Source organism: Plasmodium gonderi (assembly GCF_002157705.1).
Source record: "Plasmodium gonderi DNA, contig: Chr13, whole genome shotgun sequence".
NCBI classification, from domain to species: domain Eukaryota; phylum Apicomplexa; class Aconoidasida; order Haemosporida; family Plasmodiidae; genus Plasmodium; species Plasmodium gonderi.
In genome coordinates this window covers 811,401-1,099,758 of record NW_021628938.1, presented here as the reverse complement: position 1 = coordinate 1,099,758, position 288,358 = coordinate 811,401, and the positions used below count along the sequence as shown (strand labels likewise).

General features: G+C 30.5%; 51 protein-coding genes across 51 annotated transcripts; 22 read left to right on the top strand and 29 right to left on the bottom strand.

Moving 5' to 3' along the window:
- Positions 1-975: 975 nt before the first annotated feature.
- PGO_131860 (hypothetical protein, conserved) lies at positions 976-6,935 on the top strand (the record flags this gene model as incomplete). Its single annotated transcript, XM_028689702.1, has 2 exons — positions 976-4,005; positions 4,470-6,935. 2 exons carry the CDS (start codon positions 976-978, stop codon positions 6,933-6,935), a joined length of 5,496 nt encoding a protein of 1,831 aa, XP_028545503.1.
- An 878-nt stretch (positions 6,936-7,813) lies between these two features.
- Positions 7,814-13,534, bottom strand: PGO_131850 (hypothetical protein, conserved; the record flags this gene model as incomplete). Its single annotated transcript, XM_028689701.1, has 3 exons — positions 7,814-8,001; positions 8,167-10,381; positions 10,625-13,534. 3 exons carry the CDS (start codon positions 13,532-13,534, stop codon positions 7,814-7,816), a joined length of 5,313 nt encoding a protein of 1,770 aa, XP_028545502.1.
- A 1,938-nt stretch (positions 13,535-15,472) lies between these two features.
- On the bottom strand, positions 15,473-23,543 carry PGO_131840 (hypothetical protein, conserved; the record flags this gene model as incomplete). Its single annotated transcript, XM_028689700.1, has 18 exons — positions 15,473-15,535; positions 15,896-15,940; positions 16,103-16,460; positions 16,780-17,015; positions 17,279-17,371; positions 17,568-18,385; positions 18,534-19,879; positions 20,059-20,193; positions 20,530-20,592; positions 20,762-20,896; positions 21,064-21,183; positions 21,396-21,472; positions 21,630-21,854; positions 22,067-22,134; positions 22,282-22,361; positions 22,543-22,792; positions 23,063-23,298; positions 23,518-23,543. 18 exons carry the CDS (start codon positions 23,541-23,543, stop codon positions 15,473-15,475), a joined length of 4,374 nt encoding a protein of 1,457 aa, XP_028545501.1.
- A 1,560-nt stretch (positions 23,544-25,103) lies between these two features.
- Positions 25,104-26,832, top strand: PGO_131830 (RNA methyltransferase; the record flags this gene model as incomplete). The annotated part of the gene is made up of 2 exons (XM_028689699.1): positions 25,104-26,230; positions 26,598-26,832. The coding sequence occupies 2 exons, from the start codon at positions 25,104-25,106 to the stop codon at positions 26,830-26,832; spliced, it is 1,362 nt and encodes a 453-aa protein (XP_028545500.1).
- A 412-nt stretch (positions 26,833-27,244) lies between these two features.
- Positions 27,245-31,000, bottom strand: PGO_131820 (hypothetical protein, conserved; the record flags this gene model as incomplete). The annotated part of the gene is made up of 1 exon (XM_028689698.1): positions 27,245-31,000. The coding sequence occupies one exon, from the start codon at positions 30,998-31,000 to the stop codon at positions 27,245-27,247; it is 3,756 nt and encodes a 1,251-aa protein (XP_028545499.1).
- Positions 31,001-33,551: 2,551 nt separating this feature from the next.
- PGO_131810 (protein-L-isoaspartate O-methyltransferase beta-aspartate methyltransferase) lies at positions 33,552-35,166 on the bottom strand (the record flags this gene model as incomplete). The annotated part of the gene is made up of 3 exons (XM_028689697.1): positions 33,552-33,973; positions 34,457-34,610; positions 35,068-35,166. 3 exons carry the CDS (start codon positions 35,164-35,166, stop codon positions 33,552-33,554), a joined length of 675 nt encoding a protein of 224 aa, XP_028545498.1.
- A 2,567-nt stretch (positions 35,167-37,733) lies between these two features.
- PGO_131800 (hypothetical protein, conserved) lies at positions 37,734-39,620 on the bottom strand (the record flags this gene model as incomplete). The annotated part of the gene is made up of 1 exon (XM_028689696.1): positions 37,734-39,620. One exon carries the CDS (start codon positions 39,618-39,620, stop codon positions 37,734-37,736), a length of 1,887 nt encoding a protein of 628 aa, XP_028545497.1.
- Positions 39,621-42,713: 3,093 nt separating this feature from the next.
- PGO_131790 (SF-assemblin/beta giardin domain containing protein) lies at positions 42,714-43,780 on the bottom strand (the record flags this gene model as incomplete). The annotated part of the gene is made up of 2 exons (XM_028689695.1): positions 42,714-42,779; positions 43,046-43,780. 2 exons carry the CDS (start codon positions 43,778-43,780, stop codon positions 42,714-42,716), a joined length of 801 nt encoding a protein of 266 aa, XP_028545496.1.
- A 1,912-nt stretch (positions 43,781-45,692) lies between these two features.
- On the bottom strand, positions 45,693-46,007 carry PGO_131780 (H/ACA ribonucleoprotein complex subunit 3; the record flags this gene model as incomplete). The annotated part of the gene is made up of 2 exons (XM_028689694.1): positions 45,693-45,803; positions 45,951-46,007. 2 exons carry the CDS (start codon positions 46,005-46,007, stop codon positions 45,693-45,695), a joined length of 168 nt encoding a protein of 55 aa, XP_028545495.1.
- An 835-nt stretch (positions 46,008-46,842) lies between these two features.
- Positions 46,843-50,945, top strand: PGO_131770 (hypothetical protein, conserved; the record flags this gene model as incomplete). Its single annotated transcript, XM_028689693.1, has 4 exons — positions 46,843-47,062; positions 47,317-50,019; positions 50,321-50,415; positions 50,715-50,945. The coding sequence occupies 4 exons, from the start codon at positions 46,843-46,845 to the stop codon at positions 50,943-50,945; spliced, it is 3,249 nt and encodes a 1,082-aa protein (XP_028545494.1).
- A 744-nt stretch (positions 50,946-51,689) lies between these two features.
- On the bottom strand, positions 51,690-55,076 carry PGO_131760 (hypothetical protein, conserved; the record flags this gene model as incomplete). The annotated part of the gene is made up of 1 exon (XM_028689692.1): positions 51,690-55,076. One exon carries the CDS (start codon positions 55,074-55,076, stop codon positions 51,690-51,692), a length of 3,387 nt encoding a protein of 1,128 aa, XP_028545493.1.
- Positions 55,077-58,918: 3,842 nt separating this feature from the next.
- Positions 58,919-61,180, top strand: PGO_131750 (chromatin assembly factor 1 P55 subunit; the record flags this gene model as incomplete). Its single annotated transcript, XM_028689691.1, has 4 exons — positions 58,919-59,118; positions 59,340-59,421; positions 59,667-60,821; positions 61,076-61,180. 4 exons carry the CDS (start codon positions 58,919-58,921, stop codon positions 61,178-61,180), a joined length of 1,542 nt encoding a protein of 513 aa, XP_028545492.1.
- A 1,198-nt stretch (positions 61,181-62,378) lies between these two features.
- PGO_131740 (hypothetical protein, conserved) lies at positions 62,379-77,174 on the bottom strand (the record flags this gene model as incomplete). Its single annotated transcript, XM_028689690.1, has 1 exon — positions 62,379-77,174. One exon carries the CDS (start codon positions 77,172-77,174, stop codon positions 62,379-62,381), a length of 14,796 nt encoding a protein of 4,931 aa, XP_028545491.1.
- Positions 77,175-85,787: 8,613 nt separating this feature from the next.
- Positions 85,788-91,226, bottom strand: PGO_131730 (DNA topoisomerase II; the record flags this gene model as incomplete). Its single annotated transcript, XM_028689689.1, has 4 exons — positions 85,788-85,829; positions 86,051-86,119; positions 86,398-86,516; positions 86,924-91,226. 4 exons carry the CDS (start codon positions 91,224-91,226, stop codon positions 85,788-85,790), a joined length of 4,533 nt encoding a protein of 1,510 aa, XP_028545490.1.
- A 5,313-nt stretch (positions 91,227-96,539) lies between these two features.
- PGO_131720 (microsomal signal peptidase 12 kDa subunit) lies at positions 96,540-97,405 on the top strand (the record flags this gene model as incomplete). The annotated part of the gene is made up of 3 exons (XM_028689688.1): positions 96,540-96,608; positions 96,901-97,047; positions 97,316-97,405. The coding sequence occupies 3 exons, from the start codon at positions 96,540-96,542 to the stop codon at positions 97,403-97,405; spliced, it is 306 nt and encodes a 101-aa protein (XP_028545489.1).
- A 249-nt stretch (positions 97,406-97,654) lies between these two features.
- Positions 97,655-103,705, bottom strand: PGO_131710 (hypothetical protein, conserved; the record flags this gene model as incomplete). Its single annotated transcript, XM_028689687.1, has 2 exons — positions 97,655-97,898; positions 98,058-103,705. The coding sequence occupies 2 exons, from the start codon at positions 103,703-103,705 to the stop codon at positions 97,655-97,657; spliced, it is 5,892 nt and encodes a 1,963-aa protein (XP_028545488.1).
- Positions 103,706-105,708: 2,003 nt separating this feature from the next.
- Positions 105,709-113,187, bottom strand: PGO_131700 (hypothetical protein, conserved; the record flags this gene model as incomplete). The annotated part of the gene is made up of 1 exon (XM_028689686.1): positions 105,709-113,187. The coding sequence occupies one exon, from the start codon at positions 113,185-113,187 to the stop codon at positions 105,709-105,711; it is 7,479 nt and encodes a 2,492-aa protein (XP_028545487.1).
- A 2,463-nt stretch (positions 113,188-115,650) lies between these two features.
- Positions 115,651-121,755, top strand: PGO_131690 (protein kinase; the record flags this gene model as incomplete). Its single annotated transcript, XM_028689685.1, has 1 exon — positions 115,651-121,755. One exon carries the CDS (start codon positions 115,651-115,653, stop codon positions 121,753-121,755), a length of 6,105 nt encoding a protein of 2,034 aa, XP_028545486.1.
- A 1,384-nt stretch (positions 121,756-123,139) lies between these two features.
- Positions 123,140-124,950, bottom strand: PGO_131680 (ABC transporter; the record flags this gene model as incomplete). The annotated part of the gene is made up of 6 exons (XM_028689684.1): positions 123,140-123,165; positions 123,306-123,394; positions 123,607-123,753; positions 123,963-124,197; positions 124,409-124,508; positions 124,774-124,950. 6 exons carry the CDS (start codon positions 124,948-124,950, stop codon positions 123,140-123,142), a joined length of 774 nt encoding a protein of 257 aa, XP_028545485.1.
- Positions 124,951-125,887: 937 nt separating this feature from the next.
- On the top strand, positions 125,888-127,081 carry PGO_131670 (queuine tRNA-ribosyltransferase; the record flags this gene model as incomplete). The annotated part of the gene is made up of 1 exon (XM_028689683.1): positions 125,888-127,081. One exon carries the CDS (start codon positions 125,888-125,890, stop codon positions 127,079-127,081), a length of 1,194 nt encoding a protein of 397 aa, XP_028545484.1.
- A 1,080-nt stretch (positions 127,082-128,161) lies between these two features.
- PGO_131660 (calmodulin) lies at positions 128,162-129,124 on the bottom strand (the record flags this gene model as incomplete). Its single annotated transcript, XM_028689682.1, has 2 exons — positions 128,162-128,532; positions 129,046-129,124. 2 exons carry the CDS (start codon positions 129,122-129,124, stop codon positions 128,162-128,164), a joined length of 450 nt encoding a protein of 149 aa, XP_028545483.1.
- Positions 129,125-132,880: 3,756 nt separating this feature from the next.
- PGO_131650 (Hsp70/Hsp90 organizing protein) lies at positions 132,881-134,572 on the top strand (the record flags this gene model as incomplete). The annotated part of the gene is made up of 1 exon (XM_028689681.1): positions 132,881-134,572. The coding sequence occupies one exon, from the start codon at positions 132,881-132,883 to the stop codon at positions 134,570-134,572; it is 1,692 nt and encodes a 563-aa protein (XP_028545482.1).
- A 1,187-nt stretch (positions 134,573-135,759) lies between these two features.
- On the bottom strand, positions 135,760-137,331 carry PGO_131640 (hypothetical protein, conserved; the record flags this gene model as incomplete). Its single annotated transcript, XM_028689680.1, has 4 exons — positions 135,760-136,379; positions 136,711-136,881; positions 137,027-137,071; positions 137,292-137,331. 4 exons carry the CDS (start codon positions 137,329-137,331, stop codon positions 135,760-135,762), a joined length of 876 nt encoding a protein of 291 aa, XP_028545481.1.
- A 2,148-nt stretch (positions 137,332-139,479) lies between these two features.
- Positions 139,480-162,342, bottom strand: PGO_131630 (dynein-related AAA-type ATPase; the record flags this gene model as incomplete). The annotated part of the gene is made up of 1 exon (XM_028689679.1): positions 139,480-162,342. The coding sequence occupies one exon, from the start codon at positions 162,340-162,342 to the stop codon at positions 139,480-139,482; it is 22,863 nt and encodes a 7,620-aa protein (XP_028545480.1).
- A 2,054-nt stretch (positions 162,343-164,396) lies between these two features.
- PGO_131620 (methionine aminopeptidase 2) lies at positions 164,397-166,085 on the top strand (the record flags this gene model as incomplete). Its single annotated transcript, XM_028689678.1, has 1 exon — positions 164,397-166,085. The coding sequence occupies one exon, from the start codon at positions 164,397-164,399 to the stop codon at positions 166,083-166,085; it is 1,689 nt and encodes a 562-aa protein (XP_028545479.1).
- Positions 166,086-167,769: 1,684 nt separating this feature from the next.
- PGO_131610 (mitochondrial import inner membrane translocase subunit TIM17) lies at positions 167,770-168,258 on the bottom strand (the record flags this gene model as incomplete). Its single annotated transcript, XM_028689677.1, has 1 exon — positions 167,770-168,258. One exon carries the CDS (start codon positions 168,256-168,258, stop codon positions 167,770-167,772), a length of 489 nt encoding a protein of 162 aa, XP_028545478.1.
- Positions 168,259-170,950: 2,692 nt separating this feature from the next.
- On the top strand, positions 170,951-171,715 carry PGO_131600 (mitochondrial acidic protein MAM33; the record flags this gene model as incomplete). Its single annotated transcript, XM_028689676.1, has 1 exon — positions 170,951-171,715. The coding sequence occupies one exon, from the start codon at positions 170,951-170,953 to the stop codon at positions 171,713-171,715; it is 765 nt and encodes a 254-aa protein (XP_028545477.1).
- An 852-nt stretch (positions 171,716-172,567) lies between these two features.
- PGO_131590 (hypothetical protein, conserved) lies at positions 172,568-174,319 on the top strand (the record flags this gene model as incomplete). Its single annotated transcript, XM_028689675.1, has 4 exons — positions 172,568-173,068; positions 173,567-173,696; positions 173,864-174,102; positions 174,257-174,319. The coding sequence occupies 4 exons, from the start codon at positions 172,568-172,570 to the stop codon at positions 174,317-174,319; spliced, it is 933 nt and encodes a 310-aa protein (XP_028545476.1).
- Positions 174,320-176,027: 1,708 nt separating this feature from the next.
- Positions 176,028-177,326, top strand: PGO_131580 (cytochrome c oxidase assembly protein; the record flags this gene model as incomplete). Its single annotated transcript, XM_028689674.1, has 1 exon — positions 176,028-177,326. One exon carries the CDS (start codon positions 176,028-176,030, stop codon positions 177,324-177,326), a length of 1,299 nt encoding a protein of 432 aa, XP_028545475.1.
- Positions 177,327-178,331: 1,005 nt separating this feature from the next.
- PGO_131570 (ribonuclease H2 subunit B) lies at positions 178,332-179,378 on the bottom strand (the record flags this gene model as incomplete). The annotated part of the gene is made up of 1 exon (XM_028689673.1): positions 178,332-179,378. The coding sequence occupies one exon, from the start codon at positions 179,376-179,378 to the stop codon at positions 178,332-178,334; it is 1,047 nt and encodes a 348-aa protein (XP_028545474.1).
- A 3,182-nt stretch (positions 179,379-182,560) lies between these two features.
- PGO_131560 (hypothetical protein, conserved) lies at positions 182,561-184,470 on the top strand (the record flags this gene model as incomplete). The annotated part of the gene is made up of 4 exons (XM_028689672.1): positions 182,561-182,650; positions 182,879-182,954; positions 183,302-183,483; positions 183,649-184,470. The coding sequence occupies 4 exons, from the start codon at positions 182,561-182,563 to the stop codon at positions 184,468-184,470; spliced, it is 1,170 nt and encodes a 389-aa protein (XP_028545473.1).
- A 1,593-nt stretch (positions 184,471-186,063) lies between these two features.
- Positions 186,064-195,237, bottom strand: PGO_131550 (NAD(P)H-dependent glutamate synthase; the record flags this gene model as incomplete). Its single annotated transcript, XM_028689671.1, has 1 exon — positions 186,064-195,237. One exon carries the CDS (start codon positions 195,235-195,237, stop codon positions 186,064-186,066), a length of 9,174 nt encoding a protein of 3,057 aa, XP_028545472.1.
- A 2,910-nt stretch (positions 195,238-198,147) lies between these two features.
- On the bottom strand, positions 198,148-198,723 carry PGO_131540 (conserved protein, unknown function; the record flags this gene model as incomplete). Its single annotated transcript, XM_028689670.1, has 1 exon — positions 198,148-198,723. The coding sequence occupies one exon, from the start codon at positions 198,721-198,723 to the stop codon at positions 198,148-198,150; it is 576 nt and encodes a 191-aa protein (XP_028545471.1).
- A 2,758-nt stretch (positions 198,724-201,481) lies between these two features.
- Positions 201,482-202,213, top strand: PGO_131530 (hypothetical protein, conserved; the record flags this gene model as incomplete). The annotated part of the gene is made up of 1 exon (XM_028689669.1): positions 201,482-202,213. The coding sequence occupies one exon, from the start codon at positions 201,482-201,484 to the stop codon at positions 202,211-202,213; it is 732 nt and encodes a 243-aa protein (XP_028545470.1).
- Positions 202,214-202,908: 695 nt separating this feature from the next.
- Positions 202,909-208,467, bottom strand: PGO_131520 (hypothetical protein, conserved; the record flags this gene model as incomplete). The annotated part of the gene is made up of 1 exon (XM_028689668.1): positions 202,909-208,467. The coding sequence occupies one exon, from the start codon at positions 208,465-208,467 to the stop codon at positions 202,909-202,911; it is 5,559 nt and encodes a 1,852-aa protein (XP_028545469.1).
- A 4,002-nt stretch (positions 208,468-212,469) lies between these two features.
- Positions 212,470-217,101, bottom strand: PGO_131510 (ataxin-2 like protein; the record flags this gene model as incomplete). The annotated part of the gene is made up of 8 exons (XM_028689667.1): positions 212,470-213,237; positions 213,488-213,541; positions 213,921-214,021; positions 214,287-214,592; positions 214,974-215,080; positions 215,332-215,507; positions 215,811-215,882; positions 216,268-217,101. The coding sequence occupies 8 exons, from the start codon at positions 217,099-217,101 to the stop codon at positions 212,470-212,472; spliced, it is 2,418 nt and encodes an 805-aa protein (XP_028545468.1).
- A 3,453-nt stretch (positions 217,102-220,554) lies between these two features.
- PGO_131500 (GTPase Era) lies at positions 220,555-222,057 on the top strand (the record flags this gene model as incomplete). Its single annotated transcript, XM_028689666.1, has 1 exon — positions 220,555-222,057. One exon carries the CDS (start codon positions 220,555-220,557, stop codon positions 222,055-222,057), a length of 1,503 nt encoding a protein of 500 aa, XP_028545467.1.
- Positions 222,058-222,602: 545 nt separating this feature from the next.
- On the bottom strand, positions 222,603-223,535 carry PGO_131490 (hypothetical protein, conserved; the record flags this gene model as incomplete). The annotated part of the gene is made up of 1 exon (XM_028689665.1): positions 222,603-223,535. One exon carries the CDS (start codon positions 223,533-223,535, stop codon positions 222,603-222,605), a length of 933 nt encoding a protein of 310 aa, XP_028545466.1.
- A 3,133-nt stretch (positions 223,536-226,668) lies between these two features.
- PGO_131480 (glucose-6-phosphate isomerase) lies at positions 226,669-228,444 on the top strand (the record flags this gene model as incomplete). Its single annotated transcript, XM_028689664.1, has 1 exon — positions 226,669-228,444. One exon carries the CDS (start codon positions 226,669-226,671, stop codon positions 228,442-228,444), a length of 1,776 nt encoding a protein of 591 aa, XP_028545465.1.
- A 2,606-nt stretch (positions 228,445-231,050) lies between these two features.
- On the top strand, positions 231,051-236,710 carry PGO_131470 (hypothetical protein, conserved; the record flags this gene model as incomplete). The annotated part of the gene is made up of 3 exons (XM_028689663.1): positions 231,051-236,156; positions 236,392-236,508; positions 236,663-236,710. 3 exons carry the CDS (start codon positions 231,051-231,053, stop codon positions 236,708-236,710), a joined length of 5,271 nt encoding a protein of 1,756 aa, XP_028545464.1.
- Positions 236,711-236,715: 5 nt separating this feature from the next.
- Positions 236,716-244,053, bottom strand: PGO_131460 (hypothetical protein, conserved; the record flags this gene model as incomplete). Its single annotated transcript, XM_028689662.1, has 1 exon — positions 236,716-244,053. One exon carries the CDS (start codon positions 244,051-244,053, stop codon positions 236,716-236,718), a length of 7,338 nt encoding a protein of 2,445 aa, XP_028545463.1.
- A 6,832-nt stretch (positions 244,054-250,885) lies between these two features.
- Positions 250,886-253,687, top strand: PGO_131450 (translocon component PTEX150; the record flags this gene model as incomplete). The annotated part of the gene is made up of 1 exon (XM_028689661.1): positions 250,886-253,687. One exon carries the CDS (start codon positions 250,886-250,888, stop codon positions 253,685-253,687), a length of 2,802 nt encoding a protein of 933 aa, XP_028545462.1.
- A 2,116-nt stretch (positions 253,688-255,803) lies between these two features.
- PGO_131440 (hypothetical protein) lies at positions 255,804-258,860 on the top strand (the record flags this gene model as incomplete). The annotated part of the gene is made up of 1 exon (XM_028689660.1): positions 255,804-258,860. One exon carries the CDS (start codon positions 255,804-255,806, stop codon positions 258,858-258,860), a length of 3,057 nt encoding a protein of 1,018 aa, XP_028545461.1.
- Positions 258,861-260,227: 1,367 nt separating this feature from the next.
- PGO_131430 (GTP-binding protein) lies at positions 260,228-261,520 on the top strand (the record flags this gene model as incomplete). The annotated part of the gene is made up of 1 exon (XM_028689659.1): positions 260,228-261,520. The coding sequence occupies one exon, from the start codon at positions 260,228-260,230 to the stop codon at positions 261,518-261,520; it is 1,293 nt and encodes a 430-aa protein (XP_028545460.1).
- Positions 261,521-262,321: 801 nt separating this feature from the next.
- PGO_131420 (cGMP-dependent protein kinase) lies at positions 262,322-266,703 on the bottom strand (the record flags this gene model as incomplete). The annotated part of the gene is made up of 5 exons (XM_028689658.1): positions 262,322-264,187; positions 264,840-265,270; positions 265,582-265,756; positions 265,876-265,945; positions 266,672-266,703. 5 exons carry the CDS (start codon positions 266,701-266,703, stop codon positions 262,322-262,324), a joined length of 2,574 nt encoding a protein of 857 aa, XP_028545459.1.
- A 2,219-nt stretch (positions 266,704-268,922) lies between these two features.
- PGO_131410 (ATP-dependent Clp protease proteolytic subunit) lies at positions 268,923-271,982 on the bottom strand (the record flags this gene model as incomplete). Its single annotated transcript, XM_028689657.1, has 2 exons — positions 268,923-269,042; positions 269,259-271,982. 2 exons carry the CDS (start codon positions 271,980-271,982, stop codon positions 268,923-268,925), a joined length of 2,844 nt encoding a protein of 947 aa, XP_028545458.1.
- Positions 271,983-272,341: 359 nt separating this feature from the next.
- Positions 272,342-273,106, bottom strand: PGO_131400 (ATP-dependent Clp protease proteolytic subunit; the record flags this gene model as incomplete). The annotated part of the gene is made up of 1 exon (XM_028689656.1): positions 272,342-273,106. One exon carries the CDS (start codon positions 273,104-273,106, stop codon positions 272,342-272,344), a length of 765 nt encoding a protein of 254 aa, XP_028545457.1.
- Positions 273,107-274,129: 1,023 nt separating this feature from the next.
- On the bottom strand, positions 274,130-274,911 carry PGO_131390 (histidine triad protein; the record flags this gene model as incomplete). The annotated part of the gene is made up of 2 exons (XM_028689655.1): positions 274,130-274,214; positions 274,391-274,911. 2 exons carry the CDS (start codon positions 274,909-274,911, stop codon positions 274,130-274,132), a joined length of 606 nt encoding a protein of 201 aa, XP_028545456.1.
- A 1,688-nt stretch (positions 274,912-276,599) lies between these two features.
- Positions 276,600-278,717, top strand: PGO_131380 (N-acetyltransferase; the record flags this gene model as incomplete). The annotated part of the gene is made up of 2 exons (XM_028689654.1): positions 276,600-276,657; positions 276,970-278,717. 2 exons carry the CDS (start codon positions 276,600-276,602, stop codon positions 278,715-278,717), a joined length of 1,806 nt encoding a protein of 601 aa, XP_028545455.1.
- A 2,492-nt stretch (positions 278,718-281,209) lies between these two features.
- PGO_131370 (conserved Plasmodium protein, unknown function) lies at positions 281,210-282,166 on the top strand (the record flags this gene model as incomplete). Its single annotated transcript, XM_028689653.1, has 3 exons — positions 281,210-281,486; positions 281,708-281,850; positions 282,107-282,166. The coding sequence occupies 3 exons, from the start codon at positions 281,210-281,212 to the stop codon at positions 282,164-282,166; spliced, it is 480 nt and encodes a 159-aa protein (XP_028545454.1).
- A 1,143-nt stretch (positions 282,167-283,309) lies between these two features.
- On the bottom strand, positions 283,310-286,130 carry PGO_131360 (ribonucleoside-diphosphate reductase large chain; the record flags this gene model as incomplete). The annotated part of the gene is made up of 2 exons (XM_028689652.1): positions 283,310-283,630; positions 283,896-286,130. The coding sequence occupies 2 exons, from the start codon at positions 286,128-286,130 to the stop codon at positions 283,310-283,312; spliced, it is 2,556 nt and encodes an 851-aa protein (XP_028545453.1).
- Between the last annotated feature and the right edge of the window lie 2,228 nt (positions 286,131-288,358).

Sequence of the window (288,358 nt, the reverse complement as noted above, 5' to 3'; positions counted from 1 at the left end):
CCCTAAGCAGGTTACCCACTGCCCGAGCAAAGGGGTGCACCAAAGTGGACTAGCAAGTGGTGGAATAAAAAGAGGTCGATTGCCACAAACTTACGCAGACTAAAGCAAACTGCTGCATACTGCTACTGAGTGTGTCTTTTTGTTTGGCGTGCCAAACCTCCTTTCTCCCCCTCCCTACGCTCAAATTATATTCGTTGGAAGGTATGGAAGGTATGGAAGGTTTGGAAGTTTTGGAAGGTTTGGAAGTTTTGGAAGGTTTGGAAGTTTTGGAAGGTTTGGAAGTTTTGGAAGGTTTGGAAGATCCATTTTGAGGTCACACGCATTTGTCCATTTATTTTTCTATTTTTGTTATTCTTTTTTTTTTTTTTTTTCCGCGATCTTTTTCCTGTTGACGGAACAGAGCGTTCGCATGTTTTTGGCATTTATAAACTGTTGCTTTGGCATCACTTAATTTGTTTATTTTTGCTTGCTAATTTTTGTTTGCTAATTTTTGCTTGCTAATTTTTGTTTGCTAATTTTTGCTTGCTAATTTTTGTTTGCTAATTTTTGCTTGCTAATTTTTACTTCCTTATTTTTGCTTATTTTTTTTTTTTTTTTTTTTTTTTTTGTGTGCATGTCTTTAGCGATACCTGTTATGATGAATTGTGGAAAACAGCGCGAGAACAACTCTAACAAGTGTATTTTGTGACACGATTTTTTTTGGAATAATAAAAATATGTTATTGTCCAACTGCAGAAACTGGAAGCACGGCGTAAGTGTTGGATGAAATAAAAGTTCACACGAGTAGGCCCCTTTATATATGTGTACCTTGATGCATGTGTGCCTTAATTCATATGAACGTTCATACAAGCTCACAATAGTGCATTCCCAAGATAGTGTATTGCTACAATAGTGTACTGCCACGATAGTGCATAAGCATATGCAGGCACAGGCGCGAACACATACCCATGTACAGGAAGCAACAGGAATGCAATAATGCCGGATAAATACGTGACACTAAGGAAAATTCTAAACGATAATCATGACATTCTATCCACTGATAGCTCAAAATCAAGCGGAGACTACTCTCTGTTCACTTGGGATGAGGAAGAGCAGAGACATGAAAATGACTTGTCTTCTTATTTCTCTGCCACAGACAATAACTCCTCCTTCAATTTGCAAAGTATGAAAAAAAAAAAAAAAAAAAAAAACTCGAAAAATAATTCTGACCATGTACAGAAAAATAAGAATGACATTTTTAATAGTAAAGCGCAAAGGAAGAAATCTGGAGAAAAGGAGAGAAGCGAAAAAAAAAAAAAAAAAAAGAAAAGAAAAAAATACGCTTGGTGTATAAGTAACAATATAAAGGAATATACTGAAAGAAGGAATGATGCATGTTTTGACAGTGAGCAAAGTGAAAGAGACAAAGAAAGAGATGAAGAAAGAGATGAAGAAAGAGATGAAGAAATAGACAAGAGAAAAAAAGGAAAACATAAAAAGGAAAAAAGATACAATAAAAAAAAGAACATACTCTCTGATGATCATTGGTTGGAGAATTCATTTGAATCTTATTCCACTCCAAGTTTACAACATCCTAATTTGAAATCTGTTAAAAAGAATTCCATATATGGCCGTTCCTTTCTAAAAGAAGGGACAGTTCCATCTATGAGTCATATTTGCCAAGTGGGGTCACATTCGGGAACCGATCATGTGTCATTTGGGGAGTGCTTAGACAGAGCATACTCTGGTAGAAATTCGGATCATCAGGACGGGGAAGAAGGAACCAATTGGATGAACCATAGAGGCGGAGAAGAAGGAACCAGTTGGATGAACCACCAAGAAAAGAATAACGCCGAACAATGCACACTGTGCTCAAAAACATCCTTAATGAGAAAAATAAAAAAAAAGCTCTTCCCTATGAATACAGTAAAACACATGTGTGCATCATGTTTTTTTACTTTCATGAATTTAATTAATTTCAATCCAGTGGTTTGTATTTCCTGTTTTAGTTTACACTTTCCAGAGAATTCTACAACATCGTGCGTAATATGCACCTGTTCAGATAAAAAGACTGACTTGGTGGAGCACAGAGAACTGCATCTAGATGTGGCCAAGAAGGAATTAAAAATAATTATATCATTAGCTAAATATGAATCAAATCATAATTTACATTCGGATGTATTTTTAAACTATTTTGTTAATATGAACTTTTGTCTTAAAAATTTATACCTTTACTTGAATTACCAACAAACTCTCGTTTTTAAGAATAGTCGCATCTTCGCAAGGTATACCCTTCCCTTTTCCGATCTTATTACAAAATTGGGGGGTCTTCACCAGAAGGAAAATTGGAATAGCGATTGTGCAGGGGGGAATAGCGATTGTACAGGCGGGAATAGCGATTGTACAGGCGGGAATAGCGATTGTACAGGCGGGAATAGCGATTGTACAGGCGGGAATAGCGATTGTGCAGGCGGGAATAGCGATTGTGCAGGGGGGAATAGCGATTGTGCAGGGGGGAATAGCGATTGTGCAGGCGGAAATAACCATTGCGCAGACCGAAACAGCTATAATATAAAGCAAGATGCCGAACCTGCTGCACCATTTGCAACCTCGCACATTGAATACCACAATAGCTCAACAGGAAAGGATAAAGAAATAAGGAAATCCATTTTCACAGAAACTGGAAATAAGAAGTCCGAAAATTCCGAATGCGTTCAAAATGTCGATCGGAGTTTCCTCGAAATTTCTAGCCATGTTGATGTCACTCTTCCAACTGAGGTTCCATGGGAAAGTGAAAAGGAAAAAAAAAACATCTACAAGCTAAGTCATGCAGAGGATGAAAACTGCCTTAACACTTCTTCCAATAGGCAAGGAAAAGAACACGTCAACTTGTTCTCCCATGTGTGTGTCCATGCAGGGGGACACTTAGCCCTTCCTAGAAGTAGTGAAGTGGAAGAAGTTGACGAAGTGGAAGAAGTTGAAGAAGTGGAAGAAGTTGAAGAAGTGGAAGAAGTTGAAGAAGTGGAAAAAGTGGACGAAGTTGAAGAAGTGGACGAAGTTGACGAAGCTGAACAAGTGGACGAAGTTGACGAAGCTGAACAAGTGGACGAAGTTGACGAAGCTGAACAAGTGGACGAAGTGAAAGATGTGGGAGAACCGAATGGAAAAGAAAAATACAAAGAAAGGAAACCTGAGTTTCTTTTCCTGGAGGGGCAACAAGAGGGGTATCTGATTAAACAACAAGTGGAGGTAGTAGATGTAGAGTCTGATAAGTCAGACTATGAAAACATGAAGGGGGATGGAAATAGGAGAAAATTTGAAGAGAAGGAAGCAGCGGTAGGGGAGGAGGAGAAGGAGGGGAGCATGTGTACCAGTGAGGTTACCATAGAAAAAGTTGCAAACATTTGCGAGTATCCAAGTGATGAATTGCTACCTGATGAATTGCTACCCGATGAGTTGCTACCCGATGAGTTGCTACCTGATGAATTGCTACCTGATGAGTTGCTACCTGATGAATTGCTACCTGATGAATTGCTACCTGATGAATTGCTACCTGATGAGTTGCTACCTGATGAGTTGCTACCTGATGAGTTGCTACCTGATGAATTGCTACCGGATGAGTTGCTACCGGATGAGTTGCTACCGGATGAGTTGCGACTTGGCTGCGTCTCTCCAAATGAAGCGCCCACAAAATCGCTAGATGGAAGCAAAACGAAAAGCTCAAAAATTATCAGAAAAATATTAACGAAAAATGAAGAGGAGAACAAGCTAAATGCTGAGAATGAAATGGAAGAAAAGATTCTGAGCACTTTCAATGAGACAATAATACATAGTCTTCTACAACTGAAAAATGGAAAAATACAAACATCATTTCATCAATTAAAAAATTATGATATAAAATTAAATCATATTAACATGAACAAAACTGTTAAGAAGTATCACACGAGGGGGAATATGTTCTTGTATTATATGCGTTATCTACAGCGACAACAAAAGGAGGTAGATCGTTTATACAGCACCTTGCAGGTAAAATCTGAGTATGCAGCAAATCATCACACTTGCCATAAATATGATAGACACGTGCTATAAAATGGAACATTTCAAATGTTGCTCCTTATGAACGAGTCGTTCATTCGAATGTAATAAAAGAGGGAAATATGTCCAAGCACCTGCATTGAGAGTTTTTACTTCGTATCTGCATTGAGAGTCTTTACTTCGTGTCTGCATTGAGAGTCTTTACTTCGTGTCTGCATTGAGAGTCCTTACTTCGTGTCTGCATTGAGAGTCCTTACTTCGTGTCTGCATTGAGAGTCCTTACTTCGTGTCTGCATTGAGAGTCCTTACTTCATATCTGCACTGAGAGTCTTTACTTCGTATCTGCATTGAGAGTCTTTACTTCGTATCTGCATTGAGAGTCTTTACTTCGTGTCTGCATTGAGAGTCCTTACTTCGTATCTGCCTTATGCACACATGCTTCTCACCCCCACAAGGCTGCAAACGAAGAGGTGGAAAACATCAAGAGGAGATTCAGATTGCACTACGGAAGTACTGCCAATGAATGTGATGTAAACAAAGGAATATACACCAAGAGAAAACTGTTAAGACGCGTGCAAATATTGCTAGAAAACAAAATAAATAATTTTGAGAAAATGGACAATGTAAAGGAAGTGCACAGAATAATAGACCAGGTTCATAAAGAGCTTGGAAACGCACTAACAGAACGAGAAGACTATCCAAAAAGAAGCATAATTGAAATTAAAAATTATTTAAAAAATTGGACTTTCGAAAAACATAAAAGAAACAATATATCATTCACAAAAAAAAAAAATAACGAATTATTTTACTTGCATGTTATGTATGAAAATTTTAGCACTGATATACAATCTCTCATGAAAATATTGACTATTCTTTGTAACCGATTCAACAATAAAAATAGACCATTAAATGAAATACAAACTTTTGATACCTTAAATAAAATAAAACTATTTTTATATGAAAAGAAAATAAACAAAATAATTCGTAATTTAAACAAAACTCCTAAAAATAGAATTCCAATAAAAATGTACCATCATAATGCACCAGTAGATGAAAAAAAATTAATAATCAGAGAAGAAAGATCTTTTCTCCAAAAGAGCAGAAAAAGTACGACTCTCTTCCCTGTTCCTGAGACAGTATGCATTTTAGATATTAAAAAAAAAAACCTTGAAAAGTTTTTGCTGTCCAATGATAAGATTGAAATTGTGAACAAACATTCGTTGCTTTTCCTACGGGAGGTATATTATTTCGATTCCATATTTATAAATAACATTTTTTGCAACGGATTTATGTCTTCTGTTATATGCAAGTATATAGACGACTTCGTGAATCAGAACAACGTGGCCTTGTTTAGTTTCTCCCTTAACTTTTCAACGACAAAAAAAAAAATGTCTTTTTTGAGTTCCTTTAGTGATTATTTCGACGTTGAGAAAGCCCACGGAAGGAGCAGAGATACAAATGATCAGCGGTGGAGAAATTCTCAGTTGAAGGAAAATCCGCACCTGCACAAAAACACTAACTCACGCGGAACAAGCACCCGTGAAGAGAAAATCTATGACACAGAAAAAGAGGAAAAAATTACAAATAGAAATATCAAGCAAAGAAGAATGGAAAAAGGGAACACTAATAACTTCTTCCAACGGGAGGACGAAACGTGGAAGTGGTATGCTTCTCATAAAGACGTGCATTTATATACACGTTCAAATAAGTTTCAAAGAAAAAGGATTAACAGAAAAAGTACATATGTCAATTATGCTAGTGCATCGAAGGATACCAAAAAGGCAAAAGACATAAAAGAGGAAAAGGGGGAAAAAGCAACAAGTGCCAGAACTGAGAAAAAAAAAGTGTCTTACATGATGAATGGAAGAAAAAAAAAAACAATGTTAACAAAAATTGTAAATGAATTAAAAAAAAGAGCGAATAATATGTATGTTGATAATGCATACAACTTAACATTACATATATATGCCCAGCGTGGCATGGAACGCCTTTTTAATATTGGTGAGTGTGTATTCAAGAGTGCTGTTAATACAGGGGAATTTGCACACGATCATATGGAGTGCATATCGCGTGAGACTGATGGGTGCAAAGCTCGTGTGTGTGCCGGTAGTGTCGAGGGAAGAACAATTACTTCTCATGCAGACGTGAGCACTACTATTGCTACCACTTCTATTGCTGCTACGGACACATGGAATGAACAAAATAAAACAGGGACGAAAGAAAAGAATAAGCATGGAAATTTACACAGACAACACAGTAATGTTGAGACGGAGGGAAGTGGCAACAGGACCAATCTATACTTACAGTACATTGACTTAAAAAAAATTGGGAGCATAAAAAGGTGCATAAATTATAAAAATATAAATAAATTTAAAAAACATACAATCATTTTTCTCATAAAATTGGAGCTGTTCTTACATGAGGAAAGTCCAAGTGGATGTAAAAATGAAAAGCGGAGAAAAAATAATAAAGCCATCTTTCATTTCTCCCTCGTGGATATTAATATACCAATCTTTGATGTAATGAAACGGAAAAAAAACAAAATTAATTACATAACTGAATTTAAAAATAAAAAAAATTTTGAAAACATTTTCATAAATTACATTCAGTCGCACTTTCTTAACACCCCTCCTCCTACTCCCAAGAATTCTGGTTATAACCAAATTGTTAAGTTTCTTTTTCGAAAAAATCCAAACATGTGTTTTCTTCTACATATGGAAGATGATTTTCTCTTTAGCAACACTTCACCACTTTCCTCATGTCAAGCAAAAAACAAGAATGGGAAATCTGATAATGTTAACAATGATACGGATCACATGAATAAAGAAAAATACAACAACCTCATCATTTTGCAACTCTTGTATATTTACTACTGGTGTAGTGTGTGCGAATGTGGTATCTTGGAAAATATTAGCAACTGATTTTTTTTTTTTTTTTTTTTTTTTTTTTTTGTCGTCTTCCTCTCCTTAATCCACCTTACTGTTCAGGTGATATAGAAGTATAGAACGGTGTTTTGCCAACAATTGGCTAGCTAGATAGCTATATGCATCCACAAGTACACATGTGTGTACATACATTAAACACGTATACATGCGCGTACATGCATTAAACACGTATACATGCGCGTACATACATACATGCATATATATTTTTTCACCCTTTTTTGCAACGTTCACATGATCTGTTAAAGCAATATGTTTTTCCACCCTTGCCACTTTTCATAAGAATGTTTAACTTTTTCTGCACAAGCACATAGTCGCGTTTTCCTAGTTCACATTTCCGTTGGATGTTTCTTATTAAGGAATCAAATTCAGGTGTGCACGTAGGTATGTATATCTATATCTGCATCGACGTAACTGCATCGGCTTAACTGCATGGACGTACCTGTGTCATTGTACATGTGTGCATGCGTGCGTGCCAAGTTGGTACCGAAATGACTCTATTGGGGATGAGTTCGGTTAATTTTCAAACGCAAAATTCTTCAAAAGGGAAATTTTACCCCATGGATACACAACTGCTACAGGTATGTTCAAAAGTGTATATTGTACAGCAAGGTAACTTTATATATATATATATATATATATATATATATATATACCTTACCATATTAATCTGCACCGGTGATCCTCTATTATTCTCACGTATATTTTCCCCAGTTTGCACTTAAGGGTATGCATATATATGCATATGCACTAGGTGTATATATGTATGTATACATATATCTACTACATATCTACTACATATTATGTATGTTCGGGTAGGTGTCTCGTTGTCAAAAACATAGCAAAAGGTACACATATCATGGGGGTAAGACTTTTCCCTCCTGATAACTCATATATTTCTTATACATATCAACCAAAGCGATGTTCATGCCCTCTATATTCTCTCTCATATAATTAACAATTATGTTTGTTCTCTGCCATTCATCATGATCTTTCACATCCAACAAGTAAGTAAGTATATTCTCCAGCGCTTTATCACAAACATCTGCGAGGGGTAAGCAATTGATGTGGGGGTTTTCAATATGACGTAAAGATTGACAAGTATTTTACAATAAATGGATAAGGGGCGGGTGCAATCTATGCAAAAGAGAGTCATATATATGTACGCACGACCATGCATGTGTAGCACGTGTCAGGGTCAGGGACTTACGTGGAAGGTCTTCGTGCTTCAAAACACTCTTGAGAACCAAATTGTAATTAGCAGAGTGATACATTTTAGTAGCAGTAAAGTTTGAGGAGACGGTATTGAGGTGCAGAATGTTTTTCTTTTCAATGTATATGTCTGTGCTCGTGTTCAGAATGGTATTTATAAGTTTAAGGAGTTGTATAATCAGATATGTGTAATCGTCCTTTGTGCATAAAAATAAATTATCGGATTTATTTTTATCATAAAGAATATATTTTATATGTGTACTAGTACTACTGCTACCACCGCTACCACCGCTACCACCTCTACTACACGTTGAAAAATGAGAGTTGACAAGGGAAGGGATAAGGTCGGTAAAAAAATAATTCTCTGTAAGTACATGTATAAATAACATTATTGACATCATGCTGTTTTTATTATGTATATAGTGGGCATAATAAAAAATGGTCGATGCAAACGTGGGAACATTGATTTTGAAATATACTAGAAATGAAATTAAAATATAGTTCAGAAAGTTAGATTCATATATGGATAGAATTGCTATTAGTGTAAACACGCTGTGTTTATTTATGTAGCTATAATTATCTTCATTTATTGTAAAAAAATTAAAAATTTTAAATGCTTCTCCTATGTTATAATCCTTTAAATATTCTACTCCTAACATTTGTTTCATATCATTTTGAAATATTTCAAATCCTTTGTGGAAGTTTTCTTCACGTTCATACGTCACTATGTTATCATAAATATGTTTCATTTGTTTTTCCTTATAGTTCGTGAATTTGTAGTTCATTTCTTCCTTACTATTGCTTGGTGCCCTTTCTCCTCCCTGCAACTGTTCATCCCCAATTGCAGTGCCAATTTTTCTCATGGGTTCGATTCCCTTCTCAAAAATTCCTTCGATGATGCCTCTCTCGTTAGAATCCCTCCCAATTGATACCCTCTCGTTAGAATCCCTCCCAATTGATACCTTCTCATTAGAACCCCTCTCGTAAGAATTCCCATCGCTGCGTCTACATTCCCCATTGGGTGTTCCCTCAAAACCCTTTTGCACGGAAAAATATTTGTCCATATATTTCAACATCAACTTTATTAAATATACTATGACAAAATTGGCCATGTAGGAATAGAGAATTGGCATTTCGCTTTTTATAGTATTTTTATATATACCTATACAAACATGCAGAATGTATATGCACCTCTCTATGTTCCCTTCATCATGGAGCATAAAATTATTTTTAATAATTGTTAAAAATTTCATTTTTAAAATGTCATTTGTTAATACATTTGTTGCAATCGATTCGTATGTTAAATAAAAATCGTGCGTTTCATGAAGGATGAACAAGCACATATATTCCATCAGAACATCAAAACATGCGTTATTTATTTCGTGTTCCATTTCATTAGAATTCTTTTTTTTAAAATGTTCATTCATGAAAAGGGTCATCCGTACATACAAAGAACAAATCTTTTTCACTATTTCTTCATTTTTAGGAGTACACATTTTGAATGTTAGTTTCAAATTGCATAACCATAGGGTGTACAAATTGTCGCTAATTGTTTGATCTATATATAAATTTATTTCTCTAGCTAGCTGGCCATGATCGATCATGTATCTGCCATTACAGTTAACATTATTTGGATCACCAACATTTAGGAAAAGTGCATTTCTCTTGTATCCCTCGTACATCTGGGAAATATTTTCTTCCTTTATCTTTCCTAATATAGTATAAGCAATTATGTCAAAACTGAAATAAAATAAAATCAAATCATCTCTCCCTTTGTCTTTCGATCCCGTGCCAATTCTGTTCTCTCCCCTCCACCCAGCCCCTAAGTGCCCATTCTCTCCCTGGTAAAAGCCACTACTATGCCAATTGCTATGATCACTACTATGCCAATTGCTATGATCACTACTATGCCAATTGATATGATCACTACTATGACTAACATAAGTGCTAACATCACCTGGGCTATCGCTTCGACTTTGGTTACGGTTCATATGTGTAGACACACCTGAAGTGTACTCATCATAATTCTTATTTAATATCTGCACAACAATATTCAACAGGTATTCCTTTATAGATATGTTGCTCGTCATGTACAAATCCAAAAGAAAGTTGTAATTTTCTTTGAAAATTGTTATGTCTTTTTCTTTGTTACTCATGAACACGATGTGACTTAGGATCTGCAGGATCTTCTGAATACTCTTGGGATAGGTAATCTGTGAAACGTTTTAGTGCAAAGAGAGAGATAGAGAATGGAGAGGTATATGTGGTGGGGTCGAAATGGGTCAAAATGGGCCAAACTTGTCCCCAATGAGTCGTAATAATAAAATCGCTTCTGTGTCGTGGGGACAGCAAGAAGGAGCACAAAATGGAATAGAAGAAGAGTGTATTATTTTATTTTATTTTATTTTTTTTTTTTTCTCTTTCCCTCATCTTTGCTTCTCCATTATGAGACGTACCTTGGTGAGGAGACTTATCAAAGGCACGACAAGGAACTCATTGAAGTAATCATAATTCTCGTACACATATTCATACTTGAACATGTATCTGAATAGACACACAAATTTGAAGAAGACAAGAGGAAGGAAATTGGAGGATTTAGAGGCATAATGAATTGGAGAAGAGCTGGGAACTGAGGAATGAACATCCGTGGGAAGAATCGAGTTGGAAATGGTTTTATTATGATTCTTTGGTGATAGCACAGATGCTGCATATTCTGCAGAAGGCATAGATGGTGGATACTGCTCTGGGTGTGCATTTCCTTGAGCTGGAGAAGCTTGGGCATATTTCTGTGAGATATGCATGTCGATAAGTCGAATATTTTCGAAGATAAGCAAGGCAATTTCATCAATGAAAGGAAAGGAGGCCTTATAATTTTTAATCCAAACTTTTATAATGAGTGCAATACGATAGCTGATTAAGGGGTGGGTATATTGTATCTCTAGAAAATCCATAAAAAAGTGTATCATGCAAAGAATATGTTCAATTTTAATTCTTCTATGAATGGAAGGATATAAGATGTAATAAATATTTAAGTATCCATCTAGATGAATAATGGCTTCTGAGAATTGTGGAATTTGTATGTCTTTTAAATTATTTGGTAGGGCTTTAATCATATGTGCATAATTGTGAAATGCATTAATTAATGGTTCAAAAAAGTGACTAAAAATAGAAAATAAAAAAGGTTCAGAAGATATTTCAATGATACATTCTCTTGCAGTTGAGTAAAAAATATTTTCTTCTACTTGATAAGCATCTTTATCTTTACTATTTAATATAATATCAATAATTTGCTCTGCTGACATGTTAATACAATATACTCTTAAAAAATCAAATATTTCTAATGCTTTTTGATTATGCATGAGTATATAATTGTCATTTGTCAATGCATTTTTTACTTCTTCTCGTATGTAAGTTAAAATATCTTTAAAAGAATAATTTTTATTAAATCTACCACTCTTATTTTCACATTCCATATTATTAATATTCACAACTAAATTGTTTATTATTTTCGATTCCAACGAACTTTTCTCATTATAATTGCCAAAAAAAACATTCTGATTATTGTTCATAATGTTTTTTACATTTAAATAATTTTCTCTTATCTTTTTCTGCTTAATCAAGTTATATTGGCTTAAACAAAAGTGATAAAATAACGATTTCAAAATTGATATACATAAATTTATAATTTCCAAAAATTTATTCTCGTAATGGTCACTGTTAATGTAAATATTCTTATTCAAGTGCTTTTTTAAAAATAGACATATAAACTTTTCAATAGTGTCTCTTTTTAAGTACTCATGAAAGGAATTCTGAAATTCCACTATATGTAAAAAAATTCCCAACAAAAACTTCAAATATTTCAAGTAATACTGCGTCGATTTATTACTGACAAATTTTAGATAAAATATTGTCTTGTTTGTTAGACAGTTGAAGAATTTCTTCTTCATCTCAAAGCGTTTACCCATTTCTGTGCCTTCCTTGTCAGAAGTGGCAGCATCAGCATGAGTAGAAGTATATGGAGAAGTGGCAACATCAGCAGGAGTAGAAGTATATGGAGAAGTGGCAACATCAGCAGGAGTAGAAGTATATGGAGAAGTGGCAACATCAGCAGGAGTAGAAGTATATGGAGAAGTGGCAACATCAGCAGGAGTAGAAGTACATGGAGAAGTGGCAGCATCCCCATCCGCATGAGCAGCGTTGCCAATTCGGGTGCCAACTCTCGCACGAACGAAGGCCTTCTGGACGTCATTCCGAATTATTATCAAATTAAGCATAATGCTGTCAACAAATTTGAGAATTTTTATTTTCTTATAACTGTCACTGTTGAAGTGGGAACAGTAAGCTGCCTCTTCACTCTTTCCAGAATTCATATCACTGGAAAACTCCTGGTAAGAATTGTTACTATTATGCTGATGATTGTTGTTGTTTTTTTCTTCTTCTAGGTTATTCGATTCTGTACTGGACGAATTGAAGAAAAATGTAAGTTGTTTCTCATGTTCCATTACTATACTGTATTCACCATAGCATTTATTGCAATTGGACTCATTGCTACATGCACAAGGTTCTGTATTCTCCTTTTTGAAACACATATTCATATTGTTTTTCCAGAAGGGATACAAGTAGTTAATAAACTTTTCAGAAATGTCAAATGTTTCTCTCTTATCTTTTAATAATTTCTTCGTGTATTGCTCTCTTAACACTTTATATAATAAATACATGTACATGTACAGAATATGGAGGTTATTCTTATGTATATTCATATTGTTCAGAAAAAAATTTAATAACTCTGGGAAATTATGAACTAATTCATATCTAGCTACTTTTCTCAACAAAATACAAAACTCTTTATAATATTCACCAACATATTCAAGATTATTAAGCATATCTAAAATTTTCTTCTTTACCATGCCTTTTACTTCATTGCTTAAATGAAATGCATCTTTACAGCTCCAAAATCGACACACCAAGTTTTTAGAATATATGATAGCCAACTTCCTCACATTGTAGTGCACATCTCTGTAGCAGCATATTTCCAATAAATGCAAAATGAAATCTTCTTCTTTTTCCAATTCACTGAGAATTTTCTCTGCTTCCTTTCTACGGTTCTCATCATTTGACCATGTGTCGTACAGCACATCTACAATTTTTCGGTGCCCCTCATGTGCGAGCCCCTGCATCATCGACACAGTTGAGCTAGCCGTTTCTTGGAGAAGCAGCGGTTCTTGTTGTTGTAGAAGTGGTTCTTTCTGTTGTAGAAGTGATTCTTGTTGTTGTAGAAGCGGTTCTTGCTGATGCCGTTGCTGCAGTTGAGCAGGATCATCTGTGTGTCCCACGTACGCTGAGAGATTCTCCTCCCCCTCCTCCATGTTCCTCTAACCCTGAGAGTGGTCTTTTCTTTCGTAAGCTCAAAACAAATAAAATAAAAATAAGACGAAATAAAACTAAGATGAAATAAAAATAAGAAATTCCACCTTCTCTATTCAGCCTCTATTTGTTATGCGTGCAACAAGCAGTTCTGTTCTTCCAACAGTTTCGGGCTTGGGTGGGAAGAGGTAGAACGTCACATATAAGCACGTGCAGCAAGAAGAAAAAAAAAAAAAAAAAAAAAAAAAAAAGGGTACATGTACAAAAATGATGTATGTACCCGGATTTACAAATGTGAAAACATGTAAAATGATAATTTGCATGATACATATGATTTATTTCATGCATGTGTGGCATCGGTATGAGCACGTGTGTGATCCAATAACGATCACTCCTGCTTGTATGCTGCCTCCATAAGTCCACCTACGTACCAGTTACATATAATGGTTTTCTTTTTTTTTAATAAAAATGTAGAGTTACGTGTAGGAGTGGATAGGAGCATCTCTCTATTCGCGATCCGCTTAAAACTTGTTTGCAGCCTCCGTCTCACGTGTGAAGAGTAATCAGCGCATGTACATGTGTATATGTAAGTACGTATACTTATATATGTATCTATGCATATGTACATGTACCTCTATTTATACCTGTACGTACACTTTTTTGGTGTACATATTTTTTGGCACATTTTTGGCGCATATTTTTTGGCGCATATTTGGCACATATTTTTTGGCGCATTTTTGGCACATATTTTTTGGCGCATTTTTGGCACATATTTTATGGCACATTTTTGATAAATTTCCTATCCCTCACAATTCCCAGTAATTTTTTTTTTTTTTTTTTTTTTTTCTTCTTCTTTTTTTTCCTTCACAGAATTCCCCATTTCCTGTGAGGCAAAACATGGCACTCCATTTGAGGGCCTTAAAAAGTTTCCCTCATTTTTTTTTTTTTTTTTTTATCTTTTTCCTTTTAAACATACATAAGAGAACATATAAAACTATAAGTCCAAGTCTTCACGTATGCATAAATTTGAAAAGGTTTTATATGCATATGCGAAGTAACGCATTTTTGATTGACCCATTTTAAAAAAAAGTTCGCACATCCTCATATTCATTTCAGTTCAGTTAAGTTCATTTCATTTCGGTTAAGTTCATTCCTCCCTGTTTAACCGTTTTTAGACTTGCGTAAGAAAAGAAAAATAAAGAAAAAAAAAAAAAAAAAAACAGAATAGTATGCAAAATTAAAGGCCCACATATACGCATTAGTAAATCCATAAAATGTATAATACTCACACGACATAATAAAAAAACACCCTTTGTGAATTTTCTTTTGGCCTCAGTTGACCAACTACCACATCCATCCGCACATTGGAAAAGAAAAATTGATTAAAAAGTAAAAGAAAAAAAAAAAAAAAAAAAAAACATAGAAGGAAAAAGTGACAACCATATATATATATATGTATATGCACAAGTTACAAATGAGGGGGAATGTTTGTAATCAGAACGTTTTTTTTTTTTTTTTCTTTTTTTAGCATGCACTTTATAAAGAAAATTTTATATCTATGAGACTTGAAATAATTCACAAGTTCCAGAGCACAGAAAACATCATGGTTGTCTATCTATAAACGAATGTGTGTTGTTTGGGCACACAAATATCAGGCCCACACCTAGACATATTACACATATGAGTGTATGCCATTCGTTACCATCATTTAAAAAAAAAAAAAAAAAAAGGAAGAAGTGGAAATAGTGGAAGTGGTGGAAAAGGAGCGGCAAACCCGAACGGAAAAAAAAAGAAAAAAAAAAAAAATCATTCTCTCTCTATATATAACGTCTGTAAGAATATATTTATCACCATTTGGTTATCCATTCGCTTTTATTTTATTTTTTTTTTTCATTCAAATGTAGAGTTCAATTGGAGAGGTGCCTGCTCTTTACACCCTTTTAGTAATCCCCGCTTTTGTCAATCTTTCGTCCTATTATGATAAAACTATCATTCTTAATTCGCTAAAGTAGACGAAGGAGAAAGACATAAAAAAAAAAAAAAAAGGTATCGATACAGAAAAAAACGCAATTGTGAAAAAGAAGATACAAAAAAAAAAAAAAAAAAAATTCTATTTGCAACTATGAATTTGTTAACAACACGGTGAAATAAGAAGAAAATTTACAATTTATGCACAGACGTGAAAAATGGAAATTTTTTTTTTTTTTTTTTTTTCCCTTGCGAAACGGAATTTATGTGCTTATAAAGGTATACATATTTTAATGGATAGATCAAACGTGCATCAACTTTTTATTTTTTTTTTTTTTTTCATTCAGTTTCATTCCATTTTATTCTGCTTTATTTTTTGTTTTTCTTGTAATTACCTCGTCAAAGGAATCTTTCTTCATGGGGGTTCGGTGCACTTTGGTCTAAAATGGATAATCATAAAGTTTGACAAAAAAATATGACATAAAGGGGAACAGCAAATTTTTCCCCATTGTTGCACATAATGAGGTAATAAGCAAAAGACAAAACCAAGAGAGAGAGATCCATTCACGTAGGGAAGTTTGAACACTATTGCTATGACTCACCTGTACATGAATTGGCACTCCTTTTCTTGTAACTTCTTTATGAATCTCTTTGATGCTTTCCACGCAAAATTCCTTGTTATTAACCTCCCGGGTACCCCGAGTGCATTCTTTTTTCTCTACTACATGTTGTACCATTTCATCATGATCTTTCATAATTTTCATGTCAAAAGTGTCTACTTGCCTTAGGATATTTCTTATATTTGGAAAAGATTCTTTTATTTTTCTGTTTCCATTTAAGTATAGTGTTTTTAAGTTATTCATGTCTTTTAAAAATTTGAATTCTTCGATATTATCTATGCGGTTAACTCGAAGATCTAGGGTTTCTAAATTCTTCAGCGTGGAAAGTGGACTCAAGTTCCTGCAGCGTTGGAAGGACAGAGGAGGGAGGCTCTATGGGGTGAATCTGTCTAGGTACATATGTTTAGATGAATCTGTCTAGGTACATATGTTTAGATGAATCTGTCTAGGTGCATATGTTTATATGAATCTGTCTAGGTGCATATGTTTATATGAATCTGTCTAGGTGCATATGTTTATATGAATCTGTCTAGGTGCATATGTTTATATGAATCTGTCTAGGTGCATATGTTTAGATGGATCTGTCTAGATGCATATATTTTCCCGTATTTACTAGGAACTTCTCAGCTCCCTTTTCTGCTCCTTTTCCGCCTCCTAACCTGATAAGATTGTTGGATAAGTTCAAACTCTGAAGCAAAACGGGAAAGGTGTCTGGACTCATTTTCGATATTTTGTTGTTAGAAAGATTTAAATCTTTTAGGATTTCCAAATGGGACAAATGTTTCACTGAATTTATGTTATTTCCTTCTAGGTTCAGTTTCTTCAGGTTTTTCAGATTTGTGCACTTGTTTAGGAAATTCGTCCTAGCTACCATGCAATAGCTTATGTCTAATTCCTAGATGTAAAAGGACGCATGGATAGATGCATGCATTCAGAAAAAAAAAAAAAAAAAAAAAAAAAAAAAAAATCCATATCGGTGTGAAAAACGTGGGTTCCTCTTGGTGCTTATCCAAATTGGTTGTGTGGAAGAATGAATCGTCTGCATATAATCATGTTAATACACCACTGTGATAGGTGATTTAATAGATGCTGCAATAGACACTGCAATAGACACTGCAATAGACGCTGCAGTAGACACTGTAGTGTGCACTTCCTAACCTCCAAACATTTAAACGAATTTAAGACACTGGTTTCATCTTTCCCTGTGAAGGACTCGTCACTGATATGTTTGTTGTTGTTCATTATCAGGACCTACATATGTGCGTTCGCACAAATGGAGAAGCGTAGAAATTGGCAAAAACAAGTATAAGCAAATTAGTGGTCCGATTTGAGTGGTAACAAATTTGCCTCACGTGTGTAGGTGAAAATTAGATATAACTCTGGCTAGCCGTGCTGAAATGTGATCCCCGTCACCCTACGGGTTCCCGGGTTCCCACGCAGATCCTACCTTGAGATTGTCCAGAGGACCTATGTTAGCAATGGTACTTATTAAATTGTTAGAAATATCCAAGTGATGGAGATTGGCGAAATTGTCATTGTTAATGGTAAACATGATACTTTTGATTTTCATATTTTTTATTTCAAGGTGTTGCAGAGCAGTGTAGGGTGGATATATATTATATATGTCAAAAAAGACATTGATGGTGTAAATATTTTTAAAAAATTTATCTATATTTTCATTTCTTTCAACATAATTATTATTTAAAATTAATAAATTGCAAAATGTATGAATTAAATATATGTCCAGATTGGGAAAGTTTATTTTATTATTATATATATTTATCGATGTTAAAGACTTTTTATATTTCATAAGAACCAAATGAGTAATATCCTTTATCATATTGTCATGTATATTTAATTCTACCAACTGGGTATTTTGTATTAATGGAATATTCAACAATTTGTTGTATGCGCATCTTAATACTTTTAATTTTTTTAATGAACTTATTTTTTCTATATTAACTAATTTGTTATTATCTAGAATTATCTTCTCTATGTTTAAATTATTTCTTAAAAAATTTATGTTTTGAATTTTGTTATTTTTTAAATTTAAGATTTTTAAACTTGTTGGCAATTTCAGCTTCTCTAAATTGTCTATTCCATTGTTTGACAAATTTAAAATTTCCAAATTTGACAATTTTGAAAAATCACAAATAATGACCATGGGTGTGTACAGGTCTGACAAGTTTATTATTTTTACTTGACTCAAATCCTGCTTATCCAAAATTGGTTCTTTAAAGATTATCTCTGGCTTTTTCTCTAAGTCTCTTACACTTGTGTGGGCAGTGTGGTCTGCACGTGAAGGAAGCAAGGGGAAAAGCGGGAAAATGGATACCTAGACACACGCTCTTCACAGGTGCAGACATACATGTTCTGATAAATCTTGCACCGACTCATGCATGAATTTTTTTACCGTCTTGATAAAGAAAAATTTCCCCGTGGCACGGCACAAAAGAATGAGAATCCAAATCGAACTCTGGCCTCGAGGTTAGGTGTACACCATTGAAACATTCGATACGAGGGAAGAGAAGATGTATATTTGAATAATGTGCAGGCTTCATATACATAGGATTACTAATGATAGATAAGAATTCAATCTTCTTGTGATTTTTACTGAACACCATAATTTCCATGTAATCAAAAATATAATTAAAGGATACATCTAAATGTGTTAAATTTCTGAATTTGTTACATATAGGAATCAAACTGGTGATACAATTAAATGAAAGGTCGAGGTGCACTAAAGAAGGAATATTCATCTCCTCTTCAGAAAATTGAAAAAGTACATTCAAATCACTTATGTTATTATTTACAAGACATAATTTCTTTATATTTTTAAAATGGTCCTCTATAATGTGTAAATCAATTTTGCATATATACAAACTGTTTAAGTATAAGGTCCCCGTTGTATTATATTCCTGGAGACACCTCTCAGACAGTGTGGACACAGTGGTATTATCACTTTCCCTATCAGATGACTGATGGATGAGGAGAGAAACATTGATTTTTTTATTCTTTAAAACATGAACATGTTCAGGCAAACTGATTTCCATCTTTTCGTGAAAATTTTTGCTACTCATGTCAAGGAGACATTTTAATTTATTTTTCGATAAAAGGATACACACACATTTTTTAATTTCACAAATGACTTTACTTAACTTGATAAAATATTTCGTAATATGAAAAAAGTTAACGGAATTAAATGTTAACAGATAGTCATAAAAATCTTCTTTAATTTTTTTACTTAAGCTTGAAAATTTTGTTAAAGGAGATTCATCGTCTATTTTTACATAATTTAAGAAATTTTTTTTTTTTTTTTTTTTTTTTATATTTTTTTCATGATCATTTCCCTTAGTAAAAGAATTTACCCTGCTTATTTCTCTCCCCTCATCAGGTCTTTTTGTATTATTATTTATCAAATTTATATTAACTATGTATTTCAAGTTCGTATGTCTTGGTAGAGTGTAATAAATTTTAAATTTCGTTTCATCATTTTGCTTGTTCTCTTTACAATTTTGGGAACTGTATGCTGTCACTTCATGATATTCATTCGGGAAAAAGTAATTCTCCACGATGTATATGATGAATGGAGGGAAATCAAATTTCTTGTTTCTCACGATTTTCTTTTTCATATTCATGTCACTTGCCCACGGTGAGCAACTTTCGTCACCTGCTTTATTTGTTGGAGTTCCATATCCTCTACTTTTGTAGTAAATTGGGTGTACTAGTCCGTCTTTTTCGTCCTCATTTAGAAATGTTCTGTGAGATGAGATATTTTATTACCTTAACGTGTGCATGCGTTTTGTGGAAAGGCAAAAGTTTCCCCCCCACTCCTCCACACACACAAACTCACACCCCTAGTCCTCTCCTCTCTCTCGTTTTAACAATCACACATAATACATGCACCTCTAATGGCGAATCCCTTTTTTCCAAACTACCTTATAACAGTCTTCAACACATGATTTAAGCTACAACATGAGCATACGAAATTTTTCTCAAAGAACTTCTTCCTCTCAGGGTCTTCCACTTCAGCTTCCTTTTCATCAAACTCAAAGAACTCGTTAATTTTACAGCTGAAGATTTGAAATTTGGAGGTATGACAAATGGATATCGGGAAGACTAGGTAAAAGTGCAGCTGCACAAGTAGGTACGTGTAAACCATATGTGTGTATTCCATGCGAACCGTTGGAACTGGTTCAGCATTTTTTCTTTTTTTTCTTATTTATTTATTTTTTTTTTTTTTTCTTATTTATTTTTTTTTTTTTTTTTTTTTTTTTTTTTTTTTTTTTTTTTTTTTTTTTTTTTTTTTTTTTTTTTTTTTTTTTTTTTCTTATTTATTTTATTTTTTTTTTTTTATTCTATTTCATTTCCTCTTTCGATTTCTTCTGTTCCTTTTCTTTTTTTATTACTAATTGTACGGGTGCAAAAGGAGTAAATTCTTTTTATATATTACACTGTTCAGGTGATTTTCTCTAGACAAAGAAAAAAAAAAAAAAAAAAAATTAGCTACATAGGTTAAAAATTATGAAAAAATTAGCTACATCAGTTAAAAATGATGAGAAATACATGTTGATTGCACATTAGTACATATGTATAGAACTTGGAGGAACTGTTCAGCTGCGGCTCATAAAAAGAACTTACATTAACGTGTTCAGGTAAACATTATTCAATTTTTTTACTTTTATGATGTTTTCAATTTTTATGTCTTCTACAAAATAACTCTTTAGGGACTCTGAGTTGAAATTTCCTTTCAGAAACTGTTCAACTTTTGCATACCTGATTAAAAGCATGTTTGTGAAGCAGAGGGATGAAATATGCTTTTGCCATCCATATATGTGTAATAATTTCCCCTTCCTTCTTATGAACATGTGAAATGAATAAACAAATTTTTTTTTAAAATTTGCATACACAAACATGGAGCGTTTCTCTCTCATATGTCTCACTCCATCTCTTGCTTAGTTAGAACTTGAAAAAAAATGTTGAAATAGGAATTCATCGATGTCGTTATGTATTTGATTTGCAGGTTCCGTTCTTCTTTCAGCCTTTTCATTATGTAATTAAATCTGTATTGTGTAAAAGAGTTCCAATATTTCATCGATAGCATGTGTTACTGTTGAAGGGGTAGTATTTATAAGTGTTTCTGTGTGAGACCCTTCACATGTGTGTGTCTGGTGTGTGATTTGCTTTTCTCCCTTTTCTGCCACATGTGAAATGACACGGCGGAAAAAAGAAAAGAAAAAAAAAAAAAAAAAAAACACAATGGGGTTTTGCTCACCTAGAAATATATGCACTAAGTAAAAAAGATATCTCCTGTTTTATTTCACATATTCGATCATGTTCCCTTTCCATGTTCTTTAAACAAAGGATGTATATGCGTTTGTGTGTGTAAAATAAATCAAGCGTCGCATTTTGCACACAGCATTTGCATGTAACTTTCGTATGAACAGTTCAGGCGTTTTTTCCGAAAATCTAAATAAATGTGCAAACAATATGCACACGCAAAATTTACGTTTTTCCTAGGGAATTCTTCCATATTGTAGTAAAAATGAATGGGCCACAAGACCTCCCTTAGGTAAGAAATGTTCTTGTTATTAATAAATAAAATATAATGCTTTTCTTTCTTGTACTTTTCTTCAATCAAATTTATTTTGAAATCGACGATGCTTTTCAGTATTTCCATATCACGGACAGCTAGATTTCTCTCTTTGTTGCTGACCGTTTGATGGTCTAAAATCTAGTGTGTACATCGGGGTGGCATAATATACATGTAGGGTATGTATATATATATATTTATGCCTCTATATGTATTCTCCCTATGTGCACGTTCCATTCGACGATGCACAGAGATGAACAATCTATCACAAAGTGTAGGACACGTCACAAAGATTAAAAAAGAGTCAGACGCGAGGAAAAGAAACTTAAAGTGTCTCGCATCATTCTCCTTACTTGCAAATTTGGAAAATTAGTAAAAAAGTAGTGTTTATACAACAAGCCATCTTTAAGTATATTACTTCCTTCGAAAAAGTGAATACATATTTTTTGCATTCACGTGTGCATAATGTACCATATTGGAATTGTGATCCTATGTGTTCATACAAATGTGTGCATAACATTCGATACAGCAGGAAAAGAAAAATCTCTCTTATTCCACAATCTATTACTGTAGTAGATTGAACTCAGGTATAGCTCCTTAACATTTTGTAGATGGTTAAGAACTTGGATGTCTTCAAAATGTTCGAGTCTTCAAAAGGAAAGTGTCAATGAGGGAAGTGCGCGAGACAATATATGGGTGTCACTCGAGGAGCTGCGTTATGCCATGCATCGGGGTACTACTAGAGGTCGTGTGTGTTAGGCCATCTATCAGGTGCCACTCAAGATGTGTGTAACATCATTCTAAATGAAGCTGATGACGAGAAGCGAACCTGTTCCCACTGACATTTAAGTATTCTAAGTTGGAGTTATTCCTCAGTGGATCTAAGTTCCTAATCCGATTATTGGCTAAATTTATGGATGTAAATGAAGAGGTAGTTGAAAAGAAATCTACATTTTCTATTTCATTATCACTCAAATCGATGTAATGTAAATTTTTGTTTTCCTCTAATTTGATGAAATCCTCAGTCAATTCATTGCAAAATAAGTTTAGTTTTTCAAGTTTTTTTAATCTGCCTAATCCTGTGCGGGAAGTAAAAAAGGGGAAGTGGGAGAAAAAAAAAAAATAAAATAAAATAAAAAAAAAAAAAGTGACAGTTGCTAAGAAGCTGGAAAAGCACTGTGCTGCTGAACATTTTCTTTCCTCTACAACTGATGCTTATCGTTCAACTAGTACTAATGTTAATTTGAAGAACTATTTTGGTTCTGAAAAAAAAAGAAGCTACATCCTGGTGTAAAATTGAACATATGTTCCACACTACGCATCCTTTTTTTTTTTTTTTTTTTTTTTACCTAGAATACTCTTTATTTTATTTATTTGTAAAAATAAAACCTTCAAATGTTTGCATTCAAATAATGGTGTTATATCAGTGATGTTGTTTTTTATCAAGTACAACTCTTTTATATTTACAAAATGTTGAAACATTTTTAAGTTGATAGATTTCTCCATACAAATCTCTAACATGTCTATTTCCTCATTTGTCTTAAATTCAACATTATTTGAGGATTTCACTAATTTTATATAGTCTCTGCAAAGACAAAACAAAAAAAAAAAAAAAAAAAGAAAAAAAGAAAATTCGGTAGATGTTGCTTGTGTAGATGCGCAGTGTCCATTGCATCTGCTAGGAATTGTCCCTAGCTTTGGGTTCCATTCGTTTTTTTGCTTCATTTTTTTATTTCATTTTTTGCTTCATTTTTTTGCTTCATTTTTTGCTTCATTCTTTTGTTCTTATCGCATTATTGTATACTCCTCTTTATCTGTTGGTGCCTCCATTTTAAAGAGTCTACAATTTTGGAACTAGCTTAAAACAGTTCTTGGGAAAAGAAAAAAAAGAGAGAGATCTCATAAGGCAATTTGACGCATAATTGGTGTGATGTGGCACAAAACTTATGTGCTACTATGGTGTTCACAACTGGGTTTATAAATATGGTTTGTAAATCTTGCTTTTAAACCCAAATTTTTTTTTTTTTTTTTGTTTCTTTTTTGTTCCCATTCCTTTTAGTGTCTCCTCCTTTTACTTATAATTCTGATGTTATTATTCCTCCTTGCTGCGCACCTGGGATAAGAGTAATGGAAATTTCTGCACTCATGGCTTTAACTCTCTTGAACTCCCCTCACCTCATGTTTCCTTATCTGCAAAGAGAAGAAAGTGCAAAAGCTTCACAAAAGTGAGGAAGAATCATATGGGTATGTATAGAGTAGTTGAGCATGGGTTAGTGCACGGGTTAAGCATGGGATAAGTGTGCGAAAAACATGCCATATAGACACAAAAGCAATATAGTGTTATATGTGTGCGATAATTCTGGAATTATTTTAAACATTCTTTCCACTTCTACTTCTTCTTCTTCTCTATGTGCACTTTTTGTCCCTATTTCATGTACTTTTATTTTTTTTTTTTTTTTAGCCTGCGGTAGAAAATAAGTCATCTTGTGCATTCCATGAGTGACACGCAAAAAAAAAAAAAAAAAAAAAAAAAATAGAAATAGAAATAGAAATAGAAATAGAAACAGAAACAGAAACAGAAATAGAAACAGAAACAGAAACAGAAACAGAAACAGAAACAGAAATAGAAACAGAAACAGAAATAGAAATACAAATACAAAATGGGATTAATAAAGCTGGATTAGCACAAACGGGTGGGTTGAGAGCACCACCATCTTCTGCATGGAAAGCGACGTGAAATTTTGGCAAAAAGTTATCATCTGGGAAATTTACACACATGTTTATGTATGCATTTATGTATATATATATATATATATATATATATATATAGAGAGAGAGAGAGAGAGAGAGAGAGATTTATTCATGTTTTGCCCAGCTTACCACTGCCATGGAGTGTACTCGTGGCCAATTTTAATTATGGACGTAGACAATGTATGCTTCTATTTGTTTGTATTTATCTGTAACACAATTTTTTTCGTTTTTGTTTTCATTTATTTACTGCTGTTCAAGCGCATTTATCATTTATGCCAGTAGTAAGTCACCCCTGGGGATTAACCCTATCCCCTGATCATACTTTGAATGCACAAGGAGGAATAAAAAATGAAATGAAATAAAATGAAATAAAATGAAATGAAGTAGAATTAAGTAAAATGAAATTAAAAAAAGCAAAACAAAATAAAATGAAATAAAATAATAATGATAAGAAGAAGAAGAACAACAACAAGGGATTCAGGAATAAATGAAGAAGGGACCAACACAAAAGTATACATAATTTTTTTTAGCCAAATGCACATTATGTAAAAAGTCAGTGACATACGGAAAGCTCGTATGTAAGCTATGTAAATGAAAAAAAAAAAAAAAAAAAAAAAAAAAAAAGATGATTTCTGAGTCATGATGGATAAGGCAAAGAAGGCCAAAAAGTTTATTGATAAGAGAGTGAAAACGTGTGAGGCCAAGAATGCTAAGGGTGAAGAGAAGAATGATGAAATGGAAGATGAGACGCAAATCAAGGGGAAGATTTTCCAATCACATAATCAGGAAACAGATAGCGGGACTATACACATCACTGAAAAGGAAGGAGTGGACACTGTGGGTGAAAAAAAATTTACTTTGAATGAAGAAATAAAAGCATGTATAGAGAAAAGAATACCAAATGTTAGTAGAAATTTAAAAGTTGATGTATATGTAGCCATACCATCTTCCATTATAAACAACAGGAGTGATGTTATAAAATCCTACTTGACAAGCTATTTAGCAAGGATATTTACAGTTTTTTCGATTTCAAAAGTGTATATATATGATGATCAATGTATGCTTGAACGTTGTGAGAAAAAGCAGAAAAGTGTAATCCCAAATCAGAGTGATTATTATCACAAGACGCAAGAAAAAAACAAAAACTATCACATCGATAGAGGAGGGATTAATAACAATCAATTGACGGGAAAAAATTATTATACTTGTTCACATGAAAAAGAAGAAGAAAAAAAAGAAAAAAATTCTGAATATTCCTATCTGTGTCAGTATTTACATTACAATTTACAGTATTTAGAAACACCACAATATTTAAGAAAACATCTTTTTCCAATAACTAATTTTTTAAAAAATTCTGGAATTATGAATCCTGTGGATGCTCCTCATCATTTGAGAAGTGATGAGTGGCTTCCATTTCGTGAAGGAGTTGTAATAAAAAAAAAATTAAATAGTATTATTGTTGATGTTGGATTGTTTGCAAATGCACTAATAGATAATATAAATAATGTAGATGTCGGTACACGAGTTACAGTTATGTTTCATCCAAATTCGTTCCAATTATTTCAAAAGAAAAATGCAAACATTTTATTCTCTGGAAAATTAATTAACCCCATAACACCAAAATTGTATGACCTGTATTGGGGATATTCTGTTGAACTCCTAAAAAGACTCAGTGACATTTTTGCTCTACGTGTGGATTGCATTGTAGGCACCTCCGAGCGAGGAAAGTTCTTGGGCGATGTGACTTCTTCCCTTAAGAGTGCCAGGTGGGTGCGAACGAACGCACGTGTGCACTCATACATATGTATATATGTGCACATAATTTATATGTGCACATAATATATATGTACACAGTGTATATGTACACAGTGTATATGTACACAGTGTATATGCACACATAGTATATGTACACACATTATATATGCACACATTGTATATGCACACATGGTATATGCACACATGGTATATGCACACATGGTATATGCACACATGGTATATGCACACATGGTATATGCACACATGGTATATGCACACATTGTACATATGCACGTGTTCATACGAACCCGAGCAACCAAAGCAATTGTTCCTTTTTGACCATCTCTTGTACGCATTTCTACCCCACGACAATTTCAGCTCCATACTTATCGTGTTCGGAAACAAGCAAGGGCTAGAGGATCTGTTCATCAAGGAACGGGAGGAAGAGAAAAATAAAAACTACAGTGCAGAAAAGAAAACCAAAATTTTAAACAAAGTGTTAAAAAAGTTCCACATGTTCATTAATACATGCCCATACCAAACTTCCAGGACAATACGAACCGAGGAGGCCATAGCTATAACGTTATCTTTGTTTCACCATATTCTTACATAGCACTGTGCGTGCACATGTATGTACATATGTGTGTGTATATACATTTGCACTTACATTTGCATGTGTACATCTTGGCAGGGGGGAAGGGAAAAATTGTCACTTGAAAGATAACAGCACAGCCCCACGTAGGCGAACATACCAAATAAAACCGTTCGAACACAAGCGAAATTATCGTCCAGCCAATTCACCCCTTTGAAGTGTATAAATATTTTGGGCTTGATTTTTCAAATATAGTTTATCCAAATCAACTTTTTTCAAAATGGCTAGCCAAGAAAAAAAAAAAAAAAAAAAAAAAAAAAAAGGCTTTTTGATATGACCTGTTCAGGTAAAAAGGAACACCTAAAAATCACTTTTATTGGAATAGTCATTTGATATTTCTTCATAACAGGAAACATATACAATATAGAAAATATCAAATTTGAAAGTATCTATCTACGTCTGTATTGAATTCTTTCATTTTGTAAATTGTTTTCGCCCTCTCCCTATTTTGAGAAACCTTTTTGTTTTCTTGCTCGTATAGGACACTCTTGCAGAGTACCTTCCATAAATTTTTGATTTGCTTGGATTTATCATTTATTAAAAATTCGTCTTCCATTCGTTTTTGTGGCATGTACAAATTTTGGAATTGTGTCATATGTTTTTTTTTTATAATAAGTTTGTCAGCATCTGTTACTGCATTAGGTTTTTTTCGAAATTTATTAAAAAAGTAAGAACTATTGTACACAATTTTATAAGGAATTGTTCCTCTTAAATGTTTGAAGACGTATTTCAATTTAATGTTATAAATACATATATCGTCATTATTCAGTTCGATTAAGTTGCTCGCTTTTGAGTGTGCAAACAATTTTGTTTTCAGAATGTGCAATTTGTCTTTCTTGTTGTATATGTAGTCAAAATTTTCTTCATCCAAGAAAGTGCACATTTGCATATTGTCCAATCTATGCGTGTTACCATTTCCAGTGACGATGATGCCATTATCTTTATTATTTTCCTCATCAGCATTAACATTGTTGCCCAATTCAGCGTTCTCATTTGAGCCGAGCAAAAGCGGTTTGCAAACTTTGTTGGTGGTCTCATTTTTTTTCTTTTTTAATTGAAATTGAGCGTATAGAGGCACTTTCACCTTATTATACTCATCAAATTCGTAACTTAGTGGTTTTTCACTATCGCTAATGTAGTAATGTTTACTTTCTAAACATTCTCGTCTCATTAAGTTGTAAAAATGTTCCTTCAGATAAACATTTTCTCCTTTAAACAGTCCAACCGGATTATTTGGATATATAACTTGGTTTTTCTTTAACATAGATTTTAATATATAATAACTGGATTTGAGGAAGTCTGATTTTTCTGTAGGTATCATATTGGTTATGTAAAGATTGTATAAATATTCATCATCTAATTTATCTAGTGCTTGTTCAAAGTGATTATATTTTTGTTTTTTATTAATGTCGTATGCTATTCGTCTGAAGTGATTTCTCACAATGTTACAATATCTATCTCCCTTAATTATAGCATTGTTGCTATTTCCTCTGTTTCTTCCACTATTTCCATCACTATTCCCCCCTCTGCTATATCTCAATTTGTGACGTACACTAACATCCCTCACTATTCCACACCCATTCACACACATATATAAGTTGTAGTGATCTAAATTCTGTAAATATCTATAAACATGGCTATTTATAAACACCTTTATGTATTTTGCCTCTTCAGAAGAGGCATTCATTGGATTCGCAAACTTATCATATATTATTTCTCCATGATCCCACACCTCATCCCCAAGAAGTTTCTTTCTCCCCATAGTACCAGGATGGGTAGTAGTCGCAGTAGCAGCAGTAGAAGTAGGAGCAGAGGGATATCTGCTGGTGCTAACAGCATCGTCTCGTAATTTACCATTCGCTAAACGCAATTCTTTGATCTGACTCAGCAGAGAATTCTTTTTTCCACTCGATCTGTAGATATTAACCAATGAATTCACGATTTCGCTGTTTTCTTCCTCTTTTTCAAAGTTGTATAGGGTGTTTTCCTGTTCCTTTGGTTTATTTTTTACACATTTCTCCTTCTCTTCCTGTGCCTTCTCCTTCACCCCTCCTTTGATATTATCACCGTTCTGATTATCATTATTACGATTCTTTTGTTCCACGTATACAATTCTAACCACTTTCTTACTCTTTTGGTCAACTATAAAAAACTTGTTATCCCGTTCGATGTACATTTTCCCCCTATGATCATCGATCAGAATTTCGAATTTCGAGCTAGACAATTTTTTTCCTATGCATGTATTACTACTTTGGCTTGATAAGCAATTCCCTTTGTTTACTTCATTTCCTTCCATTTCATTTACACAACATTTGGTATCCTTTCCTTTTTCGATTGGTACATCTATGTGATCACTTCTCCTTTTGTTTCTCTTTTTGTATATCCTTATTTGGGGTTTATTCTGATCTGGCCCACCAAGCCCATCACTTCGATCATTTCCACCACTTCTATCACTTCGATCATTTCCACCACTTCTATCACTTCGATCACTTCGATCATTTCCACCACTTCTATCACTTCCACCACTTCTATCACTTCCACCACTTCTATCACTTCCACCACTTCGATCACTTCCACCACTTCGATCACTTCCACCACTTCGATCACTTCCACCACTTCGATCAATTCTATCACTTCCAGAACTGCCCTTTCTAGTGGCTTTTCCCCTGTTGAATATGAACAGCGACCTCGCAAAGCCTCCCAAGGAACGAGTCCTCCTTTGATTCCTGTATGTTTTTATTTCTTCTGGATTTTTTGGCAAAGGTAGAAGAACGTGGAAAATTTTATCTTCATTTGTAGAAGAGTTATCATGTTTTGAAAAATTAAAAAAGTTAAAATAATACACATTGTAACAAAAAAAGAAGGATATCCACTTGTTGAAGCTTGTTGAGTAACATTCTGAAAATATGTTAAATTGGGCAGTTTCATCTTTATTGATTTTACGTGAATTATTTCCATTCTTTTCATTTCGACTCTGATTTTGTTTTTTTGCTATTCCTGCTGCATAGTGGTAATCCCTTTGAAAGAACTCATCTTCCCTGTCAATGATAATGACATCGTCAACATGGATATTTTCTTCATTTTTATTACCACCCCGATTGACAAGAGGACTAGATACATTATCATCTTCATTGTATTCATCATTCAATGAATCGATGAAGTGGCGATAAAAAATACTTTTACTAAAATTGGAATGATAAGTCTCATAGCACTTTTTTAAAAATCGATTTTCATGTTCAATATCTATATCAGTTTTTAAAAATGGCAAAGTTAAACATATACGGCTAGGTATATTTAAACATCTGCATAAAGCAATAAAAATTAAATTTATCATAACATTGTTACCTCTTTTTCTTTGTATACTTCTTAACAATCGAAATATAATCGAACCACGAACATTTCTGGAAATATATTTTTCTCCCGATATCCATGATTTTTCATCCATAATCAAATTAAATGAATTCTTCACAAACATGAATAGGTAAATCGGGTCCTTATACAACTTTCTATTTTTACCCTTTTGATAATTTACATATACAGAATATATTAATGCTTGGACTAATTTGTCATTACAAATGCCGTTCAAGAATTGAAGGTGACAAATCCAACAGAGCATATAAGTAATTAGTTTATTCTCTTCAATCTTTTTTTTCATATTTTTAATTTGCATCTCTTTGAAATTTTTTATATTTTCAATAGATAAAGTTTTTGTCTTTTCCTCATTACAACTATCATCTTCCCCTTCGCTTTCATTTCTTTCCGTCTCAGAATTATCCTTATTATAAACACTATGTTTTCTTTCTTTCTTTTTTTTTTTACCCTTTGTTTTGGGACTCTCCTTTTTCAATTTTGTTATCTCTTCTACAATCTGCACATCAGAATCGGAACTTCCATTAGCACTTGTATCATTTTCGTTGCTGCTCAACCCTTCGAAGTTAATAAAATCATCTTCGTCAGCTACTAGCAATTCAATATTTCCTAAAAGTTCTTCCTCTTTTTGATTCCCATCACTTGACACAGTTTTGTTTTGCAATATTTGCAGTTCCTCTTCTCCAAAAAGTTCCCTGTCAATTTCGTTCACTTCTGTTTTGGGGGATGTCGTCTTTGTCTTTCTGCTGTTCTCGTCCATTTGTTTTACAAGTGCACAAAAGAGTGGATGAGTTGGGTTAACTGGTAAGGAGGTCAGCTGATAAGGAGGTCAGCTGATAAGGAGGTCAACTGATAAGGAGGTCAGCTGATAAGGAGGTCAACTGATAAGGAGGTCAGCTGATAAGGAGGTCAACTGATAAGGAGGTCAACTGATAAGGAGGTCAACTGATGAGTTGGGCTAATTGATGAACGTATGTATGGATGTATAAGTTCCTCATAAGTGGATAGGTTTATACAATTCTGAGCCCTTTCACGGGAGCGAAAGACGATGATCCTCGTGATTTTGTTGTTTATTTTGATTGGCCACTTTTCCCTTTTTACCTGACCGCGTTACCCTTTCTGTTTTCCCACTTCTTTATTTCTTCGTGGATTTTTTTACTACACCAAATTGGAAACCATTTCTCATTCTTTTCTACCTCCAGGAAACTCTCTCCTCTCCTCTACACACATATGCACGTACACTTTTAGATGCACACTCGTGATTACGCTCATCAGACTCAAACATTTCCATCCAAAGGATTACTTTGGTCAATCATGAAAATACAAGTTTCAACATTTTAAGTGTTTCTTTCTCTTCTCCCTTCTATGATAATGGACAGTGAACACACTAAGGCTTTTCTACTGACTCTAAGGATGATTATCACAAATGTATGTATATAGTGCACATATTAATGTACATAAAATATACATATAAGTGTAAAGTAAAAAATTATCAAAAACCAATAGTGAGTGGAAAAATGCTTAAAAGGTAAATGGATTGTCCTTATGCATATGCCTACAAATATGAGCCTTGAATTTTTTTTTTTTTTTCTTTTCTTTTCATTATTCAAATAACGAATTGGTAGAAGAAAAAAAAAAAAAAAAAAAAATCCAAACGGAAGATTGCACAGTTCAGAAATGTTACAGTTAAGCCGTTATAAAAAAAAAAAAAAAAAAAAAAAAAAAAAAAAAAAAAAAATAAAATAAATAAATAAGTAAATAAAGGAAAAAAAAATGCAATAGAAAACAGAGGATAGCAAAAAAAAAAAAAAAAAAAAAATATGTATTATGTATATGTACATATACACATATTCTTAGGGCGAAAATGAAATAACAAAGCTGCATATACATAACTATAAATCAAAATCACGTAAACCAATTGATTGGGTGATGGACAAAATAAATGGATTGTGAACGTCACACGTGCAGCTGCAAGGAAAAGATGTTGGATTCACTAACTTCTACATCCCTGCATAGTCCTTATCTCTCTATCTCTCCTACTATGCTGATAGGGTACGTGTGCCCTTAAACTGACACAACACGTTTAAAAGTACGTATGTGTGTTTTCTTACATTTGTAATTATATATATGTGCACATGGCCAATGAAACTTAAACGAAAATACACGGCCAGCAAGAGAGGAGTTTGCTGATGTTATGAAAACACATATCTACTATTAAAGCTATATAATATATAATACACAAAATTTTCACACTTTTTTTTTTTTTTTTTTTAGACTTACGAATAGACAGCTGGTGGTGCTGTTAGTAAACAGTTCATTCGTTTGGGACAATTCATTTTATGAATCTTCTGGTGTCAGTGTTTTCCCGTCGAACGAATTCCCTTTTACACATGCATACAATGTATGATTTTTTAAAATAGAAAATCAAAAAAAAAAAAAAAAAAGGGAGAAAAAATGTGGAAAAAAAAAAAAAAAAAAGAAGCAAATATATAATATAACATAATGTGATATAATAAGATAAAATAAAATGTAGTTAAATATGTGGTTAAATGAAAACTAAAAGAAACCACGGAAAAGTGTGAACGGAAGAATTTTTTGTGCACCTCTATAAGTGTGTCACTATATGTGCTTCTCTGTATGCGCTTCTCTGTATGTGCTTCTCCGTGTGAGTGTGTGTCAAAAATGGGGATACAAAAATATTCCTTTGCATAATTTCATATTTCTTCACCATCCTTCAAATTGATGTTAAAAGTAGGGTGTATACCTATTCGTTCTTCTCACTCCACCCAAAGTGGCTTCTAATGGATCTTGATGATTTACAACCGTGCGGATGGGGAAATCATAGTAATGCCAATAATACGAGTAATAATGAAGAACTTATGAATTATACTGACATGGAGTAGGTTCAATTAGCTCCTCCTCTGCAACAGGTTGACATCTACTTCACTATGAAATTACAAACTCGAGAAGAAACCAATGTAGTAGCCATTTCCACTTGACGTACAACAAGGGAAATAAAACAAATATACATGGACAGTAATATATATTACTGCAAATTTGATATGCATCAATCGGACGATGGTAAAGAAAAGGGAAGGATAATAAAATAGACCCATAAAAGGGGATACAAAAAAAGGGGAGTGGGGAAAAAGGGAGAGAAGGTTCATCACGTTGTTACTCCCTTTTTCTAAATTTACTAAAACTACATGATATCAAAATGTAACACCATGTATGCTACTACGTGTGAACCCATGTAGATGACATACAAAAAAAAAAAAAAAAAAAAAAAAAAAAAAAACCATATATAGCCCTTAATTTTTCTTTAAGGTTACAAAACAAACATCAAAGAGTCTATCCTTTATTATTTTACCATTTTTCTTTGTAATTTCATATAATACTTGTGTATATCCCTCATCCAGTGGTATAATCAACTTTCCATTCTCTGCCAATAAATCTATTAAAATTTCTGGTAGTTCACTTGCTGATGCACCGACATGAATTGCATCAAACAATCCTAACTTTTCTTTTTCTTCTTCATTCACTTGATATATATTTTTATGAATTATCTTAAAATTTTCCAAATGCAATAACTCAGGTTTATCTCGTTTTATGTTTTCAATCGAATAGTTTGCAACATCTTTTACTCTCTCCAGACCTATCACAAAGGAATCCTTGTTTTCAAGAACCTTTGTCCTCATGGCCATACACACAGTTAGGTAGCCAGAACCTGAACCTGTTTCCATTCAGGGTTCGTATGGGAGAAGGGATTCGACCAGATGCAAAACAGAGCAAGAAAAACAGAGCAAGCAAGACAGAGCAAGCAAGACAAAACAAGCAAGACAAAACAAGCAAGACAAAACAAGCAAGATAAAATAAGCAAGATAAAACAAGCAAGACAAAAACACGCCAGACAAAACAAGTAAGAAAAAAACACGCAAGAAAAAACAAGTAAGAAAAAAACACGCAAGACAAAAAATAAAAATGTCGAACACATAATTGAAAGCGCGATGGGATGCAAATGAAATCTCTCTTATGAAAAATAGATACATTGACATAAACGTGCCAACAGAATACACTCTTCCATTCAATTCACTTATGAAAGCAATAGAATAAAGACGTAATGCGTTTAGTTTAGTCATACATCTCTCATTTTTTTTTTTTTTTTTTTTTTTTTTTTTTTTTCACTCTTTCTCCTTTTATGCTTGCAAAAACTTACCTACATCAATGGCCCTAGAACCCGGCTTCAACACATTCATTAATCGCTTCAAGGAAAGAGCGTGCATGTGTGGTGATGATATTGTAACACCATGACTAATATAGACAGGAGTGTCCACATAGGGTTTTTCCTTTATGTATTTCCCCCTATCCACCTGAAAAGGTAAACATGTGTAACGCGTGTCTGGATTTTGAGCATGTGGATTTTGGACATGTAGATTGTGTGTGTGTGTGTGTGTGTCCATGAAGGAAAGGGGTTTCTACTCATCCGTATGTGCATGTATATATATACATGCAGATGTTGTGTCGGCTAGGACCAAGCAACTCTGGCAAGCAATGGGTGCAAAACATACTGCTTTGTGCTCCAGTAGAGATGTGGACCCTTACACACTCTAAGGTTTAAAAGTTAAGAATGTTGAGATGTTTCTCATGCGGAAATATTATTCGTTTTTAAGTTGCTTTTCCTTTTTTAAGCTGTTTTTCCTTTTTTAAGTTGCTTTTCCTTTTTTTTTTTTTTTTTTTTTTTTTTTGCTACATTTTAATTTTCCCTCTCACCACACACCATTTGATCTCTTCAACTGTCTCAACAGTGGAAAAACAATCCGCACATACCTGTAGCATCGTCTCGTATACTTCTTCATCGTCAATTATTCCCCTATTCTTAAGACTGTCAATTAAGCTCTTGTGATTATTCTCTTCTAGGGTGTACATACTGCTCATTCTCGTATTTTTCACAAATTTTCTATTTGTGAATTTTGGAAATTTATTTTTGGTATGCTTTAGAGAGAGCAGTTTCCTCACCTTATATAGTGGCCTGCAAAATAACAAATTTCTCACTTTTGATTCTGATGTTAATTCATTTGATGCATGGAAACTTTTACTAAAAAATGCTTTATAAATAAGAAAATTAAGGATTCGACAGTGCATTTTTTTTTGCTTCGTTGACCTTCCTCACACTTTGGTTTTTTTTTTTTTTTTTTTTTTTTTTTTTTCTTCAGCTTTTGGGTTTTTCAACTTTTTGACTTTTTATTTTTACTGAATTTTTTTTTATTCAATTTTTTTTTTTTTTTCTCAAATGTATTTAATGTTTTACACATCAGATTTCATACTTCACACTTCACAATTAACACTCCACACTTCAAGCTTCACACTCCACACTTCACATTTCACAATTAACACTTCACGCTTCACACTTCACACTTCACACTTCACACTTCACACTTCACACTTCACACTTCACACTTCACACTTCACACTTCACACTTCACACTTCACACTTCACACTTCATACTTCACATTTCACAGTTTTGTTATTTATTTATTTTTTACTTTTTCTTTTAAACTTGGCATCGCATGGATAACACCTCAATACAATTTCGTTCCTTGTATTGAGCAGAAAAAAAAAAAAAAAAAAAAAAAAAACACTCATAAGAGCACTCTTTTGACTACTAAGTACAGAAGATCCAAATTATGGCACATTGAGAATAAAAATTTTGATATGGAACCTGCACAGATCTTTAGCGCTATGTAAGGGAATTCATATATGGTGACACATGTATCTGCATATATATGCATGGACGAGTATTCAAATTTCCTATTGAACAAACCTCAAATGAATGTCTCCCTACATGAATGTCCACAGATGAGTATCCTCCCTACATGAGCATAACTCACGTGTTTGCAACACATACACCCTAGGGAACATCTACCCCTTTGAAGTGTCACATATCAGACTTACATTACTACATACTCAGGAGCAAGCTTATTATACAATTGTAGTTTTTTCTTTCGATGGTTCACTACATGAAACATAAATAGCTTGTTTAAGGGGTGAATACACCATGACTGTTTCTCTGGTCTTGTCTTAAATAACTATTCGCAAAAAAAAAAAAAAAAGGTTGAGATAAGGCAGCGTGCAAAAACGTGAGGACGTGTAACAAAGTAAGGAAATACGGACGTACGCAAGCACAATGAAGAGAAGCAAAATTGTAATATGCTGATCTAAAATAGAAAAAGGGGAATTTCATTACTTAATATTATTTTTGCACACTTTTCTGAAAGTTTTATTGTTTTTTAAATAAGCATACGTTAACATATCACATTACAACAATCGAGACTATGCAAATATTTGCTAAGCTTTAAAATATATTACTACCTTTTAATGTTAAAAGGGATAAAATGGGGGAGAGGGAGACATTTTTTTTTTTTTTTTTTTTTTGTGCGAATAAGGTTGCGGAAAAAATGAAAAAATAAAAAAAGGGAAATAATATGAACAGCTCAAAAATGGATGAAAAAAAAAAAAAAAAAAAAAAAAAAAAAAAAAAAAAAAAAAAAAAAAAAAAAAAAAAAAAAAAAAAAAAAAAAAAAAAAAAAAAAAAAAAAAAAAAAAAAAAAAAAAAAAGAAAAAAAAAAAAAAAAAAAAAAAAAGAAAAAAAAAAAAAAAAAAAAAAAAAAAAAAAAATACAAAACGAACTGCAAACTGGCGATAAAATGAAAAAAAAAAAAAAAAATGATCTAACCAGGACCACTACGAAAAAAATAGAAAGAATGCTGAAAATAATACACTCAATTACTCTTCTTATTCCAAAAGTACAAAATATCGGTTATGGGGTTGAAATAAGACAAGGGGAGAATTACTATACAGACGTATGTGTCAAAAAAGAAAAATATTTTAAACATATAACAAAATCCTGCGTTTATTTTCACACATTCTATATCTCCATACATATGCACAGACACACAGAAGAACGAAACAGTACCATTCGAATTGCATCCTTTTGCACAAACGATGGCGAACTTTTCTTCTACAGATGAAGCTCTACATTACGTCTGCCGTGTTCATTTATACCAGTGTTATGTGTACGCCCCATGTGCATATCGGTGTGCATATCAATGTGTATATATATGTGCACTTATTTATTTTTTTTCTTCCCTTGTTCTCGAAACTTGCCAACCTCTTCCTCTTCGCTACGCCATGTGGTCCATAACAAAAGGTGAATATATACACATATACATACACCTGTGACGTGTGTGCGAAAAAGTTTGTAGAACGGGATGCACCCCGCATGTTGTAGGCTTCTTCCTCAGCTAGCTAAAACGCTATTGTAATTCGCATGACTTATTCAGGCAGAAACGTTCCTCTGTATTGCTACTACTATTTACTTTTACTATTATGTAATATGTGTATTTTTTTTTTTTTTTTTTTATTTCTCCCAGTTTTATGAACACTAATTTGTGCTTTTTACATTCACTCGAATTTACATATGTACTTAATTTTCTCAAATCGTGTTTTGCTTCTTTTTGTTGAGTTTACTACCGATGAACTTCCTTTCTGTACTATCTCCACCTAGATCGTCCTCCACCTTGGAATTGTATTTTTTATGTTTCAGCTGGGTCTCATGACTATTTATAACATTTTCATTGAGTTTCTTTTTTACGTCCATGTTTTCATCTCTTGTTGTTGTGTCTTTATTTTCTGATATCATATTTTTGGAATTTATGAATTTTTCTTCATTCACAATTACATTACTTATTGTTGCTTGCTCAAAATTGTTAGGTATGTTGTGATTTTTTATAAAATTTTTAACATTTTCCTGAACAATTTCATTTTCATCTGCGAATGAATCTTCACTTTTCTCATTTGCTTTTTCGATATGAAAATACTTTTCGTTTCCTATCATGTGTCGTCTATCATCTGTATGTTCCTTCGATTGTCCAATTTCCATTTCACCATTTGTATGAATGACACTTTCCTTTAAATTATTCTCTGTATATTCCACCTCGTTAGATCTAAACGTTTCAGTTACGTCTCTCATTTGAGGTTGGTGTGTCTGTTCCTCATCTTTGCTAAACAGTTCATATGTTTTTTTATTTCCTTGCTCGTTAGTAATTCCCCCTTCAATAGTATTATTTATTTCATGAATATCATTGATGTCATAACGATGTTGTGTAAGCAAAATGGAATTAACATCTAATGAATCATTTTTCCTGTCTTCTTCAACATTTCCATTATTATAAACGCCATCCGAGGAGGAGGGTTGGTTATCATAAAACAGATGAGATGTTAGACTTCCCAATTTGTCAGCAGTCTTTTTCCCATGTGCTGTAGAAGCGCTTGGTTTCTTTTTACTAAAATTGTTAAAAAGGGTGTAAGAAGTGTTCAGGTTAAAATTTTTGTTTAAAAATACATTATGCATATATAACACTTCCTTCATTTCATATATTTCTTTTCGTAAATCTTCTATCACATTTATGTAGGATTTCATTTCTAACATATCTAAATTTTTAGCAGTATTATGTTTATTTAATAAATTTTCTGAATTTATTTGGATATTTTTTTGTGATGTTTCTAATATGTAAGAAAATATGCAGGTAGCCAAAATGACAATAACTGAAATGACTACCAACAAAATGGTGAGTTGAACAAATTTTTTCATTTTTAATTGCTTTTTTATTTCTAATATTTTTTTATCACTAAGTTTATGTTTCCCTTTTATATTTTTCGAATTAATCTTATCTAGATTAACTGATATATCGTTATAATAAGGCAAAATCATATGGTACTTATTCCAAAATAAATATCCAGACAACTTGTTCATATATGTAGATATTTTGCTCCTTTTATAATTTCCCTTATACGATTCATTATTATTTTCATTTTGTTCACTCTTTTCATCAAATAAATGTTCATTCTTGCTAATGCTTTTATATTTATTGTTATTTTTTTTTCTGTAAAAATTCTCAAATTTACTATTTTTTCCATTTTTCTTGTATTCCTTGCTATCCATCTGGGTGTCACTAATTTCATAATTATAATTATCATAACCTGCATTTCCATTTGTATTCCCCCCATTATTCAGTGATATGTCATCACTTGAGAATGTAGGTCTCTCTACTATTTCTCCAACATTCACACCTCCATTTTCATCTGCTAATATTATCACAGGTAAATTTCCTTTTTTACTCCTTTCCTCCTGTTCAAGCATCCTATTCTGCATTTGTTCACTGCTTGTCATTTTTATAAAGTAATGAATTTTTTTGTGTTCTCTGTAATTTTTTTCAAAGCATTCTTGGGTGCAGTAAAATATTTTCTTGTTGTTTTGTAAGCAGATGGGGCAGCAAATGGTGGCATCTGTCTCGGTTCCACACCCTGAGCATATAGACATTTCACCGGGTCAGGGGAGGCGTAACGGTTGTAGCACAATTTCTTTTTCGATATGTGCATATATATGTGCACATATATGTACACATATATATATTCATCTATCCGTTTTCCAGTCTTTCCCCCTCTGTACATGCGATTCGTGATTCCTGAGTACAAAAACAAATCAGCGACAGAGGAGAGGACTTGCTTCTTCAATTTATTTACTTATCCTCTCTTCTTTTGAAAAAAAAGGGTTAAGGGAGTAATGGGAGATTGTCAGCAGAAAAATTACATACATATTATGCGTAAGCAATATGTACAATGCAGGAATGTACATACATTCACGTGTATGCATATATATATACACAAGTACATACGCAAAGGTCCCTCAAGTTCACCTGAAATAAAAATTAAACCTCTGGCTTTATGAAGAAAGGTGCCCCGTTTTTCTTACTTCTCCTGAGGTGACCTGTCCCACCAAAAAAAATGCTCATATTTTTTTTTTTTTTTTTTTTTTTTTTTTTTCCCACAATGGAAGAAATGAAGAATAAATAGAATAAAATGTGGAAAAGAAGAAAGAAAAAAAAAAGGAATATCCCTCTTAAAAAATTAAAAAAAAAATAGTTAAGCAGGGATGCGAAGCCGAGAGGTTGTGGTAGCTAAGCATTTTTTCCCTTCTGTGGAGAGTTTTGCAAAAGATGATGCAGTCTTGATATATATATATATATATATATATATATATATATATATGTACATACAAATATACATGCATAATACATGCATTCATAATATATACAAATGTAGCCCCCTTCGCGTATATTTTTTCCGTGTATATCAATCTCTCTTTTCAGGTTATCCCGACACCTCCACACCCTTTACTTTAGGGAAGTGGAAAACAATGAGTTTCGAAAATGAGCCAAGGTAAATACTTGACCTCACGGGGAACACTCATGATGCAGGTGATTCAAGTATTATTTCGTTTTGACCTTTTGCATAAAGGTGTTATACATTTCAGGTTCAGTTAAAAGTTAATCAGTGTTACAAACAAATCAGAGCGTAAAAATAAATAAAAAAAAAAAAAAAATTAAACACAAACTGGTGTGCGTGCTGGTATGAGAAATAACATACCCAAAAGAAAAAGAAAACAAAAAAAATCAGCAACAAAAAAAAAAAAAAAAAAAAAAAAAACAACAACAAAAAAAAAAAAAAAAAAAAAAAAATAATCAGCAACAAAAAAAAAAGAAAAAAAAAAATAATCAGCAAAAAAAAAAAAAAAAGAAAAAAAAATTACTATATATAAGAGCAAAAAACATACTCAACTCAACGTGTTTGACCTAGCCCACATGTTTGTTTATTTTGTTACAAAACTGAGAAGTAATATATCAAAAAAAAAAAAAAAATAAAATAAAAATAATCGAGGTGCACACGAGACAAAACATTTTAAACCTCATTTTTATATATCACGTAACGCAAGTTTTGACCTTTTGCATAAAGGTGTTTTCCATTTAAGGTTCAGTTAAAAATTAAACAGTGTTAAAAAAAAATCAGAGCGTAAAAATAAAAAAAAAAAAAAAAAAAATTAAACACAAACTGGTGTGCGTGCTGGTATGAGAAAAAACATACCCAAAAGAAAAAAAAAACAAAAAAAATCAGCAACAAAAAAAAAAGAAAAAAAAAAATAATCAGCAACAAAAAAAAAAGAAAAAAAAAAATAATCAACAAAAAAAAAAAAAAAAAAAAAAAAAAAAAAAAAAAAAAAAAAAAAAAAAAAAAAAAAAAAAAAAAAAAAAAAAAAAAAAAAAAAAAAAAAAAAAAAAAAAAAAAAAAAAAAAAAAAAAAAAAATCACCTTACATATTTCTTCTAAAATTCTTCTTACATGCTAAACCATCTTTTTCAAAGTAAACATTTGGATAATACCCTTATTCGACAAAACTATATAAATATATACAACAAAAAAATAAACTAATTAACTGGTAAAAAAAAAAAAAAAAAAAAAAATTTTAAAATATAACATTTTCATCTTTTTTTTAANNGATGCAGGTGATTCAAGTATTATTTCGTTTTGACCTTTTGCATAAAGGTGTTATACATTTCAGGTTCAGTTAAAAGTTAATCAGTGTTACAAACAAATCAGAGCGTAAAAATAAATAAAAAAAAAAAAAAAATTAAACACAAACTGGTGTGCGTGCTGGTATGAGAAATAACATACCCAAAAGAAAAAGAAAACAAAAAAAATCAGCAACAAAAAAAAAAGAAAAAAAAAAATAATCAGCAACAAAAAAAAAAAAAAAAAAAAAAAAAAAAAAAAAAAAAAAAAAAAAAAAAAAAAAAAAAAAAAAAAAAAAAAAAAAAAAAAAAAAAAAAAAAAAAAAAAAAAAAAAAAAAAAAAAAAAAAAAAAAAAAAAAAAAAAAAAAAAAAAAAACAAAAAAAAAAAAAAAAAAAAAAAAAAAAACAGCAAAAAAAAAAAAAAAAAGAAAAAAAAATTACTATATATAAGAGCAAAAAACATACTCAACTCAACGTGTTTGACCTAGCCCACATGTTTGTTTATTTTGTTACAAAACTGAGAAGTAATATATCAAAAAAAAAAAAAAAATAAAATAAAAATAATCGAGGTGCACACGAGACAAAACATTTTAAACCTCATTTTATATATCACGTAACGCAACATTTATACAACATAATTTTAATATGTGCATACCCCCGAAGAAGGGAAAAAAAAACATTCCACTCCCATATGCTCCTCTAGTCATTGTTTTTACATGTACACACACATAGCTGTGTAAATGCACGTTTATATTCATATGCCTTTCATGTGAAAAAGCGTGGATTGTGAAGGACAAACATGGGGTAATTAATGGGAGACACGTATATAAATTTAACCATATTGAGCGGTTATTTTAATCTTGGGAAGTTATCGTGCCCTTGGCAACAGAGATAAACAGTTGTATACATGCGTATACATATGTGTATATAATATATATATATATATATGTATATATATATGGAAAGAGAGTGATATATTTTTTTGCACTCGTTTGGACTGACCTTTTAAACCTCTGACAGGGGAGGTGGAAGGACCCGTGCACACATTTTTTTTAACATCTCCTGCTTTAGTGATTACTTGTGATAACGGAATGTAGTGCTTTCTGCAAGATGCTTGTGTACTTGTTCATGGCCTACGAAGGAAAAATGGTGATACAATGTTTGGATGTTGTATGTGTAATGTAGATATATGCATGAAAAGAGGAGAAGAGGAAATGAAGATGAAAAATAAACATATATGGAATGATTGGACGATTTTGAGCAAAAAAGAGAGAGGGGAAAAAAAAAAAAAAAAAAAAAAAAAAAAAAAAGACGGTGTTGTAAATATTTCATAGTCTATCTTAATTTCATTTTGAGAATAATGTTTTTGAAAAAAAAAAAAAAAAAAAAAAAAAAAAACCTGGATGATATCGTCGTCCGATTGCTCGCGAGCCTTTATAGTTAAGTCCAGTGCATCTTTAATTTCTTGAACTTGATGAAGAAAGACATTTTTAAAACTATTTTCATTATCAGAATCGTAAAGAATTATTTTGTCACTTTCTGTTTTGAAAAAAATGAAATCTTGATCTTTGAAAGAAACTTCACTTTGAATTTTCGTTCCAATGTATGCATTCATATTTTCTATCTTGGCAAAGAGTATATTATTTCTTTTCTTTTTGTTATTTGCATATTTACTGAGAATTATAAAAAAGTCCGAAACTTCTCGTTTTAAGCTTATCATTTCTGTTTGTATTTTTGTAGGTAAATTTACTCTAATCTGACCTATCATTTGTTCTAATTCATCACATTTTTTTATGATTTTATCTAAATCAAAAGATATATTTTCTATTCTTGTTGTTATTTTATTAAGAACATTGTTGATCATATCATTTGCTGTGTGTTCAATTAACTGTTGAATATTTCTATTAGCTTCAATCCTTTTTTTTACCTCTATATTTATATTCCTTTCAATTCGCACCAAATCATATCTTAATTCTTTATAAAAGTTTTTAGATTCCAATTTATTCTCCATTTCTTCATCTAACACATTCGATTCTCCAAAGAAATTCAAATCCCCTCTCATTATCCTCTCGTTCTCTAAGCTGCATGTGTCATTTCCTTCAGACACACAGTAATGTTCGCTGCTTTCCAACATTTGGACAAGTGCTAATGAATCATACCTACTCAACAATGTGCAACAAACAAAAATTCCGAAAAAGAAGTGCACAAACGTATCCAAGAAGGGACAAAATGTGTGTGTATCTGTTTGTCTCTCCGTGTGTGTGTTTGGAAAAAAAAAAAGGGGGGGGAGGGGTAGATGGGTGGGTGTCGAAAAAAGAGAAATATGAATAAGTCGTGCACTACTAGTGCTAAAATGTATTCCTTATGTTTAAGCTAAAATGGATGCATAAAGGTGAGCATACAGACATGTACATTTGAATATACAAACACGAAAGGGGGAGAATACACAAAAGATTTTCAGCATTTTCATCCTATCTCATAATTAGTACCACCTCTAATCAGTGTAAAACGTATATATATATATATATATATATATATGTCTAAACTGGCTTTTTTTTCTTTCTTGATAAATGAGCAAATCGGAAAGAGAGGGAAAAAAAAAAAAAAAAAATAAAATAAAAAAAATAAATATATAAATAAATAAAAAAAAAAAAAAAAAAAAAAAAGAGAATAGGCGCGTGAGGAAAAAAAGAGCGGAAACACATTTTTAAATTTTCCTGTTTAGACAAAACAATTGTTGTAAATGTTTTTCCCTTAAAAAAAAAAATTCTGCAAAGTGTGCAGTTCCATGTCATTAGTATCTTTTCATTTATGCACTTGATGGATTATCATTTGGGAATTTTTTTTTTTTTTTTTTTTTTTTCCCTTTTGTATTTCCGCATGCTGATATACATTTTGCAGATTGGTTAACATTATGTGTATTTTTTTTTTTTTTTTTTTTTTAATTTTTTCTAAAACAAAAAAAAAGCATTTACAACAACTATTTTAAAAAAAAAAAAAAAAAAAAAAAAAAAAACTTCAATTGAATTGAATTTGATTAAGCGAGTTCAACTCTTCTGTCTTTACAAATTGCAAAAAGTAAAATTAAAAATATATAAATCTCCCTTATGGTAAAAACGGTGTAGGAAAAAAGAGGTAGTGACATTGTTGTGAAAAAAACAGACTACGAGCTATTGCATGAATATAATACTGCAAAAACAAAAATACCACTTGTCAACTAAGCCACAAGCTTAAAATGGTTCTGTGATATCGGCGAGAATGTATTGCTATTCTGATCCAAGTAATATCTGTATATGCCAAAGGGAGTGGATAGCCCATTTCTTGTTTGACAATCAAACAGTATTGGGGTATAAAAGACAGAATAAATTTTTTAAGTTTCTCTCTCAGGTGCACAAAAATAAACAGGAAAAAAAAAAAATACTAAAAATAGGACCATAAAAAATTCACTTCATTTTGCTTCATTTCATTTTACTTCACTTCATTTAACTTCACTTCATTTTACTTCACTTCATTTAACTTCACTTCATTTTACTTCACTTCATTTAACTTCACTTCATTTTACTTCACTTTATTTTACTTCACTTTATTTTACTTCATTCAATTTTGTCCACCTTGACACATTTCTTCATTTCTTTGAATGTTCCCTCTTCACGTGATATTTTTGTTCTAACGCAAAAACCGGACGAACATAAAATGAATGCAGTTCACAGGGTGGGTATGTTAGTTAATGAGTTGTATATGTGTGTATATTTTTGCATATGTTTTCGTGTTCTTATTTATTTGATGGACTACATTCCCCCATCCCCACAAACGTAAACACAAATACATATATACAAACATATATATATATATATATATATATATATATATACAACAGCCTTTTTCATTGACCCTTCTAATTTCTAATTTGTTAAGGCCATGTGGCATACTACATGTGAGCAACTGGTGCAATGGAACCTGATTCGGGGAAAATTCAATTTGGACGACACACACGGTTCTGATTACATATCTATACTCCGTGCACACATTTCTTTCCTCATTTAAATTTATAACAAATTTAGTCTTTTCTTCAGAGTTATTCTTTGCGAAGAAAATTTGTCATCCGGTGAAAATCGGCAGGGGTGAGCCGAAAAAGTCACCTTTCCATCAACCACGGCCTGGGGGGAAGAATAAAAAAAAAAAAAGTGTATATATATTAAATAAGAAAAAATAAAACAAAAAAAAAAAAAAATAAAATAAGCGAAACAAAAACCAATGCACTCCAAAAACAAACGCAATTAGGTCCATTCTTTTCATCACCTTACCTTAATCGTATATACCCTCTTCCCATTACTATCCAAGTAGTATCTTAGCATGTACATATTTTCGTAAAAAAAATTATTCTCTTTTATTTGTAGATAAAAAGCCTGCGGCTAAGCAAGGCGGGGGAAAAATATTAGTATAAAATATAAAAAAAAAAAAAAAAAAAAAAAAAAAGTTTCTTAACAGTTCAGGTGAAATTGTTTTTTTCCTAAATTTATCGTTGTTTGGTTGATTGTTTCTTCTTTTCTTTTTTTTTTTTAAGGGATTGCCGATTTCGCGATTTAAGGACTTGAGTTTTTTATTTTTTTCCCACTCTTATATTTTTTCTTCTTATTACTATTTTATTTTATTTTATTTTATTTTATTTTATTTTATTTTATTTTTTTTTTTTTTTTTTTTTTACATTTATTTTTTTTTTTTTTTTTGAGACCAAAACGTATTCCCCCACACGGCACTTCTTCACCCCGGAGCTTCTAGAAGAGCACAAAGGCAGATATATAACATTTTCACATCCATGTCGAAAATGTATACACAAACATGTGTATTGCATATCAAAGTGAGTTGCCCCGAGTAATTTTCTTACCACCGTTAATCCATCACTTAGTGGCCTTGTGAATTTTTTCCATTCATTTTCCAATCGAACATAGCACAATGCACATATATATATATATATATATGTATTATAACGCAGAATGATATGACATTTCACGCCCTTCAAACGCGTGCGTATATATTTTGTGACGTGGTTATTCACACCTTTAGCCACCCCCATCGAAATACCTATTCTGCAACGATACAACAAATTCGCTTGGCTTATATTCTTGGGTGATTTTTTTTTTTTTTTTTTCTAGCTACATAAATCCTTTAAAGAATAAAACGTGACAACCTGCATCCATGGGACATAAAAACAGCAAAAGAATTAATTCCGTTTTAGAAAAATTGAATGACAAAAACTTTAAAGAATCAGACTTGTGCACCGAATTATCATCTCTGGGTAACAATTTGTGCAATGATAAAGATTTTTTCGTAGTTAAAAAAATTGTAGATGATGAACGAAGCATATATACGCTATTTAAATTCTTAATGAGCACGCTGAGGAAGTTGGTGCTCAAGGGTAAGACATTTATTTATCGACACCTGCATATAGGTCACGCTGCGCGACAGATCATTCGCCTCAACATTATGAGATAGAACAGTTCGAGAGATTTGCAAATTAGGCAACCCCTGAGTTGTGAGGCATTTTACCCCACCAATACAAGCACCACCATCAGCACCACCAAAAAATGACACATTGTGCATATGCGTATACATATTATATTATCACTCAAATTAGTTCTTCCTTTTTTTTTTTTTTTTTATTACCTCCAGATTCCTGTGGATACATAGATGAGTGCAAGGCATGCGTAAAAATATGGCTTATGGTACTTCCAGTAATACAGTATAACTATCAGAAAAAAGAGGTTTTTAATTTATTGTGGAAAGAAAATAATGTAAAAAGACCAATTGAGCAGAATTATATATACACTAACAATATTATAATTCTACACATGTACAATTTCTTCTTAATCACCTTGTTCACTGAAGATATATGCATTAAAAAAAGAAGAAGTTGCAATGGGAAGAATGCTCTATCAAAATGGAATGAAAACACCATTTCGATAGACGCAATTGATGTGTGCAAATTATGGATACACAAATTTTCAATTCATTCTCAGAACCAATGTGTAAAAAGTAGGAATAATACACAGAACATTCAAAATAATGCACATAACCAGTGTATGAAGAAACAAGGAAATTCCCCATCCAATGGAAACAAGCGAGTCATTTGTAGTGGTGATGATCTTGATATAAAGAATTCCAAAGTGTTCCAAGAATGCACATGTGAGAATGGAAAAAGGAACGGTAATTCTTCTCTTGAAGAAATGAACCCAGACTACGGATTTTCGAAAGGTCAAAGGTGCTTAAAACATTATGAAGTGGATGAAAATGCTACATCAAATTTGAAGAACTTAACTAGTGCTGACATTGAAATACCATCACTTGATAGTGACATAAACCTAGAACTAATAAAAAACAGAACTATCATTTTAAAATGTCTATTAATTCTATTAAGTTCGTACATATATCTTGATGAAAGGAAATATTTAAAAGAGAAAAATTTTTTTTTGTTTCTTTTTACAAGTGGAGAAGTGTGCTACACAGCTAACTTTTTTTTTTCCCTTCTAAACGTCATATATGACAACGAATTTAATTACTTTAATTTTTTCTTTTATGACAACACATATTTAGAATTTTACAATATATGTATTCACCTTATGAACATATTAATTGATTTTAATCCTTTTATTTTGGAAAATAATAAGAAGATTCATTATATGAACGACACAGTGCGATACTTTTACAGCATCTCACGTCAGGATGTTAAGCGGACGGGATACGAGCTCAGGGAACATGTCAGTGATGCACCATTTGAAAGTACCTGTTTATCCAATAATGAATCGTTAAGCAAAAACGGAAAGGATTCCATAAATTGGGGTGACGAGTTAGTGACCTGTGGTGATAGTGATATTAGTGATAGTGCTAGTGGTGATAGTGCTAGTGGTGATAATGCTAGTGGTGATAATGCTAGTGGTGATAGTGCCAGTAGTGATAGTGACTCTGGGGATAGTGGCGGTGGTGGTAGGGATGCCTACAACTACTACCACTGTGAGGATAGAACAAAGGAAGAACACCACCAGAATGACAAAGATGAACAAAGAATTTATGAAGAATTTGCAAATTCACCTGTTGATTTTATTATTTTTAATGATTCCCTTGATGAGTCTACATGTAACTCATCTAGTACCTGCACAGACAGAAAACAGAACAATGATATGGGCACGTGTGAAATTCAAAAAAAAAAAAAAAGAAAAAAAAAAATTCCACATTTAGAACATGTTTTGAGAAATCGAAAATTTTACTTAAAAGAAATTAATGGAGTGGAGAAGAATTCAAATGAGAAGAAGGAGAAGAAGGAGGAATACTATTATGATTTTTTAAAAAAACAAAAGTGGAAAAAATTGCATACCAATAATGTATATATAGAAATGCTGCGTAAATTGGATGCAAGCAATATTGAATATATATACAAAGGAGCGTTAAACATATTGATAAGCTACAAATTATATTATGAAAATTATAACGAAAATGTTTTATTTATCCATAACTACTTATGTTTACTATGGCACTTGATGAATAACAACAGGCTTTTTATCAAGCACATGAAAAATCATAGTAGCAGCGTATTCCTCTTTCACATTCTGTACATACTGATATGTTTCAATCATCAGAGAAGAAGAGAAATGCAAGCATTGGCTAACATGAGGAAGAATCAGAAGGAGGCAGATTGCATATCCACACCAAGAGTGCATATAAGGATGGCAAGTACAAAATTGGAAAATAAAACTATGAACACAACTATCATCGAGGATAACAATGATCAGTTTATCTACAACAATGAAAACTTCAATGAATCAAGAAAATGCGACGATTTCAATATTCGCAAAATAGACGGATTGATTTACATTTGCCTTTTCATAATCCTTAAAGTGTCATCCAATTCTACTATTTGTAAAAATCTGAATCAAAAGTATGATCAGAAAATAAAGGTAAATTTTCAATTAAGAAATGTGTATCAATTTGACTCTTATGTGGATTTCCTAGTGTACTCCTTATGTATGCTAATAAATGACAACATTTTTTTTTTAAAATTTGAGCGTATTATAGATATGTCAATTACCATTCTCACAAATGTGAGTGTTTATATAAAATCAATGAACACCTATTCTTGCGAATGTATAATTAGTATTTTAAAAAAAGTTTTAAAGAAGGAATGGATTTTATCTTCCCAGAATCATTATTACGCACTATTTCTTATACTGGATTTTATAAACAACATTTTATCGCACAACTTAAATGATAATCACAATTTCATTTATATGATTATAAAGAATAAAGATGTTTTTTTTTCCATTCATAACTTGGATCAAGTATTAAAAAGCAATTGTCTCTTTTCCTCCAGCACCCCTATCGGTAAGTTCGTTCGTTCGTTCGTTCGTTCGTTCGTTCGTTCGTTCGTTCGTTCGTTCGTTCGTTCGTTCGTTCGTTCGTTCGTTTGTTTGTTTGTTTGTTTGTTTGTTTGTTTGTTTGTTTGTTCAATCGTTTTTTTTTTTTTTTTTTTTTTTTTTTTTGAGCTAGCCAAAAGTGGTGCAAGGTCAAGTGCTCTTTTTGGCAAGTTATGAATTTATTATTTTGCTTTCCCGTTTTATACATTTGCCTATTTTGCTTCATTTTATTTATTTATTTTTTTTTTTATTCCTTGCCGTTCATACAGATTACTGGGTACCAACGGAAAGTTGGTTAGTCAACTGGAAAAATAAGCTACCAATGCAGTTCATCAACAGCATAATATACGATTTGGCGAATTTGGTAATTAATCCACAAAATGGAAGCAGACCTTTTTCTATCAACATTTCTAATTTTGTTTTATTCATTTAACCACATATGTATTTTGCTTCCGTGGTTTCGAGTTCATTCGGAATGGCTGGCTCATACTTTTCGCTGCAACATTTTGGAGTGTGCATATATCATACTGCATTAGTTCATACCTTTCATTACCACATGTGTGGAACCTATTAACCTATTTAGTTAAAACATTTCCATGTTCATTAAAACCACATACATACACACACGCAAACACACAACACACACCTCTCCTTTCACTTTAGATTGAAGAAGAGTGCGACGAGAAGGAAATACTAGACTATAACGATGTTGTAGATTTAATTAAACACCATTGTTCTACTATAAAAAATTATAAAATCCCTTTCATAATAAGAAAATATGAGAAGAATATTCTTTTGTCTAAATGGGTTACTAGCTACATATATTTTATCCTGTTTTTTCACTTGTATAAGGAAAATCTGTTCATAAATAGTGGAATTAAGTTCATATTTTAGTTTATGAGCAGTATATATATATACATATATATATATATATGTGTTTTTACGTGCGTGTGTAGAGGTCAGTTGCGCCTACGCCTGACCAAGTTCAAAGGTAAGATATACCAATGCTGCACCAAATCAGAGCAAAAAAAAAACTAGCAGATTGAGACATTACACAAATCTAAACTGCCATATGTATATATGTTTGTGTATATCTATACACGTTTGCATACTTCCCTTTACGTACATTCCGAATTATCCATCACGTGGAAGTTAAGCATATTTTTACCATAGGATTTTGCGAATTTGTGACTCCATAAGCTTGGATATTTTTATATTTAAAAAATTGGGAATTTTTTTTTTTTTTTTTTTTTTTTTTTTGCGTTTTTATGATTTTACAAATATGAAAACACACAGTTTTTAATATGCCATGTAGCGTATTTTTTTTTTGTGAATTCTTCGATGAAACAAAATAAAGCGATAACGGAATCCGAAAAATTAACATGCAATAAAACGAGAAGGGGATATAAATAGACAATACATTACTAAGTAACAAAAAATGTTTTCGCGCAACATCATTAAGTATATCTTTTTTTTCTTTTTTTTTTTTTTTTTATTGATGAGGGATGGTTGGATGATGGCAAAGATGTGCTGAATGATTTTTGAAGCTACAATTTGGGACATATTCACTTTTTCTCCCCCTCACAGTATAGTGTATTTTCCACTTTTTTTTTTTTTTTTTTTGGTATCACATTGGTGCTAGAAAAAAAAAAGAGAGTCCATGATTGTATTGACATAACACACAAAAAGGATTAGCATGTAAATATGCTCCGTTGTAAATTTATTGAGAAATTTTTTTTTGTACAGTTTGAAGTTGCATAGTAAGCGGATGGAACTAGTAACTTGTTTACTTTTTTTTGAAGATGAAATTAATTTTATTTCGTCCTTTTTCGTATCACTAGCTTTGCTATCATGTTCAGATGATTTTTTTTTCTTTTTGTTTTTAATGTATGTTTGAATGAAATTTTCTACTTGGGGAAAAATTTCAGTTTGTGTAAAAATGGATAATGGGGGATATCCTACTACTCCCTTCATCGTATGATAATTACAGGGATGCGATAAACGTCTGTTGTCATTCCCACCCTTGCTACTGTTTAACCATCTGTTGGTAATTTTCTCATCACTGACTGTTTTACCAAATAGGTATTGCTCGTCAGTCCAGGTAGGGATGTAACCCATGGTGGAAGAAGCGCTGGGGTGCTGTGTGAACACATTGTCTTGTTGTTCGTTAAATTGGTTATTGTTACCAGGAAGGAAAGAAAATAAAGTGAAAAATACTTGTTGCCTCGTACCATTGCTCATCATTTCAAGAATCTTATTATAATAATTTTTTTTTCTAGGTTTGATATTTTTAACAATAGAATGCACTAATGTTAAAATCGTTGTTTTGTAATTTTTTTTTTTGTACCTTTTTCTTAACAAATAAAAATCGTCTTCATATTTTTCATTTTTTTTTTTTTTTTCTCTTTTTAATTCATCGACATTTATTTTTTTCTTATTCTTTATTGTGCTTTCCATTATTTTTTTTTTCTTTAAACTGTACTTTGTGTTCCCTTCGTTAGTTGATAAACTTCTCATCCCTTGAAATGTTTTTTTTATAACTCTTTTTTTTATTGACCCTCCATCACTTTGGCATGTTCCTATACCAGTCTTCCTTTTTCTTATATCATAATATTCTTCGTCGATTTCTTTTTGCAATAATTTGTTTCCCATTTCCCTTGAGTTCCTTACATCTGCAATATCGATGTTGTGGTTCTTCTTTTTATGCGAAACCTCATGTTGCTTCATACCATCGCATGTTGAAACCTCATGTTGCTTCATACCATCGCATGTTGAAACCTCATGTTGCTTCATACCATCACATGTTCGTGCTCCCCCAATCCGTTTTCTTCCCCTTCGATTGGCATCCCTCTCATTAGTCTTATCCATCTCATTAATCCCATCCGTCTCCATATCTGTGGATAACTCATCAGAAATGAAAAGCTCGTCTTGAAAATCATTCATCTTTATGTTGATTCCCCAAAGGAGCATCAACAGGTAGAGAAGCACGTTTCTCTTTCCGTTCTTTTTCTCCTCTTCCTGGGAATACATTTTTGAACAAATTTGTTCACTTTCTTTTTTCGAAAATTCTTCTCCTTTTTTTTGTTCAAATGGAGTAATATGTTTTATGGTTATGTTCATCTCAGTGGGAACATGCTCGCTTACTTGATTGCTAATCAATGTAGAATTTTCAATCGAAGTGGTTGTAGCCTCAGAGGAGGAGTAGAACCGAGAAAGCGAATCTATATACAGATAGAAATTCGTGGAAAAGGGTATTTCAACTTCGGAAACACTGTGATGAATTGGGAATATAGGATGAGTGTTTAATTCCTTCTTAGCAAAATGAGAGACATATAAGAACATGTCCATTAAAAGGAATAATAAAAAATTTTTGACAAATGTAATGGTGAATTGAAAATTTTTAACGACTTGTTTTTTCTTATAAAATTTTTTTAAGCCAATTTGAATGTCCTCTTTGTACAAATGACCATTTAATGGTAAGTTGGAAATGAGGAAATTCCAAAACTCTTCAAATGTGATACTATTTGTATCTGAGCAATAAAAAGATGAATGCATGTGAAATATGTAATAAAAACTGTTATAATTATACTGGTGCACAAGAGAATAATTTAAATATAAATTCTTGTCTATAAAAAATATTAACGATATAATGTCCTTGTCTGTTATGGTATAGTTTTTTTTTTTGAAATCATTAAATAATGATTCAATTTTCGATTTCTGGTTTATTATAAGTCTTCTTCCATCTTCTTCTCGAACCCACTTATGTAGCAGAAAATGGATTCTCTTTTCAAAATACGAGCTTTCTTTTCTCTCAAGTTCTTTTATTAACTCATCCAGGTGTTCACACCCCACGTCGGTATTCTCTCTATCACAGATGTTGGGATTATTCATATTGTTCTCTCCTCCAATGGGGGGAGCAATTATGATTCCATTTTTCCACTTATTTATGAACACACATCCCATGGTACTTGTTCCCCGCTCCTTCAAATCGAACGTTATGTTAAACGCATTCGGAGGTACTGAAATGCTGCAGAAAGAATTTGTTTCACAAAGGTTCATACTGAGAGATGAATTGGGATTACCATTCTTTAGTTTTTTACTTTTAACATTTATATTTTCTTCATAGTATTTATCATAAAGTGCTATTTCTTCTTCTGAGAGTACATTTTTTTTACTATAAATTGATTTTAAAATTTCATTTTTTTTTTGTCTCTTTTTTTGTCTGTTTTCTTCCATTATTATATCATATTTGTTATAAAAATTGTTAATTTCTTTTTCTATTTCTGACATTTCCCCATTCATTTTTTCCCTCGCTGTTGGAATGTCACACATATTTCCACTACTTGTAACTAGCGTCTCAATGACATCACAGCATTCATCATTGATCATTTTATTCAACTCGAGAATTTTTTTTCCATTAATTTCTTCTATATCTGTGCAGGAGTAATGACTCATATTTTCATCAAACATGGTAATACTGCTATCATTACTTTGAGAAAAATCTTCATCGGATAAACGTATTATATATTGGGAGAATAACAAAATTGGATCTATTTTTTTTATGACATTTTTATATGAATTATCATTTTTATGGCTAACTAACTTATCAATATACAAAACGAAAGAATCAAATGTTTTCTTTAGCATAGGAAAAACAGTGCAATACATATACGTGTCTATACTGTCCCTTTCTGAGTACTCAAAGGGATTCTTTAAAATAATATCATACAAGTTGGAGAACTTTTCCAGCTCTTTTTGTTCTGACTTGTTCATGTAATTTCGGTAAAAAAAAATTATATCTTTGGATTTTTTTATATATTTTTTCTTTAAAATTTCCCAATCCTTTTCCTCCTTCGAATCATGGCAAGCGTTTAATTTCTCAACTTCCTCATCACATCTGACTGAATTGGTTTCCTCCTTGTCTTCTTTCCGATTATCATCAACATCTTTCTTTTCTTTCTCTGGGTTCACAAGAAGGGTGTGCAACATGTTCCGAATTATGTCTAGCTTTTTGTTTTCATTCATCCTCTTCTCTCGATTGTACTGTATATTTCTGGATAGTAGTACATGTGGTGCAGATCATACAAGTGAGTGAAACGGAATAAGGAAAATGGAAATATGCCCAGAAGAAAAGTACATTATGCATATATTCCTGTAAAAAAAAAAAAAAAAAAAAAAAAAACATACATGTGCATAATATATGTCTTCTCAATATGCAGACTTTGGCTTGCACACGTATACTCAGAGTTTATTTTTTTTTTCCACACCCCACGCCATTGCATGACATGTGATATCCATTCCTTATGCCTCTCTCTTTCTCTCCACTTCTCCGTCTATTTGTGCAGAAATTTAAGGCATTATGATACTCCTCTGGTTGTTCACTCATCTATTCATTCCCTTTTTTTCACGAAGAAGAAAATTTTCGTAGAGCTTCTTCTGCAAGAGTTCTATACAAAGCTAGTATTTCATCTTTCATTCGTCTATTTGGAGTTTTTCCTAATTAATCACTAACCCCCTTTTTTTTTTTGGGGTTTCTACATGAATGTGCTTTTTTTGAATCTTTAATTTGTTTTTCTACTTACCAATCCGCACATCTATCCACTCATCTATCCACTCATCTATTATTTTTTCTGTGCTCCGTTTTGCAGTCCCTTTTTGGAATCAGTTTTGCGATCCCTTTTTGGAATCCGTTTTGCACTTTTTTCACTCATTGCGGGTATCTGAACGAGATGTGCACACGGTAATATGGTATGTGAGGGAATGGCGATATAGGACACACATTGCTAGACAATCCCTCACTTGATTGTGCACGTCCTCACATTTGATCATGCCATGAGTATTTCATTTGCATCGTGCATGTTGTAATTTTATTTTATTCATTGTTTTGTTTTATTTTACTTTTTTTTAAATACATTTTGAGGATGGAGTAGAACTTATTTATTTTATTTTTCGGAGAAAAAGGGCTTTGTGCTGCACACGCGTAGTGATCCCTATATTTCGTGCTTTTTGCTTGTTCGACTTCGATGCGGATGGATACTTATTTTATTTATTCATTTTATTTATTCATTTTATTTATTCATTTTATTTATTCATTTTATTTATTCATTTTATTTATTCATTTTATTTACTTCATTTATTTATTTATATTATTTTTTTTTTTTGTTTTCACGTTTTGAATTTCTATATGTGTCTCCCCTCCCTTTGTATGTTATACCTGAATGGCTGTGCGTGTTCTACCCATGTGTTTGTCACATTTGGGAAAGACATACAACTGTTTTGAACGATGAATATTGAAACAATATCATGAAAATTCATGATTTTACATATGTGTACGAAATAATGTTACCAAATCGATAGAATATAACAAAAAAAAAAAAAAAAAAATAAAATAATAAAATAAATAAAAGTCAAGATAGGTAGAACAGACTAGCGAACATACAAAAATAAAATAACTTCACCACATACACACAAAACATTTATTACACCTTTTTTTTTTAAAATTTCACTATATTTCTCCTGCCTAAAAATAAAACATAACATTTTCACCTTTCCATCCAACCATATACACATTCTACATGATCCAATGTAAGAAAATTTTTAAACGTCTTTTTCTTTTTTTTGTGTTTTAGAATAAGGAAACCTTATCTTAAATATTATAGTCAAAAGAGAAATTTGGGTTAATCATTTATTCCGATAAATATAATTTCGTAGAAAGTTAATATATCATGAGTTGATCATTTTAATTTTTTTTTTTTTTTTTTTTTTTTCCCCTCCATTTTGACATGGCAATAACATCCCATATGACATTACGGATAAGGCAAAAGGGTGAGGTTAGAATAAGATGTCGCAATGGTGCGTTTCATGTGGAAATTTTAAAATAGTTGGAATTTAATAAGCTTATAAAAATTCAGTTATATAATTATTCTTATTCGTAGAAATTAAATCGAGTTGCTTTAACCTGCTTTACATCGAATTGTCCCCAAGCACGGAACAAATTGTAATATACATAGTGCCTTTATATACTATGATTTTTGAAATTTACATTCACAAGAGATTGTGCGTGAAGCAGTTTCACGAGAATTTTCTGTTGTGTTCTGTGCAAAAGTTTTAACTCTCAATCTTTCCCCTTGAACTCAACCTCCAAACTCCACCACCACTACCACCACACACACACACACGCACCCTTTCTTTTTTTGACATAAAGTTCATTCCATTTTCGCATATTCTTGGTGATTTTTTTTTTTTTTTTTTTTTTTTTTTTGTTTTTTTTAGAATAAGTACAAATTGGCATTCACACAGGATTATATACAATAGTCACATCATTTATTTTAGGTATATAAATTAACGCATGTAATCATTTCACCACAGTGTAAGCATACAACCTGATCAAGTCGGTGCAAACACAAACTTATCACCACCCACAAAATGAGATTCTTAAAAATATTCCTCATTAGCAAACAAACCCAAATACAAACACACACACCCCATTTTCATAATGCATGCAAGAATTCGTAAATCTTTATTTGCGTCACGTGCATTTGTGTGGGATTTCACACTTTATTTTGTATTTCATTTGACACGTGCTGGGGTAGGGGAGGGTGATGTGTTTTAAAACTGAATTTTTCAGCAGTATTTTTCAGAAGTACTTTTCAGCAGTACTTTTCAGCAGTATTTTTCAGCAGTATTTTTCAGCAGTATTTTTTAGCAGTATTTTTCAACCGTATATTTGAACTCTACTTTTCCGGCGTATTTTTTTCCAGCATTTTTCCACCACATTAAGCAAAATTTTCGCGCCCCTTCCTTTTTCTTTCTTTTCTTCTTCACAATCTACCAAAATAAAAATTACATTCAGGAAAAAACATACAGATAAAAATGATGGATGAAAAATATACCATTTTATGCGTGTAAGAGTATGAAAGTAAAAACATTGTCACTAGCATTGTACACGACCTAACAATCCTTTGTTTGTGCTTCTCACCCCAAACTAGTAAGAATAGAAAAAAAAAAAAAAAAAAAAAAACAGGTTTATGGAGAGTGCAAAGAAAGTTATAAGAAATATGGATTTACAATTTTTTAGTCCTTATCTGTTTTCATTATATTTGCTTCTTTGTGTGAAGCATTAAATGCACACATATATATTTATACACATATATATTTATACACATATATATTTATACACATATATATTTATACACATATATTTATACACACATATATATATATATATATATACATATACGTTAGCATTTTTTTTTTTTTTTTTTTGGAAAGGTGATGAAAGCGATTGAAACGAATGGAGCTACGTTCTGGGGAATTGGAAAGTTCCCTTTTCTTCAATTTTACAGTTTATTTTAAAATTTATCCTTCTGCTTAATTTTTTTTTTTTTTTTTTTCTTTACTTTCCTTCATCCCGTAACCTTTTATTTATTCCCGTTTTTTAGTTACTTTTTATTTTTTTGCAAGCTTTGCGATTAATATGTGATATAATATTGAACCTTTAGTCACTTTTATCCAAGTGAGATAATTCCTCAATCATCCGTATTAGTGTATGTGGGCACTGCACTGTGTTACATAAGTATGCACACAGTCGATTACACACATGATCATACGCACATGATCATGCACACGCGATCATACACACGAGATCAAACACGTCTAGAATACATCGGATAGGAGCATGCGCTGAATCCATGCAGAACGGATCTTTCTTTCCCTTGTGACCTTACGATGCATACAGTGTGTTGTATGAACACTCAATTGGGACTCTCCTAGCATCGCACACATACACAGACAAATATTCATAATTGCACAAAAAAGTGTGCATTACTTTAGTACGTGCCTATATGCATGCAGAAAATAGAAATAAAATGAAAAAACAGGGAAGTACTATGAACACTCTAAATGATATAAATAATCAAAATGAGGATTCAAAACAAAACTACGTAAATTCCACTGTGGATAATCATAAGTATTGGCAGTATAACACTCTTTTACTTTACAATGTTATTATGATATATACTTGTGAGTGGCCCTCCTTGTTTATTGAATGGGTGCCGAGTATCTGTAGGTATGTTAAATATTCCATCTCGGGGTAGATTTGATATAAGATGTGAAGCACTATACATTAGTTTGATCTACCCATCGATTGCAAACTGCGTGCAGTCTTTATTTATTCCTTGCTTCTTTATGCTTTGCATCTTAATTTTTTGAGAATAATTCCCTCCATTTCCATGCGATAATTACAAATGTATTCTCTGTTTTCTCTCTACAACACGTTGTAAATATTAGAGGAGATGAAGGCGTTTACAGTCAGGACCTCATATTGGGATCCTACACCACTGAGAAAAATAATTACATATTGATTTTGGAGGTAAGGAGAGAGAAATAGAGAAAAAGCGATGAAGACACATCTGTGTCTCTCTCATCTGCCATACCATTTTACACCAAGTCTCGATTTTGCATGCACGCGTATCCCCCATTCTCCCCTACCTCTTTGGACATATTCATAACTGCATTTCTAATAACTTTCTCAACTCCCGTTTCTCAATTTTATTTCATACCCAGTTCGCCCTTACATACACCACCTTTTTCACAAATATTTTTATACACTCCTAGGTGAGTCTTCCTAGTGAACAATTGTCGCATTCCAATTTGTACTATGAAAAGATAAGCGATTATCGACACATTTGCAATGACACAAGTAAAAATTTCAAAATGAAAAATAAAATATATCACGAATGTGAAATAAATAAAATTAGTTGTAGTCCCCAAAATAAAGATGTAATAGCATGTTTCTCATCTGATGGAAATATAAACATTTTAAATTTAAATAATTATAAATATGAAGAGAGTGAACCCAAAAATAATTCCGTGGTTACATTTGATTATACTTTGAAAGGCCATTTATATCAAGGATGGGGTATTCAATGGGGTGTTGAAAATAATTTAATATCATCATGTGCTGATGATTCTTATTTATGTATATGGGATATAAATTCAAGTGCAACATATACAACTAATAGTACGAATGTTAATAATACTCCAACGGCTAGTGGTTCTTTTAATGCTTGTAGCATTTCTGCTGCGAGCGCTACTGGTGCTGGTGCTGGTGCTGCTGGTGGAGTAGGAGGATTCTCAGGTTCTGTAGGAATGTTAGGAAATGCGAATAATTCTGGTGTAAATTCTATTACTATTAATAGTGGTGGTGATTTAAATGTTATGAATTCTAACAGTGCAAGTAGCAAAGGAGGAGGAGGTGGTAGTGGTGGTGTAGTACATCCATTAATAAAATTTTTTAATGATAATGTGCCATTACAAGACTGCTGTTGGAAGGATAATAATGTATTAACCGTATCAGATAATGGACACATAAATATCTATGATATTCGAAATAAAAGTGCAGTAAGTTCTATAAAAGCTACTAGCTGTACTTTAAATTCTATTGATGTAAATCCACACAATAAAAATATATTTGCTACGGGAGGGACTAATAAAGAAATTGATTTATGGGATATACGTTTTACTAATAAATCATTACATAGAATTATATCGCATAAGGAAACAATTATAAAACTACAATGGGATAAATATCAACCTGGTATTTTGTCATCCTCCTCAAGTGACAAATATATTTATTTTTTTGATACGAACAAAATAGGCATAGAACAGACCTACGAAGACTCTCAGGATGGCCCCCCCGAACTTATTTTTATTCATGGAGGACACGCTTCTAACATTTTGGATTTCTCCCTTAACTCGTCATACTCAATGGTTAGAGGAAAACGACCTTTGTGTTTTTTTTTGCCTTCTATTCTGGGTTGCGTTTAAAATTGGTTTAACTGCTTTTGCTTTTGTTCAACTGGGTTTAGCAGTTCATAACCACATTTGTCATTCGCTAGATGTGTACTTAACCACATTTGTCATTCGCTAGATGTGTACGGAGTGTGATAATTATATTGCCTTTTAAGAAATGAAGCTATCACCTTTTTGATCCCCACACTTTTTTCATATTCCATTTTTGTCAGATGATTTCCTCCATAAGTGAAGACAATACACTCCACATATGGCAGCCATCCAGACAAGCCTACGAAGACGCTTCAGACACATATGACGATACTGAAGTGGAATAGCCAAAAGGACACACTTACCCAAAGACGCATATAATGCGTGTATAATTATGTTGTGTATACTTTTATATGTACACACACATGTGAACATAAATCCGAAACGTGTGTGCATGATGCACCTACTTTTATCGTTATTAATTTGTTTTTAAAAAATTTTTTTTTTTTTTTTTTTTTTTAGTTATCAGCATTTGAAGATGTGCAAAAATTTTTACTTTATTATTCTTTATTATTCTTTATTATTACTTTATTATTATTTTATTACTTTATTATTTATTATTTATTATTTATTATTATTTTTTTTCTTATTCCCTACCCCCCCCCATGACATGCATACACATTTTTGTGTTATTTGTTTTGTTATCCTTATTGTTTTAAAAAAATTGTCTCTATTTTGACAATTCTTCTGCATCCAACTATTACGTAAACCCCATATATCCTTCTGATTTATTGTTCCACTTTTTTTTTTTTTTTTTTTTCCCTTTTTTTAAACATTCAAAACTTATTAATTTTCTTTTCTTTTTTTTTTTTTTTTTTTTTTGCGTGCTGTGTAACAAGCTAAAAAAGTGATTTTACCATTGCATTTAGCACTGTATTTAATTTTATTATTTTATTTTTTGGTGAATTTTATTATTAAAGGAAAATTGAAGTTTGTTTATTACTTCATAACATAATTATTCCTTTTTTTTGTTATTAAAAAATAAAATCAATACGTAACAAGAAAGAATGAGAATGGTTGCAGCAAATAAAACAAAGCAACGGGCACAACAGTATCTTGCACATGATCTATGGAGGGTATTATTATGCGCTCGCCCATGTTTATTCCTTTTTTCTTTTACGGGTTGTGTATATATACTACCCTTTCAAAAAAAACCTTCTCGTACGTTCTCCAGTGCAAATATACAGAAATAAATGAATAAAACGGAATACTTCAATTCGTAGTTTTTTTTAATAATCATGAAAGCGAATAATGCACAGGCTCACTAACGAACATGGACGTATGCAGGGTGTATACTCAGAAAGAAAAATATGTACACATCGTACACATTGTGTGTGTAAATATATATATATATATATATATATATATATATATAATAATTTATTTTTTTGGTTGGGCTAGGGTTGTCTCTTTTTTTTTTTTTTTTTTTTATTTTCCTTTTTCCATTCACTCGAGAGATGCTTCCACCCTGGGACATTTTCTAATTTAGACATTTTCCATTTCTTTCTCGTGGCTATCTGAGTGTGTTTCGTTCTCCTGGACGTAATGACAGTCGCTACCATATACATCATCCGCTTCTGCTCCTACTTCTGCTTCTACTTCTGCTTCTACTTCTGCCTCGCCTTCCTGCGTGCCCGTCCTCGTAAACTTCCTTATTGGGCCAAAAGAATCGTGATTCTTTCTTCCATCACTGTCTTTGATTAGTGGTGAGTTCTTCTTCCTAACAAGTTCATTTTTCTCCATTTGTGACGAGTCCAGCATGGGATTTGCATCAAATATTTGCGTACGCCTATTGTTCATTTGAATATTACTTCTGCCATCATCATCACCTTTATTATCGCTAATGATTATGCTACTATTTCCATTGTCACTACTACATGCAATGCTGTCGTGCATTCTGTCAAACGTATCATTAGGATCACTACTCCTTCTATCTGCAACATTAGAATCATTATCAAATAAGGTACTCTTTACTCGCGTGGAATTAATCTCCGTCTTTTCTGCATCACCCATACGTTCGTGTAGCAATCTGCCATTTCTGTTGACACCTTTGTTTCGTCCACTTAACACGTGCATATCATTAAAATGGATGGAGTTGGAACAGTGGCTGGAACGACCGGAATTGTTTGATTTGTCTGATTCGTCTGATTTGTTTGATTCGTTCGATTTGTCGGACTTGTCTGACTTATCAGATTTATCTGAATTATCGGAGCTATCAGAACCTTCGCAATGGTTGGAGTAATCCGAGGGGTCCAAATTTCCACTGTCACTGCCATTTCCATCGTCCTCATCATCATCCTGTGTATGTTGCATCTCATCATCATCATCATCCTGCGTGTGTTGCTGCTCCTGCTGCTCCTCCTCCTCTTCGTCGTCGTCTCCCTCTTCTCCCCCGCACGTTAAATCTCTTTTGTGCTTTTCTTTTATCCATGCATTCTTTATGTCTTCCCTTTTCTTCATCTGTCCTACAATTATACGAGCGAGTTCTAAAAATGATCTTAACTTAGAAAATAATTTTATTGAGGGTTTTGCCCTTCTCCTTATTTTTGAGTGGAATTCACAAAATATGACCGTGTTGGGAGGAGCAGAATTGGGCAACTTTGAAATATCCACATTCATTACATTTGGATAGATTTTTAAAAAGGTATAATCAAATTCGAAAAAGAGTTTATGTATTTTTGCACATGATATATGAAAATAATGATTACAATTTGTTTCTATACATTTTTGAGTATATCCATATGTCAAATTACATATGTAACAGATATTCTTATTTAAATATTTTTTTAATTTATCTTTTATAATAATTTTATAATTATTCTTTTTTCTATTAAAATTGTAATAATAAAGATTTGTCGTTTTCTTATTTGAAAATCCAACATGTGTCGATGATGTTACAATTAATCTCTTGCTGTTGTCTCCTATCATACTTCCAGATTTGCTGTACGATAAAATTTCTTTTCCTCTTCTGAATCTCTTTTCATACTTGTCTATTTTGTTCAAAATCGAATTAGGGTTACAGGTACCTTCCTTGCTCTTGTTGTTACTGTTATTATTGCTACTACTATTATTGTTGTTACTGCTTTTGTTGCTACTACTATTATTGTTGTTACTGCTTTTGTTGCTATTTTGGAACATACCACATCTCTCTATTTCCATGCCCTCCATTGTACCACCTCTCTGGTTTATTAAATTAAAGTTCATCAATCCATTCTTTCCATGGAAGGATAGAAACGAATTCTTATTTGTGTCTTGGTCAAAAACTTCATCCACGTTGCTATTATTGTCATTCTCATGTTGGCACTCTTCGCTTTCTTTTTTAATAAAATCAAATACATTTTTCTTTTCATTATTCTCTTTCTCCGTTGCATCAAAAATTAATTTTTTTTGTATTTTACAATCTCCTTCTTGACATTCCAATGATTTTTCCTCCTTCGTTTGGATGTCACTACAATTCTCACCAATTTGTAATAATTGTACTTTTTCAGCATTCTCCTTTTCACCCTGTTCTGTTTTCTTTTCTTCAGCTCCTTCAACTGGTTCATTATTATCTGCTTTCTCGACTAGCTCTTTTTTTCCTAGCTGTGTGCAGGTAGAAGCAGCGATAGGGGCAATAGAAACGCTACGTTTCTCCATCTTGTCATGCTTCAAACCAGACACCGGCAAATGACTAACTGAACTAGTACTGCTCTTCTTGGATGTAACCTTCTGGATATTTCTATTGCACTTCCTCATTGTGGTACTCGTTGAATTCCTATAAAAGAACTCACCAAGGAAGGATTGTTTTTCATCATATTCGCATTCATTGTTTAGAACCCGAACTTCAGTATCTGACAAAAAATGCTTTTCTTTCATATGAATCATTTCATCATAATCATTCACAGAAAAATTGTCATAATTAAAAATTTGATAATATTCCTCTCCAATGTCTTGAATAATTATTTGAGGAGCATATAATGCACACTGCATATGTGCAAACACAAAATCCTTTTCTTGTTTCATAAATGCACTTTTTTTATTTTTATTCTTATCATTTTTCATATAATCATTAATTTTTATTAATTTTATAGCACCTCCTCTTCTACTACATAATATGCAATTCACATTTTCATGAGAATAATTATTAGCACACAAATCACAAACAAATAATTTTCTCTCTTCTATATCATCCAAATCAGTTACACACTTTTCTTCTTCACCTTCAATTAGGTAATTCTTATCGCTTCGGTAGTTATATCCTTGTTTTTTCTTAAACTCTTTTAATCTATGTATAATTTCCACATTCTGAAAATATTCCCCTGTATACAAACAGTTTATAATCTCGTTCTTCAGTAGTTCCTTAAACATGTTTGATTCTTTTATTTCCTTATCAGAGTCTATTGCACTTCTGCATTTGTATGTATTCTCTGCTGTAATACCTTGCGTCCCGTTAGTATCCATGACAATAGGAGTATGAGTCCGTGGAAATTTTTCTAAAGAAATGGATTCAACAAGTTCAGATATCCCTTCCTCATTTCTACCATTGATTGTGCAACTTTGAGTAGTAAAACCTCCTACCTGAACATTACTCGAGTCTTCAGTGTTGTGCCTAGTACAATGGTGTCCTAACGATTGTTTAGTATTCTCCATCTTTACCTCACATTCAGTATTCTCCACCTTCACCTCACATTCAGCATTCTCCACCTTTTCGTGCTTCATCGCCTCGTTGTCATAATTAAAAGAAGTTTTCTCTTCACGCAAAATGGTGAGAAGTGCATCCTTTTTTTCCTCGACTTGGATGCGTAAGTTCTTCACTTTCTGCTGCTTGTTGTGCATTAAAGAGGTATAAGATCTCCTATTTCGTCTATAAAAATGATATTCCAAGTAATCCGAATCAACTAAATAACAGTTCTTATGAACGCACATATTACAATATTTACAATAGAGTAATTTTTTCTCCTTATGGGATGTAAAACAAACTAAACAAATATCATTCTTTATATAATCAATGGATGGTAATAAGAAAATATTGTACTGATATGAACCTATATAGTTAAAATTAAAAGCCAGCATTTCATAAATATCAGCATTTCCTTCTCCAACGGATAGTCCAGGACCTGCTCCTATAATAGCATTTCCACCTTTTTTATTATTACTAGAATTGTTACGATTTTTATACTTTACAGAATTTTTCTGCTTCCTTTCCTTCTTATTGTTTTCATAGATATTTGGATATAAATCTCGGTTCAGATACTTGGTTCTTCGTTTGATAATTTCATCATATATTCTTATAACTCCACATTTTTTAATGGAATGGTGTATACACTTGGTGAAGAAGAAAATTCTTGGAAAACAGTAATCTATTTTGTTTTGAAATTTCAAAAATTTCTTGTTCGAGTTTTTACATTTTATATATAAACCACACATAAATGCACATAATGGGTGAATATACTTTTCACATTTTAAATTTTCACATTTTATAAATATTCCTTTTTTTTTCAAACATACATCACACCTAGTTTTTTCCTCTACATAACCGTTAATTATATATGGGCTACAGCATACTTTTTTGTTAAAACTTCCCTTCCCACTTGAACACCTTAACCGTGTGTCTTGTCTGTCTGAAGTGTATTGTATGCCTCCTCTGTTTGGACACCTCATCGTCCCATTGCTCTTCTTTTCTACTTTCAAATTATTCATTTTTGAGAATGTCGAGTCTGAGTACATAGAACATTCTGTCAAGGAGCAGGACGACGAGGTTGAACAATATTCACCCGATGTGTAATTATTATCGCTAATAATGTTATGGTTTCTTCCTTCCAAATCTTCACCTTTCATCATTTCGTTTGATTCAGTTCTAATCATATCAGTATCAGAAAAACCATCACCACCTTTTGTTTTTCTTTTCCAAGTTCGATGAATTGGGCTAGTCTTTCCTTCCCCTTTTTTTGGTAAAAACGGATTATTCTCCTTATATACATGTTTAGTCGTCATATTTCCACTGTACGTCACTATGTTATTTCTTTCACCTTTATCATAAAGTGTTTCTACTGTCCCTTCCACCTTGTTATCCCCATTGCTATCCTTATTGTAATCACTATCATTGGCGAGTTTTTTTTTTTTTTTTTTTAAATTTTCAACTTGGTTAATATCTTCATTTCCTCTTTTCTTCTTATCATCCTTCACAAATGAAAAAAAATCATAAATTTTGGTGTCCCTCAAGTGGGTACTATCACCAGTACTCATTTCAATATTTTTCATAGAACCTTTCCTCGAAGTGGAAATATAATTTTTGGAAAAAATGGATTTAATAATTTTGTTCTTTGATCGATATCCATCCTTTACGTCACCTGTAGGAATGCTGTAGTTGTTATCATCTGTAAAATCTTGTACATGCTCCTTCGAGCTACTTAAAACTGAATTTCTTGCATCCTTAAGATCATTGTTGTTGTTAAAATTTGTGAATTTTGCTTTATTTTCCTCTCGATTTATTATGCTGCGTGAAGTGTTACTCGTGGAAAAACTAGGGGAACGGTTATAATTATTCAGGGTTTCGCTACAGAAATCCAACTTGTAACTATTTTGTGTGATCAGGAATTCTTTTTTTTTTTTTTTTTCTTTTTCTTCTATATCCTTCTTCCCCGCTATCTCCTTTGCATATACATCTTTCACAGTCACATCTTTTTGCTGCCACTCCTGCGTCTGTACCTCTCCCATCTGCTTGCAAGCTTTGGTCGTAATCATTTTTCTCCTTTTTCTCTCAAAAATTGATAAAACTTCTTGGGTTAGAGAAAGGTTATTTAATTTCAAGTATTCATCCAAATTTTCTAAATTCACATTAACATTAACTAACATGTCTGGTACACAAAATATAGCACAAAATGTATGTACAAATATCTCGCTAGTCATTTGAATAAAAGCACCACCTCTCTCTATACATATATAACATTTAATGTTGTTATCAAACAAATACAAATAATTATTCCCTAATGCTTTCTTTTCAAATTCACATCTTTGACATAACCACTCATTCGAACTTATAGGAGCGCTAGCTTGCGCATAGGTAGATGCACATTCCTCTGTCTTCTTAGTAGAAATGTAACAAAATTTATGAACATGCATGTAACATCTTCCACATTTCATCATCTGATTACGATTACTCTTTATATTTTTCTCAATAACAGCAAGTTCCTTTCCGCTATTGATAGTATTGATTTTTTTTTTACTTCCACTCGAGACGAAATTATTTTGATTACTTCCCTTCAAGTTACTGTTATTCATCTGGTTATCCATGGAAATTGCCACCTGAGAAGTGATCTTCTCATCATTTTGTGAATCTTTCCTATGCTCCATTTCGATAGATTCTCTTTTTATACTTGAAAATATTTGACTCTTCTCCTGTGATTTATCAATACATTGATTCTTCACATCTACAACCGAATTGGAAATGGAATTATTTCTAGAAACATTTTGGACAATATCTCCTTGTTCACTAATCTGTGTGCTATTGTAATCATCATTAAAACACACGCAACAGTATGACAAAACAGGTGTGATATTCAGATCCGTGTTGTTGGAAAATCCACAGAAATTTTCTTCATTATTAATGAATTGAGATTCCTCATCTTCAGGTTCTTTCAATCCTTGTGTTTTTTTCTTGTATCCAAAATAAATATCCTCATTTTCATTAGTAATACAAGTCTTATTGTTTTTAAAAATTTTATATTTTAAAAATATGCTGTATTCAAATGGTGGCAACTTTTGTTTTTTATATTTTCCAGAAAATTTATGTAAATCGAAAATAGTATGAATGTTCATATTTTTTTGAGAAATGGATTGACTACTTTTTTCATGTACCTTTATAATAGTACCACTAAAACTATTGTTGTTATATGAACAATTTATGTTATAAAAAAGAGAATATCTTAATTGGTTCCACCTTTCAAACATGAGATATTTATATGTTATTTCATCACTTTTTTTAACATTTTCACTAATTCTAACTGGCATTTTATTCTCTTTAATAACTTTTTTCAGTAATCTATTAGAAATGCTACTTAATCTTTTCTGAACAGTATTTAAATAAATTAATAAACATATTAAATTTTTATCTACAAATCGAGAATTTTTAATGTAACTTTCTACCAACTTTTCCTCTTCACATAATAAATCTATAATTATATCTTTATCGATTGGAATACTTTCATTTTCTAATATTTCCTTTTCTATTTCTTCTAGTCTATCTTCTTTATTATTCAAATATCCAACAACATATGTCTTATCATCCAATTCTTTTTTCTCACTTTCCAGTTTAGTTCTCTTCAAATCCATCTTATTTATTTCTCCTTCTTTGACTTGATGATGATCACCTCCCCCACCTCCCTCCATTAATTTGCTTTTATTTCTACCTCCTTTTTTTCTTCCTCTTTTTTTCCCTTTTTTTCGACCTCTTTTCTTTTTTTCTTCTGCTCCATCAACACCTACTTCTAATTCAAATTCTGTGTCTGCCTCTTCAGCTTCTTTTGCAATTTTTACTTCATCATCAAGAAAAGTAACCTCTTTCTTTGTAATATCAACTGCAGAAGTAGGGAAATTCTTCTTACTACTGATACTTCTGTTACTTCCACTTCTACCAGTTTTAATTGTTTTCATCTCAAGCATCACGTTGTCATTGTGTATTATTTTCTTCTTTGGTGATGGTTCATAATCTATATTATTAGTATGATGAATGTTTCCTTTTCTTGCTGCTTCATTTTCTTCTAATTCGTTCTTCACAATAGGAAATGTTACATCGCTTTTCTCATTTGAAATTTCTATACTGTTTTTAAATTCTTCCCTTAAAACAATTGCATTGTCTTGTTGATCACATTTTTCTGAAGAACTCATCATCCGTTGGTTCCTTTGAACTAAATTGATACACATTTGTGTATTATTTTGTTCTGATTTTACAATCTCATTCATTCTATTTAATTCATCATTCTTATTCTCCATAAATCTAGATTTAATATTAGTCTCATCTTCTTCTTTTTCTTTTTCTTTTTCTTCTTCTTCTACTTCTTCTTCCTTCATTCCACATGTTGAACTGAGATCTTTTTCTTCACCTTTTTTACAAGTTAAATCTGCAGCACTTGTCGAATTTGTTACATCTTTTCTACAATGAAGCTTCGAGATTCTACTTTTTCTGCGCCTCTTTTTCATGACAACAAGAACAGCTGCATCTTTTTTAGCAGATGCAACATTATTAACAGTGGCATCTACTGACAGATGAGCAAATTCTGTAGATACATCATCTTTTGCACTAGCATGTTTTGCATCTAATTTGCATTCTAGCTCTTTACCTTGATTATTAGCTCTTTTGATATATCGTCTTCTTCTCCTTACATTACTGGTAGAGGAACAAATCAATGAATTAGAACTGGAGTAAATATCGCAATTCGATTCTGAACTTAACTTTTTTTTAATATTATTTTTTGAAAAATATCTATACTGCAGTATGTACTTTTGCATTTTTAACAAAAGATAATATTTCTCAAAAATGTTAAACAAGGTTGGATTATTTGACCATACGTAATTATCAATAAGTACACAATTCGATTCATTATATTTTTCACCACGAATATTATTTTTTAAATTATCATAATTTTCAAAATTACATCCAGGTATAACACCTACAACTATACTTGTCCCTGAATTGGGTGTCATATTTGATGACCCTAAGACACCTGATCCAATTTTAGAAAATTCTAGTTTCTCTAATTTCATGTTTGTATTCAAATATTTATTAAGAATATTCATTTCTTTTTCTACCACACGATTACTGTTACTTGGTACAACAATTTCATTTTTCACATCTATATTTAAATTCAAATTTATAAATGTGTTCAACTTCTTTTTATCTATCAATGGGTATAATGAAATGTCTTTTCTTAACTTATTCTTTTTAATCATCTCATCATTCGGTTCTATGTATAACTCCTTCACATTATTTAATAAACGATTCATTTCATCTTCTGTACTTTTAGAAAATCGAAGCTTTGAACATGTTACTTCTTTTTTTCCAATTTTATTTTTCATAAAAAAATAATCATATTTAGAGTAATAATTTTTATTCCTTAAATTAATTTTGTTTGTTGACTCATTTTTTTCTTCCTTTTTTGTAGCACATCCAATAACTGGTAAACATGTTGCACATTCATTCATCACAATTGGTTCAAAATTAACATTGTCATAGTTATTCACAATGTTTAAATTTTCCTTACTATTACAATCACCATTGTTTGATATATTATTATTCTTATCTTTACATTTTTCAGTCAAACATTCAGTATTATTATGTACAGGTTGTACATTTAAAAAGGCATTATCACTTCTATTATTTAATGTTCCCAATGTACTTGTACCATTTGGATTATAATTTTCCTCTGGAATTTTCTTTGTAGATGTACTTGGAAAGTGCATAATGTTAAAGGCTTGCGTAAGAGAAGTTCCACCAGAAGTAGAGGCACTTAGTTCATGTTTTGAAACTTTGGGTTCGCTCTTATTATATTTAATTTTAATAAAATTCAAACGATTTTTTAAAAAAACAAAATCGTAATAACTAAGAAATTTATAAAATTTTATTTTTACATTTTTATATTTTTTCATTTCATTGGTAATACACTTTTCTAATTTTATTTCTGATTCATTCATATTTTGAATTTTATTCAAATTGTACAAATTAAATATATTATTTCTTATTTTCTTGAGCACATCTAAATGGTTAAATTCGAATGAAACCCAAACAATCTTATCTCCAAAATCAATTATTGCATTTGTTTTATATTTTAGATTCATAATTTTTTTTTGTTTTTTCATTTTTCTCTTTCGTATTTCTTCGTACATTTTATCTTCCAATCTATGAATTGATAGATTTGTCGTTTCCATTATTAAGGTAAATCTCATGCTTTGATTCCTTTTCAAAAATTCTTTATGCATCATTTTCTTTTCTATGTACACGTTAATATCACCATTGTTGTCTACCGCACCACTACCTACCTTACTGTCTGTTTTACTTCTCGTATCTTCTTCTTTCATAGGAGGAGACATTTTGTTTCTAAAAAATCCGAACGATAATGTATTCACAATCTTGTTAATTCCAGTAGTGGAATTGCTATTTTGAACTATCTCATCATTCTTTCCTGTATCTTCTTTCCTCACTTGCTGTTCATCTTGTTCTTTTTTCACTTCTACTTTAGTTCCCTCAAGTAGTGCAACCTCAGTATAATTCTCCTGTTCTAATTTCGACACTTGGCCACATTTGTCTAAAGATAAAATTCCAGCATCATTAATTCCTTCGCTCTTGCAGGGAGTACTACTGCTGGCACTGTAAGAATTTTCAACATCAAGCTGTTTTTTCTTTTTAGAATTACCAGATGTGAAAAAAAAAAAGGGCTTTTCTGAGTTCTCTTCGGACATATTTTTCAATTTTGTTACATTATTTTCATTCATTAATTTATTACATAAATTTTCCTCGTTTGCCATATCATTAACATGGTTCTTTGTTTCATTCGTAAAATTATATTTTTTGCTAGAAAATTCCTTGCATTCTTGCGTCACTTTTCTCCTTTTTCTCTTCCTTCCTTTGTGCATTTGAGATTTTTTTCCATTCCAATATTTTCTCCTTAATGATCTTTTTCCTCTGTTGTTATAGTACCATTCGAAATGCCTCTTCTGATAATTTATTTTTTCCTTCAGTATTCTTCTTATATTGCAACAAAGATTTTTCTTATATATGTCAATTAGTTCTCTCAAATTTTCATTCAATTCGACATTAACAAATTCGTTAATGGAATATGTTCTATATCTTTTTGACAATATCTTTTCAATAAAATAATTTTGATACATTACATTTTTACTTTCATTACAACCTTTTCTGTTGTTTCCAAATGTGTTCTCATTTCCATATCTTCCTTTCTCCATCAGCATATTACAATTTTCCGTATTTCTTGTGTTAAAAATTGGTACATTTTTCATCCCATCATGCATAGTTGCATTCGTCATATTTGTAGTGATATTCTTACAATCTATTTCTGAAACGGATATCTTGCTTGTCATAGAAGCTGGTTGCAAATTGTTCTGCAACAGATTCTTGCAGTTATCTGACTTTAAGTGAAGAAATTCTTCATCTGGAAAAACAGAATCAAAATTGTTTTGAATACATATTTTATCGAATTCTTTTTTCTTATTTAATAACATCTCAAAAATAGAATTATTTGCTGCACTCATCGATATGCTTTGGAAAAAGTTTTCTTTTCCTTCTTTCATATTGTTGTATTCATCATGAACATGATCATTTTTTGTGATGAAATTCATTTGGGAAACACCTCTATTACTCCCCACTTTTTTTGTTTTATCAATGTGCTTCTTCATATTAACAATGTTAGTAGAATTGCATGGAATGGCACTATCCATCATGTCAGTTATAGTTCCAACAGCATTTGCAGAAGGAATCTCTGCATCATCATACTCACAATCGAAACCACAACCACCACTTCTATTTGCATTGACACGACCGAGGCTATTTTTATAAAAATTTGTGTGTGTGAAATTATTTTCATGTTTCAGTTGAGATATATCTAAAAACTTTTCGATATTTAAAAATATTTCTTCATACAACTGAGTATAAGAATTATTTTTAAATGCATTCTTATCATTTACTTTAATTGAATTTAGTTTATTTAAAACATCATTATAGTCATGAATAAAGGATCTAAAATTTATATTCATCAAATCATTAATTCCAGGATCTGATTCCTTATCCCAATCTGATTTGTCTTCTGTGTCAGCATCTGATATGTTCTTCTTCTTCTCATCTAGATTAATAAATTTTTCATAATCTTTTTCTAATTTAATTTTTTTAAAAATGTTATCATATTTACTCCAATTAATTTTTACACTTCTCAAATTTTGACTATTATTTAATTCATCATCTTTTCCATTCTTCAAATTATTTTTATTGTTTTTCTTACTGTTAATAAGGGGATTGTTCTGATTTGCATTCGTACTACATATATCCTTTGCAGTACAACACACACTTGTAATTTCTTCAGCGTCAAGGTTCTCTCCAAAAGTACTCATTCTATCATTATTCTCATGCACATTTCCACATGTTTCATTTGGGACACTTTGATATGAACACAAATTATTACTTTCATCTAGTGCGTAATTTCCACGAAACGATTTTTCATTACTCAACTGTCTGTTTAGGTGAATTTTTTCATTATTAACATTTGCAAATGGATTTCTCATGTTGACATTATTTGTATTCACATTAAGAATTTGATCACTCCTCAATGACATTTGTTCAAAGGGGTAATTATTCTCCATCTTGAAAATTTTCATATTTTTATTCATATAATTATTGTTACTTATGTAGTTCATCACATCTGTATTGTTATTAATGTCACTCATTTCTCTGTTCATAGGTATCATCATAATATTGGAGTTACTGTTACTGTTACTATTGCAGTTACTGTTGCTACTATTACTCAAGCCTATTTTATTAATGGGATACTTTTCAGATGCCAATTTCATAGTGCTTCCACAATTTCCGCTTCTTACATTGTTCATATGATTTAGATTGTTAGGCGTGCTTATTCCTGCATTTATATTACCAAAGTTCGAACCCATCATCCTCATACGTGGGTTCTGACTATTATTCATCATATCAATTCTCATCATATCACCTTTCATCATATCACCTTTCACCATATCACCTCTCATCATATCACCTTTCATCATATCCACTTTCATCATATCACCTCTCATCATATCACCTTTCATCATATCCACTTTCATCATATGACCTCTCATCATATCACCTCTCATTATATCACCTATCATCATATCACATCTCATTATATCACCTTTCATCATATCACCTCTCATCATGTTACTCTGGATCTTATTGCTTGGGATAACATCACCACAGAATCTATCACACGAGGCCATGTTGCTGTTAATTGTGTTGCTTTGGTCATACATATTAGAGCTCATTAAATTATCTCTTAAAAGGCTATTACTTCTATATGTACTGTTATTAATAACAGTATCTTTAACCTTATTTTTATTCATACCACCACCAGATGGATTCATATTAGTAATATTATTGGACAATGAATTTCTATTCACATTTGTATTCATATAATTTGTCATATGTTTCATCATACGCATGTTCATATTAACATTTCCATTTGGAATACTCGAACAGATATTCATATTATTAATATTTAAGGCAGGAGAAAAAGATTTGTTCATATAATGTGGAAATTGGTTCGTCGACATGTGTTTCCCACCTATTTGATTATGCAGGTGACTATTAATATTTGATCTTGGATTTGCATTTACATGATTTCCCAATTGGGTGCTCAATGGACCTGTGGTCATTTTCGTTGCTGTTTGGTTCATATTAAAATGAGTCTTCTTATTAATATTTCCATTTATGCTAGACGTATCCATATGCATGTTTATATTATTTCCAGAATTAGTTATGTTACTCACTGTATTTCCTACATGACTATTCATGGGAATTGAGAAGGTGGTCTTACCTCCACCAATACTTCCTCCCATTTGGCCATTCATATGATAATTTCCTTTATTATCCATCTGATTATTCATTGTATTCCCTTTTTGTTGGTTTAAGTGCAATCCGTAATTCTTCATATTGTTACATAGATTGTTATTTGTTAATTGTGCATTTACTGGGTTTGTAGTAGGCCCCATTCGATTCATTTGGCTGATATTATTTTTCAACATGTTATTTCCAAAACTACTGTTCATGTGAAACATTGTATTGTGCATTTGATTATTCATGGGACTGTTCATATAACCATTTTTCATTGAATCATTTGGCAAACCATTTCCTATGCTGCTTAATGACCCGTTCATGGATCCTCTCATTCCACTGTTCATATTAGATGAGATGGAGTTGTTCGAATTCGAATAATTTTGCATATATTTCATATTTCCACGATTATTAAGGTACATACTATAATTTCCATTGTTTCCATTGTTTCCATTGTTTCCATTGTTTCCATTGTTTCCATTGTTTCCATTGTTTCCATTGTTTCCATTGTTTCCATTGTTTCCATTGTTTCCATTATTTCCATTGTTTCCATTATTTCCATTGTTTCCATTGTTTCCATTATTTACGTTATTTCCGATATTTCCACTATTTACCTGATTTTCCATTTGACTTCCTATGTTGTTTTCTATCAGATTGTCCACCCGATTCATCACGAGGCTTCCCAACTGACTACCCATATGAGTTCCTACATTGCATCCAGCACGACCCCTCATCTGGTAATTCGTTTCATCAATTAGCTTATTTGAGTATGCACCCAGCTTAAAATTTAATTTACCAATATTATCATTGGTGATGGTGTTACCAAGAATACTGGTACTACTACAGATATCATTCGCATTACTACTACTATTGTTATTATCATTATCGTATAAAAAGGAGGCATTATTCATGTTCCTAAAGTTCATGTAATTCATATTTTTCACATTGCCATAATTATTCAACATCATATTATTTTCTTCTTGAATTCCGTTTAGTGAGTCCACCTTTTTTCGTCCTTTCCTTCCATTGTTAGCTTTATTAATATTTCTGCTTTTTTCATTTAGCCTCTTATTCCTTTTTTTTCTCGTTTTTCCATTTTGATCTTCCACCATATTCTTATCCTCCTCTGGGAAATCTTTCCCATTGTTATTGTCATTCTCATCATTCCCATCATTTCCACTGCCTCCAAAATTTCCCAAATTTCCATCATTCCCACTACTTCCAAAACTTGCAAAATTTCCATTATTTCCACTACTTCCAAAACTTCCATCATTTCCAACATTTCCACTATTCCCATTAGTGCCACCATTTTCACGCCTTTCTTTACTTCCTTGATAATTGTCACTTCTTCTCTTGCCACCTTCACTATGGTTATTGTTAGATTCTTGCATATGCCGAGTACTGCCATCGTTTGAATTTTTCTCATCAGACAAACGACGATCTGTAACATAAAAATTATCCCCATATAAATCACTCTTGTCAACCCCTACTTCCTCACCATCTTTCTTTTGACAATAAGACAATGAATATACAAATTCATTAACATTACTCGTCACGTTCTGATTTTTATATATTCCAATTATTCTTAGCATTACAAAAAATGATATCATAATCATCTTTTTGGTACTTCCAACCATATAAACAAAAAAGAAATACAAGGTTCTTATTCCTGTGTAAAAGAAAAAAAGCATAATTATCATAAAAATGTAGTAATGTAAACTTGGTAAAAAATTTATCAAACTATAATCAATGCTAAAATTTCTTCCTAATTTTCTATTTTCATACTGATTCATATGTCTATGAATTAATTTACCTGCATTATTTTTCATATAAAAAAAAAATCGTCCATGAAAATTTATCCTGAAATACTCTCCCGAAAAATTAACTAAACGAATAAACGGTAAATGTGTAAATATTACACTTGAAACATTGTTGTTTGAATATAAAAAAAATAATGCTACATCAACTTCCTTATTTATATACTCTAACAAGAATATTATACAAAAAAAAACGGATATCAAATAGATTACAAAAAAAAAAAATATATATATGAACCTATCCAATGTCTCATTAGATTCTAAACTGATACAATGTGTCAAGCAATTTTCCATACAAATAAAATTTAATAAACATATACAAATGCGTGCAAAATAAAAATTAAAAAAAAGGAGAAAATTTTCACTGCTATTAAAATGCCCCAATAGTTTCATGCATGCAAAATGTAAATGAAGAACATGCAAACAATAGTTGAAATTTTTTCCTATACATTCATTTTTGCAAGACAAAAAATGATTCATTAAACCTATCATAAATACGCGAAACGATGCGTCCTCATGATGAAAAAAGAAGCACATTCTACTGCGACCACTTCTTCTACCTCTAACATAAACAATGGGAAGAAAAGAGCCAATTGGGGGAATTTTTTCACTTTTCCAACATATATCACATATAATAAAAAATGGAAAAGCATGGCATCTCATTTCATGCTTACGTCTTCCTCTCATAATGAATAATGAAGAAATTATTTTCACAATGTTATGCTTTCCCAACATAAACATTATTAATAATACAATCTTCGTACAACATCTATTATGTAGTAAAAAAGTTTTGTACATAAAACACAAACACTGCTTACTTTTTGAATAATATTTGTTACGTGTTATCATAAAATCCAATATTATTTTTTCTTTTTTCTTCAAATATGCATGTAATATAATTAACAATGAAAATTTATAAACTTGGAAATAGAAATTTTCTTTCCTTATCAAATTTGACGAATTACACCTTGATATTAATTTTCGTGTATTTCCATTATGGACAACGGATATTAATTCATTCATTAAACATTTCTTTTCAATCATAGGTTTTTCCTTTTTATATGAATACATTAATTTGTTATATTTATAAAAGAAATCATAATGTTTTACTGAACCTGTCATTTTCTTAGTTCTCCTCTTCATGTTAACGGAAAAACTGCTACTCATCATTGTGCATACTACGAGTTGGTAGCACAAAAAATTTACAAACATTAATATTCCTAGTAATGCAATCACTAAGGAGACTATAATAGCATATGTTACAACTGTCAATTGCGATATCCACGTAACAAAATGCATATATAGTAATGTGGAAATGAAAATATGTATCGTTATTACTTCTACAATTGTCATGATTACTAACACGTTGGATTCAAACCAACTAATTAAGCGAGAAAGAGATATTATGTGGTTCCTAAAAAAATTCTCATCAATATGCCAATGAGTTCTAACGAAATTCTTCCTCATTTTAAAATTCCACAAATTCAAAAATATTTTTCTTTTACCTTTTGGCATTTCGGAATCAGGAAAAGATATAATATCGACTGTTTTGTTCTTCTTCAGAAACACAAAAAATAACATTTTTTCACTTTTATCCAAAAATTTAAAATTTCTTCCCTTCAAATAGGGAAAACACAAGAAAAAATAAATCATTTCATCATTTTTAAAATCCACTTTTAATTGTGTACCTTGGATATCAACATGGGAACATGATAATAATAAATTCTGTTCATTTTTCATACACAAATTTGAATGATTGAGCAAAGCGAAGTAACATCTTTGAAGTTTCTTCACTATATTTATATCTCTAATGCATTGTGAGCCATAGGACCCATTCAATGCACTCACAACCAATGCGTTGTTTATTTTCATGTAATTATAACAACTCGTACTTGGCATAATTATGCTCCTTGTTCTTCGTACCTTAATAACATTTATCTTCTGCATAGTAATGCTTGAACACTCATAATTCTTCCATTTACCATGTAAATATATATTGTGCTCATTTCCCGTCTCTTCTTCTTCCTTTATGAAATAGCATGGTTTTTTTATGATATCCTTCCGATAATTTTGCTCATGTATAATTATCATATTCTTTGATCTCTTCTGATATATTTTATTTTTTTTTTTTTCCTTTACACAGTTGTCATTTGTACACAATAGGAACATGCTATTCCTCTTTTTATTTTTTAAAAAATAAGTATCTCTTTTGTCCATAGAAGAAATTTTTCCTTCTGAATTTTCACTCTGATAAGCGCTGTGCGGAGAATCACCATTGGGAGAGGAATCATCATTAAGAGAAGAATCAATATTACGAGAAGAATCATCATTAAGAGAAGAATCAATATTACGAGAAGAATCATTATTACGAGAAGAATCATTATTACGAGAAGAATCAATATTACGAGAAGAATCATTATTACGAGAAGAATCAATATTACAAGAAGAATCACCACTGTCGCATGTTTCGACCCCATGTGATAGGGATGTGTGGAGAAATTCCGGATTCAGTGAAACTGCCAAAGCGAGATTTGCCTTCTTCCTATTCTTATATAACACTAGCAAGAGTAAAACATCATGATTGACATCTTTTAAAAAATTAATTTTCTTCTCCACTTCATAATTGTAATTCTGATTATCATAACTTTTATTTAATACGTGGCGCATAAGAAATAGGCATATTTTTGTATTTTTGATCATATTGTGTCCGCTTTTCTTGGACAATTGATAATCATAATTTTCCATATTCCATTCGGCAGACTTGCTCATCTTTCTTCTAACATTTTGCATATCTTCAGAAGCAAGAATATGCGCAAATGTAAAATTTGTTTTATTCCCATGAATCACTCTATATACATTAGAGCCTTGAACAGAACTCATTTTGAACGGTTTATACGTTTTTATGCTATCATATCAAACGTTTTTTTTTTTTTTTTTTTTTTTTTTTTTTTTCTCTCTTAAGTATTTCCCAACCCTCAAACTTTACTTTTATGTTCTGACTCTCTTTCTAATGTATGTTTTTTTTCTCAGGTGATACAACTTTGTTGCTTCAAAAATATCAATTCTCTGTTCTAATGTTATCACTGTAATGCTCCTGTGAAATAAGTTCACTGTTATACTGCATTAGCTCTTTTTTTTTTTTTTCTTTTTTTTTTTTTTTTTTTCTTCCATTGACATTTTAAAAAAGCTTGCTCAATAATGAAAGTCTCTCTTAAAAAAAAACGAAAAAGGAATGGAAAAAGAAAAAGATCTTGGCGGACAAAAGGGGGAAAGAAGATATAGTTATTACCCCTTTTTAACTTTAAAATGTGTGAAAAGTTTGTAATTACATGTAAGCACAAAAAATAAAAATGCTTAAATGAAGGATAATATCAATACTGCTAATATGCCATACAAAATGCGCATAAATATATTGACAAGTTATCATATGTATATACTTTATAAACAGTTATGTACATATTCTAACATATGTAACTCTGAAAAATGCACAAACACGTGCAATCCCAAATTATTCCATAAAAAATTACAATGCAAAAAAAAAAAAAAAAAAAAAAAAAAAATATTAAATTTTTAAAATGAGGATGATAAAAATAGGAATGATGAATAGATAGGGAAAAAAAAAAAAAAAAAAAATTATACATATAAGTGTGAAATAGAGTAAGATCAATGAAGGAAAAATGAGAAAGGTGTGAAGTGTGCTTTTAAACGTAAAGAATATTCGAAAGTGGGATGAGGAAGTGGAAAGAAAAGTGGATTGGAAAAATAGGTGGAAATGTATATACATAAAACATGCTTGTACACGTGCGTAAATAGGAGCAGAAAAATGATTTGCACAAAAATGTGAACCAGTAATTCTGCACAATAATGGAAGCAGAAATGTTGCACAAGGATTGGAGCAAAAGGTCATTACGTAATGGTGAAAGTAGGAACCAAAAAAAGGAAAAGTGAACAAAATTTGTCGTAAAATAAAAAAAAAATTAGCAAAAATTGGGGGGAAAATAATGGGAGAAAAAAATGCGAGAAAAATAATGGGGAGAAAAATAATGAGAGCAAAGTGATGGTAACAAATTAATGGACGCAAAATAAGGGTGCAAAAAAATGGAACCAAAATAATGAGGACAAAAAAAAGGGAGTAAACAAAATTGGAGTAAAAGGTAGAAAGAAATAAGGCGATAAATAAATCCCAAATTGATGAAAAAAGAAATCGAGCTTGGTTGGTTGCGTGTGCAAGTTATTATTCTCTCTTTGCTCTTTTTCATTCGGGCGGAAACATGAGACCATATGTGATTTAAAAAAAAAAAAAAAAAAAAAGGTGAAAATGATGATGGAAAATGAAAACACTTTTTTTTTTTTTTTTTTTAATGTCACTGAGGTATGCACGACACTATAAGCATATTTCACATTTATGTTTATATTTACACAGTATTTTTTTCTTTTTTTTTTCTTTTTTTTTCTTTTTTTTTTCTTTTTTTTTCTTTTTTTTTCTTTTTTTTTCTTTTTTTTTCTTTTTTTATTTTTTTTTACTTTTTTTTTCTTTTTACGTATCTTTTCGCATATTCAAATGATAAAAACTGCATGCAACCGTACCATAAGAGCAAATACGGGTAATGAGAATAATAGACTGAATAGGAATAATAAAACACTATAATAAAAGCATACACTCGAAATAGGCAGGCGTAAGGGGGATAGTCTGGGTAAGTAGTTTGTGCATAAATACACACATACATATATTATATACATATGTGTGTATATATATGCACGAACTACTCTTCAGCACATAAAAATGTATGCACACGCGAATACTAAGAATTAGTTGTCTGTATAAAGCAGGAGTAATTTTATTCATTACATACTCGTTCCTGCACACACTGCATAAATGTATATTTCGCACTTGCTATTTTGATTGAGCAAAATTGAAAAAGTACGTGCCCAGAGTTTCGGGTATGCAAAAATTGTGTATGCGGGGGCCGAACAGGCATATACGGAGAACATTGATCAAAAAGAAAAGAACCCTTCAGAATTTACAAAAAGAAAAAGTAAAACAAAATAAACATAAATAAAACACAAATAAACACAAATATATGTACCAAAAAAAAAAAAAAAAAAAAAAAAAAAAAATGAAAACAAGTATTTTTATCCTTTTCACGTAAAAAAGGTTTCACTTAAGTATACATGCGTGCACACACACACGAGCATGCACATACGCACACAGAAAAAAAAAAAAAAAAGGGAAAAAAAGGAAGAAAGAGTATTTTCTATTTTAAAATATCTTATAAGAAACTTTAAAAATGTCATTTTCCTTTTTTTTTTTTTTTTTTTTTTTTTTTTTTCATATATTTTTATTCTTCCTTTTGCATGAAAACATTTCTTTATCGTAACAGTACGAGGCAGTTACCCGAGTGGGTGTAATTTAGATTTTCATGCATCATACACATATTACCCACAATCCATACACCACTACAAAGGGATATCCCTTTATTTTCTTACTCCATATATATATACTTTCACCTATTTTTTGACGTTTAAAATAAGTGGCCAGTTCTTCATGAATAAAAAGAAGATATTAAAAAAAGGGAGAAATTATAAATATGTAGAATTAAATGAGTAAGGATATTCATCATTTTATTGTAACTATCAAATCCACGCACCACCTGTTATTTTGCATACAAAAAATGTTCATACATATACCCATTACTAGGATTCCCATTCTTATTTATGCCTGTACATAATATCAATACAACTAAGCCAAGTTTTGTTACAACAGATTAATATTTTTTTTTTTTTCTTCTTTTCTTTTTTTGTGTGTATGTAAATGTGTGACCTTCTGAAAAGGATAGAAGCTCCAAGCTCGTGATCCACTGTGATATGCACATTTGCCTAAGTGTATTCTTCATTTTAAATGAAAAAACAAAATAACGTAAAAGGGGGGAAGGTTTAATAAGCTAAACGCAACTAACCAATTTGCACGTACTTAAGCTTTGCCTCAATTATCATTTTATTTTCGGAACAAAAATCTCTCCCACACTTGTATTCTTCTCCGTGTCATCAAAATTTATGTTAACTATTTTCCCAACGTTCATATAAACTCATTTTAAAAGAAAAGAAAAGAAAAGAAAAGAAAAGAAAAGAAAAGAGTTATTGTAAATTCACAAAAATCGGAATCCAAAAATTTAGTGTCTTATTTTGCATACCTCCCAAAACCAAAAGTATCATAAAAATAGCCACAATTTCATCTACACTCAGGGGAACTCTAAATATCTTCATACCATTTTTCATAATATTCTCAAAATTCTTCCATGTCGTTTCCTTTGCCATCTTTTAAAAATAAGAGGAATATATAAGAGAATCGGCAAGTAATGTAGCTTCATAAATCTTCTGTTACGTAAAATAACAGAAGAAGGAAAAAATTTAATAAGTTCTTGCATAACCTTCAGCAGTACAAAAAAACTGATTATGTTTATCCTCTTTACGGAATTTCTAACAAAATAATCACCATATTGGAATATTCCTGGGTGTTAGCCGTCTGCTGATGTGTAACTCCTTTTTTTTTTTTTTTTTTTTTGTGCACACATATATAAAGCATAAGGTTAAAATCTCAAAATTTTTCTCATTATCCATTCTTTGCTGATATACATTCATGACATAGGTAACTGTCATAAGAGGTTATTCACATGACTCACTGAGGTTTTGGTTGGCAAGTTGGCAGTTAATTTTATTGATACATTGGTTCAAAATAATTTATTAAAATTATTTTAATGGCATTTTTGACGACTTTTGCATGACTGCGCTACTTACAATTTTGACCAACTTTTTCATGACCATCCCTGATCATCCCCCCTCAGATAATTCTTGTGTCTTCCAACAAGCACACAAACATGTCATTGCAATTCCTCCGTTCTTGTGAACATCTTCTCATGTAAACTCCTCTACAATGAAATGGTCCTCACTTATGCTTAACAAATTGCATATTTTCTAAGCACATTGGCAAAGCATTTTTTCACACACATTTTTACTAGTTTATTATGCTGTAGACTTAAGGAAGGGTCAAACAAATCATCATCAGACGTCGTAACGAAAATGGACATCCTTTGTAGAGATGCTCTCTATATGATACTAAATTGTAAGTAAAACTTCTTTCATACTTCCCTATACCTCTTCTAACTTTTCTTTTATATTTTATTTTAGACACACAAGCAAAAAAAAAAAAAAAAAAAAAAAAAAAAAAAAAGAGGGAATGTGTCCTTTGATTATGTTTACTAAGTTTATGATGTACCATGACATCTGAAAACGATAGACATAGACATTTTGGTTCGTCAAAAGAAGAAAAAAAAAAAAAAAACATTAATTGTGTTTTCTTTATCGCATGGTAATTTTGATGTAGCTTAATATAGCAGAATGCAAATTACAGACAAAGCAAATGCAATCTCGTGTGGCGTTATTTTTATTTTTTATTTATTATTATCATTTTTTTTTTTTTTTTTTTTTCTTCTCTTTTCGCTACTTCACATTGGGGAAGGAGTGTCAAATTTATGCACACAAACCTTAAGACCTGTAGGAAAAAAAAAAAAAAAAAAAAATGCATGCGATCTCTGACTTTTCCCAAGAATAGCATATATAGCATTCCATGGACAGAAGTTAAGTGAGATTTCCATTTTTATTAAACATAAAAGGATCATTTATGAAATAGTATCTCATTTTGTGATAATAACATATCAGGGAAATAGCAACCCTTTTGCACAGACTCCAAAGGGAACTGTTCCAGATGCCAGTATTTTTTACAAACCCAAGTTTTAAAGTAATGAATTTCGTTAATTCGGTTCAAAACCAGAAGTACAGCCAATCATATAGATCCATTTTTGTGCACCCCCCATTTTTTCTACTTTAAATAAAAACAGCCTAACTAGGAGAGAACTCCGTTTGAGCTTGCAAAATGAAAAGATGCATACATCATTGGAAAAAAAAAAAAAAAAAATTTCCCTATTTAAAAGAGAAAGGGAAAATACATGTGCATCATAAAAGGAAAGAAGAAAAGTAGGACGAAAATAGACCCAACGTAGAAGCACAGTAAACGCAACATGGAAGCAAAGTGGTGCACACACACATACAAAAAAAAAAAAAAAAAAAAAAAAAAAAAAAAAAAAAAAAAAAAAAAAAAAAAAAAAAAAAAAAAAAAAAAAAAAAAAAAAAAAAAAAAAAAAAAAAAAAAAAAAAAAAAAAAAAAAAAAAAGCCAAATATAAAAGAAAAAAAAAAAAAAAAAAACAATATAAAAGAAAAAAAGGAAGGTCAAAATAAAAGAAAAAGGTATATACATAAATATGTAAAATACATAAGTATGTAAATGTGTAAATATATAAATACATAATTATATAATTATATAAATAATGATCCCTTAATATTTCTCCATTTTGGTGCAATTAAAAAAAAAAAAAAAAAATACTCCTTCACTGTACGAGTAACCGTCAATCGAATAATAAGACATTTCAAAGGCATCTCTTTTAGATATTGTATGAGCTATCACTGTCATCTGATGAAACAAACTGTTAAAAAAAAAAAAAAAAAAAAAAAAAAAAAGAGGGAAATGGAAGAGCATACATTACTAAGGACTCAATTGTTAAAAATAAAAAAATAATGGTTTCACAAAAATAAAAAAAAAAAAAAAAAAAGCAACGAATAACAAATGGATACTTAATAAAATAGCTAGTTTTGCTTATGGAAGAATGACGATAATTCATTCATCTCTATAATTGCTGTTACTTACATCTTTACTTGAATCGTCGCTGTCAAACTTAGATCCTTTTTTGGACTTTGAACTATCCAGTAAATTGCTCTACGGGGAGGTAAGTTGAAATGTATGAATGGTCATAAAAAAGGGAGGTAAAAATGCAGCAAAAAAAAAAAAAAATAATAAATAAATAATAAAATAGAATAAAATAAAATAAAATAAAATGGAATAAAATAAAATAATATAAACAAATAAAATAGAATAAAATAAACAAATAAAAATATATAAAAATAGGTATCCATTTTTTTTTAACAAAAATAAACAAAAGACACGTGAAATTTTATTCCAACTGTTACTGGTGCTTTTATCTCTTCATATTTTACTTTTTTTCTTTGGGATGGAGTTTTTCCACCGATACTTTCCTTCGCTGGAGTTGTTTTTTTCTCATTGTTCTTCTGCTTAACCTTCTCAGCCAAGGTCAAGCGAGGCTTCTTCTTATTTTCTGAAAGGTAAGAAAAGGAAAATGTGCACATGAGTGTATAAACCACTCAACAAGTAGTTGCATAGAACGATGCATGATAAACCATTCAACAAGTATTTGCATAGCAAGATGCATAAACCACTCAACAAGTATTTGCATAGCATGATGCATAAACCACTCAATAAGTATTTGCACAGAACGATGCATAATAAACCACCCAACAAGTATTTGCATAGTATGATGCATAAACCACTCAATAAGTATTTGCATAGAACGATGCATAATAAACCACCCAACAAGTATTTGCATAGTATGATGCATAAACCACTCAATAAGTATTTGTATAGAATGATGCATAAACCACTCAACAAGTATTTGCATAGAAGGATGCATAAACAGCCAGAGAAGCAGAAGTGCATAGTGAGTACCAAGCTCAAGGAGCTTGCTTTTGATTCCAGAGAATTCGTTGATGTTTATGGTGCTGTTAGGAGAAATTGTAATATTCTCATTGATGCCTAGAGGTTTATTGGGTGTCTTGTCAAGGATGTTATTGCCTGCACCGGAATTATTTGCCTTAACGTTAATGTCACTACTTTCTAATGACAAATCTGGAGAGGATGCCTTTTTTTTTCTTGATTGCTTACTACTACTATTTCTTATATTATTTTTTGTAGCTCGATTAGTACTATTAAGATTATTTTGATTAGTTATGAGACTAGCATCTGAGTCATAATTAGTTATGTTTTTATTTAACATGGGTGTTACATCAAAATTGCTTGAAAGTAAATCATCAGCTGCCTTAGAGTAAGATACACTATTATCTAAATCGTCATTTACTAAAATAGGAGTCTCATTAGTATCATCTATTTTCTTTAATCTTTTTCTTGTAGTACTACTAGTAGCATTATTGTTTGGTGGCTTTTTATTTTTTTTAATGTTAAGTGTGTGAATTAAGAATTCACTACTATCAGATGAATCACCTTCAGATTCTTCATCACTGGATAATTTTTTTTTTTTTTTTTTTTTTCTGAAAGCATTTGCATTTTGTTTTTTGGCAACTTTAAATCTGTTACTTTCTTCTCTATTGGCTAGTTCTACATTTCTCTGGAATTCAATTGCTTCTTCTACTTTTTCAATATCCTTTAACCACATCGTCTCAACAGTAATATTTCTCAAAATTTCTAATTCTCTTTCTTTTTCTTTATGTTGAGTTAGCAGTTCTTCAACCTTTTCAAGGGTAAGACTGAATATGGGCATACTTAATAAATAGTCATAATCTTTGACTGAAATTCCTGCTATAATTTCTTCATTATCATCTGGATTTTCAGCAGCTTCTTGTAATTCTTGTTCAAAAATTTCTTCCTTCTTAATTTTGTTAATGTCTTTATATGGATCATAGCCTTTTCTATACAATTCTTCTACAAGAACTTTTTTTTTTTTTTTATTAACAATAAGCTCATTATTAACAATTGCTAGAATGAATTTGCTCTTATTTGAAATAATTTTTTTTTCTTTTTCTAATTTGGAAATTAAATAGCTTTTTCTATTTTCATACGCCTTCAATCTTTGAAAGCAAAATTCTTTCAAAATGTCAAGTTCAGTAGAATATCTTTGTAGTTTCAGATTGGGATCAAACAAAGTCATATTTGTAGTAGTTAATGTACTTTTCAATTTGAATACTTTTTCTAATCCTTCTTCTTCAGCTTTTTTTAGCTTAGCTGGATCCATTTTAATAGTAAAACATATGTCTTCGTGTGAACTGTTATCTATGTAATCTACTATCAACTGATGTTTTTCATCTGTTAATAATTCCTCTAAAAATTCTTTATAATCCTGTGTCCATTTCTTAATGGGCAATTCTGTAATTTCCAACGTTTCATCATCTATTTTGTTAATTATTCCTATGGTCTCATATCCAGTCTTTCCATTATATTCTATTCTTCCTTTGAAATCCTTGTACCAAGGGATCATGGGTAGTAGTGGTTCTTTGTTAATATAACGCTTAATATTTTCAATAATATCTTTATAGTTATAATTGGGTATGGAGGAAGAGTAACCCGTTCCAATACCTTCACAGCCGTTGACTAGAATTGTTGGAATAACTGGAATGTAATATTGTGGTTCTATTTTTTGACCTTCCTCGTTTAGATATCTCAATATTGGATCATCATACTCGTTAAATATACTTCTAGTAGAGGTAGCTAATTTTGTAAAAATATACCTTGCTGCAGATGCATCTTTTCCTCCCTCTTTTCTGCTACCAAATTGCCCACATGGTTCTAAAAAGTTTATATTATTAGACCCAACAAAAGTCTGCGCCATGTTAATAATAGTTTGTTGTAGAGATGATTCTCCATGATGATATGCACTATGCTCCGCTATGTAACCAACAAGCTGTGCAACTTTACATTCATTTTTTAAATTTCTCTTGAAACAACCATAGAGCACTTTCCTCTGTCCGGGTTTCCACCCATCCATTATATTTGGAATACTTCTCTCTGTATCATATCTAGAATAATAAATAAGTTCCTTATTGACAAAATCATAGTATGACAAATCCTTTTCCTTATGATCTACATAAGAACCAATAATAAAATTTTGTAACCATAATTTTCTGTCTTCAATTCGTTTCTTACTAAAAGCCATGTCAATAGAATCACCATCTCTATCACCTGTCCAAAGGAACATTATCTTATGGTTTTTAATATCAGAAAAGTATTGTTTAAATTCTTTATCTGTAGATGTACCAAGTCCTTTGTAATATTTTATTTTCCATCCAAGTAAATTAGTATTTTCTTTCCATTGTTCATATTCTGCTATAGTGAAAAATGAATATTCTTGATTTCCCTTTTGAACTTTCACAATTGGAGTTACAAATTCACTAAGAAAACCTTTATGTTTTAATAAACTAGGCCAAAATTTATGAATCATATTAATTAGTAACCCTTTAATATGTGAACCATCGTAATCTTGATCTGTCATAATCATAAGAGAACCATATCTAAGGCCCTTTAAATCATCTTTATTCTTATCTGTTATGTCTAATCCCATAATCTTAAAAATATTTTGGATCTCCTTATTATCCATTAATTGCTTAAAAGATGCATCCCTAACATTTAGTAATTTTCCTTTAAGTGGAAATACACCATACTTGTCTCTACCAACAATTGACAAACCAGCTAAGCATGATGTCTTTGCACTATCCCCTTCTGTAAGTATTAAAGTGCAATCTTGACTATGCTTACTACCTGCATCATTTGCATCTTCTAACTTAGGAATTCCTATGATTCTTTCTCTAGCCTTTGATGAACCTGCTTTCATTTTTTTTCTTAATTCAACCTGAGCTTTTGCTTGGGCCCATAATAAAATATTACTCAATATGGGACTTTTCAATACACTATTTATAGTCCTATCTGTTAGTATACATTTACTGCCAAATTTGGCCGGTTTGGTTGTTAATGTTTCTTTTGTCTGAGAATCGAATGTTGGGTTTACAATTAAACAGTTTACAAAAACCCATAAATGATTTTTTATATGACCTGCTTTAATTTCCATTCCTCCTTTATTCTTAGCATTCGCTTTTTTACTAAGGGAATTTAATAACTGTTCTACAATATAATTTACATGTGACCCACCTTTGGTTGTACATATACTATTAACAAAAGATACTTGTTGGAATTGTGAACCATCTGTCTTAGAAACAACAATTTCCCATCGATGTTGTTTCTCATGTATCTTTACAACCTCCTCTTCATCATTATTGTTATTACCATTTCCTGCATTACTCTTTGCTGGTGTTGCATCCCCAGAATTTTGTAATAAGCTATTATCTAAATTTTCCATTGTTTGATTTGCACTTAAATCTAAGTTTATGCTTTTTTCTCCACCTTCTACTGTCTGATCATCCTTATTACCATTATTTGCATTGCTCTTTCCAGTATTTACACCAGCATTATCTTTCAAATATAAATCAACATAACTTTTGAAATCTTTAATACCTAATCGATTTCCATTCAAATATACACGAACACTACACGTTCCAGCCAAATCATACACTCTTTTACACAATAAACTCTCAATATCATCGTCCATTTCAGTCATACCAAATTTTGATAAATCTGGTTTGAAAGTAACCTTAACATAGTCCTTTCCATTGTAATTTTTTATAAGTGGTTCAGAAATTTTAGACATATTATCAGTCCATACCATTTTAAATTCTTTTTTTCTTGAACTATCACCACATTGAACTACAAATTCTTTGCTAAAAATATTCGTTAGTTTTGCACCGAATCCATTTCTACCACCTGTTATTCTATCCTCTGCATCATCATAATTATCTGAAGTTAGTAATTCCCCAAAAATCATATGGGGAACATATATATTCATTTCTTTATGTATTTCTACAGGAATTCCCTCTCCATCATTATATACACTTATTTTCTTTTGTTCCTTATTAATTTCTATTTTTATGCAAGTCATAGGATTCTCACTTTTCTCCTTTTCTCTAGCTTTTACATCTGCAGCGTTTACAATAATTTCGTCAAAAATTTTATACAATCCAGGTACATATGTAATACTTTTCTGTATCATCCGATTCCTTTCTTTATTCCATACCCATAGTAGCTGTGTGTGCATTTCAACACTTCCTATATACGTGTCTGGTCTCAGCAAAATATGTTCTATTTGAGATTTCTTTTGGTACCTCTCTTCAATTGATTTGTTCTTCGACATTGTTCTTATGATAGATAGGATGAAAAACGGGGAATGAAAGGAAAAGAGAGAGAAAAAAAAAAAAAAAAAAAAAAAAAAAAAAAAAACAAGAAACGAGAAACGAGAGAAATCACTAAAAACTTTGGCTACTGAATCCTACTCTACCGTTACTACATGAGGCAATGGTAATTCTTATCCATGCGAACTTCAGCTGTGTGTAATGATTATAATGTGTAAATTCAAAGAATTTTTTCACTTGGAAAATATACGAAGAATTTTTTTTTTTTTTTTTTTTTTTTTCTTTGATGCAAATCCGTGTATGTCTCTTACAATCAAATATAAATAAATTTACACTTATTTTCTCCCCTCTTGTGAAAATGTATAACATATGTGCATTCCTATGAGTGCACCCTTTGTGAGTTTCCTTTTGGGATATGATGGGACAAGTGTATATGTGGCCTCGGGTAAACAAAAATCCATATGCGTTTACTAATGCGAGTGTGAGTGCTTTAATGCATCTGCGTCTCGCTATGCCACTGCTTTAAAATATTCTCAGATGTGGAGATATCACGGCTATATTGATATGTGTATGTATATATATATATGTGTGTACGTCTTATACATGTGCTTAGGATCTTTTTAATAATATGAGCCTACATACACCCATTTTCCAGTGCATCCGTGTGCTTTTTAAACACAATTTTCAAAAAAAAGAAGTAATAAAAAAATGCAAGTTCCTGAGGTGTCATTAATGCACGCAAATTTCCTTTTTCATTTTAGAGGTCGCACATTTATGTATCTACCCACGCTTTATTTGTATCCATAAAATAAATGACTATCCCTCTACGGTAGAACACGGCTTTTGAAATGTGTATATATGTATATATATATATTTCACATGTATGTGTTGCGTGGAATGTGTAAACATAAATGATTCATAAACGTGTGACAACAGGTGCGGAAGAATTGTGTAGTAAAGGGTAATTAGAAATAGGGAAAAAAAAAAAAAAAAATTAATAATAAAATTGGTGTAAAAATTAATAATAAAATTGGTGTAAAAACTAATAATAAAACTGGTGTAAAAATTAATAATAAAATTGGTATAAAAATTAATAATAAAATTGGTGTAAAAACTAATAATAAAACTGGTGTAAAAATTAATAATAAAATTAGTGTAAAAATTAATAATAAAATGGATGTAAGAATTAATAAAAAAAATTAATGAAAACAAATGAAAAAAATAGTGATATAATTTGTCAAGGTAGTGAAAAGTTGACGAAACAACTGTGGAAGGGATTAACTAAAAGCCATTTATAAAACTCCTTTAAATTCGTAACATTTATGCTTCATGGGAAGTAACGAAACAGGTGTTATTTTCCACCTCTTCAGGGACACTCAAAACCCAAGTTCCACGTAATCCCATGAATATGAAGAGGATGAGCACGTGCATACCTAAGCAAAGGGTTATACTCTGTATGTAGGAAAAGAATAAACCCCACTTGAGCATAGAAATTGATACATATAAAAAAAGAAAATGTAGTATAAGTACAAAGACAGCATAGATACGCATGCCTGTGCATCTACCTGCACAAGCACGTCACAATTGACTTGGTACCCAGGCGGTTAAAAATACTTCTGTGCTTTAGGGTGGTCACCGTGGGGATAAAATACGAAAAAAAATTAAAATATGGGAAAAAGGAAAAAAAGGAAAAAAAAAAAAAAGGAAAAAAAAAAGAAAAAAAAAAGAAAAAAAAAGGAAAAAAAAAAGGAAAAAAAAAAGAAAAAAAAAAGGTAAAAAAGGAGTGAAAAAAATTTTGCCAAAAGTTAGGCAAAAAAATTGGACCCGAAATTGGGTCAAATATTAGCAAAAAATGAAGCAAAGAGCAGTGTAAAAAAATAAAATATAAAGCGACGAAATGAAACTGATAAAATGGCAACGATTAATAACATATAATGAATGATGTACAGTGAAGAATGGTATACGTGAAGAATGGTATACGTGAAGAATGGTATACGTGAAGAATGATGTACAGTGAAGGGTGCAAAGAAAATGAAAGTTAACGAAAAACCAACACAGGCATCTAAATATGGAGATGCTTTTCCACCCACCCCCTTTTTATGTGTTCAATCTTCTGTGTTTATTTCATTTGATTTGCTGAATTGCGACAGGTGATTCAGCGGGGAACTGATGAAATATTAAATTATGGTGTGGAAACGAAAACATGGTATATATATTATTTTACAAATTAAAAATGTGTTCATAATAAAAAAAAGTTTGGCATACGCGTTGCAGGTTTTCCAATAAATAATAGCGTTATATATGTATATATATATATATATATATATATTCATATATTAATATAGAAATATGTGCATGTGTACATGCATATATTATGTGGTAGTAGATGCGCATTCCTTATTGACAGTATCACGTAAGTTCTGACACATCTTTTTACTGCAATCACTAAGCGATTGTACGTGGTAAAAATTGCACAAAATTGTGAAAAAAAATGAGAAAAAAGGAAAAAGAATTTTCCTTTGATTTAAAATATATATATTTGTTCTTCTTCTTGCTATATTACACTATGTGTTATACATTATTGTCACACGGGTTATTCCGTTAATAATGTTCATTTTATGCATAAAGTTTAAACTGCCGATATTGTGGGTGTAAACAAAACAAAAGAAAAAAAAAAAAAAAATTAATATATATTAATGTGTATTAACTAATATTGACCCCATATTAATTAATATGAATTCATGTTAGTCCATATTAATTCATATTAATGTGTATTAATGTATATTGATGCGTGATGTTCTAATATGTACCAATTTGTACTAAAAAATTTTACTCACTATTTTTGAAAAAAGGGAAAAAAAATTAAGTACTTTTTTCACAAGTGTTTTACACAAATGGGTAAAAAAAGAATCACATGGTGTTCACCTGTTCGTGTTCACTTTTTCGTGTCCATGTGATAATTAAAATAAAAAAAAAAATTCTTCATCACGCATATAATGGTGAAAAAGAAATATATGCATGAATGTGGGTATATGTATGTATGTATGCATGTATGTATGCATGTATGTATGTATGCATGTACGTATGCATGTATGTATGTATGTATGCATGTATGTATGTATGTATGCATGTATGTATGTATGTATGTATATGCATACATGACAAATGTACACACACACGTCGGGATGAGAAAAAATGCCCAGCAAAATCTATTCTAAAAGAGGAAGAATCCTGATTGAAAAACAGGGTAAAAAAATTCAAGCTAAGCAAGGAAGTAAATAAAAATAAATGCAACACATTGAAGGTAATAAGGAAAAAAGATAGTGTGTATATTATATTTAATGTATCATGTGATGACTAATACTACAGATGTGAACCTAATACGCAAATCTAACACGAATGAGCAAAGGCTTCACATGGTAAATTCTAAAAAAGATCATTCAAAAATTCCATTATTAAAACTCAACTTTAAAATGCTAAGAAAACGAAAAAAAAAAAAAAAAAAAAAAAAATGCCAATTTGTAAATTTTATGTTTATACATGTAAGAAATGTTTGCCAAATATTAAAAATGCTTTATAATTATAAATAGTGTATATATGTTAAGATACAAATGCGGCAATTATGTTGAAAAAAGAGGAAGGGAAAAAAAAAAAAAAAAAAAAATTCTTTTCCTTACTACTTTTTTGCATTACTAAAAACAAAACTTTTTCAATTTTTGACGAAATGTGGGATTTGAGAAAAAAAAAAAAAAAAATTCCAAAGACACAATGATTGACCTTACACTTAGAAACAGTTCGACACACATGTCTTTTTTTTTTATTTTTTTGTCTCCCACTCATGTGCCTAACACGCGTGGGTTACATATATATGCATATGTTTATAATCCCCCTACTACCCCAAACCCGTGATACCTTTAACATTTAGAGTCTTCTCAAATATTCCTTACTAAATTTCACATTTGTGGGGAGGGCATTTCTGTTTTATTCATTTTTTTTTTATTACGTGTAATATTTCAAAGCAGTACTTTTTCCATTTCACAAATTGGAAAGAAGAAAAGATATTCATCTTACAAAGTCATTAAAAATTACTGCATGGGTTATTTGCTTATATTTAATCACACTTTTATAAACTTTAACTTTAAGGGGTATATATATATATATATATATATATATATAAATGCTACAACGACATTTCCCCTTCTCTATACGTAGGCTTATGGGAGAATCCTATGTCATTCACTTTGCCGTTTGTGTATCCTCTTGGCACCTTTACAACAATTTAAAACAATGCTAAACTTTTTCTTTTTTTTTTTTTTTTTTTTTTTGGAAATTTATTCCATTCGCACTTTCTCCCTCTGTTTATCACTCCTCATTTTACATTATCGATTAACTCCACCCTCTTCGCCTTGGGGCCTCCATTATAAAAAGTTCTTCTCACTAATTTGATCAAATATCCCTCTCACACCCACAAGTGTTCATAAATTATATATCAGTTTTGCTTATATTTTTTACATTTTCCATTTTTAGCTTTAACTCAAAAGGCTTTTACAACAAACATTTGTAACTCTTCCATAAGTGCTTGCTTTGGTTCCAAACAAATTTATCATGTTGTGTAAGAAGGTTCTCTATTAATTGAAATTTTAAATCATAAATCATTGAATAATTATATCTTAAGGAAATCTTAATTAATGTATATCGTAAAGTTTATATCCATTACTCCCATATACTGCAAAAATTTGGTGTGCCCATAAAAAAAGGCACTCCACTTTTTATTTGTTAGCAAATGTTATAGTAAGGTATTTACTTTTCCCCACTGTGTATTTTTTTTTTTTTTTTTTTTGAACTTCACTCAAATGAGAACAAAATCAAGAAAAACCTAAAAATTGAATCAATAATCACATGGAAAGCTTCATATAACACATTGCCACGAATGTGACATTTAAAATGTTAACATTGGGTATGCAATTTTGTAAATAAATAAACACAAGGAAAGGTTATGTATACATGTATAAATACCAACGTACATTCAACTGCACGAGAATTTGTATCATTGAACCGTATGCATACACAATATACCCTATGATTATTAAAAAAAAAAAAAAAAAAAAAAATATTTGCTTCATGGCTTTAATACTTACATATGTATGTATTTATGTATATATACATTGATTAGAAAATTTAAACAAACATTATTGTATTATATATACTCCAAGGGTTAAAATATAATCTGATGCAACATTGAGATTTAATAATATAAGAACAAAAACGGAGATATCATTTTATTTTCACCTTTTATATCCCAACCTGTTTTCCTGATGGGCGTACTTAGCTCGATTAAAAGTATGATAAAGGACACCTTTGAGTGTCTCCGGAGAAATCAAATGGTAAATATGTCTTAACACATACTTCCCCTGTACACTGTTACAATAACATGACAGTATTATGTACCAAGGGGTGGATGGGTCAAAACATCACGTTAAGAAGGAACCCGAGTGATACTTCCGAGAAAATTGCAAAAAAATTACGAAAAAATTGCGAAAAAATTACGAAAAAATTACGAAAAAATTTCGAGAAACTGCCGCAACGCCAAGAGAGACAACATTGTAATACGAACTAACTGATGACAACGTTCTCTCTGACTTACCTTGCCACTCTCTTATTTCAACCCAATCACAGGATTTCCACGGGCAAAAGTTGGCATTTTTAATTAAAAATATAATTTTCACCATTAGTACAATTGTCTCAATTGTAGTTGGTTATTACAAGCAAGACTTGGCTTTGAGTGCGTATATCATTTTAGCTGGATCTGCATTAACAGTACTTGTAAGCATGCATGAAACGCACCACACGCTCAACTGAATTTTTCCACAAACACGACACGCAACCTGCTGAATGTGTTGCGAACACATGTCACTTATATTGTTATCGTCTTCCACTTATATGCACATCATATACGCATACATAAGAACATACACATCCACTCATTCCTGTGCGTCAAGTGGACACGTCAAAACAAAAATCATGCAATTCTTATTTCCACACTTTGCATGCTTTATTCCCCCTTTTTTTTTTTTTTTTTTTTTGTTTGCAGTTAATCATGCCCACTTGGCCCATGTACAACAAGAACAATATTCAGTGGGAACGTGCTGGCAATTCCCTCCACGATAAAAAGAAAAGATAAAAAAAAAAAAAAAAAAATGAAAAATGAATAAGTATAAGGTGCACAGAATAAAGTGTAAGCTATAAAATAATAAAAGTACATAGCACATGAGTAAGGGGAAGACTGCTAATGATATGCATTTTTATGTATCACTTAAATTCTAATGTACAGATGTTGTCATTACATAATTTGCCTTTTTATACATCTCCGTTCTATCAATTTTTTTTTTTTTTTTTTTTTTTTCTTTTTACGATTTATATCACCTCTATTCTATGTCATTTTCTTGTTTCTCTTCAACTCGTTCAGATAACCAATAAAACTTAAAATAATTCCATTTATGCTTTTGTTAAAATTGGTGGATATGCTTGCATGTAAGATCATGCTGAGTTCATGCAACTTGTCCTCTACCTCTTTTCCTACTTCCATAAATTTTTTTTCTTTTAATTTAATTAATCCGATGTAAATTTTTTGTATTCCCTCCAGGTTCAGCGTGATATCCATGTTAATTTTGAACCTGCAAAAGTGGGTCATATTTGGACATGCAAAAGTGGGTCATATTTGGACATGCAAAATTTGAAATGCAGTTCAGTTTCTCTCGTATGTACTGGAGGTGTCCAGGTGTGCCAATTTACCCACTTGGAAAAACCAGCATCTCCTGAATCTCTAGCCAAACCTCTTCTGAACAAAAGACAGCAACTGTTTGTAGGCGAATATGTCCACGACGATATCCAGCAATTGGTCATTTTGGATTTGAAAGGAGGATAAATAATTCTCCACATAATCGTGTTCTTTTTTGCAAAAACAAATGTAAAAAATAATTATCAACAGTTCCGGTTGTGCATAAAACTTTTCTGTGTTCATCTCATATTGTTGGTTAATATACAAAGTTATAATGTAAAGCCACATGGTGTTTTGTATGTACGGATTTGAATATCTCCTCAATATATCGATAAGATTAAGGTGATGAAGAAAATAAAAAATGTTTTTAAATTCTTCTATGATTGTCTTTCGTTTATTTCCAAATATTCTATCCAATTTGTTTAATTCATTTGTATAACTATTTCTATTACCACTGTTTTTCCTTTTTTTATATATATTCAACATCTTCATAATTTTCGCGCTCATTATTTTTTTGGAACCCGCTTTGTTCCATCCGTTGCTTCTGTTGCTTAGTATAGAATTATTTCCTTCACCTTTCGTTAACTTATTAGCACTGTGCATATGAAATCTTTTTTCCTGTTCCAAATAACCATTTGTTCGTGTGTTAAATAAATGTGTTTCTACAAAACTGTCGCTCATGCTTAAGGAGCAAGATCGGCATGGGAGTGTATTTTTTTGCTTATTAGCTGTTACCTTTTCTGTCATATTACCTACACTCTTCGCGCACTGTTCAAGCATTTCTCTTTTCATACTTCTCAGTTTTTTCCAGTAAAGAGCTAAACTTCTTTTGCAAGCGTATAAATTTTCATTGTATGAATGTAAAAACATATCATCGAGATTTATCATTTTGGTTGTCTCCTGTTCTAGAGAAATTTCTTCCGTTCTGTTATCACCAGCATTTTGCAAATTGGGTAATTTTTTGTTCATTTTTATTTTGTTAACTATAAAATGAGAGAATTTTTTTTTTTTTTTTTTCGTTTCACTGGAGTGGGTACAATTCTTCTCCCCCCATGCGGTTCCACATGTGTCATCTGTACACTTTGCACTGCTTGTGCAATCTGCTCCGCCTGTACAATCTGCACAACAAATGTCAAAGACGAAATCGTGTTCCTCAATGAAGAGCTTGTAATCAATTACTTCTCTCTTAGTAAATAAATAATCGACGTAACTTAGGTGCTTGTTTTGCTGCCTAATGAAATGATTCAATTTTTTATCCATTATAACCCTATCAAAGAAAAATATATTGCATATGAATAATTCATTCCTACTGTTTACACAAATGTATAAATCTTCTTCTTCCTGTTCATTTGTGTGTTTTTTCTTTTTCGGCCTGAGCCCTTCATTTTTATAAACATCCAAAATTACACATTGTTCTGAATCAACTGAAGTTAGGACCAAGCTGTTTTGATTCCATTCCTTAATATTTTGATAAAGCATATTGTACTTGTGCTTGTACATTATTTTCAACTTTTGCCTTATATCTCTTTTAATTCTGTTATATTTTACATATGTATCGTAATACATATATGCATAATTCTCATCAAAATATTTTTTTATTTTTTCAGCCTTTTCCTGATATGCATTCATTTTGAATTCCCTGTTGTATTTTACAAATTCCTTTTCATATTCTTTCCTTTTCAATGAATAAAATTCGAAAATGCTATTCTCTAAGTGGCTTTCTAATAGTTCCATATTTTTATTCATAGTAAAATAAAAATATAAAAATTCGAAATAGCTAACAGAATAGGTTATTTCATTCATTACATTTAGGTAACTGTTCAGAAAAATTGATTCATTGGTTTCTTTGTATTTATAAATTTTATGAACATCCAGTGCTGTTTTCATGGTATAGAAACATATGTTCCTGTGGACGAACAAATTTTCTTCCTGTTCATCACCATTTCCTTGTGTAGAAAAAAATCGATAGGTCTTTTTTTTGGGATGGAATTTTTTTATGTTATCATGTTGACTTTTTTCACTTCTCGCGAAATCAGCAAATTTGGTTTGCAAATTTCTTGCTGCAGCAACAATGTTCATCATTTCACCTGAACCGTTCAGGTAAAAAGACACACCCTTATCAATACTCAAGTTGTGCAAATTAAAGTAAAAATCGTTATGTAGTGGATTGCATAAATGGGACATGTTTATATAATTGTCACTTTGAAGATTTAAAAAAATCGAAATATCTTCATATCTTTTTGGAATTAAAAAGCAATTTGTGCAATTTGTGAATAAATTCAGCAAATCATTGTTTGACATAGTGTACTTTCTAAATATTTTAGAAAAGTTTAAGAACATAAAATATTTAACAAAATGAAGCCTATACATGTCATCCTTCAAGTCGTCAACATTATCACGTTTTTCTTCATCCAACAAGTCAGTTTTTTCAAAGGGGGACTTTTTTTTCACCATATCGATTCCATCCAATGTTCTGAATATTTTCTTGTGTACACTGTTAATCATATCAATTAGCTGATTGTAGTTTGGAATATTATCCTTAACATGGACCTGTACATCTTCAACAAAAACAGTCTTCACATTAAAGCCGTACGAAGAAATATTCACACAAGACAAAATTATTTTAATAAGTTTGTTCTTCAATAATTCTTCAACAAAGTCCTTTTCAAATTGGTTTAATTTTTGTTTAACTAAAAATAATCCCTTTAGCATATATTTTTTAAAGTCAACATTTGGATATACTACTTGATAAAATCGTTTTAGCACATTTCTCCATTTTTGCATTAACTGTTCAGGTAAAAATGTGAGCGATGTGTATAATTCTTTTGAAAATTTTTCAAATATGTCCTTATCGAATATGTAATATATGCATGGATAGACTGGTATGCTGTTGAACTTGATTAATTTTCCATTTTCTCCTTCTTCCTTTTTAGAATAAAAATATTTTACTTCATTTTTGACACCCATGTGCTTATCATAGTATGAAATTGCTTGTCCCTCATTTTGCAAATATAATTGTGCATCATTTATGTCAGAATATTCTTTTTTATATTTACCCAGTTGATTTTTTCTACCATACTCTTTCTGACCATTGAACTGTTCATGTCGTGGCCACGAGAAATCGAGACGGGTTTTTCCCCACAGAGATGTTCCATTACTATATAATGGAAGAAATCTCTCTTCTTGTAATTTCTCACTTAACTGTTCATGTCCACATTTGCGATACAAAACGGATACATTGTTTGTTAATATTTGGACTTTGTCACAAATCTGTAAACATTCCTTTTTTACAACATAATCATGATCAATAACTTTTTTTTTAAATAATATATTTCCTTTTTTTTTTTTATTAATTAAAAAATTTATATAGTGAGAGGTATCCAAGTTATGTAAATTTTTTTTTTTTTTTTTTAAAAATCTCCTAGCAATATTAAATTTTCTTTTTATTTTTTTGTCTTTTTTTTTTAATTTATTTGTATTATATAAATTGTTCCTTTTCAAATATTCTACTATAATTCCTTTTCTATATTTATTGAAAATTGACATATAGTTTTCTACCTCTTGGTTTATAAAATTTCTTTTCTTATTTTTTATATATTCGAAAAATGGGTACAAACTTGGGCTTATCCCCTTGTTCTCTTGAATAGTTTTTTTTTTTTTCTGCCTACCCCACCTTTCCAAATTGATATCACTATACTGCATTGTAAAATGATGATCAATTTTTTCCTTCAATGGAAAAATAAATTTTTTGTGTAAAATAAACATTTTTTTCTTTTTTTGTAGATTTACAAAATAGCAACTTTTGTGAATCTGCTCCAACCAAATTTTAAACCACTGTGTGTGAAAATTTGTTCTTGAAAAAAAGTAAAAAGTAATGTTTTTCCTCTTCTCCTCATTATTCATATTAATTGCAGAAAAAATGTGTTCATATAGATTTTTCTCTATCACACCTTTTTCATAATTGTACTTTATATTAAAATCATTCAAAAATATTTTAAATGTGTATTGCATTTTGTTTCCTTTTGCTTTACCATTATCAATGTTGCAACTGGGCGAATTCACAAGAAGATTTGAAAAAAAACTATACAGGTTGAGATATCCGGATTTCCAATTTACCTTGTTGTTCAGGTATGTTTCCAAATCATTGGGTGTTTTATTAACAATATGAACAGTCAAGTTAAAAAATTCCTCATACGACAAAAAAATTATGGACGAAAATTTGTCATTATGTATATACTTGTTGTAACTAAAAAAACTGATACATTCCTTGTTATATACGTTTTTCAAACAGTTGTAAAATTTCTCTGCCTCTTCTTCGTTATGTTTGTAAAGGTATATAATTATCTCCTTTTTCAATTCCTCTGTTATGTTTTTATTATCGCTTAACCAATTGCAGTTGGCCCCATTCGAATTTGTAAGAAATGAATAAAAGCACACTAAATAGAAAAATAATTTTTTCTGATTATTATTTTCGATCTTAACAAAAATGTTATTATTTTTTGCAAATTCTTCTTCAGCATAATTGTCTACAAAAATAGATTTTACAATTTTTCCAATCCACAACTTAATGAACATCGAATTAAGTGGTGATATCCATGTTTTAAATATACATTCTGGAAAAGACGAGCAAACAGAAATGTGTTTGTCAAATGTCGGAAGTTTATCCCTTCTTGAAAAATCGTCTGACTTGTTCAGGCTGTTACACACAAAAATGTCACTCCTCCTTGTCTCGTATTTATCTTCCATTTTGTGTTCACCTCTTTTTACAGTTTTCTCATCTGTAGTGACTAAATGGACATCTAGCATTTTATTTCCTTGGTGTTCATATTCGTAATCGTAGGCTTTTAATTTGCAAAGTAATAATTGTATTTCCTTTAATATTTTTCTCAGATAATCATTTTTTGTGCAGTTATGTATCCAGCTGTCCTTCAAAATATTGTCTATAACGAGTTTAGTGTATTCTTCTGAGATATTACTATGAGGGGAATTTTCGGAACTCCTAAACGGTTTGCTCACAAGACAAATGCAATCCGATCTGCTTACCTTCAATGGACTTTTCTCCAACTGCTTCTGAATGTTTTCCCTCTCTCTATTCGCATATAGTCTATTCCCTTTGGTTTGTTCATAATACAGCGAGTCCTTGATCTCGCTAAGAATAGTGTTTATTCCATTATCATTTCTAAAAACCATGTCACATTTTCTAAGCATAGAAATCCTGAACTTTTTTTTCCTTAAAAAATACGATTTCTCTTTGTATATGATATAATTTTCATTCTTTCTGTGATGTGATATGTTATCTTTTTCAGCATTATATTTAACTCCCTCACCATAAATCGTTTTGTTTCTCCATCTCTTGTTAATATTTCTCGTGCATATGATTGTTCGAAAGAGGGAGTAATTTCTAACAAAATACACAGAATTTAACCTGATGTGATTTCGTACTTGATGATTTTGTTTGGTTATTGAAAGGATCTTACTATTTCTTAATAGCCATCGAGATATGTTTTTTTTGGTGTTCCATGAAAAAAGAGAATCTAAATTCCCCCTTTTCCTAAGAAATCCATAATTTCTTTCATTTTTGTTAAAATCAATAAGTGGTGATAATAAATATTTGCTTTTATCTTTATTGAAATTGCAAAAATGAAATCTGCATTTTTTTGATAACCAAGACAAAATAATAAAAATGAACAAGTAAAATATCATTTCATTTTATAAAAAAAAAGAAAAAAAAAAAGGGACACATAATTCTTCAACATTTTTTCATGTTAAATTGGTTATCATATGTTACGAGAAATATATATATATAAATACGTGTGCGACCATACAGAGTGAAGACATAAACACTTGGATGAAATCTTTTGCAATATTTCCATCCCTCCCAAAAAAGATAAAAAAAAAAAAAATATATTCTTACAATTCGTTTATACATATTATATACCGAAATGTCTACAATATATATATATATATATATCATCATTTCACCCTCCTTAATGACTGTTACGAAATCATTTTTAATGTAAAAATGGAAGTAGGTAGTGTGGCAGGGATATGTATAAGTATATCCATATATATATACACACCATAAAAAAAAATAAAATAAAATAAAAACAGGGGAATACAAATGGATATGTATCCATAAAATACATTATTGACCCTCTTGAGGAATATACATTCCCTCGTTTTCACGCTGTGTCAGTTTTTGTTTCTACAAATTACAACGTCATGTTTGCATGCTTGTGGAAAATTTATTCAAGTCAATTTGCACCTTCCCTTTGAAAGAAAAATGGAGGAGTTTTTTTTTTTTCCTACACTGCCGTTTGGCGTAATTTTTATTCTTCTCATTTTCCGCAAACTTTTATTTTACTTTTTGTGCCAATTCTGCGCAACTCTTATACTACTTTTTGTGCTCATTTTTCTCCACATTTCTCCAATCTATTTTCACATTATAATTTTTTTTTTTGTTTACTCATTTCACCCCCCCCCCCCATTTTCCTCACTTCCAAAATACCATGTACATTTACTTGACGCGATTGTAAAGCCTAGCCACCTCTGTACTTTGGCAAAAATTTTGTGAACAAAAAAAAAAACAACCCCTACATTTGAGATCTACAATTTAAAAAAAATGAAATAAAATGAAATAAAATAAAATTCGAAAGCTGCACAGAAGAAAGAGTACACCTTGTGCTATTCTTTAAATATTAAGAAAAATAACAAAAGATATGTAATTTTTTTTTTTCTCTAACAAAGTGTAAACATGTATATATATATATATACACATGTGCAGCTTCAGAGAGAATTCTACATATACGTAAAATCTCTTCCTCCTTTGAATTGCATATTGAACACACCCACACTTATGCTTGTATTTTTTTTTTTTTTTTTTTTTTTTTGTAATACAAATGATAAAGAATGCATAAAATCGTGTGTCAATACTTTCATATATTTTTTTATAGTCAAAATAGGAAAGTAGCAATGTGTAGCGATCATTTGGATTAAATGGCGAAGTGGCCACATTGTGACATGTTCAGACATAGTCGCGTTCTTCCTCCAGTTTGTTCATTTATAAGGGGGTATGAAAAAAAAAAAAAGAGTTGCGTCTCGTGCATACGAATGACTTAGTTCAAATAGGTTTGAGTACGGAAGGGTATACATATACACATTTATATATATATATATATATATATATATATATATATAGTGGGGACCCATGCAACATAGTAGTTTTTCTCGTATGCAAAAAAAAAAAAACAAAAAAAAAAAATGGTAGGAATTATGTTTTATATACGCATTGCCAAATGATCAATAGAAAAAAAAAATATATATATAGATAAATGGGCGTACAAAATGGGGGGGCTGTAAAAATACGTAAGATTTGCCACTTGAAGATGAGGTATGTTGTTTATTTTTCATCCATGCAGTAATGATAGCTTATGTTAACATGCCTCTTCATTTTTTCTTCTGAACTTCCCACTTTAGCACTCTTTCATTTTCGTCAAATTATATATGCATGCGCTCCAGACATATATCAAAGTTTCTCACAGGGAATTGAATGTATATATACTAACACGCTTGGTGGATATATGTTTCGTTATAGATTACCTCTTGATTGTATACCTATTAATTTCATACCTCTTGACCTCTTCCCTCTTTACCTCTTCCCTCTTGACCTCTTCCCCCTTGGCTGCGTTGTTGTGGTGCCAAAAAATCTAAAAACCATGTTGGTCATGGCCACATTCCCAAAAGACATTGACAACGTTCTCGTTACAACACCTGCGAAAGGCTCTCCGGTAAAAGATATAAAATTTGTGATATTCCCTAAACAGTTCGTAATTGAAAAATGGGTATTTATAATTCTGAATGCAGCTCTGTTTTGACAGAAAGAGAGAGGATTTATAAAAAAATTTATAGGACGACATGAGGAAAAAAAAGGCATCTTTTACCCTTTTTTTTTGCTGAATTCCATTGAAAATTCCTACAACATCACCACTACACTTCCAATATTGCAAAGACTGTTTCATATAGAAACATATTAGGAGTAAACAAAATTGCTTTTTATTTATCTGCTCAAATAAGTCATATGGGTGATTTTTCATTTCTTCAAAATTTGGATCCGAGGGAAAATTTCCTTTCTCAATAACTACATGATCTGTTAATCCATCATTTTTTTTTCTTTTCTTTACATAATTTTTGCTTGAATTGTTCACGTTTGTACTGTTATCAAGAATTGCAGAATTTTCATCCGATGATACATCTTGCAATTTTTCATTTTTTACATTGCAGAAGTAATTCGTGATTTTTATTTGGTTCTTAACTAACGGGATTAGCTTCTTTACGCATTTTGTTGTTCCTAATTTTGACAAGTTGTTGTTTTTCTTACAAATATTTTTCTTTTTTTTCCCTGTATATTCACACATGTCTGAATTAAGTTTTTCTTTTTCTCGAAGAAATGGCATTATGTAATTATTTTTGCTGCAAGGGGTCCGCATACGCATTGTATGATCCCAATTGGCGTGACTTCCACTTGATACCCCCTCAGGATTGATATACCCATCAGAATCGATACATTTTTTTGTAAAAAATCCATTATCCTCCACTTGAGAACTTTGTAAAGGAACAGTGTAAATGTCTAAACCTATCTGATCTTCCCCATCTGTACTTTCTGAAATGCCAGAATATACATTTTCCCGAGCCTGAGAACGTAATACACTTGTTTTAACAAAAGAAATGTCGGACATTGTATAATTTTTAACAAATTTTCTCTCGTCTAATTTATTTTTCTGAAAGGTACATATATAATTTTTTTTTAAATTTGCATAATAGTTATATTCCTGTATTAATCCCTCTTTTCTTTTTTCATCGCGCATACGTTCGGATTCAAAATTTAATTGGTGTATAAGAAGATAACCACACAAGTAGAAAATTATACCGAGAATATTTTTGTAATTTTTTATTTTTTCAAAATTATTTAAAATTTCAAGAAGAATGTTGGCTGAAATAAGAACATTATGCATCCTCATTTCGAAAAGGCATAATCGTATTAGCGTATGTATGTATAAGACAGATAAATTCTTCGAATAGCTAATATTTGCACATGTAATAATTAAGTGTTTTACAAAATAAAGAGGTTTGTTATATATATTTACTTTATACTCCATGTACAAATCTATCATACTTAATAAATTTAAGCATATATAAATGTAGCTATTTTTTTCGAGAGTAAAATTATCTCCCATCTTATTTTTATGTTCAGCTAGAATGAAACAATTTGTTTCACATATTTCTTCTGATAAGTAATAACACTTCTCAAAATTGTAAGCCTCATAATTATTAGGTTTCATATTTTGATAATAATGATATCTATCCCTAAAAGTTTGTAAGCGTATAAATGATTCATTCTTCTTGTTCATATACTTTTCTATATATGTCTCTTTCCTAATTTTGAAATTGTTAAGAATGCGTTCATACCTGTCTTCAATATTTTGTTCTAAATAATCGGAATTGTCCTTTTCCTTAAATTTAGTATTCTCATCGATGGGGAAATTTGTGGTAGCTGTTTTTTTTCTATCTTCCAATTGTAAATCATCGTATTCTTCAACACGTACTTCACAAGTTCTAACTATCCTCAATGGAGTTTTTTTTCTATTAACATTTTTTTCCTTCTTGTTTTTTTTTCCTATTTGTGATAAAATCTTATCAAAAAAGTCACTTCCACATCCTAATGCTTCCTTTCCTTTTATCTTTTTTTTATTTCTCTTAAAAAAAACAAAATCATTCTTCTCAAAACATTTCTCACTTTTAAAACAATCCAATTCATGATCTAGGAAACTTTCATATTCTTTATCCATCACCTCATGGATGGATGTCTCCCTCTCCTCATCTTCGCACTTCCACTTTTGAACTTCCAATTCATCATCCCACGCTCCACGATCTACAACTAAACCATCATTAAGCGTTTCATTTGGGATCCATTCATCCTTTGAATTTACATCTTCAATAAATGGGTCATCCCAAAGGATTGTTTCGTTGAACCCCCTTCCGATGAGATCCTTCCCTGTCGCCTCATCCTCGATTAACCATCCTTCATTTGGTAGATCCCCAACTGGGCATCCTTCATTTGTCACACCTTCATTTGGTAGACCCACAAATGGGCATCCATCACTTGTCACACCTTCATTTGTCAAATCCAAGGTTGGACTTCCTCCAATTTTCTTTCTCCCAACTTGCTTCCCCCCAAATAACTCACAGATGAAAGACAAAAAGTCAGCTATGAAAATATCTTGACAAAATTTCCATCTTCTACTATCTTTGTGATGGTGGGAAAAGGCCTTTTTCATTTTGGACATGTGAAAGATGTAAAAGAATTCTGGAAATTTTGCAAAGTTTATTTTAATAACATTGTTAATATCATCACAGAGAGAGAAAGAAGAAAATAATGTATCATTGGAAATGTTCATGTATATATATTGAAAGATCTGCAAATCATTATAATCCAAATAGTTGTAAAATTTGTGGAGAATTATTTTCAAAATTTGCAAAAAAAATTCATTCAAATCTATCAAATTTATTTCGTATAAAAGCAAATGTATTAGACCTAGTAATATTTTCACTTTTATTTGTTCATTACTAAGCCATATGTTATTAAAATTAAAAGTTTTTAAAAAATATTTATAATTTTTCGACACATTATCAGAAAAATAGTTGGAACATACATACGATAGGAACAAAAATTCTAGACATGAGAAAAAGGACTCTTCATGTGATTTCTTTAATGATCTTATAACACTCGAATCGTGTAAAAAATTTCTACATTTTTCATCGTCCAAATCTTTTATATGTTTTCTAATGCTTTCCTTAATGCCTCTTTTTTCTTTCTTTTTGAAAAACTTTCTTCTAAAATACAGGTCTAATTTATTCACCATTTCTTTTATAAAATTTGTGATGTTACATACACTTTCTTTGTAGTTGTTGTAGGTTAGAATGTGTCTCCTGTACATTGGGGGACGATCAATAGACAGTGCTCCCCTGTTGTTGTAATTCATGAGGGATACTTCACAGCTAGTTACTGCTTTTTCCAATATGTTAAAAATAAAATTGAAACTTTGTATAATTTTGTTTATGTGAAAATTTTCGTACCTATCAAACATGTACTCATGTTCTTCCTTTTCTCCAAAATAAGAAGAATCGTTGATCCAATTATTATACCTTTTATGGTTCACTTTGGAATTATTTCTGAGAGATCCATTTCTATGCATGTCTTCCTCTCTGGTCAAACCATCCACTCTAACCATATTGTTGTAAATATTCATAGATCTATTTAAGCAGAATATCTGCTCATCATATAGGAACCCTCGATTCGAAGGGGAATCTAAATATCTGTCCATATTTCCTCCTTCCTCTTCGTATTGTTTCTCGTATGTATTTCTTTTCTTTCCTTCTATGTCCTCTTGGTTAGCCCTAAGTGAAAATTTTCTCTCTCTCACAGGTGAATTAACTGAAAGGGGGAAATGTGAGTTGGCATAGAAGTTGAATTCATTACTCAAAAATGTTTCCTCTTCATAATTTTTCTCGTCTCTACACTTTTTTTCCTTTTCATAATTTTTCTCATCTCTCCCATTCTTTTTGTCTTCATAATTTTTCTCATCTCTCTCATTCTTTTCGTCTTCATAATTTTTCTCATCTCTCCACTTTTTTTCCTTTTCATCGTTTTTTTCTTCCCTCGAATTTCTCGCTTTTCCAACATTCGTGTCACAATAACTGGAACTTTCGTCCCCCACAATTGCACTCCTGATGCTTGCTTTGGGGTATGTGTGTAGTATACTGTGCTGTCTTTGTGTGTCCCTCTGGTTGTTATATAAAATTTTTAATGCATCATCTTCATAGGTTTGTCTAAAATAATCATTATAATACGAGTTTTCAGTTATATTCTGAGGTCTAATTATGTTATTCATTATGAATTTTATTTTTTCATTTGGAGAGAAGTAGAGATATTTCCTTAAAAAGGGATAATTAAAAATAAGACTACTAAAATTGATGCATATGAGAGACAACAATTTGAAAGAGGTTGTGTTGCATAAATATTTTTTCAATAGTACAAAACATTTATGAAATGTCATACTGAGAAGATCAAACGCGTTTAGTATGTTTTTTTTTTTTAATTCTATTAAATAAATTTTATATAAAAAGATAATTTCTGCAGTTAGGGAAAAAGAGAAATCAAAATCAATCATCACTAATTTGTATGCCTTATTTAACAAATTGCATTCAAGATATATGTTAAATAAATTATGTTGCATACTTAACTGTTTTGAAGAAAATCTATAAATAGACACATTTTTATATTTATCTGTCTTATCATTTTGAATTAATTTTGAAATCCTTATTTTGTTGTATTTAAACCTATCTTCATTTTCTCCTATCATATTTTTTTTTTTTTTTTTTTTTTTTTTTTTCTCTTTCTCTTTTTCTCCTCTAATATCAAGATATAAATTTTCTGCTAAAATAAGATAATCATTTTTTAAATTGTGATAAATATAATTAAACCCTTGTGTATCATTTAAAAATTTTACATTTGGTTCTTCCACACTTCGCAAAATTCTTTTTTTCCCTCTTCTCTTTCTTCTTTTCAAATTATATAAATTTTTTAAATTTTCTATAAAATTATGTACCTCCATAAATTCATATTGAGAAAATATAGAAAATATATATGGCTCCAATGTCTCATTAAAATTATTTCGTACATTTTCTGATGGAAGGGCATCGAACAAAAATGAAAAAATGTTACTTTGTTTTGTTAGTTCTTTGGAACTTATATATTTATTCAAGAACTTATAAGATCTGCTAAAAAATATTTTTAAATTTCTTATAAATTTTTTTTTTTTCTTATGCATTATGCTTGTCTTATTCTCATCTACGGAGTAATTTTCTCCTCTCAGATGAAAATTTCGTCTAACACATTCATGTTCTCTTTCCTTTATCCTATTCTCCACATAATCGTTAATATTTTCATTTATGAACGACTCACGTTGCATGTAATTTGTATGACTGAGATTGAAATTAGAATAATATTTTATTCTTGCATTGTAATTTTTTCCCACGAAGGTGCTATAAAAACCGCTTCCTTTATGTGTCCTCCTGTTTTTACAATATTCTTCTCCTGTGTAAATAATTCCTAGGTTTTGCATAGGATTTGTCCTCTTCAACTTCTCAGCATGGTTGTTAATCTCGACACATTCAGCATTATTGTTGATCTCCAAGCCATTCATCCTTCTATATTTTGCACGAAGAATAGCATCTTTCTTAAGCTCTTTTTTAACACTACAAAGAATTGCACCATTTGACGTCTCCACATTCCTTTTTCTTAAGCAGCTTACAGAAGTGTTCCTCTTACCCCCGTTTAGATTCTTTCCTTTGTAGTATTCACGTAGATCTACCCTATTCGGCCCACGAATTATGTACCTATTATCACTTTGAGAAGTAAAACTATTGTCACATTTGATAATAGAAGTAGTGGTTATAGATGTGGTTGTAGGATTGGTTGTAGGATTGGTTGTAGGATTGGTTGTAGGAGTGGGCACAGTAGTGATCACATTAGTGGTTGTAGTAATGGTTGCATTAGTACATAATTTATGCGCGTACATCTGATTCGATGCTTCACATTTGCGATACTTGGAATGCAGACCGAGGTAGAAGTAGTGAAAGAAATTCAGCTGTACAATGTACACAAAATTAATCATTTGCACATTTAAAAAAAAATTGTCATAAAACTTTATGCTCTGTGTTGAACATATCATGAAAAAATAATCAAAAAGGTTTTGTAAAAGCATATAATTATTATTTAAAACAATGTTGCTAATATTCTCATATTTATATTTTTTTAAAAATTTTGCTAAGAAAGCATTTTTTTCTTGTCCTTGTGTTGAAAAACTTCTGCAGACTGAAAATTCATCATTTCCCATCATCAATTCTGTATTAAAATAAGAAGAAATTAATAAATTTTTTACACAAAAGAAAAAAAAAACTTTGATCATTAGTTCCTTATTGATTGTTACATTTATTAAGACATTTAAAAATCTGTACCAAAAAAATACCAAATTTTTATCATTTTTATCATATATATAACTAAATAATCGTTCAATTGTAATAGAATGAACAAAGCTGTCATCAAATGTTTTTATGTTTATAATGCACTTGTTTACTATCTCTAGATTTTTTTCTCCATACACTTTTCTTATGCATGCGTGAGCAAACTTTTGCATTTTCATCCACTTCTTACGTTTATCTTTGCTTAGTGACATTTCACAAAATGGACAATTTGATTTTCCATTTTTGGAGTTCATCATTTTAGTTTCATCCATCTTGTAAAATCTGGTTATTTCTTTAGGATTACATTTCAACCCATGGTTTTCTGTCTTTCCAGTTGATATTCCTCTTTCGTGTATTTTTCCTTCATGTTTTTCCCTCCATCTGTTCTTACCAACAATTGTATTTGTCATAGGTGTGCTTCCTCTCTTTACTGTTCCTCTCGTGTTTCCCATGGAGGATGTACTTCTTCTAGTGCTTCCTCTCGATGTGGCCATCGTTGCTTCCTTCGGCTTCTTATGTAAATTGTGTCGCCCTCTAAAAAAGTAGTGATGTAAATTAACTTGCTCATACTTCTTCTCCTCTTTTAAGTGTTGGTAAAAAGAGTACAAATCGTGGAATATATAAATGTCTTTGTTATTCAAACAAAAGTTCAATTTAACAAATTGTAATAATTGTTTATTCAGTTCGCTAATGCTTATTTTGTTTTTTTTTTGAAACTCTTCATTTAATTTGCATCTGATTTCGTTATCTGGTGTATCTGTCAAAGCACTCTGATTGTGACAAAAGCTTTTTCTACTTTTATTATTCTCCAAACTTGGTACCTCTAGGACGTTTGAATATTTATTCAGATGTGTCTTTTTAGTGGTATCGATCAGATTGGATTTCCTTTTTGCTGTATTTGTAATTTTTACGCTATTACTTACTCTAGAGATAATTCTGTTTACGCTAGTTGTGCTCTTTTTGTTAATATTCTTCTTTTGATTAACATTTTCTGAAAATATTTGATTCCATGTGTAGAAAAAACATCCAAATATAAAGGCCTCCAGTTCTATGTCTATGCAATTTACTTTGCATTTTCGCTTTGTCCTCCTATGATGATTCATTTTCCTTTTTCTTTTTTTTTCTGATTGTCCACGAATGATCCTGTGTAGTGCGTGGGTAGCAATTGTTTCAGCACCACTTTTTTTTTGTTCACAATTTGGGTATGATTTGGTATGACTTCAGTTCTTTTCACACGAATAGATTTTATTTAAATCGTTTCTTTTTTCTTTTTTTTCTTTTTTTTTTTTTTGCTCTTGTTTTCTCCATCCCATCTTGCCGTATCATGCAACTGTCCGCACAAAGGAGTGTGATCGTCTTATTCATCACATTTGATGAAAACGATAAAGTGAAAAAAAGGTTGTTAACACACTTGTACTTACATTTCTGTGCACACAAGCTTTTGTCATGGAGTACAAATAACTATTTTATTTTATTTATTTTTATTTTATTTATTTTTTATTATTATTTTTTTTTCCCCCCATACACAAATTTTGAGCCCCATAAAAATGAGACGTGCCATAAATTGGGTACACAAAAGGGAGGAGGAGAAAAAAAAAAAAAGTGCTAAGGAAAATAAACACGCTCTAGCTTAATTGACAAATTTGCACAATGGAAAAGACTTACATCGACAGAGACCAACTATATACACTTAACTCAAAGTAATAGTGGACTTACTATGTTTTTCTAGCATGGTCAACTACGCACGGGAATAAGAAAGCTTCAAACAGAAATAGCAATTTATTGTGATTATGAAAAAAAAAAAAAAAAAAAAAAAAAAAAAAAAAAAAAAACCTCTTTTGATACGTTTAAAATTTACAAATTGTTTCAACGGATGAAAGAAATGGAAATATATGCATTCGAGTGGAAATTTGCGAAAGACAAAAAAAAAAAAAAAAATAAAAAGTGAGGGGGAAAGGGAAATGTAGTGAAAGATGGACTAGTAAAATTGATTAACAAATTTTAAAAAGAAAAAAAACGAAAAGATAGATTAAAAAAAAAAAAAAAAAGAAAAAAAAAGAAAAGTTCAACTAAATACGAAAAGAAGGATACCCATTAGGAAACACACATACGAACATAAATAAAAGGATTATGAGGTTTTTTCAAAAAAGGGTATGGCACAATAATTTTATGTGAAAAGTAATGTAATCCATGTGAACATTGATATTTTTGAAGTTTTTACTCTTCTCCTTTGTTTTCTTTCTTTGCATACCGTGCAGGAATGAGTATGTTAAATGTGCGAGCGAAAAAATAATTCTATGAGTTAAACTTTAACATGATCGATCACAAGATCATATTCACATTTTTGTGTCACTTTAAATATGCAACCATCTTTATTGGCAGTGGGGGGTGGGGGAGGGTAGTAGTACCCATGTCTTAATAAATATGGTAGAAGGAACCACAAGGTGTGGTAAAAGAAAAAAAATGGGAAATTTCGGGGTCACTCTATGGGAATGTAAAAATATGCACAAGTGTTTAAGCAAACGTATACAACCCTGACATTGGCTGCAAAAGTGATTACTCTCATTTTTCTCCACATATTTTGTTTTGTTTTATTTTTTTTCTTTGTAATCAATTTTTTCGGCTTACCAAAATGGACATGAGCTTGTTTGTTATCTCCACATGACAGTTTTTCCTCTATTTATAAAAAAACAGATAGAGGGATAATACAACTCTTTTGGGTGTGGGGGAGGGGAAAGAACATTATGATTTTTTTTTTTTTTTTTTTTTTGTTTCAAATTGGAACAATTAATATTGCAAGCACTGAATGCACGTCATTTTTCACAAGACGTGAAAGCCAAAAAGTTACTCTACTTCTCCACGCACTCATCCATTCGTTCGTTTATTCACGTATGTATGCCATTCAAGTTTGCATATGTGCAGTTATTTTATTTTACCTTATTTTTTTTTTTTTTTTTTTCCTATATCTCCCCCTATCTTTTATTTTAATTTTTTCCCCAAATTTTCAAATTTACTACATGCATAGATGATCAAAACTTTTCAATATGCACATTGAGGAGAGATACATATACTCTCTTGACACGTACTCTACCCACCCACGAGCTGAAATTTTCTTACTCCATTTTCTTTTTGAACACTAATAGTCACTAGCTTCTGAAGAAGTCAACTTTTTTTTGAACGAAAAAAAAAAAAAAAAAAAAAAAAAAAAAAAAAAAAAAAAAAAAAAATAAAAAAAAAAAAAAAAAAAAAAAAAAAAAAAACACCGACCATGAACAAATAACGAAACAGAAGGATGAAAGGTTAGGTATAGGGAAGTACTATGATACACCAAGTTATGGTGAAACTGACCGTTGAAAGGTTCAGTATTAAGACAGAAACACAGCACAAGTAATCCAGTATTTAAAATGAACAAAGATGTTTACAGTGCTATAGATTTTCCCCACCCACCCCCATTTTTTAAAATCTGCCATTTTAAAAAAAAAAAAAAAAAAAAAAAAAAAAAATTACGCATCCTAAAAAAGACAAACAGATATAAAGCACATTATACCGTTGTGACAGAACTAAAAATGAGGGAAAATTTCGTGCCTCCCTGGGCCTTCTGCCCGAGGGATAATAATCAAAATAATGCCACTTTTGAAAAAGAATATATTTTAATGGACAAAAAGATGAAGCAAATATATTTTAATAAAAAAATAAAACAAAACAATATACATAAGCTGAGGAAAATTGTAAATTTTTTTTTAAAAACATATCTATTTAAAAGTGGAACAAGAATATATCATATGAAAAAGCATGTATATATAATTAGAATTATATACATAATTATTCATAAGAATAGGAATAATTTATCAAAAATTGTTTCATCCTTTTTAAATGGATTTATTCTTAAGTATCTTCAGTCGGTGTTTTCCCTTGTAAGCAACAAATTATTCATGAACAAGTGCAAAAAAGGGAAAATTTGTATACACAGGAATAATTTATTTCGACCTACCTATGCACCTTTAAGAAATTCCATGCAGTGTATGTTCATAAGGTCACACTTGATAAGTATATATAGCATTATTTATGCATACATGTCACATAAAGTTAGGAGGAGTCTATATACACTCCCTCCTTCGGATCAGCTTTATCAGAAACACGCTCCGTGTGATATTCACCCCCCCGATGCTGCCAATTGGAATAATTCTGACCATCCATCTGGTTACTCTCCCCCTGATTCTGACAATTGGAATATTTCTGACGACCCATCTGGTTACTCTCCCCTTTTGAACCTTCTCAAATTTTCCCCTGCTACACAACTCAAGAAGGAATTTCATAAAAAAAGAGAAAAACACGCACTTTTAAAAAATAAAAGCAGTCTTCATAAGTCTACGAGGAGTTATTCTTCATTTCGCCTTTTACTGCACCACGGAAGAACCACAAGACAGACACGAAGAGATTTTAGTTATACCCCCATCATTATTTGCAGGAAAAGATTTTTCTTTCAATGTAAAATTTTTTTTTGGCATGTAATATATTTTATAAAGGAAAACATACAAGACAACATTGTCAACTACAAGCCATCTAGAATGCTAATGACTCACTTCTTGTGTCTCCTCAGAAGAGAAATATTTAAAAGAAACCTGTCTAAAAAATTTACAATTATTATCTGTTCCTATATTTTAAAAAATATCAAAAAAATCGCATCTACACGCAAGAAAATGGTTAAGATATGTAAAAAAAATCATTCTGCTGATGATCATTCCATCCCATTTATTAAATCCAAGAGGAAAAATAAAAATTATTATTCTCACAATTTACAGGAACCTCATATGCGAAAATTTGGGACCGTATTAATAAGATCCATTTTAAGCACAAAGAGGGAAGTAATTTATTCTCATTCCGTCTGTATAAGTTGTAAAGATGATAACTCGAATAAACGGGTACTAATTTCATACTTTCACACACAAACTGTTATACGTAGAAATGATAAACAGAGTTCCATCTATATATCCAGTCCATTCAGTTCAAAAAGGAAAAATACAAAGGAAGAAGACAGCAAACTCAAAATGAAACTTCTTAAAAAATGCTCATTCTGCGAATGGGCAATGTACAATATTTTAAAAGGGAAGAAACAAACTATGAAACTTATATACGATGATAAAAAAAGGGAAAACACTTTTATCAATTTTTTGTTCAAAAAATTTCGACACACTGATTTGTTAAGTGCAGGGAAGAAGCCTGAACCTGCATTCATATACAATAAATTTATGATGAATCATATAATAATTTCTTACACAACTGGACACGGTCATATGTTAAAAAGATTTCTACATGAATTAAACAAATTTTCATATATTTTTCCCCATTTTAAAAGTCGAAAAAGGCAGCATTGCTATATCCCAAACGATCTTATAATTTATCTAATAAGCGAAAAAAAAAAATTTTTTAAATTTTGTGAAAAAGTTAAAAATATAATATTTTGTATCGAATGTGAACATTTTGAAATTATCACAAAACACATGATAACTCTCAACAAATTCACTTACACATATGGAGAGACCTTTATGAACATTTTGAATTTTCTTCAACGATCTGATGTGTTTTCTCAAAAAAGTTCTAATGTAGTAATATCATGTAGCGAACCGAGTCAGCTTAGGGGAAAGGATTACACTTGCGATATTAACAGATCCACCATCATTGATGCATCATCATACATAGACAACAGTGTCCATATCAAAATGCTCTTCACCTTTGTTTATATCTTTATGCATGTGTTTACATCGTATGTATATTTGTTTTTTTATGCCATTCGTAAGTATAAAAAAAATACTCGAAAAAGATACATACTGCTAAAAATTGTGCTTGTCAACACTTTTGGAATATCTCCTAAAGGGAAAAAACAGAATCACATTCCGATCGAGACAAGTGTCAAACTTCATTCCTTAAGAAACGGGGATATTGTACCTAAAGGTGAAAAAACATACTATAAAAATTTGTTTATTTCCCTTATGTATGGCATTGTGAAGAATGAGAAAATCACCAACTTTATTTTTATTTCATTTTTTAAAAACGAGTCCAACGTGGGGAATACAAAACGTGTCCTTATACACCTTCTTCTAACCATCTTAAGTATTATAAATAAAAGTCACGAAAAGGTGAAAAATTCCAACTTTAAAGAAAAAAAAAAAAAAAATGAAAGAAGAACAAAATATAATTTAAAAATCAATACACTAGTTCACCTAGTTGAGGAACAAATTTTATGCATCCTTTTAAAAAAATTTTTTTATTCACACTTTGAAGAATTTCTTATACATAATGAAGAACAAAAGAAGAATTCTCCAAATAAGAATCACTTCAAATGGGAAGAAAATGTTATTTACGAAATTTTGAACCAAGGGAGGAACAAACGAATTTGTCTTTACAAGTATTACAAGACATATTTACAATTTCTTAGGTATATTAAAAAGCGTACCATTTTGAAAGTGGAAAAAGCAGTACCTGTCCAGAAAAGGAACTTATATTTATTGCAATATGAGGAAAAAAAGTTTCTCAAAAAGGGTAAAGAAAATTCGTTACACTATTTTAAAGAGAAATTCAGAAAAGTGAAAAACGAATTTTACATCTACATGGGGAAAAAATATTTTCTATTCTTCACAATTTTGTTCTCTGCAAAAAAAAAAAAATTAAAAAGGGTTTACAGCTTTTTGATGTTATTTGTAAAAATTCTTTTTCTTCTATCGGAACAGAAAAACTTCATTTTGCAATTTTATTTTTACAAAATGAGAATTTTGGAATTCATGTTGCACATTCTTACTACTGCTGACAACAGCAAAGGTGAAAGGTGCTGCCATTTCTCTTCGCCTTTTTCAGAATCGAAAAAAACGTACAATAATGAGGTCAAGAATTCATTTCATTTAAAGGAAAAAAAGCATATCATAGGGGAGGAAGAAGAGGCAGGAAAAGGGGAAATCTTAGAAGCAGAACGTAACCAACTCGGACTTTGGAATTCCCAATTAGGAAGAAGCACAAATAACATTCAAAGCAATGAGGAGAGAAGACCATTTTTTATCCACCCAATTGTATTAAACCGCCTTCAGAATTATTCTCCAAATTGCCTAGTCCAAAAGAAGCCCATCATTTGGATGGAACATTCTGAAAAATTGTGCAGTGCTGCTTCTCCAAAAATATATCATCATATTCATCATAAATCATCACACAGAATAAACACAATTCCTTTTTCTTCATTTGAAAGAACAGAATCTCCCATGTCAAGTAGACATGTATGCATAGAAGAAGAAAAAAAAAAAAAGGCAAAAAGAAGGAAACAATTTGAAAATATTTACAAAAATACCGATTTTTCCATGTGGGTAATCCTCCTAATTTTTTCCCTTTGTACGTCGTATGATAAAAAAGATTTGAACTGTTTCTACTTCATTGAAAATTATTATGGTGATCATCAACAAGTGGTAGAGAAAATTCATAATTTTGTGTCGAAATATGACAGAAAAAACACATCCAAGCGTAACTATAAGACGAAGAGAAAGACATGTAGTTTTACAACACTTGTACACAAGTATATTCCCCTCAAGATGCTATTAAGTGCTGAGGAGATACCTATCATGAAAGTCTTGCAGCTTCATTTTAGTCAAATGAAGGGTAGGAGAAAAATTTTGCATCACTTAAAGAAACACGCACAGGGATTTAAAACACTGGAAATGCTATACAATCTCACTGTTATTAGCAGCATGAAAAATTTACATCTTTTGAGAAAAATAAATGAAGATGGAAATGGAAGCATTTACATGTGTTCGCACAAAATTTTTCCGGATAAACGTTTCATCATAAAATTAATAAACATACAGAAAGACATTAACGAAAATTACATTTTTAAAAATATATTTAATGAAATAAAATGTCTCTTAAAATTTCAATACATGAATAGAAGAATATGTCAAATGTATCAATACGGTGTTAAAAGAAATGATGATTGCAGAACCTTCACATATTATATTCTTATGAATTGTTATGATAACAATTTAAAAAATTTTATAAATTATCTACATGTAAATTATTTAATGAACAGAAAAAAAATTATGGATGATAAACCTTTTCTTTTTGACGACAAAGAGATGAAAAAAAATGTTTATTTATTTTTCAGAAAAAATAAAATTATAAAAAAATTAACAAATAAAATGTCTCACTGGAGAGGAGAAATAAAATATAAAAAATGGAAAAAATGGAATTTATCATTTTATGATAATATCCTGTACAAATGCATTCATCTAAGGACAATTCAGTTGCAGTACGTAACAACAGTTTTGAGAATATTTTCTCAAATTGTAAATGCACTTATGTGCTTACATAGAAACAGAATAATCCATTTTGACATTAACTCTAGTAACATTTTGATAAATTATGCTATATCTAATTCTTCACCATTATATGAAAAAAATCTTTTCTCCCAGTATACATGTCGTCAGATTGGATATCCCACGGAGGGCAACCGTATCTCCCAAATGCACTGTTTTCGGTCTCCCACCGCTTTTGTATCCACAATGGGTTGTCCAATCCATTCCCAAAAAAGAAGAAAAATGAAAAACGGAACGAAAGCTAGAAGAGAGGCAAATGGAATAAATCGGACGAACTCAGAAAAGGAGAAAAAAATGATAGACACAACAAAAAAAGCAAAATATATTAGAAGTAGCAGAAAAAAGGTGGTCAATCTGAAGGACATAAGAAATCATCTTCCAAATTGGAAAAATCACACACACTTTGTGGAAGGTAGAAAGATCCTCAGAACGGGACATGTTAACGATGTCCCACACATTGTCATTAGCGACTTTGGAGAATGTAAAACTTTTTTTAGTAATAAGGATTTTCTCTTTTTTCGGAAAAATAGGGGAAACGAACTGATGGCGGCTCCTGAACTGATGAAAAGGGGTACAGGTAAAACCACAAAGAAATGGAACAGCACCGATGAAAGGCTCATGGGAATAAATAGAACTATGGATGTAATAACAAATTGGACAGAGAAACCGCTTTTCCTAAAATTCGAAATCACCAATCCAGCGAGTTTTAAATTTTCTATTCGAATGGAAAACAGCCAAAACATTACCTGTTCGAAAAAAAAAAAGAACAAAGTAAATGCAGGAAAAAAGGGCATCTCCTACTGCACTATTCGAAAATTATCTTCCTTTCGATTTTGCAAACACATAGAAAAAATAAAAACACGACTAAAAAGGAAGTTAACAAAGGAACGAATATTTCAGAAAAGAAGAAGGGATATACAAAAAAGTGATGTATGGTTAATTGGTTTCTTACTTTTCGAAATGATTACAAATGAAACATTAACAAATGAATATAATTTTTTTTTGTACATAAAAATATGTGAAAGGAGATATCTACTGGATAAAATTGTTAAAAAAAAAATTGGTAAAAACATGAAGAAAATTCAAAATTTTTTTACTTTTTTCTTCCAATTCGATCCGAACAAGAGGAAAAGTCTTGAAGAAATATATGCACAGAGTAATCTTCTTTATCATTATTATGTTAAAAAGATGAAGAAACTTATTGAATTGTTAAAAAAACTTGTAGGGACATGTGTGAATAATAAATTTACAGACGTCATGATACCGGAAAACGACCAAGCCTACATACGCAATGGGTGTAATTATTGTTCCAATGTGTGAAGTGAATAATCGACCTTTCTTTTTTCAGAAAATGACAGAAGGGACAGGGTATGATTCACTTAACGAAGTCCAATTTCGTGCCCCTTCCGTTATAAAATTCCAGCACGGGAATAAAATTTCAACCAATGAAAAAAAAAAGTGCACATTTTGCACCGTTATGAAGAATGGACAATATGGAGAATTTCCTCTCAGGTTGAGTGACCCATCAGATGTTAAACATCACCCATTCGAAAATGTGCAAAATGTCAAAATGATATTAAAAGGGCTAGCCAAGCACAACATACTAAATGTAGGGAATATTTATTTCATTACTCTCATGGATAAAGATACAACCGAGTTTATCAATTTACCAAATTTTTGTGAAGACTCAATTTTTGTTTTTCCTCTCATTATGAATAATACGTTAATTTCTTTTTATAATCAGAGGAAGAGGCATATTACATATATTCCCACCTTGTATTTAAAAAAAATATTATTTTATAAGAGAAACAAAAATACAAAAAAACAATTTTACAAGCACCTTAATAAGCTATCTATGGGGGAATGCAATCATGTGTGCAGTAGTCATTTTTGTAAATTTAGCAAAATGAAGATTTATAAAAATAAGCTAAAAAATTTTGTTTATTTTATTTTTTTTTTTTTTTATGAATGTTCAGAAGAAAATTCATCAGCTAGCCAATTCCACGGATAAAAAAAAATAAAGGTTTTTTTTTATTTTGGGAATTGAAAAAAGTAAACACTGTTTTACTTCCATTCAGAAAATAAACACATATGCTTCTTACAATTTTTCAAACATTTTTTTATTTTTTTTTTTGTGTATCAATTTTAGAGTAAACCCAGTTGAGTTGTTCTTCTTTTTGCAAACAAGACGGTCTCAGTCTATATCTTTGTCAGAAATGGACATGGATTTACTGCGCGTAATTATGCGCAACATTATATAAATTTCACCTTTTTCACCATTACAACATTCTGGGCATGAAACCCTGGGCGATGAAAAGTTTCACACCTAAAGAAAAAAGCACAGGATGGATGTGTATTGATAGTTATAGTTGCATGTGTACAGTACTAAGCCAGTTCTTTAGGTTTCGTACTCATGCAATTTCTCATTCATCTTTGAATGGATGAAAATGGTAGTGAGAAACGGTATTTTTATATCCAACCGCTTCATTTGTGAAGTGTCCAATTATTCACTCAAACATAATGAATTAATTTTTTTTTTTTTTTATTTCTGCACTAATACCTAGTTATGCTTAACTTTCCTCATGGTACATAACATTAACCTGGGGATGTATTATGTGTTGTTTATCCATTCTAATTATCACTAAACGGTTTTTCCTCTTTTTAAGTTTTTTTTTTTTTTTTTTTTGTGAAGGAAATTCTATATTTAATTCGAATCATTTACTAATAAACCTGAGACCGTAAAAACAATGTTTTTTTTTTTTTTTTTTTTTTTTAAATTCATTTTTGTTACAAAAAATTTTTATACAATAAAAAGTGAACACATTTGGAAAAACACATACAATAATATCGCACAGCTCAAGGTAGCATACCATCCATGTTGTTAAGTTGTGCATTGTCCTTCGTCTCATTCATCATATGGTCGAAAATGTAATCGGCTAAAGAAGTGTAGTTGTTGGCGCTGCAACGGGTAGGGGGGACAAAGAAAATGGGTAAATATGAAAGTAGTGTAATTATAATATAATGTGCAGAATGGTTATTAATAGAAGATCTGGAATAACAAATAAATAAAGTCACCATTGTGACGCAATTCGAGAAAGAGCACACTTTGTTTTGCTTTTTTATTTACACAATTTCCACTCTCTTTCACCTCCTTTTATCTTGGGGTATTACCTCGTAATAGTGTGTATGTCTGAAAAAAAAGTAACTGTTCCTTTGGACAGGTATAAAATATGGCTACACCATTTTTCCATATAATCAAAAATGTGAGTTGAATAAATTATGATGGAGTTGTATTTTATACATTCCCTCTTTAAAAACCTGGATATTAGTGATATGAGTGAAGTACGGGGTGGATATAAAATGTGCGTTCGAATTTTCACGCATATCTAATACACCCATATACATACATCCCATTTATGGTGAAATGTCGATTGAGTGTTTGTGTGGGGGAGGGATATACATAAGTTGCTAAAGTCCATGCATACACTTGTAATCAAGTGTGATAGTGCAATGAGTGGAAAACCTACTCCAACAGAAGTTTCCGAGATATCAAATCTAACGATTCTGTTGCTTCGTCAAAAATGTAAACTTCCTTTCTCGTAATTAAATTTCCCAAAATTTGAATCTTTTTCTTTTCACCCTTTGAGACAGAGGATATAAGTTTGTCTTCGTTGATATCGAATAATTTCAGCAATTTCTGGTACCTTTTCGAATCTCTATACTGAGAAAAGAAATTCTTCACTGTGATGTTCATTGCGTAGTCTTGTAAAGCAAAGAGAAAGAAAAAAAAAAAAAAAAAAAAAATGAAACGTAACGTAATGTAACGTAAAATAAATTGATTATGGATATAGTTTACCTCATATTAACAAACTTATGAGACAAAAATACAACGTATAAAAAATGTCAATTTTTTAGGGATCTCTTTTGACATCCTTATAAAAAAAGTGACAAATGGGATATTCATTTTTAATACCATCACTCCACCACTCCCCTACGAATCCGATTCTACTTGACAGTGTAGTGTCATGAAATGCGGGTTTGTTGAATACCAAAATATCTTCCTCTTTTACAAGCTGAAGGATGTGAGAGTACGTGTTTAGGTAGACATTTGGTAAATGAACAAATGATACATCTGGCCAACGTTAATGCGTCCACATGTGCAAAAATATATATATATATATATAGATAGATATAGATATATTTATACACATGTTAAATGTAGTTATATACAGATGCATGTATGTGGGTATGTGTGTTAATCCTATTCCTCTATCCCCCAACCTCGTGCTACACAAATGTATGGCATGTCATTTTCACTCTTATCCAAAAAAATGCTACCTTTTTTCCTGCTATGATACTCAACAGAGTACTTTTTCCTGCACCATTTTTCCCGCAAACTACAATTCTCATACCTCGGCCAAATGACAAAGTTACATTTTCGAGTGCTGGTGTGCTCGTATTTTTTATTCGATTGTAATAATTATAACTTAAGTTTTTTATTACTATTTCGTTCATTGGGTGTGAAAAGGGGTATACAGAAAAAAAAAAAAAAAAAAAAAAAAAACATATTTTCTTGATGAAACTCCTTTTTTGATCATATGATATATATTCGTAGTTTATATGCATGGTATTACAACATGCACATAATCAGATCTGTTTATTATTATTTCTAATTAGTAATAATTGTTCAAGAGTTTTCGGAGCTCTTTTTTTTTTTTTTTCTATCCAATGTCGAAATTGAAGTAAAAATAGCAAGAAAAAGCAAAAAAAAAAAAAAAAAAAATGACATACTCTATTTATCTACTCACCATTACTTTACATTTTACTGCAATTTCTCCTATGCGCAGCACAAAATCATACAATTATGCTCAAGAACCACCCGCTCTCGTGCTGCAGGGACATAACACAGGGTATTTGATCTGATATGGAGAATACTTTACTCCCATTTCAACAATTTTGTTCTTGCAAATTGGTTCCATGGGTTTTATCTGGATATTGCAAAAGTATACTGTGGGAGGTAATATCATTGTTTCATATAGAATTATTGTTTTTTTTTTTTTCTTTTTATCCCTTGTTTTTTAAGAAATCAATTCTCCAATGTATCTACTGCGTTAGTGAATTATGCCCTCATTCAGCTGTGCTATTTTTTTTTTTTTTTTTACACATTTGTACGATAAATCTGGATGATTGTATATTATAATATGCTTATTGTTAGGAGTCATTTTTTTGATTTTGAAAAATTAATTCATGCATGTATAAGGACATAATAGCGAATGTTGTTTTTACTTCATCCAAGTTAGCGAAAATCTGATAAGTTGAATACATATAATATTTCAGGTGAGTGTCTATAACGTCTTAAATGAGTGCCTACAACGTTTCAGGTCGAATTCTCACATAAGGCATATAAAATCTCACTTCACCCAATTTTGTCGCAAATCGTAAAGTTCTCAAGATGAATGAAGAAGGGAAATATCGCTTAAACAAAATGAAGGACATCGAAACTCCAACTACTACTATACTGACGAATGACATACAACCTGAATATATAAATTTTGAGTTGCTGAGAAAGATAGAAAAAAAGTTTATTGTAAATTGTCCCCTATTTGAAGTATATAAAAATTTGGAAATATTTGAAAAAGCAAAAGAATATTATTCTAAAAACAGAAATAATGAAAATGTGACAAGAAACTACCTACACAACTTTGCCGATTTTGATAATAGCTATAGATATATGAATGTAAGAAATGTTTTGACAAATTCTTTTTCCCTAAATATTAATAAAAACATAACGATAAAACAGAATAATTGCACAATTGTATTTTCAATAGACGATTTTTCCAAATGTGTTGAAATTTTTGAGCCAGACATTTTTTGTATTCCATCAGAAGAAGTGAAAATAAATGAAGATGTTGGAAAAAAAAAAAAAATACGTATAATAACACTAATGAATGAATTTTTAAAAAAAATTAAAATGTTGAAAGATAAACAAATAATATGTGAATCTCTTTGCATTTTATCCGTCCCCTCAACAATTAATTTAAACAAAGATCTAATGGAAGAAACGTTAAATAAGTATAACTCTGTTATAGATGGGTATCTATTAAGTGGAATAGGCTACGAAGAATCAAATCAAGTGAGAACCAACCATTTAAAAAATGTTTTAAGTGTTCTACCAAGTAACAAATTGAAGCTTATTCAACTAAGTATAGGTTCCCCCATCGAAATTTTGCATTCCGTTTTTCATGGAATAGATATTATCGAATCAAATTTTCCGTACGAATTAGCAAGAAGTGGAAAGGCTATTAATATGGATATCAAAATGGAAACATCAGCAAGTGATGTAAGCAAAGTACACCACATTAATATCATAAATTTTAAAAATGAAGAAATTTTTATTATAGATTTAAATGACTCAAAATATAATATGGATTATTCCACTATAACTAATAATTCACCCAGAAATGAAAGCAGATCGTATATACATCATTTACTAAAGTGCCAAGAGCTAACGGCTAATGTTATATTAACGTATCACAATATTCACATATATAGTTTGTTTTTTCAAGAAATTCAAAATCAAATTAAAAATAATAATTTTTTGTGTTATATCAGTTGGTTCATTGAACATCATCAATTGAACTTGTAAAAAAGGACGAGCACTTATTTGTCTCCATATTACACAATTATTAACGAAGAGGAGTGGAACCATCGTGTAAAACATAGCACAGGATTATGTTCCCATGATTGAACGAGTAAAAATGGAAGAAAAAGAAAAAGGTATCGTCGTGTTGGACATTTACCTATGTACTCTACACCGCAAATGAATTTTTATTAAAAATTAGAAACATTTTCACTCGATGGGTGTACTACTCTTTTGAATTCCTTTCTTTATATCCTTACATGCACACCCCGCTTACACACACAAGCATACGTACATTTAAAACTTGCGCCGCTCGCATACAACTTTAGTTACATATTCCACTATTTGTTACACATTTCTTCATTTCGAATGATTTCGACACGTTAACAAATTTGTTCAAATTAAATTTGTGCTTTTGTCTTATTTTATTTTATTTTTTTTTTTTTGCTATTATTTGTTTTACTTTGTCTTGCTTTATTTTTATTTAAAATAACATTTTGGTTAATTAGTTTTAATTTTCCAGCTTTTAATAGCACAATAGAGAATAAATAAAAATATGGAACATTATATCTAAAGCGCGCATATGCAACTCGACCTAAAAGGTTACATTCGATTGATAATCTTAGTGAGCGGCATGTCGATTAAAACCTTCCTTGGGAAGAGTTGCAAAGAATTTTTTTTTTTTTTTTTCTGCAAAGTATTTGGTTACGAAGGAAAACAACAACATGCAACATGTTTTAATTTTCCTCCGTGTGCACATTTATGTGGTATTCTCCACATTTTTCTTTCGAATGAATATTAAGGTTAATTTCTGGTAAAACAAAATATAGGTTTTCTTATGGTTAAAATGGAAAGAAAAATTTTAGTAAGTGAAAATGTAGGCGAAGGAGCGCCCCAATTCGCATGATTTACACACATATACACATTTACGGGTTTGTATCTAGCAGCATATAAACATGCGAATATACGTACGAATATAGATATGAGAATAAAAAGGTACATAATTGTAGGCGTTTATAAACACCTTTTGCAAAGATACGGGATTACATTAGTCTCTATGTTGAAATTCCGCAAGGGATAACAAAATTACTTGGCTATCATCATTTTAACAAACTCCTCATAATTAATTTGACCGTCTCCGTCTATGTCTGCCTCCCGTATCATTTCATCCACTTCCTCATTAGTTAACTTTTCACCCAAATTGGTCATTACGTGTCTTAGTTCATCTGCACTTATATATCCATCGCCGTCTCGATCGAAAACTCTAAATGCTTCAATGAGCTCCTCTTCAGTATCAGTATCCTTCATTTTTCTCGCCATCAATGTTAAAAATTCAGGGAAATCGATTGTTCCATTACCATCTGTGTCTATTTCGTTTATCATGTCTTGCAACTCTGCTTCAGTTGGGTTTTGTCCCAGTGATCTCATGACAGTCCCCAATTCTTTCGTTGTTATAGCTATTTGGAAGAGAGAAAAAAAAAAAAAAAAAAAAAATATATGTACATATATATATATATATATATCTACATATATATATGAACAGTTAGATGATTTTTTTTTTTCTATTTTGGCTAACTGGGTAATGTTTTGAAATAGCTAGCGTACTCAAGTTCTTTATTTTATTATATTTTTTTTTTTTTTTTTTAATCTTTGAATAAAAGTTTATTAATAGTTCATAATTATTTTATCCATTCTGATAAATAATTAAAATGGTTTTATGAACTATTCTTGCGCATGCATGTATGCAACACCTATCATGTGTTATTATGCGAATGTCTTATGCGCTTTTCAGTGTGGATGAATGCGAAATTTGTAAGTTGGTTAATAGGCAGTAAAAATGTCTACGTGCCCTTTTACACTTTCACACTTTAGCCTTTTTTTCATTTTAGCCTCTTTTCATTTTAGCCTCTCTTCATTTTAGCCCTTTCTCATTTTAGCCTTTTCTCATTTTAGTATATTTCTCGTTTTACTTCCATCGCCATCCTTGTCAAACAAGCTGAAGGCTTCCTTGAATTCAGAGATCTGCTCTTCCGTTAGCTTGTCTGCCATTGCGCTATTCGGTTAAACAAATAATTTCCAGCAGAAATTTTCTGCCCTTTGTTCCTTTTCTTTCTTTTAGTTGAAATGTAATGCATGTAAACCGTATGCAAAATCTTTTTATTTTTCCAAAAGTTGGTTTTTCTATTTTCGTCCTTTTATATGTAGTTTCCGATAAGGTATACTGTATTTTTTTTTTTTTTTTTTTTTTTTTTTTTTTTTTTTTTTTTTTTAAGTATAAAGTTGTACGAAAATCATCAGTGTAAATAAAAAAAAAAAAGAAAAAGAAAAGGTAAAAATATATCTGTGAAAAATGGAACGAACACAAAAAAAGGTTTAATAAGTAACATGTACAAATGTGTAATGAATGTTTTATATACATATATATATATATATATATATATATATATATATGTATATATACACATAAATGTGTGTCCCCCTTTCATTGAGGTAAAAGCGAAACATTTAAGCCCACATTTTTTGTTTTTAATGAAAATTTTCTTTGTGCACATTTGAAAATTCCCCTAATAAGAATTACCCCTTTGCCACCCTCCCCACTTTTTTTTTTTTTTTTTTTTTTTTTTTCTTCCGCAAACTATGCGCTTCGAGAAATTTATCGTTTGTTATTAGCGGAACAAAATAGGATTTATTTTTCCTTTTGGAAATTCCCTTTTTTTTTTTTATTTTTTTTTTTTTTTTGAGAGTAAAATTTAAGTGAGGTTTTAATCTTTCTTTTAAAAATTATTGTTGAAAAAGGATTTTTTCCGACCTTGCGTTTATGCTATACAGGAATTCCCATGATAATAAGAGCTGCGAATTTCTGTATTTGTTATAATATATTTGACATAAAATTTGAGAGTTCTGCTACATAAGATTATTTTGTAGCATAACGATTTTGACACATTTTTATCTTTTCCTTGTGCGACGATATTTGTGTTTCAACGCACGGTTAACATGTGTGACATATTTTACTCCCCTACATGTTTACTACTGTGTTCTGTGTCATGATTACATGTCCATTTATTTGCCATGTTATGCATTTTTATTTCGGGCCCTTCCTCATTTAACACATTCATGACAGGGTCATTCAAAGGCCCAGGTTTTTAAAATACAAAGACCAAAAAGGGATTATCCACCAAAATGTGAAGTGTTGGAAATATCTTACGAACAGAAATATGTGCCGTGAAAAGAGCTTCTTACAAAGTGTGATGAACAACGAAAATGGAAAAATAAATAAATATACAAATATATAATCAAATTATAAATGAATGCATAATTAAATATGTAAATGAATAAAAGGATAATAAAAACAGGTGGCCCCTCCTTTTAAACAGTTTCTTTTCCTTTTTAAAAATTTGCGAAATACACATTAACCAAAAGGACTTTAGGAACTTTGAATGCTTCACTGTTAAACACATTGTACTTTGGAAAAATTGGAGAAAAATGCTCTTTCGTTCCTTTAAATTTTGAGAAACATTTCACATTTATTTTTGCCCCTCATTTCCACATGAAATTTTTCCCTTTGACAAGAGTAGAGTAGTAATTTATGGGTACATTTTTTAGCACGCGTTTGAACGCATTATAACAAGTGAAAATAAATTTGTACTTGTTCGAAATGTAGACCTATTTTGTTTTCACGAAAAAAAAAAAAAAAATGATGATGATGGTAATGATGCTGGTGGTGATGATGATGATAGATTGGTGGATGAATCTGTAAAAGAAATCATTTTTTTTTTTTTTTCTAATTAGCATTTTTCCAAAGTGACACTTTTCATTTTGTATAATAGCTAGAAATATGTTTCTTATCTCACGTATTCGCAGATTTTCATATGAAAAACAAAATTTGTGGCATGTGTCATTCGTCTGAAGTAGAGAGCGGAGGGAGCCACTAATCCTGAATGTAACGTCGTCCATAAAGGCAAAGATGGAAACATAACAAATGTACGCATGCGTAAACATATATATGTACATTTTTACATCTTTTCTAACCCCACTGGATTTTTACCCTTGCGTATGTTGTTCCAACATTTAATGTTCTCAACATAATGAGCTTCTTTTCAAAGTATAATGGAAAATAACTATAACTGCTCTCATGATGTTGTAAATACATAATGCAACAGTCATTAATGTGCAACTTCAGTAACTCAGTGATAAAAAAAAAAAAAAAAATAAATAAATAAATCCAATATGCAAGCCCATATATACAAGTACGTACAATGTATGCAAATATTACAGAATCCATAACTGTAATAAGTTTTTTAAAAGCTTTAAAAAAAAAAAAAAAAAAAAACTAAAAAAAAAAATATTCCATGAATATTACATATTAGGTATTACATATTATATGTTATATATGTATGGCACAAAATAATATGAAGTTTACAAAAAGGTCTTGTACAAATTTCATAAGTACTTTTATGGGAATAACTCTCTTCATGGTGATTATACGAATTATAAATTTGCAAAGCGGTGTGATCCCCTACCACATATAATAACCTACACCCCCTTTAGAAGTTCACTTAAAAGGGAACAATATTATGTATGGAACTTAAAAATATTGTAATGAAAAAAAAAAAAAAAAAAAAAAAAAAAAAAATTATATTACGGGTCATTGAAAATTATGTGTTAATAAATAAAACACACATATATATATATATATATATATATATATATATATATATATATATATATATATATATATATATATATATAATATTAGCCTCCTAGGCATGCTGCATGTAAGGGAGAAAATTAAACATGGCTGGGAGATGCTCCGAATAAGAATAAAAGGAAGAGGAAATATTTTTTTCAGTGAGTCGTCTGCCATTCATACTCACAAGAGAAAATGCATGCATGTCCATATATAGCATATTAAATATATATAATAAATGTATCACATCGTATGTATTATATATATTTATAACATACGCGTACTTATTTACACTGATATGAGATGCTATAATGTTTAATATACCAACTTTTTCATATCTACATAATCCATATATGAGCATAACCACTTACGCAGGAAGGAGGGAGCATATTTGAGGAAAATGTACATAGAAGCAACATAATTTAAAAATTATATCTGTGTATCTCAATCCAAAACAAGTCATACTGGTACTTAAAAAAAAATAATAATAGTAAAATAAATAAAAATAACAATAAAATGTGTTTATAAAAATTTTGTAATAACGCATGTTCCAAGTAAAAAAAAAAAAAAAAAAAACATTCAATTCACACCCAAATTCACCTTTGGAAATCACGAATTTTAATAATATAAATAAACAGCTGATAAAAATTAATATAAAAAAAAAAAAAAAAAAAGCGCCATCATTGTAGAAGTATATAACGGATAAATGGGCTTCATAAATAAGAATCTTTTCATGCATATATTTCACGCCAAATTAAGAGAACAACTTTGATCTAAACCAAACATTTAATCAAAACATATCTACACGGCAGTAAAAACATTTTACAAATAAAAAAAAAAAAAAAAAAAATTTAGTGCAGAATTAGTAGAAGCCTTATGTGAGCATTTTCACCATATTCGAAATAAAGAAGGAACATATATATATATACATACATACATACACACATGTTACCCCGTTTTGTCGCGCATACCTGGGTGTGTATATGCATAAACATATAAATATATTTATATTCTAGTAGTTATTAAGGTACAATTACACGACACATATATTTGCCTGCAAATAGTGCTTAACGCTTGTTCACCTGTACACCCCTGCTGAGACCTTGAACGTACGAAAAATGATAAACAAAGAAGAGGCTTTGAGGTTAAAGGAATTAGGTAACAAGTGTTTTCAAGAAGGAAAATTTGAAGAAGCTGTTAATCATTTCACGAATGCAATTAAAAATGATCCACAAGATCATGTTTTGTATTCCAATTTGTCTGGGGCATTTGCAAGTTTAGGGAGATTCTATGAAGCATTAGAAAATGCAAATAAATGCATAAGTTTAAAAAAGGATTGGCCAAAGGGATACATAAGAAAAGGTTGCGCAGAACATGGATTAAGACAACTTGACAATTCAGAAAAAACCTATCTAGAAGGACTTAAAATAGATCCAAATAATAAATCATTAAAAGATGCATTAGAAAATGTGAGAAAAGAAAAATTAGCAGAAAATATGGAATATATTAATCACATAAACACCATTATTGAAAATGACAGAAATTTAAAATCTTATAAAGAAGAAAATGAAAATTATCCAAATGAACTTTTAAATACTATAAAAGCTATTAATGCTAACCCTATGAACATTCGATTCATATTATCTTCCTGTAACAGAAAAATAAGTGAAGGAGTAGAAAAATTTTTTGGATTAAAATTTAATGAAGATTCTACAAATGACGAAGAAAGAGAAAGGGAAAGACAGAGAAAAATAGAAGAAGAAAAAATAAAAAAAAAAAAACAGGAAGAAAAAGAAGAAGAAGAAAGAAGAAAAAAAAATAGATCACCAGAAGAAATACTAGGGGATGAACATAAACAGAAAGGAAATGAATTTTATAAACAAAAAAAATTTGAAGAGGCATTGAAAGAATATGATGAAGCTATTAAAGCAAATCCAAAAGATATTATGTACTATTATAACAAGGCAGCTGTATATATGGAAATGAAAATATTCGAAAAATCCATTGAGACATGTCTATACGCAATAGAAAATAGATATGATTTTAAAGCTGATTTTGCACAGGTAGCAAAGGTGTATAACAGATTAGCCATTAGTTATGCCAATATAAAAAATTATGATAAAGCTATCGAAGCATATAGAAAATCATTAGTAGAAGACAACAATAGAGCTACTAGAAATGCCCTAAAAGAATTAGAAAGAAAAAAAGAAAAAGAAGAAAGAGAAGCATATATTGATCCAGCAAAGGCTGAAGAACATAAGAATAAAGGTAATGAATATTTTAAAAATAATGATTTTCCAAATGCTAAAAAGGAATATGACGAAGCTATTAGAAGAAATCCAAATGATGCCAAATTATATTCGAACAGAGCTGCAGCGTTAACGAAACTGATAGAATATCCATCAGCATTAGAAGATGTTATGAAAGCCCTTGAACTGGATCCTAATTTTGTAAAGGCATATAGCAGAAAAGGAAATTTACACTTTTTTATGAAAGATTATTACAAAGCTTTGCAAGCGTACAATAAAGGGTTAGAGTTAGATCCTAATAATAAAGAATGCTTAGAGGGATATCAAAGATGTGCATACAAAATTGACGAAATGTCAAAGTCAGAAAAGGTTGATGAAGAGCAATTCAAAAAATCCATGTCTGATCCAGAAATTCAACAAATCATTTCTGATCCCCAGTTTCAAATAATTTTGCAAAGACTCAATGAAAATCCAAATTCCATATCGGAGTACATAAAGGATCCAAAAATTTTCAATGGCTTACAAAAACTTATTGCTGCAGGAATATTGAAAGTTCGATAGAGGGGGAATACCCTTACTACTTTGCTTAAAAAAGTATTTGTGTTATACATGCATAGATAATCCATGCTACTATACTATAATATGAGTTAAAAAAAAAAAAAAAAAGGCTAATTTTATATTCATGAAATGCACCTTGTATGATATCGTTTGAGCACACTTTATTTCTTTTTTTTTTTTTCTTCCTCATTTTTTTTCTTTTTAAATTCGATCTCCTTTTTATACTTACATGAAAAAGTAATAATTCCTCTTCTCCATGCTCGCCCCCCATTAATTGTAGCAGTCCCATGTTTGAGAAGTTTTTTTTTCCCCTCTAATTAAACCTTCTTCCATACAAAAAAAAAAAAAAAAAAAAAAAAAATTAACAAATACGAACGTAGAAAAACAAAATAAAATAAACTTCTAATTGACACATGATTAGACACAAAAATATTTTATCACAATTCTGGTGTACATTCAAACGGGGTTCTTTCGCTTGTAGCACGTTTGACAATTTTCTTTATTCAATCATTTTATCATAATTTAAGAGGCGTAGTAGTAGAACATGCCCATTTGTAGCATTCCTACGATAACAGCTTAGTTTAACATAACCTTCTCATGCAGTGTATTTAATTTACTCTATTTTTCCTTTTTTCATGTTGAACAAAAAGTCAACTGAGTAAATGTCAGGCGCATGTGGAGAGAAGGTTTTTCAGATGAATTTAAAAAGGACCGTATTTTTCGTATGACAGAGAAGTAGAAAAAAGGAAGAAATAGAGAGAAGGGGAAAAATAAAAAAATAAAAAATTGCCCTGTTTTTTTTTTCTATTTTTTTTTTTTTTTTGCGCCCCAAAAGTTCTCAACAACTGGACAAAATAACTTTCTCACATTTGGGGAAAACTTCAATTTGCTGCACCAAAAATACATGTGCTTCTTTTTATTCTTTTTCTTCGAATCATTTTTAATTTTTACGTTTAATTATTTATTTTTGTGAACAAACACACATAGTTTGAGGCACACCTATGTAGGTTGGTCCATACTCCATTTGGAGAAAACATAGCACATGTAAAACATGTACACACGTGTGCAGACACACGTACATAAGGGGAGGATAAAAAGAAAAAGGAAGTGGGGAAGGTATGTCATTTTGTTTTATTTTATTAAGTTTTCTTCGCTCTTATTTGCTTTGTTCCTCCCTTTTTTTTCCATGCTCAAAAACAAACAATCACAATAAGGAACATAAAAATGTAAGACAAGTAAAAATAACGCGAAGAGTTTTTGGGGTTACAAAACAAATCGGAGTTCTGTATAGACATATCTACTTGGTTACTACATAACACGTAATTTCGCTTTTTTTCCTTGTAATCTATTAATTGAAGGGGATCACATGTGCATGCCCATGGGTAATCTGTATTACGAGCACCAAAAATCATATAAAAAGATCCCAAGTTACCTACTTCGAAATGTTCACTAGAATTTTCTTTACCTCCCAAGAACATATTTCTTTTTGTTAAACTGAGGGATGATGATAATTGCATATATGAATTTGGATTTTTATTTTTTGTTATTTCGGCTTTTTTTTCTTCCTTATTTGTGCTTTCACTACCATTTCCATCACCATCAATTTTTATTCTTTGATGTATTTTCTGGTCTTGTTCAGAAAATATGTTACTTACATTATTATAGTTGAATATTCCTACAAAGGACATAATTTTTTCAACAAAACTTTTTGAATTTTCGCCTTTTTCATTTAAATTTTGTTCGTTCGTTTTTATATCCCTGGGAACATCACTTGATTTACCATTTCTGGTATTGCTATTTTTTTGGAATTCTGAGTAGTAATGAGGGAGAGGCCAAAAAAAAGAAAAAAAAAATTAAAGAATGGTAAAACATATTTGCGAAGATATCATGGAAACAGTAGCCATATCAGAAATTTGTACATGAAATGCATATCACATTTCCCATTTCGAAAATGAGTTGTGTGCACATGTTAGGGTAAAAATATCATTAATTATTAATATTTTTTTTTTTTTTTTTTTTTTTGCAGAGAGGTTTGACCAGTAGTAATTATGTTCTTCCACATGCATTTATATAAAATCTCCTCTTCAATTGTGTGTATACACCCGAATTCGAACTAACTCTTGCATACACTTTCTTTTTACCTGTTGTTGATTTTGAATCGTATGAGATATAATCACTTGCTATGCAGTGGTATCGTTTGTATATGTCTGCATGTGTCGTGTCCTTCTTCACAAAGTCGTTCAGAATATCCAATTCTAGTTTTTTAATTTCTTTTAGTTTTTTTATCGCTTCCTCAGAAACGCCAATTGTGTCTGTAAAGGGTTCAAGTGAAATGAAGGACGAAGGGGGAGCATGATTGTTTGCATCATAAGTGTGTACATCATAAGCACGTATGTCTTGTTTACACATGCGTGCGCAACCCTTTTCATGTGAGACAAGTGCAAATTTAATACAAACCTTCATTATTTATTGTACTCCTGCTTTGAGATCCTCTTAAATTACCTACAAAAGTTGCAACAAGAATGATGGTTATGGTTACCCATCTACTTTAGATTTAAGAGTATGCATTCAGGAGCTTGAAATATTTTTTACACATTCACATATGCAAAATTTCGCATCCAAACGAGGGTTTTTAAAATATCTAAACAAAAATAAAGACACATACACACATCTGTTCACAATACTCTCTCATTTTTTTTTCCCAAACCTTATTTGTTCTTACCAAAAATTAAACAATTTAGTAGTAAAAGGTATAAATTCATTTTCAAAAAATAACTGCTGCGGTAACATTTCACTTCGCAATAATTTGTCGATATTTTTTTTTTTTTTTTTTTTTTTTTTTACGTGCTTTTTTTTTCTTTCATATTTTAAAAAAAACTTTGCACAAATATTTAAATATATTTCATTTAGTTTTTTTGTTTCAAATAGTTCCGTGGAGAGAAATGGTTGAGACAAAATGAGATCATAAGTGATCGTGATTGCAATATTCAAGAGAGAACTTAAGTTCAGCTGTGGGATTCACATGAAGACATCAGATTTGAACTTCAAATGTGAATGCAAATATGTATGTGTTGAAAAGTAATAGACATAACGCAAGCAACAACCACGGTTACAATTCTTTTCTCTCACAACCTTTAATATGAGAGGAAAAAAAAAAAAAAAAAAAAAAAAAAATTCAATTAAAAATTTACATTTAAAAAAAAAAAAAAAAAAAAAACAAGTAAAAATTGTATACAATGTTGTGCTGAAATTTATGATAAAAAAGTGTACAAAATGTGTAAAAAAAATGCGTAAAAAATGCGCAAAGAAAGATAAACATCTGGATACATCTATGCGTTTATATATATTTGCATTTGTGAATGTACAAACAATTACGAAGTGTATAAAAAAAAAAAAAATTAATAATAATAACAATAGTGACAATAATGATAATAAAAATGGCAAGTTAAAACATGTATGACAACAGAACAATTCTTCACTTTGTTAAATTTTAAAATGTTAAAGTTGGCGTAGTTAAAATGTAAAAATTTTAAGAACACTTGAAAAAAATTTTAACTTACCCCACGGAACTGCTTAAATTTGACATATCACCAGAGAAAAAAAAAATTTGTTCACCCAATTTAGCTGTTTTTTTAAAATTATTCCTGACAATCAAAAAAGAAAAATTTTTTACTATGCAAATCTGTTCGTAATGCGTTGGAATATAACCAAGATGTTGCACATGCATGGATATATATATATATATATATATATACATATATATATGCTTCACATTTGGTATATATCTTCTTTCTCCTTCTAACGGCACACTTTTGCGTTCGATAACCCTGCTGTCATAAAGAAAAAATGCATGTATATGTATACGTATATGCACATGAATGTGTACTCACATGTGCAGATATATTTAGGACAAACATTAACCCTACTTGATCAAACGGAAAAAAACTATTTTTATTTTTAAGTGGAATTTATTTTAAAAAAAAAATATTTGTAGAGTTACTTATTTCCCTTCAAATTAAACATAAATCATTCGTAAAGTTGAAATTGTTTATTTACACTTGGAAGTGGTGGAGACGGGGGACAAAATGAAATACCCAACAAGTTTTTCCTCTTTTTTCCCCTTTTCTCTTTTATTTTTTTTGTAAATTAAAGAATTTAAAAAGGGTACAAAAAAATGACAACTCTTTTATTCAACAAATGTGTACATTTAACAAACAAATATTTATACTTGATTGATGTTAACTTGTTGCAGAACGAGGTAGACGCACAATGTCATGTAAATGTGCTACTCCTCCTGTAAGCTCATACAGATGAACAAAGTGTGGGGAATAAAGGATAAGGTTAAGAAAACGAATTATTCCGAGTGCAGGAAAAAAAAAAAAAAAAAAAAAAAAAAAAAAAAAAAAACACTGTGAAATATGCACAAGCTATAATTGTATATTAACTTTTTCAAAAACAACAAAATTAAAGAAAAGTTTTCAGCCAACATTTTAATAAATACTTTATATCTACAGAAAAATTAGCGAAAAATTGTATGTGTTTTCTCCTTTTTAAAAATTTTGACCTCTTCACCAGCTCGTGTGCAGACAAATCTCCCAATATAATTTCCACCACTCCCCCTTTTGCTTGAAGGAGTGGAATTTTTTCTAAGGACTTATTTCATAGTTTCAGGACTTAAATGGGGAGTGGGATACATACATATGCATTCATATACATATACATATACATACACATACATATATATATGTACGTATGTGTACATAGTCTGCTCCGTATGGTTTCCTCAACGAGGCGGAGTTATTCCCGTTTAAATATAGTCACCAATTTCGTACACTTGACTAACAGCGTTCATCGTGCGTCTTTTCATGGCCCACATATTGCTGTTAAGATATATATGTACTCGATTCAGTCTACCTATTGTTAAGAGTCTGGAACCATTGTCTGATGACATCACAAATGAGTGTGGGGATGTCATTTATGTCACTAACGACGACATAATAAGGAATAGGGAAATCGTGTAAATATGGAACTATATGTAATTTATTATTTTTATAATATGTTTGTTTTAAATTAAATATTGATTGTGCCTTATTGTTTGATAATTGTGTATCGATAATCATAAGAACTGGGATAAAATTATTTCTTATACATTTATAAATTTCTGCTTTAACAGTACTTTTGTTGAATCTTCCATCACTTATTATGAGCATTAAATGGTTGATTGAATTTTTCAAAGCACTTTTTTGTGCAGTACTATTATTGTGTGCGTCTTTTAAAATATAACTGCATATTTTTAATGCATTTAACATAGCATTATCAAAAGAATTTTGCGTATCGTGATTAAACTGAAAATGATTTAAAATCTTTAGGAAATCTTGCTTATTCAAACTGTTCGTCATAGAACACACAATATTATTTGAATTAATTCCTTCTTCATTTTCTCCAAAAGAACATATCCCTATTCTTCCTACTTGTAATTTTTCAAAAGCTTTCGCAACTAGAAATATAGCATTTAATGTCATTTTTTGTAAATTATTTATTTTCATGCTTTTTGTGTTATCAATAGCAATTACAATGTTATAGTCTCTTTTGTTTAATTTCGTTCTTCTTTTCCATATTTTATTATTTCTAAAGTCACTTGCAAAATAGTTTACTAATTTTTTTATATTTAATTTCTTTCCTGATTTGTAATCTCCTTCATATTTATTTCGAACCGTTGGTTCTAAAATTATTTTTAATTGTTCACAAAGGTGACTTGACATAATTTCTGTTTCGTTGTTAATCTGATCATATATTTCTTCATATGCTTCGTTATGTCCTTCGCTATGAAGTTCGCTATGCTGTGGAACTACCATCTTCATTTCTCTACTGCTGTGCGTGTTTTCTGGATTATCTTCTGCAATATACTTCATTTCCAGCACCTTTTCATTTTCATGTACTTTATGATAACATTCATCCTTTCGTACGCTTCCTTCTTCTTCATAATTCTGGAAATGATAATACGAATCTGTCTCTGAATCGCTACTCCCTTTTTTTCCCCTTTCTGTATCCTTATTATACTTTTCTTCACCGTCTGTCCCGTACAAAATCTCTGCATCTGTTTGGATCTTATTTATTGTGGCACTTTCCTTAGAAGCAGTGTCACTCATGTGATCCTCAAATTGGTCTATTTTTTCTCCTTCCTCCTCAGCATCACCTTGTACGTTGTTTACACTTTGCACGTTTATCATGTCAATAGCACTTTTTCCAAGACGCATGTCCGTTTTTGTATTCATCTCATTCGAATTTTTATTTCCTTTTTTATCTTCCTGGACGTATTCTATCTCTTCCTTGACATTTGACTTCCCCTCCATTGATTCCTTTTCTGTATGATCAAAATCGTTTTCTCTCATCTTCTCGATTGGATATCTTTCACCACTGCTAGCAAAATCTATGTTCATATCTGTACAATTTGTTTTTTCATCCTTACTTAGACGTTTGTCATCTTCTTTTGTTATATTATAATTTTCTTTTATATTTTCTAGATTTTCGTTCAGTTTTTCACATTCTAAATGGGTATCATTCTCATTCATTTTTAGCAACTTTTCATTAATTTTATCTATAAAATTTGTAATATCAACAAAATTTTCCGTATATATGTTGCACTTGTCAACTGAAAATGAAAAATCATTTGAATTTACCATATCATCATCTGTGACATCCTCTCCCCTTTTATCGTTATTCTTATCCATTTCTCTGTGCATACTTTTGACGTCTGTTTTCCCACTTTCCGATTTTGGAAACACATTTTGATTATTTTCCCCTCTATCATCAAAATCGTTCATAGCCTTCTGCATTTCATAGTTCTTCATCTCTAAATCCTTGGAATGTACTTGGGGGGTGTTAGGTTGTATTTCTCTTTTCCCCTCGTCGTATGATTCATCTAAAGCATCTTCCCTTCCTTCCAAATTATTCTCTGTTATTTCCTTACCTTTGTTGTATCTTTTACTTTCATTTTCCACGCAATTATTATCCTTCCTTTCGATTTGCACTTCACAGTTATTTCGATCCTCCTTGCCTTCCACTCCTCTCTTCTCATCTGAGGTATTGCGTTTCTGGGCCTCGGCTGGATCATCAGTAGGATTAGATGAAGGATCTCTTGGGGGGAATAATGCATCACTGATTTCCTTCGAGTTTTCTTTAGTCGTCTCCTCATCCGAATCATCAGCATCATTAGCAGCATACGCATCATCAGCATCATTAGCAGCATACGCATCATCAGCAGCATCCACACCATCCGAATCATCAGCAGCATCCACACCATCCGCATCATCAGCAGCATCCACACCATCCGAATCATCAGCAGCATCTGCGTCATCGTCGATGTCTCTGCTTCCCTGATCGTCGCCCTTTCCTGCTTCAGCTACATTGGGCTCCCTGTTGAGAACATCTGTGTCATCATCTTTCGGTTCTACCTGACCAGTCTTGAACCCCTGGCCTTTTCGATCATTCTTCTTTTTGTCCATATCAAAATGATCCTGCTCTAACTGATCTCCATCATACATGTCATCTGAGTCTGCCATAGCCTCCTCCTCCTCCAGCTGTTGCTGCTGTTGCCCCTCCTCCTCATCGAGGGAGGGAAGTTTATTGAATTCATCTAATTCGTGATGGGTATCAACTTCGTGATCCTGTTCTACAAAATCTTGCTCATTCCTACGGTTCATATTTTTTCCTTCTTCCATTTTCGCATCATTTGTATGATTTTTGTATTCCATCTCTTCATCTGAATGATCTTCAAAATTATCTTCCCTGCTTGCAATGGACCTTTCACTGCAACTTTTGGAAAAATCATTGGATTCTATTTCAAAATCGGAATCTAAATTAAAGTCAGATCCGTTTCCTCTTTCTGGATTTCCCTCATTTAGATTTTCCTGCTCTTTACCCATTGGATCATTCATATGATTCTCTTTCCAATTATAATCTTGCTGCAAGTTTGTAAAATCAGAGTTGTTACTTTTTTCTCCTTGTGCAAATTCGTCTGTGTTCATTTGGTCAGCTTCATTCGTGTTAACATCTTGTTGATTCATTGGTGCGTTATTAGTGGAATCTCCTCCTACTTCTTTTTCCTCTTGGTTGTGCAGCTCCTTTCCCGTCTGTTCGTCTACTCCTTTTTCCTCTTGGTTATGCGGCTTCTTTCCTTTCTGTTCGTCTACTTCTTTTTCCTCTTGATTATCCCCATTTAAAACATCCTTCAAATCATCCCTATTCTCACTTAAATCACACTGGTTGTTGCTGTTATGCTTTTCAAAAATGTCATCAATGTGGTTCTCGTCCAAATTTGATCTATCATGTTCCTCATCCTCCTTTCCAATGTCATTATTTTTCTCCCCTTCTTGTGGACATGTTCCATCATTTTCATCACTTCGATGTTTGTTTATATCATTTGGATTCTTTTCCTCACTCTTATTTTGCTTTTTTTCCATGTTTAAATTGTCTATCTCATTCTCCAACTTGCATGTATTACTACCATCTGCCAGCTGCTGCTCAAGCGAATTTAATTCCTTTTCACAAAATTTCTGGAAATTATAAGTTGCTTCAATCGCCTCTTCATTAAAATCATTTTCATCTTGACTAAAATTATTCTCGTCCTCATTAAACATATTATCCAGATCTTCATTGTCCACTTGGTTGGAAATATTTTTAATTCCTTTTCCTTCTCCTAATCCTATTCCTTTCAAAAAGTCCGTTTTATGAAAAATTTCGTTATCCATTTCTTTGCCTGTTTTTTGTTCATCTTCATCCGTAACTCCATTCTTATCTCCATTTGTATCTCCACTTGCGACTTGCCTACAGAGACCCTTACTGTACAGAATTTTTAGGACCTTTAAAAAGTAAAGCGATATATTTGAGAATCCAAGAAATATGTCCAACGAGTATAAAAATATGCACTTTATAAAATAAAACAAGTTTTTGCTTAAATAATGGAATATTTGAATTGGCTTATTCGATTTTTGTTTTCCTTTCAGCCACGCATATTTATTATCTGCCAATAGATATAACTTTATGATATTTTTCATACAATATATTTCATTAACATTTTTGAGATCCTGAAAATTCGGATATTCCTTTTTATATATGATAGATTTCTTATAAACAATGTTTCTTATGAAATTCCAAATTTGATCATTCAATTTTTCTACTTCATCATATGTAGTACAGCTCCGACTAATGGAGTACCCATCACCTTCTGCAGTAGTGGACTCTAATCCATCTTTCATCTCGTAAAATAACTTGACAAATTTCTCAATAAGGACGTAAATCTTATACTTAAAATAAGGAGCAATATTTAAAGAGTATATTTCAATTAAATTTTTTTCCAAAAATTCTACACACCTTTCAATACATTTCAAGAAATTTACGTTCATTTTGAGTTTCATATGTGAAGGATTGATATCTAATTCTTCCATCACGTTTGACCTTTTCATATTAAACTTCTTAAAATACGTGAATATTCTAAATTCATTTGAGAAGTGTATTATATAGGCAATTTTGTAAATGCACTGGAGTAATTTTTTGAAAAAACTGCTACTTGAAATGTTGTGTGTATAAGATTTGCATAACATACTGGTGTCGCTACTTAACATTTGCAATAGTGCACTCTTGATAAGGTTACAATTTTCTAAAAAGCATTCAAATTTTTCAAAGTTGACTTGAACAAAATCCAATTCATACTTCTTTTCACACAAGAAAGATATAACGAGTAGGTAGTAGAAGACAAAATGGTGGTAGAAGATATATATTTCATTTCTTAAATTAAAATATTCATAATTTATTGCATTAAAAAGGTAGTATAAAACTTGATCATTTCGCATATCTTCATGCACATTCAAAGATTTTATATATATGGTTAAATATAAAACTTTAGCACTTTTCTTTTCATTATGATTTAGAATGTCGTTCATTTTATCCAAGAATTCGAGAGTGTATATTTTGTTTCTTTTCATTTCTTTCTGTAAAACATCTTCAATATGTAACATGTCTTCATTCAATTTGTTAATCTCATTAGTTCTCACTTTGTCGTCAATTAATGAATTATCCTGTTCAATCATGTATGCTAAGCAATTTCTCAAATGTGTCAAAATTTCCGTAGGAGAATTATATTCTAATGTGAAAAAATTACACCCAATATTATCACAAAATTGTATGTCATTTTGAAAAAGGTTAGCAAAGAAATTAAAATTATTCAAATCATTCAAGGGGGAAATGTTTAACTTTTTCGACAAAAAATGTTTTAGTATATAAATCCATCTCTTCTTCTGATTTATATTAGCATTTGAACACTGGACATTTAATATGTGTTTTATTTCGTTAACATAACTATTTGATACATCTTCAAAGCTGTTAAAAAATTCTATTTTGATTAAAAAATAATCCATGCTTTTTTTATTTTTTATTTTTTTTCTCAATTTGGTAAGAGATTCTCTCAATTCATTCAGTTGGTTGTAAATACAATTTTGTTTTTCTCCTGCATCTGAATTTTCCTCGCTCCCTTCCTTTTTATCATTCACCACAACAGAGCTGTTCATGTCGTCAAGTCGGGTTCTTTCATCAGCATCATCACCAGTATGAGCATCCTTCTGTTTCTGCTTCTCCTCCTCAGCTGAATCAATTTCAGCGTTATTTTGTTCTTCTCCCTCGCAACTTGATGATGTTTCACTTGAATTTTCCAAATCGGAGTGCACCTTATTACTACTCATTTCCTCTGTCAATTGGTTTGTATCATCAAGTTCGGAATTTCTATTCTTATTATTTCTGCTTCCTTCCACTTTTTTCATTTCTAATGAAAAGGAGAAATCATTTTCGAGGATAAACTTATCCACTGTGACGCTTATTTGTTGAAAATACAATTTGGTGAAATAGGCTATTTTTTTTTTTAATTTAATTATAGACAATTTATATGCTTCTACATCTACCAAATCAAAGTTAATTTTTTCCAGCGCCTTTTTTAACTGAATATCAAAATAGTTTTTCGAATTTTGAATTTTTTTTTTTATTAGTGGTAGATATATTAGCATATAATTATACACATTTGAAAATACATTGCTCATCATTTTTTCGCTTTCTTTTTCTGAATTTTTGAACAAATGAGAAATGAAATATGTCAGTCTTAACCGCACTGGGAATTCACTTATCATTGAATCCCTTAAAAAGATAACTAATGATTCGAAGGTTTTAACAATTTTTATCTTCGTTCTAATATCACAATCGGATGTATTATTATTATAATTCCTTAACGAGTTAAATCTCTGCGTCATATTTCTCTTCTTATCCTTCTTTATTGACACATCTTGTAATTCCTCATCCTGTTCGCTATCATCATAACATAGGTAAAACAAGTAAGAAAATAAATTCAGAGTTCTATTTTTGACAATTTTTCGACTTAGATTTTTTCGAATATTTTTTATTTCCTTCAATTTGTATAACCTGAAATAGACAGTATATATAAGCAACTGTTCTAGTATGTTATTTTTCATCAAGTTTTTGACACGACTCATACTTGCATCATCAAAATTTATGTAATTGTCATTTTTGAGTGTGTTTATGAGACTAACCAGGTGTTCTAGTTTTTGGATTATTTTCTCTATCTCATTTTGAATGTTATTTATAGGAAAATCTAACACATTATTAATAGCATTTAATATGTTCCATATATTGATATTATTACTTTCGTTGTAAATTATTCCAAACTCGTTCTTCAAATGGATGAGATAAAAGCACAAGTCATTTAATGCTCCAAATATGTATTCCATAAAATTATAATCCAATAAACTCATGTATTTATTTATATATGCATGATTTCTTTGTTTATTCTTTTCCAAAATTTCCGATATTTTCATTTTAAAATTTGAAAATTTTTCATCATTACATTTTGTCATATCGTTAAATTGGTTTATCATGTTAACTGTAAAAATAAGTAATCTCTTCTCTTCACTCTTTTTTTCTAATAAAAAAGTGCAATCTTTTTCTTCCTCCCTGGTACCTATGGATGGGACTACATTGTTAACACTACCACAATTGTCACAGTTCTTATTCCATTTGGATTCTCCATTAAGTCTTATTAACATATCCAGAGTATGTCTTATGATTTCTTTTGTTCTTTCAATTTCGTTGTGATCTTTTTTTCTCTTGCAATCAAAAATATTACCATCCTTAAACAATTTAGACATTTTGTAAACAATTTTGTTAAACAGTACTTCGTTCACTCGTTCCCCTTCTTCTACTCCGTCCAATACATTTTTGGATTTCTCCATCTTGTCAGTCGCAATTTTGTTAGACCTTCCCTTCTCAACATAATTAGCATCTTGGAGTGAACTGTCCTTTTTTGTATCACAGTACCTAATGTGATATTCATCCTCCTCTACACCTTCTTCTACATCCACATCGATTGCATGTTGCTCATTTTGATTATGAGTAGAATTATTCCATTCGTTCCAAGTATCGTCCACTTGGGTGAATACATGTCCCACTTGATCACTCATCTGGTTCGAAAAAAGAGTGTAAGAATAGAACACATCATCTAACTCTTTTTCGATATATTTTTCTATAGAATCTTTATGAAGCATATATTCATGTTTCTCCTTCAAGGTCTTCATTTTAAATTGTTCTATTTTGAAAAACTCGTTCATGTTACTATTTTCATCTCTTTCATTAAAAAATACAACATTCCTACACAGACGTTTTAACATTTTTAACAAAGAGGCCATATCAAATTGTGTAAAAATATTCTTCGGTTTTTTTAAAAGTTTCGAAACAAAATGGAGATATTCTAAATCGTTTAATTTATTTTCATAAGACGTTTTTTTTAAGTTTAAAATATTATTAAAATTTATTGGGAATTTTATACATTTGTACAAATCGTTCGTTTTCTTCTTCGGGCCTTCGAGTCGAAGCATGCTAAATGTGGACTTTTTTTTACCTTTAATTTTTTCTTCTTCGTCCAATTCTTCCACTTCTTCAGTTTTGTTATTTTCCCTCCACTTTAATAAGCAGAAATTTATGCTATGCACAGAATGTATGAACACACACAATCCATGAGTAGCAGCTTCTGTAAACTTTGATATCAAGCTATAGTTTTCCTTCAAGTGATGAATGAAATTGAGACAGGTGTTTACAAGTGAAAAATTAATAAAATTAATCGAATTTGTTAAAGAGTATAATACGTTATTTTCTATATTGTGTAAAGATAATATATTTTTTAAAAATTGCTTATAGTCATTTTTTAATTTTATATACAATGTTTGTACATTTTCTAAAATGTTTTTATTTATATATTCTGTAATGAAATATGCACATGAACTGTTGCTCTTGCTACATTTAGACACAAAAGTTTCCAGTTTTTTTCTTTTTTTTTTATTCATATTTTTTAAAACCTTGGGCAGTAGTGGTAAGTTCCTTTTTATACTACTTATATGTTTGTTAAGTTGTTTCTTCTTTTTAATTCTGAAAAAATCTCCATGAGGAATTTTTTCAAATATATTCACCTTTTCAATATACATGTTGTGCTGAGAACTCATATATACTTCTTCCCTCAATGATGCAGCTAATTTTTTGAGATAGTTTTTTCCTTCCATTTGTTTAAAAATATCTTTAACTTCTTTTCTTATTTTTGAACAAATAACATTTAAAAAGTAATGAGATATGTAAAAACAGCCCAATGTAAATAGGAAATCTTCCTCTTGATATTTTTTAGTCAAATCTGTTACTACTTTGTTCTCAGAAAAGAGAAAATCTAATGCTTTTTCTAGCTCTTCCATGTTTCTCATACTTATCTGTTTACTAACATAGTCATATATATAACAGTGCACATGTTCAGGAGTCTCATTTGATTCCTTTTTTGTTTCTTCTACAGTGTTAAATGTTGTAAAAGTTCCTTCTTCACTACTTTTCCATTTGTTCATGTGACAAATAGAACCTTTACGAAAAAAACTTCCATGGGTAGTTGAATAAATCTGATGAAGGGTTGTTCCTTGCAAAGGATTGTCATCTGATGCATATATGAAATTGGAATCGCTTCGCACTGCCAATTTTTGTTTGTCTCTTTTATTTTGCTCTTTCCAACTTTTTATAATCACTTTAAACAGGATAAATAACAATACGAAGGCGTACCTTTGAATCTTTTTAACATCACGAATTTCATCACTCAAACTATTGCACATTAATTTGTGTAGATCCAACAAATGTAGCAACATTTCAAGGGATACATTCCCTCTTTTGTCATTGATAAAATGGAATATTTCAAAAGTTCGCATGAGCAATTTGTTGTTCTTCTCTTCTATATTCTTTTTTAAAGAATCCCTATTTATTATGTTAAAAAATATAATAAATGTGTGAAAGGAGAAATAGTAACGCATCGTATTTTTTCCTCTACTATTTAGAGATTCCTTATTTACTGAATGCATTTCTTCTTTTTGCAAAACCTGAGATGGTCCTGTCACAGTGTCGAATGTCATTTTTGTTATATATTCATAATAGCTATTTTTCAAACTCTCAAAGATACATTTACTCATGTGTAAATAATAAAGGGTAATTTTTTTTCTTTTCAGCTCTTGATATATATTTACAACAGAATCAAATATAACTGTTTTGTTAAATATAGATGTGCATACATAAGAGTATATGTTCAATGTACGCGTTTCGTTAAAACATTTGTTTATGTAGATATCTTTAAATACTGTGTATGCTTCGTACGTTATGTTATTCCCTGTTACTTCATCATCTATCGAATGGTCGTGCATCCTCAGTCTGTGAATCCGCAGCCCCTTCTCCCTTTCGTTATCCATTTGTTTAACTCTCTTTTTATATAAATCCAGTTCATCATTATTCCCATCATTAGCACTGTTACTGCTGCATCGTTTAGACAATCTAGGTAAAAAATTGGTATCACTTGAAAATGTCTCCTTCTGATATGCTTCGCAATCCCCTCGCGGTGAGGTATATCCGTAATTCATCGCCTCATCCTTACAGTTGTTAAATTTAAAACATATTCCTCTGGTTTTAGTTCTATCCAATTTATTCATATCCTCCTTTACATATTGGTAATTTTTATCCTTCACCATATACACATTCAGCAGGAAGCAAAAGAGTAAGTTCAGCAATTCTTCTATAATGACAAACGCAACATCAAAATCAAAATTTGTCTTACATTTGTTCATTGCTTGTTTTTTCTGAGAATATTCCAATATACCATATTTTTCCTTTAGCAAACTTAAAATTTCGATTTTTTCTTCATGTATAAATATGGTATTTTCCATGCTGTTCAGATAATCGTACATTTGTTTTATAGCCTCTTTAACAATTTCTACAGAACATTTGGGTTCTCTCGCGTCTGGGCTTTCTTTACATGTATAGAAATCACAATTTTGAGAATTCTCAAAATTTAATCCCTTTTGTTCGCACCCCCCAAATTGCTTTCTTTTTAAACACATGTACATGTTCAGCAAATATACGAATGCATTATGCAAATACTTCAAATGAATGTTAAAAAGAATGAACTGATAATAAAATAAGAGCTGATTCCCTTTTCCATCCAATTTATTGTCATTTCTTATACGTTCTAACGATATTTTCCAAGCACTAACATTCTGGTAACATTTCGCAGGATCAGATTCTTTGATATGGCTAAACATGTTCATGTTTAATATTTCATTTTTATTAGCTAAATTTTTCATAATTAATTTTTCTATATTTGCAATTTTTAAATAATCATTATGTAAAACTTTTAAAGCATGAGAAAAGGACTTCGTCTGTATGAGTAAATTTTCCATATTGTCTTTAAAACTTTTTCTTTCTCTTTTGTTCATAATAAAATTGTATATCATATTTGCTTTCTTCTCCTTTTTCACGCTACTTATCGAATGATTCAACATCTCGCAATAGTAGCTACTTATGTTTAATGTATGTACAAAATGGCTAATATATATGTTATTTACAACTTCGAATATGTTTCTTACCCATTTGTTGTAAAAGTACATATTTGTAAATGTTATCATTAACTCTTCGTTCTTATTCTTCTTCCATCTTACCATTCTATTCTTAATCATGTTCACGTCATTCAAAGAGGAGTTATCTATTTCATCAAAGTAATCCAATGTTTTGTTATTACCATCCACGGGAGAGTTCCATAAATTCCTTTGAGCAACTGCCGTCTTTGCCTTTTGTAAAAATTTCATTAGTCTACAATTTTTTTTATTATATTTATCCCACTTAAATGTATATTTCAAAACATCCACTAGGAATATAATTTTCACATAAATGTTGTCATCTTTAAAATTGAAAAATTCGTGAAATGTGAATAGGTATATAAAGAGGTAGTAATTGAACACATCCTCCTTTCCGTCATTCTGGTCGTCTTCATCATAGCAATTCCTTCTATTTTTTATTATCTGGAAAATCAGTTTTTCTACTTGCATTAAGAACTTATTCATCAAGAGCACAGAAGGTGCATGTTTCTTTTTCCCCTTCTCTATAGGATCACATTTTGCAAAATATTCGTAGCTCAAGTTATACTTCAAAAATGTTTCAAATAATTGCATCATTTTCTCCACTTTTGTGTCTTCATGCATCAGAAGGTATTTTCTTCCTGCACAAAGAGGTCTCAGAGAATCCCTCATATATTTTTTTTCGTCATCATCATCATTATGTATGAATCTATCTGACATGGCAACACATTTCTCTATTTTTTCATTTCCCTGCTTCTGCTTTTTTGTATCACACCAAATTTTTCCATAAATTGCATTGTATATACAATCCCTCATTATTCCAAAATATGCCATATTTTTGCTAATAACTTTATTCGTAACAAATTCAAGGTATCTCACTATTTCGGTGTCGTAATTTCCCACCCTTGTATTGGATCTCCTTCGAATGATAATCCTATTTTTAAGATTCAAGAGATGCTCATATCTGTAAAATATGTCTTTGAAGGAAAAATTCTGCAAAAAGCAATACACTGAATGACAGAAAAATTTGTTTAATTTTAATTGACTCAAGGAATTAATCAAAGCGATTTCTTTTGATATATGAACAGATGGATATACACTTTCTTCATCCACGAATGTACATTTCTTCTGCTCCTTTGAGTAACTATTGTAATAATTATTAACATAATTAATGAATGTAAGAAAGTAGAAGTATATAAAATATTTCGATTTTATTCTGTGAACAAATTTGCTGCTGTTGTTTGTTCTGAGTATAAATGCATCTAGTATTCGGTTCTTATCTTTTACAAAATTGCGGATGCCCATTTTTAGATTCAAGACCGTTTTTATTACACAATTGTTAAGGCATTCAAAAAGGGGATAAAAGAACAATTGTGCTTTGGCATTTAATTTTGAAAATATTTGACAGTAAAAAATTACAAATGTGTTCGAAAATATTGACTGATATTGATTGGAGCTGAGGAACACACCACCAATATTACTACCTCCCCTTTTGCTACTCTGTCGTGCTAATAAAAAGTTACTACAAATATGCATTATGTATTTGTCTATATAATAAAAATTGTTTTCGAATTTGTGATTAAATAATGCGTTTATATTATTTTTGAAATTTTGAGGACAATTTGCTTTCCTCTCCTTCTTCTCTTCCTTCCTCAACATCTGCCTTATCTCCATCACCACTTCTTCCTGAAGCATATACTCAATAATATAAGTCGTAAGAGATATGATTATGCAGAAACATATAATGTTTGCGGTTAGTCTTACCCCATACATACTTACAAAGCAATTACAGCAGTAGTTCACATAATCCAGAATTTTGGTGCAATTTATTTTTATTTCTTCTTTGTTGAAGAAAAGTGTTATCAGTTCGGTTTTCAAGTCTTCGCTCAGTTTACTACCATCTTCCACATTAAAGTCAGTAAGGACTTTAATGCTTACATTCCTACCTTCCTTTTGAATCTTCTTTAAAAAAACCTTCATAATATGGTAGAATACATTTCCATTTTTGATAATGTTTACATATTCATCATCCTCTCCCACTTTCTTCACAACATAAGAGTTATTCCTGCTGTTCCAATTATCCATTTTTTCTTCATCATTTGTAAAATCATTATTCTCATTAAAGCATAAATTCATCAAGTGCAGGAGAAAGCTATTTCTTGTGTACTCATCGTTAGAATTGTTCAATTTGGTTTGACATCCATTTGTTGCAATATGTGTATAATGATATTCTTCCTTCGCAGAGTAACCCTTTGCAGAATAACCCTTTGATTCTTCCTCATGCAGAATTTCACCATCAAGTGAGAGCATCATCTCATCATGCTTCGTCACTTTTAGCTGTTCACTTTTTTTATTAGAATGTAAAAGTGGGGAATGGTCAAGTTGGGAAAAAACACTAGCACCTGACCGGTCATACAAATTTATAGAATTGCCAACATATTCACAGGAATAATCTCCAAAATGTATCTCAAAACATCGATTTCGCAATGCTCTACTAATTTTATAATGTTCTTCAGAATTTAGGGTTAAAAAAATTTGAAAATTTTTATGTGGTTTAATTTTTTTCTTTTTCCCAAATTCGTGTAAAAGTATATATCCATTTTCTTCAAAGAGACTATTGAGTCTATCCAGTAACGATGGCGTAGAAAGATGAAGATGTTTAATCAAAACCCAATGCCCATTTTTAATTGCTTTAATAAAATTCCCTTCATTATAAACATAAACATTTTCGTTAATGTGATTGTCTCTAATCATTTTAAAAAGATGAGTTACATTCAAAAGGGTTTCATTGATTCTGTTTCGTCTTCTACTTCTCCTCATGGTCATCATGCTAATATGAATAAAATGTAAGTAAGGCTGCTCAACAGATGCTGTATCTGCATTAGTTGCATCCTCCTCATTTGATGGAGTATTTTCCTTTAACGAGTTAATAAAAATTTCCGAGAGATAACTTATTCTTTCCATAATTCTTATTTTCATCTGCTTCGTTTTATTTTGGCTTTCTCTTTTCTTAAAATAGCTACAGTAAAACTTTTTAAAGTTCCTTTTCTTAAAAATATGTTTTAAAATGAGCTTATTTAATCTAAATATTTTTCTTTCCATTTTTTTTATCACATTATCTCGACTATTTTGTTCATATGAACCAAATAAATCAAATGTGTCCATGTCATTTGTTAGAGAAAATTCGAATATCTTTTTTTGAAATATGTATGCCAAATTATGAACAAAAGACGATTTTCCTGCATTATTCTTCCCATTCAAAAGGATAGGAATATTTAGTCTAATTCCTGCTTCGCATGCATAAAATGTTTTTTCATCTTTTGATAATATTAGAGTTGACCGTGTCATGTGCCTCTGTATTTGTCCCCACTTGTCTGAAATTGAATTTTTTTTTCCTTTTCTATTTGGAAAGAAAAAATTAATCTCGTTATAATACAAACTTGTAAAAAAGGCGCTCCACATTTTCAATTCACTATTTCTTACAAGGGAAAGTAATCCCTCCCTAGTTGTAACTTTGGAAATACTTTTTAAAAATTCTTGTTCCCCATTTCTACTGTAGGAGCTGGCATTATATGCATTAAGTATAACACACCGTACTATTTCTCTGTCCTGAGAACATGTCAATCTACTGCAAATGAGCATGTCACAAATAGCAAGAAAATTTGCTTCACTTGTTCTACTATACTTGATAAATTTGCATATTCGCAAAATGTCTCTTAAGTTCCATACCCAGCAATCACTTTCCTTAAGTAGGTGGTTTATTTTTTTTATTAAAAATGTGATGCTTATTATTTTTTTGATATTTTCCTCGGAGATGTAAGTACCATACAACTTTTCAACAATACTGATATAATCTTCTTCCTTTAACTCGTCAAAATAAATTTTTGAAAATCTATTCAGAAATGATTTTGGTAATCCTTTTCTTCCTCCACCTTCACTATACGGATTTTGGCAACAGAATAATCTAAAATTTTTATGACTCTTAACAGTTTCATTCGTTTCTGGAATAAATATTTCCTTCCTATGATCCAATATGGAATTTAAACCTTCCAATGTTTGTTGATTGGCTAAATTTATTTCATCTATCAGTATCCAATATCCCTTTTTCATGCATTCGATAAGTTTCCCGTCTTTCCAAAAATATTGAAACGACAGTGCGTCTTTCTTCGGCCCCTTTTTATCTTCAATATCAGTTGCAATGTATGGTTCTTTTCTTTGTTCTACTTTCTTTCCATTTGTTTCTCCTCCAAGTCGTGGTTTAATATTAGTTTCCTTAACGCAGTTCCCATTTTTGGGTGCTTTCTTTTCATCCTTTACTGGGAAATAGGATCCTATAAAATCATAAATATCCGTACACTCCGATAAATTTATTCGAATCAATTTATTATTCGTCAATTTTGCTAGGATATTTATTATGCATGTTTTTCCAACTCCTGGGGAACCTTCCAGTAGTATGGAATTATCCAACTGCATTGCTCTTACAATTTTGAATAAATTTTTTTTAATATTTGGTGTGTCAAACACGAAATTAGAATTTTTCGCAAATTTATTAATATGAGCGGATAATTTTCTCCTAAATTTAATTCGAAGATCATTCACTTGGAGGTATTTTTTTTTAAATTTAAAATTGCACGTTTTGTCGAAATATTTTTCCAGAATTTCCTTTCCATTTTTTTCTCTCTTCTCGTTCGTCAATTGATAATTGATTGAAAAGCATAACTCTTCCAAAGTTTTCATCATAATTTGTTTTAAAATTTGCTTCGTTTTCATGTCTTCATTTCCGTCTATTAGTATTAAGCACCCGCTGTGGTAGAAGCTTATTGATATGTACCTTTTCAGTCTCCTCTTTGGCAGCTTCGTGCTCTTTGAGATTTTGTCTTTCTCAATAAATAGTTCTCTCCCTTTGTTGACACATATTTCTTTCCTTCCTGTAATATATATATTCATGAAGGAAATCCACTTTATTGCATCTCTTATGGAGAGGGTAAAATAATTTGAAAAAGCTTTATTTTGAGAAATCTGATGAAAAAGCTTACACAGACAATTGGCAGTTGCATGCTTGAGTTTTTTCATTTTGGTAAATTTCATTTGTTTCATAATTAGGAAGTAAAAATCATCCGATTCGTAGGAAAATGTTGGTACGAAAATTTCTGTGAATCTATTTTTCAACGTTTGTGAGATTTCTTTTTTTCCAAAATCACCACTTGGGTTCATGGTACCTATAAAAGAAAACTGCTCGTGGGCCTTTAAATTTTTTATATTTTTTCCTCCTTTTTCTGTTAATAACAAAGTTCTTTCATACTCTAAAACAGAGTTTAATCTTTCAATAACAGCTGATTCAACTAGAGATATTTCATCCATTAAGAAAATATCTCCTCTTTTTAATGATGCAACTAATATACCATCAAACCATGTAAAAACAGATTTTAAATTGTTTATCGATTTTTCCATTTTGATCAATTTGTTTTTTATATTTTCATTTAAATTATATTTTTTCTGTAAATATAAACAGAATATTAAAAAATCTTCCTTTTTTACTTCTCCAATTTGATCATGTATAATTCCGCTCAAAAAATTAGCCGCAAATGCATCAGCATAATTTTGTGAAATTTCGTTATACAATTCGATACAATTTTTTTTTAACTTTTCATAATTCTCTTTTTTATTTTTCACTAATTTGAGGCTACCTATGATGTCATACACATCTGTACTTTCGTTGCAATTTAAAATATTCAGTTTCAAATTTTTTACAAAACTTACCAATTCACAACATGTCGTTTTTCCGCATCCCGTTTCTCCTATGAGTAAAACAGATTCTTTGTACTTGAAGCATTTTAGCAAAAGACATAATATTCTACTTGTATTATTTCCCAAATGCATCTTCTTAAGATATTGGAGTCTCTTTACATCATCACAATTTATTCTTTTCTTCATTTTCACATTGACATTGTCACATGTATTTAACCCTCTCGATTTGTGAGACAAATTACTTAAACAAGAAATCTTCTTCAAAAAGGCATCCTTAAAAGTGTGAAGGTCATGATCGTCCTCATATTGCACCGATAACTCTTCCCCTTTGCACAGAAAAATCTTGCTTAAAATATCTTTCACCCTTTTTTTATCTTTCTCATTTCTTAACTTTTCAGCAATTATGTAATATCCATGTAAGCACGCATCGGAATTATTACTTGGGTGTCTATTACCCCATTTAATTAAATCCCTTAGAGTCATTAAATTATCATTAAAACAATTGTAGTTGGATTTAACAGATCTCAGTTCAGTATACACTTGTATCATTTTTTTAGAAACACTAGGAGATATGGCACATCTTCTATGTAGAATAATTTCTAATTCGTTATCTTCAAAATCGTTTATATGAAATTCTATGAATCTACTTCTAAAAGCTTTGGATAATTCTTTTCTTCCCAAGTAGTTATTGTTATTAGCTGGGTTTTGGGTTGCAAACAGCATGAAATCTTTATGTGCCTTAACATAACGTTTCAATTCAGGAATATACAACTCTTTGTTATCATCTAATATTCTGTTCAATGATTCTAAAACTTCGGAAGGCGCTAAATTTAATTCGTCCAGCACAACCCAATATCCATACCTAACAGCCTTTACAAATACCCCTTCTTCAAATATTAAATTTCCACTATTCTTGTCATTAACAAATTGCCCATAATACTCATTTATATCTGTATTCATATGATTATTTATTCTTACAAATTTATGGCCAGTTATATCTGCAAAAAATTTTACTAAAGATGTTTTCCCAACTGATGTATTTCCTTCAAGCAGAATCGGTGTTTTTGTGCCGCTTAAACATAAGGCTAATTTTTTTATATTTTCCTTTACATTCTTTGTAATTATAAAATTAGATAAAATGTTAAGAATATTTATTTCTTCCTTTCCACATAATATCCAGTTATTTTCTACGCATATATATTTTTCCATTTGATCCTTATTCCTGCCTCTTTTACCTTCCAAATGATTCTTTTCTGCTTCTCCGCCATTATTTATGTCATTTTTATTTTTTATAAATAACGAGTGTAAGTTCTTTTCTCCTTTAACTCCATTCTTCTTATCAAAATATGTATACTGATAGTAATTTTCCAACATGGAATAATTAATCATTCCTGTTTTTTCAATTTGCATACTTCTATCATCCTTAAGGACGCCATTACATTGTTGAGTACTTTTCTCATGTGCACATTTGAAATATTTGTTAAAAATATGTTCAATTATTTTCTGATTATCAACATTTGCACAGCTTAAAAAATTACACACAAATCCGTTTCTAATTGCACTCTGTAATGGTAATGGTTTAAATTTTCTTTTATGTACAGAAACTGCAAAATGTATTGCCCTCACTAAATTCCTCGTAGAAAAAAAAATGGGTTTATTTTCTGAATTGTTCATATTTTTCAAGCTTTCTTTTTTTATTTCCAAATAGCAGTTAGTAATATTTTTTAATAAAGAATTATCACATGTTATACCCTTCAAAAGATTTTTAACAATCATTTCCACATCGTCGTATTCTAAAATTTCATCTAAAAATATTTCCGTGAATTTATTCCTGATAATAGGTGGAAGTTCTTTTTTCCCAGAAGATATGGAGCTGTTGTACAGATCTATATGATGATCTGTCTCACCCTTCAAATTCGATTCCTCTTCTGTAGCACCCTTACTTATGTTATTAACCGTGTCAGCTTGGTGGGTGTCTTTTCTACCACTCGCTTGGCTTGAATCGTCACCTGGGGTGCTTCCTCCCACCGTCGCACTTTTCTTCGTTATATTATTATTCCCATTATTGCTATTCCCATTGTTGCTATTCCCATTGCTGCTATTCCCATTGTTGCTATTCCCATTGTTACTACGCTTCCCGCTGCTACTATTTTGACTCTTCTTCAAATTTGGAATGATTGGTGGATTCATACACGCGAAAAGACGAAAGTTTGGATGAATTTTAATCTTCTCATTCCCTTTTTCTACCACATCGAAATATTTGTTAGACAAATCTAGTATTCCCTGTAACCTCTGCAGGATTTCTGTCTGGGCTAGGTTTATTTCGTCTAGCAGGAGCCAATATCCGTTCTTGATACAGTCTATTAGTATACCATCATGAAAACGGAAAATGAGTTCGTTCATAGTAGGGTTCCATTTCTCCTCCTCCTGCTCACCCTCCCATTGTTCGTTCTGTTTCTTCTTCACGATACCATTCCCGTGAAAGGTCTTTCCCTCATTTTGTTTATTTCTATTGAGGTATCCATTTTGAACTAGATCCTTATTATGTCTTTGATTCCCTTTTTTGAAAAATTTTTCAAAATTGTATTTCAGTGCAGGGAACTCAATAGAACCCCTAGCAGCATTGACCGCTTTATCTTTACCACTTCGATCACCAGTGGTGATGCTGGAATTCCAAAAATCCACAACTCCCTTACAGTCATGTTGAAAAATCCTATACTTCTTAACAATGTGCATATCAAAGATGGTGGTATCATTTTCAAAGTTGTCTATAAGACATTTCGCAAAATTATGACAAGTATTTAAAAAGGTGATAAATTTTTTTTCACTTAAAATTATTCTCAATTTAAGGTAAAATATGTGTAACTCTTTTGGGCATAAATAATCACTAATTTTGCTATTCAAACATTTTAACTCTTCAAATAATTCATTGGTTTTTACGCTTATATTGAATGGGTAGTAATTACCAATAAGATCTGATGCTTCTGACTGTTCACTGAAAACAAAAACGTGTAATTTTTTTTCAAAAATTTTCGAAATGTAGTCTATCAGTGCTGTTTTTCCAACTCCCGTGTCTCCTATCAGTAGTATACTCTCCTTGTTGTATACACCTTCGATTATTTCATACAAAATTGATTTATGCACTGATGTTAAAAAGAAAGAATAATTGTCAATTTTATGAAAATTCAAAGAAATTTTCTGATTTTTCTTTTTCAGTGTTTCATTAAATTGGTTTATATAATCAGTAACTGTGTACGACTTTAACCACTTGATAACACTTTTTTCATCTAGACCAAATATTTTAATTAGAATTTTTAAAAAGTACAATCTTAAATTGGCATTTGGTATGTGAGAAATGAATATCGATTTGCACGTCTGAAATAGTATCACTTTGGTTTTCTCATTTTCGTGCATAAATATCCACTTTTTCTTAACCCTTTTTATAATTTTCACTAAATCGTGCATGTTAATATTTCGCAGTATATGATAATTTTCCAAAAATGATTTAATGCAACTGTAACATTTTAACAATATGTTTATATAATTTTCATTCATCCCATTTTTCAATCTTTTAAAAGCAATTTCTTTTATTTCACTCTCACTATAATTCCCAACATGCACACTGTGCCATTTGTTAAACATATCACTTAAATTGTTTGGTCTATGGTTCAGCAGAATTAGTTCATTCAGTTCCTTGTTGTTATCTGTCCGTTCCCTTGGTCTTTTCGCCTGCAGTTTATTTTCCCGTTTTTTGAAATAATCTCTCTTATCATTACCCCCACTTATGGGATCGCACTTTTGTTCATAATTTTTATGCCCTTCTGAAGAGTTACATAAATCATCCATTCTAGTATTTGTTTTATCCATCGTGATGGTAGCAAAGAGTCTAAAATTTTTGTGCGGATATATATTTTCACCCTTTTCGGATAGGTATATATAACCCTTGCTAGTTAGTTCGTACAGCTTCTCCACTACACTGTTTGAAATATTATTTACATTTTCAAAAATGATCCAGTTTCCACATTTCATAGCTTTTGCTAATATACCATATTTAAATTCAAAACATTTCTCATTACTTTCCCATATACCTAGAATGGATTTAGAGTCTGTCACATCGTCTAAATATAAGCTTATAATATTTTCATTTTTTTCCTTTTCATTTTCGAAAATTTTTTTATATATATATTTTATTAAAGATGTTTTACCAGAACCTTGATTTCCTATTATTATTGTTGGCTTGTTGTTATAAATGTTCGTTGCTAACATTTCAATAATCCTAATTAACCTTTTCGTGACAACAAAATTCGATTCTACTTTTGATTCCTTTTCAATTTGTTTATCTTTTAAGCAAAATGATGGATACAATACTGATTCTATATTAACAAAAAATTTGAAAAATCCAATTTCTGCAATATTTAATCGAAATTTTTCAATGTACAAATTTTTCAAGTCTTTCATGTTCTGCTTATGCTTTAGTAAAATGTGATGGATATCTAGCGTTTCATCTTTTTTTCCCTCCAAAGAAACCTTATGGGTAATGTCACGCGAAACATAATTTACGAGATCATGATTGTTTCTACTAAAAATGGAGAAGTCAGGTGGTATGCACTTCTTCTTATCAATTAGAGATACACTTTTGCAATTTATGGGTAGTCTTCCTTCTCGTATGAGTTGATTGATAAAAATTCTTTCTTCACATCTAAAACTCCCAATTTCGTGATAGTGCAAATAAATTAAATAAATTAGATCCTCGAAAAATGGGTTTCTCTTTTTGCACTTTAAAATTTCTGGAAGCAGATTCAGGTACGTTTTGTGAAGTGCTTTCTCCACATTTAAATAATAAAAAATTAACAAAATTTTACCACAATAGATACGGTAGATGGACGCAGAGGAGTAGCAAACATTGCTACTTTCTATGCAATAAGGAAAAGGAGGTATGGTTCTACTTGTGACTTCGTTCACCATGAAACTGATATTTTTTCCTTTTCCCCTAGAAGCATCTTGCTCCTTCACGTACTTCATAACAATCGTGTTTAAATAATTGTAACAATGTTCAGATTTTGGAAATACTTCCTTGAAAAAGTAATCGATAGCATTTTTGAAAAATAATTCCTTACTAAAAAGTATACTATTCATGCATATCATGCAAAAATAAATTTCTATATCTATGTTGTATTTTTTGATATAATTATATATGTGCAAAGCAGGAAGGGGGTTCTTGTCCTCTTTCAGGCATGATTTATCAATTTTTTTTTTTCTTTTCTTCATTCTACTAATGTCATCTTTTCCCAGTAACTCTCTTTCTATGACAGTTTCTTCTCCCATTGAGGAGATAAGATTAGCTTCTCTAACTGAAATATTGGATAGTTCTTCCTTTACATTTGCGACTTCCCCGTAATTGTATCTAGCCAAAAGGAGAACTTCTTCAAAAATATGATTCACTATAGAAGCGGTTAGGAAGTTAAAATGTTTTAGAGAAATTTTCAACAATGCAGGTTCGAAGAGGGTAAGGATGATGGTCTGAATTACTATTAAATCTACTTTGTCTTTATAAGCTCCATTTTGTACGCATTCAACTAGGTTATGAGGAATTTTACGTTGCTTAAAACCATGTATATCACTTTTTCCCCATTTTATATCTTTCTTCCTGTGCAATATTTTGACTGTGGCATTATCTGGAGCATATTCTGTATCAACAAGATGAATGTCTTCTCTCACATTTGCATTAACATAAATGTTTCCATTTATAAAATGTTCACTTGGTTTTTGAGGAAAAAATTTAATTTTTTTAAACCGTGTAGAGTGCACTTTGTAATGAAGAATTTTCTGCAAAAACAGACAATTTTTGTAAATATACTTAACATACTTACACTGTTCATGTGTCCATCTCCTTTCTATGTTTCTGCTTTTCTGTGAAGATTCTTCTGTTTGATTCTCTTTGTTTTTCCATTTAATCCTATTCCTACGAATAGAGTTTTTCGTTGCTCTTATATTATTTATTACTTCTTCACACCACAAAAGTATCCTTTTATCTGTTGTATTCTTCATTTTTTTTTTTTTTTTTTAAACTTTCAAAAAATTAATCAAAATGGGGATAGATTTGTATATGTACCTGTTCATGTTTATGTTCATGTGATTCCCACGGTTGTAACGAATTTTGCACGAATGGAAAATAAATAAAACTGTTGTGTGTCAGGGGAGGGGGAGAGGGTTGAGAGAACGGCGATTTGTTCCCCTGATATAAATTAAAAATTTTCTCTTTTCTATCTGCAGCTATGCGTTAATAAGTGACACTCGGCAGGTTAATAGTCTTGAAATTAATAAAAAGTTTGTATCTTGTGCTTAATTGTCTCGTTTTCTCTAGGTTCCACTCTCCAAAGCTTGGGTTACTGTTACCCCTTGTTTTATACTTCTTATATGTGGATGTTTTTTTCACTTGAATTGATTAAACGAAAATTGTAACTTTTAATTAAAACACATACGTGAATATGTATATATTATGTGCATTTATGTGAAGTGCCATACACATTGAATATATGGTGGTGACTAAATGCGGGATGTTCAAAATGGAGAAAACAAAATTTGAACAGAAGTAAAAGGTATGTATATAATATAACATATAGCATAAACCTACATATAGTGTAAACCTACGTATGGCTTAAACATACATATAGTTGTTTATACTCAATGATACCAAATGCATTTTTGTGACATTTAAAAAATTTTTCTTTCTTTTTTTTTTTTTTTTTTTTTTTCTTCTTATGTTTTCATTCTCTAGACGAATGATATTCACTTCTCCTCCTTCTCACCCTTGTACAAATTTCTTTAATTTTGCAAATGTAGTGTATACCATGTCCTATGTGTAAAAGTTCCTTATTGCAGAAATATTCAAAAATACATTAGGAGAAAAAAAGTGAAACAAATAAGAAACGAACACGCATTATGTTCTATTTGCACTATATTATTGCGATTCACACAAAAAGTATGTCCATGTATATATATATTCTAACCACGGTGGGTACACAAAAATGTGATCAACAATAAGTGACACGCAGGATATGTTGCTATAAAAAAGAAAAAAAAAAAAAAAAAAATTCTTTATGAGCAACAAGCAGCATATTAAATGTGCGCATGTTTATGAGTATTCATACAAAACTCAAAATACAGTTCTAAATGGTTGCATATGAAAAATTCACAAATTCGATTGTGAGAAATTATTTAAAAAAAGAGTCAAAACATGGAAAGCTAAGATTAAGGCATATAAGTTTTGTTAAAAAAAATAAAATAAAAATAAAAATAAAACATACAAAGATGTTTATGTTTTCTTACGTATGTATTGTAACTCCGTGCAAGTTGAGTAACTTAAAATAAAGGGGGGTAAAGAATAAAAAAAAAAAAAAAAATAAAAAAAAAAAAAAAAAAAAAAAAAAAAAAAAAAAAAACAGAAGTCAAAGTTATATGTACAACAGATGTAGATAAGAATTATGTATGTTACATTTTGTTTGCACGCAAAAAGGAGTAGTCCAGTCCGAGATAGTGGGAAAAAAAAAAAAAAAAATAATAAAATAATAAAATTTAAAGGAAGATATATTTCCCTGAATGAAACAACCTGCAGAAAAGTTCACATATATATGTTTATGTATGCATACGTGTATGTATTATACTTTAGTGTGCTACCTATATTGTCGCTTTTTTTTTTTTTTTTTTTTTTTTTTTTTGGATCTATTCTCTTTTAAAGAGGTTAAAATAAAAGAAAAAAAAAAAAAGGGGGAGTAGGCAAAACAAGAGAAGCCCAAGATAGTAGCACGCCCTGAACAAAAAGAGAAAAAAAAAAAAAAAAAAGATATATTTTTTTTTTTTTCCCTTTTTTCCACAAACTGCAAAATTGAGGAAAGGAGGTAAAAGCAGAAAAAAGTGATTCGATTAAGCTTGGGGAAAGAAGCATAAAAATTAGAGGTACATATGGGGAAAAGCTAAAAAACATTTCCCTAGGAGTTATATCACATGATAACGTTCACTTGAGCTGAACACGCATGTATAACTGCAAGCGTAGCTGCATACATATATGTAAGGCCACACATTTATAGAAGTGTTTCAAAAAAATGAATAGGAAAAATAACAAGGGAGGTGCGAAGGGAAGCAATTCTAATACAAAGAAAAAAACAACGCATTCTAGTAATGAAAAGAATAAGGTTCCTAAGAATGGCGAAGTAAAAAACTCAGGAAAGGTGGATGTGAAGCAAAACGAAGGGAAGGGCAAAAACCAAGTTGAGAACGAAAAGAGGGAGGAGTGTGTAGAATCTCAGATGGCGCTAAAGGGAGGAGTAGAAGTAGAAGGAAAAGCTGCTGGGGGAAAAACTGCTGGGGAAAAAACTGCTGGGGAAAAAACTGCAGGGGGAAAAACAGCAGGGGAAAAGACTACAAATAGCAAGAAGAACAAGAACAAGAAAAAAGTGGACAAATTGGACCTCATATTGAACGAATTCAAAAACGAAGTAAGCCAAGGGGGAGACCCGAATAAAATGAAAGCACAAGAAAATCAATCAAGACAAGAAGAGAAAAAGGAAAACAAAATAGATTTTGATGAATTCGAAATAGAAATGATAAAAAAAAGTAAGGTGCTGAAAGAGCATTTAGTGGAAGAACAAGATAATAGTCATATAAGATTATTAAATAATTGGCCGAAAATAGAAAAGAGTATACAAACAAACCCAGCAACAGTGCCAATTGAAATGGTTTATCAAGGAAATAATTATCCACTTGGAGAAATTTTAGATTATAAGGACATATTAAGTGGTAAATCATTAAAAGAAAAAAAGGAAGAAGAAAAATTAAGTATAGATTATTATGAAGATTTAAGAAAAGCTGCAGAATGTCATAGACAAGTCAGAAAATACATACAGTCATATGTTAAACCAGGAATAAAAATGATTGATATAGTAAAAGAGACAGAAAAAAAAACAAAGGAATTAATTTTATCTCATAAATTAAATTGTGGATGGGGATTCCCAACAGGTTGCTCATTAAACCATTGTGCTGCTCATTATACTCCAAATTATGGAGATGAAACAATTTTAAAATATGATGATGTATGCAAGTTAGATTTTGGGGTACATGTAAATGGATACATAATCGATTGTGCATTCACAATTGCTTTTAACGAAAAATATGATAACCTCATTAAGGCCACACAAGACGGAACAAACACAGGTATTAGAGAAGCAGGAATTGATGCAAGAATGTGTGATATAGGAGAAGCTATCCAAGAAGCCATTGAATCATATGAAATTGAATTAAATCAAAGAACTTATCCGATTAAAGCTATTTCTAATTTGAGAGGTCATTCAATTAGCAAGTATATTATACATGGTGGAAAATGTGTACCTATTGTTAGACAAAGAGAAAAAAATGAAATAATGGAAGAAGGGGAATTATTTGCTATTGAAACATTTGCATCTACTGGAAAAGGTTATGTTACTCATGATAATGAATGTTCTCATTATATGAGAAATCCAGATAAACAATTTGTTCCAATTAGACTCAGTTCTGCAAAAACTTTATTAAAAGTAATTAATGAACATTTTGATACATTACCATTTTGCCATAGATGGTTAGACGACTTGGGACAAACCAGACATTTCATGGCTTTAAAAACTTTAGTAGATTTAAATATTGTAGAGCCATATCCTCCCTTATGTGATATCAAAAATTCTTTTACTTCGCAAATGGAACACACCATTTTGTTACGTCCAACATGTAAGGAAGTTTTATCTAGAGGACCCGATTTCTAACCTCATGACTTGTAACCTTCACATTCCATAAGCGATGCTATCTGGTAGGGAAAGAACCAAAAAAAAAAAAAAAAAAAAAAAAAAAAAAAGGAGAATCTCCAACAAATTTTCATAACATTTTTTAACGGATAAACTAGCATGCTTAACAAAATTTTCGTTCCACACAATTATATCTCTCTTGCTGTTCCCATTAGAATACCTAGCTACTTTATGTGCATATCAGACGAGATCGCGTTTTATATATACGGTCTCGTTATAGCATATAGATAATTTTGTATATTCTTTCCTGCCGATTATGTAAAATAAAATAAATAAATTATATAAATAATGTGGTTCCCACGTCTTTAATTATCGAATGGGGAATAGCCTCCGTGTAACAGTAAGCACAAATGTGCCTACTCCATGTCCCACGTCAGAAAAATGGCATCCTTGTCTTTTTTAACAGACACATTACTACATTTTTTTGCTGGGCTGTGTTTCAACCCCGCGTTTGGGGAATGTACACGACCACATCGAATTCTACAACCGCTACATCCAAAGCAATTTTTAACAAACGCATTTAATTTTTTTTTTCAATAACCTATTCGATTAGAAACACTATTTTAATTTTCGTAAACTGTTATTCCTGAGTTATTAAAAAAAAAATTAAAAGTATCACTTTTGCATGCGGTAAATTTCATGAGCTATCATATTCCTACTAGGCTATATCATATGAACAAAATGAAGTAAAAAATAAAATGGAATTATTTAACCTCTACAAAGTGTATTTACGAACAATATATTTATAAATTCGTAGACCCAAAATATTTTAGTACATTTTTTATTCTTCCATTTTTTTGGAAGGCTTCGTTATTAAAAAATTCGTGTATTATAATAGACAACAAAAAAAAAAAAAAAAGAAAAAAAAAAAGGATAAATAAATAAATAAATAAATAGGTTTGGATTGCAATGCACACAAGGAGCATCATAAATGGGACAATAAATAGGGGAATATGTGGGCGCATAAAGAGGCGTGCGCGTGAAACATACAATCACACCCACAACACAACGTCACACATATCTGCTTGTGAAAGGCTACAAATCGTTATTAATTCCACTTAAAAATAAAACAGAAATGGAGATTTTTATAATATGCAACTTTTTTTAAAAATAGTAAAAGGGGGATAAAATACGCGGGGTATCATGAATGCGCAAAAAGGAGTAAAAAAAAAAAAAAAAAAAGGCATTCATGTGTATCTATGTATATATATATATAGATATACACGTTGGGACATTCGCATGAAGAAGTATTCAAGTCGATGCACGTTGACCTATAAACATACCTGTACATGCACACAACACTCAGGTAAGATTAGATACAATATTAAAAAAAAAAAAAAAAAAAAATTCATCATACCATACGGTAGCGCATGTTGAAGTGTAAGAAAGAAAAAGAAGAAAAAAAAAAAAAGCCCTACCCATAAAATCTGGTGTTATATGTGTGTACCTACGTGTGAGAACATTATTAATTAAAACTTAAAGGGGTATACAAATATTGGCTACGGGAATAGAGTGTGTGTGTGTGTAAGAAAATGTGCTACTCATGTTCAGACATGTATATACATATGCACATAAATATATATATTAGGTATGCACAAAACAAATATATCATAACATTCCACAAATACGTAGGCATAAAAGGATACTATCGGGTATTTTTTGATGCCATTTTTTTTTCCAATTCCATTTGCTGTTGAAATTGTTGCCTAGGAGTAGGTGTTGTCTTACGTGTTAATACAAGAGAAACAATTTCTATTATGGCCAGTAAAACACCACCAACGATAGCATTTCTCGAAGCAGACCTCCACCCCCCTCTCATTGCTAAAACCCCACCCGTGAAAAAACCACTACCTATTGCATTCCAGTGGTCTTCTTTTTTTCTTAAATATTGAAATGTGCAATCGAAACAACTAAATGTGCCTCCCCATACGGCAAAATTACCACCCAAAATAGGTGCTCTCATACGACCACTATATAAGGCACCACTTAATACATCCCCCTTAGGGCTATTTCTTGCACCCTTTAAAAAATGCCATATATATCCTCCTATACATCCCATGCCAAATGCACCACCCATATCTTCTATAATTCTATCAGGACATGGTTCTCTTGCTAAATCTCTTTCTTGTAACATTTTCTAAAACATATCACCTACCCCCCAAAAAAAAAAAAAAAAAAAAAAAAAAAAAAAGGGGAAAAATTAGTATATTACTTTTCTTCTGTACAAGCGATTCTTACTGAGAACTTTGTGACTGTTCTTGAATGTCCAACACCTCCAAAATATGTTAAAAATTAGAATAAATTATATCTGACAAATCTCTCTTTTGTTATATGTGTAAATAAACATAAGGTTTTATATATATATATATATATATATATGTATAAAAGTATTTGTGTGTAACTTTATATATTATATAAACTCTAACAATCCATGAAAAATATACCATCATATTTATACCCCTCACCACTTCTTCCCTTAGGTGTCAATTTTACCTCTTTATAAATATATTCCTTTTACATAAAAGGTAATAAATTAAAATTCAAACCAAAATCTTGTTTTAAAATTGTGTGAAAGGAGGCACACCCTTGAAAAAAAAATTAACAAATAAAAAAAAGGGGGATTGTATGTATACAATATGAACATTAAATAAAATTTTCTTCTTTTCTTCTTTTTTTCTTTTTATTTTTTTCTTTTTTGCCTTCTTTTTTTTTAAAACCACTGCTTCGAATATAGATAACTTGGATATGGTTTCACAAAGAACTCATTCTGAACAAAATTTTCAATAGAGATATATCCGTAAGTAACTTCAGATATTCTACAAAATTATGGCATAATCCTTGACAAACTATGGGCTTGCAAAATATCGTCTCTGCCTTACTTATGTTTAAATGTTTTACCATTTATGTTTACACAGACATACCTATAATATGTTGCCAACGTGGTGTGAACACGTTATATAGAAACACTTTTTCAACAAAAATTCTTCGACACAATTTAAAAGAAATATTGTTGTTACACGATATATGTGTACAATAATTGCACAGTTTTAAAGTATCAAGTTGGACGTGGGGTAAAGTCACATAATGTATATACATAATGCTGTTGTCACATTATTCTTTAAGTGAATAATATGTCATCTTGGTATGAATTATTTATGTTATATGGCTTCTTTTTATTATTATATGGCCTGGTAGCATTAAATCCTTGTTTAAACAAATCCTTTAAATCTGTGTTTTCATTTGACCTAATTTTAAAGTTCTTACAATGGGTTAAAAACTCCACTCTCATGTCAATTAAAAATAAAATTTTTATAATTTGCTTAAATGGATTTTTTAATATTGTGTACAATATACAAAATTGGCATAAAAAAAAAAAAAAATAAATAAATAAAAACATTTATATTCTTTTTTTTTAATCCTCTTCACATGAAATGAATTTGTTTTGTTGCCCTTGATATTTGCTATAAAATTGGGATCCTATAGGCATATACATTTCGCTATATTTCGAAATTTTAATTGGGGGATAAACGGGAATAAATAAGTATATATATATATATATATATATATATATATATATATATATATATATATATATATATGTTTATGCGTAAATTCTTTGTACACGTATTCATGTATGAACATATGCGTGTACAACAACTTTTTTTAAATGATACGCATATGGGTATATATATGCAGTAGTTTATCTTCATATGGCAAACAAAACAATAACGTGGCACTACACGAATGATTGGGAACTGGTAATAATCCATTTGCTGCAATGGTTTAATGGTATTCATCATATGCAATAATTTTTAGTGCCTTTTTTTTTTTTTAATGGGCATTAATAACGTTACTCTATTATGGCAATATTCAACATACCGAATGCATAAGGAATGTATATACGTACATATAAGGATCTTCAACACTCAGGTTTTATATTCTCATTATAGGATTCACATCTTAAGGGGATAACGGAGTAATACATTTTCACGACCCACATGGGGATCGATCAATTTGTTGAAAAAAAAAATTTCATTTAATCACCTCTTTAGCTTAAAAAAAAAAAAAAAAAAAGCACATGGCTGTGCATTTTCCCCCTCAGCCCAACTCTTCTCCTTAGGTTTAGTGCACATTGGTGAAGAGCGAATTCTGTGACAAGATTAACCTATGCAGCAGTAAAAAATGAGAGCTACGATGTGGTTAATACATACGTGTAAATAAGTAAACACATCTATAAATATGTATGAAAATAAATAAACATTACAGGCACATGTATGTCGAAATTACTTGTTTTATCTTTTTTTTCTTTTTTTTTTTTTAATCAAAGTTTAACAAGATAAATTATAAAAATACAAAAACCATGTAAAATTATGATGTCATAGGATTAACACTTATCACCCCAGGTAAATTTAACACGGAGGAAACATTTTTTTTTTTCCCCTACATGCTAAGAATAGCCCTCGATTATTATGCTGAAGTTTTATTATTAAACAGTATTTTCCTTATATATTTACAGAAAAAATAAAAGGAAAAAAAAAAAAAAAAAAAAAACACACAGCCAATTATTAATATAACATGCTATTGTAGAGCTTTTGCTACATTACTTGGAATGATTAAATACACTCACCAGTTTTATTATACATGCATTTCCCCCTTGCTGCCAAACAAACGCTATTTTTTTTCTTTTTTTTTTTTCCCTCTTTTTCTTTAAATAACAGAAATTGTTTTTTTGTACGTATCTTAATTATAGAAATAAATAAACCTTATAAATAAGTAAACAATATTGTGCATGTACATTTTTTATTTTAAACCACATTTTCGAAAAAATGAATTTCCTAAGAAGAAACGCTGGTAATTTGTGTAAAGGCAAAACTTTTGGAAAACACCTTAACAAGTCTCTAATCGATCTAGCCAATATAAATAAAAGAAAAATAACCAATATAACAAACATTGGAAAATATGGCCATAGGTACCAAGCAAAAAATTCGAGCTCTCTTGTTGACGGGAAACGATTTGCTTCAAGTGAAGCACAAAAATTATCAGAAGTTGTAAAGGCAGAGGTGCAACATGAGAAATCCAATTATGAAGCACCAGATAATATTAAAAAGTTTTTACAAACATCCGGATGGAAATTTGAGGAACAAGAAGGAGATGTCAACATGGTGTTAACCAAGAACGTGGATGGAATGAAAATCATAATCGATTTTCAACTTGTATCTCCATTTCAAGCAGAAGGAGAAAATGAAGCTCAAGCAGAAATGACTGATTTCTCAGTAACCGTTGAAAAACCAAATAAACAAGGAGGTATTACCTTTTATTGTACCACCCTACAGAATGATGAAAAATTTAGATATATGATTGGAAATGTTAAGTACTATAGAAATGAAGAAGGAAAAAATTCCGTATCAGCATATAATGGACCTGAATTTGAGGATTTAGATGACTCATTGCAAACTTCGCTTGATGAATGGTTAGCCAATTTAGGAGTGGATTCAGAGTTGTGTGATTTTATTGATTCATGTAGCATTGACAAAGAGCAAAGAGAATACATGTCATGGCTACAGAATATTTCAAATTTTATTGAATCTTAATTTTTTTATCCCATTTTGAACCTTTTAAATTGTGCATATAACATGTATTAATTATTTTTATATATATGTGTACAAACTGCTTGTTCATATAATGTTAATCCTACATTATATGCAACGTGTTATACATTAATATAAATTATGAAATAGCACAATTTAAGAAAACCTTTTTAACAGCTTATTTTCATGGAGAAATATGACTGAACACTTTGAATAAACTGTAATAGACAACTTGTCTTATAGAAAATTATTAATTTAAATTACTATGCCAGTTTTTTTTTTTTTTTTTTTTTTTTTTTTGTTATAATTTCCTTTAATATAAAAATGTGCAAACAAAACAAGCTTGTGTGTGTCGTCACGAATTTGATAAAATGTGAATACAAGCTGAGTTTTGGTTTTACAACATCGTAAGATTTAAAAAGGGTAAATAAAGAAAAAAAAAAAAAATGCAGCTTTTTATGAACATGTCAGGTAAATGCGGAACAAAATCGAGCCATTGTATCCATTTTTTTTTTTCTTTTATAAATTTGAAATATGAAAAAATGGCTTTTTATGTAACCAAAGAATAAATTTCTCCTTAATTTGCAGCTGTGTGTGCATTATTTATTAATTTTTTTTTTTTTTTTTTTTTTTTTTTTTTTCATCACACCTGTATATTATCCATTTATGGGTTTATTTTATTTTTTTTCGTGGTATACCAAAAATTGTGCTCACTGGATAACATTTAAATTTTCTTTGTAAGAACATGTACCATTTTAACAAAGATGTTAAATACACAATTTTTCTCTTTTGCACAAAACACAACATAAATAAAGTCCGTTTAATAAAATAAAATATCATTTTACATGTAAAAGTATGGGAGAAATAAGCAAAAAGGCTATCCTTGTGGATTATCTAAAAATGTGCAACAAGAATGATATGGCTGAGGCAGTAATAAAATATTGTGATGAAGAGCATGGTATAGTTTTCAATAGACATCCTGCTAAGAACGAGAACAAATTTGGAGTAATCTACGACTATATAGCTACTTCGCAGTCCAATATATCAAGTGTTTCCAACAGTTCAAACGATTTAAAAGAGTCGATAAAACAAGGAAGCTATGGAGAAGTTGAAAGTGTAGTGAAGTCTAAATGTTTCTATAAGAATAAAAAATCAATGGAAAATTTACAAAGAGATAAGGAGCCAAGTAGTTACATATCATATGATATCAAAAAGGAAGTAAAGGCTAGAGCAGTAAAAGGAAGTGATCCAATTTCTGAAATGTTGGATGATATGTGTGAAATCATAGCACCTGAAGGGAAGGGAAAGTTTTTAAAATTTATAGGAGAAAATTACGTGTATGTCTTATTGGAAAATGTACTAAAAAATTTACTTCAAAAAATATAGATAATGCACAGATACATGTGCGTGTTCACACGAAATTGTTTTACACCTAGAAAAATGTTCAAGTTGAAATATTCTTTTGAAAAAAAAAAAATAATAAAATAATAATAATAATAAAATAATAATAATAATAAAATAATAATAATAATAAAATAATAATAAAAATAATAATAATAATATAATAAAAAAAATAATAATAATAATATAATAAAAAAAAATAATAATAATAATATAATAAAAAAAATAATAATAAAATAATAATAATAAAAAATAATAAAAGAGTCTCTGCTTGAAGTAGCAGCAGAATAATTAACATTTGAGACATAATAATTCCTAGATGAATTAGTCCAAATAAAACAGAATTAGACTTTTATTCCTTTTTTTTTTTTTTTTATTATTAATTCTAAGATGCACACTTAATACTGCAATAATATGTATGATAAGAGAAATGCATCCTCTTTTTTATTTTAGGGCACATACAATTGTTATCCTATAAACATGCTAACGTTAAATCGATCCTACTTGAAGACAAACGCAATGTACAACCTTCGCTTCAACTACAGAGATATATCATTAAATCACACAAGGAATATTTTAAAAGGTAAAACAATATATGCTTATATATTTTATTTTTTCTTTTTAAATATATTAGTACAAATATTTTCCCCATAACCCTGTTTTCCCTAGTATGTTATTTTTTATGCCTTTTAAAGCTTAAGATAAAGAATTTCCCCTTTTTTTTTTTTTTTTTTCTCCTTTTTTTCGTAGGTCAAACTGCTTTATCACAATCATCCACAGAAACTATTTTAAATAAACAAAAAAAAAATTCCGATGAGTTTATCTCTTTCCCAGAACAAATGAATTACATAAGAGATTATATAATAAAAAATGACAACGACGAGGAAAGCGTTTCTTTAAGGAATTATTTGATTCATCTTCCTCTGAATAATAAAGAATCTAAAAGTGCTAAAAATTATATTGATCATTTACCAGGCCATCATAATTTGGTAATGCATCACCAAAGGAAAACATAACTCAAAATACACACAAAATTTATTTTTCGTAGAATACATGACATTACTATAATTCATATATTTGCAACGAACCTCAATCTTACCCCAATTCATTTATTTATTTATTTTTATTTTTTTTTTTTTCCAGGTCAAAAAACGTGTTATTGTTAAATCGTTAAATAATATATACAAAGTAGAGGGATGTAATTAGTATGTCCCTAATGATCAAAAAATTACAAGTCCCGAAAATTATGCGGCTTATTCTTGACTTAAGGTGGATTAATAACTTTGTTTTCCATCCGTGGAATTTATTATTACTTAACCTTTTAAGATGTGTATATTTTATCTGTCGTGTGACGGCAATGATTGGAGATTGGGTTCTTTTTTTTTTTTTTTTTTTTTTATTTTTGCTTTTGTCCTACCTCTAATTGTTTTGTTACATATATTTTTTTTTTTTTTTATGGAGTGCTGGTATTTACATTTCTCCTACATACATTATGACAAGATCGTATGACCACTTCATATTGTCACAGTCCCGCATTAGTTCCCCTACAGTGATTCAAAGTGTTTTGAAAAGAAAACCTAAATGATATGATTTTTTTCAGTTATTCCCAACTTAAGCTAGTAAGAGTTTTTTCCAACAGAAAACATAGCACTCGTGTACTGAAATATTGGATACATAAAAATTGGTTAGCCATTGATGTATAGGCCCGTGCTAACTTCACTTATTATATTGTATCAACCCTTATTGAAACATAGTGTTAATACTATGCAACATTCCTGCTTAATGTCATAACAGAGATTTTTATTTTACTTTATTTTGGCAACCACAGTTAGTAGCAGTGGAAGAAGCACTACTACAACTACTGTTGGTTCGTCTTTTTTTTTTTTTTTTTTAATAAAACAAGTGTACGTGAAATAGGTGTAGAGAAAAAAAAAAAAAAAAAAATGTATATGAAAGAATGCCTCAAGGCTATCTTCACCTCAGTTTAAATGATTATAAAATTATATTTGATTCACGTCCGTGTATGTTTGCATGATATATAACATATATTCTATTTTCCCACTTGTACACAAAACATAAGAAATTTTATTTTACCCTGTCAGATGCTCTTTTGCTGCCCACTTATATTTGCACTCTTGCATGTGCAACAAAATGTGTTATGTGACCAGCAATAAAATAACACAAACTTTGAATTAGCTAAAATTTTATGTCATTTGTGAATAGGTGGGCAAAGAAGGCTTCTACTTTTTTCCTTTGTATCAAATAAGAAAACGAACTACAGTATCTGTGCACGTTTATGAACGAAAAATGGGAGAAAAATCAAAACGAGTGAGAGAGATATATATTTTTTATCGACCACCTGCTACTCTGAGTAAATTTTTTGAAAAGCCTATTGTACTTACGTATAAATACAAAGGAATCAAAAATAAGATATCACATAGATGGATAAACAAAACAGTAGCTTCTGTAAAACAATAAATATAACTCCCATAGAGGGGGTAGAGTACACTTGTAAAAATACCCAACATTTGCACTTTTGTGAAATGTATTTTTGTTATTTTTTGCAAATTGGGGCACTTTATCATATTTTTATTATTATTATCGGCACAACTATTATTTTTTTCTTTTTCTCCCTTCCTACATTTTCTTTTTCCTTTATGACATCCTGTGCATATCATATTTTGCAGTAATGTAATACTCAATTTATAAAAAAACGCACTTTTTACAATTCATGACATGAATGAATAGTACCTTTGCTTGATCCTCTCTCTTTTATGCTTTTTTTTTGTGTACATGTGTGTATGAGTGCTTCTGCTATTAAACGGAATAAAGGAAGGAAAAACTTTTAATAAACATTTCGAGCACATCAAAATTGCGTCTAACTGTATGGAATCGTATCAAGTTCTGTTTGAATATGTATCTGAACAAATTTTCCTTTTTACGACATCACCAGATAAGGAGGGTGTTTGAAAATGCAACCAAGAACAAGACGTTGAAATATAAGCGTCATTTTAGCACATTCACAAAATTAAGCAAGGAAGAAGAATCGTTCTTAATCAAGAAGGCCAATAAATACATGAACTATGTGAAAGAAGGTCAGGAGTTCAAAGTGGGAATGTGGCTAAACACGTGCAGCTTATTAATATTAGTTATGATAAGTATAGGAGGGTACACAAGATTAACAGAAAGTGGATTATCTATAACGCACTGGAATTTTCGCGGTATCAAATATCCAAAGGACGAAGAAGAATGGATAAAAGAATTTGAAGAATATAAATTAACTCCAGAATATAAAGAAGTGCATTATAACATTTCGATAGATGATTATAAGAAAATATTTTTTAATGAATGGTTACACAGAACATTTGGTCGTTTTATAGGTTTGTTTTTTGTTAGTGGAGCAGGATTTTTTATATATAAAAATTATTTAAAAAAAAATATGATAAAAAAATTAAGCGTTATTTTGGCATTAGGAACATTTCAAGGATTTGTAGGCTGGTGGATGGTCAAAAGTGGATTTCAAAAACCGCAAACAGAAAATAAAACACCAAGAGTTTCACCATACCGACTAGTTTTTCATCTATTTTGTGCAACAGTAACGTACAGTTATATTTTTCTGAATTCATTAACGTTAATCGAAATAGGAAAGTTGAGAAAACAGTATCGTAAAAGTCAAATTGAAACTTGGCCTGAATTTTTGAGGAACCAATTAATACATGAAATGTATGAGAAAAGAAATATCATCAGGGGTATGAAATTAGGTCTATTTTTTTTTACCCTTTTAGTTTTTTCAAATATTTTATATGGAGGTTTTGTAGCTGGAAATGATGCAGGATATGCTTATAATACTTGGCCAAAAATGTTAGATAAATTTATTCCCGATGATGTAAAAAATTTTTATATCAGCAAAAAGAAAAAATATGAACAGCTATTTGAAAACACTGCACTCGTACAATTTAATCATCGTATGCTAAGCTATCTCATTGTCCTAAATAGTTTTCTCTTATATTATTATTCACAGAAAATTGCTCTAAGTAAAAAAACAAAACGCCTCTTCTTCGTTCTGCCCTTTATTACAACAGCGCAAATGTTAACCGGCATAAGCACATTAGTTCATCACGTGCCTATCCACTTGGCCTTAGTACACCAATTTGGAGGATTCTGCATTTTGTCGACTCTCCTACATTTGATCAAACGGACATATCGGTTTTAAGAGACAGACATGATGTGCATAAGATACATAAGTCTTTTCACGTATAATATGCACACTTATATACACATAAAAATTTACCCCCGTTTTCACTCTACAACCAAGCATTTTTAAGTCAAAAAAAAAAAAAAAAAAAAAAAAAAAAAAAAAAAAAAAACAGCCTACTTCCTGGATTGAAATACGGTAGCAGCCTCTGTAGCAGCTGTAAGATCGTTCACAAAAATTAGACAAAATTTGTGAGAACAAATGTTTAGGCGTTTTTGATGCTCTACTGAATTATGATGCATCTATTTTAAAGTTAAGCCGTCCGTATGAGTGTGTCATCGTATGTATGCACGTATGTGTCCGCGATTGTTTTATTTTTCCTTTTTTGCCCCATCTCCATTTCCTCATTTGTTCAATTTGGTACTCACTCATCTTGGCAAAACATTTGCGCCCTATATTTCCAAGTGGGGTGAAGGGAAATGCAGAATATTCATCCACTTTTCTTTTCATCAATTCAGTTACATCTTAACACGTTCTTTAATGTACACACATCTGTATATATATATATAGGGGCGTAAAATTTTGAGATATCGCCTTTTTAAAAATATCAAATTTGAAAAAAAATGTATGAAGGATTAGACGTATCCATTTGCATAAATATTTAGTATATCATCTAGAGAACATTATCAATGTAGTGAGTTGGAGTGAACATATGGATGGAGAATAATATAACGAGAGGGATAAAGTCAAACCACCAAAATATTTTCACTACGAAAACATGGTTCTGCTGGGGGATATAATATGTAAGAACCTGCTCCTGAGTGTGTGCACATGTATATATATATTTACATGTATACACGGAGAGAGATGAATGGTGAATAGAGAAATATATAGACAGATATACATCCACACGCATGTAAAGGCATAAACAACGGTAGTACCTACATATATTCTCAAGCAACGTGCAGATAATATTTTGTTTCTTCTCCCTCTTCTTATATCCTGCTGTGCCATTTGCATGTTTCAATTCGTCTTTTTCCTTTTAAAAAATGATTCTATCATCATCTGATTCCTAGGAGGCTGTAGAGGATGTTTCTTGCCTTTTGTGAATGTCTCATTTTGTTGCATTTTTTTCATTTTGTCGTCCTCTTTCATTTTACTTAATTTTTCATGGATATCGGGAGGGGTGATTTTTTCACTTAAAGATAAGCTCATAAATCCTTTCATAATTAACCAAACAAAAGTCCTTAAATCAGATCCACAGAATTTATAATATTTCTTATTAAAATGTATCACATAAGAATCAACATTTTTTTTATACTCATTGTATTTATCGATTTGTTTTAAATTCATGTTTTTCATTTTCGTTGTACTGATTGAATGCAAGTTCAAGTTAATTTTGTATTTTTCTAAAATTTCTTTATCCATTTGTTGCATGTAATCAGAAAAAACAATTTTATTTTCAATTATATAATTAAATAATATAACACATTTAAAGTTATAAAAATTTTTTACTTTTTTTAAATTTGGTTTGTAATAAAATTTCCCCATTTCGTATAATTCATCACATACATTTTTTAATCTGTCTTTTACATTATTTATATTTTTGTTTAAAATGTAAAAAATATTTTTTTTTATTTCATTTTTTAGTTTTATGTCATTATTTCTTAATATATTGTCTATATAATCTCCCAATGTCGTGTAAGTATTGCTTGTGCAGTTCTGATATATCAAGGTTGTAAAAAGAAAAATTACATCAATGGGATAACAAAAAAAACAACATTCATTCTGTATAGTGTAGTTATTTATAAAAAGAGACACACAACTTTTATTTATTTTATCATTTTCATGTTTTATAGATTCAATTTTGGGGTTGTAATAATTTCGTTCCAGTAAATATAATTCATTACTTTTGTCATTAAAATAGTATAAAACTAATTTACAAGGTTCAGATATACTTGGTAATTTCAGGAATCTATAATTTCTTATTTTACTTTCTTCTTCCATTGTCTGATCATTTGCATTCGAGCAAAATAGGTGAAAAAGAAATGCGTTCTTTCCTTCGTCCATCGTTATAAAAAAAAAAAAAAAATGTGTACCTTATTTCTTCAAAAAACAAAAAAAAATAATTAAAGAATAAATTGTAAATGGATAAGTAAATTAGTAAATAAATATATATATATATAAGTAAATTAATGCGTAAAGTAAAAAAATACACAAAAGCCTCTTTGTGCATATTTTTTTCTCTATTCTTTCGTGGTTATCGTGACAGGGCTATAATTTAACTTTTTTTTCGATCAATCTTGAAGGAGTATATAATGGTTTTTTTTTTTTTTTTTTTTTTCCCTATTTTTAGTTATTTTCGAAAAGTTGCATACAAAATGGCCTTTTGTATATAAAAAACATATATACGTGTGCTATAAAATTACTTTTTCACCTTACGAGGTAAACATATGATAATCTCAGCTCAGGGTGTGACACACAAGTATATGTGCATGTCATTATGCATATTCCATTCAAGATACCACTAGTGAGAATAATGTGAGTAGTGAAAATGTTTGTGTAAACCTTATTGACATTTTTTGTGAGTCCATTTAAGCATCCCCAGCGAGGATTGGGTATTAATGAAAAATGTGTCCACAAATGGGTAAAAACAAAGGCACAATTTGATGAAGGAAAATAAATTAGATGTAAACAAAAAAAAAAAAAAGAAAAAAAAAAGAAAAACATTCAGGCTCATCATGTAAAAATAGTATTTATTTAAGCTACACGTTAAAAACTCATGTCTCGCTATGCTCGAAAAAAAAAAAAAAAAAAAAAAAAAATCATTTATTATGATAGACATATATATGTAAAAAAGTATATATGCTTACTGGTTTACCTAAGCCTCTACACAAATATGCCACAAATTTTTATTTTTGAAACCTTTTTGGTGGATGTGTATACAATTGGGAAAAAGTCACATATAAATACCAAATGACGTAATTGTCTTATTTATACTTAAGTGCTCCATTAGGTACCACTGATGATTATAAGTAAAAATGTACAAAACCACAAAGGTATCAAAACAAATATGGATTTATTTGGATCTTCATAAACACAAGTGCCAGTACCACACTGTTCATTTGGTGCGAATGCAGTTCCAGCATTTTCTAGAAAGTATTTTCATGTAGTCCTTGTGAGTAATTTCACATCTTGTGCTCATTATTTGCATAGAGGTGTGAGGAGGGAATGTAAATTCGTTTACTATATACAAATTTGTTTCATGTGACAATAATGTTCCTCGTATGTGTCAACACGTTTTTTGTGTCTATTCCACTGAACACATCTTTTTGGTAATCTATCAACATTATAAGTGGCACTAGTTGGGAATTCAAGAGGAATTCTCATTTTTGCACTTACAGAAGTGCAGCATGAACGGAGGCAAATAAAAAAAAAAAGTGAGAGTTAAATTAAGCACCGCACGATTTGGAAAATTAAAAGAAATGTAGAAGGTGTGATTAAACAGATACACGAAAAAAGAAAAGGTGAAGAAAAGGAGGAAGAAAAAGAGGAAAAAAAAGAGGAAAAAAAAGAGGAAGAAAAAATGTACCTTTTAATAAATGTTTAACACATTTACAGCATAATTTTATTTTGTTATTTTATTTTATTTTATTTTATTTTTTTTTTTTGCTCTGTGTGTTCCCATGAGCAACCCAATTTGTTGTGCACGTAATTACACTTTGCACATTTTTTTTTATGCCAACATTACTTCATTTGTTTTGGTTAATTTGACACGAAAGGAAATCCACATTTACCTCATCCAAGGTATGACACATGTACATAACCTTAAAGTGTAGTAATAGTTATGTATATGCTTATTTTTCCTGCGAATATTCCTCCATTTAAAAAGTCATTTTGAACAAGCACACACAGAAATTTCATGTTGCATTAGTCTGCACGACATTATCAGGTGATTAACAGTATATAATTTCAATTTGTTATGCAATTTTCAGGGTGTTAGCATTTTTTCAACGTATTAAGCATTTCTCAATTCAGTAAAGGTTCATTTTTTTTTTTTTTTCTGTCACTTAAAGTTAGATATATTACTTTTAAAAGGGAGTAACAAAAAGTAGCACTGCTATGTAGCATGCTTTTACACAGATATGTGAAATTATGGAAATTTAAATGATTTTCCACGTACAAGTTTAAAAAGTAGCAACAAAATGGGAATATTGGGGCAAAAAAAAAAAAAAAAAAAAATAGCTTCGTACCCATTTGTACTGTGTATTTGTTCACTTCTTATGAGGAAATAAAATTGGAATTTTCAAAAATTGAATCATGATCACGTTTTTATAAAAACGTAACTGAAAAAAAAAAAAAAAAAAAAGGGTATTAAAAAAATGCATCTCCCACACAAAACTCTATTTGCTTCTGTGAAAAACTCTAAGGTTTGTACACTTTTGTGTATACCCCCCCCAATTACAAGCTTTCTAAAAATTATATCCAGTTTTCTATTTTATTTTTTTTTTTTTTATGTTGTGCAGGAGCAACAGGAAAGTGAAGACAGTTGAAAAAAATTAAAATAAACTACATGGATATTTATATAAACATACATAATAATTGTGTGCGTATGAATATAATTGTATTGCTTAAGACAACTCTTTTTTCCTTAATAGTATAAAGGGCAATGCAACCAAATTGTAAGAACTATTATTATTACACCTAAACTTTTGATCTATAATCATAAAGAAAAAAAAAAAAAAAAAAAGACATGATTCAGATCTACAAACTACTGCTGAAAAAAGGCAAGTTCATAAAATTCTATACAAACAAAAAAAAAAAAAAAAAAAAAAAAAAAAAAAAAAAAAAAAAAAAAAATAATCCCGCAATTTATACAAAACTGTAAGAACATTTTTAAATATAAAAAAGAAAAAAAGAAAATAATGAAAAAGGTAAGACTCAAGAAATAAAATGTTTTTAAATTTCCTTGTATTGTGAGTTACTTGTGTACATTTCAAAGTTAGTGAAAAATTGTGCCAATCTACGGATAAAAAAAAAAAAAAAATAATAATAAAATAAATAAAAACACATTAACAAAAGGGAACCTTTTATGTCTAATTGTGATTATCCCACGGTACATTTTTTCTTAAAAGAAGCGTGTAACATATATATATATATGTTTATATAGACCATCTATAACACATTGTTGGAAAGTGTACCTATCCAAACGTGAAAATAAGCATACAACAAGAGACCTTTTCAGTTTGCAAATGGGGAATATATCCTGTGCACAGCAAAAAAAGCCACTAACAATGCTTGAGTTAAGCACAAAAATTGGGGAGTATAGAACAATAAATGAGGTATGCACAAAGGAGTGAAAAACAAATGAAGGGAACTTCTTAAAGACAAATAAAGAATATCGATCCTAAAGAATAGCATACTTATGTATGTAAACTTCTTGTCCCTTATGTACAAAAAGGGGAAATATTGTTTATCACTTTCAAGCTTGTATGTGCACATATTGCTTATACGTTATGGGTGTAATAATAGATATATCCTAAATATTTTTTTTACACACATTTTTATAGGGAGATCCTGAGATGATAGAAGATCCAGATTTCCCACAGAAAATGATGAATGAAGCGCTAAGTAACAATACGACAAGTAAACAAATGCGAAAAAAAAAGAAAAAAGAAAAATAGCGCCTGAACAATTTATAGGCACTGATTTATTATGATATTTGTTCATTTTAATATAGACTTCATTTGGAACATTGTAAAAAGGATTATATATGAAAATAAAAATAAAATAAAAGTTGTTAAAAAAAAAAATAAAATAAAATAATTAACCTTACCTTTCTGATGATCATAATGAATTCACTTTAATGTTTTTCATACTCCGCAAGATGAGTACCTATACGGTGCATTCACCATTTCTACCACTTCCACATGCCTAAAATGCACCATTTTAATTTCTCTTTTTTTTTTGTTCCTTTGTCTCTCATTTTCCAGTTGATGGGAATGCTGTTCAAGGGACATTTGTTTATTACCCAAATAAAATGAAACCCAAAATGTGGATAGGAAATTATAGAATTTTAAATCCTGAAGATATTTTATGCACAGATGTAGCCGAGAAAATTGGATTCAGTGAATCAGAATGGAAGAATTACATGAAAGCAAGAAAAAGGGAACAGGTTAAAAAAAAATAGGGAATCAAAAATGTGCAGACTCCATGTTCGAAAAAAAAAAATTAAATAAAACACAAAAATATAAAATAGTGTTAATATAATTGCTTTTGAAAAAAAATAAAAATAATAATAATAAATGAAATAAAGCAAAACCATTTCGCCTATCTGCAGGATGAACCCAACAACGTCGAAATTGTCCCAAGTTTCGATTCTGCTCAGGGGGTGCATTCCATGACTTTAAAAGAAACGAAGAAGAGAGGAAATATCGATCCTTGTTATGGAGAAAATGGAGAGGACCTTGAGTCATATGGTAGAACCCAATTTATAAATGATCCTTTTCGTTCTAATGGAAAATATGAAGGAAAAAATGGTCATGACAATGATCAACATCCACATAGTAACAGTTGCATTGTAGAGGATAACGAATTTGATGAAGATATCTATTACGATATGAATAGTACAAGAGAGGAAGAATCGGGGTTAATGGATGAAGTGGAAGGTGTAGAGATAGTGGAAAATATGCGTGTCTTGAACAAGAGAGATATTTATAACAAACATAAACATGCTAACCAATTAAGAGAAGGAAAACATGATGAGTTAAGACGTGGATATATAGAAAAGTTAAACAACGAAATTGCTACTATAAACGCTCAGCAAGAGAAAATAATTAACGAGAAACGCAATGACTTGTTTATGTATTCTAAGTCTAACAGAAGTAAATTAGTTGTTCCTGAGAATAACGGATCCCTTTTGATGCAAAATGTAAATCGTTCAAAAAAAGGTGAAAAAAATAATATAATTGCGGAACTTATAAGCGAAAACAATAAGAAATTTAGCTCGAAAATATATTCTTTAAACAAAAAGAAAAAAGAAGGATATGCAAATTTGTCATCTATGAGTACCAAGGGAAGTTTGCAAATGAAAACCTCCTCAAAAGACAAGGATAGCACATTAAATAGGACAGTTTATCTTAACAGGACTTTGGTTAAGTGATCATATTTCTCTCCAACGATTACACACATGAACATGGGCAGTGAAGTCCTGCTTCACTGGTTTAAAAGGAGCCCTCCATATGAGATGTATTTTGTCACTATTTTGCGATTATTTTGTGATTACTATGTGATTATTTTGTGATTACTATGTGATTATTTTGTGGTTACTATGTGACTATTTTGTGGTTACTATGTGACTATTTTGTGGTTACTATGTGATTGTTTTTCTATTTTTCTTTTTTTTTTGTGTGCGAAAAGCAACTTAAAAATTTATGTTTTAGTTTATTTATTTTTTTTTGTGTTTGTGATGAGAAACTTAAAAATGTATGTTTTGTTTTTCCTTGTTTTGCTTTGTTTTGCTTTGTTTTGCTTTGTTTTGCTTTGTTTTGCCTTGTTTTATTTTTTCTGCTCATAATGGAATTTCGTAAGTATTTTCTGTTCCTCATTTTGTTCGTTTCGCAAAATGCCTGTTTGACGAAGCAGAAGAATTTCCTTATTTTCCTTCCCAAATGGCCATCCACGCCTGCACTTATGACATAATTTATTGGATCATTTATACTCTAATCTGTGGTCTTTCTTATTTTTTCCGTCTCACTTCGTTTGTTTGGAATACCGCCCGAATTAATGTATGCACACAACATTTCTCCTATCATTATGTGTAGCTATGTCAAGCATGACTTTGTGTAAAAGTGTTTTACCATGCATGCAGATTGTACCCACCCAAATGTTGTTCTTTCTTTCGTTCGTTCGTTCGCTCGTTCGTTTTTTTAGTGTGCCCTTGGATAAGTGTGTTAAAATGTGTTTTTCTTTTTTTTTTTCTTCTTTTTAAATTTACCTCAAAAAAGAAACGCTTGTAAATGCGTTCCTAACCTTAAGCACATGTAACGCTGTCTTTTCATTTTAATCTTTGCAACATCTTAGAGTCTTTTTTATTTATTCTTTATTGCAAACTTTACGAATATTTTTAATTTATACACACTGATATAGGTTTATATTTATGGTTAATTTTGTTGTGTAGTGATTATTTTATATTACTTTTATTTTGTTCTTATTTTTTTATTTTATTTTGTTCTTATTTTTTTATTTTATTTTGTTCTTATTTTTTTATTTTATTTTGTTCTTATTTTTTTATTTTATTTTGTTCTTATTTTTTTATTTTATTTTGTTCTTATTTTTTTATTTTATTTTGTTCTTATTTTTTTATTTTATTTTGTTCTTATTTTTTTATTTTATTCTTATTTCTTTATTTTATTTTACTTTTATTTTTTTTTATTTTTTTTCCTTATGTAAATAAAATACATCCCCCTTTTTTATAACAAAATAATGTTAAATAGGATGTGTGCAAAAATTAATTAGGAAAAAGTGGTACACAGTAACTTTCCCACGTGAACATTAAAATTAACATCAAACTTAGGAAATAAAAAATTGAAGTAATAAAAGGAATGAATAAAATATTACAAATAAAAACGCACACAAGTTATCCATTGTGTAAAAAAAAAAAAAAAAAAAAATTACATACATATATACATACATACGTACACACATACATACACACATACATACATACATATGACACAACGAAACAAATGAAGCATCATCCCCAATGAGCTGTACCAAAAGGAACGTTCTTGTAATTAGGGGGATAATAATAATAGGTGTTGCAAGAAGGTAAAATTGAATTTGTATTCATCAGAAATTCATCTATTTTTGCTGCCACATCCCTCCCGTCAGCTATTGCTTGTACAACAGTACTAGGGCCTACTCTACAGTCACCACAGGCAAATATCTTTTTGTAATTAGTTTGATAAGTCCTGTTTTTTGTTTTTATACAGTTATTATTATTAAGTTCAACCTTAATGGAATCATTTTCCCAAATGGAATCATCTGTTTTTGAAAATCCTAATGCCAAAATTACAACATCAGCTTTGTAAATCCTTTCAGTAAATGGAATATCTGTGTATTCCTTTTGTTCTTTCGATGTTTGATAGTTTTTAATAATGCCCTTTGCACCTCCTGGCGAAGAGGAATGAGAACTTGTGCTTTTCCTTGTCGTCATTGCAGTCGTGTTTTCTCCCCCAGGTGCTTCGTTTTCAGCTGTTTCTGCCGCTGCTACTACTGCTACTGCTCCAGTGGATCTGATAACATTTTTTTGGCATTTTTTTTTAGCCAGTTTGGGAACTTGCTTTTTGGATTCCAATTTGGACAAAATACCATTGTTACTTGGTATGGTAGAAACAGTAGTACTCGATGTAACTACAGAAGCGCCTGTCGATTTTGCAGAGGTCGTACGCAGAAGTAGAGGTTTTCTCATTTCAGCTTTCGGAGTTTTTCTTAATTTTACTTTTATAGCTCTAATTCCAGATACTCTTTTGGGGTCTTTACTGGATGAGATAAATTCTATACTCCTTACACAAAATTCTCTTGGGTCTCTGCCTTGGATTATTATAGCTTCATCATGTGAATATTCAACCTTAAATATATGCTTTAATCCTGGCCATGCAGATTCTGTACTATTCATGGGTGGAATATCTTGTCTGGTGAATTGTAAAACGCTAGCTGCACCCATGCGAATGGCCAAACTGATGCAGTCAACAGCTGTTTTTCCACCACCTAATATGATAACATGCTTCTCTGATACATCTATATAATTATCATCTGTTAGATCCGATTTCATAAGAGATTTTTGACAAGTTGTTAAAAAATCCATAGCAAAATAAATGTTATTTAAATGAGATCCTGGAATATTTAATTTCCTTGGAATTTTATAACCAGTTGATAACAAAACTGCATCAAAATTTGTTGCCAGTTCTGACAAAGTTATATCAGTTCCTATGTTTGTGTTATTTTTCATAATGATTCCTTCTTTTCTCATTATTATCAACCTTCTTTCTATAATTTTCTTATCTAACCGTACATTAGGTATACCATTCATTAGTAATCCACCAAAATATTCATCCTTCTCAAAAATGGAAACTTCATGTCCAGCTTTATTCAATTGTTGTGCTGCTGTTAACCCTGCTGGACCTGAACCGACAATTGCCACCTTTTTACCTGTCCTATTATGTGGGATAATTGGTTGAATCCATTTTTTTAAAAAACCACATTCGATGATCGATAATTCTATAAATTTTATGGACACTGGTTTTTCATTAATGCTTAAAACACATGCATCTTCACACGGGGCTGGACATACTCGACCTGTAATTTCTGGAAAGTTATTTGTATCTAATAATCTTTCTAACGCTTTTTTCCATTCATTTTCATATATTAAATTATTCCAATCAAATATTCTGTTGCCTAAAGGACATCCTCCCCCACTAGAATTTGGATAATGACAAGTAGGTGTTCCACAGTCTACACATCTAGATGCTTGCGTTTTTAATAATTGATTGTGTAACTTACTTTTTCCATTTATTGGTACTATAATTTCTGAATAATCCAATACTCTACTGCTGATATCTTTCAATGGATGAGATAACCTTTCATATTCCTTAAATCCTGTTACTTTATTTGGATTTACAGCTAAAAACGGTTTCGCTAGGTTCATGTTTGGGATGTTTGAATCAACTATTTCTCCTTCGTAGCTACCTTGTGTGTGCGTAACTATTTTTGTTACTATGGGACGCATATCCTTCGATGGAGAAGAAGCACAATTTGTTACAGCAGACACTGAACCGGTGCAAATTTCCTCAACTTTTCTACATTCCCTTTGATCTACTGATGATACAGAAGCACATGTGATACTGTGTGCAGAAGCAGTAGAAACAGGTAAATTATTACCACGCTCAGGGATTTTCACATTTTGCTGATCATCCTTAGTGTTTGTCTCTGATTTTTCATTTGCATAAAGGAAATTTTTTAATGAGTAGGCATTTGGACTTATTTGGTTCTGAGTCATATTCATGTAATCTTCCCCCTCGTCTCTCATTATCAAGCTGTCAATAAATGTGTTTGAATTGAGCGATTTCAGATGCAAATCTAGCAAATATTTCTCATTAAGTATATACTTTTTGATCATTTCTTTAGATTTTTCATCTAGAATTTTTGGAAAGATATTTTTAAAATCATCAAAAGCACTACACTTAAATGGTATTTCAGAAAATCTCCTCCATTTTCTATTATTTTTTCTGCAAATTTCTAAATTATGAATAAATCTTTCAAAATCGAAAATTTTTTTTTTTTTCGCATGACCTTGATGATTTTCATTTTCTTGGACCATATTCAAATCATGTGTATAATTTTTTACTGTTAATAATTTTCTACTATGATTATCTTGCAAAATGTCGTAAATTATCAACCCATCTACATTTCTCAGTGCTAAGGTTTTTGGTAAACCTGAAATATCATCCGAAATCGTAGTAAAGAATTGCATTGCCTTTTTATACATATTTTCTGGTTGATCAACATTTTTTAATAACGATGCCCAATCATCTAAAATTGCAGCTGCTTCTTCATTTCCTGTTTTTACAAATTCGATACATGCTTCAGTTAAAACTCTTTTAATATCTCTTGGAATAATTTTAGTAAACCTTTGTAAATTTTCATCCAAATTTTGTAACAACATCTTGGCTGTATATGAATTTGTTCTTTCATAATGTTCATGTAATAATTTTTCCAGTGTCATTTTTTCATCCATAGTTTTACACACTTTCAAATCGACCATTTGATGATTTACATTTTTTTTATTAATATCTAATACATATGCAATACCACCACTCATACCAGCAGCAAAATTACAACCAATTTCTCCCAAAACGACAACTATTCCTTTTGTCATATATTCACACCCATGACATCCAACTCCTTCAACAACTGCAATAGCACCAGAATTACGAACTGCAAATCTTTCTCCAGCTCGTCCAGCAAAAAAAGCTCTTCCTTTTGTAGCACCATACAAAACTGAATTCCCTGCAATCATATTTTTTTGGCAATCATTTATGAATAATGATGTTTTAGGAAAATGTACAGAAATAATACCACCTGATAGTCCTTTTCCTACAAAATCGTTAGCATCTCCTTCTAATTCAAAATTAACACCACTAGTTAGGAAAACTCCAAATGATAATCCTCCTGTTCCTCGAAATTTCACTTTTATTGTATCCATTGGTAATCCAGGTTCCCCATATTTCTGGATTATATGATAACTTAACATGGCTCCTACAGCTCTGTCTGTATTTTTAATAGGCATCTTTATATTTACAGGTGTACAATTCAGAAGAGCTATCTTGGATCTCCTTATCAATTCTCTATCAATGATATCTGACAATTTATGATTCTGTGTTTCACAACAAAATATCGCCATGGGTTTGGGCTCTTTTTTCTTCACGTGCATCTTCTTTTCACTCATTTTCATTTTTTTCATCTTCGTTGTACACACCGCTGCATTCTTTTCATTCCTCCCGTTAGCTGTTAACTGATATTTTCCACTTTCATTTTTTATATGTTCATTATTCAGATCATTTTCTTCCAAAAAATATTTATGCATCCTCTTCTTCGTTCTTTCCTTTTTTGATTTCCTCGGCTTTCTCCCGTGTGGATGGGCAGGTGCATTCATTTCTCCATGTACTTCATCTCCCTCTGCTTTTTCTTCGTCCGTTTCTTCTACCTCTTCTTCTGCTTCTTTTTCTTCGTCCGTTTCTTCAACCTCTTCTTCTTCATCTTCTTCTTCTTCTTCTTCATCTTCTTCATCTTCATCATCTTCTTCATCTTCTTCATCTTCATCATCTTCATCATCTTCATCTTCTTCATCATCTTCATCATCTTCAACCTTTTCCTCTTCTTCTTCCTCCTCCTCCTCCTCATCCCTTTCATCTTCTGCATCATCGGCATCCTCTTCGTCATATTCCCCAGGAGATGAGCATGTCTCACCATAAAGACCTGTTCCAACATTATTTACACTATCTTGATTTTCTTCTGCTGCACGAACACACTCCTCCTTGCCAGTTTTCACAAATTCGAACTTCTTAATCTTGTTGTAATTTTCATTAATTAGGACCTGTTTTCTCCTCATTTTATCCAGTACACTCATATTAGTACCGTGTGTCCCAAATGTTTTATACTTGTAACTTGGATAGCGGGAAGTCATCACAGTTGTTTTTCTCTTCTTGTCGTTGACATTCTTGGAGTAGCTTTTGCTTACGTGATCTTTCATCTCTTCTTCTGCATAATATTTCCATCCTGGAAATAGCAACTTTGAGAAATCTAACAACTTTCTCTTTTCGTCATATTTCAGATGATCTTTTTTTTTGAGTAAATCTGATCTTCCTATAATTTGTGAAAATTTCCTGAATCCCATACTAGCAAGATATTCCCTTACTTCTTCAGCTAGCATGAAAAAAAAATTAATTATATATTCAGGTTTTCCAGCGAATTTTTTTCTCAATTCAGGATCTTGTGTACATATACCAACTGGGCAAATATTCAGATGACATTTCCTCATCATGATGCAACCCAAAGCAATAAGTGGTTGTGTCGAAAAGCTAAACGATTCTGCACCTAGTAATGCACCTAAAATAACATCTCTCCCTGTTTTCAATTGTCCATCAATTTGTAAAATAACTCTTTTTCTTAACTTTGACTTACATAATGTTTGATGTGCTTCAGCTAATCCGATTTCCCATGGAAGTCCAGCATGCTTGATAGATGTCCATTTAGATGCACCAGTACCACCAGACATGCCACTGATTAAAATTTGTTCACAATTCCCTTTCACAACTCCTGATGTTATAACACCAATACCTAGCTTCGAAACTAATTTAACAGAAATCTTCGCTTCTTTATTTATATTCTTCAAGTCATATACTAATTGTCCAACATCTTCAATAGAATACATATCATGATGAGGAGGTGGAGAAATTAAACCAACACCTGGAGTACTTCTTCTAACAGATGCAATTTTTGCACTAACTTTATATCCTGGCAATTCTCCCCCTTCTCCTGGTTTTGATCCTTGAGCAACCTTAATTTGTAATTCTTGTGCATTTACCAAGCTATATGCTGTAACACCAAACCTAGCTGAAGCAATTTGTTTAACAGCTGAATTTGTATTAGGTTCATATGGATCAGATTTTATACGATCTTCTGCTTCTCCTCCTTCTCCTGTATTTGATTTTAGTCCAATATTATTCATGGCAGTGGTAACAGTTAGATGTGCTTCTTCTGATAATGAACCAAAAGACATAGCCCCAGTACAAAATCTTAGCAAAATTTTGTTCACAGGTTCTACTAATTGTATATTTATGGGTTCATTTTTTTTCTTTTTTTTATTATATGAAGGACACTTTTTATAATTTATTTCTAATTGTCCTCTAATTTCACAATGATTTATCAATTCGTTCTGTAATTCTGAATATTTTTTATATGTGTCTGTATTTCCTGTTCTTGTTGCCTTTTGTAATAAGCTAATAGTTTCTGGATGATTCATATGTATTTGTGTATTCCCTATACTTCTAAAATGATATTCCCCACAATCATCTAACTCTTCTGTCGTGTCTTTAATATTTAACGTTAATATTCTTTTAGGATAAGCATTAGAAAACATTTTTAAAATTTCCTTTTCAACAAATTCGAATGTGACACCCCCAATAATAGAATCGCATACATTTATGAAACATTTTTTTAAAATTTCGTTAGATATACCTAGGGGCTGCATTAATCCACAACCTTTATAACTAGGCAAGGTAGAAATTCCATTTTTTGACATTATTTTTAAAATACCATAGTTTGCTGCATGTCTGTAATTACTTATCATTTGTTGATTACTCAATCTGGCTTCATTATCCCCATATTTTATAAACCTCAAACTTTCATATAGAATAAATGGATATATACAATCAGCACCAAACGATAGGAGCACAGCTAAGTGATGAATTTCGAAACAATCACCAGCTTTAACTATGAGAGAACATTGGGTTCTTAAATTTTTGCTTAACAAATATTTATGTAATGCACCTACAATTATGATAGAAAATATAGGTACTCTCTTTTCGTTTATATTACTATGGGATAAAACAATTAGTTGACTTCCTCGTCGTACAGCATTTTCTACTTTGGTATTCACACTATCTATAAATTTAATTAAATATTTTGAAGCAATCATTTTGTTTTTTTTCTCTTTTTTCAATTTATTCAATTCTTCCTTATTATGCTTATACTTGTAATCATCCATTTTGAAAGTATAATTTGTATTTTCTGCGTGGTAAGATCTTTTTGGTGAGGACATACTCTTAACAACATCAAATTTTATTTCATCTGATACATCATCTCCAGACATTAGTGATTCTAATTTGCTCAAATCTACTGTCATGTCAATTATGATATGTGGGAAATCTGGTAATTGAAGGAGCATGTTATATAGTGCTTCATTCAATATAGGGCCATTAATAAATATACGTTGACAATTCGTATATGTGCAATGTAATAAATCTCCTTCTTTTCCTAGGGTACTCATAAGAGACATAATATTTTCTTCTCTTATAGGATCAATGGCTGGATTGGTTACTTGTGCAAATGTTTGTTGAAAATAATATAATAAATTTCTCCGTATGTAACTTAAAAAGGGCAACGCTGTGTCATTTCCCATGGCTCCTAATCCATCTGCTGCATGTTTTACCATAGGAGAAATTATCATATTAAAAGCATCATATGTATATCCAAACGCTTTTAATTTTTTAATTAAGGATTCATCGTAAGCATCATCCAGATCATCTGCATCATCTGTGTCTTTACTAGTATAGTAACTCTCTTTGTTTAAAATAGCACCATATTTATATGCATTCATACGTATATTTTCCATGTTAGAAGCAGGTTTTATAATATTATCCAAATGGATAGAATAATGATCTAACCATTTTTTATACGGTTTTTCTTTTAAAAATTTACTTAATACATCTTCATGTCTTAAAAATTTTTTCTCCTTGAAATCTATCAAAACTACTTTTCCTGGATATACACAGCCTTTATGTGTAATTTTGTCGTAAGACAAATCCACAACTCCAGTTTCGCTAGACAACACAAATAATCCATAATTTGTAATACTATATCTAGCCGGTCTTAATCCATTTCTATCCAAAGAAGCACCTACTTTATTTCCATCTGTAAAAATTATTAATGCAGGTCCATCCCACGGTTCCATTAAACATGTGTGATATTCGTAGAAAGCTTTTTCTAATGGGGTTATATTTGGGTCCTTTTGATATGCCCTTGGCATTAACATCATAATTGCATGTTCTATTTCTCTCCCTGTCATCGTGAGAAAATCGATAGCATTATCAAATAAGGAAGAATCTGAAGGGTAACTAATAGCACCTTTCGTTTTCTTCGATTTTCCATATTTTAGTTGAGTATTCACAGAATGACCAAATATCTTTTCATTTTTGTTCTTATCCCATGATACATTTTTTTCTTTAATGCACCTGGAGTGTACATTGTTATCATCTTGATCTGTTAGATCATCGATAGAATCGTTGAATGAACTCCCAGAAGCCTCGTTCACATTACTTAGAAATTCTGAGTTGCTATTAATATCTGAATTCATATATTCCCTTTTTATTTTATAATGAATAGCTGAACTGTTGTAGGTAAAATCTTTCTTTAATCGAAGAAGTAACCTTCTCCTTGATTTTTTTTTTATTCTATTTTTTGTCAACATAATATCTTCAAATGTGTCTCTTTTTTCTATTATTTCATCATCATTATCGTATATAACATAATTTTCTTCATTAATGGGTCTCAAGTCTTTTATAGATACTGATTTGAAAAAGTTAGGTGCTTTCGCTAGTTGCATTCTTTCCTGAAATAATAAAGAATTAACGCTAATGGTGTTTATCTCTCCATTGTGACATATTCTTCTAAAAGGATGAGCAGCATACCACGTAGGAGATGTGTTTGTTGAAAATCTAACATGAACCATAGCTAAGTAAGACGTGAACTGTTCGCTTAATAAATCTTCAAAATATAAGTATATTTGTGATGGTGTTAATAATCCTTTATATACAATTGTTCTTGAAGAGAAACTACAGAAATACATATCATTATAGCGAACCAATTTTTTCCTAATAAAAAAGGCTAATAACTCTATATCATCTGGTAAATTGTTTAAATTCAAATTACTATCATCTGTAAAATCTATATCTGAAAATGGATAAATATTAAAATCGTCGTAATTCTTAAATACTGATCTTTTACATACAAACATCTGTGCTATAAAAGGTTCACTTTTTTTTACATCAGCACTTATTACATCACTACGAACTGGAATTGGAGATCTCCAACCTAACACAACAAGTCCATTATTGTATACCTCCTTTTCTATTTCATGGTATAAAAATAATCTTCTTTCTTCATTATGAGGTAAAAAAATTTGTGCAACAGCATACTCACCCTTTTCGGGTAATAAAAATGGTAATTGACATGTGTCACTCAGCATTTGAAAATAATCATGTGGTATTCCTACTAAAATCCCTGCACCGTCACCATTGTTAGATTGCACTCCACCTCTATGACTCAATCGAAGAAGTATTTGCATAGCCTTCTGAATAACACTTCTTGAACTTTTTCCATTTATGTCTGCCACGACTCCCACACCACATGCATCCTTTTCATTTCTGCTGTCATACAGCCCCCCTTCTACCTGCTTCGTCTTCTTCGCACTTTGTGACTTTCCATTTATCTTGTAACCGTTGAGATCACCATAATTATTGCAACCATCGTAACTGTTGAGATTGTTCTCACTCTGACCATCATATTCATCTTTCTTTTCTTTCTTCATCTTTGTTATTTTACTCCTCCCCCCTCCTTTCTATCTACTAATAGGAAAGAATCAGATAACACTTTTCGAAGCACCTGTCAAGTTCACTAATTAAGCAATCTTGCACAATGACTTAAAATTAAAAAAAAAAAAAAAAAAAATGATATGCTACCATGAGGGGATAGCAAGACTAATTAATGGAGTGTAAATGGGGTAGTAGTGGGATCATATTCGATTGTAATAAACGTGCAAGAGTATATAGGCACACAAAACAGAGATACTTGTGTCAATGTGGGAAAGAAAAGCCTATGTGCAGACAAAAATATTTTTTCACACCAGTTTTTTTACACAAAAAAATTGCACGAAAAAATGAAAAAAGGTATATTTTTGTATACATAAAAGCGTGCATATGCTAAAAGGAACAAAAACAAAAAAAAAAAAAAAAAAAAATGCGAATTGCATAAAATTGTAAAGGTTGGCATGGATTCACCAATGTAGCGAAATGAAGAGGTATTTTATATGTTGTAAATTCTTTAATTTTTTGTAGAGATAAAACAGTCTAAATATTAATTAATAATTTTGAAGTTTATTTCTTAAATAATTAAAACCAAAAAAAAAAAAAAAAAAAAAAATTTAGGGGTTAAAAAAAAAAAAAAAAAATTTAGGGGTTAAAAAAAAAAAAAAAAAATTTCAAAATGTTAAGCTGTTTAGATGGGTATGAAACAGAAATGTAGTGAATACACTTTTTTGAAAATACATGTATACACAATCGAATTAACGCTCACCTAGTGACGCATGTGATTGTATACATCTGTATGCGCATACATGTATACATACATTCACACTCATACGTGTTAACACAGGTAAGTGTGCAATTATATCCCCGAATCTGTGCTATATTTTTTGCTATAGCTTTTTTGCATACAACATTTCCATTGGCAGAACAGTGTTGAATCTGAATTTTTCAATTTAATTTGATAGATTAAACATGTATATTCTTTTTTTTACAAACACGAAGAAAAAAAAATAGCAGCATATGAATGTATGTTATTTTTTGCGTAGATTTTTTTGTTTCCTTTTTATTTAATTTTTTGTTAGCTTTTTTTGCATAAATTTATGTTTCCTTTTTTTTGCGTAAATTTTTGTTTCCTATTTTGTGTAAATTTGTTTTCCCTATTATATGTAAACTTTTTCTGTTTTTTTTTTTTTTTTTTTTTTTTCTATCCTTTTTTGTCGTTTTTGCCTTTAATCAATTTGTCCCAAATAGTTTTCACAAAAAAATGCGCACACGCATATAGTTGTGTAGCAGAGCTGGTGGAAAATGCTGGTGGAAATTGCTGGTGAAAATCGTCAGAATACCGAATTAATTTTGGTTTCAAAACTTTGCATTGGTTGAAGGGTATGATTCTGCAGCTTGGTTGATTGTACACTTTAATTTGTTAGCAGTAACTTGAGAGTATGTTACGTACATATATGTTACGTACAAATATGTTACTTATGAATATGTAAATTGTAAATTTGCGAATAACAAATTTGTGAATTACGAATTTGTGAATTACGAATTTGTGAATTGCAATTTTGTGAATTACAAATTTGTTAGTTACGAATTTATTAATTACGAATTTGTGAATTGCAATTTTGTGAATTACAAATTTGTTAGTTACGAATTTATTAATTACGAATTTGTGAATTGCAATTTTGTGAATTACAAATTTGTTAGTTACGAATTTATTAATTACGAATTTGTTAATTACGAATTTGTTAATTACGAATTTGTTAATTACGAATTTGTTAATTACGAATTTGTTAATTACGAATTTTCCAATGACGAAAATAAGTACACAAAATTTAACTCACCCGTGTTAAGTTTGGAATTGCATCGTAACAATTTTCATATGCTTGGATTTTATAAATTTTCAAGGGGATGCTTATTATTTTATTTTATTTTTTTCCCTTTTCGCTTGGTTTAAAATAAAACATAAGAAATTTATAAGTAATGCTCTAGATCTTACTAAAAATGTGTAAATAAATTGGTTGCATAATAATCTGAGAACACATCGGTACTAATGTTTTATAGGAATAAGCTCAAAAACGTAGGGAAAAAAAAAAAAAAAAAAAAAAGTTATATGCAAGGACATGCATGTATTTATACTTATTTCCTTACATACCCGTTTTATTTATATACACACAAAAGCAGAGTACATACACCAATGTGAAGTCATATAAATGCAAAGAGAGAGACTTCTTTTAAGAAAGGTTTTAAATTTAAAAAAAAAAAAAAAAAAAAAAAAAACGCATCTTGATCACTCTTTTTGGAGATTTTTTTTTTTTTTTTTTTTTTTTTGTATTTCTCAATACATTTTAACCCCATGTGCAAGTAATATATTCAAAAGTATTGATTAGGACCAACTCACATTCCATGACGCGTACGTATGCAAGATCTTCACAGAGTTGAAGTCTTAAAATTTGTGTAAGCACATTGAGCCTATTAAATGCAGAAAAAAGTGAACACAGTTTTTTAAAATTTCTTAAATTAGTTTTTGAAAAAGAGAGTAAAAGATTTTATATCCAAAAATTACAAGCGAGCGCGTGTGTGCAAGCATATTCTATTTCATTTGAGATTTTTTTAAAGGGTTAAAAATAATGGTTTAGGCTTAAATTTGTACAAAAAAAAAAAAAAAAAAAAAATTGGAAAAGGAATAAACAAAATACGTAAAAAGGTTGGCAAAAAAAGAAATTATCATAAAAATATTCTTCACAAAATGCACGTCAATTATGCAAAGAGGAATAAAGATATATATATATATATATATATATGAATATATGCAACTGTGATATAAGTTATCAGGCTGAAAAATAAGATTTATCAAAACTGATAGGCACAAAGGGGAGACGCGCATGCATGCACTTGTGGGTGCGGGAGTAGGGGCACTAAAAAACGGTTGTCATTGTCTTCTGTCGAATAGTCTGATGTGGTATGAAATAAAAATAATCAGCAGATCGTATAGGTAGCAAGCCACTATTGGAACAAACATTCAAAATATAAAGAAAAACTAAAAAATTTAAAAGAGCAAAACAGAACTTCTGAGCCCAGAATTTTTGATTTGGATTAATTTCTACACTTTTGAACGCATCATTAATGTTAAGCAAAGATTTTAAAATGTTATAAATTGAATATATGATAAAAATTATTCCAAAAATACCTGAAGCCCCACCTGACATAAACATTACAAATATATTCATTATTAATCCTTTAAATGTGTTAAGACAAATACTCCATGCTTTCCTATCTAGTACCTTTTCGCTAATAGCTGGTGATGCACTTGATTTATTAACTTCATTTTTTTTTATTTTACTTAAATTATTTATATTCTTTTCAACTTTTAAATAATTATCACCACTTCCATAGGCACCCTTCACATCCTTCTCAAATCTGTATCCAAACGGTTCTGTTAATTCTTCACATTTCTCGTCATACTTTTTTAGATTGAACTCCCATCTATTCATTTTTCTCTTTAAAATGTGAAAATTGGGTATCTATAGTTAATATCTTCAGGGGAGAATAGATTGAACATAGCAAAAGTTCTCAACTACTGTGAGTCACGATTTTCTCCTTACGTGAATCTCCAATTTTTTGTGTATATTTTATGTCTCGTCTTTTCTTGAAGTTTCTGCGATCAGGTATGTAAATATATAAATGTATATTATACATATATATACATACATATGTGTCTATTTGTGTATATTATGGGTAAAAAAAAAAATAAAAAGTTAGTGATTACTTTTAAAAGCGAATAAAACATGTAATTTCCGTAAGAAAAATTCCTCGGATCATTATGAGTGAATCTAGGTATGCCCACGTATACACCACATATTTATTCGAATGCATTCAATTTTTTCCCCCAAGTCGATGCATAAATTGAGTTTGAAATTTGTGTGCAAATGAGTATCTCACAATATGAAAAGCTTGTATGCTAAAAACTATAAAAAAAATGTATCCCTGCATGCAACACCGTTTTCATGTACAATAGGTTGAAAATATTCTGTTCAAAAATAAAAGTAAGGCTGAAAAAAAAAAAAAAAAAAAAAAAAAAAAAAGCTAAAACATATGGCCTCCTTGGAACAGATATTGCAACTATAAACAATTTCGTGCGGAAGTTATAAACACATGCTTATACATATATGTTTCAAATATATATATAATCTGTATATCATGCAACTATGTTGTAATGGTCGATGTTGATTAATACTGGAGGGGAGAGATGGGGGGGGAAAAGTTTATTATTTCAGCCAAAGCAACTATATGATTAGTTATGCATTGTGAGCAAAGCATAATGTACATATGCGGACAACTATATATATATATGTATATACGAACGTATGTATGTAATATGTAGTATGCGCATGTGTATATATTAATGCATTTATGTATTAATATACTCTCGACACTTCCCCTGCTAAAGGTCAATTTTGATAACCCTTTTTTATTTTCATTTCCCTCGTGCTCAACTTCTTTTCTTGTGGGTTGCACGGAGAAGCTGGCTTAAGTTATAATTCTTTATATACAAAAAATGTATAACAGTTTTTAATTTGAAAAAAAAAAAAAAAAAAAAAGATAAATAAATAAAATACATTAAGATATCAGAGGAACTCTCATTTTTAATTAAACAAAATATCATGTAAGGGGCTCTTCTCAAGATGAATTTTAAAATATATTTTTATTTTTTTAAAATGGAAAAAAAAAAAAAAAAAATGTGACAGGAATAAGTCGGCACAGTACCGCTATCATGGTTACAATAATGCATCGCCATACCGATTTAGGATTTGGTGCCCTTTTAACAATTATACATATATATATATATATATATATATATATATATATATATATATACATAGCATCATATGTGGCAAACGAAAGGGAACTCATACATATATTTATATATAAGTGTAAGTGCAGCAAAATTATAACACTGCGTGGTTCAAATATAGGGCACATAATATATAAGCCATAATCCCAAAGGTGTAGTAGGACATTTTCTCTACCTTCCAATATTCCCTCTTTTGAGCCTAAGTAGCATGGGGATTAATGAACACAAGTACTAACAGCACTACATCCTTTATGGAAAAACATAGTGCAGTAATTCTGTAAATGTAGTTTTTACTACACGTTGCAGTGCTGTGTGCATAAGTCCCTGATCTCGACTTACTCCATGTGTTTCAAGATCGTTGAGTCAACAAAATTATTTTTTCAGTTTGATTTAAGTGCGCTCCACAAGCTTATCTTTACATTTCGTGTTATCATAATTTTTGTTTCCCCTTATCCATTTTATTTTATCCATTTTGCCATATCCGTTTTGCTTTATCCATTCTGTTTTATTGATTTTGTTTTATCCATTTTGCTTTATCCATTTTGCTTTATCCATTCTGTTTTATTGATTTTTTTTTTTATCTATTTTATCAATTATATTTTATCTTTTTTATTGTGCCCATTTATATTTTTTCTTGATTTTTTTTTTTTTTTTTTCATTTCGCACCCTTTTTTTTGATAAAATTTTGCAACTGTTATGATAAAGTGATCGTACTTGCACATCATCTCAAACATGTTAGAACAGAGGTTAGGAATACAAACAAGTTGCAATAGAGGTAATGTAACACATTCAATGGGCGATTATCCTTTTGTAATGGGAAAAGTTCAGTTCAGATTTAATTTTCTTTTAAAAATTAATTGTATATATTTGCATAATTACGCATATGTATGAGATATATCTGCGAGAGCGCTGAATAAGCAATGCATTTTTTGTTTGTTATCCTGTCCACGGTCTCTTGATTGTTATTATATTAACCACACTACTCTGGCTCTCGTTCTCCCACACAACACACGTGCGTTCACTATTCTTTATCATTTTTTATCATTTTTTTTTATCATATTTTTACGATTACGCGTGGTTGTAAAATGGCCCCATGAACTGTTTGTAAGCGTACACACACATTTTTTTTGTTTCGCTCCTATTTATGGATTTATCGGCTTTATCCTTCTAACACCCCCCTCCATATCTATTCTTGTGTATATGTGTATGTTTTTAAGTTTTTTCTGATTTGCAAAAAGTAGACTATTCAAGAGAGCGAAGCCTAAGCATAATATGCAGTAATCCAGTGGGGAAATAAAAAGGGAAACAGAACATTGGTTGGTTTATATATATATATATATATATATATACATATACATAGACAAATGTTCATATGCACTCTGCATACCTAAGTCAAGATGAGTGAAATGAACGATTTCGATCAATTCAACCTTAACGCATACGATGATACCAATAGGGTAGTAACTGGAGAAAAGAACATTATGAACAATGGGGAACGTAGCATTAATGAAGAATTAGGCTTATCAAATGAACTGAATGATAACCATATGGAGGAAGACCATAACTATAACCACATAAATATGTCACTTAACAGTATATACAGTGACATGAATGTTACTAAAAGAGAAATAGAAGAAAGCTATAGTAATAGTAGCAATAATTACAAATTTGGAGATAACAAAGTTGACAGCTCTAATAACTGCAGCATGAATAAGTACGACTCACTTTTTGGAAAAGAAAAAAAGCTGTCTTTTGAAAATTCGTATGAACAATTTTACGAAAAGGAATCTGATATATCAGACACAGAAGTATCTACCACTTGGCAAAGCGAAAGATTAAAAAGAATTGAGGAAAGAAAAGAATACGAAAAAAATAAAAAAATTGAAATAAAAAAAAAAGCTGCAGCAGATTTAAAAAAATGGTATGAAGAAATGGCTATTCTAATCGAAGAAAAAAAAAAATTGTCCAAAAAAAAAATAAATGAAGAAAAAAGAAAGGAAGAAAATCTAGAAAATAAAACTTGGTTAAAAATATCGCAATATTTAGATCTAGACAAAGGGGAATATTTTAAAGAGAATAGTAGAATGAAACAGGTTCTCTTAAAGTTAATGAAAAGTGAGGGTTCATGATGCTTTGTTCTCAAAAATATATCACAAAACCAACCCTATATGTTTTTTCCTTTTTAACGCGCCTTATAGAAAAAAAAAAAAAAAAAAAAAATCCTTACTTCCGCTGTGCAGCAATCTAGTCAAAATTTTTTTTTTTTTTTTTTTTTTTTTTTTTTTTTTTTTTTTGGTGCCTCTTAACTTTTGTTATATAACTAACCGATCTTGTGCGGTATACGCATGCTTTATAAGTCTGGGTATATTAGTAAAGTTACACATTTATAGTGTCCCCACGCGTATGAACTTCCAATACTCATGAACCTCCTCCCGCGCCGCTTCAACATTAGAACATTATATAAGAATCAATTTTCTTAAAAAAGTTAAAAAAAAAATTAAGTTTCACATTACAAAAAAATGCAAAAAAAAAAAAATTCGCATTTCGATGAGATATTAAAAAAGGATACATTTTTATTCTCATCCTAATAATATACACACATGGTCATACACACAAGACCACACTTTCTCCCCCACATTTGACATAGAAACATGTACATGCAAATTTACACATAAAAATGGGATGTAAAAAAGTTAGTCTTCAAAAAATAGTTACCTCCTCCAACCCCTCACTTTTGCTATTTACTGTGTGTTGATAGGAAGAGGAAAGAAAAGACAATGCACACTAAAGTAACATTATTAACTAATTTTTCAAAAAGGCTGGTTTATTTTGTGTTGGTACTTAAATTTCTTGATTTTTCAAAAATTAAATTCTTTTTTATTATAGAAGATTTCACACATTTCAAATTATAGGAGTTATCTTTTTTAACATTTTTGACAGATTCATCTGCTTGTTTGTATTTATAATTTTTACTCATATGCATTTTGGATGCATCATCATTATTATTACTACAGACGACACTTTCATTTGCTTTTCGATAAATTGTTGAACTGTTTTTTCTCCAAGTGCTTACTAACGGATTCGTCACAGATACAACATTACTCGCATTCTTCGATCGATTACCTTGAGGTACATTCGCATGGCCATTGGGATTGGAATTCTTATTGTTCGATGTTGCAATTCCCCGTGTTCCAACAACCTTGGAGGTATTACTACCAGTTTGAGAACATAAGTTATCAGCTGTATATTTATTTGCTTTATCAGGATTTTTATACATTCCACTTTGCTTACTTGTGTTGGATGATTTCTGACAAATAATGGGAGAATTTTCATTTGTCTTAATTTGTTGAATTTTTCTTGGTGATCTCTTATCACCCCTAATTATGTTACTGTTATCTTTGTCTATGTCTATATCTTTGTAGTCTTCCTTTAGGATTTCCTTACCATGACCGTTTAAACCTTCATATTCATTTGCACACTTGTTCATTATCCCAGAATTGTGATTTACTTCTCCTCTTCCATTACTGTCATCATAATCATCATCATCATCATCCAATGAGTCCAAACCATGATATTCTTTTTTAGAAGCTGTTTTTTTCATACTGTCTATATTTTTTGGAGCATTTTCACTTTGATTTATAGATTCTGAATTTTTGATGACATTCTGCTCAATAAAGGATATTATTTCTTTGAAATTATTTTTATCAAATTCATAATTTTCTTTAGTTTTTGAATTTTTTTTTATTTCTGATTTGATTGAATCGCTCTTTGAGAGTTTAATCCTTCCCTCGGTTATGTCAAGATCCTTTTTTTTTTTATTTTCCACATATGTGTCTGAATCGATATTTGGTTGGATATTATTTTCTACATTAGGAAATATATTTTCTCCCACGTTTTCATTGAAATAGCCATTTTCTTCATACATATTTACAATGTCCATATTGTTAAGCTGGTTTACGTCATTGCTTAGGTCTAAATTCCAATCCTCCCTCTTTCCCTCGACATTATCCATTTTGCACACATCATCATGAATGTCATGTTCAGAACAGTAGGAAAAGCTATCCGTATGTTTATCATCTTTTGAAATTGTATCACATTTTGCATCCTTCCTGAGAGGAGAACCCTTATCTGGATGATGCATTACATTCCTTTGTGTCATATCATCATCTTTTTCCTTTTTCATATCGACAGCACTTTTCGCTACATTTGCTATATGATTATTTGATATGTCGTCTTTTCTATACCCATTTATTGCATTTGTATTGAGTATATCTTTTCTATTATATTGGATTTTCTTTAATTCATCATAAACTGGTGTTGATTTATATTTCTGAAAAACAGACCCGCTTCTTGACCTACTTTGTGCAGAATGTTTCTGTATGTTTGTATTGTAGGAATCTATTTTATTTTTCAGATTTATATTTTTCCTACTACTCGAAATTATAGATATATTTCTTGCAGTGTGATTACTTATGGATCTCCTTCTGTCTGGATCTGGTTCTGGGTCTTGTTCCCGTGTAAATTCCTCATCCAGATATGGATAATCTCTGTGATGATCTGGTTCTTTAGAAAAACCTTCGTAATTCTTCAAATTGCTAATGATTCTTTTGTTTCTCAGGCTTAAAGGGTAGCTAATTTTTTTCTGTGTGCAATATTTTTTGCTATAATCTGAGGCTATTTGAAAATTAAATGAACTATTTTTAAAGCTCATTTTAAATTGACTTAAAGATTTCCTAATTAATTTAATATTATCTCGTGCAGCTTGTATATTTTCATAATGCATTTTTCCAAAAGATTTATTTAAAACGTTATTTCTAGAATTTATTTTAAATTCGTTAAATAATTGCGGGTATTGAGACAAGACATGATCTAATAATTTCTCTGCCGTTGTTAAGTTTTCATCAAATGTTGTCATTTTATTGCAGTGGTTTTTACACATATCTTTGAAATAATTAGTTTCATTTAATGATAATTCTTTTTCATTCAATAATTTTTCTACAATTTCTTTATGTTCATTTTCTAAGCATTTAATCGAGTGGTTATACTTTTTTGTATATTCCTTTTCTTTTTGTATCATTTCTTTTAAAATAATTTGTACTTCATCGAATGACTTTTCGAATTCTTTTTTGAGAGAATCAAAATTGATTTGTGTATCTTTATACTTTTCTTCAATATTTTTTAATTCTTTTAATTTCTCTTTGATGCTGGCATTTTCTTCCTCTTTATCACTTAACATTTTTGTAAAATTGTCGATTTCATTTTTTATTTCCTTAATAAGTGTATTTTTTTCTTCTGTAATATTTTCAATTTTTTTTTCTAATTCTTCTACTTTTCTGCTGTACATTTTTTCTTCCCCTTCTAATATGCCAGTAAGGTTAAAATATTTCGCCTTTGTATCTCCTAATTCTTTTATTAGGGATTCTTTTTCATGTTTTATCTGTTCCTTTTCATGTTTTATCTGTTCTTTTTCATGTTTTATCTGTTCTTTTTCCTGTTTCATTTTTTCCATTTGTTTTTTCATATTTTCATTTTCTAGCTTGAAATATTCGATCTCCTCTTTCATATGATCCACGTCTTTTAGAAGAATTTCACACTTGGTGGTAATTTTATCTTTCTCACTTTTGTATAGAAAGTTTGTATTCAACATACTCTCTTTATCTTCTTGCATTTTCTTTAATTCCTCAGAAAGCATTAAATTAATATTTAAGCTATTTTCCTGTTCATACTTTTTCTCTTCTATAATGTGCAGTAGATCATTTTTTTCTTGTTGTAAATGTCTCATCATATTTTCATATTTCTTACTGTAGTGAAATTTGTCTTTTATTGAATAATATTTTATTAGCAAATTTTTTTTACAAAGATTTACCAATACATTTTTATATTTTGATTTTAAATTCCCATAATTTCTTAGTAACAATTTATTTTCAAATTTTACTTTATCATTTTTTTTTAATAAATATAAATTCCTTATATTTAAATAACAACTTCTGTATATACATTTATTCTTTAATTTTATATTATTTTTTACACTCTTAATTAAAAATGTTAATATTTTATTATACTTTTTATCATCATTATTGTTATTTCCGTTTCCTATATTTAACTCACTTTTATCACATGATATGGTACTTACTTTATCTTCTATCTTTTCCATCCATTGCTTAATTTCTTTCATTGCTAGGATGAGATTTTCGTCATTTTTTCCGTAGGATGAACATACAGAATTGTTCGTGTTGAAATATCTTAAATTTTCGATTTGTGAATAACACACAGATCGATCTTCTCCAAATTTGTCCTTAATGTTGTTCATCAGAGTGTTGTTCTTGTCTTGTAGATTACAATTCTCTTCCTCTTCGTATTGTCTATTCATATGATTTTTATTTACATTAATGTTCATATCCTCCTGCTTCATCTCGATGCTGGAATGGCCAATCATTTTTCTGACGTTCTCATCTGATGGATTCCCAATCTCTCCTCCTCTCTTCCTCAGAAGGCTCTTAACACATGAATACATGCTATTAGCAGTTTTGAAGTTACTATTTAAGGTGCTCCTACTCCTTTCAGCAGTTTTCTTTCCTCGTTCTGATAAAATCGATTCTTTTTCAAAAACGTTTATCATAGATGCGCTATCTTCTGGAAAAACATCATCTTTCACGTCAAAATCATTTTCTGCTTTTTCATTACTACCTTGCATCAAATCATATAACGATTTAGTCCCGTCATATTTGTATGAGCTCTCGGCTGTGTTCTCTTTGTACTGTCCTTTTCCCTGAGCATTATTACTGGTTACCTTTTCTTCTCTTCCACAGACAGATTCCCCATAATTAGCAATTGTGTATCCTTCTGTTCGACAATCAACTGTACCTCCGTTCTGAGTTAGGAGCACTTCTGATTTAATTCTACTGATAACAGAATCTTTCTCATTTTTCCCTGAGTAGGAAGTAAGTTTGGTTTCCTTCTTTCTCAAAGTGTTGTGTGTGCCATTTGTGCTATTTGCCCTGTTCATATGGGTGTAATTTTCCCATTTATTCTTTAATTTTTCAAGAGATATAAACTGATTAGGATCTGTTTGATGATTTTTGAAAGTATTAACTTGACTTTTTGAGGAATTTATTAAATATCTATTAGCAACATTGCTATGAACCTTGTCATTATTTCCCATTTTATATATTTGCACACATGATGAAAGATTCGATCGAGGAACGCCATAAAACTTGGTTTGATAATTTAAATAATTATATGTATGGCTATCAGAATAATTATTATTTTTCAAAATAAGATGTAAACTGAATTTATTCACATTTGGTCCTGTTATTTTCGAGCTATTGTTAAATAAGCTAATAGCTTCTTTTATATTTATATCACATAAAATACTATTAGTTCTTAATCCCAATCTATATTTGACAGAGTCATTACATAAATCTAGTTTACATAATGGTAAATAAAACACACTAAGGGGTTTAGGTAAATGTTGCAATTCTGCTTTATTATTATTCAACATAAGAGATGATGTTGAGCATGCAAAAACAGAATCGTAAAATATTATTGTTAATACTCTACTTTCAAAATCTTCTGCACTTGTATCGATTATATATTTTTCAATTTCTAATGGAGATTCACTATAAGTAAAAAAATTGCTTGATTTATCATACACAAAAATGAAAGGAGTCGAATTAAATTTTTCTCCTTTCCAGCATGCTGGTGCATGTATCAAAACTTTGTAGTGTTTTTTAGATCTATTTTGGCAACTACTAATTTGGGAAGTTTTCTCATACTTGAAGCTGCCATTAGGACTGTCCACTGTCGGCATGTCTAAAATATCAGTATTCCCATTTTCAAGGATCTCACTTTTGGAATTTTTTCTTTTTTCTTTTACAGACAAGTCTTGATTCGTCGACTCTTCACCATTTGGCAAGGGTCTCGTGATTTCCTTCTGAATGCGTATCAAGTTAGAATAACCCCCCTTATTTAAATTACAAACATTTGCTTCGTCTTTCTTTATTTCCAACTCTTTTGGAAAATGAGTTCTCATATTTTCCAAAGTTGAACTTTTGGACTTATTCACATTTCCCATCTGACATTTTATTTTGTTACTCTCGTAAACGTTTTCTTTACCTTTTTTCGTCCCCCCCGCTTCTCCATCCTCTCCTGCTACTCCTGCTTCTGCCCATTCATATTGTTTATCTTGTATACTTTCAATGCATTTCTTATTATCACTACTATTTTTTTCCCTCCTTTCCCCATTGACAAAAATTTTATCATCCTCCTGCACACCCTTGGTTGGGTCATTACATTCTTCATGGCTCAATAAACTGTTTGAAGAAATGGATTTCCGATCATCTATTTTTCCGATTATTTCATAAGTATCAATTATGTTCTGCATGGTGGTATATTTTATATATATATATATATATATATATATTTTTATTTTTATTTTTTTAATCAGTTATGTCCCTTTTACTAATGGAACAACATGTTACAAATAATTACACTTTTATGTCAAAAGAAATTCTTTAATTTTTTTTGAAGAAACATCAAAGTGGGTTGTATGATAGTATATACATGTAGAAAACTTGCACAAGGATGAGTTGAGGAAATGTCAATGTCATTAAATTAATAGTGGTAAAAATGGCAAGAGATAAGAATTGTACCAAAAGTGGAAACGCACATGTGTAAGTATTCATACATTTTGTAACGTATGCATAAATACCTACTAGCGTGTTCGTGTAGGTATGCACGATTGTATACATACACAGGTGTGCTTTATTATTTTACAAAAAAAGAAAAACAAACGTGTAATATATAACAATCTACATTATAAAAACAATTGAACAGAGAGATGAAGATAAAATATAAAAAAAAAAAAAAAAAGTTGGGAATTTTACATGTGGAGTGATTTTTTTTTTTTTTTTTTTTTTACGACAAGGAGTGGACAAGAAAAAATCGTTAAAAACATGAAAATTGTTGATTGTAAAAAATTCACAAAGTTTTATTTGTAGAATTGTTAATTCACATGCTGCTATAGATTGTTTGTAATGGTCCAAAGTTTTGGAATTTCCAGGGGAAATAACAACAAAAGGGAAAGTGTCACAACGGAGAAAAAAGCAAAAAAAAAAAAAAACTGAAACAAAACATACACATAATGATAGAATGGACGTTGAGGAAAATGTGGGGGGGGGGGGGGGGAAAAAAAAAAAAAAAAAAATAAAAAAAAATTCTTGAAAAAAAAAAAAAAAAAAAAAAAAAAAAAAAATTTTCCGTAGATATACTCTGTTCTTATATGAAAATTACAAAATTTTTAAAACAGAAGAGGTAGAAATTTATCAAACAAAATTTAAAAATAAAAGGAAAAATAAAAATGCTCATAGAAATAAGAACATGAAAATTAGATAGTTTATACGTATCAATGTTCATTCAAAAAAGATAATTTCTGATGGAATATGCCTACTGTATGTGTTTACACAGCATTTACCATTTAGAACATGATGTTTTTATACAATTTTTGAGAGCAATAATGGTCAAAAAATTATTATAACCAGAACAATTTCGTGGGATGGAAACTGTGGAGAAAGAGCGACTTCCAGCGCCCAGAAAATATACTCGTGTGTGTATTCGCCTATATATACACACACATTTATATATACACATTTATACACGGATATATAAACACATTTATACACAGATATATAAACACATTTATACACAGATATATATACACATTTATATACATATATATATATATATATATATATATATATATATATATATATATATATATATATATATATATAAACCCTTTTACACGCAACCAAACGAGCAAATTTTGCATGTTATAATCCCATGTCTCCTGGTTGCACACTCGTTAAAAACACAAGTGTAATTAAGTGTTCAGAAATGAGTAGAAGGCGGAGAAAAAAAAAAAAAAAAACAGTAACGACAATTTCTACAAAATGTAGATTACGTTATAAGTGAACGTATAACAAATTAACAATGTATAAAAAACTGTGTAATTTTTCGCAATTTTTGATAAATTTTTATTTTACCAATTAAAATCAACATAACATTTTTTATGTGAAATTATCATTTCTTTTAATGAATAAAAAAATTGCAAGTCTTCTTTTTTTTTATTTTTTTTTTTAAATATCCAGTGTAAAATGTGTAAAAAAAAAAAAAAAATAGATTGTTGTCGTATCCAAAATTTCACCTTTTTTTCCTGTGTGCGTGCAAAAAAAAAAAAAAAAAAAAAAAAAAAGACAAAACGATAAACACGATCTTGTATATTATCATGGTATTATTACTTATCCTCTGTATAACTTAAAATTGTTAATTCTTTTGAGGAAAAACAAAACTTATAGATGCTTATAAATTTAACAAAATGAAGTATTTAACTGCAACTCATTTTGTTAGGAGAAAAGCGGAAAAATAGAAAAAAAGATCATTGTGCCATGTTACATTATTCTACATGATTTTCCCTTTTTTGTTGTTTTCACAACATTGAAATTACATATATATTATCGATCGAAATTATGCCATTGAAAAAAAAAAAAAAAAATGAATGGATGAATGAATGGACGATTGGGCGAATTGCCTAATAAATAAAGACTTTTTTTAAACACTTCTTACTAAAGCTGAACATTCCGTATTTCTACATATATAACTGTGAGAAAACATAACACATATATATATCTCTCGGACATTGCCCAGTATAGGTACACGTTAAAAGGCCCCTTGATGCATCGAAAATAAAAAAGAAAAAAAAAGGAAAAAAAGAAATAATATAATAGTACACAATGTATTGGAATATCAATAACGTTTTTTCTATCTTGTAATCCGTTGAAAAAAAAAAAAAAAAAAATCCTTTACAGAAAATGTACACATTCCTGATTAATCACCTTTGTGGGAGTTTTAAATCCTAGGTGTGAGAATGCATGTATCAACCTCTTTTGTGAATATGCATCCCTATGCATTTTATGTAAAACAGAACCGTTGATTATATATACAACTATTACTTGGACGTATTTATGGTACACCATATGCACAATACTCAAATTGGGTTACAATGTTACATTTATGTCACATATTCTAATGGGTAAAAAAAAAAAAAAAAAAAAAAAAAACATTACAGAGCGTGTTGAAGCTGAATGCTTTATTACATACCTATATTTCGAATAAAATTGCTGTAAAGAGATTAGTTCAAATTCCTCACATGAGAAGATGTTTTCTTGCAACTTTTCTTATCTTTCCTTATTTTTTCCGCAATTAGTTATGTTGCTTTCCTAACACTTTATTGATCATATATGAACAGTCCATTTGGCTTTAAAGGACATTTACTTTTTTTAATTTTGTTACAAGTTGTTCCCAATTATAGGGAACGTGGGGAGAGGGAATATATTATCATGAGTGTGAAAAATTACTTAAATTGTGAAATTTTCCTTTTCTTGTACATACATTTTTACTAGCACACTCATGAGTGTATATAATATGTGTACCTACACACACCACTAGATCTTGAAATGCATTACATTTTCCAACACTTGGGGTAATACACAAATTATACATTTGACACATGGAACGTTACATTAATTTACATAATCCTTTTCTCATATATATTAAAAAATTAATTTAATTAGAGTGTTCTTTTGGTATGAAACGGATATTTTTATATGCAAAAAAAAAAAAAAAAAAAAAAAAAATTAACTGTAAGCAAAATTTTCTTCATTCGATGTTAGCTATGCCATTTTGTACTTATAACATATAATTATGTACATCTTTTGCATAGCTTTACACATGCTAAAATTTCTACTTAGAAGAAGAAATAAAGTACAATGAAAAAGCAGAAGAATGAAACGAAATGCAATGAAACACAAATTCAATTACATCATTCATATGTTGGACACATAGAGTTAATTATAAGGCGAATAAACCGCTTTTGTAACAGTGCATAGCGATGTATCACACCCTGAAGAAGCCTTCAAAAAAAAAAAAAAAAAAACTCTTGAACTTTTTCAAAAATTATAACATTTTTTTAATATTATGTTTTTCTGCTCTGTTCCTTTGTTACTTTTTCGTGCGATTTTTTTAAACTTTCAGGAGATTCAAATTTTTTCCACCATCATACCACACAGCCCTGACCTTTTATTTATTTTTTTTTTTTTTTCTAATAGAATCAATTCATACATCCATATTCTCGACCTTCTCCTAATGAAGACTCACCCCAATCACACACATTACTTGTTATTTAAATGTACACTTTTATATTTACTAAACAAGTGTGTGTGCCAAGGTTAAGAAAAAAAAAATAATAAAATAAAATAATAATAATAATAATAATAATGATAATAATAATAAAACAAAAAAGCCTATCTCCTAAAATTATCTGCAATGTTTATGAATTCTTCATACCATGAGTTGATGATGGATAATAGTTCTGATATTGGTATTGTGGAAAAACGGGCACAGGCACTGTCTGTGAATTGGGGTATTTATGAGGATTCACAATAACAAATTCTGGTGGATAGGATGAGACATTTATATTTGGATTTGGAAGATTTGCATTATTTGCTATATTCAGAGACGTGGGTGGGGTGGTTACTGCATAATTCATGCTTGGTGTTGCTATATATGGTGTTACAGGAAAATTTATAGGGGCATTTTGCACATGTGTAAATTGTTCATGGGAATTGGGAACATGTAAATTTGGTACATGAGGATTTCCCAAGGGATATAAATCCATATTTTTATTTGATGAATAATTTCTGTCAATGTTTGTTATGGGTATATTATAAATAAATGAACCATTTGAATTTGCCGAAATTGAGCTATTTGGATAATGGCTTCTAAAATAAGGATTATAATAATGAGGATGATGTTCTATAAATGGGCCACTCGTTGTTGGTTGCACAACTGGTACTACTGGGACATTTACTAATATACTTGACATATTTGGTTGTACTGGTGTATTACTTGGAAAGTAATTTGCTTCTTTATATATATGAACAGGTGCATGTGGTGATGTTCCTCTAAAATCATTTTTGTAGTTATGTTGTTTAGTGTTTCTAAATTGAATGGGACTCTTTACAGAATCCTCTCTTTTGGAATTTTTTAATGTATTGTTCATAAGTGTATCGAATTGTTTCTTAGGTCCGTTCCCTCGCTGTAGCATCAATTGGATAAAAAAATGTGTATATGAACATTAGCATTATTTTTAGAGGCAAACGTATGTACAGATATTAACATGAACGTTTTTGTATACATTCTCACGTAATTCTGGAGCGATTTTTTTTTTTTTTTTTTTTTTTTCTATTGTATATATATGCGATATCGATAATAATGCAGTGAATATACACATATTACATATACATATTCGTAAATGTTTGACAAAGGTATGTACTATAATAACTTACGACTGTAAATGGGTGTAACTCCTTCTGGTACTTCCGATTATGTGGATACTTGTTCTGGTAGTTAATATTGTTGTGAAATTTATTCATTAACATATTTACATTCATATTTGGCTGCAAAGCGTAAGAGGTAGGTGTGAATAAATGGGGAAATAAAAATTTACAAAATAATGCACCTTTGTAATACACTTATGCTTGTGTAAAACAGTTATAAATAAGTGCACGTATATTTTAGTACAGTATTAGTAGAACCGATTCATGTGCAGGATTAGTTATTAGCATAAAATATTTTGAATTCAAATTAAATACATAGATTCTTCAATATAACGGAAAGTAAAATATATACACAAGTGGAGTAATAATAAGAATAGTGTTCACTGTTAACAATTTATTCTCTGTACATATGCGATCATGGGTACAATATTGTTTCTCTTACATATAAAGGTTGCGTTCCGACATTTTTTCGCACATATAAATCGGGTGGAACATATATTTGATTTATCGTATTTGGAAATTGGGTTAAAATTGGGCGATACTCTGAGTATGTGGAGATATGAGGGGGGGGAGAGAGAGAGAGAATGGCATTTTGGTATATGTAAAAATAGACAAATACGCAGCGAAAAGTGACGACATGAATTTGTAAATATATATATATATATATATACATGTACGTATGTATGTACACATAAGCATGATGCATATTTGGACATACGCCCAAATATCACTGCATATGCTTCTTGCATACCCACGTTATGGCCAATCATGCCATGCTTCACGTTGAAATTGTTCACATGGTTTAAACTGTTCATATGGTTGAAATTGCTCATATTGCTGAAATGGTTAACGTGATTAAAATGATTCGGATCGTTAGCAATGCTAAGGTTGTTCACATTACTCAGACTGTTAACATTACTATGACTGTTAGCATTACTAAAATTGCTAGGATTGTTCATATTGTTATAACTACTTAGAGTGTTGAAACTGTTCAAGTTGCTGATATTGTTAAAATTTAAAACATAGGCATCATATGGGCGCATACTCGAATTCGTGAAACTCGCACTTTTGCTCTTTATTATTGTGTTTTCATTGTCTTGAGATTTAATTTCATCTATTCATAGAAACAGGGGGGAGGGGGGGAAAAAAAAAAAAAGGAAAAAAAAAAAAAAAAAAAAAAAAAAAAAAAAAAAAAAAAAAAAAAACAGGTGTAAAATGAATTGGGGATCATTTCGAAATTAGCTTTCATCACAGGCTCTAAGGTATACATTATTGTTTACCTGTTTCATATTCATTGATATTGTTAATGTTCTCTGCAGATGGGTAATTAAAAGTGAGTGAATAAATGTAACACTAAAAATAGTCCAGTTGTATTTTTAATATCAAAAAAAAGAAAAAAAAAAAAAAAAAAATACATATAGTAACATAATAAATGTAAAATATTCACAGCTGCCTTGATGGATATGTATGATAAACGAATATCTAAAGGCTTAACCTGTCAGGTTGGATACAGTTGTCTGAATCTCAGGTGGAGGGTTGTTCATTTGCGTCTGATCATTATTTACTTCTGTTTGCGATTCCTGTGTATTTGCATTCATTTTGCTGTAAATTGCAAATAAAAAAAAAAAAAAGAAAAAAAGATTTATTTATGTGGTGTTTATGTGTTGAAACATTTAGATGAAAATATGGAAAGATAAATCTTACATAACTATGTCTTCCACCAAGTTATCGAATTGGATATAAATACATAAACATGTATATCAACATTTGTATACATGTCGTATTCATGTGTGCAATTTAAAAGTTACACTATTTTTTTATTTTATTTTTTATTTTATTTTTTTTCTTATTACTTGGCTAATTTTTCATTAAACTCTTTTGCTGCTATTATAAATTCTTGTTTTTCCGATAACTTATCTTTTTTGTTTGATATTTTGTTTTTCGCTTTATTCTTGAACATAATCCATTCGGTTCTCGTTTTCTCATCTAATCTTGGTAACGCTGGTTCCAAATTTAGAGCGTTAATTCCCTGCACAGGCGGAATTTGAAAAAGAAAACAAAAAATGAATAAAAAGAAGCATTCGATGGTGTACACATCCAAATATACAATAATATACTACTCTATTCACCACCCTGCACACATAGGCTATCTTACGCACAGTTGCACACACCGGTTATGTAAAGGCAACATATTATATGTGTAATTGCACACAAATGAAATTACACCAGGTGATTTACGACAAAAAAAAAAAAAAAAAAAAAAAAAAAAAAAAAAAAAAGATTAAATATGCATTTTTTTTTTTTTTTTTTTTTTGAACTTCTAAAATCTTACAATGAATTCTGCATTTTTATTATCTGAAAGTTTCGATGAGTCTTCATTTTTCTCCTTGATATCACTGTTTCCCTCATGTGATGATGAGAAATTTATTTTTTTTTGATTATTCGCTTAATATAAAATGGAGAGTGTGTGGGTAAGGGGAGGGAGGAGAGCCGTCGTACGAAGGTAAAAAAAAAAAAAAAAAAAAGTGGGAAATGTGCCAAGTGCATAAGGTAGATGTGTTTACATATTCTCAAACATGTGCACTGGAATAATTATTTGACAATGGTAAGAAGAAGAAAAAAAAAAAAAAAAAAAAAAAAAAGTTATAGCACACTGATTCACGTAATGGAGTCATTTTAAAACTCTCAGACAATGTCGCAATAAAGTGTGGTGTCATATGACAATACAAACAATAAATTGGTTAGAGAACTCATTTACTTGGATATTTTTTTTCATTGTCCATTTTGACAGATTGAATTTTTTCCTTCAAGTTTCTAATGGTAAATTGATGAAATTTCCCTTGTGGTTGACTACCTTTCCCATCTTCCTTTTTACATTTAAAGTTCTTTACAAATTTATCTTTGTTTTGTCTAACTGCACCAAATAAATCTTCTTCGTCTAAATCTTTATTGTCCCTTTCAGCATCTTCTGGGTCAAGATGCATTCCTCTATTTTCTAATTCTTTTGCAATTTTATCTGCGTGCATTTTTACATGGTGCGGTATTTTGTTAACATCTAAATTGGTAGTATATAATTCTTCTTTATATGTAGTTGTAACACCATATAATTTTCTATTATGTTCAAACTGGTCCCACGGTTCTTTTAAATTGTGATCTAGTTTTAATTTATTTTCATTAAAATTTGAATTGTCACATACCCATCTTTTTAATTCTCTATTAGCAGTATTTGAATTATATTTTTTTCTTTTTTCCGAGATATCTGCATCAATTTGAAATTTTCCTTTCACGCTTTTTATATCATCTGGATCTTTTAAATCAAGGTTTAAATTTTTTCCAACAATCATTGTGTATAAGTTTTCTGGTATGATCATTGCTTTATTTATTGGACCACTAACTTGATCTTTTTTTGGTAGAATCCTTGCATAATTTAAAGATATATCGATTTCTTTTTTATTCCCTTTATAAGCACAATTATATGCGTGAAAAAATCCCTTGATTTCGTTACCATCTTTCATATGAATACTCACTTCATTTCCTATGAGGCAGCTCATCACGTAAGCTATTCTCTCTTGGTTTACACTTTTGTGTGTATCCTGTGATTTTCCCTGATTTGCTTTTTTCATTTTCTGCTTACTCTCGTGGGATATCTGATTTGTAGTGTAAATTCATTATCTGATTAGTTAGAGGGATAGTCCAATGCCTAATAGGTAGGCCAGATTGTCAGTTAAGGCAACCAGTTTGCGTGCTTATTGGTTTTAATTCTATATATTTTCTTACAATACAGAAATGGATTTCCTTAAAATTCACTTGAGCTCCTATATCTTCGAGGTGTACGAAGCGCTGCACACATCGGCCTGCGTGGCAGCTTGAGAAACAACGTAATTACAGGTACGTACCCCGTGCGGTATGTATATATGTTTTTTTTTTTTTTTTTTTTTGCCGCTTTTCCTTTAACCAGTTCAACTAATATGTGTTAATACAAAAAAAAAAAAAAAAAAAAACTTATAAGCGTTACTCCCCTTCTTCACAATTGAGCATTTTATCATCTCTGCTTTTGAGTGTCGAATAGGCATAACTGTAAGCAAAACGGACTTAACCCCACAATATTTTATAAAATAAGCAGCGCAAATTGCAAAACAAAACAAAAAAAATAAAATAAAACAAAGCAATCAAACAAACAAAAAAACAAATACACAAGCATAGATAATAAGTAAAAATTACACTAACTTGGTTTATTTATCAAATGAAAAAAGGAGAAAAAAAAAAAAAAAAAAAAAATCAAATAGATGAAAAAGAAAAATAAAATGAAATAATGAAAAAATTATGTAACGACGTAGGTGTGTGAACGTTACGGTATCGTGAACACAGGGGAACATGTACAGGAATACACGCCGTGTTAAAAAAAAAAAAAAAAAAAAATAATGTGAATGATAATAATAATAATAAGAGTAAGAATTAGGGGAAAAAAAGGGGAAATAATAATATGCACATGAAAAATATACACATTAATAATCATGGCAATGAACATACGAGTTGATAACTACCACAACGACAACTTAAAGTCAAATCTATATGCCCGGAGTTAACTGTTAATTTTGAGGGGCTCATGAAAGGGATGTGCACAAAATTTCCTACATTTACAAATACATATATTTATAGTTCACAAAAAAGTATGCCTTCGAAAGTCCACTGAAGGAGTAATAAATCCTATTTAAAGCCTATTTCTTACGTGGGCATTTTTTTTTTTTTTTTTTTTTTTTTTATTGTAATATGCTTAAAATTTTTTTCATAATGCAGTAAAATCTTATACATGATATTCTTGTATGTAAAGTACTATGTGTGGGAGAGGGGAAAAAAAAACTAATGTTTTTTTATACTTGTTGAATCACTACATCACTGACGTGTTGACGCAATAATATTGCTACATTTTCTTAAGTTTCCAAATAGTTTTTAGCTAAATGAAAAAATTACTTTAACAACATGCAACATAACGCGATTATTTTATGTGGCAATTTGTTTTTATCATAATAGTAAAAGGAAAAAATTACAAATCAACAAAAAAAAAAAAAAAAAAAAAAAAAAAAAAAAAAAAAACTTGTAGCTATGTTTTTTCCCTGCTAAACATTCGAAAAAATTTTAAGTTGGTCACTTGGGTAAAAAAGCACGTGAATGATCTTTCTACAATTAAAAAATATATCACAGGGGGAAAAAATATATGCCTTTGCCTAGTATATTGCACACATACAACAAATATATCGCGTGTATACACATAAACCCGTATTTAAATGTGTATATATTTACATTCTCAAAATTCTTATTCCTCGTGTGTACCATTAGTTCACAAAAATATTTGCAAATATTTTCTAATTCATATTCGAAAGGAAAGTGTGTGTAGGGTGGGAATAATAAAAAGCGAATTTTTTAAATCAATAAAGACTAATTTTCCTCACATTAAAGTTCCTCAAACATTTCTTATATAATGTTCCATAAACGTTTCGCTACACAGACGTTACAAACTCGATTGGGGTAGTGGTACGTAAATGGCTATATAACATACATGAGTATATGTGTACACTCACATGTGTATTGTATATAATTGTATGCGTAACATATATGATAATTTAAAAAAGTGGATGAAAAAAAGCTCCTCTGGGAAAAAGCAATGTCTGAATGAGGTCTTAAGTGAGGCGTTTAACAGTTTACGTACATGTAGAATTCAGTATGACACTTATTCATAAAATGGGGGAAAGTCTATGTGCTTGATTTGGCAAACATAACTTTAAGTTTTTCCCTGCTTTGCTTTTTTCTATTTTTTTTTTTTTTTTTTCTCATTTTGAAAAAATTTATTTGCACACTCATTCATTTTAGATAAACGACTGCTAAGAAAAAAAAAAAAAAAAAATTATGGACATTCAAATTTCTAAACCTGAAAAAATATACCACAGTTTTATTCCTCTCTTGTAAGCGCCATTTTTTTTTTTTTTTTTTTTTTGTCATACATGAAAATTTTTGTTACGCTATTCTCCTTTTTTCTGCACTTTTTATTTTCCAAAAAGATATATAAATCTGAACCTTTAGTATTGATCCAATTTGTGTAAAAAAAAAAAAAAAAAAATAAAGAACTCAGAAATTCGGGTAACGTCATGACACATAGGTACATTTTAAAATAATAAGAAAAAAAAGGTTCCTACACAGTTTGTGCAAAAACAAAAAGAAGAGGAACAACAGGTATAACATCAATTAATTATTTTTTTATTTCATTTCGTTTGTCGCCTCGCATAAAAATATATTCCCATTATGGAGTGAATGTGGTCTCAACAGGTTATGTATGCACAACTTTAACACGTATTATCCGTTTGGAAAAGTATAAAAGAAAGAATAAATTAAAAAAAAAAATAATAAAGGGAGAAAAGTTTTATCCTTACAAGGATTTTAATATTATTAGTGGAAATTTACAAACTTGAAACTGTTAAAAACAAAAAATTAATATTTTTATTTATAATTCATACACAATGTAAAGATAGAAAATTAAAAAAAAAAAAAAAAAAAAAAATTAATAAATAAAAAACAACCTCACATTTGTAAGAAGTTAGAGAGAAACACTTTAAGAGCCTTATTTTGAAGCTAATGTTTTTTTCTTTTTTTTTTCCCTTCTTCGTAATGCACAAACGCTATACACATGTCATGCTTTCAAGATCGGCATTCCGTTTTAAGACCACAAGCACCTCTTAGAAGCATGAAAATAAAGAAAGGAAATGCCTCCTCTACTCTTACATCCCATTAGAACATGTAGTAACAATTTTAAAACAACAAGATGTGTTGGATTATCAGGCATATTTAAAAACCTGTGATATTTGTGCAGTTGAAAAATTTGGAATCTAGTACATGTTCCACGCTTGGTGAAATAAAAAAAAAAAAAAAAGGATATATATGTTATCTCTATTTTTATTTTTTTGTTTGCTTCTGTGAAGAAATAGAAATGGATATACCTCGAGCTACTTCTGGCCTTCTCAATAAATGGAAAAATCAAATGAGCGCACATGTGTTTTATATGTAATACTTATGTGCAAGGCAAAATGCTGAAATGTAACAGGTATTTATTTGTTCTATTAAATGCAATACCGAGATATACTTCATTTTTGAGCAGTCGTAATTTTTCCATATTAGAAAGATATATAAGAGCAAAGCCGCTATCGAATGAATTAAAAATAAATGAAGTGAATTTAAATGAAGAAGAGAAAAATAGCAATATAAAAAGAGATAGTAAATATTACCCCCCTAATATAACCAGAGGAGTAATACCCAAAAGTGCTTATATGAACACATGGGTTATTCCAGACCAACCAAAAAATCCGAAATTTCTAAAAATCGCACTAATTGGTGCACCTAATGCTGGAAAGAGCTCTTTATTAAATTCCATTTTGAATAAAACGATTTCTGCAGTTTCGCCCAAAATTAATACAACCAAACAGGATATAAAAGGTATCTATACAAAAGACAATGTTCAGTTAATATTTATTGATTCTCCTGGTATCATTCCATCGCACAAGAAAAAAAAATTTTGTAAAGAATTAGTAAGTTATGCATGGAAAGGCTATGAAGAGGCAGACTTGGTTTTATTTATCGTGGATACGGTGAAAAGACCAACACACGATGTTCTAAATATAGTACGAATGTTAGCACCCAAAAAGGTTGAAGCATACAGCAGTGAGAGTGAAGATGATAATGAAGAAGAAGGACAGCAATACAAAGTGTCTCTTAATAACAAGGAAGAAGAGAATTTTAATGCACCTAATGAAAATAATAATCTAGGTAAACATTACGAATGGGCGGAAAAAGAACAAAATGATATGGATGACTATACTCAAAAGAGAAATCCTTATAAAGATACAAAAGAAAATGTGGAAAAGTTTGTAGATTACTTTTCGGCTGAAATGGAAAAAGAAGACAAGTATAGCGATAAAAGTGTTAAGCAAAATTTATTTGAAAATAGAAAAAAAATTATTGAATCGTATCAAAATGACTCAAAAAATAAGGACATGACAATTGATGAAAACAAAAAAATAGTTCCACCCGTAATATTGGTTTTAAATAAAGTAGACTTATGCACACACAATAAATGGGCCAATGCAAGAGCCAAAGAATTTATGAGCAGTGGAAATTTCGACAATATATTTTTCATATCTGCAAAATACAACAAAGGAGTGGTAGAACTACTCGAATATATATCAAAGTTTAAAGCAAAAAATCAATTTTGGGTATATCCCAAGGACACAAGCACAACTTTAACCAAAGTACAAATTGTTGAACAATTAATAAATACCTATTTATATTGCTGGTTTAATAAGGATGTGCCTTACAAAATTAAGCATCATATGCTATCCTGGTGTGTAAATTTAAATAATTCTCTAATAATTGAATATCAAATTGTTGTGAAAAGTCAAAAGGTGGCTAAAATGATATGTGGTGTTCATAACAAGCTTATAATTAACATGAGAAAAAATGTGTCTTATAAATTAACAAAATTGTGGGACCAAAATGTATATGTGCATATTCATGTGAAATCTGTTAACACTTAAAATGTGTGCACACACTTAGAATACAAAAAAGTGCGTATATTAATTTGATTGAACAAGTCAGGCAAGGCGGAATTTTATTGATCATACGAGCTAGTCAAAAAAAAAAAAAAAATAAAATAATAAAAAAAAAAAACATGCGTTCTAACAAGGTGCTCTTTTTAAAGTTAACAAAACCAATTTATAATATCCACAATTTTATTAATTTTTTTAATATTTTTATTATTTATTATTATTTATTATTATTATTTTTTTTTTTGTTCTCTTAATGTATAAACTAAACATTTGTGAAAGACATTTGTCTATATTTGTTGTATATGTACATGCCACATTTCCTTGCAAAGCATACAATGGAATGTTCTATACTACTTGTACGTACAAGTATATACATGTACACACACACAAAAAAAAAAAAAAAAAAAAAAACGCAATTTATTTCAATTTAAAATGTAATCCCAAATATAAAAATTTCAATTATATCTTTAAAATGATAAAAGTGGCAATTAAAAATTAACAATAAAGCCAGGGGAAAATTGATCAGGGAAAATCTATTTTAGATCGGGCCAGATAAATCTAGCTTGCATAAAATTATCCTCTGGCAACTGACAAACAAAGTGATACATCCTTATGCAATAAACCGTTAAATTTATTAACTCTGTGGAGTTTTTAAACTTGTTGTTTTCGTTATAAATATGATTAAAAAGAAGGTTACATATTTTTCCTGCATATAATTCCTTACCCATACATTCATCTAATCCGATACAAAATCCTAGGGAATATTCTTGCAGGTTAATTAAATAAGTATTGAAGGAGAACTCAGAAATTTTGTATTTTATAAGTAATGCCCTATAATAGTCCCATATAATTTCCCATAGAAGAATTTTTAAATAACGATTATTCATCATATTTAATCTAGCACAATATATCCAAACATGCAAACATAAAAAATATACTATTTCACGAACACTGTTTTTATTTATCTGAAATTTAATAAATAGCTCTTCATTGTTTATTCTTTCATATAGTGGAGAAACAAAAACATGAATATTTGTTCTGTACCTCAAAATAATATTATTGTATACATAATTTACTATAGGAACATCCTTAAACTTTTGGATCAGACTGTTTAATATTTTCACATAAAATTCACCAAAGAGGTTATTAGCACTTTTTATATTATTTAGATTAGAATTTAATTTCTTATAATAAGTAGAAATGTTTGTATTCCCCTTGTAATTTTTAATGCTTTCATGAATTATATTCCCATCTACATTTATATCATTCTTTGAAACAATAAATAAATGATTGCGTCTTAGTTCCTTTTCCTCCTCAGGAGTTAGTATATATTCACAGTACGATTCGTTTGTTGTCTTCCATTTTAAATTTTTCTCATTAAGCTCATTATTGATTATGCATTTGTACCTTTTGATTATGTCAAATAGTTTGTACTTTCTGAAACTTTGGAGCACGCATTTATTCATTTTCCTCCAAAAGCTTGTTCAAATTGGTGTCAACTGAATGGTTCATTTTTGCCCACATTAAATACGTACACTCAATGGGCATATTAACACACGTACACTAAAGGTGCAGATTAATATATGCACACTAAATGGGTATATTAATATATGCACACTAAATGGGTATATTAATATATGCACACTAAATGAGCATATTAACACACGTACACTAAAGGCGCAGATTAATATATGCACACTACATCCATGCATTTTTTGGAAAGAATGCTTGGGCGAATTTTTTCTTCATTACATAATCCGAACATTCAAAAAGGATATAGATGAGTTCGGATGCAATACAATAGGGTTCATGGCATGCTGAATTTAGCTTTTGACAATATTATCTAGGTCTTTTATGTGTTCCCTTTATAGTCAAAAATACATTATTTTAATTCTTTAGTAACATATAACATTCAGGGCGCACCTTTTCGTCATTACATTTTGGGTCATGTAAAAATACTAGCTAGTACAAAGGGCATAATAGTAAATATGGGCATGGATAAGGGAAAATTTTCACACACGTGTGTTTATACTCATATAAGAATACATATGAGCAGATTTTTTTCAAATTCACAATTGAGCAATTTTTTTAAATAGCATTGTCTCTATATATGCGTAATTATTTTTTCTGATTGGTCTATGGGTACAATACCTCTTAAGTTTGTTATTAAATAGCTAAGAATGTAATAGGGGTAAAAATTGGTATCACGGAAGCGAGTACACAAGAGGGGATTCTACACTCACTAATAAAAAAATGTATTTTTATATATATGTTCATATAATACTTCTTGACAATTAGTTATGTTTTGTTCGTTTTTTAGGTGCTATACTAAAATACATGACACAAGGGCTAATATTACACACGTGCAAAAATTGAAATTTATAATATTATTTCTCGAGCTCCATGCTTCAAATTTTTTTCGCATTTGAAAGAATGTTATGGAAAAGAATATGTGGTTTTTTTTTTTTTTTTTTTTTTTTTTTTGTTTTATGGCTCTTTTTATTTGTGAAAAAATTTACATGGATTTTGTGAAGACATTTCCATCCAAGGAACTATATATATATATTTTTTAAGCAATTTTTGGGGAATTCAAACTAGGCTTTGAAGAAAAGGGGCGTAAAATTGTAATTCATTTCTCCCATTTTTTTTTTTTTTTTCTCACCTCTTATAGCTAAGTCACAAAACATATATTTTCCCCTTTTCTACTAAAAAACTGATGAATTTTTTCACATAAGTTGGAAAAATTCTGCTGAAAGTGGTATGAATTCGAAACATAATCATTAAAGTCCATTGTGCGCCGTGTATGTGACATCATTAGAGATATGCACATTTTTTACACGTTGCTTTTTTAAATGTGTCAACATTATGCGAAACAGTTTTAACCCTATGTACAAAGAATTAAAAGTTATATGCGCAAAAGTGGTAATACATAAATTGAGTCCTTCAAAATAGGAAGAAAAATTAACGGGAGAGAAAACAAAAAAAAAGAACGTGAAACCTATATGAGCACTGGGGCTAAACATTTGTTTGAAACTTGCATTTATATATATGTATGAAAATTTGGGTAACTTTTTTTTGCCAAAATTATGCACAGCAATGACAATGTTCCGAAAAATATGAAAAAAATTTTTGGCAAAACAAAGCTGACACTTGAACGACGCATATAAAAATACAGATATATCCTTTTTTGGAAAAAATAATATTTTTTCCCCCTCTTCCCACATTACAACCTTGAATTAGTAGCTAACATATCTACAATTTGGCGAAAATTTTGGCAAGCTTATTTTTTTTTTCCCTTCATTTATGACTTTATTATATCTAGAATTATTTTATTTTTTTCCTAAAAAGCAGAATTCTAGAAAAAAATAAAACAACACCACTTGGCTAGTTTTAGTTATGAAAAAAGAATTGCAACAACTGCGAAATTACATAAACACAAATTGCATATATAATATGTATCTATGTACACAAGTATAACCAATCTAACACTTTATGCATATTTTTGAAACATTAACAAATTGTGCATATGTGAAGCAACAAAACATATTTAAGAAAAGTGATAATACTATTTTTTCGTATATATCTTGCATATACATTTTATCGGTAAACACTTATGCCTATAAAAGAAAGAAAATTTATACATTCGTTTGCAGTTATTAAAATTCACTTAGAATGCCCATGTGAATAAATCTTTACAGAACATACAAGAAAATAATACAGAAAATAATATTTGTATAAAAGATAAAAAAAAAAAAAAAAAAAAAAAACTAATCATTAAGGCTATTCTTTTCTTTTTTTTTTTTTTTTAATTACGCACTTACTTCGTTGAACATTTGGTGCTGTTTCATTATTAGAAATTTTTGTTTATTTTCATGTGTATTTATTTGTTTATTTATTTTTTCATTTATTTTTTTATTTATTTATTTATGTATTTGCCCATTTATTTATTAATTTTTTTTTTTTTTTTTCTGATTGAAAGTTAGCGAACGTACACGAACGTGTGCGTGTATATATATATATATACACACACACACATACATCCATGTGTGTGTACATGTACATAAACTTGAGTATGCGTTTTTTTGGCCTGCATATCCTCTTTCTGTCGTGTTTGAACAGTATAGAAATATCCGCATTTTTTATTTTTTTCTATATTTTTTAATTTTACACATGTTTGTATCATTTGCGAGGGATAAATTAAAGCAATATGTGTAACAGAACTGTTCCATATATCTACACATGAATACGTGCAAGTTACAATACTATTACGACCGAGTGTATATATATTCCCGCACACGCACGCATACATATATATATACATATATGCACGCGTGGGTATTATCTCGTGCGACATATATTTATTCCATCCCTTAAAAAAGCTTAGCGCGGGAACACAGGACGAGCAATTAGAAAGGTGGAAAGAGGGAATCTACATTTTATTTTTGATTTCGCCCATGCCCATTTTGATATTTCATCGTACAGTGCCTTGATCCTTTCTTTATCATCTTACCCTCTTTTCGTCTTGATCTCACGACGAACTTTCCACCATTCCATCTGACCGATCGTTCATTTTGCATCAGTCGCCTTTTCGACATTAAAATGGATGTGACAAACTTGAAGAGTTACAAAGAACTGGAACACTTGAGTGAGCAAGAGAAAAAGGTAAACTTAAAGGATTACTTGAAGGATAAGGATAGATCAGAGTTGCTTATAAAAAAATTTAAGAATTTTTACATTGACCTGTCTCGTCAGAGGTATAGCTCCAAAACATTAAACAAGTTAATTGAATATGCGGATGAAATAAAGTTGAAGGAAAAAATAGAGAAAACATTTAAAGGGGAAATAATGAATATAACAGAAAATCGAAGTGTTTTACATACTGCATTGAGAATACCAATTGAAAAGATAAATACACATAAAATTATTTTGGATGAAAAAAATATATTAGAAAATGTACATAATGTTTTAAAAAAGATTGAAGCATATTCTGACAATATTCGAAACGGAAATATAAAAACGTGTAAAAATACAAAATTTAAAAATTTAATATGTATAGGTATAGGGGGATCCTACTTAGGTACCGAATTTGTATACGAAGCAATGAAATATTATTATTACAACATGATGTTAGAAAAAAAAAACAAAAAACAAAACGAAAAAGCAGACGAATGTTCTGGCAAGAATGATGAGACAAATAATTTTGACATAAATTATAACTCAGATGAGATAATTAATATAAAATTTTTAGCAAATGTAGATCCAAATGATATAAACAGAGCTATACATAATTTAGATCAGACAGAAACATTAGTTGTAATTATTTCAAAAACATTTACAACAGCTGAAACCATGCTAAATGCAAGATCTATCAAAAAATGGCTGAGTTTAAAAATTAAAGATTTTAACGATTTAAGTAAGCACATGGTTGCAGTAAGTACAAATTTAAAATTAACAGATGAATTTGGAATATTAAGAGAAAATGTGTTCGAATTTTGGGATTGGGTTGGTGGCAGATTTTCTGTAACAAGTGCAGTGGGTATACTTCCACTATCCATTGCATTCGGATATAAAAATATGAGACAGTTCCTAAATGGGTGTCATGATATGGATGAGCATTTTTTAAAAACAAAATTTGAAGATAACATACCAGTTCTATCAGCCCTAACAAGCTTTTATAATAATCAATTTTTCGATTGTAAAAATGTAGCCGTATTACCATATTTTCAAAATTTATTAAAATTTGCTGCACATGTACAACAGCTAGCTATGGAAAGCAATGGAAAAAAAGTGGATAGATATAACAATTTTGTTGATTATAATACATGTCAGGTATATTTCGGAGAACCTGGAACTAATGGACAACATAGTTTTTATCAATTAATTCATCAAGGTCAAATAATACCTGTAGAATTAATAGGATTTAAACATTCCCATTTCCCACTTCATCTTTCAAATGAAAAGGTTAGTAATCATGATGAATTAATGACTAACTTTTTTGCACAAGCAGATGCATTAGCAATAGGTAAAACATTAGAACAAGTGGCAGAAGAAAATGAAACAAGTAAAAAAAAAATATCTCCTGAATTGTTAAATCATAAGGTTTTCAAAGGAAATAGGCCATCTACTCTGTTGCTTTTTGATGAATTAAATTTTTACACCTGCGGTTTACTCCTCTCATTATATGAATGTAGAATTGTTGCTGAAGGCTATCTTTTAAATGTCAACAGCTTCGATCAGTGGGGTGTCGAATTGGGGAAAGTTCTGGCTAAGGAAGTTCGTAATTATTTCCATGATGTTCGATCGAAGAAGAAACAGACCCAGGATTACAACTTCAACGAATCTACCAAGATATTACTCAACTATTATCTTAGCTAATTCGAACACGCAAAATGTTGAAAGCTTTAAGAAGAGCTAAGAAAAGGCAAGAAGGAATAATCATACCGAATTAGGGGAATATTAGTCCATTCATCCGCACGATCACGATTATCCAAAGTGAACAATACCTTGAAAGGGCTACTTCTCCGAGCACGTAACTCCAACAGTGTATAAGAAAAAAGAAAAAAGGAAAATCGAACCCTACTTTACTAACTATGGAAATGACCTTATTATTTCATTGCGTCTATACTTTATTAATTGATCAATTCATTATTTCGGTACCTTATTACTGTGTTATTTTTTTTTCCCCTACGTGAAACTAATGCGCGTCTGTGTGTACATCCCTCAACGAATGTGTGTATATTTGGCATTATGTGTACAGGTTCATATGTATATATCCATATACACGTGCATACGAACAAATATATGAAAGTGTGTATATACATATTGCACATCTTTGATTTATGAACGCATCGTTTTTTTTTCCATTCATCCACATTTTTCTTATCTATCTTTTCGAATTAATTTTTTTTTTTTTTTTTTAATATATATGTATGCATCATACTGGTCATCTATTTTGTTGATATGTCAAAAAGAGATAAAAGAAAAATCCAATGTGTATGTATATGGGTGTGGGAAGGGTTACATATATGTCTAGTATGTATTTACCGATACATGTACACGTACGAGCGCAAATTTGTATACCATCATTTGTTTATTAAACCCTTATTCTGAAATGTATATTTTTAATTTGGAATAAAAAAAAAAAAAAATTTTTTAAATGTCATGATATATTTATCATTCCTTCATCGCACCCGTATACTACCATGCTATGCATATATTTTATGTTTGTACTTGACGTTCCCTTTTGATTCATTTATGTGTTTATAAATTTTTACAAAAAAACAAAACAAGACAAAATAAAACATTAAAAACGGAAAAAAAATGATTTAAGTAGTGAAAGTATATACTTCGCGCTATAAAAATAGAACATATCTATCTACATTTCTCCCAATTATTAGCACATCCACAATTATAATTTGATATAAGATATAAACGGAATAAACCAAGTAAGCCATATCACCCATACGGTAACCGAGTCATGTATGATGTAGAAAAACAAGGCTGTGAATTTCCATATCTGGAATGAATAGGGATAGCAAAAAAAAAGCAAAGCAAAGCAAAGGGAAGCAAAGAAAAGAAAAGAAAAGAATAAAACAAATATATTGCAATTGTGAATATGCATATAAGGAAATTTACTACTCTTACACAAATACAAATACACATGCTTGAAAACAGGGAAACATATCATTGTAACCTGAATGTGTTACACAAGGAAAGAATGACTAACCTGATATAAAAAAAAAAAAAAAAAAAAAAAAGTCCAAGTACAAGTACAAGAATCAAATGCACATATACTTTCTCATGACTTTGAACAATGGTACAAAAAGAGCTTTTTGAAAGCATGCATTTTTTTAAATCAGCAAAAGTTAATTTCAAAGGGGAGAAATGAATGTACAGGCTGAAATTAAAAATATGTTATTGATACAGCGTCATGGTATACATACAGGTTTTTTTTTTTTTTTTTTTTTTTCTCTTTTTGGAGAATAATACATATGTTCACATTGTCCCATTTTACATTTTTATTTATTAGGTGCATTTTTTTCCACCACTTTGGGTAGATATATCAATTTACTTTGTATTTCCATTCTTTCGTTCGTTCGTTTCTTCTTTTTTTTTTTTTTTTTTTTTTTTTTTTTTTTCCTTTTTCTCCTCTCTTTATGAGGCTACTTTGAACGTTACTAACATATATGTGTAAATATACATATTAACTCATACATGACAAACCTTAGTGAGATATATCTCGAATGCGCAAAGATTCGGAAAAAGTTTAACAAGGGGGTGGGCGGATAACAGTTAAGGGAGAGGGAAGAAAAAAGAGAAGGGGAAGAAAAAGAAGAAGAAGAAGAAAAAGAAGAAGAAAAAAAAGAACAAAAAGAAGAACAAAAAGAAGAACAAAAAGGAAGAACAAAAAGAAGAACAAAAAGAAGAACAAAAAGAAGAATAAAAAGCAGAAAAAGAAGAAGAACAAAAAGAAGAACAAAAAGAAGAATAAAAAGCAGAACATGAAGAAGAACAAGAAGAAGAATAAAAAGCAGAACATGAAGAAGAACAAGAAGGAGGTGACTCTAAGCCTGATCACCGCTTAGCACAGCGTTAACTGAAAAAAAAAAAAAAAAAACTTTTGACAAAAATATTTGTAATGTATCATTTTTTTGATAGCCGTTCTTTTTCCCAATTTTGTTTAATTTTCATGTCTCAATTTGTGAAGACATAGTTATTTTTTCTTATCGTAAAATAAGGTAAATAAAAAAATTTTTCCTCGTCATGAATGTGTAACAAGTGTGTTGTCTCCGACACACACACATACATGTGCACCATTTTATGCACCACCAAGAGATTTAAAAAAAAAAAAAAAAAACAGGTCTATATTGAGGACTGATACTTAAACAATTTGCAGATCCAACCTTTATTTATACGATAGTGACCTTTATGCCACTGACATATCATCATCTTCATTTTGAAACAAAAGAAAGAGAAAGAAAATGATAACAACTCGTATCCTCTTAGAACGAGTAGTATTCGTTGCTATACTTGTTGGTGCAACAATATTCTTCATTGATTTCATGAAGATATACGATGTCTCTATTGGATACAAAAGTTTTTTCTCGCTCCTTCTAATATACATTGTATCCTATTTTTTGGCCATTCTACCAGAAATAAGCAATTCCATAAAGTATACCTTGCTTTATAAAACTAGAAAACAAAAAATATATTCGTACTCACTAAAAAAAGATGAATCGACAAGAAGGAAGAACAGTGACAGGGATCTCAAACTCGATCATCTAATAGATACCAATTTTCTGTACATGAATCAGGACTCTTATCAAATGGTTAATTGTGATAATAGTTACACAACAAGTGAGAACTGTTCAGGGGATGAAGCCTACGCGTTTTTCACAGATAAGATTCAATTAAGTGATGAAACTTCTTCAGTAGGAGACGTGAACAAGCCATACCATACAAACATCAAGGGGACGAGTGAATTCTATAGGGATACCAAGAGAAGACATCGAAAAAGAGGAAAACAAAAAGAAAGGTATCGAAAAAATGATATAAACGACTATGTTCTAAATAAGAGAGGGAAACACAAAAAATATATCATAGATAGCTGCGAAGAATTTGAAAAGATATGTCTGAACGATCAAAGAAAAACTTTAAAAATGAAAGACAAAATTATAAAGTATATAGAATTGAACGATTCTGAAAATTCCAAGGAGGCACATGTGGATGTTGAAGCAGCCGATGGTGCAGCAGTGGATGGTGTAGCAATGGATGAAATGCTGCTAAAATTTAATGGAAAAAATTTTGGAGAATATTACAACCCACATAATGGGATAGATGTTAAGGCGAATAAAAAGAACATAGGATCTTTTCTTTATGACACAAAATATTTAAACATACAAAATGAAGAATACACGGAAGAAAATATCCGATTTGAAAAGGATAGAAAAAAATACCTATGTTTTAAGCTAAATAATATGTTGCGTAAACAGAGAGAAATAAAAAAATGGAAAACTAGTTACTTCTCTGGATTTCGGTCCAACACAAATATGTATACATTACACAGTTTTTATGACAGAAATAAACATATACCAAAAGATACGGATTTTTCAAGGTGGCATAACTTACTTCTCAAATTAATAGTAAACATACAAGTGGTATTTGTGAAATTTTGTAAGAATACATCATTTATAATTTCTGATTTGATAATAACTCTTATGCTACATATTGCTTGGCTTAGTGTATACAAATATTTGCAACGAAATAATGTAGATACAGATACAGGGATGTTTAATTGGAACACTGAAAGTATCCCAGCAATTTTTACAACTATCGAAGGATATATACAATATTTTATTCTTTATGACATGTGTATAAAATTTTTTCTTTTTTTTTCTGCTAAACATATATTAAGTTTTTGGTTTTTATTAAATTTGATGAATAGTCCATTTTTATACATACTCGTATCGTATGTGACAAATAGTCCTTTTAAAAAACATGGATGGCTGTATTTAACATGTCCATTTCGATTTCTTAACTTTTTGAGAATTGAAAATTTATTTGGTCAAAGTAACAATCACAACAAGATAAATTTCCCAGTTATTACATTGTCTATTCAGATATTAGTTGTCATATATACATATGCATGTATCCATTTTTTAATTGAACAGCCATGTAGAGGTGACTATCAAATATATGATTATATCTTTTCTGGAATGCAGACAGTTTCCACTGCAGCTATGGGAAGAGGGACATGTTTTCCATACACATTACAAGCGAAAATTACACACACATTTTACATTTTTATGATTTTCACATATATACATTACAAAATCAGATATTTGAAAAATCATATGGTAGAAGAAAAAAAAATATATGGAAAAATACCCAATATTGGTGCACGATATTTTGTTATCATAGGTCATATTAAACCCATATCTTTATATGTAATTATTAACGAATTACAATCTACCTATAATAATTTGGATGAAATTATATTTTTAACAAGTCTACCAGTAAAATTTTATTTAAATATCATACGATTGTTAAATAAAAAAGGTTCTTGTCAAATTAGCCTTTGTTTGTATGATTTAAATAAGCCCTTTCCCTTGAAAATTAAAAAAATAATTTCATATAGTAGAGGAATTTTTATATGCAACAATGTTATGAATACTCACCATAATATTAATAATGATATGGAAACATTAAAAAGACATAATGAAATTACTTCTCTCGGACCATTCAACAAATATATATCTGTGCTTCTCAACAACATGTGTAACCATAATATTCTACTCAAAAGAAGTAACAGAAATGTAATTTGTTTAAACGAATTGAAGATGAAACTTTTTGCAAAAACATTGGACGATTGTCCTGGTATGTTCTTTCTAATCCTTTTATTTTTTATTAATACCCCACAAAAGTTGAAGTCTAAGTATACTTATATCTTGAGCAAGTATTTCAATAACTTGCAGATGAAACTGAATCAAGAAATTTCTTTCTTTGCTTCATCAGATGAAGAGGATATTCAGCAGGAAAATCACAAGACTAAACAACGTGAGAGTGACAGAAAAGGAGTTCAAAACAATGATAAGCAAATCAAACATAACAAGAAAAAACAATGTAACTTTAAGTCTATGCATAATTTTATCTTTAAAAATAACTTGCATTACAGTGAAGAGGATCGAGCTGGGGAAAGAATGACCTCACAAAGCAGCACTGCCAGCAGAAAAAATAACGAGAGTAACTTTTGCAAAATTGAGTTCAAAACAAGGAAATCTGAAAGAGAGGAAAACTCAGCGCATGGTAGAGATGAGTGCAACAGAGATGGGTGCAGCAGGGATGGGTGGGAGAGAAACAAACGTGACAATGCTGGACTGAAGGAAAATCATCCGGATCTGAATTCTGTACATTTTAAGAAAGGGAAAAGCGCTAGATACTCCGTTTCTTTTCTAAAAAGAATGAAATGTGCAACACAAAATGGAAAAAAGAAGAAAATACCGCTTCGAAGTTTTCTATCTCACGATTTTGACGAAAATATTTGCTTCAATTCTTACAACAATTATATGCACTACATAAAAGGGATAAGATACAACATTTACAAAATTAAACTACCTTGCAGCTTTCTGAATTTTCATTTTATATCTATCGTTCAATATATGTACATGAATTATAATGCTTTCTTGATAGGTATCATAAATAAGTACGACGAAATAGTACTGAATCCAGTTCATTTTGTTTACAACTCTTTAGATGTTCAATTCATTTTGCTAACAGACAAGTACAACATTTTGCAAAAAATACAAAACACTAAAAAGGTGCAACTTGATTGGTTAAACAACATAGATTATGTTAAAATAAAAAAAAATGAACCCTCGAAAGAGAAAAAATCTCACAAGTACGAAATCTCCCCGTCTCACAGCCAACATGATTACTACATAGAAATGAACAAATTGAAAAATCAAAATGGAATTTATTTCAATCCAGTTTTGAATATATTTCGAGTTGATAATTATTTACTGGCTCTGGAAGTTTTCCGCATTAAAAGAGGTATTTATCACCCATGCATGGAAAAAGGAACTTCAAGTAGAAATGACCATTCAAATGATCGAATATTACATCAACAGAAGAGGAAAAATAACCCCCCTGAGTCATTGAATTATGAGTCATTGAATTCTGAGTCATTGAATTCTGAGTCATTAAATTCTAAGTCATTGAATTCTAAGCCATTGAATTATGAGTCATTAAATTCTAAGTCATTGAATTCTAAGCCATTGAATTATGAGTCATTGAATTATGAGTCATTAAATTCTAAGTCATTAAATGCTAAGCCATTGAATTCTAAGCCATTGAATTCTGAGTCTTTGAATTTACATAAAGGAGAAGCCTCTCGCGAGGAAAGAAAATCTGCAAGGGGTGAACAAAACGGAGAGATAAACCATCGACAGGAGCATGGGTGCAAGGAATCTGATCCCAATGCAACCAATGCGTTAAGAAGAAAGCAAAAAGAGGATTTTATCTTATTAATTTATTGGCCTCAATCTATCAATACATTTCTGAAAGTTTTGCATAAACGGAAAAAACACAATATTATCATACTGAGCGATCAAATTCCATCGTATATACATAACAATAAATTGCCTAAGTATAACATTTGCTATATACAAAAGTCACCGCTAATCTTATTCAACCTAATCCTTTCAGGAATTTTGTGTTGTAAGAAATGTATTATTTTTAAAAATTATTTAAAATTAAATTCGCATCACAATATTATATCGTATAATGAGAAGGCGGAAAATATAAATTATTTTGATTACATGTGTGAACGTAATGATAGTGATTTGATTATAATTTTTAATAATATACAAAATATATTTCGAAGAAGAGACATTAATGATTCTCTAGTTGATTATTACATACAAGAAGAAAGTACAGAAAAAAATAGATATGATAATTATTTATTTAAAAAAAAAAAACAAGAAAAAAAAAAAAATTTTGAAAATGAACATGTAGAAGGAGGAAACTGTCAAAATGTGAAAGAGGAATTGTCACAAAATGAAAATATGGATAAAATATATAGCAACTTGAGAAATAATAAGAATAAAAATATAAAGAGAAATATTTACTTATTAATAGAATTAAATAATACATTATCTGTGCAATACTTAAATAATGAAATGTACACAAATGTAGACATTCTGAAAAAAAAAAGAAATAAAATGGTGAACATGAGTAAAGCACATAACTTATTATTTATCGAAAATTATAAAAAACAAATACATTTTTTTAAATATGGAAATTTGCTAGTAGAAAATATTTATAAAAAAATCGAACATATCTTTGTTGATAATTATTATTTTTATTTATATTTTTTACAATTTACTTCTGCCAGTGTTTTTATCGACGAACTTATTTATCATTTTATTGGATACACATTTCCCATTAAAAACAACTCTCTCAGCATTAACACAATTGAGGCATTCATAAATGGTACATATGCAGACACTTCTAAGACAATAAAGACAGATTTGCTCCTCAAAAACATAAACCCAAAGTATCACTCCAGGAATTTTTTCTTTCTCTTCCAGGTTTGCAAAAAAAAAAAAAAAAAAAAAAAAAGTACTATCATTCTGCACGCCCATTTAATTGACCAAGCAACTTCGTCTCGTGCCCTTCCAGATACAGCACACTGCTTCCATATAATTCCGTTCGTTTGTAAGGCTATTTGTCTCTTTCCTTGACTCTTTCCCTACATCTTTCCGTGTGTCTATGCTTCTTCATTTCATGGTGTGTTTTTTTTTTTTTTTTTCCCATTCGTCGCAGAAGTACCTTAAGAGGGGATCAATCATAATAGGCATTTATCGGTGCAATGAGGAGAATAACATGAACATAGTCATCCCGTGCCCTCAGCGGAATTTTATAATGCACAGAACCGACAAGGTAAGCTTCACCAAAAGAGGAACCCTGTCAAGTAGCTCCATCTACAGCTGCTACTGTGATTTCGTTTTAAAATGCAGGACATGCAATGCATTAAGGCAAGTGCTCATATATGAAACGGTGCACACGTGCATGCTCGCCCCTCCCCCCACCCTAGGTCTACGTGATTCAAAGCGAATACAAAACACGAGAAGGACATCCGTGAGAAGATTAAAAGTCACGGAATATGCAAATGTTTTCCATTTGATGTCGATAATTTACATTTTCCAATTCATCAATACGTGCAGAATTAATGGAACATATGTGAAAACTTTCAATGTTTTTATTTTTAAGTGTCATTCTTTTAAAATTTGTATCATGTGCATTGCACAAAAGTATATTTTTAAGATTTCCTTCATTCCCCCATAATTTACAAACTTGATTCTTGCTATCAAAGCTAATTTTTTTCACCTTCACATGATAAGTGTGAGGACTTTTTATTCCGTTCCTTTGAATTGTGTTTATATTATGATAATTGTTAAAGTAATCATAAGCACTACACATGTTTTTTAAAATACAATTTTTAGAGCTCGATTTATCCTTCTGCAATGTATTTGTACGTAACATACCTTCACTTATATTCCAACAAAATTTTACCTCTTCTGTATAATCACCATAATGATTTCGAATATTCATTGTATTATGATTTACTGTGAATAAATTATTCTTTTTCTTCTTCACTTTTAGAGTAGTATCTTTGTCTAATCTCGACCCAGAATAAGAAATTCCTAATTTGTCACTTTCTTTCCTTTGAAAAAACCTCCTCTTGTGCATATCATGTTCCATGGGGATATACGCCCTTTGAGTCTCTTGTCGACTTTGACCAACTCCTCTGGAGCCTACTTTCTTGGGAGAAGAATTATTATAATTCATGAAGATAACAGAGTTTATTCCATCTGTGTTGCTATTCATTTGTTGCTTCATAACAGGCTGGTTTAAACAATTTGACCATCCCTGTTTCTCCTTAACATTTAGTTCCATTTCGATTTTTCCCGAACGAATATTCGCTCTGCTGTCTATAAATTTTGTCTCTTCAAAAGACACACCCTGATTTAATTCCTTTATGTGGTGTCTAATAGAATCCTTTTTAGTATCTACCCTCCTAGGTTTTATACCTGTCAAAATGTTTACTCCTGTTTTTACATCCCACTGTTTGTACATGTTACATTTATCCCGCTTGTTGCATTTCTTGATAATATGATTATTTTTATTTATATACACTTTAGCCTTGTCACACATTTTCTTATTCACACTTTTGCATTCCTCCAACGGGACACTAGTGCCAACCGATTCAACTGAGTAAGGCGCATATAGATTCTGTTGACGTAGATCCATTCTGTTAAGGTGCAGGTAATGCTTACCTACTTGGTTGGTAATTATGTTCTTATTAGATCTATCCTTAAGTGTGCACAGCAAATTTGCTTGAACCCTCATTTCATTGTTCTTGTTCGTTCTATAGCGATGGTAATTATCATCTTTGCAAATTTGTACAAAGTATGGAATGTTCCTATTGTCACCATTTGCAGAATTGAAATAATTCAATTGTATTAATTCACTCTCTATTCGATCTTTATAAATACCTTTTTCTTCCTGTCGACATTTGTATTGGGGAACATAAATTGTCCCAATGCTACTGCTGCAACTGATGCTCCCACCTTCATCAGTAGCAGCACGTCCAGTGTTAGAAGCACTTCCAACACTAGCGACACGTCCAACACTAGCGACACGTCCAACACTTCCAACACTTCCAACACTTCCAACACTTCCAATATTTCCAACACTTCCAACACTTCCAACACTTCCAACACTTCCAACACTTCCAACACTTCCAACACTTCCAACACTTCCAACACGTCCAACACTTCCAACACTTCCAACACTTCCAACACTTCCAACACGTCCAACACGTCCAACACGTCCAACACTTCCAACACGTCCAACACTGCTACACGCTGGATGATGCGCATAAACCACTGTGCCGCTTGTACCCTTTGTCACTTGTGTATATGGGTGATAACCTTTCATCAAATGAGTGATATTAAAACGCTTTGGATTTCCTTTTGATTTATGTAACCTTTGTCTGATGTAATCTAGAAATGAGTGTTTTTTAAAATTTTTGTCGCATACATGCAATCTTATTTTTCTACACATTAGGTTGTGTGCATTACTGAAATGTGTCTCTCCTACATATTCATTTTTATCTAATTTCACACGTTCATGAGCTTCTCGTCTTGCTTCATATATCTCGAGTGGGTACTCATTTGGGTGCTTTTTTTTATTTTTCTTTGCTCCTTCAGTTAAATGATTGTTACAATCATCGTTAAGTAGCATTAGCTTATGGTTCGAAGCCAAATTTACCCCTTTCATATCATTTAATCTGGTTTGACTCATTTTGTCGTTTATACTGTTACTCCATTTATTTTGATTTTTCCTAATACTATTCATTCTATGCATAAATATATCTGCAATGCATTTTTTTGTCATATTATTTATTTGGTTGAATAATTTACTCTTCTTCCCTAATTTTTTTGTCAATAAACATATTTTTTCGCAGTTTAATTTTTGTAAAAAATATTTTTGTGTCCTATCTATTTGGCTAGCTGTGGATGAAACAACATCTTCACTACCCTTACTCTCATGATATACTTTTTCTGACCCTTCTTTATCGTCACAATTTTCTTTTTGGAAAGATATGATACTACTTTTAATTGGTACACACTCATTGTAACTCATTTGATTATCCTTCTCGATCTTTTCATTTGTATTTTTTTTCTCCTTCTTATGCTTTTTACATAAATTCCTATATATGTACTGCTCAGGCATGTCTACATTCGTTTCCTTGTGGATATCTTCTATCCTATTTAATGCACCCGTTTCACCCTGTCCCCTTGGTTCATTCGCATATACATCAGAGATTGAACTGACCATTTTTCTGTTTTTATCATAATTTTTCTCCATGTTGTTGCTGTCATTTCCTGTTGTTTCAAGAGAAATATTTTTATGCTTATTTATTGTATTTCCAATCGAGAGTACTGTGTCTTTGTTGGTCTCAATATTTATATCACTTTTTATCAATACACCAATAGTGCTTACATTATGAATGGACTTATCTTCTTCCATCTTTATTTTACCCATACCCTTAACGTTCTCCTCAAGAATTTCACCTCGATTGTTAAAGTCATACACAATACTTTTGATATTCTCTGTAATGTCCTTTTCCATTTGTCTGTACTTTTTGTTAAAAAGTCTTTTCATTTTCTTTAGATACCCCTTTTTAAAATCCTTAATAATTCGATTTTGTAAATGAGCATACAACGTGTTCTCCTCTTCTGACGCTATCATCTTGTGTCTGTAGTCTATATTTTTTTCTGATTCCTTTTTTGAGTTTTTCATCTTCATGTTTAATTTTGATTCTCCATTTTTCACGTTCTTCTCCACCCTTTTCGTTTTTGTTCTTTTTTTCCGTAGTTTTTTTCGTAGTTTTAGTTTTCTCTTTTTCTTCTGTTTTTTCTTTGGAAGCGACTTTAGAATTTTCTCCCTCGTTTCTCTCTCTTCTATATCCGATTCCAGGTAACTGCTGTTTATACTCTCGAACGATTGAAAAAAGTTGCTAATTGATTCCATTCCGGATCCGTTGTGTAGTTTGATTTTCTTTTCCCGGCCTGTATCCTCCCATTCGTCCTCCACTTCACGAGGTTCGTCTTTTTCTACCTCATCAGGTTTTTCTTTTTCTACCTCATCAGGTTCGTCTTTTTCTACCTCATCAGGTTCGTCTTTTTCTACCTCATCAGGTTCTTCTTTTTCTACCTCATCAGGTTCTTCTTTTTCTACCTCATCAGGTTCGTCTTTTTCTACCTCATCAGATTCAGAATAATTCTGATCATCTATCCTGTCAGCCTTACAATAATATGATTCCCCATTACCGCTGCCTATATTTTCCCTTATTGTCCCGGCTTGTTTGTCATACGCATTGTCCAAAGGTTCATCCACCTTTTTGAATTCAGAGTCTTCATTTATAATGTCACTGTCGAAAAGATTCTTGAATATTTCTTCGATACTTTTTTTTATTTCCACTTCCATATTATTTACAATATCCTCCTCAGAGTTAACAACTTTACGTGTGTCACTTTCTACTTCTTTTTCAAGTATATTTTTTTCACCATTTTGCGATTCATTTTTTATGTAGTCTTCATCTGATATATTTTCATTTCCGCTTGTCCATTTATTTCGTGAGTCACTAAAAAATTCTCTATTAATCATGTTCTCTAACAATAATTCATTTATTTCTACACTGTTATAATTTTTTATTCCCCTATGTTTTCCATACTCAACTGTGTTCACTGAAGTATCACTTATTCCATTTTCTCCAATGTCACTTTTGTTCTTTGTTAGAGAGTAATTTTCGAAATTACTTACTCCACAAGTGATGTCACTTTTCTCATTTCCATTGTTGTTATCGCTTATATATTCTTTTTCATCTGTGTGAACTTCTTCCATAAAGGAGGACTCGGTGTGTTCTACGTTTTTATTGTATCCATTCTTGCTGCTACTATTGTTATACATATAATTTTTCTTCTTCTGCACTTCCCTTTTGTCTTTCTCTCTAAGTGAAAAATTACAACGTTCTTTACCTTCTTTCATCATTTTAACCTCTTCGAATTCGTTAGAATCAAAATTTTCGCTACTTTCGTTCATCCTTTCAGTCTCTTGCAATTCGTCAGAATCAAAATTTTCGCTACTTTCGTTCATCCTTTCAGCCTCTTGCAATTCGTCAGAATCAAAATTTTCGCTACTTTCGTTCATCCTTTCAGCCTCTTGCAATTCGTTAGAATCACAACTTTGGTTACTTCCTTTCATCCTTTCATCATCTTCCAATTCCTTAGAAGCGCAATTTTTGTTACATTGTTTCATCCTTTCAGCCTCTTGCAATTCGTCAGAATCAAAATTTTCGCTACTTTCGTTCATCCCTTCAGCCTCTTGCAATTCGATAGAATCACAACTTTGGTTACTTCCTTTCATCCTTTCATCATCTTCCAATTCCTTAGAAGCGCAATTTTTGTTACATTGTTTCATCCTTTCAACATCTTCCAATTCGATAGAATCACAACTTTGGTTACCTCCTTTCATCCTTTCATCATCTTCCAATTCCTTAGAAGCGCAATTTTTGTTACATTGTTTCATCATTTCAGCCTCTTGCAATTCGTTGGAATCAAAAATTTCGCTACTCTCTGCCAACATTGAACTTTTCCTGTCCTCACTTAATCTGCTACATCCCTCGCTACTTCCTTTCATCCTTTCAACCTCTTGCAATTCGTTGGAATCAAAAATTTCGCTACTCTCTACCAACATTGAACTTTTCCTGTCTTCAATTAATCTGCTACATCTTTCGCTACTTCCTTTCATCCTTTCAACCTCTTCCATCTGAATGCAATTTCTATTGTTTCTTTCCTCTTCTTCCATCATGTTGTTCTTTTCTTCTAAATCGAAAAGAAGACTTCCCCTTCGAGGGCTCTCATTAAAAATGATTCCAACAACATCTCTACTGGAACATTGATTTTCATCGACTGAATCCATTTTAATATGTAGATGTGATTCTCTTTCTTCATTTGATTCCATTTTTAACTTCTCTTCTTTGTAATCACTGTCACATAAGTTTCTTTGGACATCATTGTGTCTGTTTTGGCATTGTATGAAATCAGATGCATTCATAAGTTGTGGCTGATATTTGGTAGCATATTCGTCTCTTTTAGACAGAACAATTTGCTTTATGGTACTTATGTCTTCTGATAACATAGAATTATTCAATTTATTTGGTTCCCCATTATGAATTACATAATCCATGTATACTTCTCTACAACTTTGGCAAATGCAAATTTCTTCCTCTTTATTACTATAACAATCGTGTAAGGGCATATTTTTTATATCATTTCCAAGGTTACAGCTACTAGGTGTTGCATTATATCTATCAATGTCTTTTTCTTCATTACTATGTTCTATGTTTAGTTCATTCGATTTTTCATTATACCCTATCGAATTGTCTTCTGCTCTGTCATATGTCATGTTTTTTATTTCACATTTCAGATTTTGATGTACTATATTTTTGTTTGATTCGTTTGATCTTCCCTCAAATTGGATGCATGCATCTTCGCTGGTACCACTGTTGGCAAGAAGAAGAGAAGAATCTTCCGTTCCCCTTTCACAATCATTAAGGTTACTTCTGACAAATTCAAATACTTCACTATTCTTCTTATCATCTCTGGGGAAAAATTCATTAAGACAATTTCCATTTATGTCATTTTCCTCTTTCCTGATGTTTTTATATTCACAATTTTGGACACCACCTTTTGTGTGCTCATTTAGATATGATTTTTTATTGGTCTGTTTATTTACATACCTCAGTAGTTTTTTCATTTTTTTATTCCTGTAATAATTTTTAAATTTTGTTTTCAGCATACAATAGAATAAATATCTGATAAATTGGCATTTATTTATTTTATCACTTTTTTTCCCTATTTCCATTTTTTTTTTTTGCTGTTTTTGTGTATAGTAAAATGTTTTACACCTGCTGTATCTTTTCTTAATTTTACTACTTAAAAGAATTTTTTTTTTATTTAATTTTTTTTTAAAAAATAAAACATTTTCATTCTTTATAATATATATATATTTATTTAGGATGGATTTAATTCCAACATAGTGAATTTTTCCTTGTGCTTTGTTTATTTTATAGCGTTTTACTAGTTTATCTATGTTTTCTGTGGGACACCATGTTGCTGTTTTTTTATTATATCCCTTTTGTTGAACGTTTTTTTCAAAATATTCCATTTGTATATTTTGAACTTGTTGACAATGCACATTATCAACTTGTGAAGAACACGTATTATGTCGTCTTACATGAGGGGATTTACCCTCATCTGTATCATCATTACTTGCGTCGTTACTGCATGAATTATCAGTGTCGTATATATGCATATAATTTTCAATGGATCTTCTTTTCTTTAATTTGTCTTTTACAACTGGATCTAAGTTTTTCCTATGGAAGAATATATCCCCTTGTTCACTTTCTTTCAAAGTGTTATAATCACTCTCTTCATTTTCATCGGTATAATCATATATAGAATAAAATGATTTTCTAGAGGACATAGCTTTTGCTTCTTCTTTTATGTATTCGAATGAACTCTTATTAGAGTTAAATAAATTGCTATTTTCACCCATGTCTACTACTGCACTCACATTTTTATTTTCTATATCTAAATGACTACTAGTATTATTCCCATTATAACATTTGGTTTCATAAGAAAATGAGTCATACAAACTTTTTCTCGAATTATTATTACTCTGAAAAAACCAAAAGTAATTTCTCATAAAATTTGCCTTCCTTGTCTTGTTATTTTCATCATTTAAATAATCGTCAAAACTTGAAATACTTTCTTTGGACTTTCGACTGCTCAAACTATTTTGACTCTTATCCTTGTATGAATAGACGCTTTTTTTTTTGCTATTACTTTCCATTGTATATGACCACATAGGGGAGGAGCGTTAAGTGTTCCTGGGTATATGTCTGCGTGTGTATCTGCACCTGTGCCTGTGTGTGTTTTATTTTCGTGGAATAATTATTTGTCTTTCTTACTTTCTTTCTTTTTTATGCCTCATGAGCAATTAGGATTCACAGAATACATCTGGGGAAGTGCATACATATATGAGTTTTTTCTTTTTTTCATTCCTTCTGTGCGGTATGCACATGAGCATGCTCACGCATGAAATAAGGAGGAGCCCTTTTTATAAGAACTTTTCTTGTCGCCTCTCTCTGATGGAGAAAATGTTCCTCAATAACTGAAGGAGCTGCTTTAATATGGTCAGATTAGTTTGAAATTACACAAAAAAGGAGGGGGAGGCGAATGTTAACTCTGCATTTATTTATTTTTTATTATTTTTTTTTATATTTTTTATAATTTTTTTTTTTATGCTATTTTTCCCACTTTCATGTGCTACATTTTTCAGCTAAAAATTTGTAATTCATGAAAAAAAAAAATTTTTTTTTTTTTTTTTATTTGTTGTTGTTTGTGTGATTAAAAAAATTTCTACACGTTATATTTATTATAGAACAATTCTGTGTATGGTGTTGTCTTTTTTTTTTTTTTTTGCTTCCACATTAATTTATGCATTTAAAAAAAAAAAAAAAAAAAAAAAAAGTGTCATTTAAAAAAGAGGATGATTCGAAAAGATGTATTTATTTTTTATTTATCACATTTTTGAACTAAAAAGTTGAGTAGTTTTTGTTATCCTTTTTTTCTGCATCGTTGTTTCTCATCACTTTTTTGCATCACGTTATTGCATCACGTTTTTGCATCACGTTTTTGCATCACTTTTTGGCATTACTTTTTGGCATTACTTTTTTGCATCACATTTTTGCATCACATTTTTGCATCACATTTTTGCATCACTTTTTTGTATCACTTTTTTGTATCACTTTTTTTGCAGCGTCTTTTGGTTTCGTTTGCATTTCCTTCTTTTAACTATTTTATTATTTTTCAAATTCGTGCAATAAATGTGTAACAAGTGAAGCATACCATTTCGCACTTTTTAAATATGTATACTATGTTTCCAAATGGATATTTTTTTTTTTTTTTATTATATTTTTTTTTAATTTCTCAGCGTACTTTTAGCTTTGAATAAGTGCGCAACAATACAGTTGTTATTAAATCATATTTAAACGTATGATGATATTCCTTTAAGTTTTACATATAAAACTGATTATATATTTTTTGGTAATTTTTATGATGCACTAGGTGCAGACATGTAGAAAAGGTGAAGCAATGAATATACATAAAAAAAAAAACAAAAAAAAAAAAAAAAGGAACAAAAAATAAGATGCTTCATAAATGCGCAAATATTGTAGATATGCTGATTTTAGGAGAGGGGGAGAAGGAGAAGAAAAATTCAATGAAAATAGTAAGTACTAAAATTGGAAATGTCAAACTGCAGCTGTATGGATGCATACATGTAACGAATATATTATTGTTTTACGAAATAAGCTGACAATACATCTTGAAAGTTTTGACTCGTAAAAATAAAAAAAAAAATTTCTACATAATGTGAGTCAAAATTTTAATATTGTTCCTTGCATTCTATTTTGCTTCATGGGAAATTGTCAGGGGAAGCAAAAGGTGTTTTAATAACACATAAAAGGTTCATCCATGAGTGTTGCATCATTTTAGGGCGAATGCTGAATAAATGTGTAATCTAGAAGTGGTTATTCTTTTCTGTTTTGCCCTGCTTTTTTCTGCTATGTTCTATTCATTTCTTTTTTTTTTTTTTTTTTTTTTCCTTTTTTTCTTATACCGAATTCTAGTTGTATGGTGGAAAATTCACTCGGACAATTTTGAGTCAACAATTCCTCTACATAGAACAAATGGAATAGTTACATGCAAGGGGAAAATTGTGGTAGTGAATGTTTATAAAAGAATATTCGTTTTCACAAGAGTTAGTAGAGGCACACACACATATATATCTGCACATGTGCATATAATATGTGTGGTATAGCATCTCTTAGGTTGATATCTCGTTCTATAGGTATCATGCCATGTGCCATTATAGTTGCTTCCCAGAGGGGAAAAGGGACCTAAATTTAGTGATTTAAAAATGGATCACCCTTTTTCGAATTTGCAAGGAAATTAATGTAAACATTTAGATATGCATTTTTCTTACTTTTTAGAAAATTTTAAACAGTTGTAATGATGTCATTGCGCCCAAGTAATGGAAGTAAATTTTGAATGTACACACAAAATAGGAGGAAATGTTTTTTTCTTATTAGGTGATATGCTGCTTCATTTTATATTTCATCCCTTAAATGGAATCAACTGAGGGATGTATGCATATTTCGTAACACCCTTGATAAGTGTGAAAAAAAGAAAAAAAAAAAAAAAAAAAAAAAATTCTAGCAATGTCCAACTTTTTTTTTCTTTTTTTTTTTCTGAATAAATCAAGCTAAAAATGCAAAAACGTTTGTACCAATGTTGGTATATACATATTTATAAGCATATATACATGTGTATATGTATACATTTCACATATGCGAACGTCAAATATGATCATGTCCATTTGCATAATTAATTAATTAGAAATCTTCGACAGATGGAAAGGATTCCTCTTTTCGTAACGCCTTTAGTTTAGGGTACAATGTCTACTTTTAGCAGTGCGTATAAATGTGCGTTTTTATTTTCACTAGTAAAGTGTTGACAAGATGGAGTTTTAAATATAGCACACAAGTGGACGCGAAAAAAAGGGAAAAACAAAAAAAAAAAAAAAAAAAAGTGTTGACAAAATGGCCTTTCTCACATCCCACAATTGTTATGTATCAAAAAAAAAAAAAAAATTTTTTTTTTTATAAAGTCTTACATACTTTTATTTTCGTTTTATATATATTTTTTTTTTTTTTTTTTTGCTTATATTTATGCTTACACATCTGTTTGATTTAATGACTTTTGCGAAGCTGGCTTAATACATTGTATATACTTTTGTTATTCCTATAACTTCTGGATAATGAGATATTGATTGTTTTCTATTTTATTATTACTTTTTTTTTTTTTTTTTTTTTTTTTGTTTTGTTTTATTTTTTAATCACGTTAAAAGAAGAATGTATAAGAGTAGCAAAAATAAAATATAACTTCCTACAAGTTAATATTATTATGGTTATTTTTTATTTATTTATTTTTTTTTTTTTTTACAAATGTTTTAACCATCCATTTTTACATGCTGTTTTTATTAACTTTCAACTAAATTGTTAACTAATAAGCATTTTTAAGGGGTGTACATTTACAAATATATCATATGAACTCATGTTAAATCTTCATTTGATTAGTATTGCGCATGTATAATATCGTGTATATGTACATGCATAAAACACACCCAGTCTTGTTCATATATCTACATATTTATGCACTTGTATTATACTTAGGTAGACATAAGGATAATGCATATTCCATGTTTGCACTTACTGGAACCACTTTGAAGAATAAGAACAGAACAACTCAAGAGAGTGGTATGAAAAAGAAAATATTAATTATGACATTTTAAAAATATAGCCCCATCTCCGTGTAATTATTCTGCGCACAGAAAAAAAAAAAAAAAAAAAAAAAGTTTCATATCCAGCATTTTAATAAATATCTCTCCGCGTACATATTACCCTTCATACATAATTATTTGAGAAGTTAATGTGTAAAATTAAATTTCACAAGAATTGATTTGCTTTGGTCACGCTAACGAAGAATTAATTCTTTGTGAATTAGAACCACTAAACACATGCATAAATATCAATTTGTTTTCATGTTATATATATATATATATATATGTATACGCCACCTATTCCGTACCCTGATTAAACACCTCGAGGTTTTATTTTATGTGATAAAAAACTGTATCTGCTACCCCCACATTAGCGCTTATAAAACGTGACTTTTGTAACATTATATATGGTCCTTTCTCTCATTCTCTCTCTCTACACATATATATATATATATATATATATATATATATATATGTATCCATCTCTATGTTTTCTTATCCTTTTTTCCCCGAATCTATCATTTTTTTTATTTCATTTTTTCAGTTTTTATGTATAATTACTTAGCCTTTAATTTTTTCCCTTTTAAATATAGAAACCAAAAAATGAAGAGTGAAAAAACAAACATTAGTGTGTGCATATATATTTATATTATATGCATGTATATATATTATTATAAATACTAAGACAAATGGTATTATATTACAACTATGTGCTTTGCCCTTTTAAATTATACGCATGCACAGATTTAATTTAAATTAGCGTTACCCCAATAGTTGGACCCACATGCAGTAGTTGGTATAATGTTAATAAGGTACAATCAAATTTAGGGGTATCAGATTATTACATTTACACGCTCGTATAAACTAAACTCAACATATATACATATGGATATTGCACATTGCTATCAACTGTATATTATGTTGCACATATACAGTGTTCATTTTTGTGGTGGTCACTTAAGCATGTATTTACGTTCACGCAATCAAACATGCTTAAAAGGTATATAATACATACATATATATATGTTTATATATATTACCAATAGCAAATTTTTTTTTTTTTTTTTTTTTTTTAAGCCCATATAAAAAATAAGCGCTACACTCACTGAAATTATGATGTTAAATTATGTATACAATAGTTTTTTTTTTTTTTTTTTTTTTTTTTTTTTCTGTTAGCACTTCTTTAATGATGCATATAAATATTATTATGTATTGGCACCTACATTATAAATATATCGCTGCACATTCCCCTCCCCCACTTTTTCCTTTTTTTTTTTTTTTTTTTTTTTCAAAATTTATTTGTTTTTGATTTATTTAATTGCTTATTATAGTGCAAAGAGCAAACGTAATTTCATCATAAATCTCACCATATTAGAAGAGATGAAATTTATGGAGAGACGACTTTATTTATTGAACTTTTATACTTTGTGCCCTCACAAAAGAAAAGAGAGTTTGTTGTGCATGTGTTTACTTCTCTATTTCATTTTCAACTCACCCTCTTCTATATACGGCGCGACGTTATTTAATTTCATTATAAATAAAAATTATACAACGCTGCTCTTTTTATTTATTTATTTTTTTATACATATGAAACCATGAGTTGTGGCTCTGCATGTTCGCTTCAAGCCCTACCTACCCCCCCCCACTTGGGTTTTTAATTACTTAATTGTTTTGTTTCATTTGTTTCATTTTAACTTATTCCATTTTATGATTTATATATTATATTATTTTATTTATTATTTATTATTTTTTAATTTTTTTTTTTTTTTTTTGCTCATTCATTTTTTGCTTTAATTTCTTTTCACTTCTTCATTTTTACGACACTTCATTTTTATAACTCTACATTTTTTCTTCACCACTTCACTTTTTTCATTATATAATTTCTTCATTGCATAACTTTTTTATAACTTAATTTTTTCATCGCTTCATTTTTTCGTCACGTCATTTTTTAAAACTGCTTTTTGACTTCCTCATTTTTTCGTTTTATATAAATTAACCCTACATATACATAAAATATACATATATATATATATACATTTTTACGTTTATGCATAAATAAATATTGGTATAAATTCGCAATTATGTAATTTTTTATACATATCTATTTGCACAAGAAGGCAAAATTACGTATGTATATTTTATATAAATATACACGTTTTCATTTCATAAGTATAATATTTTATTTACCATAAGGAATGAAAAAAGACCCTTGTTGGTATGTATATTTATATATAAATATATATACATTATACCTCACATTTATATATGATACATTTATTTTATATACAGGAATCGCTAATTTGATGATGAAAATCCATTCGTCCCTATTATTAAGTTTTGTTATTTCTTTTAAGGATTTATCAACACTCCTACTATTTTTATTACAGTAGAGAGTTTTTTTTTTTTTTTTTTTTTTTTTTTTTTTTTATAGCAGTGCTTAGCCCCCCTGTTTATTTTCCTTTTTTTTTTTTTTTTTTTTTTTTTTTTTTTTTTTTTTTTTTTTTTTTTTTTTTTTTTTTTTTTTTTTTTTTTTTTTTTTTTTTTTTTTTTTTTTTTTTTTTTTTTTTTTTTTTTTTTTTTTTTAATTTATTTTTTAGATTTTATTTATATATATATATATATTTTTTTTTATTTTATAGCAGTGCTTAGCCCCTGTATATTTTGCTTTATTTATTTCATTTATTTTTTTTTATTTATTTATTTACAAATGTTCTATGTTAATTTTTATGAAATGAAAGCGAGTTTTTAATTTATATTTTTGCTTTAAAGAAAAACACACAACCGAAAAGGTGGCTTCATGGTGCTCTTGAATTTTGACTTGTCATTTTTTACGCAGAAATATAGTGTAAGCCCAAGAACACTGAGTAATGCTACAACACTGAGTAATGCTACAACACTGAGTAATGCTACAACATTGAGTACTGCCACAACCACAAGTATTACTCTTTTGTTGTCGTTTTATTTATTTATTTTTTTTTTCTTTTTCTGAACTTAAGCCATTTGCATATACCTATATGTATGTGCATGAGCAATTTGTAAGTGTTATATGCTTTATATGTATATAGGTGTATATATATATATACCTCTAGCCGAGATTCTATAAGTACACCAACAGGACGCTTTCATTTTAAGAATCTACAAATATACAAAGTTACAAGACTGTGTAACAAGAACATCATAGACCCCCTCCCTCTCCTTTCCACGAAGCTTTTAAATTTTTTGTGCACACAACTCGTGACAGTATTTTTGTAACAATATTTTTAAGTATTATAGGAAAAAGATGAAACTGGTAGTAATAGCATCCTTATGTCTTTTGTCTTCTTCTGTTAATTATTACCATGTTTCTGCAGCATCAAATGGAAACCGAAATTTGAATGTGAAACCCACATGTCACAAATCTGGAAAAAATGATAATGTAAATGGAGCTAACAATAATACAGGGAAAAAGGGAAATGCGCAACACATAATAAATGGTGGAAATATACAAAATGGTAATTCACAGAAAGACAAAGTTGGAGGAACACAGAGACCTGCAGGTGCAGTAGGAGGAGGAATGCAAAACAATCCTGGATCGAATGAAAAAATCGAAAATATGATGAATAATCCTCTGAATAATATGTTTAAAGGAAATGGTGAAGGTTTAAATATAGAAAATATTATGAACAGCGATTTATTTCAAAACTTTTTTAATTCTCTCATGGGAAGTAATCCAAATGGAGACCAACAAGGTGCATCTGGAAATATGTTTAAAGATATATTAAACAGTATGAATAATATGCAGGGTGCCACCTCTAGTGGCAATGATAATGAAACCAAGGAAGCAAACCAGAAAAATCAAAGGGGAGGAGGAAGAGGAGGAGGAGGAGGAGGAGAACAGAACATACCAATAACCCCAGATCAACTTAACAAAATAAACGATATGAAGGACAAGTTAGAAAATGTGTTAAAAAATGTAGGTGTTGACGTTGAACAGTTAAAGGAGAATATGCAGAAAGAAAATTTTTTACAAAACAAAGATTTATTTAAAGATGTTTTATCCAATATGTCAATGAACCCATCTATGTTAAATAACATGATGGGTGGAAATAACGGAAACATGTTCAATATGGATCCAAGCCAAATGATGGATATGTTTAACAAATTAAATCAAGGAAAAATGAATATGAATGACTTTGGCATAGGCCACAATATGAACGGAAGTAATAATAATCCTTTATCTCCTCATGGACATAATAATGATGATATGAGCGATTCTAAGAATAAGGCCTTTGTTATGAACTCAAAAAATAACAACATGAAATTTGCAGATAAATTTAATTCACTAAATGATGAAGAAGAACAAGATCATGTAACCTTTCAACTTTTAAGTATGAATAATGATGAAGACGGTATTGATGATGGCATGAACGATGTTGTAGGAAATAGTGATAACACATTGGAGACGACTACAAATAGCATAAATAGAAATCTATCAGATGGAGATTCTGCAAAGGATGATGTTGATGAATCGAGAAGTGGTAACATGAACACAACTTCTACAAATCAAAATGGACATAATAAAGATGTGAAAAATGCAAGAATCAACAATGACGTAGTAGATCAAGCTGAAGAAGAATTAATCGCATCTTCATCTGGAAGTAAAGAAGGTGCCAATAAAATGGCAGGAAATAACCTAAAAATTGATGACAATAACAATGCATTCCTAGATATGAACAATTTAAAACAAAATTCTAGTTCTAATCATGATCAGACAAATATAGGAAATGCACAAGGTGTAAAAAATGAGAATAATATAACAAAAAAATCTAAAGGAGGAAAGAAAAAAAAAGGATTAAAAAAAAAGAAACCAGGTCAAATACCATTCAAAATTGATGCTTTAAAACAATTAGTAAAAGATTTTAGCAACACTCCTAATAAAAAAATAATGGAAGAAGTTATAAAAAAATATGTATCCCTAAACCATAAAAGTAGTAGTGGTGCAGATGATGAAGATGAGGACGATGCTGATTTTGAAAATGAGAAGAATAGTAAAGGAAAAGAAACTGAATTAAATATGAACGAATTTAGTGTTAAGGATATTAAGAAATTAATCAGTGAAGGTATTTTAACATATGAAGATTTGACAGAAGAAGAATTGAAAAAATTGGCCAAACCTGATGATGTATTTTATGAATTATCTCCATACTCAAGCGATGAAAAAGATTTATCATTGAATGAAACATCTGGTGTATCGAATGAACAGCTAAATGCATTTTTAAGAAAAAATGGATCCTATCATATGAGTTATGATTCCAAAGCAATTGATTATTTGAAACAAAAAAAAGCAGAGAAAAAAGAAGAAGATCAAGAAGATGATAATATGTATGATGCTTATAAACAAATTAAAAATTCATATGAAGGTATTCCATCCAATTATTATCATGATGCTCCACAATTAATTGGTAATAATTATGTATTTACATCTATATATGACAAAAAGAAAGAACTAATCGATTTCTTAAAACGAAGTAATGGCGTTTCGGATTCGAATAATGAAAGTGGCAATAATGGTAACTCTAAAGACAAGGATGCTAACACAGCCCAAGGTGGAACTTACAAATCCAAATTTTATGATAAATATATGAAAAAATTAAGTGAATATAGAAGAAGAGAAGCATTCAAAATTTTGAAAAAAAGAAGAGCAAAAGAATTAAAATTAAAAAAAAAACAAGAAATGCAAAGTAATAACAGTACCGATATAGACCACTCACAATTCTTGAAACAAAATGGTTTCCTTAACAGCAACAATGGATTTATAAAAACATTCTCTAAGGAACAGCTTGATAATATGGTAAAACAGTTCAACAACAATGGGGATGATTTAATTAATACTAGTGATATTGGTTCTTTTTCAGCTCAAGATAACACTTTTGGTGAAAATATTGCTAATGGAGGAGTTAATTCCTCTGCTTTTAATAGTAATACTCCAGGATATGTATCCTTCGATGGAAAAAACATTATAGGATCGAATGAAAAAGAAGATGAAGAATCAAATGAAGAAACCTTGAATGAAGATGAGGATGACGAAGAGGATGATATATGAGAGAAAAAGGAGCTATTTGTATGAGGTGTTGAAGTACCATTATCAACCGAGCTTTTTTTTTTTTTTTTTTTTTATTAGGAAAGAAGAAAAGAGGCAAAAATTTCCCCCCCACCATCTACACTTATATTATGAAATGATTGACTACATAATAAATGTAAATATATATATAGCATTGCCAAACCATTTGATTGATTAACCAAGTTTACAGAAAAAAAAAAAAGAAAAAAAAAATGGAAGACCTTTTCGATTTTTTTTTTTTTTTTTAACAGAGATCGTGAGGGGAGGGGGGGGCACTTTTGGTCCAGCAAAAAAAATGGAAAGCAGCTTTTTCACCATCGTAAGTTGCATACAAAGACACCCGAAAACAAGAACAAAATTCAAACCAAAAAAACGTTATTGTGAATTTTTACGTTTGATATGAAAGCACCCAATTTATTTATTCGTCACGCTTTCATTCTAATCATATTTACTTATTTTTATTTTATTATTATTTATTTTATTTTTTATTTTTATTCCCTATTTATCTTTTCATTTGGATTCCCATTTATTTCGTCCATTCGGGAATTCTCATACGACACACCCATACCACCACCACCCCACACACACAAATCCAGCCTTTTTGTCATTCGCAATTCCCAAATTAAATATTTCGCATGATATAAATTTTCTTTATAGAATTAATTTTATAAGGAGATTTTATTTTATTCCTTCTGTTGATATATGAATTTTCATTTTTGCCATTAGTGATATATAGTGGTAGGATGCAGTGTTGTTTAGGATTTTATTCTTATTGCCTTTGGTACATATATTTCTTTTTATTTTAGTATGTGATTATAATTTTACTATTATTTTTTTTTTTTTTCCACCTTTTTTTTCAACCTTTTTTTTCCCCCTTTTTTTTTTCCTCCTTTTTTTTCCCCCTTTTTTTTTTCCTCCTTTTTTTTTTCCTCCTTTTTTTTTTCCTCCTTTTTTCATCATTATTTCAGTTTAGTACGTATACATATAATTGTGTATACAAGTTGGTACACGTGCATGTACACACATTTGATTTATGTGTCCATTTGATTATTATAAAATAAAATAAGAGTAAGAATAAGAATATGTAGAAGAAAAAAAGAAGAGCAATTTATATAAAATATCCGTGCTTTTTTTTTTTTTTTTTTTTTAAACTTTTTTAATTAAATTTGAATTTGATATTTTAAAAATTAAAATATGAAATATTTACCCAGCTGAAACTGTGCAAACGCGAGTTTAATCTGAGTAAACCGCATAAACTGAAAAAACTCCTTTTCATTTTTGTTGTTTCATGTAACGGGATTATATAAAATGAGACAAACTAATTTGACAACAAAATTAAGGACAGTGTACAAAACACATCTTTGCAATGAATATTATAGGAGCGTATTTTTCACGGGTTCATCCAGGTACACTTTTGTGTGCCGAAGGAAAAAAGCTAGACTCGAAAAAATTTAGTAAAATAAACCACAAAAAAAAAAGAAAAACTCTTTGTATGTGTAATTTTTATACTATTAGAAAAGGGGAAAAAGGGTTTTCACAGAATTGCCAATTTTATGAAATGCGTCAAAAAAATTGTACACAATTTAACCGACAAGTACTGTAGTAACTTATGTGTATGTAGATTAGCAACTTTTTCCCCTCTATGATGTTATTATTTTATTTTTTTTTTCTTCAAATTCTTAAGAATGGGCAAAATTCTGGTATAAAAAAATTACTCCCCCACCTGCGATTGTCGCTGCGAAGGTTGATCTGCTTTCGAAATATTAGTGCCAGAAAAAAAAAAAAAAAAAAATATAAAAGTTATAAAGCAATAAAACAACAAAGCAGTAATAATAATAGTAAAATAAAATAAAACAAATAAGAACAAAACAGTCATGATGTGATAATTCATATCAACACAGCGAGATGCTCATTTTTACACAGATGTCTCCCAGCCTCTCGATACTATACTGGATGTATAACACTATGAAAGGGAAAATCAAATGAAAAAACAAAACATATACCCTTTATCTGAGTAGTTATAAAAACAATTATATGTCACTTTTTTTTTTTTTTTTTTTTTTTTTGCATGAAACCTTAAGTACACAATGAAAGGATAATGGAAATCAGAAGAATTGTCAGAGAACAAGCAAATGTCAAAAAGTGGCCTCATATCATCATTCTTGAAAAAGAAATACATGATAACATAAACAACATTTTAAACCTTATAGTGTATGAAAAAAATAAAAGATTATCTCATAAGACGGATGAGTCAGATTGTGTTAACCATATTCACATCCATAACGATGTTGACAAATTGATGAATAACAAAGGAGTTCCAAGAAGAGGTACTACATACGATTTGAATACTAAGAGCACGTCAGAGTGGAAGTATTACGACAAAATGTCTGTAGATTTGTTAAAAAAACATGTTAAGGCATTTCACAGAAGTAATAAACAGATATGGCACCACCCACTACTGAAGCAAGAAGAAATGGAAACAAGAAGAGAAATAACCAAATGTGGAAAAATGAAGGATCAAAATGAGCAATGTAAAAAATATACAAAAAAGAGAGATACAAATTATTGTACAGAGAATGAAAATGAAGTCTTATCAAATGTCCAGGTACAGTTACTAAACCAGTATGAAGAGAATATAAACCATAAAGAAAAATCAAATACGTGTCACACAGAAGATAAGCAACATTACAAAATGAATACTATTATCAATTTAAACGATTTAGAATATCTATGGATGAAGCATGCAATAATTATCTTTAAGCTCCTAGTTGGGTACAATACAACGATACATGTAAAGAGGAAATTCAACATGACTATCGCAGTTTATGTTCTTCTGAAAAGGGCATGCAGAAAAGAAACGATGATTTCACATAATACAAGTTATCAGAGTAGAAGCAAAATTGATATATATCTATCTTGTGCTTATCTTCTATCCAAAGTGAATATGGTAGATAAGGAACTCATCATTCAGTTATGCAGTATTATGGACAATAAGTATAAGTCACTGAGTCCGATTAATAAATTCTACCTTCTCAGTTGCATGAATAATTTCCATTCTTTATCGAAGAAATTTCAACGAATTTTGAATTATTTGCACACTTATTTTTACAATTCACTGAAGAGGAGAATGGGCATATATTTAAAAAGTAGAAATTATGACCTCCGCTCAGCTTTGGGAAATGAAAGAGAAAAAGGAGCAGAAAAAGGAGCGGAAAAAGGAGCGGAAAAAGGAGCGGAAAAAGAAGAAGAAAAAGGGAAAAGACATCATGTTGAGTACCCAAAAGAGGAGGAAGAGACACTGTATAAGGAAACCAGGAATGTTAAACGGATATGCAAATTAAGAGACTTAGATGAGCATTCAACACATGGGGACGTGAAGAAAAAATTGATCAACGCAAATAAAAACCCATTTGGAATATCTCAGATTGATCAAATTGATGAAAAAATTGAAAAAATTAACCAAATTGACGAAATTGAGGAAATTTGTCAAATTTGCTCCATGGGAGAACTGTGCCAAGTCCTATTTAAGCATAAAAAATACCTGACCCATTTGGACAGAACAATTCTAAAAAAGATATTGAACGCAGAATTATCCAAGTACAGGAAGGTAAGTTCCTCATTTGTTAAGTGTCTCGTAAAGTTAAGTGACAAGGATTTGCATGAATTTCTATTCAATAGAATTATAGAAAATATCGAATCCTATGAACAATCAGAAATATACGAAATGCTAAACAGTTTTATCAAAAAGGGGAAGCAAGAGGGAGAAAATTTTTCTCTTTCTTCCCTTTTGCACATTTTACACAAAACGAATTTTTCACATATGAACCTAAAACATGTGTGCTATTTTTATGTATACATAAATAGACTATTCAAAAAGGAGTTTAAAAGGGCAAAGTGGGGAGACACAAAAATGGATCATCTTAATAGCGATGAGACATGCCTATTTGATGGTTCAGATTGGGCAACAAGGTTTGGAGGTTCAAGTTGGATGATCACATATGGTACGAGCCTGGAGAAACGAATGCAGACAAAAAAGGTATGCATAAAAATAGAACCATCGATATGTAAAACTCGAAATGGAAACGAAGCAAACATTAATGACGTGGAATTTTTTGAAGAATTTTGTGAAATGAGATGTAACCACGAGGAGGAGAATGATACAGATAAACAAAACCTATACTTGATAAAAAATTTAAATGAAAAAATTATTCTCGTTTTGAAAGAAAAAATATATTATTTAAAAATGAATAATATAATAACATTAGTGTATAATACATGCCCAATTGTGTGTGAAAATCAAATTAATTTTTTAAAAGACTGTTTTGTGCATTTAGTGGAAGAAAATTATTTAACAATAAATTTTTTAAAAATTTATCATTTGTTATATCGCTATTTTATACTTAATTATAATCAAATGTATATGAACCATGGAAAACCACTTAACCACGTACATAACAATGGAAAAACATACACAGATAATGATGGAATGTCCAAGTATGAAAAAAAAGTAAAGAATCTCTTCAGATATATCAAAGAAAGATACTATATAAAGAATGATACAGATTTATTGGACATGAGTAAGTATACCATCTTGTTAAATATTTGTCAAAAATTTTTGTTAGATTTGCTTCTCTATTCCTTCTACAGGACTCATTCACAGCACGAGTATGCGAAAGAGTTGGAAATTCTTGATCTTATTATGCACACTTTCTCTCATCTACACTTTATCAGTATTAGCATGCGGGGGATCTTAGGAGAAGAACCTGACGAGAAACAATTTGCCAATCGTTTCAAACAGTTCGAGCTCGTTTTGCTTTATGGGTATAAAATAGTAAACCAATTGGACAAGTACTTTGATTTGGTACAACGCGTGTGTCGCTGTAGAGGAAATCATCACAATTCATTAAAGGATAAAAACCTGAATGATACACATTCCCCAGTTGATTGTATGAACAACTCAGGTATGGTAAATAATGTATGGGGAGAAGAAATTCTTTGTGATACGGCTTCATTATATAAGTACAAGGAATTCGAGAATAATCCAAACGACTTACGCAAGGTTTTTCACTTGATGCAGTATGTAAGTTTTGTGTGTTCATGTATTTACCAACAAATGAGGGAGGAAAAAAAAAAAAAAAAACGGATGAAAAAATAACAGGAATGTTATTTCGCAACCGTGCAATGAAAAAGAAGGGATGGGGAAAGAAAAAAAAAAAAAACGTAGCTCATATGTGAACATATATGTGCGTATACGTATATGTATATGTACATATAAATTTGTTCAGAAAATATGTCTAGGCGCGTTTTAGGCATTACGTATATATATATATATATATATATGCATGCATGTGTGTGATGTTTACTGGGTGATAGAGGGGCCCCATACATTGTGCAACGTGCTTAAAATATAGAAAGGTCGCAGAGTCCCAATTGCTGAAATGAGAATATTTCAAAGACTATCAGAAGTGAGAAGGCTTTGCAGAACTGGAGGGGAGGATAGAAGGCGTGGGATAAAAAACTGCAGGTATATATTTTCAAGTGCATATTTTCAAGTGCATATTTTCAAGTGCATATTTGCATGTGCATATTTGCATGTATACACACTAGAGTTGAGACCTTCGCTTTTGACATCTCAAGAAAACATTGTTACGAACGAGAACTTAATGTGAAAATATCCTGAATTGCGCAAATGGTGCACATTTGACCCTATGCCTCCCTTTCTGCGGTATAACATTTTGTAGGTCAAATTATCCGTTAAAAAAAAAAAATAATATAATAATAAAATAATAAAAAATCAATAAAAAACCTATTTTTAAAACCTATTTTTAAAACCTATTTTTAAAACCTATTTTTAAAACCCATTTTTAAAACCCATTTTTAAAGCCCATTTTTAAAACCCATTTTTAAAGCCCATTTTTAAAGCCCATTTTTAAAGCCTTTTTTGAGTTAAAAATTGCGCCCTGCGTCACTTGTGTAGATTATTCTTGTTCGCAATCGTTTTTTTCTCGTTGGTAGTTGTTTCATTTCATTTTTATTTGATTTTATTATTTTTTTTTTTCCTGAATACGCTTTTAAGAAAGGGATTATCTCCCATTGTATGAAAAAATTTTCTTATCAACTTTTAGTAAAAAAAAAAAAAAAAAAAAATGAAAACATAAAACGGGGAATGCCGATGTGGTAAACAGGCTAGAAACAATAATAAGAGTTTTTTATTTTATTTCATTTTATTTTACTTTTTTTTCTCCTCAATACACTACCAGTACAGAAAAGAATTATGTAGAAAAGGGAATCCCATAAAATATGGGACACAATATTGAGATCAGATCGGTTCAAAAAAAGAAGAAGAAAAAAAAAAAAAAAAAAAAAAAAAAAAACAGCGGCATAAGAAGTGGTCGCCCTTTTAATAAGCAAACATAGATAAAATTTTTTTTTTTTTTTTTTTTTTTTTTACTCTATTTCTAATTCGAATCACATGTACACGTTAGCCTTATCTTATGCATTTTCACAAAGTAAGAAGGAAAAATGAGCATTAAGAAGAGAAATATAAGGAGTAGCTCATGTTCCATTAGTGTGTGGAAAAAAGACATTGGGCCAAATTTGAAGGATATATTTTTAAGAAGAAATTTAGAGGTTGCAAAGGATGGAGAGAGAAATAAACAAAGTGACATATATCCCAACAGATTTATAAATCAAAAAAGACACCACAATGATGATGAGGCTGAGGATAATAGTCTCATTGAAGATGAAGAAGAAAGAAAGAAAAAAAAAAATCAGAAATTCATGAATTTCTTGTGCAGAGATAAATTTATATTTGATGAAAATATAACCTGCTTTCCAAATTATATGCACAAGTCATCATTAAATATAAAAAAAAAAATTGACATTTGTGATTTGATTATTGAAGTGAGAGATGCTAGACTACCATTTACAAGCACAAATGATTTTATTATTGACAGTTTAAGAAAACATAGGAAGGAAAAAAAACGAATTATAATTTTAAATAAAATTGACTTAATTTCCAAGGGAGTAGCTGTAAATGCAAAGAATATTATCGAAGAAAAAACGAAACATATGTGCATATTGATATCATCAAAATACAATAAAAATATATCTAAAATTAGAGATATATGTAAAGAAATAAAACCAAAATTTAAAAGTCTTGGAATATTTGCTATGTTAATAGGATTACCAAATGTTGGAAAGTCAAGCATTATAAATTCCTTTAAAGATATAACTTATAATTTAGGAAAATATGGACATAAAAATAATAAAATATCATTTGAAGTGAATAGAAAAAAGGCTAAAACAAATGTAATTGCAGGGACAACTAAGATCATTGATACTTACAAAGTTTCCAATACCCCCTTACTTTATTTTATCGACACCCCAGGTATTTATTTACCAAAAATGGAAGATAAAGAAATTAGTCTTAAATTAAGTGCTATAGGAAATGCTCTAGATTACAAATATGACCATATGTATGTCGGTGATTATATTCTTTTCACTCTAAACAAACATAAAAATTTTAATTACGTTAAAATGATTGGATTAGAACAACCAACAAATGATATCCGCTTTGTCAGTAATGTCATATCCACCAAGTTAAATCTATGCAGAAATTATAAATATTTAGATATAAATGGTGGATGTCGTTATTTCATTGATATGTTTCGCTTGGGATTATTTGGACACATTTGCTTGGACACTGTTCCCCATAGCAAAGAAGATTTCATCACGTACTTTGATTTCAATTCTCAGGAACCCCTTGCCATCGATGCACAGAATAACCCGCAGCCATTCCGGGGCCTGCTCTAGAATGCAAGGCCACACAGCTGGCAGAATTTTCAGCGCATATCCAATTGTCAGCTATTCATTTCACTCCCCCTTTTTACTTATCACTCCCGTTTACTTTTCCTTTTTTTTCTCTCATCTCCTTTCTCTTACTGCCTCAACGCCACATGGTCGAATCGGCTATCACACTAGTTGTGATGAAACATGTATCCCAGTTTTCACAAAAAAAATTCGCAAAAATATGGCAAAAATGTAAGCATAATAATAGGCATCATTTTTATGTACGAATGCATATACATACACACGGAGGGTATATACGTTAAAAAGAAAGGAAGAAGAAAAAAAAAAAAAAAGAGGATTTTTTTTTTTTTTTTTTTTTTTTTTTTGTCATAAAAATAAATTTCGAGATATATTTTTTTTTTTTTTTTTCCCCTTGATTTATCAACATTGTTATGAAAACTACTGAAAGATACCAGGTGCGCGACGTTTCATGAAGAACGATGTTAGATGAATACTGCATGAATCGTATCCCACAGGTAGACAATTCACAAAAACATGTGACATATAATAAAATCTTGGGATATGAAAAAAAAAAACAATAAAGGTAAAATGCATGCGTGTTAAAAAATTGTGTAACTATACAGGATGGGCATAACCACTCATGGGGTGGGTGGGTATAATATATCTCATGGTTATTCATATCAATTCCTTACAAACCTAGGATGTATATATATTCTCTTTGGTGTGTATCATTAGATTGAAATTGTTCAAATTGGCTTCTTACGTACAAAATGCAAAAAAATTTCATGGGGTGAGGGGAATGAATCAGAAATCAATGTCCCAATTGGCATCGTCGTTTATAGGATCATTTGCATCTAGTGCATCATCCTCCTCCTCCTCCTCAATCTGCTTAATATCGATGTCCTCGGCATATGTTTCTCCCTTGGATACTAAAGGTGGATCGAGTAAACGTCCAGCTAGCTTATCCCAATTAAAATTGGAGAAAAAAGTGTGTTCCTTGATATCTTTGAACCCATTTATCGAGCAGCCAATTCGTCCCTGAGGCAATCTGCATAATAATCGTTTCATCAAATTTATGCTATCTGTATCTGTTACATAATCTGGAAAAGTTAGCTGACCTGTTAATATATCTCTAAATATTTCTAACTGATCTTCTTGATCATTTCCAAATGGAAGTGGGCCACAAAGGAATTCATATAAACAAACTCCTAATGCCCAGATGTCGACAGTACAACTATATCCTTTCCCTAATATAACTTCAGGTGCCATATAATGAGGTGTACCTACTAATGTATATGCTCTACCTTGAACTTTCTTAGCACAACCGAAATCTATAAGTTTTACATAACCTTGTTTATCTAACAAAATATTTTCTGGCTTCAAATCTCTATATACAATATTTCTTTCATGTAAATATTCAATAGCTAAGATTATAGAACCCAAATAAAACTGTGCCTGAGGTTTTGATAATAAACCTAATTTTCTAATAGCATCATATAATTCTCCACCTGTTACTAATTCTGTTAAGAAATAAAAATATTTATTGTCTTTAAATGTCCTAACTAGTCGTATAATAAATGGATGGTCATTTTCTGCAGTTATTTCTCTTTCCAATTTTATATTATTTTGTTGATTTAAACTTATTATACTTTTTTTACTAACACATTTTAATGCATATCTAATTTTCGTTGGTTTATGATGTACTAATTTAACAGTTCCAAATGTTCCTCTTCCTATAATTCTTTCTGTTTCTAATTCTTCCATCTCTACTTTGGTATCTTGCATTTTGATTCGCTCTTCCAAATGTGTTAACATAGGTCCTTGAATAATTTGCAAAAAGACACTTTTATCCACAAACCAACATTCTAAATTGGTTACTTTACTTATGATAGTTGCAGTTCTGGGTTCATCATATAATAATGCTCTTTCTCCAAAATAATCATTTTTTCCTAAAGTTCTTAATCTTTTTCCATTTTTTACTACTTCTACTTCACCATTTTTTATGATATAGAATCTTGAACCCACTTCTCCTTCTTGGATTATATAATCTCCTTCTTCATATCTTGTTGTTCTAAATGCTTCAATTAATAAATTGCATTGTTGTTCACTTAGATATCTAAATATATACATTTTTTTTATAATGTTTTTTTTATTATTATAATCAATTGATGCATCTATGTTATTATCTCCTAAACAATCAGCTAAACATGATTCCGTTATTAAAGCTATTTTACAAACTTCCAAAGATTTAATGGTATGTCTAAATTTCTGTTTCTGATTTAAAACATATTGATCACCAAACGATTTACCTCTTGTTAATATCCCAATAGATTCATCATCAAGAAATAATTCTACCTTACCTTCTAATACAATAATATATTTTACAGATTTTATTTTGTCCTTATGAAGAATGTGATAATTTGCTGGATAATCCCTAACAATAGCTATATCTACTAAATCGTTCAATTGTTCTGCACTGAATTGTTTAAATATATCACTTTGTTGCAATGCTTCTGTCATGATGTTTCGAAATAATACAACTTGAAGATTCCCTAACACTACATTTAACAACTTCCTACAAATAGATGCACATGATGTGGGTTCTTTTGCAATTATTGTTGCACTTCTCGGTTCATCATATAACAATGCTCGTTCTCCAAAATAGGAACCCTGTAAAATAGTGATCCCACCAAGGGAGAACGAGTGAAAAGGAAGCATTTTCCATTTTTGCTGAGTCAGGTAGGAGTTGTCATTTGCTTCAGCTGGGTACATAGACACGTATACATAGCACACACAAACACATGCACCAACAGAGGGAAACTGGGGGGCAGAACACACGCAGGGATTTGCAAAAAAATGAGAAATCACCCAAGGCCCAAAGAGTAACCTCATTCGAACACATGCAAACAATCATACACAACCATACACAATCATACACAACCATACACAACCATACACAATCATACACAATCATACACAACCATACACAACCATACACAATCATACACAATCATACACAACCATACACAACCATACACAATCATACACAATCATACACAACCATACACAACCATACACAACCATACACAATCATACACAATCATACACAATCATACACAACCATACACAACCATACACAATCATACACAACCATACACAACCATACACAATCATACACAACCATACACAATCACTACACATTGCACTGTACACACAACTGCAAGATTTCTAATTCGTGTAAAATTTTTTTGTAGCAGCGTGGCCACGCCCATTGCATGTTGTTCCCTGTCATGGGCGTAGCTGCAGAGATGGGGGATATTACTTTGTTAAGAACTCTTATTTCTTTATCATTAATAAAAACGGTGGCTTTACCTTCCTTCAATATATACAACACATCTCCATAATCGCCCTGCTTGACTATTGTTTCTCCCGCTTTAAAATTCTGAATAACGCATGCATTCGTAATCATATTTTTCTGTGCTTCTGTTAACATATCAAATACTGACACAGAATCAATAAATTTTCTATTCTCATAAAAATTTCTATTAGATAACTGTTTTAGTGTAGCCCTGAAAGTACTTCTTTGTACACCCCATAATGCACCATCTGTTTCTGCTATTATTGTTGCACTTCTCTGTGTGTTATGAATTAGAGCTGCTTCTCCAAATGAATTTCCTTTTCCCATACTCTTCACCTTTTTATCATTAACATAAACATCGAATTTCCCACTGTTTATTATGAAGAAATAAGAACCTGTGTATGTGGTGGAAGCGGAATGTGAAAACAAACGAAACATGTGTCGAAATGGTGTCACTTTATTGGTTTATACTTGGTATTCCCGGTGCATTACAACTCTACCCCTTTGAGATATATATGACCTTGTGCAAGGCTTTTAAAAAAAAAAAAAAAAAAAAAAAAAAAAAAAAAACATAACATAACATAACAAAGCATAAAGATGTAGCGGTGTACAAAGACCATGGACATAGGCACTGCACACATATCCATATGTTGATGAAATGAACATCACAATAAAAGGGAGCACAAAAGACTCATGCTTCTATAACCTTTCTCTCCCTGTTTTATTACTAGGTCACCACTTTTAAAAACAAAAAATTGCATATAATTAGATAATGTCAGTATTTCATTATCATTTAGTGTACTGCATACGAGGTTATTTTTAAGGGAAGACTTTATCATATCAATATCTTCTGAAAATTTTTCACGCAATTGCAAATGTTCCTGTAATGAGATGGGCACGGAAAGGGGGTGAAAAAAAAAAGAAAAAGACATATCGTGGTAAAATTGCTACTTGTTTGTAATTAAGTTATGAATGTGAAACAATGCAATCGTTTGCATACCTCCATTAAAGTGTCTTCCCCTGAAAAATCATCATTTGAAAAAATGGCCTTCTTCTTGTTCCTTTCATTGCTGCAGTGAAATTGGAAAGGAACGAGGAGCGCGTGTAGATGTTTGCTTTCTGCAGACGTGCAAAAGTTTCATGCAGAAGATTCGTGCAGAAGTTGTGTTAGTGACTCCTCAGCATGCAGGTGGGTGTGGACACCTCATCAGAACGACCATTTTTATGCACATGCAAATGTACAGAAAATAGGGAAAAACAAAGAAAAGAGCGATAACAAGCTAATGAGTAGCGTAAAAAAAAAAAAAAAAAAAAAAAAAAAGGGTTACACAAATGGAAATCTACACGTTTGTATGTGCACATATATATATATGTATATGAACGTCTGCTGACTTTTTCTTTTTCATCCCGTTTCTCTCAACCAGGTATACAGGTAGTGGCATACACAATATGTTTTTTTTGAATTTATAAAAAGTTCACTTGGTGTGGCACATTGTGTACATAACTGAGATGTGTGCAACTCCCATATGCATAACTGGAGAATGTCTGTGTGTTGATATGTTGATGTGTTGATGTGTTGATGTGTTGATGTGTTGATGTGTTCACGTATTGATATGTTGATGTGTTGATATGATCATGTGTGTGTGAAATACGTGAAATTTATGTCAACGTTGTAAGAAGTGCATACTAACGCATTATTCAGAAATATAGATAATTCTAAATTCATTATGGTTCTCTTATCATGTTTGTGAAATTGTTCATGTAGGCACCACATGTACATAGTTTTTCATACTTACCACTTCTTTGGAATGTCACCATTTTCACCCATTTTTTTTTTTTTTTCTTCTTAAGCATTAAATTTTTTTTTTTTTTTTTTTTGCTAACTTGTGGTATACAGACTTTTCAAAATGTGTAAAAAGGTGTATTCGTGAAAAAGTGATATTTTCACAAATTTAGAAATGCTTAGGATTGAGATGGGGGGATGATGTGCTATAAGAGTCACACATTTTGGGAAAATTGTAGTGCTCCTAGGTTAAATAAAAAGAAGAAGGAAAAAAAGCAGAAACGAAAACGAAACAGGAAAAGAAACAAAAACGAAACAGGAAAAGAAACAAAAACGAAATAAAAAAAAAAAAAAATTACTCAAAAAAGTTAAAAATAATGCCAAGTGGATATCGAAATAAAAAAAAAAAAAAAAAAAAATTCAGTAGCATGGTGTGAATTTGAAAAAATTTTAAGGTGAAATAATTTTAAAAGGTTAGGGAGAAGAAGCGAGTGGCACTTCACTTTGCCTTCACGTATCCATTGAATTCTTTTTCACCTTTAAGCAATCGCTTTATTCACCATTTGTGTAATTTTTAGATGTTATGCTTAACAAAGCTGGTTTTCCCACTTAAGCACCATTTTCCACGTATCATATCGTATTCTTTTTTAGAGTATGTTTGTGAAACATAGTGAACCTCCATTTTAAGCTGAAGCATGACATTATTGCAAGGCCAGGGAAAAAAAAAAAGAAGAAAATGTATATATAAATATGTACACCTGTAAATATATACACCTGTAAATGTACACACCTGTAAATGTACACACATATGTAGCAATGGATATCACGTGAAAAGCGCTGCTAAGCTGTATTACTTCCTTTTTTTACGTAGTTTGGACTGGCATGAAGTATAGGGTACACCTTGTTGAATGCCACATGCAATTGTCGAAATGCATTTCTTCCTTTTTGTCTGAGGGGGTTACATACACACATGCATATATATATATATATATATATATATATTCATTCATTCATTCATTCTTTATTTTTTTTTTCCCTTTTGCGCCTTTTTTTTAACGAAAAAGCCCTTGTGCAAGGGCATTTACGCACACATAATTTTGTGAATTCCTAGATCAAAGAATTATCGAGATTGCAACAGTAGGGTACATACAATATTTAAACCTACAGCAGTCTTCCTCAATAGATCCTCTTCTTCGTTCAGCATTTATAAAGTATGTATACATATACATATGTATGTATATATATATATACACACGTAATATGAAACAAATGCGCCTTAAAATGAGACATCTTTTGGAGGCACCCAAATTAGTCAAACATAATAATATACTCGCAGTGTTATGCACAACTCAGTATTATCAGCACTTTCTCAATTTTTCTATAAAATTGCATTATTTAAGACTATCAAAATTGTAACAGTGTGTTATTGCAAATCAGAAGGAGAATTTCAACGTGACAAACGCATTTCTTTTAATTTGTTCTTAAGGAGACATGTAGGGAATGTGTCACACTTTGAAGAGATGCACACACACGAAAAAAAGTAAAAAAAATAAGTAAAAAAATAAAATAATGCATAAATGATAAGTAATAAAGAAAGCACGGCAATAGTAAATAAAAATGACGTACCCCTTTTGAATAAGCAACTTTTTACGTGCACTCATGGCCCAGACGAACACACACTTAAGAATTTCTTGTCATGTTGGTCTACACACACGCAAGCACCTGCTTTTGCTGATGATGTGCATGCTTTACACACATATACATGCACACAGATTATCAACACATATTATAAACACATTATGAATACACAAAACAGAAGCATAATGACACCAACACACATAGGACAAATATTCAATCGATACCCCTTGAGAATCGTAACTTCCAGATCATAATACTAAAACAAGAGCACATAACATAACTGTAAAAAAAAAAAAAAAAAAAAAAAAAAAAAGTCAACAGTTGATGATTAGCAAAGGGACTTTGTTAATATACGTATTAAAATGTTGCTTTTTTTTTTTTTTTTTAAGTCTTGTGCGTTTTCCTTGCACCGGAAAAAATGTGTAAATATATATCACCCCATTATGATTCTCCTTATACCTATCAAATTATTGGTATCAGGTTTATCACACTGTGAAGATGTGGCTTTTCTACTCTTCCTGCACACACAATTTGTGTGTGCTGCGAAGACAATAAATTAAGGTTGTTAAAATTGCCTGAACATGGAATATTTATCTATATCTATATTCTATACATATGCAATAGCACTAGCCAATTAAGGTAATTTTCGGACTTGAATTTTTTTTTTCTCCCACATTGTTGCTTTGGTATTGCTTCCCGAGCAAGTAATAAAAGTACTTGTTTTGGATTTTTTGTTTGTTATAGGCCTGCACAGGTGAAAAGCAAAAAAAATTGTTATTAAGTCATTATTTCACACAAATACAGGTAGGGAGTTATTATGTGAATTATGGATGGAGAAGCATAACGACATGTTTTCGATGTCTTTTTAATCACGTACTCCTGTGTACATATTAAAACATATATACACTAAGAGGCAAAAAAAAAAAAAAAAAAAAAAAAACGAGTGAGAGTCATGATAATACCTGAGTTATATTCAAAATGTCGACATTCTTAAGATCAGCAATGTGCTTCATAAATAAGGGTATGAAGACATTGAAAAAATTGGCTTCCCTAAAAGACAAGTATGATATTGATCTTAGTATAGAAGCTAAGGTTGAAAGACTCATAAAATAGACATTTTTACATACATGCATAGACAAAAGCTGTAAAAGGGTGTGATTTTTTGCTTTGATAACACAATGTGTGTTAGATTTTTCTGTCTGTTTTGAATTGTGCGTAGAGATATCAACAGACTTTTGAAATTCGTACTTGTTATCATTTAACCAGGAATAGCTATCATATAATACATTTCTAATGGTATGGTTAAATTTGTTTTTTTTAACAACCTTTTTTTTTGTAAAATTTAATAAATTGTATAGAAATATGGACAATACGTTAGATTTACACAAATTGTTCATGTACAAATCCACCATTCGGTGAGTAAGGCAATATATAAATGCTTCTTTATAATGTCTATTCGCATGTGATAAAAAAATTATGAGACTTTTAATTTCGTTACTGTCAAAGTTGTCAATTATATAATTTTCATTATTTTTTACAAGGTTTAAAATTTTATTTTCTAATTTTTTAAAATTAGCATAATTGTGATGTACCTTCAAAGATAATAAAGAATCTACAATGTGGAATATGTGGCCTATATAATAATTCTCAATAAAAAGAAGTTTTTTTTTATACTCATTTACCCTTTCATCATATATATCACTAGCTCTTTCCACATTAGAAATAATAAAGTCAATTTTTGTATTGTCCATATGTTCGCTTGCATTTTTAAACAGTTCTATCAGTTCGTTATGATCAAATTCGTAATGCAAGTTTTCTTTTAAAAATTTATTGTATTTATCGATTATTTGGTCATCATCATCATCATCATTTTTTTTTTTTTTTTCTGTGTCTTCCAACTCCACGAATTGTTCATTTTTTATATCTTTCTCTTTATGTTCATCGTAAACAAACAGCTTGTGCCATTCTGACACAGAAGTATTCACATTCTCACATGATTTCTCCTTATTTTCAGTCTTAACAAAAATCATATTCAAGCTGTTTTCTTTCTCCATAAATCTTTTCCTATTTGTAGTTTTGCAGTTAGCAAAAAAGGAGTAAAAACTCAAACCGTCATTGTACAAATTATGCTTAAATATGGCATAATTCTGTCGATTGATATTTTCAATTTCGAGTGTGTATACTCCATCATTCTGCGATGGGTGATCTCTCTTCCATTTCGAATCTCCCCTTTGTTCACAAATGTTCGTATCATCGTCTGTTGTGCGAATTTCCATGTTCTTTTCTGTTTTACCAGTCGCATCGGTGCCACTAGCTGTTCTACCAATCGTATCGGTGCCACTAGCTGTTCTGCCAGTCGCATCGGTGCCACTAGCTGTTCTGCCAGATATTTGCATTTCTAGTTCTGGATCCTCCAACTTATTCTGATCCCCTTGCGAATCGAAATTCTCATCAAGTGCATAATTCTGAAAATCGTCTTCATACTTAGTCAAACTTCTTATCAAATCTTCACACACATAATTAATGAATGTGATATTTTCGATTTTGTACAATGCGTAGATTCTTGCCAACATGCATAGTTCAAATCTATTTGCATTTTCGTTATAAACATTCTTATTGATTTTTTTTGTTAAAAAAAGAAATATGTCTTTGTTTGCAAAATTCAGATTGTGCAGAAAGTACAAAATGTGCAATACCAAGTAGTTGTTGAAATTGTAAAAATTTTCATAAAAAATTTGTATTATGGTAATAATATGGTTAAAAGTATCCTGCTTACATTTTCTATCATTGGATACCGATAAAAGGCTTAGACATTCTAAATATTTGTAAATAACCAAAGGTTTCACCTCATTGTTCATAATAAAATCTCTTATTTTGTTACACATAGTCATATTTTTCATATTTAAAAAGGAAAAATAATAAAACATGATCATCCAATAATTTATAGTAACATCATTTAATATTTCCTTCTCATTTCGATTTTTAAGCAATATTTCAAATGCTTCATTTACTTTTGTTAAGAAATCTAAATCGAATATTTTTTCTCTGTAACATAAATACAAGGTCGCAAAAATGTCCACAAATTTTATATCATTTTTTTTATCTCTACTATTTAAGTACCCCCCCCTTTGTAAATATTCACATGCAATTTCTTTATATTTATCTATCGCCATTTTTTTCTCTTTCTCTGACAGCTCAGAGGAACTTTCTTTCAAAATTGTAATCACTAAATTGGTAAGCATGTTTGGTGCGCTCTTTTCCTTAAATTTGTTTGCCAAATCGGCCACTGTTTTTTTGAAAGAATCACTGTTTTTTCTAGAAGCATCACTGTTTTTTCTAGAAGCATCACTGTTTTTTCTAGAAGCATCACTGTTTTTTTTGGAAGCATCACTGTTTTTTCTAGAAGCATCACTGTCTTTTTTGGAAGCATCACTGTTTTTTCTAGAAGCATCACTGTCTTTTTTGGAAGCACTACTTTCGCTTTCACAATTTTTTATTCCATCCTTTTTTTTATCAAGTTTCTTCTTTGTACAGTCATACTCACCCTTCCTATCTTTATTGAACCCTTCTTTATTCTTTCTTTCAAGAGAGAATAAGAGCTTCTTCGTCAAAGTTATTTTTCCTCTGCTTCCTAAAGCATATTGTCTAACAAGATTTAGAGGAGCCAATATTTTTATCTTAGTCATTCCTTTTTTTTTTTTTTTTTTTTTTTCTAATTATATTTCTTGGCTTCTCTAAATATGACCCTGTATTTACTATGTTCAGCTGAAGATGGCTTGCTTACGTTTCGTTCTGTGCTCCCGACGTGCATATGTATATATATATATGTATATACATGCATATATGTGTATATATATATATTTTTCCTTTTTTTCTACTGCTTGGATTGTAAACATTAAGGATATTTCTCATTACAACTTAAAATTCTCGTGTTATTTGATTCTTCTTTTAGGCTCACTATACGTCCGTTCGCACTGCTCCAGTCGCAATACTGCTCCCACTGCGATACTGCCTCCGCTGTGATTCTGGCCCCGCTGTAATAGTGCTACTCCTTCTCCAGTATGTGGTCGACCAAATTAAACTGAACAGCCTCGTTGGCACTAAAATATTTGTCTCTCTCCAGAACTTGTTCTATATACTGCTTCTGCTTTTCTGTGTTGTTAGCAATTATTTCAATGACCTTATTTTTTGTGTTCATAATTTCCTTATTTTGAATTTCAATATTAGTAGCTTGGTTAAACGGAATAACTGAGTACGATTGGTTTAAACAGAAAGATGAATTTTTTAAAGAAAATCGAAATCCCTTTTTTCCACTACTTGCTAAGATGCACGAAATTCCATACGCCTTTCCCAAACAGTAGGTATATACATCAGATGATATGTAATTTATAACATCAATAATAGAGATGACATCTGTTATTCCGTTTAAATTTATTATCTTATTATTTTCTAAATCACCTGTACTGTTAATATATAAATGGATAGGTTTTCTTTTTGATTCATACTCTAGGTACAATAATTGAGAAATTATTTGTTCTGGTATGTGTGGATATATAGGTGAAGAAAGAAAAATTATTCTTTTGGAAAGCAGCATAGAAGGTATGCTAATGTTTTGTTGATTCTGTTGATTGTATTCGTTATATGAAAACCTTACACTACTTTGGACTCTTCTTAAATTACCACCTCTACCTCCTTTTATATTTCCCCTCTGTATAATATAGTGATATCTTCTTCTTCCTAACAAGTTTTTACATGCACATATGTGGCAAATGACTATGGTGGCAACAAGAACGAGGACAAGTGTTCTCATTTTCGATTTCAAAAAGTACCCATTGCAATATCACAAGGGCTCATATATATCTCATGTGTCACTCGTTCTGAGCCTTTGCAAAGTAAAAAGGGTATCCCAAATGTGGTAAATAATTCGCTTTTTGAGCGCCTCTCATGTGTGGAGACTAAGATGTGCATCGACTAATATATGCATCGACTAACATTTGCATCGACTAACATTTGCATCGACTAACATGTGCATCGACTAACATGTGCAGCATCCGTTTTTGTAACTGTCCACATGTAGAGATCTTAGTGCTAATACGTTTCATGTAGAAAAAATATACATTTCGCGATAGAAGCTAATGACCTCAACTGGGGTAAAAAAAAAGAAAAAAAAAATTATCTGTGTATGGTTATTTAAAAAGAAAAAAATTATTTGTGTATGGTTATTAAAAAAGAAAAAAATATTTCTGTATGGTTATTAAAAGAGAAAAATATATTTGTGTACAGTTATTTAAAAAGAAAAAAAAAAAAATACATTAAAAAGGGTACACCTGTGCATATAATGCATGTCAATAGATGCCAGTATTTTCCTCAATTTTTTTTCGCTGAGGAGAAATCTCAGATGCAGCAGGGCAAGCAATGTGCACGTAAGGGGTGAAGGAACGGGAGTAATTTCATCTAATTTTTAAACGAACATGCTTGTGGAGAGGAGCCAGAAATTTTGTTCGAAGTTCACAATTTTGTTCGAAATGCACAATTTTGTTCGAAATGCACAATTTTGTTCGAAATGCACAATTTTGTTCGAAATGCACAATTTTGTGCGAAGTGTACAATTTTGTGCGAAGTATGCAATTTTTATAGATAAGTTCGTCGGAATAAGAATCTTTTTATGAGGCCTCACCATTCCATATATTCCTAAAAAAGGAAGATGAAAAAAAAAAAAAAAAAAAAAAAATACTCTTTTGGTTACAACGCCTAAATTTTTATAGCATTTTTTTTTTCCCGCATCTTCATAAAATGCATAAGAAGCAATTTTTGATCCACAAACAGAATAGGCTTAAGATTTTGCAAAATTGTTTTCAATGTAAGACTTGATCATGCGTCCTTCTTTTTCCATTTCTTCAATGGATCTAAGTGTGGTGCTAAAAGGGGAGAAACAAAAAAAAAAAAAAAAAAAAATACATCACAAAGGTGAAAATGGATAAAAATGGCAAAAAATAGTGCTATTGCCTAAGTGACGTTGGGAAGTAAAAAAAAACAAACATCAATAAATGTATTGAGGTCTGCTTTTTTTTTTTTTTTTTTTATTTTGTTTTACTTGAATTCCTCCAATTTAAATGTCTCCTCGGTGTGTGTTTGTGAAGGAACCTTTACAAAATTGTTGCACGATGTACATATGACATCTCGCCCATAACCCCAATTTAATTTATTCATGTCTTTATATATATTGTCGTTGTTCTGATAGTCAGAACTTTTTCTTGGTATTATGTGAATATGAACATGTTCGACCGTTTGACCTGCATCCTTCCCATCTTGAATTGCTATCGAAAAATTTGTCGTGTTATGTAAAACTCCCATGACATGGCACATAAAATTTGACAACAAATTAATGTCTATAATTTCTTCTATATCTAAATCATTATACCTTGCCTTTTTTTTTAAAGTTGTTAATAATATATGACCCGGAAGAAGTGGCTTGTTATTTACAAATCCGTACGAGTGCTCTGTTGTTATGAACACTTCTCTCTTATCAATTTCGAACATCCCAAATTGGTACCTGTCACAACTTTTGTTTTTGTTCCATTTTAATTTGGTTAGTATTTCTTTATACTTTTCCATTTTCGCATAAAATGGACGCATAGAATTGATCAACAAATTGGAAGACCTAATTATAAAAATGAGTTAAATAGGTATTAAGTATTGCCTTATAAAAATTTCTTTTTTTTTTTTTTTTTTTTTTTTTTTTTTTTTTTTTTTTTTTTTTTTTTTTTCTTTCATTTCCTTAGGAAAGTTTTTCACTTTGCTTAACCCTTTAATACCAACACAAAATAGAATTATGTTAACATCTTATATGCCATAACAAGCCGATGTGGGGTTCTCTAACAAGGTCTTTTCACACATATCACAAAATTTTTTTTTAATTATGATAAAACTTTTGAATGATGTGTATATGCTTAATTGTGAAGAGTATATTGGTCGTGATGAAAAAACTCATCAACCATTGTGCCGTTGGATTATGTGTATACAACTGTGTATCCTTTATCCAAAAATGTTTATGCACATGAATTCATTTATTTAGCTACTTCTTCACTGTATCAATGTTTAACAATTTAAGGGTTTACTTATTTTGTTTCTTAACTACTTATCTATTTAATCATGTATTGTGTATAATCTAAATCATCTCAACGTCACCCCCAAAATGAAATATTTTCCACAGTTTTTTTTTTTTTTTTTTGAGTGGTGGTGGCATGAATTGTATATGACAAAAAAAAAAAAAAAAAAAAAAAAAAAAAAAAAAAAAACGCTCCAATAATATTGTGCTTTTTATTACTGACTCATGTTATTCCTTGAAGTTTACCTCATTTTGTGAATTGCAAAATTTTGAATTTCTCAACTTTTTCCCTATTAAATTTTTTTTTTTTTATGCCATTTTTAATATGCTTCGTTCATAGCGACTTTTCATAGCATTTTTAGCCACACTTAAAAAAAAAAAAAAAAATAAATATATGAATATCTTACATATATACCAGGTGAATATAAATATATAAAATTTTTTTTTTTTTTTTTTTTTTTTTTTTTATAGTTACATTTTTTTTTTTCCTTTTTCCGCTTGCCCCTTTCTTCCTTCATTTCACCACTTGCTTAACATTTATATGCATAATAATATATAATTTTTTTGCATTAAAGAAAGAGAATTCACAGGAAAAAAAAAAAAAAAAAAAAAAAAAATTTTTTTTGTGCCTCAGTACGAGTGTATTTTTTGTGGTATGCATTTCACATTATTTATTTGAAATTTGAATTGCATCAGAAGAAAGGATTATATCCTCAACGTTTACTCCATTCAGTGAGACATAGTGATGATGACAATGTTGGAGAAATGAGAACAATGCTACTGCGATTTTAGCAATGCCAGAGCAAGCGCGAAAGCAAATACCAATGCAGATACTAACAAAAGTACCAACGCAGCTGCCAACGAAAGTATCAATGCAAACACCAACGAATGTACCAATGTAAATTCCAAAGAAAGTTCCAATGCAAATGTCTATGCAAACTCCAGAGTTATGTACTAAAAAGTATTGCAATTGAAATGCTCCTACAACCCTAACGCTGGATCCTAACACTCGTGAAAATTCTTGTTTTCCCTTTTTTTTTTTTTTTTTTTTTTTTTTTTTTCCCCAACCCATCTGTCGTTAGCATAGTAGAAAATAATAATAATTTCCACAATAATCAAGCACAGAAAAAAGTGTCTTAAAAAGGGTATTAAGAAAAAAAAAAAAAAAAAAAAAAAAAAAAAAGGACAGCTCAAAATGAATATATTTAAGCAGAAGGAAAAGGCTCCAAGTTCCATATCTCATATTTTAATGAGTAAAATATATAAAAAGTCATTCCAAAGAGATATTTTCATGATTGTATTTCATGTATATCTTGAAGATTATTGTTGTGTATGAAATTTACTCACACAAGTAGTGTGTTCGTCCAGTTGGTTTGCATTATTCTTGTTCTTTTTTTTATTTATTCACATGGAGGCAGAATAATTTATTGTAGTTATTTTTACCTGAACATTTAACTTCCGTTTTTACCTTTTTACCTGAACGTGGAATATTTTTTTTTTTTTCACGTTTTGGCCTTTTTCGTCAATTTCCATATGAACAAACATTTCTACTTTCTCCTTGACAGATAAGCAAAAAACAAGATTCCCAGAACCGCTCATTACAATAAGACAACTGGAAGAAAAAGACATAAACGAAGTGAGACAATTACTACATGATCATTTCAACTCGCTAACACTACCAGCTGTTATATATTGGTCTATACAACATATTTATGACTTGCTAGTCATAGTTGTTATAAACTATATATTTTTTTTGGATTTAAAAAAGATATTTTATTTTTTGATTATATTTTTAATATATTTATATTTAAGGGCAAAATTAGAATTTTTAAATCATATAAGGAAAGATTGTCCAGATTTAGAAAATTTATATAAAAGTTACATAAATGTGGAAGGATGTAATTTTTGGGTAGCTGAAGTATTTGATAATAATTTTGGTTCAGCTAGCAGAACTACATGTAGTGATATACACGAAAGAGACAAGATATTACTGGAACAAGAGGAGCAAGAAAAGCTGCTATGCAATGATAGGGGTGATATGGAAATGAAAAATTCAGATGAAGAAAATAATAAATACTTGAATGACATCTCATCTAAGAATGCAATTTCTGATCCTAGTGAAAAACCAAATGAACTGAAAACATTAAATAAAAATAAATTAAACAAAAATGAAGAAAATAATTCATGTTCTAACAATTCTGAAACAGAAAAAGATACACACCAAAATGGAGATAATAAAAATAGTGACACTTGTCAAAATACAAATTGGAAAGACAATGGAGCAAAAGTAAATTTAGTCAACATAATAGATCATGAAGAATGCACCCCACAAAATTATAATGATATATATTACAAAACAAATAACAATTCTCCTTTTACTGGTGTTGATGTGTTGACACATGGTACTGATAAGAATGACAGTGGTAACGTTATTACCCACAGTAACAAAGCACACAATGTAGACATCAACAATATGAATAATACCAAAATGGAATATATTTTGGAAGAAAAAGAAGGTAGAGTTGTCAGTAGTGATGATAAATCAGATATTGATAGCACGACTTGTAGTGACATAAAAGGAAAAGAATCACAAAAAAAAAATGATAAAACAAGACACTGTGAGGAAAATAACAATGAAGAGGAGGAGACGAAGGTGACGACTGGGGTGACAGAGGAGTATAATGTTAGAGGAAATACATACAGCGTGACAAATGAAGATAGAAATTGCAGCAGTAGTATAAGAGATAACAACATGGATATACAAAATAATAAATCCAATGAAAGTGAAGAAAAAACAAAGCTCCTTTGTAATATAGGAGAAATTTCCAATAAGGAACTGATCGAAAGTAGAAGAACAGTTCCATTCAGATTAAATGAAATCAGAAAAAACATTTTCAATAGAAAAACGAACGATGATGATGATTCAAATTTTCGTTTCATGACTAAAAAAATAGTAGGATGTGTAGGAATTGTACCATTCAAAGGAGATAATTCCATTGCACAGTTGGTAAGGATGGTAGTGAAAAAAGATAATAGAAGAATGAGGATTGGAAGTAGATTATTAACACAGTTAGAAAATTTTGCGCATGAACAAAATTATCAAGAATTAAAAGTTTTTACAAATAATTTAAATACAGATAGTTTGTATTTTGTCAAACAAAATGGATTTAATTTATCACAAATTGTTAGAAGAGGATTAATGCGTGGAGACTTATTAATATGGTCCAAAATTCTTAACAAGGACGATTTCTACAAATTTAATTCTTCAGGTACTAATCACTATGTGAAATCGATGAATTTAGGGGAGTATTGATTTATTTTTCGCGTTCGGCATGTTTCATCCCATTTCAGATGGACCTCCAGCATGAACATGCAAATCTTTGTATGTGCTTATGTATCTGTGTACGCCTACATATGTACATACATATGTACATACATATGTACATACATATGTGCATACATATGTTAATACATATGTACATACATACATATATATATATATATATATATATTGGTACCACACGAGGGAAGGGGAAGGCTTACACTGTTCTGTAGCAAACAAAATTTGAAACCTGACTATAATCATATTGGGGCGGAGGGAAGGGACGTGCATCTGCTATAATTGCCGTTCGTGCTACTAGCCATGCAAATCGGTTGTGCAAATTGGCATGTGAACCTGTCTCGTGCATCGGCAGTGTCGAGCAATTTTTCGTAAACCCATTTGATGTAGTAATTTTTTATGGACATATTTTGGCCCATCCGTTATCACCATTTTTTGATCCCTTATTTTTTATCTTTTATTTTTTGTTTTTTTATTCTTTTCATTTCAATGTCTCAATCATATCAAAAACAACATTCCACCTACCTTATTTTAATGCCATATGTTAATGCCAATTCTTTTTTTTTTTTTTTTTTTTTTTTTTTTTTTTTCCTTTTCGTTTATTAATGCATTTCAAATATTTCAATAAGAAAAAAAATATTTATAAAAAGTTGATCCATTTTTCTGTCTTATCAGTCGGTTATGTCATTTTTTCCATTTCTATATCTACATATACATATACATATACACACATATATATATTTTTAACAAATCCTTTCTGCTCATTGTACCTTTTAACTTCAGTTCTGCAAATTCGAATCTTACTTCGAAGCAAGTTGTCAAAAAAAAATCTTTGTTATGTAGCGCTCTTTTTTAACTCTCCTCTCACAACCATCATTTCGTCACCTTTGTTTCTTTGCATTTGTCAGTTACATAACTTGTCCCCCGTCTGTTCCCTGCCTTCCTGCCACCTCATTTTTTATACTTCACTATGGCCTCATTCAAACGCACTTGTATAAAATGCTTCGTTTACAATTACATAGATGTATCTCTGTTTGCAACACAACTCTTACGTAGTTAATCTTATTCACTGTTTTCCCTTTTTTGCAGATATAAAGAGCTATACAAATAATATACTGGATTGAAATAATTTCTTAACAGGTGTCCTTTTTTTTTTTTTTTTTTTTTTTTTTGTATTTTATATATCCATTTGAACATGGTTTATAACGTATTTTCAAGAACATATATTAAAGAAGGACATGCACTAATTGAGTTGTCTTTTCACATTTTGTATGTGCAAAATGGAAAAAAAAAAAAAAAAAAAAGAAAAGAAAAGAAGATGCATGTTCTAACTGTTGTAATGCCCTATAAACGTTACAAAATAGAGGTTATTTGTATAAAAGGAAAATAAATTAATTATTCCTTTTTATTCCTTTTTATTCCTTTTTATTTTATTTTTTGAGATTAGTTTAGGAAAAACTGACTTCATCATTTGATTATTTTTTGGTAATTCGTTCGTCTTATCATGGCTAATGATACATTTTGAAGCCAATGTGAAAAGGTTCTTTTCCGCTCCACAAAACTTGTATAGCATTCTTGATTAATGCAAACTTTTTGTTTTTTCCATGTGCATATGGAAAACTTTTCCAGATTGTTCAGAAATGTTTCATTGTATATGTTTTTCTTCTTTCTCCCTTGATTACATTACATGTGCATGGTGATAGGAGTTACGTAAAAAAAAAAAATAAATAAAATAAAAATAAAAAAACCAACAGAATAAGTCTCATTAAAAGGGTAGGTGTATAATAGAAAAACGTTATAAGAAATACAAAAGTAGCTTTTAAAACTTTACTATAAAAATGAGAATAGTTTATCCCCAAAAGAGAACAAATTGGGGGAAGCAGAAATATCGCCGTTTTTTTTTTTTTTTTTTTTTTTTTTTTCAAACCCTTTTTTGACTTATTTACATTTTTCTTAATGTGTACATTTCTGTGTCGACGTGGAAAATTAATTTTTCATTTCATTGGAGTGGTGTATAAGATTAGGAATATATGCCTTTTTTTTTTTTTTTTTTTTTTATGTATTTTTTTATGTATTTTTTTATTTATTTTTTTATTTATTTTTTTATTTATTTTTTTATTTATTTATTTACTTTTTGGGAATAATTAATCATATTATTCCTACAAGGGGTGTAACTAACGAAAGCATCAGGCATAAAAAATGGTTTATTTAAATTAAGAGGTGAAAAAAAAAAAAAATTTCTTCAAAACTGTATAATTTTAAATGAAATAGAAGATCAGATGAAAAATATCTGATTGTGCCAAATGGGAGAAGTAAGCCTGCATCTCCTCCTTTTGTGTGATGATAAATTCATGGCGCATAAGATGACACACATGCATTAAGTTCCATTTGTTATAATAATAAAAAGGAAAAGGAAGTAGAAGGAGATAACTTTATTAAGTAGATCAAACGAAAGGGGAAAAAAAATGAAAACATACATTTTTGTGTGGTGCATATGCATGTGCGTTTTGGCACTCTCCTCAACACGGTCAATTAAAATCCAAAGAAAAAGTATTCATTTTATCCACACACAAGCGTTAAAAAATATATACACAAATAAAAAGCCTCAGAAGAACCTTTTAAATGTTCATAAAGAACAAAATTATTTCAAGACAATTCAGTTCAACATAACCAAAGTTGTCAATGGAGTTAACAATCCATACAACTTAGCCCTTATCGTTTTTGCTTTTAGTTCCCTAATTGGTAAGGACTGACTTGAAACACGACAAAATTCACATCTGCGAGACCTGCACACGTTTGCGCTTGAACATTTCACACGTACCAGTATATGCACATGGATAAAAGCATATGCACATACATGGATATATGCATACATTTTTGTTTCCATTTCTTCACGTTTCTTTTTTTTTTTTTTTTTTTTTTGCCACATTTTTACGACCGTACAATACAAAACACTGGGATAGGCTTTCTATACAAGCGTAAAAAAGAAAAGACGACAGAACCAAATGAATCTACAGGATCAGAGAACTTATTTAAATATAAATGCATGAAGTGTAATTTAGTTATATTTCCAGCTAAGGGACGAGAGCAGAGATTTGTCAAGGATGTAAGAGGACTTACATATGTCATAGTGAAAAAGAGAAAGAGAGAAAAAAATTCGTGACAAATCCCTTTGACACTACCAAGATTTTTTGCATCTCCATCATTTCAAAGTTGTCATTTTTTTTTCTTATGATTATGTGCATATGTATTGTTGTCATATCCACTCCAATCCCTAATCTGTTCCTCTTCAACATACCAAAACTGATGTTCCACATCATGACATTTTATTTCCCCTTCCCATAATCATATAAAATTTGCAGAGCCTTATTTGTCCCAACTGTGGTGAATCGAACATGAACAAACATCAGACGAAGGAGTAACAAAAAAAAAAAAAAAAAGACATGACTATTTTTACAATATTTTCATAAATTCAAAGAAATATGTAACAATTCGATTTTTATAAAGTTTCATCTATTTTAATACGGCTATGCGTGATACACAAATATAACGGCTGAAATAATTGCCTGCATGAAGGGGCTCTTTTTTTTCTCTCATATGATTTGATGGATTTGAAAATTTAGGAAATCCTGATATAATACTGATATAATACTGATGTAATCCCGATTTAACACCGATATAATACTGATATAATCCCAATTTAACACCGATATAATACTGATATAATCCCAATTTAACACCGATATAATACTGATATAATCCCAATTTAAGCCCAATTTTTTGTGATTTATTTAGATGTAAGGATGAGAAAGGACAGGTGGAGAGTGCATAACTCGTGCAGGCGTTGCACATGCATAATTGAGTATAAATTTGGAACAATATATAAAGCACAGTGGATGCACAAACACACAAAATAAACCTAAGACGTGACATACACACACACATCATATAGTAGGATAATAATTTGCACAAATACTACACGTTTTAAAAAAGAAAAAAAATAAATAATAATTTTCCAAGTGGATTGCAAATATGAGAAGCAAAAAATTTCTGCTTTCATTTTAATTGTTCACAAACTTGTATATATAACCCCTTTTGTAATTTCAAAAATGGCTTAACACCTATACACCATAGTCTTTATTATTTCAGTTCATGACATTTCATTTTATTTGTTTAAGTACTTTTTAACGAAACATCTTTCCATTTCTCGCTCCCACCCCCGCCCCCTAATAGTTTGCGTTTTTAATATATATATTTTTTTTTTTTTTCTTTTTTTCTTTTTTTCTTTTTTTTTTAATAGTACAACATATAACATAATAAGAAGCACAATTTTCACGAATTATCATATCTGCTGTTCTTCTCTTTCCAAATTTGTGTAGATGGTCGTAACTTTACGAATTACTTATATGTGCAAAATGGTATCTCTACATGTGCAATAATATCGAAAAAATATAAGAGGGGTTGCTCCGCTCCGTTATCACATAAAAACGTACATGTACATATGTATAACATATATGTAACTATGTGTATGCACGCCCAGAATCACTTTAGCACGTGGATAGAGCTCATCCTGAACACATCAAACACTGGTCGTCGTTGTTCCTTCGTAAGGGACAGACAACATTCTGTGTAACTGTGGACTCCGTTGAAATTGTTTCCCGTGAAACTTCGCGTGTGATAGACACCCCTCCTGCTCCTTCAGCATTCTTCATTTTTGCAGCATTCTTAGCTACTTGAGTATCAACTGTGAATTTAATTGCATCTGTTGCTGCTTGGGTTCTTAAGTAATAGGCTCCTGTCTTCAGCCCTTTTTCCCACCCGTAGAAGTGCATGCTTGAGAGTTTTGCGAATGTTGGCTTCTGGATGTAAATATTCAGCGATTGGGACTGAGAAGTGGTTGGCAGGAATTATAAGTGATTATAAGTTATTAGACGTGATTAGAAGTGATTAGAAGTGATTAGAAGTGATCAGGAGTCATACACGTGTTGGATGTGATTATACATGATATTAGATGTTCATCATGTTGATGGAGTACAGACGGAAGCGTGTGAACGAAAAAAAAAAAAATTTGCATACTGAGTGGAGGAGCTAAACTGGGGAAACCGATTCTCTTACTCCCTAGTTGTCCTCCATGTTCGCCTCTCAACCTACCTGATCTATGAAGACCCCTCGGTCGGCTGCCATATCGATAATGTTTTTCTGCTTGATCTCCCACACGGTCTTGTAGAGTTCCTTCAAATCACTTGGAATTTCACTAATGTATTGCACACTTCCATTATGGGCAATTAGTTGTTGTTTCATGTCTTCATCCCAAAGTCCTCTATCAAAAAGATCTTTTAGCAGATGTGGATTAACTACGAAAAATTCTCCACTCAGAACACGTCTGTAGTAGATGTTACTAGTATATGGTTCAAAGGATTCATTATTTCCCAGAATTTGCGAAGTAGATGCAGTTGGCATTGGAGCCAGAAGTAATGAATTCCTCAATCCATGTTTCTTTATTTTAGTCTTTAGTTCATCCCAATTCCAATATTTATTATCAACCTTTACATTCCACATGTCAAATTGTAAAATTCCTTGACTAGCTGGACTACCCTGATATGTTTCATAAGGTCCATACACTTGAGCCAATTCCATAGACATTTCCAAAGCAGCATAATACATAGTTTCAAAAATTCTTTTATTTAATTCTTTAGCAGAATCTGATTCATAGGGATATCTTAATAACATAAAAGTATCAGCCAATCCTTGAACCCCTATTCCTATTGGTCTATGTCTTGTATTGGATCTTCTAGCTTCTTCAACTGGGTAATAATTTCTTTCTATAATTTTATCCAAATTTCGTGTAATAATTTTTGTAATTTGGTAAAGTTTCTTAAAATTAAATTCTTTTTTCTCTGTATCTACAAATTTGCATAATGCTATAGATGCCAGATTACATACAGCAACTTCATCAGGAGATGTGTATTCAATAATCTCACAACATAAGTTACTACATTTTATAGTTCCTAAATTTTTCTGATTCGATTTAGAATTACACGAATCTTTATAAAGCATGTAAGGGACACCTGTTTCTATCTGGCTCTGTAATATAGCAAACCATAAATCTTGTGCTAAGACTGTTTTTTTCCCCATGTTTTCTTCCTCATATTTTGTATATAACTTTTCAAATTCTTCACCCCATGTTTCGCTTAACCCTGGACACTCATTTGGACACATTAAAGTCCAATTTTTATTTTCTTTAACTCTTTTCATAAAAAGATCTGGAACCCACACAGCATAGAAAAGATCTCGAGCTCTTAATTCTTCTTTTCCATGATTTTTTCTTAAATCTAAAAATTCAAAAATGTCAGAATGCCATGGTTCAATGTATACAGCAAAAGATCCTTTTCTTTTCCCTCCTCCTTGATCTACATATCTAGCAGTATCATTGAATACTCTTAGCATAGGTACTAATCCGTTGGATATTCCATTCGTTCCTCTAATATATGAATTTTGACCTCTTATATCTTGCACTGCAACTCCAATACCACCAGCTGTTTTGCTAATTAATGCACATTGTTTCAATGTTTCGAAAATTCCTTCTATCGAATCTGATTTCATTGATAATAAAAAACACGAAGACATTTGTGGTCTTGGAGTTCCAGAATTGAATAATGTAGGAGTTGCATGTGTGAAATATTTCTGTGACATTAAGTGATATGTTTCAAGTGCTTTTTCCAAATCGTCAATATGGATTCCAATAGATACTCTCATTAACAAATGTTGTGGTCTTTCAATAATTTTCCCATTAATGCGTAGTAAATATGACCGTTCTAATGTCTTAAAACCAAAGTAATCATAATTGAAATCACGTGTATAATCTATTTCCTTATTTAATGTATCTTTGTGTAGCATAATAAAATCATACACTTCTTTACTTATTAAACTTGCAGGCCTTCCTCTTACATCTTTATACGTATACAAAGCTTCAGCTACTTCTCCTATATCATCACTTGTATTTTTATGTAAATTATCAGTTGTAATTCTAGCTGCCAAAATAGAAAAATCAGGATGGGTAGTTGCCATATATGCACAGGTTTGAGCAGCTAGCTCATCTAATTCACATGTCTTAATTCCACTATACATTCCGTTTATAACTCCTTGGGTTACTCTAGCTGGGTCTACTAATTCATGTAATCCGTAAGATAATCTTTGAATTCTTTTTAAAATTTGATCAAATGATATATCTTCCTCTTCCCCTTTTCTATTCAAGACATACATAGTTTGAATTGGTTTTCCTGATGGAGTTCTTTTAATTCCATCATCGGATATTCTCCATGAAGAACTTTTTTTCACTTCTAAACTTTCCTGTGTCATTGGTAGTCTCTTCTCATTTTCTGCCATCTTTCGGTGTCACTATAAAATTTGTCCTATTAAATTGGGCAATATCACTGGGTCGGATTCTTGCTCTGCTTATAATGGAAGTAATGCGTGTGGAGGAAGCAATGTGTGTGGAGGAAGCAATGTGTGTGGAGGAAGCAATGTGTGGCAGAATCTCAATATATGGTGAACAATTTCAATTGTATTTTCTGCACGTGCAAAATGGATTTCGACACATAAGTTCGATCATTTGTGTGCATATGTGTTACTCATGCGTGTTCACGTTTCTATGCCAAGTTTTTCACCCTCAAGATAGACTGATCATATGACATTACATCCACTCGTTCCCCTTCACAGCTATTACTCTCTTTTGTCATTCTAAACATGAAAAGTTGCGAATGTCTTTTCAAAGAAACGTGATTACGTCAGTAAAGGTGCTGATTCAATGGATATGTAAAAACTCTTCAATGGTAAAAAAAAAATAAGAGATACTCATTATATTACAATAGCATGTATGTACAATCCAAATGATGATTGCACATACACCTCATAATGTGGAATCTCTTTTCTAAGAAGCTATAATTGTGGTTTGATAAGCCACACACGATTGTTACCACTACTTCTCCATTTGGAGGATTATTCTCCCCTCTATTTTGTAATCTCCAATTGTAATGGTAAGAACAATGGGTGGGTAATGATGATGAGATCTGCACATATATATAAATACACGTAAGCGCGCTTAAGTTATCTCATTTATAATTACTTACTCGAACAGCGAATATCAATTTCAAGCAAAACGTACGATGTCCTAACTGAAATTCTTTGTAAACGGGAATAAAACTTTTTTTTTTTTTTTTTTTTTGTCACTTACTCGTTATAGGATTGATAAAATAAACATTCGCATAAATGGTATATATACACACTATGTATGTGTCTATGTGTTTGTGTTTCGTTTTGGAGAATTTACAAAATGGATGATTTTTAACTTTTTTTTTTTTTTTTTTTTTTTTAAATATTCACTCTGGAAATTGTTTACGTCGCTTTTACGTAGACACAAATGTTTATGTGGAGCACACAAAATTTAACTTTTCATTTTTTTTTTTTTTTTTTTTTCTTTTTCTTTTTATTACTCTCCTTCTTGCGTGCGAATAAGACAAGGGTTCGTGGATGGAGATAGTAAATACTCTTGCGAGTATTATATATAAATATATTGAGTTCTGTATGCAAAAATAATCGTAAGCATAAACTTAAAAACTTATGATCTTTCTTTTATTCTCTCTATAAAAAAAACCCATATCTTTAGACTTTCTCTCATAACAATAATATTGAATATGTAAAATTGAACCTTCACTACATACTGGAGTTCTTATTAGTGCGAATATGGAGAAAAAATGATACTACATTCCTCTTTCTCTATTTTTCTCTCCTTTTTTTTTTTTTTTTTGCACATTTAAATATGCTTTACAAATCCGTTAACAAATTAGAAAAAATTCCTCTTCCTGTAACTTTATAAGGGCTAAAAAAAAAAAAAAAAAAAAAAAAATATTTTTTTCATCCTTTTTTTTTTTTTTTTTTTTGTGTGTGTGTGTCTCGGATGATATATATATATATTGTAAAACTATATAATTTCATCATAGCGTGATTAATTTGATATATAAATTATTTGTCACCTTTTGAATGATATTGATAAATACAAGAGGGAATTAGAAAAAATGTATATCTTCGATTTGCAGGCATAATACGTGTGCAAAAAAAATTATCTTATACTTGTGGAATCTCTCACGCGTTGGAGCAGGTACTGCACATTATATCTATTTTATAAGATGTTTGCAAAAATTCACTAGGGAATTTTCTCCACAGTAGTTAGATTAACATATCAGGTATACGATCATACATATGTAATTACACATATATATATATATACGCATGTTATGCATATGAAAAAATATGTACGACAAGACTTGACACATAAAGGCCCCGTTTGTAATTTTTACATGTTCATCATTTTGTGAACGCTGGGGGTTGTGAATGTGAATAATTAACAATTGTGAAGGGAAAAAAAAAAAAAAAAAAAAAAGTAAGAAAATCAATGGAAAAAAAAAAAAAAGAAAAAAAAAAAAAAAAAAAAAAAAAATTTTAAAAAATGTATAAAAAATAAAAAAAAAAAAAAAAAAAAAAAAAAAAAAAGCAATAGGAAAGTTCTGTTGCCTTTTTTCTTTTCTCCCTTTGATACTTCTTTGTCTGCACATGAA